Source organism: Phocoena sinus, chromosome 9 (assembly GCF_008692025.1).
Source record: "Phocoena sinus isolate mPhoSin1 chromosome 9, mPhoSin1.pri, whole genome shotgun sequence".
NCBI lineage: Eukaryota > Metazoa > Chordata > Mammalia > Artiodactyla > Phocoenidae > Phocoena > Phocoena sinus.
Window position 1 is genome coordinate 66630791 of NC_045771.1, and position 288358 is coordinate 66919148.

The window sequence follows — 288358 nt, forward strand, 5'->3', positions numbered from 1 at the left end:
ATTTATGCTAGCTATTGTATTTAACAGTAAGGATATGCTGAGTAAAAATTTAAAAATGAAAACAGATCCTGCTTTGATGGCGTACATACTTTGAAGCATCTCTCTTTACCAAGATGCTTTAAAATTAATGAATGCTTATTTCTGATTAGTGTGAAGGTCTGTTTGTAGTTAAGATTCTTCCTTTTACATTAACCATAATCCGAAGTGTATGATTTTGGTTTGATATATCTTCAAATTTCAAAGCCATGCCATTCACAGTATGTGCTTTCTCTGATAGGGCTTGGAATAGCGAATGACATTTTGATGTGGTGAGTTAAGGCAATTAGTTCATTTCTACCAAACTTCATGGATTCATATATCCACTTGGCTTGAATAAACCTCAGGATTAAGCTTTACTGTGAAAACAGCAACATACCAATGAATGGTATCTCAAACAGGATTTCATTATCTAAATGTTAAATGAAAATTTTTTTTTCTCCATTTGTTTCTGTGAGGGGATAGGGTAAAAAGTTCTCACAGCTGCCAGACAAAGAATGACTCTATTTAAAGAGTGGTTGGAAGCACAAATGTTGATTATCTGAATGAAAGAATTTAATTAAGTTTCCTAAAGAACAGGATACTACTGACATCACTGATTGGCAAATTGAAGCAGGGAAATACAGTATTAAACGTTACAATATTTTTCACTTAATGATGCCAGTGTTAGATCTTGGCTGGTGTCCTGGAATATGCACAATGGCTTGGCAACAAATTAATTATTTTGCAGTTGCAGATGTGGAGCTTTGGGGTGTGAAAGTCTCTTTGCCAGGATGGTTTTGGGAAAAAACCCAAAGCAATCATTGTATTTCCTCATCTATGCACACATCCTTGTTTATGAATTTGGTTAAAATCCTCAATGTCAGCTGATCACAAGATCACAAACAATATTCAATTAACCTCCAAAAGTGGTTGTTTAACACAACAGGCTGACGACAAAAAAACCTAACTGGCCTGGGTCATAGCCCATAAAAATGGCTTAAAATGTACATAAATTATGTATTATGATATATAATTATTCATGTCTCTGTGAAGTAGATCATGACTGTTAGTCCTTGGTTATTAGTATTTTATCATGATGTTTAAGGTTATATTAACTTTCACTACAACTGAAAATTGTTATGATGGCCAGTATTAATGGAAATGTAGGTCATATTCTTATTTAACCTTAAACCCCCATACCAATGGGTAAGCAGTATTAGGTCTTGGGTATCAAATGATGCCTAACAGTATTATCATTAATATATACCCTCTAAATGCTAATCAGTCTAGCATTTAGATATGGCTGTATATGAGACAAATATGAGCTGGCCATGGTATTGAGAGTCAAATTTCTTTTTGCTGTACGCGGGCCCCTCACTGTTGTGGCCTTTCCCGTTGCGGAGCACAGGCTCCGGACGTGCACGCTCAGCGGCCATGGCTCATGGGCCCAACCGCTCCGCACATGTGGGATCCTCCCAGACGGGGGTACGAACCCATGTCCCCTGCATCGGCAGGCAGGCTCTCAACCACTGCGCCACCAGGGAAGCCCTCAAGTTTCTTTTTTTTGTGGTGCACTTTGGAACCATAGCCAAGAACTGTACATTCGTCTTTGTGAATAGAGCTAAGTCATGTGCCGTTCTTATTCACCAAATAAGGGATCACGCAACAGATTCAGGATGATACTCATTCCTATACTGGTTCTACCAATTACTTGTGGCATGATGTCAAAGTAAAATAACTTCTCTGAGACTAAATTTCTTAATAGGATAAAAATAGGTAATATTAAGATGTACCTTAAAAAGTTGTTGAAAGGTTTAGATAGAAATGTAAATTACTGAACACATTTCCAGAACAAATTTGCATTTTATAAATGCTATAGTTTTACATATTTCTTCATAAATGTATGTATATACATTTCATATACATACAATTAGTTATGCATAGTTATATGTGCATATATATAGTTAAAACATATACAGACATGAACATGTATCCAAATTTTTCAGATTTCCTCTTTTTTTCTTTTGAAAGATTTTTTTTTTTTTTTGATGTGGACCAATTTTACAATCTTCATTGAGGGCTTCCCTGGTGGCGCAGAGGTTGAGAGCCCGCCTGCCGATGCAGGGGACACGGGTTTGTGCCCTGGTCCAGGAGGATCCCACATGCCGCGGAGCGGTTGGGCCCACGATCCATGGCCGCTGAGTGTGCGCGTCCGGACCCTGTGCTCCGCAATGGGAGAGGCCACAACGGTGAGGGGCCCGCGTACAGCAAAAAAAAAAAAAAAAACTTCATTGAATTTGTTACAATATTGTTTGTGTTTTCTGTTTTGGTTTTTTGGCCGTGAGGCATGTGGGATCTTAGCTCCCCAACCAGAGATAGAACCCACACCCCCTGCATTGGAAGGCGAAGTCCTAACCACTGGAAGTCCCCAAATTTCCTCTTTATTGGAGAAAGTATTCATCAAATTAGTAGAAGGTACACCAGATATATAGATCTTTGTTTACCCACACCAAAACACTCCTCATCCAACACACACAGCCATTTACCTAATATTATTAATTCAGTGAGGGCTTTGTTTGGGAATGCTTTGAAATGGTCCTATTTTGACTTCTGTAGGTTCTGCCTTTAAATAGAACCAAAAGTAGTAGGAAATCATCTATTTCAGTGTTGACATTATTTAATATATAGTGTGCTACTTTTGTTTACATCAGGTTAAACAACATGGTCTCCCCTTATCAATTAGCTTATAACATAAACTTAATACAACACTGACAAAAGTTCAGTGTCAGGATAGACATTGAACTTTTGTATAGGCATATAGACTATCTCCTGATATTGTAATGTTGGCAGGGACAAATACATACGTTATTTGTGAGCTTCTCCAAAACTGTAAAAGAATCATTGTTTTATCTTGCTTTCATCTGAGAGATTCAAGTATATTTTGGTAGGGGCCCTATAATGATTCATGTCACATTATTTTTAAATGATTTTGGTGCTCGCTTCGGCAGCACATATACTAAAATGATTTTGGATTTACTTGCTATCTTCCAAAATAAAATGTGGACCTAATTGCATTTGTCTTCAAATATAATTTTGGGGGGTATAAGGTCAACATTCATTTCAATTATTGCTCAAATACCACAGTTACTAAAATGTATTTCTTTGTACTACTTGTAATGTTTATCTCCTATATCCTTCCTAAATAAAACTATTATCAAAAATTCATCTCCTCACGGATGTCCAATATTATATACACTCACACTTGTACCAGAAAATCAAAACCAGTATCCCTAGTTCTCTTAATGATTGGATTCTTTACTGGCTTAATGAATTTGGGCTTTGATGAATATTTCCATTGGGGATCTAATAAATTGGAGTATTAATGGACTGAAATTTCTGGAAGCATTTTGAGAAGCATTTGTACAAAAGATATTCTAAGTCAGAATTGATAAAATAAAATTTTATGAATATTTAAAATTTAGTTAACATATTATTATAGCATTGAAGAAGAAAATCTACTTCTGTGTTAATACTAAGAATCCTTTGGTTTTACTTTTAAAATTGACCATTGTTCTGAAATTAACCTCAGGGCTATTGCAACACCAATTTGAAAATAAGTGATGTTAAAAAAAATAAAAACCGTTCTTTAAAGCCAATGTAAGTTATGATTTGAATATTTTCAGCTCTTCATTTGCTTACGCTTCCTGGAAATTTTTTTTTTTTTTTTTTTTTTTTTTTTTTTTTTTATAAATTTTTTTTTTCATTTATTTATTTTTGGCTGTGTTGGGTCTTCGTTTCTGTGCGAGGGCTTTCTCTAGTTGTGGCAAGCGGGGGCCACTCTTCATCGCGGTGCGCGGGCCTCTCACTGTCGCGGCCTCTCTTGCTGCGGAGCACAGGCTCCAGACGCGCAGAGCTCAGTATTTGTAGCTCACGGGCCCAGCCGCTCCGTGGCACGTGGGATCCTCCCAGACCAGGGCTTGAACCCGTGTCCCCTGCATTGGCAGGCAGACTCTCAACCACTGCGCCACCAGGGAAGCCCTCCTGGAAATTTTTAAGGCCTTTCTGAAACATTTTCATATTTGGAATTCTTTTTGTTTTTTAAAGAATGAGAAGGGATAAGCTCGGCTTCTTTTTCTTTATGTTCTGAACCAAAAATATAATTCAGCTAATGCCTAACTATATAAAGAGTAAATGTTTTTATTTATTAATTTTAAATCTTGAGAGGAATTCAGAATGAAGCTGAAATGTATTGTGTGACTAATCAGAGTAATTTTTAAGTTCTTGGCTTCCAACATCATTGCCTGTTCAGACTGTTATATAATGAGACCATCAATGGTTCCAAAATATTTCATATTAAGCATGGCTTCCCTAAGGCTCTGTGAAACAATGACGAACTGGGATGTGTTCTAACTCAGAATCTGCTGAGGCCACTCTGAGGATTTCTTTGAATAACTCTTTTCTTCGTTTTTAATGTCTAGATCCACTTCCTTGGTTTTTAATGTCTAGATCCACTGAATGACCTCTAATTTTTGATCCCTACAAGTGATGGATATTATCAGAAGTTATCCTGGGTCTGGGAACAGGAGATGGTGCAAGGGAGCTATTTAGTGTGGCTTCCAGGACATCTTGGGGAGGTGCTCTTACATCTGGTTGTGTTTAATGTTTTTGTTATTGATATGGAAGAGCTGTTTAAAAGTGCATTAAATTAATCTCATGGGAGGCACTGTAGACTACAAAGTCATATGAAAAACACAGTACAAAGAGGATAACAGGAAGGGGAAAGTATATTTTCCTTGGACTATAATCCCTAGCCTGATTTTTTTTACTTGAAAAGAGAAACACAAACACTCCCTTCCCAACCCTCCCCCACTCCCAGCCACTACAGCATAGGGAGCTGTTAAATCCAATGGAAACCTACGGTACTGGCTGTTTATACTAATTTAATTTACTCTTAACAATAACATTAAGAGGAGGTGGTATTAGGGTCATATTAAGACGAGAAAGTTGAGGCAAGCAATTTGTCCAAGTACATTTAGTGGCAGAATCTAAACTTGAACTCAGGGCTCTGAGATATCAAGCACATGCATGCTCCACTTACCTGAACTGTTTTGCTTCCCTAAAATGTAGAATTTAGAGCAAGTAAATCTAGTTCGGTTTCACGGGTGGAAGACACAAAAAAGTATTTAAGGACTTCGCTGGTGGCGCAGTGGTTGAGAGTCCGCCTGCCGATGCAGGGGACGCGGGTTCGTGCCCCAGTCCGGGAGGATACCACATGCCTCGGAGCGGCTGGGCCCGTGAGCCATGGCCACTGAGCCTGCGCGTCCGGAGCCTGTGCTCCACAACGGGAGAGGCCACAACAGTGAGAGGCCCGCGTACCTCAAAAAAAAAAAAAAAAAAAAAAAAAGTATTTAAAAACGACTTCTCTCTGCTTTATAAAATCCTCATCAGAGCTCATCTGGACTATTATATTTCTGAATATCTGTATGTGGTTAAAAAATGTCACCTGGGGGGCTCCCCTGGTGGCGCAGTGGTTGAGAGTCTGCCTGCCGATGCAGGGGACGCGGGTTCGTGCCCCGGTCCGGGAAGATCCCACATGCCGCGGAGCGGCTGGGCCCGTGAGCCATGGCCACTGAGCCTGCGCATCCGGAGCCTGTGCTCCACAACAGGAGAGGCCACAACAGTGAGAGGCCCGCGTACCGCCAAAAAAAAAAAAAAAAAATGTCACCTGCCATATCAGTAAACAAAGGATGTTGTAGCTATCAACCACTATACCGCCACCCCTGCTGGGTCAGACTGCTGGTGTTCAAAATAGCTTACCAACTTTTTGTAAGTTATATTGTTTCTCTATGTTATGTAGCCTTTTATCTGTAACATCGGTGTAATTACTACAAATAACCAATGTGGTATGGTACGAATGATATAAGTTAATGCACATAAGTCCTTTTGAAGCAGTACCCAGCATAAGTCAGCTGGGCTATAACATTGAATAAGTGCTGATTATTATTAGCTATAAGTATATATTCAAAAATTTGTGGCTTTGAAACCAAAGGCACACCAACTAGCGTTCGGCAACGGGATTATTACTATATTCCAAATTAGATTTGATAAACTGCAGTTGTATTTTCCTTGACAAAACTTCTACTAAGTGTTTTATTACTAACCTATGATATCATTTGAATGTTAAAGAGCAACTGGGCTCCTTTTGTGCTAAAATAAAAGTAAGCTTAGCAAAGTCATATACTATGTTCAAAGTAACATGGCAAAATATACATCCCAATGAATGACCTAACTTCAAAGTAATCTCTTTTGGGGAGATAGATATTTATTGGCCAAAAGATGTTGCCTTTGTTGTCAATATATTTTTTTGGAATTCGCCAGTGGCATTTACAAATCTGTCTACAATGAGTCAGTAATTGAAGATCTTCATACTTTGAACAAGAATTCAATTTGAGAAAACAGGCATTTGGAGCCAAGCTTGATGAATAAGGTGGTTGATCAAGCCTAGGTGATTAATTAAGGTGATGAGGTTGAGTTTTGTGAGTGACTCATAAATAGTTCGGAGAACAATTCCAGTATTTAGAGTGATGGCAGCAATTCATATGTGCTGAGAACTTTAGCAGGGACTTTATATACTGACTCTTCACACATGCCCAGGATGATTTTAGAGTCAAAACTCAGGTTTTTTGCCTTGATAACTTTGAATTCGCGGTGGAAAAATCAGTGCCCACTAACATAACCATATGTTACTATCTTTGATAATCAGATTTTAAATATATATGAGAAAGGAGTAGGAGCTAAGTGATTCTCTCTGCAAATACAGATGTCTGCTGTGACCAGGCTCAGAGCCCTTTCATCTGTCCAGAGTTTAGAGCTGCCTTGCCGAAGGGACAATGTTGGGGGGAATGGTATGAAAAGAAAGGCAAGCATCATTCCAGAAAGGCTAGAAAGGATTTTGCATGATAAAAACCAGTTTCCCTGGTGTGTGGATAGAACAATTTTAAGGGAGCTTTGAGACACACATTGCTGGAAGGTTTTTTAGGTTTGGCTTTCCTTAGCCAAGTGACGCTCTCCTTAAGGACACATTGTCTTCTGGCCATCTTCATGCTTGACTTGAACACTTTCAGTCTCTAGACAATGAAGGCATACATGCTGCTTTATGCCACTTTCCCAAATGAATGCGCTTCAGTTTAATTATTAAAAGATATAGCTACAGTTAAAAAATAGAAGTCAGGCTAAAAATAGCCCAAACTGTGAAGAAATACACTTGGAAATATCAAGCAGTATTTTGTTTGATCGCCTTATTTTTGTTGTACAGCTTTGCCTTTTGTGACTCTGTTTGTAATTACCCTTCTAGTGACCTTCTTCATTGTCGCTCTGATGATAGTCACCGTTTTCATGGGAATTGGGTAAAAGAAGTCAGACTGTGCTGTAAGTGGAGCATTTCTCTGACCCTATTAATTTGCAGATGGATGAGGTGATGTCTGATTGCCACCTGCTGAGAAGCATTTGAGAGGCCGGCCTCCTCTGTCCCCTGGAGTGCCACTGTTCCCCGGCTCTCAGGCTGCAATTGTAAATGAGGCTCCTCGATGGCCTCCTTCTTTAAAGCCTGATCAAGTCTTTATGTGATGCACCATAATTCTTTTTTCCTGGCCACTGGAATCAAAGTCTCCTTCAAAACTAGTGTCTCCACAGCTAGAATCAAGCTGGCTTTCCCTCCCCAGGAAATACATTTATTTCCATATAAAAAGATGGTCTTGGTTCCCTACAGATGACTTAGAACCAATCTGTCAATATTTCCATATATATTACATGCTGTTTGCCTTGATAAGAAATAAAGAATCTGGACTTCAGCATTTTTAGATATGCTTGATTGCATACACGTTTCTTCCTTCGTATAGAAAACTGAATGGAAGCAAAGAAAAAACTGACCTCATGCTTATTATTATTTGCTTCATTGGAGAGTTTTCCCTATCTCTTGCTGTCAGTAGGGTACTTCTGTAGACCGCACTTAGATGGTTATTACACATTTGTGCTTTGGAGAGGCACTTGAAAAGATATTTGTGCTAGTAGGAATTTTGTGTCAAATGAAAATATTACCTAAATCAGGTAATAACCTTTAAAGAGCTTTATTTCTTAACAAAAACCATAAAATTGAGCCAGTACCTGGAGGGGCGCTTATCACTTTTATAGCAGTGATGCTGTAGTTTGTTATTTGAGAGGTAGTCACAGTGGGAGCAGCAGCTGTCATAATTTATGAATGTTTGTTTTCCCTCTCGGATTGAGCCCATCATGTCAAGGAGAATGATTTTTGGCTAAACTGCGTTGGCTTGCAAGGGAACCTTTTGGAATTATAAAGACAGCAAGGGCTTGGCAGCCCACTGCATGCATTTTGAATGCTGTTTCTGCCACTTGCATATTGAACAATCTTGGGTAAATTACGAATGCCTTAAAACTCAATTCCCTTAAAAAACAAACAGCCCAGTTCAAAAGCGGACAAAGGACTTAAATAGGCATTTCTCCAAAGAAGATATACAAATGGCCATTAAGCAAATGAAAAAGATGTTTAACACCCCTAGTCATTAGGGAAAAGCAAATCAGACCCACAATGAGATAACACTTCACACCCATTGGGATGATTACTACTAAAGAAAAAAAAAAATAACAAGTATGGTAAGGATTACCTTTTGTGCATTGCTGGTGGGAACGTACAGTGGTACAACTGGTACAGAAAATAGTTAGGCTTAAAAAGTTAAACATAGTTACCATATGACTCACCAGTTCCACTTCTATGTATGTACCCAAAAGAATTAAAACTAGGGGATCAAATAGCTACTTGTGCAACAATGTTCATAGCAGCATTATTCACAATAGCCAAAAAGTAGAAACAACTCAAGTGTCCATCTACAGGTGAATGAGTAAACAAAATGTGTAATGTACATATAATGCAATATTATCCAGCCTTAGAAGAATGAAATTCTGATACATGTTACAACATGGATGAGCCTTGAAAACTATGCTAAGTGAAATAACCCAGACACAAAAGGACAAATACTGTATGATTCCGTTTATATCAGTCACCTAAAACAGGCAAATTCACAGATATGGAAAGAAGAATAGAGGTTAACAGGGGCTGCGAGAAGGGAGAAAAGGGAAGTTATTGTTTGATGGCTACGGAGTTTATTTTTGGGGTTATGAAACAGTTTTGAGAATGCATAGTGGTGGTGGTTGAAGAACATTGTAAATGTACTTAATAACACTGAATTGTACACTTAAAATGGTTGAATGGTAAATTTTACGTTATGCATGATTTACCGCAATAAAAATTCCTTCACTTTCCTTCTCAGTAAAATTAGAATTCACCTCTATGTGTTTTATAATTAAATTACACAAAGAACAAAAATTATTTATTACAGTGCCTAGACATAGTGGTGGACATCTGTTATTTGACTAAGCATTATCAGTCCCCCATACTCCTTTTTGTTGTTTGGCTTTATTTTTTCCCCAGTTTTATTGAGATACAATTGACATACAGCAGTATATATTGTGTAGAGCATAATGACTTGCTTTAGCTCATCAGGGTCTTCTGTGTTTTCATGTAAATTTTAGGATTTTTTTTTACTTCTGTAAAAATAGTCACTGGAATTTTGATAGGGATTGCATTGAATCTATAGATGGCTTTGGGTAGTGAACATTTTAACAATATTAATTCTTATAATCTATTAACATGAGATACCTTTCCATTTATTTATATTTTCTTTGATTTCTTTCATCAGTGTCTTGTAGTTTTAAGTATAGAGATTTTCACCTCCTTGTTTAAAATTATTCCCAAGTATTTTATTTTTTTGATGCTATTGCAAATGGTATTGTTTTCTTTTTTTAGATAATTTGTAGTTAGTGTATGGTGATGCTACTGATTTTTTCTCTGTTAATTTTGTATCTTGCAGCTTTACTGAATTCATTCATTAGATCTAACAGTTTTTTTTGTAGAGTCTTTAGGATTTTCTAGATGTAAAATCATGTCACTTGCAAACAGAAAATTTTCCTTCTTCCTTTCCAATTCTGATGCGTTCTCTTTCTTTTTCTTAGCTGATTGCTCTAGCTAGAATTTTAGTACTATGTTGGATAGGAGTGGTGAGAATGGGCACCCTTGGCTTTTTCTGATATTAGAGGAAAAGCTTTAAAAGTTTCACTATTGAGTATGATGTTAGCTGTGAACTTGTCAAATATGGCCATTATTATGTTCAGGTATGTTCATTCTGTATACAGTTTGCTAAGAGGTTTTATCATGAACAGATGGTCAATTTTGTCAAACGGTTTTTCTGCATCTATTGAAATGACCATGTGAGTTTTTTCTTTTCTTTTAATAATGTGATGAATTATATTTACTGATTTGCGTATGTTGAACAATCCTTGTATCCCAGGGATAAATCCCACTTGATCATGGTGAATCGTCCCTCTAATGTGCTGTTGAATTCAGTTTGCTAGTGTTTTATTGAGAAAATTTGCACCTGTGCTCATCAGGGATATTGGCTTGTAGGGCAAAATTATTTGAATCTGAAGGGAACTAGTTGCCACCAACAAGGGATACCTCTGTGATGACCCTAAAGACCAGATGAGGGATGACTGTCTTAGCAGATAACATTGAAGATAGAAAAAATTGAGGACCAAGTGGTCTCTTCCCCTCCAATCCTTTCAAACTTGGTTAAGGACCCTGGATATTAGACCTGATCTGGGAAAAGGAGAAACACTTGACTAATTGACAGTAGATTTTTAATACTCCATTTGTGGGTTAGAGACTTAAAAGAGAGACTAAGATAACTTATAAAATTAAGTTTTCTTTCTTGCACACCTGAGAAGTGGAATGGGTATCACATCCACTACATGGTGATTACAATGTGAAGTAATGACATGAGATTGATATATTTCATCTCATTTTGTTTTAGCTCTTGACTGATATTATTTTCTAGAATGGTTCCAGACTTAGAAGAGAAGAAATTAAATCTGAGATATCATACTCTCCTCTCAAATGATCATCGTTTAGACGAAAATGGCTTCACTTCACATCTGCTGTTGCAGATAATAAGTCCTTTTCTTTTCTTAATCTGTTGATCACGTGTTTTCTCATGATTAGACTGGGGTTATGGAATTTCGGAGGGAATACCACAGAGCTGTGAAGTACCCTTCTCCTCACATCATACTGAGGTACATGATAGCAACAAGACTTATTAAAGATGATGTTAATATTGATCACTTGGTTATAAGGCAGTGTCTGCCAGGATTCTCTTCTGTAAACTTGCTGTGTTTTCCCTTCCCTCACTAGATTTGTTAGAAACGAGTCACTAAGTTCAGCTTATAGCTTAATTTTCTTACCCTTAAGCATATCTCCTGGAGGGAGAAATACCAACATTTGGACATAAGTGAAAACTACATAGTAATTAATAAATAACTTGAGGGAGGTACTTTGGGGCTCTGCAAATACCCTATTTCTCCTAAAAGTTTCGCTCACTAATTTTAGCATTCATCAGTGCATCTTGCCTGCAGTAATGATCACTATGGTGTTTAATGATGATACTTTAAAACTTTTTTCATTCCTTCCTTCTACATTTATTGCTTGGGATTCTTCTTTGAGGAAGAGTTTCCATTATTTTTTGACACCACTTGTTCTGCCTTATTAACTTCAGAACATTGTTTCCCAGATGCCCCATGAATTTTGCAACTCTGTGGCTTCATCCTTGCTGTTAGAATTGTCTGGAATACACTTCTCCTCTTTGTTAACAGCTCGCTCTTCTTCAAGAATCACTAAAAGGTTCTTACTGGGGCCTGTGCTTTTGACCGCTGCATCATATAACCTCCGGATACACAACCGCATTTGATTTATCCCTAACACGAGAGTATTACAGTTTCTTTTTCCTTTTAGAAAAATGCTTATGCTATGGGTTGAATTGTGTCCCCCCAAAGATATGGTGAAGTCCTATCCTCCAGAACTTCAGAATATGACCTTATTTGGAAATACGGCCGCTGCATACGTAATTAGTTAGAGGAGGTTATATTAGATTAGAGTGGGCCCTGTGTCCAACATGACTGGTGTTTTTATAAGAAGAGGCCACAGAGATGCATAAGGGGAGATGCCATGTGACATCAGAGGCAGAGATTGAAGTTATGTAGCTGCAAGCCAGGGAACGCTAAGGGTTGCCCGTAAACCGTAAGAAGCTACAAAGAGGCAAGGAAGAATTCTCCCCTGCAGTTTTCAAGGGTAACATGGCTGTGCTGACACCTTCATTTTTTATTTTATTTTATTTTATTTTATTTTTATTTTTTTGACACCTTCATTTTGAACAGCTAATATCCATAACTGTGATACAATAAATTTCTGCTGTTCTAAGGCATCCAGTTAGTGGTAATTTGTTATCATGTAACTGACGCAGCTTACAGGAAAGTTTAGACCAAAATGTGAAATAAGTTAAATATGTCATAGACTCTTTTATCTTTAGAAACTTAGAGAAAGCCTGGCTTTTTTTTTCCTTTTTGGTGCGTAGTTTTATTTTAAAGAACAGTTACTAAATTCAGAAGATACGTAATATAATCATGTGACAGCCAGTGAGAACACATGCCATTCTAAGATGTTAGGACTCTAGACTTCTGGTAAAGAGAATTTTCCTAATACAGCTTAAAATTAAAGATGAAAGGTACCTTCCTGATGGCATCACTGTTAAGTAAGAAATAAACTAGAAAGTAAAAACTTAATCAGTATACCTTTGAAAATAAAGATCATTCATAGAAGGTGTTTATTTCAATATTTATGTATATTTGAAACTAGAGGAACATACAAATTGAGATTATAGAGTGCTTTTATTTATTTATTTTTAATTTTTTTAAAATTGTAAAATTTTATTATGGTAAGAACACTTAAAATGAGATCTAGCCTTTTATTTATTTATTTATTTATTTTTCCGGTACGCGGGTCTCTTACTGTTGTGGCCTCTCCCGTTGCGGACCACAGGTTCCGGACGCGCAGGCTCAGCGGCCATGGCTCATGGGCCTAGCCGCGCCGTGGCATGTGTGATCCTCCGGGACCAGGGCACGAACCCGTGTCCCCTGCATTGGCAGGCGGACTCTCAACCTCTGTGCCACCAGGGAAGCCCTGTATTTTAACATCTTTATTGGAGTATAATTGCTTTACAATTATGTGTTAGTTTCTGCTGTATAACAAAGTGAATCAGCTATACATAAACATATATCCCCGTATCTCCTCCCTCTTGCATCTCCCTCCCACCCTCCCTATGTCACCCCTCTAGTTAGACACAAAGCACCAAGCTGATCTCCCTATGCTATGAGGCTGCTTCCCATTAGCTATCTTTTTTGCATTTGGTAGTGTATATATGTCCATGCCACTCTCTCACTTTGTCCCAGATTACCCTTCCCGCTCCCCGTGTCCTCAAGTCCATTCTCTACGTCTGTGTCTTTATTCCTGTCCTGCCCCTAGATTCTTCAGGACTTTTTTTTTTAGATTCCATATGTATGTGTTAGCATATGGTATATGTTTTTCTCTTTTGGACTTACTTCATTCTGTATGACAATCTCAAGGTCCATCCACCTCATTACAAAAAACTCTATTTCGTTTCTTTTTATGGCTCAGTAATATTCCATTGTATATATGTGCCACATCTTCTTTATCCATTCATCTGTTGAGAGACACTTAGATTGCTTGCATGTGGTAGCTATTGTAAATAGACCTGCAGTGAACATTGTGGTACATGACTTTTTTTTTTTAACATCTTTATTGGAGTATAATTGCATTACGATGGTGTGTTAGTTTCTGCTTTATAAAAAGGTGCATCAAGTATGCATATACATATATCCCCATATCTCCTCCCTCCTGCATCTCCCTCCCACCCCTCGAGGTGGTCACAAAACACTGAGCTGATCTCCTTGTGCTATGCAGCTGCTTCCCACTAGCTATCTATTGTACATTTGGTAGTGTATATATGTCCATGCCACTGTCTCACTTCGTCCCAGCTTACCCTTCTCCCTCCACGTGTCTTCAAATCCATTCGCTACGTCTGCATGTTTATTCCTGTCCTGCCGCTAGGTTCTTCAGAACCTTTTTTTTTTTAGATTCCATATATGTTTGTTAGCATACGGTATTTGTATTTCTTTTTCTGACTTACTTCACTCTGTATGACAGACTCGAGGTCCATCCACCTCACTACAAGTAACTCAATTTCATTTCTTTTTATGGCTGAGTAATATTCCATTGTACATATGTGCTACATCTTCTTTATCCATTCATCTGTCGATGGACACTTAGGTTGCTTCCATGTCCTGGCTATTGTAAATAGAGCTGCAATGAGCATTGTGGTACATGACTCTTTTTGAATTATGGTTTTCTCAGGGTATATGCCCGGTAGTGGGATTCCTGGGTTGTGTGGTAGTTCTGTTTTTAGTTTTTTAAGGAACCTCCATACTGTTCTCCATAGTGGCTGTATCAATTTACATTCCCACACACAGTGCAAGAGGGTTCTCTTTTCTGCACAGCTTCTCCAGCATTTATTGTTTGTAGATTTTTTTGATGACCATTCTGATTGGTGTGAAGTGATACCTCATTGTAGTTTTGCTTTACATTTCTCTAATGATTAATGATGTTGAGCATCCTTACATGTGTTTGTTGGCAATTTGTATATCTTCTTTGGAGAAATGTGTATTTAGGTCCTCTGCCCATTTTTGGATTGGGTTGTTTGTTTTTTTGATATTGAGCTGTATGAGTTGCCTGTATATTTTGGAGATTAATCTTTGTCAGTTGCTTCGTTTGCACATCTTTTCTCCCATTCTGAGGGTTCCCTTTTCGTGTGATTTATGGTTTTCTTTGCTGTGCAAAAGCTTTTAAGTTTCATTAGGTCCCATTTGTTTATTTTTGTTTTTATTTCCATTGCTCTAGGAGGTGGGTCCAAAAGGATCATTCTGTGATTTATGTCATAGAGTGCTCTGCCTATGTTTTCCTCTAAGACTTTTTTAGTGTCTGGCCTTACATTTAGGTCTTTAATCCATTTTGAGTTTATTCTTGTGTATGATGTTAGGGAGTGTTCTAATTTCATACTTTTACATGTACCTGTCCAGTTTTCCTAGCACCAGTTGTTGAAGAGGCTGTTTTTTCTCCACTGTATATTCTTGTCTCCTTTATCAAAGAAAAGGTGACCATATGTGCATGGGTTTATCTCTAGGCTTTCTATCTTGTTCCATTGATTTATATTTCTGCTTTTGTGCCAGTACCATACTGTCTTGATTACCGTAGCTTTGTAGTATAGTCTGAAGTCAGGGAGCCTGATTCCTCCAGCTCCGTTTTTCTTTCTCAAGATTGCTTTGGCTATTCAGGGTCTGTTTTGTTTCCTTACAAATTGTGAAATTTTTTGTTCTAGTTTGTGAAAAATGCCATTGGTAGTTTGATAGGGATTGCATTGAATCTGTAGATTGCTTTGGGTAGTAGAGTCATTTTTACATAGTTGATTCTTCCAATCCAAGAACATGATATATCTCTCCATCTGTTTGTATCCTCTTTAATTTCTTTAATCAGTATTGTGCATACAGGTCTTTTGTCTCCTTAGGTAAGTTTATTCCTAGGTATTTTATTGTTTTTGTTGCAGTGCTAAATGGGAGTGTTTCCTTAATTTCTCTTTGAGATTTTTCATCATTAGTGTATAGGAATGCAAGAGATTTCTGTGCATTAATTTTATATCCTACTTTACCAAATTCACTGATTAGCTCTAGTAGTTTTTTGGTAGCATCTTTAGGATTCCCTATGTATAGTATCATGTCATCTGCAAACAGTGTCAGCTTTTCTTCTGCTTTTCTGATTTGGATTCCTTTTATTTCTTTTTCTTCTCCGATTGCTGTGGCTAAAACTTCCAAAATGATGTTGAATAAGAGTGGTGAGAGTGGGCAAACTTGTTTTGTTCCTGATCTTAGAGGAAATGGTTACAGGTTTTCACCATTGAGAACGATGTTGGCTGTGGGTTTGTCATATATGGCCTTTATTATGTTGAGGTAAGTTCCCCCTATGCCTATTTTCTGGAGGTTTTTTATTATAAATGGTGTTGCATGTTGTCAAAAGCTTTTTCTGCATCTATTGAGATGATCATATGGTTCTTCTCTTTCAGTGTTAATATGGTGTATCACATTGATTGATTTGCTTATATTGAAGAATCCTTGCATTCCTGGGATAAACCCCACTTGATCATGGTGTATGATCCTTTTAATGTGCTGTTGGATTCTGTTCGCTAGTATTTTGTTGAGGATTTTTGCATCTAGTTCATCAGTGATATTGGTCTGTAGTTTTCTTCCTTTTGAAATCTACATCTGGTTTTGGTATCAGGGTGATGTTGGCCTCATAGAATGAGTTTGGGAGTGTTCCTCCCTCTGCTATATTTTGGAAGAGTTTGGGAAGGATAGGTGTTAGCTCTTCTCTAAATGTTTGATAGAAATTGCCTGTTAAGCCATCTGGTCCGGGGCTTTTGTTTGCTGGAAGATTTTTAATCACACTCTCAATTTCAGTGCTTGTGATAGGTCTGTTTATATTTTCTATTTCTTCCTGTTTCAGTCTCTGGAGGTTGTGCTTTTCTAAGAATTTGTCCATTTCTTCCAGGTTGTCTATTTTATTGGCCTATAGTTGCTTGTAGTAATCTCTCATGATCCTTTGTATTTCTGCCATGTCAGTTGTTCTCCTTTTTCATTTCTAATTCTATTGATTTGAGTCTTTTCCCTTTTTTTCTTGATGAGTCTGGCTAGTGGTTTATCAATTTTGTTTATCTTCTCAAAAACCCAGCTTTTATTTATCTTAGCTCTTGTTTCCTTCATTTCTTTTTCATTTATTTCTGATCTGATCTTTGTGATTGCTTTCCTTCTGCTAACTTTGGGGTTTTTTTGTTCTTCTTTCTCTAATTGCTTTAAGTGTAAGGTTAGGTTGTTTATTTGAGCTGTCTCTTGTTTCTTAAGGTAAGATTGTATTGCTGTAAACTTCCCTCTTAGAACTGTTTTGCTGCATCTCGTAGGTTTTGGGTCATCGTGTTTTCCTTGTCATTTGTTTCTAGGTATTTTTTGATTTCATCTTTGATTTCTTCAGTGATCTCTTGACTGTTTAGTAGTGTTTTGTTTAGCCTCCATGTGTTTTTTTTTTTACTGTTTTTTTTTTTCCTGTAATATCTAGTCTCATAGAGTTGTTGTCAGAAAAGATACTTGATATAATTTCAATTTTCTTAAATTTACCAAGGCTTGATTTTTGACCCAAGATACAATATATCCTGGAGAATGTTCAATGAGCACTTAGAAGAAAGTGTATTCTGTTGTTTTTGGATGGAATGTCCTCTAAATATCAATTAAGTCCATCTTTTTAATGTATCATTTAAAGCTTGTGTTTCCTTATTTGTTTTCATTTTGAATGATCTGTCCATTGGTGAAAGTGTGCTGTTAAAGTCCCCTACTATGATTATGTTACTGTCAATTTCCCCTTTTATGGCTGTTAACATTTGCCTTACGTATTGAAGTGCTCCTATGTTGGGTGCGTAAATATTTACAATTGTTATATCTTCTTCTTGGATTGATCCCTTGTTCGTTTTGTAGTGTCCTTCTTTGTCTCTTGTAATAGTCTTTATTTTAAAGTCTATTTCATCTGATATGAGAATTGCTACTCCAGCTTTCTTTTGATTGCCCTTTGCATGGAACATCTTTTTTCATCCCCTCACTTTCAGTCTGTATGTGTCCCTAGGTCTGAAGTGGGTCTCTTGTAGACAGCATATATATGAGTCTTGTTTCTGTATCCATTCAGCCTGTCTATGTCTTTTGGTTGGAGCATTTAATCCATTTATATTTAAGGTAGTTATCAATATGTATGTTCCTATTCCCATTTTCTTAATTGTTTTGGGTTTGTTATTGTGGGTCTTTTCCTTCTCTTGTGTTTGCTACCTAGAGAAATTCCTTTAGCATTTGTTGTGAAGCTGGTTTGGTGGTGCTGAATTCTCTTAGCTTTTGCTTGTCTGTAAAGGTTTTAATTTCCCCATCGAATCTGAATGACATCCTTGCTGGGTAGAGCAATCTTGGTTGTAGTTTTTTTCCCTTTCTTCACTTTAAATATGTCCTTCCACTCCCTTCTGGCTTGCAGACTTTCTGCTGAAAGATCAGCTGTTTTCCTTATGGGGATTCCCTTGTATGTTATTTTTCCTTTGCTGTTTTAATATTTTTTCTTCGTATTTTTTTGATAGTTTTATTAATATGTGTCTTGGCATGTTTCTCGGTGGATTTATCCTGTATAGGACTCGCTGTGCTTCCTGGACTTGATTAACTATTTTCTTTCCCATATTGGGAAGGTTTCAACCATAATCTCTTCACATATTTTCTCAGTCCCTTTCTTTTTCTCTTCTTCTTCTGGGACCCCTATAATTCTAATGTTCAGAGTTTAATGTTGTCCCAGGGGTCTCTGAGACTGTCCTCAATTCTTTTCATTCTTTTTTCTTTGTTCTGCTCTGCAGTAGTTGTTTTCCATTATTTTATCTTCCAGGTCACTTATCCATTCTTCTGCCTCAGTTATTCTGCTATTGATTCCTTCTAGAGAATTTTTAATTTCATTTATTGTGTTTTTCATCTTTGTTTCCTTGCTGTTTTGTTCTTCTAGGTCCTTGTTAAATGTTTCTTTTATTTTCTTCTTTTTACTTAAAAGATTTTGTATCATTTACTGTCATTACCCTGAATTCTTTTTCAGGTAGACTGCCTATTTCTTCTTCATTTGTTTGGTCTGCTGGGTTTTTACCTTGCTGCTTCATCTACTGTGTATTTCTCTGTCTTCTCATTTTTCTTAATTTACTGTGTTTGGGTTCTCCTTTCTGCATGCTGCAGGGTTTTAGTTCCCCTTGTTTTTGGTGTGTGCCCCCCTGCATAAGGTTGGTTCAGTGGGTTGTGTAGGCTTCCTTCTGGAGGGACTGGTGCCTGTGTTCTGGTGCATGTGGCTGTATATTGTCTTTTTGGGGGCAGGACCGTGTCTGGTGTTGTGTTTTGGAGTGTCTGTGACCTTATTATGATTTTAGGCAGCCTCTCTACTAATGGGTGTGTTTGTGTGCCTATCTTGCTAGTTGTTTGGCATAGGGTGTCCAGCCCTGGAGCTTGCTGGTCGTTAAGTGGAGCTGGGTCTTAGCATTGTGATGGAGATCTCTAAGAGAGCTTTCAGTTTTTGATATTATGTGGCATTAGGAGGTCTCTTACGGACCAATGTCCTGAACTCGTATCTCCCCCTCAGAGGAACAGGGCTGACACCTCGTTGGAGCGCCAAGACCCTGTCAGCCCCAAGGCTCTTTCCTGATATTATGTTCTTCTTGAGGGCCAGCAGTTGCTCATCTCTGTATCTCCAGTGCTTGAAAAATAGCTGATGTTTCTTAAATGTCTTGAAAAGACATCATAGAGACTTGAGATGTAGGTCTGCCTCCTCAGTTCTTCATGGCTGGCCAATTAGCTGTGCCTTCCCTCCTCTCAGTTTGTTAAGTCAGAGAGTCTGGTAAAGAAGGTAAATACACAAAATAATCCACCTTGCTAACTCTGAAGCGCTGCTAAACCAGAGTGCTTGCTTTTAAAGATGGATTTAAGTTTTGTATTACTAAATCTAACTACTAATTATTAAGTAAGTGTATTACTAAATCTATTCTTTTCTATAATGTAACCAGCATTTATTGATTATTCAGTATGTGCCGGGCACAAATCAATTTGCTGGAAATATAAAGATCAATGAAATGTTCTCATATTCTTCATTCAGTAATTAAGAAGCAATTTAAAAGTGGGGGAAGCAAAATAATAGTAACAGCAAAGTCACTAATATTTGCCATCATAGGATTTTTGCAAATGGTTGGATTTCACCCTTTATTTCATCTAATTAAAAAAAACAAAAAACCAAAAAAACCTCTGCATTTCAGGGAAACTCACCAAAGTTACATGCTCCATAAGGGAAAAAACAGCAACAACAAAGCCCCCACAAAGATTTCAATTAAATAATGGTTTTAGATCTATGTCACACTGGATCATTCAGATGCTCATAATATGGTATTAAAGTACCTTATGAGCAATGGTATGAAAGTACATAGAGTAAAAAAACGTTTGAATTAATGCACAACTTATTCAGACGACATAGGAGGAAACATAATAAGAAAGACAGTACACCCTTTTGGAGAGATATGAGGCAGGGAAGGAGGAGACAGGGTGCTCAGGGTTTGATGAAGCTGAGTGGGGCCTGGGTGGGGAGTCACACTCTTAGGGTATAGCCAAGAGAGTAGAGCATTGAGGGAGTGAATTATGCAGAAATCTAGAGGAAGAATGTTCCATCCAGGCAGATAGTAAATGGAAGTCCCTGAGACAGGAGCTCCTTTACCGTTTTAGAGGCACTGCAAAGAGGCCAGTGCAGCAGAGAAGTCCGGAAGCTAGTGCATGGCTGGCTTGTGCAAGACTTTGTGACTGTCGTAAACACTTCTGTTTTATTCAGAGACAGGAAACCACTGGAAAATTTGATGATGAAAATGATGTGCTAATTGTAGAAATAATAGATGTAATACTAGAAAGAGACTGGTTTTCTTTCTCTAGGCATTAAGTTCAGGGAGTGAAACCTGAAGGGGAGAGTTGAGTGTTAGCTGCACCTCTGTGTTGAGGGACTTTGTTTTCCTTCTTTGGATGTTTAGAACCTTTCAGGAAATACTTTTTTTTTTGGTCACTAAATCACAGAGCTGGGCCCTGCTACCCCATGACTATGTTTAAACTTGATTATAAGACAGCTACTAGATATGATGGCTGTAATAACATCCTATCACCATTAAACATAAAAGCTGATGATAATTACCACCCCCTCTTGGCATACATCGTATCATTTTCTTCAAAACATGTTTTTATTGCTTAGTGCTTTAGGAAACCGAATGTATTGAATTTTGGACATAATCATCAAGATGTTATTTTTGGATAGTTTTAAATATTATATTCTCTGTGATTGGTAAAGAAACCATGACTTAATTTCCGTGTATCAATAAATATATCCTAGAAAATACTTTCCGGAAACCCTGCTAAACTTTAATTTCTGTCTTGTTTTTCTATCATAAGCAACCAGTAGTGAAAAAAAGCAATCCAAGCAACCAGTGGTGATCTAAATATAAAATAAGGCATTGGGCCTAATGATCTTCTCTTAAATTTTCCAAATATGTAGCTTTAATTATTATATCACATTGTGTATAGTGAACAAGAATGGTCGACTTTCGGGTGTGTATGAATGCATGTAAACGGTGGCTAATGGAACTCAGGATGGAATGAGGTTTCTCCTGGAGGCTCTGAGGCAAAGCATCTCCAAATTCATAAGGATTTCATACTTTTTTCCCACAGCCTCAAGTTAACTTTTCTTTGCCAAAACACAGAGGAAAGCAAAGTTAACCAGAAGGTGAGGAATTACCAAATAATAAGCATCTAGGTTCTTAGTCGTTTGATGCATCAAGGGCAAACAATTAGAACTCTAAAATATATAGAGGCTAGGATACAAATAGAAAATGTACCCGCATCCTGTCCTCATCCTTCACTCATGGCAGACATCACTAAAATACAGACATTATTTCACTTATAATTGAAAATAGCCTCAAAATCTTTCTTTAAAAAAAAAAAGGGAAAAAGAAAACACTTGCAGTAGCCACTGCTGATTTCAGTGGACTCTTAGAATTAAAACATTTTGTTATTCTTGACCTAGAGCAGGGTTTGTCAACGTCCACACTGTTCACACTGTGGACTGGTAACTCTTTGTTGTAAGGGGCTGCCCTGGGCATCGTAGGATGTTTAACCACATCCTCAGGGTCTATCCATTAGATGCTAGTAGCAACTACTTCTCCCATTCCCACCCCTAAGTCATGACAAGTAATGTCTCCAGACACCATTGTCCTGATTTGATAACCATTGTCCTAGAGACAGATGTACCTGATACTAAAGAGAAAGCATAGAACAAAGTTCCTAAAGTCAGCTTTCTAAAAAGTTGTTTTAGTTTTTCTAATTTCATATCCAGGCATCATCTGTCTTATAGCTTCTGCTTAGGAGTCCCCTGAAGAGGTATTGAAAAACGACATTTGTTTATTAAAAAAATCACCCCTTTAACATAGGTCTCAGGCTGAGGACAACTTATTTAATGCATGGATTTTCGGATTGGGTGAGGGTATATAAGTTTACATAGACTCACATAGGTTCGTTTCTGGTTTTATATATACATATGTGTATATATATATATATAATATTGACTCATACATTTAAAGATTATCAAGATATACTGACATGACATATATATTATTTATATATATAATGTTATATAAATAAATCTATACAAATATATGCCCTCTTTGTTGACTTACTTGATCCTCTGACTCTCAAATGTAGTTGTTAAGTCTGAAGATTTATGAAAGAAAATTCAATGGGTAGCAAGAGTATTTGAAAATCTTAAAAATTTCTGAAGGCTAATAGAGAAAGGGGACAGTGAAATCTCTGCAAATAATGTTCTGTTTTCTTTTGCTATTTTTTTGCCCTGTTTAGGAGCTTCTGTTGCTTTCAGAAAGCTAATGTCTAGTAAAGAAACTGTGAGAACAGGGGTTAAATAGAATGAGTATTTATTCTCTCTTCAGTACCACACGGTTGTCCCACACATAAGCTTCTTATGCAATCAGTGGGAATTCTGTGCCAAGGAAAGAGTTAAAATAATTGGAAGGAAAATGAACATCAAATTGAAATTTACTCTTGTGGTTTTATTTTGGTAACCATGGTGATGGAGGACCAAAATAGCACGTTAAAATAGACCTCAAAAGGGAATTTGGGAGAATTTTGATTGGTTGAAACGCTTGATGAGTATAATACCATTATATTAGGGATGCCAGTATTTTGTTGCTCAGCGTTTTGGGTTTTAACTCATTGGCAATTTATTTTTTCACCTTTCTTTTTTGAACACTGCAGACATCAGCCTTGAAAGAGGCAAAAGATTTTTTAGAGAATTCAGTTAATTAAAGGAAAAAGTAGAAATTAAAAATAAGTATTACAGAAAGGGAGTAAAATATATATTAATAGCACAAGTATATGGAATTAAATCAAATTTTCTCAGAACTTCTTGGTAATCAGGGTATAAATACATAAAAACATTCTTTAATCTGAAATTACGCAGGTCATTAAGAAAGATAATATTCTGGAAATAACCCTGACTTTAAGTTACCTTATTAAAAAAATTTATTTTCCTCCCATAGGAAAACTTACCACAAAAATAAGAATAAGCTCACTGACATCTCAACTTTTCTTCCTGCAGTCTAGTTAAAATGTTAATTCAGAGGCATATTTTATATTATTTAGTGGTACATTTGTGTTACCCAAATATTTGCGACATATTTTGGTAAATGTCTTTAGCCTAATAATACATTTTTAAATGAAGCATGTAATTTTAAGGAGTTCTATGCTTTTCAGAGATTTTTTTCACCAAGGAAGTTTTACCCAAGGCTTCATTTTTCCAATTCAGGTTGCCTCCTGGCATCTCACATGGGCCTGAAACCCAAGGGTTTATGGATTGGATAACCATTCTGTTCAGTACATAACTTTCTACATCTTTCAATTAGAATCACTCCAGTATATATAAAATACCCTACACTGTTTTAAAACTGCTTTTATGAGTGAGTATTTCAGTTTAATTTCAGGAAAACTCCTTGAGACAGTGTATTTCCCCCCTTTCTGTTAATAGAAAAAATACTGAGGCACAAAAAGTGAACAGTGATATAGTGGTGGAGAGGAAAGTAGAACTCAGGCAGGGGTTCTGATTCTCAGCTCTTTTTCTCTAGATGAGTCTGAGCTAGCTAGCTAGATGATAGATAGATAGATAGACATAGACATATATATGTAATTAACATACATATGTACACGTGTTTTTATTTAGAGACTCATGGCCGTCTCTTTTAATGTTTTAAATTTTAACTTTGCTTTAATGGGTTGGTATCACATTGAAGTTTTTAGAAAAGGTATCATTCAAAACTGATGCTTCCTTTTGTAGAGGAGCTTACAGAACACTGTGAAATGATGTTAGGACTCAAGCATCAGAAAAAGTGTTATTCTAACATACATAATTATAATGACCACATGTCTCAGTATGCTTGGTATAGTCCAGGTTTGTGCTTTTATTCCTGGGGTAATTAATAATAGCATTCCTTCCACTTTCAAAAGTGTCTTGGTTTGAAGGACGTGGGGTTTTGTTTTGTTTTTATTAACCTCAATACTTCTGGAGAGAGAAGAAGATTGAAAAATATAACATATGAATTTAATCAATCCTAAGGTGAAGTTGATTGACTAAACTGCTCTCCAGGGACCAGAGGTCACCTAGAACACAGACTAGAATGGAACCTTTGAATAGTAATGATTATTCCAATGCATTGTCTATTTTTAAATAGAAAATAGAGACGGAAAACATTGTCAGTCTCTATGAACATTGTGGCAGAAATGCCATAATCACCTTCTCTGTGGCTATTCTCCCTTCCAGCACGTTCAACATGTTAACTTTTGACTCTCACCTTAGGCAAAAACAAGCAAGAGAAATAATGACTCTCCCACTTTATATTTTATCAAATAGGTGATTAAGTGCATTTCCTAAAACTAGCAATGATTTGAGGGAGTGAGGTGCCATTTTAACTCTAGAAAAGAAAATTTTGTAAATATTGATGTTTTAATAAATGAGGAAATTAATAAAACAAGGTGAATTCTTTATTGTACAATCCCTCAAACTATGAAACAATTTTGTTATAGTAACATGTGATTGACTTTTTAAAAAATATTTTATTTTTTTTGGCTGCATCAGGCCTTAGTTGCAGCATGTGGGATCTTTTGTTGCAGTGTAGGGGTTTTCTCTCTCTAGTTGTGGCACGCAGGCTCCAGGGCACATGGGCTCTGTAGTTTGCGGCACACTCTCTCATTGAGGTGCTGGAGCTCAGTAGTTGTGGTGCGCAGGCTTAGTTGCCCCGTGACATGTGGGATCTTAGTTCCCCGACCAGGGATGGAACCCACGTCTTCTGCATTGGAAGGTGGATTCTTTACCACTGTACCACCAGGGAAGTCCCGTGATAGACTGTTTTTCGGTGAGATTTTGCTTTAAATGATATCTTACCTGTATACAGTATATGAAACTTATTAATATACAGTGGAAAAAAGAACATATGTTTAACTAGATTTAACCATTATAGGCTCTATGGTTTGTTTGCTTTCATGAGAATTTTACCCCAAACCCAAGGATAGTTTTAGAATAAATGATTAATGTAGAAGTAAAAATATCAGCAAACTAATATGTTGAAATTTTTTGGTTTGCCTTAGATATGAAGATAAGTAGAGAAAATAACCAAACCCAAGAAAACTTAATAAAGCTTGAAAAATAGTTTGAGTTCTTAAATAATTAAAGTGAGACATAAGAACACTAATCATTTTGAAGTAAACAAGACTGATACACATTTGCTGTGTTCTAAAAATCATCCTTTATTACATAAAGGTACTTAATATAATCAAAATCTATATCACAATAGAATAATACCATATGAAAAGTGATTTTTCTTTCCTATAAAAATGATATGGATCAAAATATATGGACAGGTATATTGTAACTAACTAAATAATCCTCTTCAGATGTTCATGAAGTCTCCATTGGAATTTCTGTAATAATTTGACATATTAGTAAAATAAAGCACAGGCTGAAAATCACTGTTTGACTTTGTATAGAACGTAATCCAAGGGTCACTCCTCTGTCCCTCTGAGGTTATTGGTACCAGAGATTTAGAGTGATGGACTTATTTATTTAAGGCTATGCTTATATTAGCAAAGAAATAATACAGAGATTAGTTTTATTACTTATATGCTGAATCTCGTATTTTTATATCTTCAAGTGTCTTTTGAAAACTTCTGTCTGAATATTTCAGATATTTCAAGTCAATTTGCACTACAGCCGAGCTTAGTTTGTGTTCCCTTTCAACTACTTTGAACATGTGTAGCCTTGAATAAGTTACCTAACCACTAAAACTGGATTCTCTCTTTCTAGGTTTTACAATCAATTGTTCTATTTTGAAATAATTGTAGAGTCACATGCATGAATTTGTGGTTTCTGCATGTTTTCATATTTTATTAAATATGTGTATCATGTCAATATATTTTGTCTTTACTATTTATAAAAGTGTTACTTTTATTTCTATTAATCTGTTTTTATCCATTGAAGAAGTATTCGGGTTAACATATACAGATCTAGTCATTCAATGTCATTGTCCTTTATACAGTGGGATATTGCAGCATACTATCCCATTGTACAAATATACCACCGTTTATTCGTCTAGTTCCCTTACTGGTGGATATTTTTATTTCAGTTTTTGTTTTCTTGCTGCTGATTTTACTGTTAGAGAGGCTCAGTAAACATCCTTGTACTTGTCTCTTTTCGTGCCTCTGGTCTTGGTAGGATTTACACCTAGAAGTATAATTATTTTCAGTACAACTATTGAAATACTATTATTTCAAGCTACAGGTTTTTTCGAGCTTCAGTGAGGAATAATTGAGAAATGTCATAGTATATATTCAGTGTACAACATGATGATTTGACATACATATACTTTGTGAAATGTTTACCAAAATCGAGATAATGAATACATCCATCGCCTCACATATTTAAGTCTTTTTTTGTGTGTGTGATGAGAACACTTAAGGTCTATTCTCAAACTCCAGGTGTGCAGTACTGTATTGTTAACTGTAGTCACCATGCTGTACATTAGATCCTCAGAACTTATTCATCATACAGCTGAAAGTTTGACCTACATCTCCCTATTAAGAACACGGTGTTCTTAAAGACTAAGGGCAGAAAGTCAGAGTTCCTGCTGCATCTCATCCCTACTAACCCTTCTTTTCCAAAAAAAAAAAGGCTATTTTTAATATTTTGCCTATTACAAAAATCAATTTTTATCTTTTTCTTATAAATTTGTAGGAAATCTTTATAATTGAGATATTAATGCTATGCAGGACATACGCATCATAGTGATGGGGCATAAACATCTCTCATCACTGGCTGTGTTTAATTTTCTGTTGAGTTTTGTCATGATGAACTTTAAATACTAATGTAGCCACTTTAAAAGCTTTTTAAGTGTTTTGATTCTCTGTACCTTTTTTTTTTAATTGTTTTATTTTTGGCTACGTTGGGTCTTTGTTGCTGCACGCGGGCTCTCTTTAGTTGCTGTGAGCGGGGGCTATGCTTTGTTGCAGTGCGCAGGCTTCTCATGACCTCCCTTGCTGCAGAGCATGTGCTCTAGGCACGCGGTCTTCAGTAGTTGTGGTGCACGAGCTCAGTAGCTGTGGCTCACAGGCTCAATAGTTGTGGCACATGGGCTTAGTTGCTCTGCGGCATGTGGGATCTTCCCGGACCAGGACTCGAACTTGTGTCCCCTGCCGTGGCAGGCAGATTCTTAACCACTGAGCCACCAGGGAAGCCCGATTCTGTGTATATTTTATTTTTAAATTTAATGCTTTATTTTTCACATTTCAATTTTTAATCCATCTGCAATTTATTTTTGCAAATGGTATGAAATAGGAATCTAACTTTTTTATATTAATGTACATTTGTCTCAGAACCATTTAGGCTTCAATCAACATCTGTCATCTATCGAGTTTATGAATATCCATAGCTTGATTTCAATGTTGTTTGCTTTCAATGAACTGTACAGCTCTCCCTTTCAGTACTACACTGTATTTTGTTTAGACTTTCTATGAATTTGCGGTGACAGGAGGGGAAGTCACTAACTGCCAAGTTTCCGGAGTTGAAAATCGGGTCATTTGCATTTCATAAACAAACACCCTTATTATGCATAACTGTAAAGCAAGGGAGATTTTAAAGGAGCTAGAAATCACCTGTTTCAAAGGAAAAGGGAGTATCTTGGTTTTGAAAAATATTTACTTCTAGAATGTAATTTGATGATGTATTTTGATTCCAAGAATCATATGCCGTTGATGATTATAATTGTTTTCCTTGCCTTTCGGCAATATCCTCCCCTTATTTCTCTGCTTCTCATCAATATTTTGATTTTTTATTTTGCGGTACGCGGTCCTCTCACTGTTGTGGCCTCTCCTGTTGCGGAGCACAGGCTCCAGACGCGCAGGCTCAGCGGCCATGGCTCACGGGCCCAGCCGCTCCGCGGCATGTGGGATCTTCCCGGACCAGGGCACGAACCCGTGTCCCCTGCATCGGCAGGCGGACTCTCAAACACTGCGCCACCAGGAAAGCCCCAATATTTTGATTCTTTACTGCACAGCCATCTATGGACATTAAGTTTATAAGAAACTACCTGTGTCTTTCAATACAGACTTGTGGGCTGTGTGTGTATAGGCGTGTGTAGATGTGTAGTCAAAATTATTTCTCCCTTTCTCCTATACTAGATTATTTTGCTTATGAACAGCAACACTTAAGATTTTTACATCCCTGAATTTTTTCCTCATTGATGACAGCCTCTAACTTCTGTTGGAGAACTTAAGACTTTGGCCTGGTAACCCCCCTCCCCGCAAAAAAAAAGAATGCAGGTCTTTTTATGTGTCCCTAGAACACTAAACATACTTGAAGTCAGATCACCAACTAACGTAAAAATCTGGGTTTAGAAAAAAACATTTATTTGAAGTTAATAATTTGCATATGAAAAATCTTTGTCTGCGGTACGCAGGCCTTTCACTGTTGTGGCCTCTCCCGTTGCGGAGCACAGGCTCCGGACGTGCAGGCTCAGCGGCCATGGCTCACAGGCCTAGCCGCCCCGCGGCACATGGGATTCTCCCGGACCGGGGCACAAACCCATGTTCCCTGCATCAGCAGGCGGACCCTCAACCACTGTGCCACCAGGGAAGCCCAGCTCTTTTAGATTTTTTCCTTAGGGTGGCTTAGATCTCAAATACCTAGGTGTCAGTTCGATGTATTAGGGTTTGTAATAAACCTTCAAGCCAATGTTTTTATTTGTTTGCCTGTTACTATTTATTAGTTTTTACCTTTTGTTTCTAATGAGAAAAAGTTAAAACTTTATAGTGTTAGTATTTGGGACTGATATTATCACGAAGTTATCTATGATCTGTGTCTTCTTTCTGTTTTAGTTGTGGTATAGAGGTGATAGAAGCTATAAAAACTCAAGCTTGATTAAAAGGAAAGTTTACCCACCTACCTATATAAAATGGAATTAGGTTTTTACTCTGAACCTCTGATAACGTCTTACTTCTTTCTGCTGCAAGATATCTCTATGATATGAAAACTGGTACTGAAATTACAGAAGTAGAACCATATTTATATGACTCAATTTCATAGCAAAATGCCAGTATTAGAAAGTAGTGATTCTCTGTTTTGGTGTGTGGCAAAACTGAGTCTATTATATGCTGAGCTCATTATCCAAGACATAGTACCCTACATCTGCATTTAACTGTCTTTTCTCCATTTGATACTAGTACTTCGGAAAATTGCACTGCCAGTCAATGCCTATTACTTCTGCCTACTTTGGAAAAACAAACAAGAAAACCCCTCAGACTATAAATAAAGTTATATATCAATGTTATAAAAGGTGAAATGCATCTTGCATTCTCTAGTGTTGTGAATAAAGTTTTGATGTATATGTGAAAATAATACTATGAGGTGGTCTCCAACTTACCATGCTTAACTCCCATTAGCTGTTCTTTCTCTTTGCTGCTGCTTCAGGTTATCCCTATTCATCTTTGCTTATGCCTGTTGCTTCCTGAGGGTGTCACTTTCCCCACTGCATGATCCTTATTCATGATCTCAGGTACCATTTTCTGCCGCACCTCTACCCTAAGTCAGCTGTGGAAGAACTGTATTGCCGGTGTGTGGTGAAAAATATTATAAACACCTGTGAATGTTAAGCCTTATCTGGTTTTCTGTACCTATGATAGGAGCAATTATAAATCACCACTCAGCGCTGTTCTGATCCCTAGGACAAAACCCAATTTTAGGCGGGAAACAATCAGGAAGGTTAAATCCCAGACACTGGGACTCACTAACCTACTTCCTGCACAGTTGTCTGATCAGAGGGCTCTAGTTTGTTCCTCTGAGGCGGGATGTCTGTCTTGATAATCTTTCAAACACCACATCCCTTCTAGAGCAGGTTTCTACCTTGCTTATCTGGCTCCACTTTGAGTCTTTGCTGTCCAGTAGAGTTCTGGCTGGTATTTGAGGTCTTACTTCCTCAGCAGGGTACCATGACTTCCGAGAACCTATTTCTCGTTATTGGAGTCCCTACTGTCCTTACGTCTACATGCAAATGCTTACATGAAATTCTATTTTCTATTTGTCACTGGTTGGTAGGTCTAGTTGCAGGTCAGGGCCATAGTTCTTCCTGCTTGTGTTTTCCAGAGTGTCTGCTAAAGTGAAGTGGACCAGAGCTGGCTAGTTTCCAAGGCCTGGCTAAGTTCACCTCACTGACCCTAGTCTTGTCTGTGTCTGGGTTCTCCATGCAGTGGGCTCTGAAAGGGCCTGTGTACTGGAAAGGGCTCTGTGTGTTTTTCAGTTCTGTCCACAAAGAGGAAATATCTTTTCCCATGTTTTCCGCTCTGATGAGGTACAATTTTCTAATTTTTCCCATCGTGCAGGAAAGGCTGGCAGCAGCCCTAAGCTGCTGTTTTGCTAAGTGATATGCTGACTATTGTTTCAGAAGCTTTCTCAGATTTGTTACCATCTCAGCAGTAATTTTACCTGAAATATAAGTTAACTTTATTTAGTTACTTTTATCATCTAAGTTGATTTTTCTTAGTGATGGAAAAAGAGGAAGCATAGAAATACTCCTTCTTGCTGCATGTCACTTTCCTTTTAGCTTATCAGCCATAAAAATTCACACAAAACTTGGAATGGAAGTGTGGGATCATTCCTTTTGTTGTGGAACCAGGTTGGGATTAAAAAAGAAAACCTTCTGTGAAAAGTAACACATAGTGGTAAAGGAAAGAAAGCATTAGGCCACTTCTTGAAAACATGAAAAATAAAACAAAGAAACAAAATATTGGGCAATTTAGGAAGCTGATTGGAATTACACATGGTAGAAATTGACATTACGTTATAACTCCACTTCCCAAGTTCACTCATCCTGGCCCCATAGAAATCTTACTCTCAGGATCCCCAACTCTGGCAGAGTCTTAGCTCCTGGATGCTTCCTCACTGAAAAGCTCTGTCCTGGAGATTGGGGATATTCAGTAAAATTTTGGGGTTTGGAGGCATCCCTAATAACACTATTCCTCATCAAGATACAACTCTTCTAACATACAAATACGATATCTCATATTATTCCAATACTCTCTAAAACTTAAGGACACCCCCTGGCCCAAGGTAATTTGAAAACTTCACATTTATATAAAAAGAAATTTTTATTTTGACATTGCAATTAAAATGTTTTGTAATTAACTAATTTACTTGTATAATGTAGTCTCTCCAGCAGAAATTCAAGGAGCAGGGAGGAGAGACATGGTTTTATTCCCCACCATATCTTCAGTGGTAAATATGTGTGGAAAGCAGGAAGCAAGTAAAAAGCAGAGAATTAGCAAATAGAAAAATACATGTTCTCACCCCATTATAAATATGAGAAAAGTGCTCTGAGTACTTTCCTGTAGCAGAGCTGTTCTTAACCTGTGGTGTGCGGGACCCATGACTCTGTCTTCATATGCTTACATAATGCTTTGAAACATTATGGACTAAATTGATATTTGCAGACTAATCTGGGAACTAAAAATCGTACACAATATTGTACATAATAATGTTATTTCTATGGTGGTATCTATATTGATTTTCAGTTACATGAATGACAATCTTTGTAGTGCATCCTATTTCATAATTGAAGTACAGGAAATGTCTAGTTGGAGAATCAGAAACCAAAGATTTAAAATTGGTTATGAAGATGTTGGAAGGTTTGGAGAAGTAAGTGGGAGGTGTGGTTGGGGGACTTGAACAGCAAAAGGGGGCCCTGAGATGGAAAAGGAAGTGTTACCTAGAGGTCAGGAAGCCAAGACTACTACTTGGCTGGAACTCATGAACTCACACTTACTGCTGATCTTCCAGAGGTGCTGCCTTTGTTGTTGCTGTTGGAACCTTGTTGCTTCTACTAAATAAAAACTCAGCCCCCTGGTGCTGCTGAACCTGCACTAATTCTAAAGCCAGCACTCACGTGCAGTTTCTACTAGACTACACATTTGCCCAGAATAGCCCACCCTCCTCTGTCCTCTTGCTCCTGTGGCAAGGGCTGGGAAGAGCAGAGCAAAAAATATCTTCTCCATTTTTACTGCTCTGCCATTTCCTGCCAGGGTCCCTACTTGTTGAAACTAACTGAGAGTAAGCTGGTAAATATATCTGGAAAATGCAGTCTGCACTTCTGCCTCCTGAAATCCAGAGGGAACACTGAAAAATAGAAATGTAGGTGAGAACCAAGGGAAAACTAACCTGCACAGTCTACAGCTGTGTCCATTAGGTAGTTTCCTATATTTAGTTTACTTTTGTTAGCATACTTTTTATTCTAATTTTTACATGATTAGACATGGATCCTGGATATTGTTTGGAAGATTTTCTTATGGGGTGCTGTTGAGCATCAAAATACTGTATCCACTTATGTAGTGTATATAGTATTAAACTTAGTAGGTCTAATTAATAGTGTGATGCTAAATGATATAAATAATCATAGTTACCTGACCTTGAGTGTGAGGGCTGGAAGGGGACTTCTGTAATACTTGTGTATAATAATGTAGTCTTTCGGGGGATTTTCAGGAAGCTCTGCTGTGTTTTGTAAACCAGACATCATCTAGAGTAAGTACTTGGAAAAAAAATTTGAAAGCGTTCATCAAGTTTGTTGATCTCTAATCTAATTTAGGAATCAAAGTTGAAAGAGCAAATGAGAGAGAAAGCTTAAAAGAAAAGCATAAAATTTTCAATTAATAATATGTTTATTCTCTAATGAAGGCAGTGGAGAAAAGAAGTTTATGTCATACCTAAGAGACAATTTTGCTGGAATCTCAGGTCATTGTTTTTAGTATAAATTCTGGTGAATCTGTCATGGGGTAACACTAATAAAACCCTGCTCAATAATCAGGTAATCCAGTGCAACATTGGCAGAGAATGCAGTGGGACAGTCTTACATGTATTGTTTCTCTTACCAAGTCTGTGCCTTGCTGGGATTGATCCAGATAATTTGCTTGCAGGCTGTTTGCAGTCTTTTCCAAATTTTTCTTTCTTCTGAGGAAGGAAAGGATATTTCATACACTTAATTTCATGACTATTGTGTTTGTATAAATATAAGTATTGCTTCAACTATTGTTATCAGTTTCCTCTGAAGTGATATCCAAGATTTTAATGCAACCCTTATTATTCATAAAGGCATTGAACCTGCTGGATTCTGCTGCTGTTTAGCATATATGAATATATCTTGGAAAGACTTCTCAAAATTTGTCCCAGCCTTGACAGTCAGAAAAGTCCATCTCTTGTTATACTTTTCCAGGTGCTAATCAAACCAAAGCGAGACTCATTGAGAATCAAGAAGGACTTTTATCATTAGCTTCGTAGACACTAACTTGGTTTCCATTTTCATTTCCAGGGAATTTTCTGGTCTGGGTTTTGGAAGGATTTAGTCTTCAGGTTATAGATGAAAACTGTCAGTCACTGAACAGGAGGAGCTATAGGGCATAGAAACATGGACAGGTTTATCAGGTGCATAAAGAGCAGGGGTTTGAATGGAGGCAAATTGGTTCCTGCATCTGGCAGCTTCATGTTTTTCTTTCTCCCCCCCCCAATCCGTTCCCTTGCTTCTTGTAGTGTAAGACTGTTGATTAATAACACAGAAATCTAACTGCCTGAATCTGAATCTTCTGTACATGAGGTCGTGTTACCTTGGCCAGTCAAGCCCTCTGTGCCATGAGTACTTGATCTGTAAAATGCAGACATTATAGCACAAACTTGATAGATTTTTTGTGAAGGTTAAGTAAGTTAATACTTGTGAAGTGTTTAGAATAGCAGCAAAGTAAAATGTAGGCATTCTATAAATATTAACTCATTTCCTTTCCATGTGCTTTTGCTTCCTTTCTCTTTGTTCAGCTGTTATTATTTGCTTCACTATCAATTTTCCAGCCTCAGTCATGGCTGTGAAGTTTTTCTTCCCTTCCTTCCTCTGTCATTCCTCCTCCTCCTTTCTGCTTGTCCTCATGGGAATCTTCTCGATCATATTAACTTTTTTTTTTTTTTTTCGGTACGCGGGCCTCTCACTGTTGTGGCGTCTCCCGTTGCGGAGCACAGGCTCCGGGCGTGCAGGCTCTGCAGCCATGGCTTACGGGCCCAGCTGCTCCGCAGCCGGTGGGATCTTCCCGGACCGGGACACGAACCCGTGTCCCCTGCATCAGCAGGTGGACTCTCAACAACTGTGCCACCAGGGAAGCCCCATATTTACTTTTAATCAAATTAAGTTTCCACTTGTCCATTTCCCTTTCCTCTTGCTTTTCTCCATAGCTTTCTCTGGCCTTCTTTCCTCTCTGTTTTCTTCTCATCCCTTCTCTCTTCTTTTCCTTCTTTCTCAGTTCTACACTCTACACTCACGTAATCACATCTCATAGTCTCCATGGCAGTAGTTACCTTTGAAACAAATGGAAAACACTATTTGACCATCTTATTTATTATCATATTAATTTGCCATTGTAAAACAGATCAACTGTTTCTTTGCCGGGTGATAAAACCAGAAGGGTCAACTTAGATATTATAAATGTGCAGTCTAATAATTTCATGGAAATAATCATCCCAAAAGGTATTTCTAGTGAGCCTAGTCAGTAGCCTCGCAAGGCACTGATCAGATCACTGACATCTGCACCCCAGATCATCATCATCTACTTACCAAGAAAAATGGCTCCACTCAAGCAGGATTTCACTTCTCTTAGAGAATGACTTTCCTATTTATCAAGAAGATTGAGGCTGCAAACTTTAAACTACTCCCCTTTAATTCCAGTTGTTTTTACTTTGTTCTCTTTGACCCAGGCTCTTCTTCTTTCCTCCCACTGCAGAGAAAGTTTTCTTCCTCCTTTTTTCCAAGACTTGTCTTGCCATAATTTTACATTGTCCTCATCTATGATTTTCTTTTCAGTTATTTCTCAACTGTTCATAATCCTCAAAAATTTCCCCTTTAGGGGCTTCCCTGGTGGCGCAGTGGTTAAGAATCCTCCTGCCAATGCAAGGGACACGGGTTCGATCCCTGGTTCGGGAAGATCCCACATGCCGCAGAGCAACTAAGCCCGTGCGCCACAGCTACTGAGCCTGTGCTCTATAGCCCGCGAGCCACAACTACTGAGCCCGTGAGCCACAACTACTGAAGCCCACACGCCTAGAGCCCGTGCTCCAAAACAAGAGAAGCCACCGCAATGAGAAGACCACGCACCGCAACAAAGAGCAGCCCCTGCTCGCCGCAACTAGAGAAAGCCCGCACACAGCAACGAAGACCCAGTGCAGCCAAAAATAAATAAATTTATAAAAAAAAAAATTTTCCCCTTTAGAGGCTCCCTCACTCAATTTTGAAATGCACCAATCTTAATAGAAAGGCCACCTAGTCTACCTTCTTTATTCATCACCAAGTTATCCTTTCAGGGGTAGTGTTCATATGTGACTCACCTATAGATGGTACTTCCACTTTCTGACAGCATATTCTTGAACTTTGCATTCTGATTTTTTCCATTTGTTGACTGAAACACCAATCTTGGGAGTCAACAACCTTCTCATTACCAACTCCAGAGCTGTTTTCTTGTGGACTTTATACAATTTGATAATTTTGACTAGATCTTAATTCTTCAAAGTATTTATAATTTGTATTTAGGAAACAAAAGGGTACACAGAGCAGAAGTTAAAGTCATCTGTTATATCACTGGCTTTAGTTTGTAATTTGGAGACAGGTGAAAGTCTTCTCATCGTCCAAACTAACCACCCAGAAGTAATCTTTTATTAACATTTTGATGTTAATCCTAGTAACTCCAGTAATTCCAGCTTTTCTAGTAATGATGTTCATTCCAGTCTTTTAAAAATTTATTTAAAAATTTTATTTGTATCTTTATGTCTTTCATATGGTACAAATACAACATATGTGACCATGTTTTAAAAACATACAGAATATTTTTCTTTTTAAATCTCTTTACTGATTATATTTCCAAGCTTATCTTTTGTTTCTTTAAACATATAAACCATACTTATTTTAGGGTCTTTGATAATTACCCTAACTGTAATTTATGAGGTCCTGTTTCACTTGCTCTTTGTTTTGGTTGGTTTTTATTCGTGGTAGCTTGTTTTCTTGTGTGTTTTGTGAATTTTCCAGACTGTGAGTTTCTTGTTTTTCTTGAAAATTCATTGATACAGATATGTTGAGGCTAGACTTTTAGTTTGATTTCTACAGAAAATATTTTTATGTTTTTCAGACTCTTGGGAGAGCTTCAATTAAAGGCCATTTTATTTCAAGTTTTTGTATCTCATTTAAAAGCGTTTATGGAAACATCAGTTATTTATAGAGGGGAACATAAGTGAAAAATGGCATATGGATTATCAAAAGTTGAGCAAACCAATTGCCCAGATAAAATAATAGACGTTACCAGAAGCCTCCTGGTGCTCATTTCACCTCTGCCCAAAGATAACCATTATTCTAACATCCAATCTGTCTGTTTTTTACTTTTCATTGTAAAAACATTCTTACTTTCAGAAAAGTTGAAAAATATTAACTTGAACATACATATTGTCTTTCCCTAGATTCAGTGACTGTAGACATTTTGCAAATCTTAGGCTTTCTGTCCTATTACTCATGCCCTCTGCAGTCACCAAAGTTCATACCCTCCAGGGTCCAGCAGAAGCTTTCAGGATGAAAGCAGTCTTCGGCACTAGGTTACATCCCAAGATTCTTGGTAGTACTGCATTTTGGAGCTTTGTGTCCTTTTTACTTTTGTGCCAACCCAGCAATGCATTTACAATAATGTTTTTAAAAATATATTTTATGCTGCGTTAGTTGTTTCATTGGAAGGTTGTAAAGGGTATCTAATCTACCATATTGTTAAGCAGAAGTCTGCTGAATGATACATTTTAGATGTAATTGAATAGCATTGATTTTCAAGAATTGAGAGAAAAATGTATGAATAGAAATCATTATGAATGTGAATATCTCTGGTTAAAAATAATGAAACTGTCTGAATTATTCTTTATTATATATTTAAATGTGATGGCAGGTTTGTAATTTTGTGTTTTTAAATAAATTAATCAGATGATATTGATATTCTACTCACTGTTACTCATTCTTGGTAGCTATCATATTTTTTTCATTAAATGTATTTGAATCAAGTTTTTCTCATTATTAAGACAATATATATAATTTATATGTATCACTCGCATAGAGATACATAAACACATATGTATAACATGTAGTTATATAGAGAAGTGTGTGAGTATGTGTTTTTGTACATATATATACATACACCTATGTATAACTATGTTAAAGTTTTAAAAAGACATTTGAAGATAATAGCTTTATAATTATGTGTATTTTTCTTATGCTATAAAGAGGAAATACATGCCACTCAAGTCACTCTCTGGGCTTTGCATTTATTTATAAAATGTAAGCCTATATTTTTTAGCTGCTAAGTGGTATATTAGGAAGCAAGTCAATGTGTTTCTGAAAATGAAAAACCAAACAAAGTGAAAGAACTTCAAATAACTGGTCCTGTACTTAAGTAATTTAAACAATTATAGGGTAAATATGACCCTACATATAGGTCCTAGGTTTATATCCCACAAGGTCTTTGCAGACATGGCAGTAAAGCACGTAGCAAAAATTAACGTTGTGTTTACTTCAGTTTGGTTTCTTACTGAAAGAGAATGAACACAGCCTGTGTTTTAAGGCAGAGTTTTCTTTCTAGGTCTGATCTTGCCGTTACGTATATCCTTTAGGCTTCCTTTTATTTTTTCAGCTTTACCGAGGTATAATTGATAAATAAAAATTGTATACCTTTAAGGTATACAACTTGATGTTTTGATACATGCATACGTTGTCAAGGGATCACCACAATCAAGCTAATTTAATATATTTATCCCTATACATACCTTTTTCTTTCTTCTTTTTTTTCTTTCTTTCTTTCACGGTCAGAACCCTTAAGATCTACCCTCTTAGAAAATATCAAGTATGCAACACAGTATTGTTAATGACAGTCACCACGCTGTACATTAGATCTCCAGAATTTATTCATTTTGCATAATTGACACTGTGTATATTTTGACCAACATCTCCCCATCCCTGCCCCAAGCTGCAATGAAGATATCACCTCACACTTGGTAGACTAGCTATTATCAAAAAGATAAAAGATAACAGGTGTTGGCCAGGCTGTGGAGAAGAGGAAACGCTTGTACCATGTTGGTGGAAATAAAAATTGGTACAATCACTGTAGAAAACAATAAGGAGACTCCTCAAAATTTTAAAAATATTGATAGAACTACTATATGATCCACCCATCTCACTTCTGGGTATATAGCCAAAGGAAATGAAATCAGGATCTCGAAGAGATATCTGTATTCCCATGTTTATTGCAGCTTTATTCACAAGAGCCAAGATATGGAAAGTGCCTAATTGTCTGTTGACAGATATATGTATACCACATTTTCTTTATCTGTTATGCATGTGAATATGTGTGTGTGTGTATAATATGGGCAATCTAGAAAGAAGAGAGCAGAAGGGGCATAGAAATAGGAAAGAATGAAGAGCAAAATGCTTATTGTGTAAAATGGGATATTTATCCACTACTTTCTGAATGTGGGGGAATCATATTCACTGTCGATTATGCTGTTAATTGAAATGAAAAGCAACTTAATTTCTCTGAGAGTTACCTATAGAGCAGGAAGAAAATGTCAAATATTGGTATTTCTCATGTTCCCTAAGCAAACTCACACTTTCTGTGGAATCCTTTGATTTTTTAGTGAGAAGATTGTGATTAAAAACAAGCCAGAGGCATCTCTGATTTTGCATTGCAGCTGTTTGGGCCCTTTAATAGTGAGCTCAGCTGTAGGGGCTCAAGGTCCCATTATCTGGGCAGTGGGAAAAGCCCTGTCACATTCTGCCAGAGTATATTTAGCATCCTTAAGAGAAGATTTGTGATGTGTTTAAGGTCGAGAAGCTTTGTTTTATGGTCCTAATCATCAGCCTTATCATAATACAACCTTGGGAGAATTATTTTGACAGTCTTTCAGCACTTTATAAAAGTCTTTTACATAAATTTCTTCGTAATATTTTGTGTTCTTATTTTTTTTATTTTTCGGCCACCCGTTAGCAGGGTTTGGAAGGTAACTTTCTAAAGCTTCATTACTTTTGTCAAGAGAATAGAGAGGTTTAATTAAAAACCTTTCCCATCTTCAATCAGAGCATACAGAGTTTCTTGTTTTTTTCTTTTGGTAGAGGAAAGGGCACTTTTTCTGTATTCCTGTATCAAGTACACTTTGATAAAGAAAAAATTCTATCAGTAAAAATGCCACCAATGTTTTGGAAAAATAAAACAAGGAACGATGAGGTAGCCAACTGCACATCATTTTAAGTTTTGGATTATGGCATTTCCCTGGCAGAGATCTTTTTCCCCCCACTCCATACACATACACATACACATACACATACACATAATTGGATGATATCAGTACTTAAACTTTTCAGTTTCTCCCTGTGATCAGTAACAGCAAAACTTAGCGAAAAAGCAAAAATCAAACATATCCCTGGCCATTCCTCCTGTAAAGAATCGACTGCCCTTGTCTTCTAGTTTTCAACACTTCATTATTTTCTAGTGTAAAGTGAATAAGTACAATACAAGTAACTCTATGAATCAACTCATGTTCATCAACTCCAAGAAGTACATTAGCACTTTCTTTTTTCAAATCACTTTTTGAATCTGCCAACTTTATGAATGTCCTATCAGTGGTTATTTATTTGACTTGTTTATTCTGAGCATCTGGTAAACTATTCTTTGTGCATAGTATCTTATATTAGTGAGAATCTGTTGGTTGTGTAGGGAAAAAAACACACACTCAGGAATCGCCAGGGTTAGTGGTTTGTTGTACGGATGCAAGAGCTACAGCAGTAAGATAAACTAGGTCTTATGAGATCCACAAAACAAGACCTGATGTGAGAGCAGGAACTAAAGTACCAGGCTAGAAATGGAGTTACTCATGATTCTGAGGCATTTTAGAGATGTTTGCATCAAGAGGTTTGTGGACATCTATCTCTGGCTAATCTCATCTCTGTTTTCCCAGTCACTGTGGGTCTTTTAGGCTAAGAAGTAGGTATCTTATCCTCTCTCCTGAATGGCTTTTTCTGGACTCAAAGCTTATGTCTATTAATGACTTCAGAACCCATCAAAGCTCCAGTCCTGAGGCCTTGCTCTGCCAATCTTTTTAAGTTCAGTTCCCGCTGATTGTTACATTTTTCACTTCAAAGTCAGATCACAGAGGGAGAATTTGATTGATCGAGTCTGTTATCCCTGGGCTTGACATAAAGTGGACCAAACGACCTCAAAGTCTTTCCCCAGTCATCTCTGGTCTTGGGGGATAAGAGTAGGTTTATAAGTTAAACATGTGTTGCTTAAGCTTCCTTGTTTGCCAAGATATGATGTGAAGCAGTTTCTACTAGTAAGAGCTCCAGACGCATAGGATCGTAATGATGATTCGGGTGTCTCCTCAGCCCAGTGCGTTTGAGCTTTCTTCCCATACACTTTGTTGAAACTACTCTTGTCAGGGTTATCAATGATCTCCATTTTGCCAAAGAAAAGGATCACTTTCCATCACTCTTCATATTATTTGCTCTTTTGGCAACAGACGATTAGTGGACCATTTCATTCTTCCTGAATTTTTTTCTCCTGCTTTTCAGACCTCCACGCTCTCCTGATTTTCCTTTTGCTAGGTAACTCCTTTAGCTCCATCTGCTTTATTCGGCACTCCTCCTCCACATAACCTCTCATTCTAAGACCTCGGGCTTAGTCTTAAATGCTATATTTTTCTCAACTCTAATTTCTCTAAAAAGTCTGTTATAAGTCCCTAGGTTTGAACAACATCTGTATATTACTGACTCACAGCTGTATACCTCTAGTTCTACATCTCCCATCAGTATCAAATGTCTATTGGACATATTCACTAGAATTTAAATAGGTCGTCTCAAACTAAATAGATCAAAACTGCAATTTTGATATTACCCCCAAAGCTGTTCCTGCTTGATTCTGTTCTACCCAGATACCCAAGCCCCAAACAAGCAAAAAACAAACAAAAAAGATATATATATATATATATATATATATATATATATAAGCAAAAAAAGTATCGATTCTTCTCATATTTTATATGCAGTCATACCATCAAGGGCTGTCAGCTCTGCCTCCAAAACAATAGTGCTTCCCTCGAGCTTCACTGTTCCCCTTAGCCCAAGACACTGTCATTAGTCACCTTACTTTATGTAATAGATTTTTAACTAATCAGTCTTTTTCCCTACAATCCATGCTCTGCAGCCAGAGTCATAATTTAAAAATGAGAGTCAAACCATATCACTCTCCTGCATAAAATCCTCCAATGGCTTTCACCTACACTTTGGGAAAAATAAAAAACCAATCCAGACTCCTTAACATTTGTGCAAGGCCCTATATTATTTGTCTTCTGCTTACATTTGTTAATTCCGTATCTGTTCTACCACAGTTTCGCTGCCTTTCTCTGCTTTTCATTTGTAGCAAGGTTATTTGTGGTCCAAAATCCTAGGCTCTTTCTGAACGATTATATTTTCCCTCATATTATCAAATAGTGGCTCCTTTTCCGTATCAGGTCCATCTCAAGGGTCATCTCCTGAGAAAACTTCTTAGAATATCCAAATAAAATTTAGCCACAGCTTGAACTGTCACTCTCTTGTCATTTATACCGGCATCATATCTATATGGAAATGCCTCTATAGTAAGGAATTATGCTTAACCTAAAAACATTTTTAATCCCTTTAAGTCTCCTTGTCAACTTTAGGGCAGGACCAAAGAGAAGGTACATAAAAACCAATGTAATTTACTGTGTGAAGAGGTGCTCTGAGTCTGGTTAATATTTCTGGAACCCTATGGGTGAGAAATGTGGAATTAATTTGAAGATGTCAGCAATATATTACCACTACTACTACTCTCACTTGGAATAAGATGATTGGTCTTTTTTTGCAGGGCGGAGGAGCGGGGGACTCTAATGGGTTTTTTTGGTTAAAGGTAAAACTTAAAATCTCATTTTTAAATCACTGTGTTCAGAGCAATAAAGAATCGCGTTACTTTGCACAATTATGTGGTCTGTCTTCAGTGTGGACTTGAGCAGCATCTCTGGCTTGTGTTGTGTCTGGTTTGGGGCTTGTATTCAGGGTGGAGGTGACATGGCAGGACACATACCAGTTCTTGAATCTCATGGCTGGTACCAGCCATGAGATTCAAGAAATAAGGGGAGGTCCTAAGGGGAGAGGCAGCCTGGGCAGAACGCTGTTTGGAGTGGTGTGCTCAGCTGACTCTGGGAGCACTGCTGTTAAATATCCACTTAGAAGTTGTCCTCTTCTCTTTGGCATTCATGTTCCTAAGCCTTCTGTAAATCTTTGCTGAATCATTGCCTGGATTTGGCTGGCCTTTTGAGAATTAAGGTAGGAGAACGAATGTGAAAAAAGCAGCAAACAGCTTGATGAAGCCGGTTATGAGATGATAAATGATTCTATTTTCCCATCATAAGTGTCCACTTGTAGAACACACAGGGAAAGTCATAGCTCTAGACAAGTGACCATTTTGAGCAAGGTTTCTTGAGGGTTTAAAACATCTTCCTGGTAGACTAATGTAATTGATTTTTCAAGAATTTCCAAAATTTATTTGGGGTGGAAACTTAGTGGAAGAATGTGTTTCCTGCACTTTGGGTCATGGGACCTCAAGGGCCGTGATAGTTCAGACACCAAAAGAAGCATGACAAACATGACTTGGTTTTGGAGTTTCAGGTTGGTGGAGTCTGGGGACATCTTGATTACACGATGAGCTTATCTGCGATATAGTATTTATCCAGATAATTTAAATAATAATATAATAATGCCTGAAAATACGTTTCAGTTTGCTTTATTTTCATGATGACACTTTGGTACATTATATTTTGATATTCATGCTAGTTTAGCCATCAGAGGACTTCTCTTTCTATATTCCTAGTAGTTAAGATTAGTTTTGCCTCTGAGATTGAAATTTGATTACTGCAATGAAAATAATTTTCATGCTATGTTTTTGTGAGCTTTTCTTCTTTTTTTTTCTTTCCCTTGGCATTTTATTTATAAAGAAATAATTTTATTTTCTTGGTGTTTATTACTATGAATGTTTCCAAAATCTAGTCTTATATTTCTCTTGGATTTTTTTTTTTTTTTTGCAGAAACAGCTGATTTTCTCTCATGAAGGGATATTTGAGAGAATCTGTAGATTGCTTAAAATAGTCAAGACAGACATTTGAACCACGTGAATACATTTTAGTATTGTGTCCTTTGTAAGAAATAGGTAATACTTTATAATTTAATTCTTCTTGCATTTTATTTGATTTAGTTCTTTTGATTTAAAGGGAGAATTGAATATTTTTCACTTGATACTGGAGCATGTGAAATGTGATATTTATTGAATTTCATTTTTACATGGACATTAGCTAGATAACCAAAGATCTGTTCTGAATGAAGCAAATTTCGAAACATTAGATAATTGGCACTTTATTATTAGAGAATGTTAAAATTAGAGAATGTTAAAATGTTATGCTTAAACTTCTTCTAATAGTCTGTTTATCTGGTTAGGATAAATAGAATTGTCCCATTTATATGACTAACACTGTTCTTTAGTCCATCGTTCTCAGGTTTACTCCTGCCTGTGTCTCAGGACCAGACCACTGAAAATTTTGGTTTTTGACTAGGTTTCATGAGAGACTGCAAAATGTGAGGAAGGCAAAGGCAAGGCCACCGGCTCCTTTCCCTTCTAGGGGAGCATCTCTTCCAGGCTTTCAGATCCATTGGGGACAGTCCCTCCCTTACTGGTCCCAGCACCCATCCAGCAGGACTGTTGCTGGCCCCAGCCCCTGGGTTCCAGCTACACCCACTCCTACCCTTGTCCATAAGGTATTACCAGCTGTCTGTGGTTTCTGTTCTCTGGGCTGCCTCATCTTCCTGAAGTTTTCTTTTCAGGTCTTCTAGCAACTTTATTTTTCCATGTTAAGTTATTTTTATGAAATAACCTGGATTGTCTAGGTGACCCCCACCCCCTCCGTGAACCCTGAATAATATCAGTACAGATACTTTGTGGAAAGACTAATAAACAAGCTATCTTTTATTTTCTTAAAAAGTGATTCTAATCAGCACTTAAAACTCAATTGGGTAATTGTAATTGGAGTAAGTAATATACCCCAAAGGTAGAAAATAAAACTGCATACTAAAGCTTAAAGGGCACATTCATTCATATTGTTTTTCTTTTTATATGATATTAAATAGACACCTCTTTAGTTCAGTATTTCCCAAGCTTTAAAAAAAAAAAATCCTAACATTGTTTCCTTGAATATGGAAAATTACCCTGAAAGTATATTTTATGTAGTATTAGCTTATCAAAAAATGTGAGCACTATTTTTTAAAAACCCACGCCAGTTTTTGAGTTTGATGACCCAATTGATTAAATGAGTTTTTCTTACTTTTTTTTGAGATATAATTGACATAAAACATTATATAAATTTAAGGTATACAATGTGTTGATACATTTATATATTGCCATATGATTAAAATCAGTAGCTTTAACTAACACTTCTATCACATGACATGTTTAATTCTTTCTTGTGGTGAGAACATTTAGGATCTAGTCTCTTAGCAGTTTTGAAGCATATAAAATATTATCTGTGAGAAGCAACTTTGAACCAAAAGCTTCTACGTGGCTCTTGCCTTTTTAATTTCTGCAAGTTTCTACATGTATTAGTATCTCAGTCCTGTAATGTTTGGTAATAGCTGTGACCTAGTTTTGGAACTTCCTTAAACAGACACTGTAGACTATGATTAGTAATCTAATTTCAGGGGGAGAGTCAACTAATGTCTCTTTGAAAAACAAGTATCATTTTGTTCGTTCAGATATTTCAGTAAGTAACATATTTCTTAGGAATAAGTGAGGTACTTTGGATGATCTCTTAATGTGTCAAATAACTTTATTAAAATTAGGAAACTATAGATATCTGAAGAGAAATGTAATGAAAGATTTGTCAGAGGAGTGAAGATAAGCTCCCCTTTCTCCTTCCTTAAGGGAGCATCTTTTTTTTGAGAATTACAAGAAGAATAAAATTTTTTAAAAATTGACAATTTTTCCATAGTTTACTAACAGGAAAAAATATTTCAATAAATACAATATTTATTATTATTCTTTAAATTATTTTTGGCTGCACTGGGTCTTCCTTGCTGCATGCAGTCTTTCTGTAATTGCGGTGAGCGGGCTTCTCACTGCGGTGGCTTCTCTTGTGGAGTACGGGCTCTAGGTGCGCTGGCTCAGTAGTTTTGGCTCGGGGGCTCTAGAGCGCAGGCTCAGTAGTTGTAGCGCATAGGCTTAGTTGCTCCGCGGCATGTGGGATCTTTCCGGAGTCAGGGATTGAACCCACGTCCCCTGTATTGGCAGGCGGATTCTAAACCACTGCACCACCAGGGAAGTCCCATAAATAGCTATTTAAAAGTAGAGTTCAGTATCAGAAATACCTGCATTCATTGTCACTTATGATTATTAATGATTCTCATATTTCAGCTGTTAGAGTCATGGAAGCAATTTCTCATGGAGAAAAGCCTTTTAAAAGAAAATTGTGAATGAAAAGAAAGAAATTATAGGACAGGATCAAAGACAGATTTTTATATTTTGATTAGAAAAACTTATTCCTTCTTTTTCACTTTGAGAGTACCTCATTCTTATCAAGCCTCACAGACCACAAAAGTAAATATTAGTTTTGCTTAGAGAAAGGAAAAAAGCAATTGAATTTGTTTAGCCTTCACTGAGTTCCACCGAGGGAGTGGTTATTTAATGGGGCAAAGTTGATTGAGACTACTTTGCAGGGGGAGTAGCGCTGGATTGGCAGGGAGAGCTCTGCAGGGCAGCACTGTGTGGAGCTGGGCATCCCAGGCAGCAGTGGATGGAGTGCGGTCACAGAACTGCATGAGGGGAGAGAAGCGTGATCCTTCTTCTGTCATTTCTTTAAGGAGAAAAGGGGGCAAATTCGTTTATTTAATTAAAAATCTACCCTCATCATTATAAACCCAGGAGTTGAGAATCCCTTTCTCAGACTATCTTACTATCTTAACCCAATTGAAAAAACTCTTCATATTCCCTCACTTATCTGTAACTGAGTGTTCACTCCATCATGCCAGGTGCAGAGATACTGGAGAGTAAAGTAGGTGGAAGAAAGTCTGAATTTTGAAGGCAAATAGACTAAAGTTTACATACTATCTCTGTATGTATTCAGTGTCTACAAATTGCTTACATTTTCATAGGTTTAATTTCTTCATGTGAAAATACCCATATCATGAAGTGAATTTTGGATTTTTTTTTTTTTTTGCGGTATGTGGGCCTCTCACTGTTGTGGCCTCTCCTGTTGTGGAGCACAGGCTCCGGACGCGCAGGCTCAGCGGCCATGGCTCACGGGCCCAGCCGCTCTGCGGCATGTGGGATCTTCCCGGACCAGGGCACGAACCCGCATCCCCTGCATCGGCAGGCGGACTCTCAACCACTGCACCACCAGGGAAGCCTGAATTTTGGATTTTGAAATAATGAATTTAACGATCTAGGACAGTGTTTAATACCTAAAGGTTCTCAGTAAGTGATAGCTGTCTTTATTTCACATTGAGTCTATAAACTTGGGTCAGCTTGCAGCCCAAGTTGTTCCAGCCTTATTATTAAAAGCGAGAAAAATCTCTGAAGGTTGCTGTACTAACGTAGTGAATTTTTCAAGGCTCAAATGTGAAGTTGAATGTAAATATGTTTTGTAAGTGGTAGGATGTCAAATCAGCACGTCTAAAAATGGGTTTCATGGAATTGTCATGAAGGAGGTTAATAGCTGTTTCTCAAAAGAAGGTTTTGTGATTAGATAAGCTAGAAACACAGAATTAGGACATTTTAGAAATTTTCTTACGTTACTGTGTTTTCTGAGGAACCTAGAGAGGGTAGTAGAACACATAGTTATTTATTTATTTACTATAAAACTTCTGTTTTCATGAGGCTTCTCATGACTCCTCTGCAGGGGAGAAGTCTCTGAAGTAAACTATTTATAATTATTGTGAAAGTAAACTAAGATATACATTTTTTTCCAAGCGCGTCTCAGTTTTCTCTTTCTCTTGCTAGGAGAACTCTGACCCATTAATAGAGCCCTGTAGAAAACAGACTTTACCAGAAAGAAAACAGACTTTACCAGAAACTGTTTAATATTTATATAAACAGTTTAAAGAAGAATATGGAAAGGCTGTACTTCACTATTAAGGCAGAATAAAGAGAACAGCTTTATCTGGGTTTGTAAAGTTGTGATGGAATTATTTATTTATTTATTTTAAACATCTTTATTGGAGTATAATTGCTTTACAGTGTTGTGTTAGTTTCTGCTTTATAATGAAGTGAATCAGCTATACATATACATATATCCCCATATCCCTCCCCTCTTGTTTCTCCCTCCCACTCTCCCTATCCCACCCCTCTAGGTGGACACAAGGCACAGGGCTGATCTCCCTATGCTATGTGGCTGCTTCCCACTAGCTATCTGTTTTACATTTGGTAGTGTATATATGTCCATACCACTCTCTCACTTTGTCCCAGCTTACCCTTCCCCCTCCCTGTGTCCTCAAGTCCATTCTCCACATCTGTGCCTTTATTCCTGTCCTGCCCCTAGTTTCTTCAGAAACTTTTTTTTTTTAAGTTCTATGTATATGTGTTAGCATACGGTATTTGTTTTTCTCTTTCTGACTTCACTCTGTATGACAGTCTCTGGGTCCATCCACCTCACTACAAATAACTCAATTTTCTTTCTCTTTATGGCTAATATTCCATTGTAAATATGTGCATTCATATATATGCACATATATACAATGGTATATATTGTATATATCATCTGTCGATGGACACTTAGGTTGCTTCCATGTCCTGGATGTTGTAAATAGAGCTGCAATGAACATTGTGGTATATGACTCTTTCTGAATTATGGTTTTCTCAGGGTATATGCCCAGTAATGGGATTGCTGGGTCATATGGTAGTTCTATGTTTAGTTTTCTAAGGAACCTCCATACTGTTCTCCATAGTGACTGTATCAATTTACGTTCCCACCAACAGTGTAAGAGGGTTCCCTTTTCTCCACATCCTCTCCAGCATTTATTGTTTGTAGATTTTTTGATGTAGGCCATTCTGACCAATGTGAGGTGATACCTCATTGTAGTTTTGACTTGCATTTCTCTAATGATTAGTGATGTTGAGCGTACTTTCATGTGTTTGTTGCCAATCTGTATATCTCCTTTGGAGAAATGTCTGTTTAGGTCTTCTGCCCATTTTTGGATTGGGTTGTTTGTTTTTTGATACTGAGCTGTATGAGCTGCTTGTATATTTTGGAGATTAATCCTTGTCAGTTGCTTCATTTGCAAATACTTTCTCCCATTCTGAGAGTTATCTTTTCATCTTGTTTATGTTTTCCTTTGCTGTGCAAAAAGCTTTTAAGTTTCATTAGGTCCCATGTGTTTGTTTTTGTTTTTATTTCCGTTTCTCTAGGAGGTGGGTGTTCTGATGGAATTAGATTTCATTGCATTACCTCCTAGATAAGACTGTCCCTACTGATTATAGAAGGGAAAGAAAGGAAAAGATAATTGAAACCTAGTTCTAACCAACAAGAAGGATGTTTTCTTAAACAGATCATTCTTCTCATTAGCATGGCAACGTATAATATTTTATTTTTAGTGCTTTGGAATACTTTGCCCTAAATATATTTACTTATAGCCAGTTGACTGTAGGACTTAGCATAGTTTACATTTATAGTCATGTGAATGTAATTATCTGTATTCCTGTTAGAGTGATTGGGAAAATTGTGTCACTATATAATTTTAAAAATCCCTCTCCAGACACCCACTGTGTTCCTAGGAAACTCAGGAACAGAATTTGATTCTTAATTCCACACATTATATTTTATCCATTAAATCAGTATTTTGGATATGACAGCTTGTATTTGTATGTGACTCCAGAGAGCCACAGAAATACCACTGAGTTCTTTAAATGCATTTTGATAATCACAGTTGTGTGTATTCATGGTGCCAGTGCCTCTGGGGTTCTTTCTGATATCTTAGACATGAAAAGCTGTAAGGGCAAACAGCTTTGAGGCATTAAAAAGAAAAAGAAAAACAGGGACATTGGTCATTTCAGGGTTAAAACGTTTTGAATTCATGCAGATCAACACAATGGTCCAGCTGGTACTATTTTTTCACACAATCCCTTCAATGAATAGCCTTTCCCATCCTGGGATTGATAGTTTATTTTAATAATAATTCATTCTGTCACAATGGTTATGTTATTCTTTACAATAATCACAATATTGGCATGAAATAATAGCCTGGGAAGAAGGAAAACATAAAAGCTATAGTTAAGGGTATACATATCTGCATTAAATTCTCATCTTGTCAATATCATAAACTGAGCCCTAAATCAAAGCTCTAAAAGTTGTCCAATTTAGTTTCCTTTGATGTCTGATTCATCATACAGTTATACACCTGTGACACTCTTCTCTGGGTACCTAGGATATTTCCTTAAATATGTTTAGAAACTTGTGAGTCTATTTTGAAGAGGTAGAACATAAAGTTGGGATTGGGACAAAATCAAAGCAGAACAGATGGTTCAGAAGACACTGTTTATTTTCCTTAAGATTTTAACCTTATTAAATAAACCAACAGAACAAAGCCCAGCATAGCAACAGGCCTTGCATGGAATTTAGTTGAGATGACACTCTGGTTGTAGCTTGTGTCAACAGCCAAAACAGGAGAGCACAGTACTAAACAAAGCCTGATGCCCTCCAGTATCTGCACCAATTCATCTAGTACAGCAGAGAAGCAAGGGGAAACACAGCCAGTTAGGAGGAAAAGTCTGTGAATACCTTAAGAACAATGGCCATTCATAAATGTGGAGAAACTGAAGCTGATATATTAAGTCATTTTCATATCAATATATGAAATACAATAAACAAGAGTCTTTGAAAGAAAATTAATGGGGTAGAATGAAGTCCCATAGACATTGTGCTGGAAAAAGTTTCTGTCATCCTGAATATCCAATAAGTGCTTACTCCCCACCCTGGGGACCAAGGTAATAACCTGTGAAAGTTACTTGGATCCATGAGATTATTGAGATTAATCATTGGATCTCATTATTTATATCCGTGTATTTCTGGTTGAAAAACATTTCAAGAGATTCTTTGAGACCTAAATGAAAAAACCAAACCAATATATGGTTTTATTAAATTAGCTCACTTATATTAAAGCTGTAGTTCCAGTCTTGAGCGTGGGTTTATACACATTATTTTTTAAGCTTCTCCATTAAAAATTTTTTTACATTATAGTTAAGACTGAAATTGTTTCTTTATATTCTATTTGTTATCACCAAATTCCCACTTCTTTTCCCTTTAAAATGTTGAATTTAGGATTTCATGGATTATCTTTTAAATGCATATAAAAACATGTGCCCATTTGGTTAGAAACCCATGGAGTCTCTTTTTTGCCTTTAGAAAAACTCCCGGAAGCTTCACTTCCCTTCATCATCTGATCCCTACTTAAATGATTTCTCCCCAAGCCATTCATACCTGCTTTCATCTTAGACAGTAGACATATCCTATAAATTGAGTCATTTTTAGATTGTGTTTTTAGACTGCTCTTTCACATCTCCGTTTCTTAGCAATTCTATCTCCTCTGCCAAAAATGTTCTCTCCTAAAAGTTCTATCTATTAACATCACTCTGATTTTTCCATATCCAGTTAAAACGACTTGTGAAACCTAGGCCAATTTCTCAAGTTAAAATTACTCCCTTATCTATGTTATTTTTAAAAAGGTTTGTGGCAAGAAAGGATAACTTATTTTGGTGATAAAGAGTTTACAATAGTTTTAACTGAGAGCCACTTGGAGTTCATAGAACTTACATCAAAAACAGTCATGAGGGCTTCCCTGGTGGCACAGTGGTTGAGAGTCCGCCTGCCGATGCAGGGGACACGGGTTCGTGCCCTGGTCTGGGAAGATCCCACATGCCGCAGAGCAGCTGGGCCCGTGAGCCATGGCCGCTGAGCCTGCAGGTCCGGAGCCTGTGCTCCGCAATGGGAGAGACCACAATGGTGAGAGGCCTGCGTACCGCAAAAGTAAACAAACAAAAAACAGTCGTGAATAGGTGTACTAAAATCTCTCTCCATTTGGTGTCTTTGGGGAGGTAGGAAGTAACATTAAGTGCCTGCCAGGTAAAGTACGTTGCAGGTGTCTTCATTTCATTATAAAATATTCATCCTCATAATAACATCAAGAGGTAAAAGTCTACTTTTTAGACAAGAATATTGAGGAGCTGAGAATTATTTTTGGTATCAGAATTTTTAAAAGATAGTAAGAAATGTGTCAGGTTATATTCTCTGTATATTAACTGGAGTGTGACTAATCCATTTATAGAACCATGTTTAATAACCAGCCACGTATTTCCTTAACTTACTGGAGGTGAAAGTGGTTTAATAAATGTTGGTATCAGAGTCAGGGTTCAAACCAGTTTTACTTGATGCTAAAGTCTGTATTCTTTCGAGAAAATCACACTCTCTCTACGGTGAGCTGAGTCATAACAATACACCATGGTTAATGAATTCTGCTTCCTTTGGTCATTAATTTTCTCGAAATTCCCTTTTATCTTCCTTTTATTGTTTTGTTTTCTTTTTTGGTCATGCTGTGTGGCTTGTAGGATCTTAGTTCCCTGACCAGGGATCCAACCCGGGACCTTAGCAGTGAAAGCAGGGAGTTCTAACCACTGGACTGCCAGGGAATTGCCCCCTTTTATCTTCCTGTTCTCTACCTTGAAGTTGTGTTTAATCCACCATTATAAATTTGAGTTTAATTTAGAGAATTTTATTGTTTTAATACTTACACATTTTCATAATCATACAGCTATCTTACTTCCCCGACTTCTGTTTCTTGCTGTCTCTCCTGTTGTAGCTGTTACATTTAACTATTCTTTTTGTTCGTTTTGTGTTTTCCTTCATATAGCTAAACAAATATTGATTACATGTGAATTGTTTACCAAACACATAACTAAGGATTTCAAATAAAGTCAAATGAGAATTTTACCCTTGAAGCAGTCATGGTCGAATAAGGAGACATGTATACAAGCAAATTGAATTTTGCTTCTGATTAATGCTTAGCAAAGGTCATTTATTCAGAGATTGCTATAGCAAGGGACTCAGCCAAGTTCCCTTGCATTTGCTCAACACCCAAAGTCAGAGAAGGTTGGGTAGAAGATTTACAGTGTAAAAAGAAAAGGCTTAAGGTATACCTTGATTGCAGATTTTTGACATGGGAAAGTTGGAAAAGGGTTAACTAGAAGTGGGCATTCTTTGTGATTAGTTAGGGCAGCATACTTGGTTCTCTCTAGTTCATCCTGAGGTGACAGGCAAAAGTTAGGGCAGCTGGCAGTTCTTGATAAAGTCCTAACCACTCTGAGCTAGTTATTACAGAGGTCGTGGTTTAGCTAAACTAGACTGGCTGCTTCGGATTGTGAGCCGGAGTTCTGTTTTACTGTAGGGTCCTGTAATGTTCATTTGTAAATTCAGTCTCTGTTACATCTAAAGACTTACAGAAAGACTGGCCTATTGATATTTTTAGCCCACTCAATAGTGTGTGAGAGCTAGGGACATATTTTATGAGAATGGAAATGTGATGTCTATGTCCCCAGGGTTCACTGTCTTACTCCACCAGACTGGCCTGTTCAGTGGGATTATGTAATAAACCAACAGATGATGTACAGTACTGTCTACAACACCTAAAATATTCAGGTGTGGGAACCATGGGGTGGAATTAGGGTTGGCTTTTCTTACCATCCTTCCAGTGACCCAAAAGCAGAATTTGTGTTTCCCATCCTTGCAAACTTAATCTCAGCCAGGTTAACGTTTGGTTTCGTTGACCCTTGGAAAAGTGGATTTAGTGGATCAGTTCTTGCCCCTTTTCCCTTCTGAGTATATGGTCTTGAAATGCAGTTTATGTCTACTAGAGAGAGTTGTCTGGGAGATGGAACAATTAGTGGCACTTAGTGTGCATCTTCATGTTGGTTCTTAATCCCTTCTGTCTCACATCCCTTGTCTTTCAGTGTAGCTCCATGCGACTTCCCTCCCTAAGAAAGCAGTAGCACACATTTCTTTGCTTTAGGCTCTGCATTTTGTGGAAACCAAGCTATGACAGCAGGGTCCCAAGAATAACCCCTAGGCTTCTACTTTGTTGAGTACAATTCACTGATTTGAAGCGACTGAACCAAGTTTAGATATAGGACCAAACGATCATCCATTCGGTTGAACTTGATAACTAATTTAGACATACAAAAAATACTCAGGAGGAATTTAGATATATGTGCATATAGCTCAGAAAAGATCAGCATTGGCTATAAAATAAGATGGGAGTCATTATTGTGAAGCTATGGTGAGCATGGGTTGCCTAGGAAGAGAATGCAGGGTAATAAGATAAACAGATCTATGAGCAACCCTGGGAAATATTATGTGTATTACTTGAAATGAACAACTTAAGTTGTGTGAAAGCAGAGAAGCAGCTTATGGGGTGGAACAAAAACAAAGCGAGGGACTATGAAACCCAAGAAGGGAGAGTAGATCACATATGAGGTGATTGGCAACAACATTGAGGGCTACTGCAAAATCAAGTTCCAAAACCATCTATTAGATGTAGAATCATGAAGATTTTTGGTGATATTGGAGGAGAAGTGATGTGGAAGCTATTTTCTTGAGATAAGGGATACAGAGGGACAAAGATGTACTAGGTATTAGGAAACGGCACAGAGGAAAGAAGAAGCATAGGATGTTCTAAACTTTCCATAGTTTGGTATTAAAATATAGAAATAAGACAGAATGAAGAAATGCTACCCATGGACACCGGCTTTGTCTAAGAATACACTTTGTATTATTATGAAACTTCTTACAGCGTGAGGTATGGAGGAAAAAGTTTGCTTTTTCTAACCTGGAAAACATCTAGTGTAGTAGTTTTGTAATAGCCTAAATAAATAAGGAAGTAAATAAATTTGTTTTATTTAAGGAAATAATTTAAATGTATATGAAAATGTGTGTTTGTGTGCCTGCATGCGTTTTACTAGAGAAAACAGACATTTATCCAATTTTAAAACAGATCCAAACCCCCAAAAGATAAAGAGCCATTTACATAGACTATATTCCAGAATCTCTGTTGGCAAAAGATTCATTGCTTTTAGACATTTTAAAATTACTGAACAAAAGTACAAGACTGTAGTTATAATCTCAAATATATTCATGTAAGTCTGAAGTGTGGGAAATCATGCAGATTCTGACAGGGGATAGATAATTACAAGCAGCATGCAGAATATAATTTTAGGTATAAATGCCAAGAGCTGGGAGAAGCATGAACAAATGAGGGATCTAAAAAGGAAATTAATTTAAAGGAATCAGTGTGCTTGAAATAGCAGGTTAGGTTCTTTCTCCTGGAGCAATTTGTAGAGGAGCAGTAAAGCATCAATCTAGTGAATGGTTAATTATATCTGAAAACTAAAAATCTATATATCAGTAAAAAAGCAGGTTATTTCCTTGGCCTGGAATGATCTATATCTTCCTCAACCTATTGCCTGTGGTTAACGTAAGAAGTGGCCAAAAAAATGATAATTTGAGAGTTATCATAATAAGAAATACAACGAACTTCCAAAATCAAAAACCTTTTTTTCTATGTAAACGCAGGTTTGTAAATATTATCAAATTTAAAAACTGCCAAACATTATCTATAATTTTCTGTTGTATTCCATTTGAAATAGATGCTTAACATATCTCCAAAAAGTAAACATCAACGGACTATTATTCGTTACTAGGAAATTCACAGACAGTAGGGTTCCATGTTTGATCAGTGACTCTTTGTTTTGTCACTTTCTTTCACATGTTTAGCTCACTTGAGCCAGATTTTAGTTCCTAGAATAGGAGTTTGAATCAAATGCAAGATGCAGGCTTAGCTTTAAACCTGTTGCTTACCTCTTCTTAGTTATCTATCAGTTCTGTTCTAATTGGTTTCGATTTATTGACCAAACCCTTCCCAATGCTGTCTCATTTTTGCCCTATTTCTTTTTCTTTAGCTCTCCGGGCTTCTCTACATTCTTCCTGCTATTGAGCTTGGAGGTTCCCTTTTAACTTTTGGACTCTAATTTGTGCCTCTATTATGAATCTCTGGGGAGAAGTGACTTGCGTGTTTTCAGCCATCTTCCCATACTTACAGTATGCCTAAAACGGCACCCCTAGTTATAAGATCTCATCTTCTTTTCAAGTTTTCTTCTTCAGTCACCTCCAATTCAACCTCATTTGTTTGTCCCTTTGCTGCCTACTTTAGTATGTTGGTTCTAAAATCATAATTTTCTCCCACTTACTGCTTCATATTATTTCATGTTATAATCCACTTGCTAATCATGAAAATTAGTTATCTCTTATTCCTGACTCTCTCCTTTCTACTAGTATTATTTATACAACATCTTTCTTTACACAGTATCTCTCAGAATTCAAATTTAACTCCTTTAAGAAAAAAGAAGATACCTCTTTTGTCATTCCTTCATGTTTACTGAAAGAGTGCTCTGAAAGTCACAAAGGCTCAATAAATACAGCAGCTATCATTCATTAATAACCCATTCTCATTTTCCAAATCTGATTGGATTTTGATTGATAAGATTTGATTTTGCCTGCAGAGAATACTTGTAGGGTTTATAATTTTACAGAAATGTAAGAATACTAATTTCTAAACTAAAATATATCTCTTCCTGATATATTGTTAAACTGAATTATTGATTGGGAATTCTTATGGGCCAGAGATGGAATAATTTCAACAGCAGTTTGAAAGGATGTTTGTAGGAAGTCAACAGCTAGAATGGGGTCCGAGAAGGAAGCAGCTATCATGAGTTAAACAAGTTGTACATGCCCATGTGTCGTGTATTATTTTATTTAAAAGAAGTGTATTTATATTGAATGTTAGTTATAATAGGAAGAGTTACATGTGTATAAAATATTGCCTTTATTTTGGAAAGGAGAGAGAGAGCTAGGGGAGGTGGAAGCGAGGATATAGATGTGAAGAAAATTAAGCCACTGACTTTGTGTTTGCCAAAGTGTGTAAGTTGAGAGGTTTTCCCTAAAAAAATGTGTTACCATCACAGACATGCTGTATTTTCTGCCACATCTTTAAGATACTTGCAATAAATATATGTCTGATAAGCGTTCTGGGAAATTAATTTGTAGGCTAAATTGTAATTTTTATTATATACAAAATCTATGTTTTTTTAATAGATGAGATTTAAAAAATGTTATCCCTGAACTTTGACAAAATCTCAGATACATAGCAAGCCTATTATTGTGAAATAATTTATTCAGACAACTTGCTTTCAGTTAAAAAAATTAAATTTATTAACAAAATCAGATTTAAATATATTAGTGTAATCTGTACTACTTGAATTTGTATATATATACAGTCACTAAAAGCAGCATTATTACTGCAAAGTTGGTATTTTTTGTTAAATATTGAATCCTTTGGGAAGTGTAATAGTGATGAAAAAAGTTTCATTTTATTTCCTCAATACATAGAAGCCAGAGCAAACATTTTTCTTAATATTTAGGAAAAAACTTATGCTAATCATATTTGCCTACTGACTGGATAATACATAAATAATTGTGTCTCACAACCTGGGAGAAAGAGAAAAAAATATTTTTTATCAAATGTGGTTTTGAAATCCTTTATCTGCTTACTGATCCACAAGTATTAACCATCTCCTTAGAGCTCTGTAACACAAAATATAGTTGTCTCTTTAGAACTTTGTAGCACAGACAAGCTAATTAAATAATTACTTTAGAGTTAAAAGAATCTGGAAATACTCACTACTGGAATCCATTATGTGTAATCATTTATAAACTTTTTATAGTGTGTCAAATTGCTGTTTTGTTTCCATAGAGGATACTTTGGATGGTCCTTAAGAAAATTCCAACAGGGGATCAAAACATTTTTACATCTCTAATGAAATATATTTTTGTAAACGATCAAGAGGCCAGTAAAAGAACCAAGGCCATCATTCTTTAAAGATGCCAACTTCCATCAATGTGCTCTTGCCTGCAGGATAGCTCCATGTGTACACTGAGAGGAATTAAATTAGGACCATATGCACATCCTCCACTTGAAACATTATTTATATGCTTGTCTCTATTATCTATTTGGGGAATAACTTTCTTTTTGTTTCCCTAATAAGGTAAAAGAGAGCTCTTTCTTCATGAGAGCGAGGTCTAGGAGCTTTGCTTCTTGTATTAGCTTAATGTAAGTCAAGGCATGAAGTTCATTATGAAAGGGACACCCATTTGTTTGATGCGTAGGGAGTCTGAGTTAGTCCTGCATGGCGTTCTCAGTGATGAACCTGGAAAACACTCTGTTATTGTCTGCCTCAAGCCTGGAGAAGGCACCCCTGTAGCTCTGGGGACTAGGTTATTTGGATGATTGAGTTACGGCAGAGGGCATAATAGCTAAATGTAATTTGGACGTTGGATTGTATAAGAAATAGTCTGGTGAGACCCTTTATCTCTCTGTGTCTCTCTGTCTCTCCCTTTCTCTCTCACACAGACAGACACACACGCTTTCTCTTTCTCTTTCTCTCCTGTGGTCTAGAAATTTCTATGACAAAACAAATAATTTACAGTCTAACTCAGCAGGTGAAGCATGCCTAATTCTGGGACATCGTAAAGCAGCAGAGCAAGTGAGCCTGTGGATTATTTTGCTCAGCATTCCAAAAAAATGCATACTGGAAAAATATTTTCACCTTTTAGTTAAAATGTTTATGTCAATACAACAGTAAATCCAAGAGTTGGTGAATTACCCAAAGGTGTTTTATGGTAACAAAATATTTCAGTGTGATCCTGGTACTTTTGTAGTGAACTGTGGTTTCCTGCTCCCCACCCTTTTTTTTTCTTTCCATTTTTCTGGAGGATGTTCCAAATAGCAGACACAATGGATCTCAATGGTGTTTAGGTCAGCTAGACTGACAAGAAAAACCATGGTGAAACTAAGCTCAAGTAGGGACTTTTGCAACCTGAAGGCCGTTCTTTTTCAGCTCATTGAGTGTTTTAGTCATTTACTAGCCCTGTGTGGATGAATAAGTTCCAATACTATCCTGAGTCCTATATTTGGTAGACTTGGCATTGAACACTTATGAGGAAGTGGGCGTGGACATGGTTGGGGCCAGTGACTTCTGAGGTTGGGAGCACGGTGCTAGCCTCTCGTCTACCCATTCAGTTACTGAGTGCATCCTGGCTTGGAGCTTGCTCTTCTTTGGGAGTCATTTGTCTCCTGTGGTTTGAGCGGTGAGCTACTGGGAAAAGGAGGTTGACTTTCCTGCCCCAGCCAGGGCACAGCATGTTAGCTGGATGCCTGGTTAAAAAGAGAACCCTGCAGCTGATGGGCCTGGAGCACACAGTTGCAGTGCAGAGCTGCCAGTGTGCCTGTGAAGGTTCTCCCAGTGAACAAATAGGAAACACCATGACAGTTTGAGAGAAACTGCAGAAAAGGGGAAAGCAGTTTATATTTCAGTGCCTTTGGCATTTTTTCTTGCTCTTTGAGCAAGAAACCCTGTATTTTCATTTTGCACTTAGAGCCACAAATTATGTAACAAGCCATGGGCATGGTTGTCAAGTTTCAACTATGGTTTTACACTTAATATCTTTGTTGAATATTAGGTAACAACAGTAACTCCAGCTTTACCTAAACCTTTAACACTTCCTTCTCCACCTCGTTCAGCCCAGAGTATAAATAAGAACTATGGTGCATAGAGGAGGAAGATGTAGTTAAAGTGGAGAAAGAAGTGATCAACAGTGACATGACACAGAGTGAGGGGATGACAGTAACTGGCCCACCATGGAGTTGACATATTTGACTAATACTGGAGGGACATGGATAAGGGAGGGTGGAGAGCCAAGGGCCAAGTCTCCAGTCAGATTCACAACGGGATGTTATGAAAAGTTTTTTGTTGTCCAGGGGCAGGTTGCCCTGCTCTGTATAAATATTCCTTGGAAAGTTGTCCACCATAGGAAAAAGAGAGTGAGGGTTATATGAAGGAGGTACTTGGCATCAACAGTAATTTGCATAAATAGGAGGAAACTTACAGAGGAATATATAATAATGTTAGTGAAAAGTCTGGGATTGGAAAATGGAATAATCTTTTCTTTTGGCAGGTGACATTTTCAAATTTTGTTAGGTCATCATTTGGGGTGGACCTTCACATCTGGTAAGGCAAAGAAAGAATTATAGAAATGAGAAACCACCTGAAGACTGGGTTACACTGATTAGGCTTGAAGACTGTATCATTATAAAATATATTTCCTAAAACCGTGTGTGTGTGTGTGTGTGTGTGTGTGTGTGTGTGTAAGTAATAGTGATTGGAATAGGTATCTTGAAAGGGAAGGAATTATGTTGTATTCATTATAGTGTTGCCCAACACAAATGCAAGGAGACTGGTTTTGAAATCTCATAAAAACTTTATGGACCCCAAGCATTTCGGGGGTATTTGTTTTTTTTAGAAGAGGAGACCCCTGAGCTTCTTGGCTTTCTTCCTGGACTGCTTGCTCGCTAAATATGTCTTTCTCCATCTCTCTGTCATAGGAGAGACTTGAATAAGGATATTTTTATTTAAGCAGTATTTTAATACTTCTGCTTATATTTTGAATCAAATTCTCCTTTTTAATGCTTTATTTTTGAATGATTGATATATCTGTACCTAATTAGAATTTGGGAGATTTTAAGATTCTACAGATAATAAACCTTCAAAAATATTTGTTGAATTTAAATAAATATGCAAAAAACCCCACCATCCTGTTAACCCCAATTAAAATGGGAGGTATCAAATTAGATTTCAGTTACTGATAATGAGGACAATTTTTTTTTTTTTTTTTTTTTTTTTTGCGGTACGTGGGCCTCTCACTGCCCTGGCCTCTCCCGTTGCGGAGCACAGGCTCTGGATGCGCAGGCTCAGTGGCCATGGCTCACGGGCCCAGCCGCTCCGCGGCATGTGGGATCTTTCCGGACCGGGGCACGAACCCGTGTCCCCTGCATCGGCAGGCGGACTCTCAACCACTGTGCCACCGGGGAAGCCAGGACAACAGTTTTTTAAAGTGTAAATTTTAAACATAAGTCATTTAATGTACTAATAGATAAAGAAATGTGTTTGTTTGACTTGTTTTAGCTAAGATAAAACGTGACCACTATATATATATATGATATTGTAAGGTTTAGGCTACATTGAAAGCTACTTTTTTTTTTTGGTTTTTACATCAGTATATGTCTTCAGCAGGACTAATACTTCATGCTGTTAGATTGGGTACCTCCAGTTTCTAGATATTTCTTAACCCTGTATTTAGGCTTACAGTACTCAATAGTAGGAAAATAAGAACAACTTGCATTCCATGACTCTTTTTAAACTCAACAATATGTGCTGGGAAAAGTACACATCTCTTGAATTCATGTTCTGTGTATAGAACTGACAGATTTTGATAGGGGAGGAATGAAGGAGCTGGGCAGATAGAATTTTGACCCAAAAGAGAAGAAAGGGTAGAGAAAGACAGTAAAGGTAACTGAAGACAAACTGCCTACTGTATAAGTTCCCCCCTGACTCCTAAATTCAGCAAGTCAGGTGACAAGTCTTTAATGGAATAATCATTCGTATCCTTATGAGACAAAATATTATAATCCACCAGGGGCCCTCTTAATCACTACCTGATATAGTTAGTGAAGGAAATCCTCTAATCTCTCTCAAAAGGACTAGAAGAAATAAAATAACCCACCAAGTCCACCTTGAGATTAGTGGTCTTTTACTTTTTAATTAAACATGTCTTGTGGAGTGAGATTATGTGAACCTCCTCAGTTAAAATGTTCGCATATTACTTGATTAGGTAATGAGTGACTTTAATATCCCACAAAGCACTCATACACTCAAATCCTTAGGCTGTTTATGAACTTCTGACTTTCTGGCTTAATAACAGGAGTCTCAGAACATGCCTGATAGTGATTCATATCTCTGAGGAGTTATAAAAAACAAAGCCAATTTTATGGAAGTCTTGGATCTATTGCTTTTCTCACTCTGTAGATCTAGGGTTCTCACACTGTGGTCTAGAAATACGCTTCAGCAAGTCAACAAACACCCTGGAAATGTGCAGTATTTGGGGTGCATACACTTGTGCTTTGGGAAACTGTATAGATTTCATCAGCCACTTACAGGGATTAGTAACTAAAACTTTCAGATTTACTGCAGCACGATTTCACGGTCTAGTACTACTGATATTTTGAGCCAGATAACTTTTTTTTTTTTTTTTTTTTTTTGTGGTGAGTGCTGTCCTGGACCTTGTAAGACGGTAGGATGGTTAGCTAGGTCCGTGGCCTCTAAACATTAGTTGTCGATAGCAACTTTTTCTTTACGCACCAGTGTTGGCAACCAAAAATATCTCCAGATGTGGCCAAATGTTCCCCCGGGCGCAAAGTCATCCCATGCACGACACTGAAGTACAGATAGTGCGTGGAGGGTTTTTGGTTTATTTGTTTGTTTTCAACTAGCCTGTAAAATTTGATTCAATTCTTACTGCATCTGATTATATGTATAATTCCAGCAAGCAGCTCTATTAGTCTCTAAAGCAAGCATAGTTAAAAAGCAGCCTTTTCTTGTCTTTTGCCTTGGAGTAGAAGAGAAAGCAAACACAATCATTATGGCCTACCCAGGTGAGCCCTGGATTATGAAGTACTCAATTTTGAGACCAAAGACTGGGATTTTGGTCTTAGCCCCACCATTTTTAGCTGTGTGACATTGAGAATCTCCCAGCTGGGCCTTAGCGTCCTCATCTATGACAGATTATTAGTATTAACTAAACCTATTTGCGTAGAGTGTTTGAGCATCACATGTGATTCTGGATGTGAACACACTCTATACGCTGTACAGTGCTGTTTAAATATAAGGTGGTGTCATTAAAAAGCTGCAGAAAGTGGCAGAAAAGGTATTCTTGTGTTCTTCTTCAATAACCATTCATGGAGGGAACCCCAAAGTAGAGTGTATCCGCTTCTCTATGTGCTCAAAATGATCCATTTACTGACAAGTATACTCATTTTATCTCATCCTTTTGAATTTTATGTATGTTTTGTAATACTAAAATATGTTAAGACAGTTTCACAAATATATATTGGGTGGGCCAAAATGTTTGTTCGATTTTTTTCTGTAAGATGGCTCTAGTAGCACTTAGTTGTCTTTAACTTCGTTTGAAACAATTTTGTTAGATTGTATGTGACAGCTGTCATATCAGTGTGCATTTAAAAAACATCAAAATTGGTGAATTTTTGTGTTGCCATTTTAATATTGAAGATGGAAGAAAAAAGCAACATTTTCGGTATATTATGCTTCATTATTTCAAGAAAGGTGAAAATGCAACTGAGACGCAAAGAAGATTTGTGCAGTGTATGGAGAAGGTGCTGTAACTGATCGATTATGTCAAAAGTGGTTTGCAAAGTTTCGTGCTGGAGATTTCTCACTGGACAGTGCTCCATGGTCGGGTAGACCAGCTGAAGTTGATCGCGATCAAATCGAAACAATAATTGAGAACAATCAATGTTATACCACGCGGGAGATAGCCGACATTCTCAAAATATCCAAATCAAGCGTTGGAAATCATTTGCACCAGCTTGGTTATGTTCATTGCTTTGATGTTCGGGTTCCGCATAAGTTAAGCGAAAGAAACCTTCTTGACCATATTTCCACATGTGATTCTCTACCGAAACATAATGAAAATGTTCCGTTTTTAAAACAAATTGTGACGGGCAGTGAAAAGTAGATACTGTACAATAATGTGCAACAAAAGAGATTGTGGGGCAAGCGAGATGAACCATCACCAACCACACGAAAGGCCGGTCTTCATCCAAAGAAAGTGATGTTGCATATATGGTAGGATTAGAAGGGAGTCCTCTATTATCAGCCCCTTCCAGAAAACCAAACGGTTCATTGCAACAAGTACTGCTCCCAATTAGACCAACTGAAAGTGACACGTGACGAAAATCATACAGAATTAGTCAACAGAAAATGCATAATCTTCCACAAGGATAATGCAAGACTGCGTGTTTCTTTGATGACCAGGCAAAAACTGTTACAGCTTGGCTGGGAAGTTGTGATTCATCTGCTGTATTCACCAGACATTGCACCTTTGGATTTCCATTTATTTCGATCTTTACAAAATTCTCTTAATGGAAAAAATTTCAATTCCCTGGAAGACTGTAAAAGGCAGCTAGAACAGTTCTTTGCTCAAAAAGATAAAAAGTTTTGGGAAGGTGGAATTATGAAGTTGCCTGAAAAGTGGCAGAAGGTAGTGAAACAAAAGGGTGAATACAATGTTCAATAAAGTTCTTGGTGAAAATGAAAAATGTGTCTTTTATTTTTACTTAAAAAACCAAAGGCACTTTTTGGCACACCCAATAATTTATAAATGAGAGGAATCACATATTGACAGTGTACGCTCAAAGATATTTTAATAATAGAGCTTTGAGCAGAAAATTTTGGAAACCTCCATTCTGGAAAACAGTTCTCTGGAGAACAGTGTGGGTCGTGTGGTTTGGGGCAGGAGCTTTTTTCTTGATATGTCTGCAAATTATTGTATTAGCTTGTAAGGGGTTTAATTAGAGGTTCTCAGGCTGGCTGATCATCAAGATCACCTGCAGAAGTTTCTTTAAAATTTGGCTAAACACTGTCCCAGACTTGCTGAATCAGAATTTCTGGGGTTGGAACACAGCCTCCATGGATGAGTCTAATGTGCAAACCTGCGGAGAACTAACTTAAACCCTTAGCTGTTAATAAGGTAGCTATTAATTAGCGTAAGTGGGGGGAGTCCTCCTATGGAGAGTAAGATAACAGGTGACCTGCTGTAATGTTGGCAGTTAGTCGTACGGCTAGTGCCACTGGCTGGATAAGTAGGCTGATAGTTTCGATGATTACTAATATGGGAATTAGGAAAGTGGGTGTGCCTTGTGGTAGAAGGTGAGCTAGGGATATTTTTGTCTTATTACGGAAGCCTGTAATGACGGTACCGGCTCATAGGGGAATAGCTATACCTAAATTTATTGAGAGTTGGGTGGTAGGTGTAAATGAATGGGATAATATTCCAAGAAGATTTGTAGAAGCAATAAATAGGAGAAGTGAGATGAGTATTAGAGATCAGGTTTGTCCCTTGAGGTTATGTGTATTTCTTAGTTGTTTTGATGTAAGTTTGGTTAATCATTGTTGGATGGAGACTGTGTGATTGTTAATTAGTCAATTTGGTGTTGGTAATAGTATAGTAGGGAATATAATGATTAGAGTGGTGATAGGAATACCTAGTATTATTGGGACTGTGAAAGGGGTAAATAGATTTTCGTTCATGTGGTGTTTCAAGGAGTTTGTTGTTCTTGTATTTTGGTGTGTGTTAGTTTGGGGGAGGGGGAGTGGAAATGTTTTGAAATTTTTAGTTGAAATAGTGTGAAGAGGGTAAGGAATATAGATAGGATAGTAAGAAGTCATGTTGATGTGTCTAGTTGTGGCATGTCATTAAGGGGAGTTTACGGCTCTCAATCTTTAACTTAAAAGGTTAACGCTAGTTTAGCTTCTTAATGAGATTATAATATGGATGCAGATCATTTTTCGAAGTTCTCTAGGGGTACTAGTTCGAGAACGACTGGTATGAAGCTATGATTTGAGCCGCAGATTTCTGAACATTGTCCGTAGAATAGACCCGGTCGTGTTGATATTAAGGTTGTTTGGTTTAGGCGTCCAGGGATTGCATCTGCTTTTAAGCCTAGGGAGGGAACAGCTCATGAGTGTAGTACGTCTTCAGAGGAGACTAATATTCGGATTGTTATTTGTATGGGTAGAACCATTCGATTATCTACTTCTAGTAGTCGTAGTTCTCCTGGTTTTAGGTCCGAGGTTGGAATTATGTAGGAGTCGAAGTTTAGGTCTTCGTAGTCGGTATATTCATAACTTCAGTATCACTGGTGTCCTATTGTTTTTACTGTAAGAGAGGGGTTATTAATTTCATCTATTATGTAGAGAATTCGTAGGGAGGGCAGGGCGATTAGGATTAAGATGATGGCTGGGAGGATGGTTCAAATAGTTTCTGCCTCTTGAGCGTCTATTGTACTGGTGTGTGTTAGTTTGGTTGTAAGTATTAGGGTGATAATATAGAGGACTAGAGAGCTAATTAGGAAGACGATTATTAATGTGTGATCATGAAAGTGTAGGAGTTCTTCTATAATAGGTGATGTTGCATCTTGTAAGCCTAGTTGGAAGGGATATGCCATGGAGATATACAGGGTTTTCACTTGTGATTTAACTTTGACAAAGTTACGTAAGGCTTTACTAATATCTCATTTATAAAGAAAGACATAGTGGTTATGATATTGGCTTGAAACCGATTAGAGGGGGTTCGATTCCTTCCTTTCTTGATCATTTTGGGTTGACGTATGCTGGTTCTTCAAATGTATGGTATGGTGGAGGACGTCCATTTAGTCATTCAAGATTTGTGGAGGTGAGGTCTACTGTTAATACCTCTGGTTTAGATGCGAATGCCTCTCAGATGATGAAAATTATTAGTATAACTGCTGATAGTGGGATGAAAGAGCCTATTGATGAGATAGTATTTCATGTTGTGTAGGCGTCTGGGTAGTCGGAGTACCGTCGAGGTATACCGGATAGGCCTAGGAAGTGTTGTGGGAAGAATATTATGTTTACACCTATGAATATGATTATAAAGTGAATTTTTGTTCATGTTGAGTTGAGTGTATAGCCTGAAAATAGTGGGAATCAGTGAACAAAACCTCCTATGATGGCGAAGACAGCTCCTATTGAAAGTACATAGTGAAAGTGGGCAACTACGTAGTAGGTGTCGTGGAGAACAATATCTAGGGATGAGTTAGCTAGGACGATGCCAGTTAGGCCTCCTACTGTAAAAAGGAAGGTAAAGCCTAGGGCTCATATTAGAGCGGGAGATCATTTAATATTTCCCCCGTGAAGTGTTGCTAGTCAACTAAAGACTTTTACTCCTGTAGGGATAGCAAAAATTATAGTGGCTGATGTAAGATATGCTCGTGTACCTACGTCTCTTCCAACTGTGAATATACGATGAGCCCATACGATAAAGCCTAGGAACCCAATAGAAACTATAGTTCAAACTATTCCCATATACCCGAAAGGTTCTTTTTTCCCTGAGTAGTAGGTTACAATATGTGAAATTATTCCGAAGCCAGGTAGGATTAGAATAAATATTTCGGGGTGACCAAAAAATCAAAATAAGTGTTGGTACAGGATTCGGTCGCCTCCTCCTGTGGGATCGAAAAAGGTTGTGTTTAGGTTTCGGTCGGTCAATAGTATGGTAATTCCAGCTGCTAGGACGGGTAGTCATAATAAGAGTAATACTGCTGTAATTAGGGCTGATCACACGAAGAGGGGTGTTTGGTATTGGGTTATAGTGGGTGGTTTTATATTAATAATGGTCGTAATAAAGTTGATGGCTCCAAGGATTGAGGACACGCCGGCTAAATGTAGGGAGAAAATGGTAAGGTCTACTGAGGCTCCTGCATGTGCTAGATTTCCAGCTAGAGGAGGATATACAGTTCAGCCCATGCCTGTGCCGGCTTCAACTATTGAGGATGCTATTAGTAGTAGAAAGGAAGGAGGAAGCAGTCAGAAGCTTATATTATTTAGACGAGGAAAGGCTATGTCAGGTGCTCCAGTTATTAGTGGGACGAGTCAATTTCCGAACCCACCAATGATGATAGGTACGACTATGAAGAAAATTATCACGAAGGCATGAGCTGTTACTAGTACGTTGTAAACTCGGTCATCTCCGATTAGTGTGCCAGGTTGACCCAGTTCAGCGCGAATTAATAAGCTTAGGCCAGTGCCTACTATTTCTGCTCAGGCACCAAATAACAGGTATAAGGTACCAATATCTTTGTGGTTGGTTGAGAATAGTCAGCGATTTATGAACATAGGTAAAATGGCCGAGTAGGCATTAGACTGTAAATCTAAAGACAGGGGTCGAGTCCTCTTTTTGCCAAGTCCTGTGGTGAATCATCATTTTGAATTGCAAATTCAAGGAAGCAGCTTCAATCCTGCCAGGACTTCTCCCGCCTTTTTTTTCTCGCGGTGGGAGAAGTAGATTGAAGCCAGTTGACTAGGGTATTTAGCTGTTAACTAAAAGTTCGTGGGAGATGTATCCCTCCAATCTAGTGAGGATTTAGCTTAATTAAAGTGTTTGATTTGCATTCAATTGATGTAAGATACGGTCTTGCAATCCTTATTAGGCAGGGGTTAAGTACATTATACTTGCTTAGGGCTTTAAAGGCTCTTGGTCTGATTTAAACTAAACTCCTATAGTAAAATGGAGAATGCTGGTGTGAGGGGTAAGAGTATTGTGGATAATACAATTGCTGTTGGTAGAAGGGTTATTCGTTTTGTGGAGTGAAATTGTCATTTTATTTTTATGTTGTTTGTAGAGGGAAATAGGGTTAATGCTGTGGAGTAGGCGAGGCGTATGTAGAAATATAGATTGGGTAGTGCTGTGATGGCTGTGAGGGTTGGTAGAACGAGAATATCGTTTTTTGTTCTTGAATAATTATTCATTTGGGTATAAATCCTGTAATTGGGGGGAGTCCTATGCAGAGTAAGCAAATACAGGACAGGGTATATAATAAGACTTCCCAGGCGGAGGAAGGAAATGCAGGTAGGAAAGTGCAAAGAGAATCTTAAATTTCTTGGAGGGTTTTTCTAGGACAAACCATGATCTAGGTATTTCTTTCTATATATAACTTTAACCTCTGTGACGTAAAACAATAATGTGTTATTTTTGCACCTATGCTGTGGATTTCCAAATATTGGATAATTTGAAAATGCTATGAGTTACAGTTTCTGTCTCATTATTCTGTGTAGTGTTTAATCTTTACTGAGAAGTACTATTTCCTAGGTACTGCCCGGATTTTATGGTGTGTCACAGTTCCTCTGGCATAAAAATAAATGTTTAATGAAAGGGAAATCGACTGCTAAGCCTGGAGACCCACAGGAAACAGGCTATTGCAAAGAACTGATCAAAAACTTCTCTTGAAAAGTTGCTCTCTCCTCTCCATCTCTCTTCCTTCGTCTCATTTATCAAGTAAACACTGTATCTCCTTATGAGCTTCACAAGAATTATGTAATTATGGATATGAAACCTGCTGCCATGTAGCTTCCTGCCCCTGGGTGGAGGTGAGCAGTGTTGCCTTTGGTACAAGAGCCAGATCATTTAATAGTAATGGATAAAGAGACTTTCTGGGTGATAGCAATCGAATGGCAGAATTTTCTGATACCTGGCAGAATCACTAAAAACTGTCGGTCAGTGGGTTCCTATATATTTGTGTTATTTTACAGATTAAAACATTTGGTCTTATGATGTGTGTTTGCTACAGTGTTTAAGAAAATTTAATTTATCTACTGAAATAGGAGAAGTAAAGAAGGGAGATGGGTGCGGTACGTTATAGAAGCAAGTAGCTTGTGAGATCTGTTGACAGTGAATAGCACACGTGTAAGATAAGAAGGGACGGAAGATGATACGGGTTGAGTTGTGCCACTCGCTCTCAGTATTTGTCAGAGTCCTGCGGAGAAACAGTATTAGAAGAGTATCAGTAGAGAGGGAGGGAGGGAAAGAGAAAGAGAAAGAGAGAGGGATATATTATAAGGAATTGGCTTTCACAGTTTTGGAGGCTGAGAAGTCCCATGATCTGCTGCCGTCCGCAAACTGGAGACCCAGGAAAGCTGGTGGTGTGGGTTCCAGTCTGAGTCTGAAGATCTGAGAATCAGGAAGGCTGATGGTGTCGCCCAAGGGCTGAAAGGAAAAAAAAAAAAAAGATCTTTCAGTTCAATCAGTAAGGCAGAGAGAGAGACAGAGAGAGAGAATTCAACTTTCTTCTACCATTTTGTTCTATTGGGGCCCTCAACAGATTGGATGATGCCCACTCCCACTGTGGAGGGCCATGTGCTTCACTCAGTTCACCAAGGCAAGTGCTTATCTCTTCTGGAAACACCCTCCCTAACAAACACACTTGGAAATAATATTTAACCAAATAGCTGGACATCCCATGGCTTGGTCAAGTTGACACATAAAATGAACCATCATACCCCCTCAAATTAATATGTTGGAGTCCTAACCCCCAGTGCCTAGAATGAGGCCTTATTTGGAAATAGGATTGTTGCAGTTGTACTAATTAAGATGAGGTCATACCAGCGTAGGGTAGGCCCCTCATCTGATGTGACTGGTGTCCTTATAAAAAGGGAAAATTTAGTTACAGAAATGCACATAGGGTAAACACCACGAGAAGGTGAAGGCAGAGATCAGGTGATGCAGAAGCCAAGGAGTGCCAAAGATTGGCAGCAAAGCACCAGAAGCTGGGATAGAAACATGGCACGGTTTTTCCCTCACTGTCCTCGGAGGGAAACAACCCTTCTGCCTTGATCTTCTAGCCTCCAAAACTGTGAGACAATACATTTCTGTTGTTGAGGCTGCACAGTTTTTGGTACCTCCTTCCTGCTTTCCTAACACTAATACAGAAGGGCTTAGACACTAAATAGTCATGAGTCACTTGAGGCAAATGAGCATGGAGAAAGATTCAGGAAGTGCTTGCACCCTCCCCTACGTCTGCTAACCTCTCTCTTGCTCCTTGCTTGTGGCTGTGTGTTTAAGATTGATTCAGTAAGCTTTCGTGAATCAAGCGTTTTCATTTGTTCTACAAACCTTTCTGTTCTGCGGCCTCTGGATGAGTTGGTCGGCTACCCAAAAGCCTCCTGTCACATTAACATAATTCCCCAGATTGATAAACCCTTTATAGTATTTTTGATGGCCCCTAGTATCATTGTTTCTCATTTTTATTTCCGGGTTGTGATTTCATTTTAGGAAATAGTAGTAGTGTGTCTGAAAGCATTGATTTGCTACCGTGAAGGCCGATTTTGCTAAGAAACCATTCTACACGATGACAAAAATCTGTTCACAGTTTTAACTCTGCTTTAGATGTTTACGCTTCCAGTTCACATTTTTAAACTCTTAAAATATAGCCACGGAGAAGGCTGAAAGTCCATAGAAATATGGTTTGTGAGGAATATTCTGCATCTGTTTACATGAAGTGATGTTTTCAGAGGTGCTGTTGGCTGAATTCATTTTCAGGGCCTGTCTGATGCTGTTCAAGTTCTCCATTTGTAAACTCATTGTGTATTATACCTGCCCATCTTCCCTAGGAATTTTTCAGTTTATGTTTGCTTCTTCTCTTTTATATGTAACTGTTCACGGAAGCCAGGAAGGGATATCATTTGGGGGTTTGCTTACTATTTGTAATTGGAATTCTCTGGAGGCAGGGGTCAAATTAACTCATGGGTTTGATCCTAGCAATTTACCTTTCCACTCTTTCTTTCTTCTGTAATTAGGAATTTACCATTCAAGCATGCTATTTTAGTAAGGGATAATGGAAGCTAACAGCATGGTTGCTGATGGAGCTGAGCGTGATTAAATGGTTTAGAGTGAAGTACACCCTTCTCTAGTGGTGAAAAGGCCTTGCATTACTGAAATACAGTAATGACTGATTCATCTCCTGAAACAGTCTTTGCCTTGGGGCAGGATAGTTCATCTCATGAATCTGTCTTTTAGTCATTTACAAAAAGTTATTTTGTAAGTCAGCCAGAAGCATGTTAGTTGAGCACTTAAGTCCAAGAGTCAGAGTTAGGAATTCTGTCTTTAGCCACAGTATCTGTGTGACCTCAGACCAATTACTTAAGCCCATTGGCCCCATGTTCCTCATCTGTGAAATAAGGGTCACAGGACCGCTCACCTTACAGGGATGTAAGGTTAAATTAAAACAGAGGAAATACTCAGCACAGTGTCTGCATGTTGAAAGGGCTTGGATAATATGCTACCTGTTGTTAAGTTTTACTTTCTAATACTTAGTTCAGTTTAGCATTTTATTTCTTTCTCTTTTTGTTATTTATTCATTATTGATATTTATTTCTCTTTCTGAGTGAGGTACTTGGATTAGAGTGGTGTCAAATACTGGCCCTTCAATAAAGATTCTTAGAATCTGGTTAAGGAGAAAACGCATAAGAAATTATTTCACTGTACTAAGATAAAGGCATGCAGTGCACAATGTGGGAAATCAGGAGAGGTCTGCTAGCTAATCCTGAAAGGTATGTTAAGTATAGTCAGGGGTTAGAAGGAAACAGCTTGAGCAGAGACGAAGAGCCATGTACCACCATGCTTTATGCATGTAAAAAAAAAAAACTGCTGAATTCCTGAGAGCAAGACACAAGATGGAGAGAATAGGAAGTGAGTTGGGAGAAGTACCCTCGTGGTGATGCTCTCCTCAGGAATCTGGCCTTTAAGCTTTGAGTGATAGAGACTCAGTGAAGTCCTTAAGCAGGGTTGTGCCATGGTACTCTCTGGGTGATAGGGAGAGGATGGATTTCAGGGAGCCAAAGCTGAGATAGAGATACACTTGTCAGAAGAGATAATGACCATTTGCATTGAGGCAGCCACAGTAGTGGGAAGGAGCAGGTGATGGGTGTGAAAAATGTTTAGGAGGTAAAGCAGACGGACATGGTGACTGGCTGGACTGTGGAACAAAAAGATTTAGGATGAATTCAGTTTTCTGGCTTGATTTACAGGGTAGATGGTACTGCTATTTACTGAGGCAGGAACCACAGGAGCAGAATAAGGAGGTGGGGATGAGGGTGGGGGAACGTTGATGACGTGTTGACTTTGGCATCTTTTCTTATGAGACATCCAGAAGGATATAAGGATCTGAGAGTGAGAGTAGGCGACTTAAATAAATGAAAAGGAAGAGCTGCTTATACCGTCTGTCAGTTTCCTAGTCTCCAAGAAGAAATCATACTTGGATCTAAACACAGTTACTTAAAATTCACAGCAGGTAAAGCTATTGAGCTTTATAGTGAAGATGGCTATCATTTATTGATTGTGTTTATGCTAGACCTCTCTGCTAATCCTGTTAGTTTTACATATTTACTACTTTATATCTAATAGATACACCTACCATAACTACTCATTTTATCTAACGATTTTTAGTTACTCTTAGTTTTCTTTACAGATTTCTCATTTTTATCTTCTTAGGTGGAAACCCCCCAAATTTCATCTAAATATTCGTTTTAAAAAACAAATTCAATTAAACCCAACGTATATTTATGAGGTACTGAAAGGAATGGTATGAAAACAAAACATAAACATTTTGTACCTTTACAAGAAACATATATTTTCAATCATTGCCTCCAATTATATTAAAACTCTTTCCCTTCCAATTTTCTGGCTACTTTAATAAAAAATTTCATCCAGTTAATCTCAGAAGTTCTAGTAGCCCCATTACTGGCTGATTGTGTTTTAAGAAACTTGGAAAGTGGAGAGCGCAGGCGCTAATGTTTCTCTTTTCTCCTTTTCCTGTATTTAGTTTCCTGGTGTTTGGGATAAGAAGGAAGGACTGGAGAGGTTATTCTACATAATTGGTTTCCTGTTCTTGTTCTTGGTCTCACACTGCTCTGGTCTTGCTCTGCTTGGTTCTGTCTCTACCTGCTCCTGTTAGACTGTGTCAGTGTGGTCCTAAAATGCAGTGCGTGGTTCTCTCGAGTAAGGCTTAGCTTTACCTTTGAGCCCTTCATGGAGCAGTCATGTCTTCTTTATTCTCTGGGAGAGATTATCTTACTTGGGCTGTTACCTCCTGAGAATACAGCTTTGTCCCCCTCTTTTAACTTCCATGATCATTTACCCGGAACCAAGTGAACACTGTGTTCCTCTTCTGTGCCCTCTCAAACAGAAGTTGTGGGTTGCCCCCATCTTATTCCCAGGTTTATTTTACTATGATTTCTTTGCCTGCTGGCATCAGCTGCTGAACCGGCCTTCTGTCTCCAGGAACTTACAGATATGTGTCAGGACCAGTCTTAGGTTTACATATACACCTAAACTACAAGGAACACATGACAAGGGCCCCCAACAGTTCTCCCCTGTTCTTTGCTGCCAATGACAGTAGCATGATGAACATACAAAGTTTGCATCTCTTAGAGCAACCAGCTGGGGAGAAGTAATAGGTTCCTCTTTGCAGTCTTACTAATCTTTTCAAGTGCATCTCTCAGAACTCACTCTGTTTGCCTTTGGAAAGGGAAGCATGGCCATAAACATTGTACTTGGTATGTGGCACCTGACTGAGGTGTCAGTTCCCGTGTCTCACCCAAATCCATGCATCTCCCTTGTTCTTTCCTTATTTACTAATAGGAAGTGGGTGGTTGATGGCAGTAGTGCCAGTTCTGCTACCTCTCAAAAAGACCTTGGAAGATGTCTGGCCCCATTGTTTGTGGCTTTCTTTAGAATGTAGGGTATTTGCTTTAGAATGTATGTTTCTTTATCCTAAGCTTTGAGTCTTAGCCACAATTCCAGGATAACAGGAAATGTTCCATTCAACTCCCTGTTACCAAATTTAACACTAAAACAAACTTAGTATGATTTGAGGAAAGAGCTATTTAAGGAACTTCGCCCAGAAGATGTATCTCGAGCACAGCAAAAGATAATCCTTTCTGAGGAAACCACGTCCACTTGACAAGAAGTCACATGCTCTTAGGGAATTTGGTTAATGAACAAGAGTAGAAAAGACATTCTTAGTAACAGCAGAAAATCAGGGAAACTTTAGTGGAAAGATGAATAGCCTAGGGATTGGTCTGTTAATCTTGTTTCATTACTCAATTGCCTTGTGAACAAGTGACTGTAATTCTTTGATCTTTGTGGTCTTTCTCTGGAAAGGGATGAAGATCTTAAGATAATCTTAAAATGCTGTAATTCTAGGACTCAGATTTACGATTTTAATAACTTTCCAAGTGGAATATGGAGGATGAGGATGGACTTTGTTAAAGTTGGCCTCTGAATAGTCATATGAGGCAGTTCTTTAGATCTGTTCACAGCTGGATTTTATCATATTAATTTGGTTAAACTTGGAATTAAATTGTTCCAGGCCAAATTTTATCAATCCTTACAGGACACAGAGACATTAAGTAAGTAGTCATTTTCAGTACCATTAAAGAGCTCAAACAGCATTAAGAGACGGTTAATCTACACATAAAGGTAGGCCAGGCACTAAGAAAATCTGGCTTAATAAGTAAGTAGCAAGCAGTAACAATAATTGTTCCTAAAAGTCAAGAGATTGAGAATGAATACCTCAGAGTAGCACCAATTTTTATATCTATAATTACACTCCCCCACAAAGATATCTACATCTATACATCTCTATAATTGCATCTATGTCTATTCTGAATTTGAGTTTCTAGCCTTTTAAAGTAACTGATTTTATAGTAAGATTTTAGTTGATCCTTATTTTCATATTCTTTGTGATGTACCTTGATTTCCTAGGATTTCTATAATGAAAATGTATAAAAATTTTGAAGAAGGGAAAATAGCTTGTATTACTGTAGTTAAATTTTTATGGCTTTCAGTTTTTTGGAAAGCAACTGAAAACAGTCTCTACTATACTAACAAGATAAAGATGTGAGAGGAAAGTACATTCATGTAGAAGTGCTAGATATCTTATACTAAAATTTAAAATGAACATTTTATCTCCTCATGTCATAATAAAACCTCATATTTATATAGTGATTAACAGTTTAAAAGGGACTCTCATAGTGATTATTTTATTTATTCTTTACAATATGTGCTCTAGGAAAATGTAATACTCATTGATTTATAAATGAGCAAAGGGAGCCTGGGTGATTAAATGATTTGATCAGTTATGAAACCAAGTGTCAGAGGTGAGCCTTAAAATGTCCTTCTAATGCCATACCAATTGCACTGTCTCAGCTGCCCTCTTGACAGTATTTAGTGCAAAACACAAGGGCATGGCATCCTCATTCTCCCAGAGCATCTTTATTTGTAATTATATGTCAAAGCAATGACACTGAGTTAATAATGTCCCTTTGAATGACTTGTCATGCAGAAGAAAAAAAAATCCTTCTACCTTCAATGTTACGAACTGCTATGAAAATCTATAATTATAGTTTAATTTTTTATATGTTTATCTCTTCAGCTCCTAGGTTGGAAGCAAATAAGGGCAGAAATGGTTCTTCTACATATGCTGTCAGATCCTGAGCAAGTTATAGATTTTTTTCTATTCTTGCTTATGACTGTATCATGGCATATTAATTGTAATTTCAGAGGTTGTAAAATGCCTAGAATAAAGTACGAACTCCATAAATACGGCTATTATCCTTATGTTAATTAGTGCTTCTTAAGTGGGTTCTGGGTTATTATGTGTGCTTTATTAAAAAGCATGTGTTAGGGGTTCAGAGCATTTGCTATTTCTAAAAAGATTTAGTTTAAAATATCAGCCCTGGAAACACTGACCATGTTAGAGACACCTCTGTCTAAATGGTGGTATTTTTGCAAGTTGGAGAGCCAGGCCCAGGCTGTGATGATGTCATCAACACAATGAATGTCAACCTGAGACACCTCTTAGGACAGAGTACAAGATTTTCCAAAGTGAAATGCACTTCTGAGTGTTTATTTCTATAAGTGAGAAATTATGATTTAAATTCTTTGATACTATATCCACTGTAATGGTGAGAAGAAGCATTCTCTTCTTCTCTTTCCTGATTCTTGAAATCGTTAAAACTTCCACTCCAGATATAAATGAAAAAATGTACATACATATATGTAAATGTGTATGTATGCACTTAATCTAGTTAACAATTGCATTGTAATCTTTATTTTAACAAGTGGAGGATAAGAAAATATATCTTTGGTTCAGTGTCATGGAAGACAGTTTTAACAAGCACAGAATTTAAAAACAGTGAACTCTTTCATACTTCTCCATCTCTTTAATCATTCCCAGTTTGCCTAACCCTAGCCATTCATTTCCCTTTTATGTTCTACCTTATTCTCAGCCAAAGGGAGTCAGCTCAGAGACAGGTTTCTGATGTTATAAGGAGAGAAGCTGACTTGCATTCTAGTTTGTTCTTCATGCTAAGAAGCATCTGTTTTTCTCTCTTTGACTTTTCTTTAAAACATCTTTCTGTGCCCTCATATATACTCTACCTTTCAGGGAGTTGAAGGATCTCAAACGTCTCCTTTGACAAGAAGGAAGTATTTGTCATTCCATTCATTCATTCATGCCATGCAATGAAGATTTACTGAGCAATTTCAGATACCAGATATTGTTCTCCTCCCAGGGACTGATCTGTTTAAAAAAAAAAAAGAGAGAGAGAGAGACCCAAATAGCTATCCTGTGGAGCTTCATATAGGGAGACAGACAATAAATAAGAAAATTTGGTAAAATATATAAGATTACATCAGCACTAAGAAAAAGAAATCAGAGGACAGAAAGTTAAATGGGAACTTAGAGTTTACGGAGGATAGCCTGAGAAGATCTCTCTAAAAATGTGAAATTTAAGTAGAGAGTCAAAGGAAATATGAGTGTAAGCCACAGGATAACTAGAAGAAAGTATTAAAAAACTTTATTCACTTCACAAATATTTATCGAATGCCCAGAAAATGTGAGAAATATCATGGCAAACTACCTAGACTACATCCTGTCCTCTTGGAGCTTGAAATTTAAATTTTAATATTTTAGAAATGTCTCATCTATCAGATCTCCCGGTTGATTTAGAGAACTTATAATTAATAGTCTCACATAGATTTAGAACTGATTAAGAAGTATATTTAAAGAGAAAACTAAAATTAGAATTTAATGAATAAGAGTTTAACTAGAGATTATGCTTCAAAACCAATGTCAAAATGTTCTAATGATGGGGGAAGCAAAAACAGAAAGCAAAAATCAGTAATAAATGTTGAACTTGGAGTCAATGGCTTTGGTTACTGGTACCAGTTCTACCTCTAACCAGGTGTGCTATAAAAATGCTGACAGGTCGTTTCAGGAGGCTAGGTGAGTTGGTTCTGTGATCCATTTAAAAAAAAAAAATCTGGGAGTCTGTGGTTTTATAATGAAGAGCATAGAATGAAAAGCATTTCACTTTTTGTTTTAAAATACTCTTTAATGAGGCATATTTGACATATAAAATTATATTAACCTCAGGTGTACAGTATGATTCAATATTTGTATATATTGTGAAATTATCACCCCACTGGGCTTCCCTGGTGACGCAGTGGTTGAGAGTCTGCCTGCCGATGCAGGGGATACGGGTTCGTGCCCCAGTCCGGGAAGATCCCACATGCTGCGGAGTGGCTGGGCCCGTGAGCCATGGCTGCTGAACCTGTGCGTCCGGAGCCTGTGCTCCGCAACGGGAGAGGCCACAACAGTGAGAGGCCCGCGTACCACAAAAAAAAAAAAAAAAAATATCACCACACTAAGTCTAGTTAACATCCATCACCACACATAGTTACAATTTTTTTTTCTCGTGATGATAACTTTTAAGATGTACTCTATTAGCAACTTTCAAAGAGTCAATACGGTATTAACGACAGTCACCATACTGTACGTTACATCCCCATGACTTATTTATTTTATACCTCAGGTTATATCTTTTGATCTGCTTCACTCATTTCACCCATCTTCTTCATTTAAAAAAATTCATTGAATCCTGCATCGTTATTAGGAAAACTTACACTTGGTTCTGTGATATGAGTTCAATCAGAGTCAATCATAATGCACAGATCAAGACTACAACTCCTAGAACCATTACCATACTTTTCTTTTGTCAAGACTTTCTTCTGCTTTAAAAGCATTATGGGTCCTCAGCAACTGAATTTAAAAAAAAAAAAGATTTTGGAGAAGTATTCAACTTTTCTCACTACTGGCCTCTGAATTTGCTCTGTGTGGCGGGGGAGAATTGGGCTGGCAGTGACGGGAGACTGGGCGGGAAGCATCTGGCGGCCATGGAGCTCAGTGAAAGTAGGCAATCAGGGAGCTTAATGTTAACTCTGAACTCTTTTTGACTTTGCAGGAAATCTTTAAAAACCTTTCCTTTGCTCTTGATTTTATGAAATGCAATTTTATCTTTTGCAAGGCCATTTTTTGTACACTCAGTGGATGGTAAAGAAAGTGTATTATTCTATTTCTACCTCAAAGGAGGGAAATAATACCAAGTTTAAATGACTCTAAGGTCTCACAATCAAAGGCAAGGCTTGTAGTTTTTGTTTTGTTTTGTTTTCATTTAGGACAAACTTTATTTTAAGCAGGGAATAGAAGAGTCAACAAAACAGACTACTTGCTCCCCCTGTCAGAAGCAAGTCATGCAGCAATTGCTCCGTGCTGCTTGAAACTTCTGTTAACTGGTCTCCTAGACCCCAGTTTTCCTCAGTTCTCCTCCTCTTCTACCTTGTCCACTCCTTCTCTGTTTCTGCTGGTTCCTCCTGTCTCTAATCTTTAAACATTGGTGTATCTTCAATCCACAGAGTTTCTTTCTTTCCTCTCATCACAAATTTCCTGACTTATGACTCTTTTCCAAAGTCTTTAAATGCCATCTATACATTGGAAACACCAAGTCCTGACTTTTCTCCTGAACTTCAGACTTATATATCTGGCTCAAAATTTCCATGCAAGGAAAAATTAGGATAATTCCTGATTCTCTTCTTTATCTCATAACCTACTTCCAGTCAGTCAACAATTTCGTATCAACTCTAATGCTGAAATATATCCAGATTCTAGTGACTTCTCTTCAGTTTATCTCTATCGCCAAGCCACCTCCATCATCTCTCCTAGAGGATTATTGAAATGAGGCAGACTTTGTACTTGAATCCGTATGTCCTGACTTTAATCCGGGGCTCATTTTAAGCAACACAAAAAGGTAAGTGGAAGAATCATTTGGACTCAACACACTGGACTCTCTTGGAAAGGCAGAGGGCACAGGGAAGTCTTAAAACATATTCTCACTAAAGAATAGGTTCTTATGCCTTTAAACAAAGACTTCTTAGAGATTGCAAAGGAATTGCATTATAACAAGATAAGAAACACATTTTTTTAGAAAGACAATTACTGTGTTTAATCCATGATACATATAAGTGGTGCTGTATATAAGTGGTGTCCGAAATAAAAACACAGAATGGATTGCTCAGGACTTTGTATTCCCAAGAATTCACTTGAAGTAAACTCTGCTGGGGAACAAAACTTGGGAAAACAAAGACTACATTAGGGATGGAGGAAATCCTCAGCTCTGCCATGCATCCACCAGTGAGAGGAGATTCCAGGCAGCCGAAGCATCTGGGGAATTCAGCTGCCTGGGATTATGGGCATTAAAACCCCCTCCTCTCAATCATCTCCTCTCCCACACAAGCACAGAAAATTTCACACTAAAGATGTTGGTAGCAGCTGTGAAAGTGTCTAACCATTAGAAGAGAAAGTGGAGAAATAGGAGCCTTTGCATGTTATTTTACTTCCTAGTTGCCAATAATGCCTTTTATGGAAATTAAAAAACCATATGAATATTCTGATGTGTTAAACTCTATAGACATAAGATACTTTAGGAATTAAAGGTTTTCATGTAGCTATGGTTATATTTCTGTAACAAATACTACTCCATATGAAATTTTAAATTTTTTAATAACTCTACCACTTCCCCTTGCCTCATTATCCCAGAGAGGAGTGGAAAGGTGTCTGGGAAGATACCTGTTTCTCCTAGGCTGCCATATACCAAATGAGACAAAGAAACAGGGGGGCAGAAGAAATGTAGGCCGAGTTTGGAGTGAAGTGCAGGGTATGTGGCTGAAGATATTACATGGATCAAATGAATACTTGAAATATTCCACATCCATTAGTATAGTTTCTACTTGTAAGAGCTTTTATGCAAGTCATATAAATAGTCATTTTAAAAGATGGCAGTAGCAGTAAACAGAAATTTATATCTTGCCTCTGAGTCCCTTGTTTTTTGCAATTAACGGTCTGAGACTCTGACCCTTTGAAGATATTAACATCTTAATGGCGTGTCCGAAGGGATGATGCAAGAGAACTACTATTTCCGGTATTTCTGCTATGTGCCGTTCTCTGTATTTGACTGTTTCTGTAATCATAACTTAATCCTCATACAACTGTGTGAGGTAAATCTTTTAATGCTCATTTCATAGTGGAGGAAACAGAGGCTCTGAGAATCCAGTCTTTCAGATGGTAAATGATAGATGACACACTCTGCTCCTGATACAACCCTGCTCAGTAAGGAAGATCAGAATTGTCTGCGGAAGCAGGGAAATGTCAAGCTTCCACTTTCCATCTCACTCTTAAGGGGAAATCCCAACAATTTTTCCTCTGATAATTTTCAAAGGCAAGTTCACAGGACTGAAAAAGACGTCTAAGATTAGTAAGTGAGAATAAAGAAGGTTTTCCCTGTTACATTTATGCACATATTACATTTTCATGTGTGTGTACATGTGTGTCTATGTGTGTGGATATATATGTAAAACTTGCAAAACAACATAATATTTTTCTTCTGATGTAATCTGTGTCACTCATCTTCTCTCTTTACTGGTTCCAGATTGTGGTAGAATGGTGAATCACTGGATTTAGGTCCATCAACCTTGTAAGAATCTAAATTGTTGTGTGCTTTTCCTCCCTTTTTTTCTGCTAGGCTCTTCAATCATGTAAGTGGTTGAATGATACATAGTCTTTCCCCTGCACCAGTTTTTGATCTGTCATTTCTTATTATAGTTATCATCCATTCCAGATGAGCTGCCAATTCTTTTAGAAGTTGTTAGTGGAAACAGTTATAAACTGTTGTCTTTGTATCTATGCAATCAGCAATAATGTCTGCTAGAGTGGTTTGTCTGCTGAGAGTAGCTAGGAAGGGTGACTACAGGAGATGGGGTGTGGTAGCCTCCTATAGTCTACAACTCTGCTTTACAACTCCCTCTAGTGGCACACTGAGGTATGACCCAGGGTATAGCAGAAGAATTTTGGCAATTTTGTGGGGGAAATGTCTGAAAATTAGGAAACAAGTCTTTTGAAATCTACTTAGTTGTTTCATAAGAGAAGATATATCTGTGTATTTCTCAAGAATAAATATAATATAATAAGTATTTGCCCTTAGTCAAATATAATATGATATGTATTTGCTATATATTTTCCCAGCATCACTTGGGATTATTTTGGCCAATAAAGGGAATAATCATTAAAAACAAAAACAAAGAAAACTTGGCTTATTGGAACTTCATCTTCTTAAATCCTGGCTAGACATCAAGTTTCCTGAATTGAAGAATTTATTCTTTTCAGTGCATTTATATTTAATTCAATATGGAAATGTGAAAAATATGAAACTTGTTTTAAATAGCAACACATATATGAAACATTTCCCAGTGTGAGTGACAGGCAGTTAAATCTTCTTTGCATAAACTTGAACGTGAAGTGGAAACCAACTGATTCTTTGAAGACCAAGAAGAAAGAAAAATGAGCTGTTTAATCTTTTTGTTGCATGCTGTGGTCCTTGGAACAGGGAAGACAATTGATGGGAGATCAGGAGAACATAACTGTTCATTTTTACAGTGCTGTTAATATTATCTAGATTCTAATCTTTTTAAAAAAAGAATATTAGAAAAGGAAAGAAACCGGGCTTCCCTGGTGGCGCAGTGGTTGAGAGTCCGCCTGCCGATGCAGGGGACACTGGTTCGTGTCCCGGTCCGGGAAGATCCCACATGCCGCGGAGCTGCTGGGCCCATGCGCCATGGCCACTGAGCCTGCGCGTCCGGAGCCTGTGCTCCGCAATGGGAGAGGCCACAACAGTGAGAGGCCCGCATACCCCAAAAAAAAAAAAAAAAAAAAAAAAAAGAAAAGGAAAGAAACCACCTTCTTAATGGTGTGGGTCACATTTGTCATTACAGATCAGCAGTAGTGAACATCTTGAGTGTTCAAATAGTCTTTTCTGGTGTGGCATGCTGGCCCTTTATAAAAATATTGTATCTCCGTAGAATATAATATTGTAGTAATTTATACTTTACATGTGTTATACCCTGACACAGAAAAATCACAAATATAATCAAATTTTTCTTTCTATAGGTACTGTGACTTCATAGACTTATAAAGATTTGTTTTCCTGGTTCATACATCTAGACCCTTTCCTTAATAATGATGATTGACTAAGAGTCAGTTCCAGGTATCTGTTTTCTTGTATCTTATATCCCACTGTTGAACTTTCACCTTTAAATCTATTACCCTTCCCAAGACATTTTCTGCCAAATAAATTTCCTTGGTAAGGGAAGAAGAAGTTGGGTGCTGAGAACTAAGAATGTGATGTACTAAATGAAAGAAAAAGATTTTAAGTTGAAAAATCTTTGCATCTTCAAAATCCTAGTAACTTAAGACCAAATTTTTTCCTGTAAAATGTCTTTTAAAATGATGTCTTTTTAACATGAGTTTTGGATATATTTATATATTAATACAGCAGGCATTTTTTTAGAGCCTATAGACACTGGTGACATAAATAAATAGATTTCTGCCTTTAAAGAGCTTGAAATACAGTTAGGGGTGTAGGGTTAGGCTAAACAGATAAAATAACTGATACAATCAGGTAAGTAAGTGCTATATTAAAGGTAAATATAAAGTGCTGTATTCATTTCTAGGGCTGCCATAACAAACTAACACAAACTGGGTGGCTTTTTCCCCACCTAACTTCAGTATGATTTCATCTCAACATCTTTAATTACATCTACAAAGACCTTACTTCTGAATAAGGTCACATTCTCAGATTCTTTGTGGACGTGAATTTGGAAGAGAAACTCTTCAACCCCCTGTAGTTGCTGTGAGTAGATGAAAGAGAGTTTCTTAGTTCAGCCTAGTCTGTATGGGGGTGGGAGAGTCAGGAAATTTCTTGAAGCAAAGGATACTTAAGTTTAATCGGAAAAGGTGAAATTAAAGAGATGGAGAGTAATCAGATTGTTTGTGGAGGGTTTTATCTGGCACACTGAAAGGTGTGTATTTCATCCAGTAACTCGATGCTGCTTCTGTGTGTGTGTGTGTGTGTGTGTGTGTATGTGTGTATGTAAGCTCCAACACAGTTAAAAGAAGTGAAACTCTACCATTAGAAACAGCAGCTGTCTCTGGAAATGACTCTTGAGTGGGGAGGCTACACATTAGAATCTTAGAAGGTGATGCACGGTTTTAAAAAGTCCATCGGGTGATTCAGATAAAATTCTTCCCCTTTTCTTCCCCATAGATGGAATACTGATAAGGGTATACTGAAAAGATTTAGACAGAGAGTGTCTATGTATATAATTATGTATTATACTTTGTTATATTAACAGTGTTATATGTATAATAATGAAATATATATGTATATAATGTAATATATGAATATACTATATAACCCTGGTTTAGAATAAAATTAGATTACAAAGGAACAACTAGGGAGAGAGAAACCAGTTAGTAGACCATGAAAATAGTAATATTAGTGGTTATAAATTTCTGAATATAGTAGTAATGATAGATTTAGGACTATTCAGGAGGTAGGATTAGTAAGATTTTACAAAAAATTTAAAGTAAAACTGGTAATGATGATTCTCAGGTTTCTTGCCTGTATAAATGTAATGAGAATGAAGTAAGAAAGGGAATAAGGAAGAAATATGGTTTAGAGGCTCAGTTAAAGATTGTGGTATTAGATGGATTACAGACCTAAATGTAAGACTGGACACTGTAAAACTCTTAGAGGAAAACAGAGGAAGAACACTCTTTGACATAAATCACAGCAAGATCTTTTTTGATCGACCTCCTAGAGTAATGGAAATAAAAACAAAAATAAAGAAATGGGACCTAATGAAACTTCAAAGTTTTTGAACAGCAAAGGAAACCATAAACAAGACGGAAAGACAACCCTCAGAATGGGAGAAAATATTTGCAAATGAATCAACGGACAAAGGATTAATCTCCAAAATATATAAACATCTCATGTAGCTCAATATTAAAAAAACAACCCAGTCCAAAAATGGGCAGAAGACCTAAATAGACATTTCTCCAAAGAAGACATACAGATGGCCAAGAAACACATGAAAGTATGCTCAACATCACTAATCATTAGAGAAATGCAAACCAAAACTACAGTGAGGTATCACCTCACACCCATTAGAATGGACATCTTCAGAGAATCTACAAACAACAAATGCTGGAGATGTTGTGGAGAAAAGGGAACCCTCTTGCACTGCTGGTGGGAATGTAAATTGATACAGCCACTATTGAGAACAGTATGGAGGTTCCTTAAAAAACTGGAAATAGAATTTTTAGTTATATATGTTTTAGTTACATATAATATGACCCGGCAATCCCACTACTGGGCATATAACCAGAGAAAACCATAATTCAAAAAGACACATGCACCCCAATATTCATTGCAGCACTATTTACAATAGCCAGGTCATGGAAGCAACTTAAATGCCCATCGACAGATGAATGGATAGAGAAGATGTGGTACATATATACAATGCAGTACTACTCAGCCATAAAAAGGAACAAAATTGGTTCATTTTTAGAGACATGGATGGATCTAGAGACTGTCATACAAAGTGAAGTAAGTCAGAAAGAGAAAAGCAAATATCACATATTAACGCATACATGTGGAACCTAGAAAAATTGTACAGATGAACCGGTTTGCAGGGCAGAAGTTGAGACACAGATGTAGAGAACAAACGTATGGACACGAAAGGGGGTGTCACTGCAGGCTGCATAATTCTATGCCCCACTCTAGTTCAGCCAAACAGTACATTGTGCAAAGAACATTTTTAATCTTACAAGCAATAATTTAATATTTAAGCTTCCAATTTATGGGGTTTTTTTAAAGCCATCAGTTATCTGTGATTGCAGTGTGTAGCTGTTTCTAACCACTCCTCACAATTTATCAGAAAGGGTTCTTCTAGAATGATAGAGCAGGTATGATGATAGATTTAGCGCTTGATTTATATTAATCTGTGCACTTTACCACATCTGTGCTCCAGGTACCTTAAATACTTAGGACTTTTAATCATATATATAGTTTGTCTGCTTCCCTTCTGATTGGCTTTAAGGCCTTGGAGAAGAACTGTGCATGAGGGTGGTGACAGGTGGGATGCAACCAGCTGTGCACATTAATTTGTGCGGGTCACCCTGAGAGAGAACAGTGAACAAGCAGACGCTTTTAGCTGCTTGGTAGGTAGCAAGCAGGATCGGTAGGTATGTGAGATTCCTTACCCAATTTTTTCGTTGGAATAGATTATTAGTGTTTTCAAAACACTGTAGAGATAGACTGCTTTTACTACAATGACCAAAAATTATCCATGAGTATATGTTATCATAAGAAGAACCCTGGCCTTCATACAATTTCATATGTAAATATTCACTTCAAACATTTATTTTCATTAATAATTTTTGCTTCTAATAGGTAATGATATTACAACATCTCTTATACACTGTCAGCTGAAATCACATTAGTAGATCAAGCAAGAAGCCTCAAGCATTTTCTCATTCAGTCTGATATTTCTTAAATAACTGCTCTTTAATTAAGTACAGATTTTTGCACTACTTTATTTTTCTTATTTTACTTAACAGTATAAAGGCACTGTATTATAATAGCAAGTTTTGGATAGACAGAAGAGGAAAATAATAATAATGCCACCATCCTACTGTAATCATTATACATATTTTGTATTCTTTTGCAGTCTTTTTTTTTTTTTTTTTTTTTTTGTGGCGATACGCAGGCCTCTCACTGTTGTGGCCTCTCCCGTTGCGGAGCACAGGCTCCGGACGCGCAGGCTCAGCGGCCATGGCTCACGGGCCCAGCCGCTCCGGGGCATGTGGGATCTTCCCGGACCGGGGCACGAACCTGTGTCCCCTGCATCGGCAGGCGGACTCTCAACCACTGCGCCACCAGGGAAGCCCTGCAGTCTTTTTTATTGCAAATTTTTGCTCAAAATGATTTCTGAATTTAATTACTTTCCCTTTGTTATATGCTATTTACAAAAAAAGCTGAATTAACTAATATTTTTTTAGCATGTACTATCCATAATACATTTGCTTATCACAAACTATGATAAAGGTCATACATGCACACACACAGTAACACACACACAACACTTGGCGCAGTGGATTTGACAGCCTGTGTTCAAATTCTGGCATTGCCATTTTCCTATGACCTTGAGTCAATTATCTGAGTACTCTCAGCTTCAGTCTTAGAGTCTTTTAAAGTTAATGTCTTCTCTCAGTATTTGATACAAGGAGACAAGGATATAGAATCTTGGGACAACACTATCAACCAACTTGATCTAATTAATGTGTTTATAGAACACATCACCAACAGAATACATATTTCTTGAAAATATCACTGAATGTGTATTAAGTTAGAAGATATTCTTGGCCACTAGACAAGTGTAAATATATTTAAGAGAATTTTGGTCATATAAATTATCTTCTCTGACTGTAATAGAATTAAATCAAAATTGATAACAGAAGGTATCTGGAAAGCCTTCAAATACTTATAAACTAATAATACACTTCTAAATAACTCATGGGTCAAAGAAAAAAATCAAAAGAGAAGTTAGAAACTATGTAGATGGAATAAAAATGAAAAACCAACACATCAAAATTATTGAGAAGCCACTAAAGCCATACACAGGGAATATTTACAGTACTTAAATGCCTCTCTTAGAAAAGATGAAATATCTAAAATTAATCCCCTTACTCTCCATCTTAAACAATTATGAAAAACTCCAAGTAGTAATAAAAAATGAAATATAATATGTGATGAAGTAAATATCAGTAAAGTAGAAAACTGAAAACTAATAAAGAAAATCAATAAAATCAATATTACTCTAGCCATATCAATTAAGAGAAAGAAAAGTCACAAATTACCAGTAACAGGCATGAGAAAATTGACATCCCTATAGATTAAATATATTGATGCATAATATGGCAATTTTATAAATAACTTCATGGCACTAAAATCATCACTGAAGTGAAATGATCAAATCCCTTGACACAAACTACTAAAGCTTAATCAAGAAGAAACAGGTAACATAAATAGTTCTATATTTAGTAAAGAAATTGAATTTGAAATTTAAAACCTCCACACACACAAAAATTGCAGGTCCAGATAGTTTCCATAGTGAAATTTGCCAAACACCTATGGAAAAATAATATAAATTCTATATAAAGTGTTACATAAAATGAAAGAATAAGGAGTAATTCTGAGATCATTCTATGAGACCAGCATTACGCAGACACCAAATCACACAAACATTACAAGAAAGGAAAACTGTAGACAAATGCAAAAATTTGGTACAAAGTTTCACTAAACTGAGTCCAAAACAATGTGAAAGTGTGCTACATCATGACCAAATGAAGTTTATCTAAGCAATGCAAGCTTAGTGTGATATTTGCAAATTCATCAATATTATTGCTTATATTAGCGCACTAAAAAACAAATGCAAAACCACCATCATGATAGACTCATAAAAAGCATTTGAGAAAAACCCAGGAGTCATTGGTAATAAAAACTCTCAGTAAAGTAGAATTAGAAGGTAGTTCCCTCAACCTAATAAAAAGTGTCTGTGACGAACCTGCAGCTAACATCACATTTAATGTAAAAGACTGAATGTTGTCCCCACAAAATCAGGAAGAAGACAACAACGTCTATTCTCACTACGTCTATTTAAAGCATTATACTAGGTCTTGCTGATGTATTCAGATTGGAAAGGCAGACGTAAAAATAAAAAATTTACAGGCAGCATGACCTTTTATGTAGAAAATCTGATGAAATCTACAGTAAGTCGTTAGAAAAAAATGCAAAAACTTAGCAAGGTTGCAAAATACAAAAATCAATTGAATTTCTATTTACTGTCAGTAAAAAAATAGAATTTGAAAAATTTTAAATGTCATTTCATCAAAAATATGAAAAACTTAGGGATAAATCTGTTATAAATTGTAAAGTACGTGTACACTGATAACTACAAAATATCTTTGGCGAGGATTAAATACAAAAATAAATGGAGAAACATGTCATATGCATGAATTGGAGAGGCAGTATAGTTATCAATTCACCCCAAGGTAATCTGCAGGTTCAACACAATCCCTATCAAAATCTGCCCAGTCCTATTTTTTTAGAAATTGACAAAAGGACTCTACAATTCATTAAAAATGCACAAGACATTAAGCAGCCAAAACAACTTTGAAAAAGAGTAAAAAAGTTGAATGACTAAGACTACCTGATTTCAAGGCTGATTAAGCTACAGGAGTAAAGACAGTGTAGACTAAATTTAGGCAAATAGATCAACACAATGTAATAGAGAATCCAGAAATAGATCCATACTTATATGGACAACTAACTGATTTTTGACAAAGGTGTAAAAACAATTCAGTGGAGAAAGGATAGCTTTATCAACAAATGATGCTGAAAATTGAATATCCATATGCCCCCCAAATCAACTTGAATCTATACCTTATGCCATATGCAAAAATTAATTCAAAATGGAGCACGAATCTAAAAGTACAACAGAAAGCTATAAAACTTGTAGAAGACAAGGAAGAAAGTCTTCATGATCTTTTGGATAAACAGAGAACTGTTCAGTATGACACTAATAGCATAATTCACAAAGAACAAAGTTATGAATTGTAACTTTCAAAATTAAAAAACTTCTGTTCTTTCAAAGATATTTTGAAGAGAGAAGACAAGTCAGAGACTATGAGAAAATAATTGTAGTACACGTATTGGGTGAAGGTCTTGTGTTCAGGATATGTAAAGACCTCACAAAACTTAGTAAGAGAACAAATGACCCAATTAAAAGAAAAAGAGGGCTTCTTTGGTGGTACAGTGGTTGAGAGTCTGCCTGCCAACGCAGGGGACACGGGTTCGATCCCTGTTTCGGGACGATCCCACATGCCGCGGAGCAACTAAGCCTGTGCGCCACAGCTACTGAGCCTGTGCTCTAGAGCCTGCTACTGAGCCCACATGCTGCAGCTACTGAGCTCACATGCTGCAGCTACTGAAGCCCATGTGCCTAGAGCCCGTGCTCCGCAACAAGAGAAGCCAACACAACGAGAAGCCGGTGCACTGCAACGAAGAGTAGCCCCCGCTCCCCACAAATAGAGGTAGCCTACTTGCATCAACGAAGACCCAATGCAGCCAAAAATGAAGAAAATTTTAAAATATTTTAAATAAAAGAAAAAGAGCAAAAGGTTTGAACAGACATTTCATTTAAAAAAGACATACAGGGCTTCCCTGGTGGCGCAGTGGTTGAGAGTCCGCCTGCCGATGCAGGGGACGCAGGTTTGTGCCCCAGTCTGGGAAGATCCCAGATGCCGCGGAGCGGCTGGTCCCGTGAGCCATGGCCGCTTAGCCTGCGCGTCCGGAGCCAGTGCTCCACAACGGGAGAGGCCACAACAGTGAGAGGCCCGCGTACCACAAAAAAAAAAAAAAAGACATACAGACCACAAATAACCACATTAAAAGATGCTCAACATAACTAATCATTAGGGAAATAGAAATTAAGACCACAGTGAGATAGTACTAAACATTTGTTAGAAGAGCTAAAATTAAAAAGACTGACAATAACAGGTGTTGGCAAGGATGTGGAGGAATTGGAACTTTCACATGCTCCTGGTGGAAATGTAAAATTGATCACTTTGGAAAATAATTAGGCAGTTTTTTAAAGTTATTTATATACATACACACATATTATATGACTTATCTACTTCTTAGGTATTTACACAGGAGAAACAAGCGTGTCTCCATAGAAAATTTGCACATGGATGTTCATAGCAACTTTATTAATAGTAGCCAAGAACTGAAAGCAATACAAATGTCCATCACCTGATGAATAAATAAACAGATTGGAATATCCATAGAATGGAATACTACTCAGCAGTTACAAGGATTGCGTTTTGTTTCATGTTACAACATGGGTGGTTTTCAAAGTAATTAAGCTGAGAGAAAGAAGCCAGGTAAAAGTGAGAATACTGTATTTATGTGCACTTACATAAAATACTTGAAAATGCAAATTTGCAATGAGAGAAAAACAATCAGTGATATCTGGAAATAGGTTTGGATGTGGCAGGGCAAAAGAAGGAATTACAAAGGGGCAAGAGACAACTTTTAAGGTGAGGAATATATTTATTGTCTTTTTTTGGAAGCAGTTTAGCACACATTTTAATTGTTGAACAGATGAGTTTTAATTCTGACTTTTCCTTTCATAAACTGTGTGCCCTGAGATAAAGAAGTTACTTAATTTGAACAGGAAATGTACAAACTTTATTTATAAAATGGGGATAATATTATCATTGTTTGGAAGGTGAAATTGAGTTATATAATACAAATAACACTTTATTACAGTGTTCATAAGCAGTTGCCTATAATTAGCTACATTAGCATATGAGTACTCACTAAAAGGTAATCAGCAGTTAGGCCCATACAAGGGTTTATATGTATTTTTAACTAAGTTGTGGACTTCCTTGGTCTCTAAAGTTAGCTAAGAACATGCCATAGATCTGTGTAAGAGCACCATCAAGTAGGAATCTTTCAAGGAGATTTAAACTAAGTTGATGTTTTTATAAATTTTGTCCCAACCATAATCTATATACATGTTAACTGTTTAAATATGCTCTTTATCTTTGATAATTGAAACTTTTCAATTTCATGCATATTGTTAAAAATTAAATATGTGTCTCAAAACAGCATATTATAAGTGTTAAGTATTTTTTACTGTTACTCATTAACGCTTGCTTTTGTTTTCTAACTTATTTTAAACTTGATTTATATTTTCTTCAGTTTTATTGAAATATAACTGATACACAGCACTGCATAAGTTTTAGGTGTAAAGCATAATGATGTGACTTACATACATAATGAAATTATTGTCGCAATAAGTTTAGTGAACACCCATCATCTCAAAATAAAAAAAAGAAATGTTTTTGTGATGAGAACTCTTAGGATTTACTCTAAGTTTCATATATAACATACAGCAGTGTTAATTATATTAATCATATTGTACATTACATCCCTAGTAGTAAATTATCTTATAACGAGAAGTTTGTACCTTTTGACCACCTTCCTCCAATTCCTCCCCCAACCTCTGCTTCTGGTAACTACAAATGTGATCTATTTTTCTGTGAGTTTGCCTATTTCTCTCATCTCCTTCCCCTCCTCCCCTCTGGTGATCACCTATTCTCTATGAGCCTGTTTTGTTTTGTTATGTGTGTTCATTTGTTTTTTTTTAGATTCCACATATAAGTAAAATCATGTGGTATTTGTCTTTCTCTGACTTACTCCACTTAGCCGAATACGCTCTAGGTCCATCGATGTCACAAATGGCAAGATTTTGTTCATTTATTTGTGGCTAAAAAAAAAGTAGTAGTATTCCATTTTGTATTGCATTGTGTATAGATGTGTGTATGTGTGTGTGTATATATATACATACACACATAAACACCACATCTTCTTTATTCATTCATCTATTAGATTGCTTCCATATCTTGCCATTGTGAATAATCCTGCAGTGAACATAAGGGTGCATATATTTTTTTGAATTAGTATTTTTGTATTCTTCAGGTAAATACCCAGGAATGGAAGTGCTGGATAGTATGGTAGTTCTATTTTAAACCTTTTTAGGAACTTCCATAATGTTTTCCATAGTGGCTGTATCAATTTACATTCCCACCAACACTGCATGAGGTTCCATTTTCCCTACATCCTAGCCAGTGCTTGTTATTTGTTGTCTTTTTAATAATGGTCATTTTGACAGATGTGAGGTAATATCTCATTATGGTTTTGATCTGCATTTCCCTGATGATTAGTGATGCTGAGCTTCTTTTCATGTGCTGGTAGGCCATCTGTATATCTACTTTGGAAAAATGTCTATTCAGGTTCTCTGTCTTTCAAGGCTCTTTTGTCTATTGGGGGTCTTTTGTGTTTCCATAAAAATTTTAGCATTATTACTTCTAGTTTTTTGAAAAATCCCATTGCTATTTTGGTAGGGACTGCATGGACTCTGTAGATTCCCTTGGGTAGCATGATCATTTAAAAATATTAATTCTTCCAATCCATGAGCACTGTATATCTTTTCATTTGTTTGTATCATCTTTAATTTCTTTCATCAGTGTCTTTCTGAGTTTAGTTCTTTTAACTCCTTAGTTTGATTTAGTCCTATGTATTTCATTCTATTTGATGCAGTTGGGATTATTATCTTAATTTCTCTTTCTGATAGTTGTTGGTGTAGAGAAATGCAACAGATTTCTGTATATTTCTCTTTCTGATAGTTGTTGGTGTAGAGAAATGCAACAGATTTCTGTATATTAATTTTGTATACCGCAATTTTAGCAAATTTATTGATGAATTCAAACAATCTTTTGGTGGCATATTTTGGATTTTCTATATATAATATCATGTCATATGTAAACAGTGACAGTTGTGCTTCTTTCTTTCCAGCTGGGATTCCTTTTTAAAATTTATTTTTGTTATCTGATTGCTGTGGCTAGCACTCCTAATACTATTCCGAATTACAGTGGTGAGAATAGACAACCTTGTTTTATTCCTGATCTTAAAGGAAATGCTTTTAGCTTTTTGCCACTAAATATGATGTTGGCTGTGGGTTTGTCACAAATGACGTTTATTATGTTGAGGTATGTTTCCTCTAAAGCCACTTGGTTGAGAGTTTTCATCATAAATTGATATTGAATTTTGTCAAAAGCTTTTTCTGCATCTATTGAGATGATCATATGTTTTTTTATTCTTCAGTTTGTTAATGTGCTCTATCATATTGATGTTGTAGATATTGAACCATCCTTGCATCCCTGGGATAAATCCTACTTGATCATGTTGTATGATCCTTTTAATGTATAGTTGAATTTGGTTTGCTAATATTTTCTTGAGGATTTTTGCATTTATATTCATCCATGAAATTGGCCTGTAATTTTTTTGTGGTGTCTTTGTTTCACTATCAGGGTATCTTGGTTTCACTATCAGGGTGATGCTAGCTTCATAGAATTAGTTTGGAAATATTCCACTTCAATTTTGCAGAATATTTTGAGAAGAATAGGCATTAAGTCCTCATTAAATGTTTGATATAATTCATCTTTGAAGCCATCTGGTCCTGGACTTTGTTGGGATTTTTAAAATTACTGATTCTGTTTCATTACTGGTAATGGGTTTGTTCATATTTTTATTTCCTCCTGATTTAGTCTTGGGAGACTGTATGTTTTTAGGAATTTATCTTTTTCTTCTAGGTTGTCCATTTTATTGGAATATATTTGTTCCTGGTGATCTCTTATAAGCCTTCGTGTTTCTGTGGTGTTAGTTATAACTTCTCCTTTTTCATTTTTAATTTTATTTATTCGGGTACTTGTTTCTTTTTGAGGCTTGCTAAAGGCTTATCAATTTTGTTTATCTTTTCGAAGAATCAGCTATTAGTCATTGATATTTTCAGTCTGTATTTCATTTATTTCTGCCCTGATTTTTATTATTTCTTTCTTCCTACTAATTCTGGATTTTATTTATTCTGCTTTTTCTAGTTCCATTAAGTGTCATGTTCGGTTGTTCATTTGAGATTTTTCTTGTTTCCTGAGTTAGGGTTATATTGTTATAAACTTTCCTCTTAGGACTGCTTTTGCTACATCTGTTAGATTTTGGATCATTTGTTTTCACTTTCATTTGTCTCCAGGTAATTTTTGATTTCCTCTATGATTTGGTAGTTCAGTAGCATATTGTTTATTGTCCACATGTTTGTGTTTTTTGCAGTTTTTTTCTTATATTTGATTTCTAGTCTCATTGTGGTCAGTAAAGATGCTTGATATGATTTCAATATTCTTAAATTTACTGAGACTAGTTTTGTGGCCTAACGTGTGATACATCCTGGAGAGTGTTCCATGTGCAATTAAAAACGTGTATTCTGCTGCTTTTGGATGGAATGTCATATATAACTATTAAGTTAATATGATCTAGTATGTTGTTTAAGGCCAGTGTTTGCTTATTGGTCTTCTGTCTGGATGATTGTCCATTGATGTAAGTGGGGTATTAAACTCCTCTACTATTACTGTGTTAGTGTTAATTTCTCCCTTTGCTTCTTAATATTTGCTTTATGTATTTAGGTGCTCCTATGTTGAAGGAATATACAGTAAGTCCCCTACATATGAACGAGTTCCATTCTGAGAGCGTGTTCATAAGTCCAGTTTGTTCGTAAGTCCAACAAAGTTAGCCTAGGTACCCAACTAACACAATAATACATTAAAAATAATACATAAAAAATAAATAGTAATACATTCACACAAATGATACATAAAAAACAAACACAAAAAATAAGGAAAACATTTTAAATATTACAGTACAGTAGCTTGAAAAGTTCAGTAGTACAGTACAACAACTGGCATACACGGGCTGGCATCGAGTGAACAGGCAAGAAGAGTTACTGACTGGAGAAGGGAGAGGAGGTGGAAGATTGTAGAGCTGAAGGATCATCAGAAATAGGGGATGGAGGGTGAGCTGCAATTTCACTCATGCCTGACATTGATGGCATGTGTTCTGGTTCCTTGCTGGATTCAATTCTATCTACCCTCTTGAAAAAAGATCCGGTGATATCTGGGTAGTAGCTCTTATTTTTTTCTCATCACAGATGACACGGTAGCACTGGATTGCATTCTGACAAGGTAGCTGCTGCAACCTTCCTGTACCATTCTACGTTCAGATCCTGTGCCTCAGAAACTAACAGTGCCTCCTCAAACAAAGAAAATCCCCTTGCCATTTCCTGTGTTGTGAATCTCTTCAGTTCTTCAGTTACTTCTTCCTCTTGTCACTCCACTCTCTCAATTATTTTCACTTTTGTTTCCATTATCATCGCTTGGCGCTTCTTAGCAGTACCAGCTGTATCACTGCTGCTTTTACTCTTGCTTCTGGACATCCTGGGCTTGAAATAAAGATACTGTACTACTGTGCTCTATTCAGAACTGTGCAGTAAAGTACACAAAAGCACAACCACTTGTAGAGGATGCACGCACATGACAATGTACACCAGATGCATGAAATAACTTGCATGATTGGACATGAGAACGCATATTTGCATCTTTGAAAGTTCGCAACTTGAAGGTTCACATGTAGGGGACTTGCTGTACAATTACAATTGTTATATCTTCTTGTTGGATCAGTCCCTTTATTACTATGTAATGTCCTTTGCTTCTTGTTACAGTCTTTATTTTAAAGTCTATTTTGTCTGATATAAGCATTTCTCTTCCAGCTTTCTTTTCATTTCCTTTGCATGGAATACCTTTTCCCACCCCCTCACTTTAAGTCTGTGTGTCCCTTTAGATCCAAAGTAAATCTCTTGTAGACAGCATTTATACGGGTCGTGTTTTAGTATCCATTTAGCCACTCTATATCTTTTTTTTTTTTTGCAGTATGCAGGCCTCTCGCTGTTGTGGCCTCTCCCGTTACGGAGCACAGGCTCCGGACGCGCAGGCTCAACGGCCATGGCTCACGGGCCCAGCTGCTCCGCGGCATGTGGGATCTTCCCGGACCGGGGCACGAACCCGTGTCCCCTCCATCGGCAGGCGTACTCTCAACCACTGTGCCACCAGGGAAGCCCGAGCCACTCTATATCTTTTGATGGAGGCATTTAGTACACTTACATTTATAGGAATTATTGATAGATAGGTACTTGTTGCCATTTTCTTAATTGTTTTTGTAGTTCTTTTTTTTTTGTTGTTCCTTTCTTCTTCCTTTCTTCTCTTCCACTGGGATTTGAGGACTATCTTCAGCGTTGTGTTGGATTTCTTTTTCTTTTTTTATGTGTTTATCTATTGTAGATTTTTTGTTTGTAGTTACCATGAGGTTTATGTATAGTAACCTATATATAGTAAGGTTATATATAGTAAACGCACATATATCTGATTATTTTAAGTTGATGATCTCTTAAGTTCAAATGTATTCTAACAACCCTGAATTTTTAGTCCCCCATGGTTAATGTTTTTGACATCCTATTTTTACATGTTTTTGTTTTATTTATCCCTTAACTTCTTATTGCGGATCTAGGTGATTTTACTACTCTTGTCTTTTAACCTTCCTACTAGCTTTATAAGTGGTTGATATACAACCTTTACTATATATTTGCCTTTACTAATGACATGTTTCCTTTCATAATTTTCATATTTCTAGTTGTGATCTTTTTTTCCACTTAGAGAAGTCCCTTTAACGTTTATTATAAAGCCAGTTTAGTGATGTTGAACTCTTTTAGCTTTTGCTTGTCTGTAAAATTCTCTCTGTTTCAAATCTGAATGATAGCTTTACTGGATACAGTATATTTTGTTGCAGATTTTATACTTTCATGACTTGAAAAATATCTTGCCACTCCCTTCTGGCCTGCAAAGTTTCTGCTGAAAAGTCACCTGGCTGTCTTATGGGAGTTCCCTTGGATGTAATTACTTGATTTTCCCTTGCTGCTTTTAAGATCTTCTCTTTATCGTTAATTTTTGCCATTTTAATTACAGTGTGTCTTCGTGTGGACTTTCTTGGTTGATATTGTTTGGGACTCTCTGCACTTCCTAGACTTGGAAGTCTGTTTCCTTTCTCAGTTTACACAGGTTTTCAACTATTGTATCTTCAAATATGTTCTCCTTCCCCTTCTTTCTCTTCTCCTTCTGACACCCATATAATGCCAATGTTAGTGTGCTTGCTTGATCCTGTTCCAGAAGTCCCTTGAACAGTCCTCACTTTTTAACTCCTTTTTCTTTTTTCTATTCAGCTTCAATGATTTTCATTACTCTGTCTTCCAGTTTGCTCGCCTGTTCCTCTGTATCATCTAAGCTACTGTTGCTTCCCTCTAGAGTATCTTTTATTTCAGGTATTGTACTATTCATCTCTGTTTCGTTCTCTTTATATTTTCTAACTCATTATTAAACTTCTCAGTGTGTTCATCCATTTTTCTCCCAAGTTCGTTGAACATCCATATGATCTTTACCTTGAACTCTTTATTAGGCAGGCTGCTTATCTCCCCTTTTCTTACTTCTTCTTTGGGGGTTTTATCTTGTTTCTTCATTTGGAACATATTCCTTTTTCACCTCACTTTGCCTAATTGAGTTTATTTGTATGAGGTAGGCTGATTACATTTCCTGATGTTGGAGATGTGGCCTTATGTAGATGTCCTATGGGACTCAGGAACATGCTCCCCTCTGGTCATCAGAGTTATATGATCTAGGGTTGCCCCTGTGTGGGCTACGTGGGCCCTTCCTTTGTGGCGGGAGCCGACTACTGTGAGCGTGCTGGTAGGTGTAGCTGGACCCTGTCCCAGTTGGTTGCCAGGCCTTGCTTCCTGTAGAGGCTGCTGGCTTGCTGGTAGGTGGGGTCAGATCTTGGCATAGCTGGCTGTGTGGCCTGGGGAGTACTGAAGCTAGTGCCAGCCCACTGGTCAGCAGGGCTCAGTCCTGGGGTGCCTGGATAGGGGGCTTGTAAGGCCTGGAGCTGGTGCCATCCTGCCAGTGGGCAAGGTCAGGTCCTGGGGTAGTTGGCTATGGGTGTTGGAGGTTCCAGGTGTAGTGCTGGTCCACTGGTGGGCTGGGCCATGTCCTTATGCTGCTGGCTGAGGCGACCAGGGCATCTTTGCCAACTGGTGGTGGTGCTGGGTCCTGGGATGGCTTATTACGGGCCATGAAGGAGCCTGGGGCTGGTGCTGGCTGCCATTCTGCCTGGCTGGGTCCCCACATATCTGGCTGCTTGGCCTGGGGATTTCTGGGACTGGTGCTGACTGGCTTGAAGGTGAGTAAGCACCCAGTGCTCGTAGACTAAAAGCAGGGCTCAGAAATGGTGCTTACCACCACCAGTGTTCTTGTGGCAGAATAAGGTCCCCCAAATGACTGCTGCGGTGTCTATATCCCTCTTGCCTCCCTAGAGATTCTCCATGATCAGAAAGTGGGTCTGAACCAGGCTCCTTTCAAATTATTGCCCCTGTGCTGGGTCTTGAACCCTTTGAAAATGGTATCTTTGTTTCGTACAGCCCTCTGACTCTCCTGTACATAAGCCCCTCTGGCCTTCGAAGCCAAATGTTCTGGGGGTGTCTCCTCCTGGTACAGGACCTCCAGGCTATGGAGCCCCATGTGGGGCTTGGGCCCCTGGTTTTGGGGAAGAAACTCTGCAATTGTGATTATCCTGCCATTTGAAGGTCATCTACCTGGGAGTGTGAGTCTTGACTATACCAAGTCTTAACCCCTTCTGTCCATTTGTTGTGGTTCCTTCTTTATATCTATGGTTGTGGAAAATCTTTTTCTTCTAGTCTTCAGGTTGTTCTCATTAATAGTAACTCTGTAAGTTGTTACAATTTTGTGTGCATTGGGAGGAGGTGAGCTCAGGGTTTTCCTACTCTGTCATCTTGTCCAGTCCCCCATGTATACTATCTTAATTGTGGTAATGGTTTCATGAATGTATGTATATATGTTCTGTGCCAGTCTCTGCCTTGGGATGGTAATGTTATGGGCTAGAAATGCTTGGGGACACTCAGTTGGGCCCCGGTGAGATTCTTATACATATTTCCCCTTTCAAGATCAGTGGTAGGACTGGATGACCCTTGCAATTGTTGTTATGATTGCAAAATGCCTTTCATTAATACTCATTAGGACACTTTGAAGAAAAAAGAGTCTATTACTTATAGGCCATGGAGTGTACAAGGCATTCCTGGGGACACACAGAGTGTGTTGCTGGGGGAGGTGGGGGGAGAGTGAGACCAAGCATGGGATGGGCCTGTAGTTCTGATTTCACTGGAGTCAAGTGTGGGGTTCTAGGGTTTCTCCGACTCACTGTTTACTGGAGAATTTAAAACATAAGAGCTGGAATTAAAAGCATGGAAAGAGAAAAAAAGAAAGACTACATAACACAAGTGGCCCAAACAGCCAGTTACCTAAATCAATCAGGATCTCAGAAACAAAGGAGCTCATGGTGGGGAGTGTGGCTCGTGGGCATCCTGGCTCTTTCATCTAGTTGTATGGCTGGCAGTTTGTTTGTTCAAGACAGCCTTTGCTGAAGTAGGTGCCTCGGGAATCGTAGCTGAAATCAAGCACTTGCATTACCAGAAAGAAAGAGAAAAAGCCAATTGTAAGGGCTTGTACTACAGTATGTTAAAAATGATCAAATCGGGGCTTTCCTGGTGGCGCAGTGGTTGAGAGTCTGCCTGCTAATGCAGGGGACACGGGTTCGTGCCCTGCTCTGGGAGGACCCCACATGCCGCAGAGCAACTGTGCCCGTGAGCCACAACTACTGAGCCTGCGCGTCTGGAGCCTGTGTTCCGCAACGAGAGGCTGCGATAGTGAGAGGCCCGTGCACCGCGATGAAGAGTGGCCCCTGCTTGCCACAACTAGAGAAAGCCCTCGCACAGAAACGAAGACCCAACACAGCAAAAATAAATTAATTAATTAATAAACTCCTACCCCCAACGTCTAAAAAAAAAAAGATCAAATCGTACAGTTTTAATGTGTAGTTTATTTTATTGTCAATTATACCTTTTATAGAGCTGTTACAAATGACCAAGTGAAAAAGCACCTATAAAATTAGAGGGATGAAACTACCTGAAAAGACCATGACTTTTCACATGCAAATATCCAAATTAGAAGTTGTTGTAATTTTTTTTACTTTATTTTATTTATTTATTTTTGGCCGCATTGTGTCTTCCTTGCTGCGTGTGGGTTTTCTCTAGTTGAGGTGAGCAGGGGCTACTCTTCGTTGCGGTGTGCAGGCTTCTCATTGCAGTGGTTTCTCTTTGTTTCGGAGCATGGGCTCTAGGCATGCAGACTTCAGTAGTTGTGGCACTCGGGCTCAGTAGTTGTGGTGCATGGCCTTAGTTGCTCTTCGGGATGTGGGATCTTCCTGGACCAGGGTTCTAACCCGTGTCCCCTGCACTGGTAGGCAGATTCTTAACCACTGTGCCACCAGGGAAGTCCAAGAAGTTGTTGTATTCTTAAATCCTAAAATGAGCTTAGGCTCAGTGTGTGTGTATGCACGTATATGTGCACATACATGCTTATTGTAGTTTTAGCAGAAAACTGGATTTTCTGACTCTCTGAATGGTATTGTTTAATTAAAAAATTAACTTTAATATGATCAAATCTATCGAAGTGTTTTTATGGTTAACATTTTTTATATCTAGTTTTAGAAATTTTTGTTTACTTCAAGGTAATAGGAATGTTTCCCTATATTTTTATCTCAAAGTTTTGCCATTTTACCTTTTACATTTAAATTTTCAGTCCATTTAAAGTTGATTTTTGTGTTTCAGGGGAGGTAGGGATTTAAGTTCATACTTTTCTGTGTGAATTATCTTTTGAATCAGCATCACTTATTGTAAAGATTAGATTTCCCTAATGGAGTATAGCAATTATTATGTCAGGTGATTGAATATGTGTGATCTGATTGTGGACTTTGTCTTTTTCCGTTGGTGAATTTGTCGATTCTTGTGTTAATATTACATTGCTTTATTTATATAGTTTAATAATTAGTCTTGATATCTTTTATGCTAGCTCTCCAGTTTTATCCTTTGAATTTTAATTGTACTGCATTACATATATAGATTAATATATATTAATACATATATAGATTAATTCGGGGTGAATTGGCAGCTGTATTATACTGAATTTTTACTTTTTTCCATGAATATGATTCTTGAAGTCTTACTTTTCTTTCTGAATTTCTACTCCAGTACAACTAAATTACTTATCTCTTGGTATATTAGCAACCTAACATTAAACAATTGAAAGTCAAATAATCGGAATTCATTGTAATTTTGCATAATTTTATAAAGATACCTTTGAAGGATATTTTGAATAGAAGAAGTTGTACATCAAACAATATTAAAAAGGTGAAAAATTCATAAAGGTTATTTTTTGGTTCAGAATTTAACTTTTCAGAAATAAAATAGTTTACTAAAACATATGTCTTTTTATGTTTTGATGTTTTAATGATGAGGAAGGCAGGAGAATAATAATTATGATGTTTCCATTTTCTGATGGAAATAGGAAGACTTAAAATACCTTCTATGAAATGTGAATTCAACAACTTTAATAAAAATACATAAAAGCAAACTCTTACCATACAAACTAATTGATACTGCACTTGTTAGAAATAAGTAGCCTTGGTTTAGGGAAGTCAAAATTGGGATAAATGAGCTTTTATAGTTAGGTCACCTATTTATATATTATTTAATGACTTTCTAGTGATATGTTTCCAGGTGAAATGTTGTTGACTGTGAATGACCTGAATAGATCAGGCATAAGGAACATGAGAAAACAAAGAAACCAGGGTCAAAGCATCCCTATTACAATAGTTTTTACCACTAAAGAATACTTTTCCAAAGAAATAATTTAAAAGATATTTTTATATACAAAATGAGTTTGTTGAAAAAATTTATTGAAATTTCTGTTTCTTAGGATGTGGCCTCAATTATTGTGGTCTGCCAAAAGAATGGGTGTAAAAATTAAAAACATAAATTTCAAACTGCTAAAAACAGGACTTTGTTCAAAGTAACTGTTCTGTTAGCTTAAGAGCTTAGTTTGAAAATATGGTAAAAGGAATATTATTTACTAATGCTGTTAGTCATTAATTAATCATTAAATAATGTATTAATCCTTAATATATAATGAATTTTTGAATCTGAGTGCAAAAATAAGAATTTAGGAAACTGGGCAAGAATCATTAATGGTAACTGACTAAGGAATACAAAGGGTAGTGACATATTGATCAACAAATACAAGGATGACAAAAATTCAAACTCGATACTACCTGAAGAAATAGATTTAAACAGGGTAATATTATTTCTGCTTAGCTTTAGTATATGTTGTGAGGTTGTTTGTCTTTACGATAATATAATATATTGAGAGTGTGAATAAAATAGCATTCTTATGTACTCCTAGTGGACCTACAGTTTTGTCTCACAAACCTTCAAAATGTCCATAGCCAGCAATTCCTTACGAAATATTTGTCTAAAGGGAAGAATTAGAGACAGATGTACAGATGTTTACACAAGAATAATATTTTACAGCTTTGTTTATGAAAAAAAGAATAGACACTGTAAAGTGCAATAGTGGAGGATCAATTAAGTAAATTATAGCATATCTACCTAATAAAATACACACAATGTAGCCATTGAAATGATGTAGATTTGTTATGAATTTAGGTAAATGTTCCTATGATATTTTAAATAAAAATGACTATGTATTTGTGTGTAGACACAAACATATATGCAAAAATATGTAAATACACACAAACCTGTATATGTACTTCACACAGACACACACACACATACACACACACACACACACATACACGTGAGTCTTCATAGGAATTTCTTTCTGATTATTGCCTAAAGATACATTTCTGGAGGTGTAATTTTTGCATCATATCATTGGTAAGTTTTAAAAGATATTGGTGTTTATTAATATTGCAAAATTACCCTTCAGAAGATTGTATCATTTGATATATCAATTTATAGACATAATTTAAAAAGTATACTAAAATATTGACCCTGGTGGTCATCTCTGAATGGATTACGGGTAACTTCAATTTTCTTCTTTTATTCTTTCTGTACTGTAAATCTATTGTACCAAGGGCTTCCGAGGCAGAGGGGTTCCTTTGGTTCCGGAGCCCTTAGGCGGACTGGGTGTAGACAGATTATGCCTCATGTGTGGACTCTGGGGAGGTAAAAATTTTTAGGGTAAAAATATATCCTATAAATAATCTCAAAGTGCTAATAGCATGGAGAAAAATTGGAGAAGAACTTGGAAGTTTACAAATGAAGATGAATAGTAACCAAAATGGAGAGACCACATAAAATCATCTTTTACTTTCATGACCAGAACTTGTTTGATTTTCTTGATGTAAGGAAACACAGACAAGACAAAATTCTGATTTAAATTCTGCATGTCCAGCTTGCACTGGGCAAGATACATGTGAGATCCACAGGGAAACCCAGGGTGTCCAGAGAGTCAGAGCCCAGAGGGAATGAATAAGGAATCAGGCAGATGGATAAACATTCATGGTTGAATTTCCCTCTGCTTGAATAACATTGCCACAGTCAGAAAAAAAGCTCAGGTCTCTGAGAAGCAGCAGCTGTACTTTGTGTACTCAGATTTCAACAGCTAAATCAAAGAAAGAGACTAGGACTAGTAATAAAACATGGGTATTTGATTATTGTCATCTAAGGAGGAAGCATGCATATTAGAAAACCGTGGGGCAAAGAGAAAATCTGGCTACAAGTGTGAGTGTTTCTACTTTAAAATCCCTATGATCTCAGACAAACTCTTAACATCTCCAAAACTCATTATCTTAATTTTTTCTCAGGTGACTTATGAGAGCAAGAAATGAATTAATTGATGGAAAGCATTTCCGAAGAATATAAAATACTGTACAGTCCTTGGGGGCATTTTAACATAGTGGTATTAGGCTTGGCTCTAGCGAGACAATTACAGGTGGAGTTCAAAGCTCAGCTTTGTCACGAGCCATGTGACTATTTGTCTTCTCCTCTGTTGGTTTTGGTTAACTTTAAAATGGGTGTGTTAGTGGTGCCGATCATTTCAGGTTATTATGGTGATTCAGTGAAACAGCACAGGTGAAGCATTCATTTCAGTGCCTAGTACATAGCAAGCACTCAAAAAATGCTGCCTCCTGTTATAAAAATGTGAAACTATTCTTCGTTGGTCATTGGCGTATTCAGAAGGCCCAGTAATTATAATACTATAGTGATCAGAAATTTTTAAAAAGACCCTAGTCATTCAGTAAATTTAATTATTTCCAGGAAATGCCCCTTTTTACCTGATTGATTTTATTCTGGTATAAATCATCACAATAAAATAAAAGAACAATGGTTTCTTAATTATGTACATAAATGTTCCAGAAAAATAAAAATGAAAGCCCCTTTTCAGTTAATATTACACTCTCAGTACTGTGTTGTTACCATCATATATTAGCTGTGGAGAAGTGTCAAAGAAAGGAAAAGTACAGTTCTATTGACATCTGTTGATCAACTCCTCCTAACAACAGCTCAAAGGCGGCTTAAGACAGTTTCTCCTTTCAGATTAACTAGAAAGCTCCCATAAATCCTTGCTCCCCTAACAAATATGTGATGATCAGGGAGTCCACGTTCCTGAGTCGGATTGCCTGGGTGTGAATCCTGGCTCAGCCAGTTACCAACTGTGTGACTTTGGGCAAGTTGTTAAACTTTTCTAGGCTTCAGTTTCCCACTCTTAGAACCACTGAGTAAGAGAATGGATGTAACGTTATCTAGTATGGTGGTTGCCATATTTTTAAATCCCTGTATGGCAAGAAGTAAAAACTGTTAGTCATTATTAGTTACCATTATAAATCCTCCTTTAGGGTCTACAAAATTGACCATTCAAAAAGGTATTAGTTGGCCCACCAGGAACTAAACTATTAAAAATTCATTCTTGCTCCAGCCACTATATGAAATTTTTGGTAACTAAGAAAAGTTGTGATGATTCTAAAGGGATTTGACACTAGATTCTTACCGTGAGAATTTATTATCTATTTAGACAATAGTCAGTTTTGAGGTCCTCAGCATCGCCTTGAAAAAACTCTGCCAGTGGGCTTCCCTGGTGGCGCAGTGGTTGGGAGTCCGCCTGCCGATGCAGGGGACGCGGGTTCGTGCCCCGGTCTGGGAGGATCCCGCGTGCCGCGGAGCGGCTGGGCCCGTGAGCCATGGCCGCTGAGCCTGCGCGTCCGGAGCCTGTCCTCCGCAACGGGAGAGGCCACGGCAGTGAGAGGCCCGCGTAACGCATAAAAAAAAAAAAAAAAAAAAAAAAAAAAAAAAAAAACAAAAACAAAAAACTCTGCCAGTGAAAAAAATTGTAATGTATATTTACACTCAAGATTTTTCTGACACATTATCAATTGTATGTACAAAGAAAAAAAATTTAATGCCTGAAAAGTGAAAACTAGCAGATGAAACCAGGCTGTCAATGATTGCCCTCTTCCTTACTCTTAGATTTCTTTTTTCCTAGACCTGAAAAATAAAAATATAATTATTTTATTACTGTATTAATGTACAGTCTCCACACCAAAACAACAGGAATTAGTCTCTTCCTAGAACCCCAGAAACCACGGACGATATGGAACAATAGAGTGGACCCTTGGGATCCACAAGAAAAGTATCCCCAGAACTTCTGGAATCCAATATTTCCAAACAGAACTGTAGCATGACAGTTTCCCAATAAAATATAGCAGAAAATAATTGTGCATATATGACCTTTGAGGGCTCATCATTATTACTTATAATGTTATATTACACATAACATGTATAGAACACTGACAACACAGCATGCACCATTCCAAGCCTTTTTAAATCCTCACAACAGTCCCATGAAGTAAATGATATTGTTGTTGTTCTTACTTTGAAGTTGAGAAAACTGAAGTATAGAGGGGTTGACTAATTGGCTCTAGGTGGTTACTTAGTGCTGGTGGTCAGATGTTCGCCCAGGCAACTGGGTTCCAGAGTGCATGTGGGTGCTTGCTAGGCTCTTCTCCCTCTGACATAAACACTGTGAAAGTCCCTCAGAAAACTCTTGTAATAGATGAGCTCCCCATGCCTGTCGATAAGCAGAGTCTTGTATAAAGCTTTATTGTATTACAGATACTCTGCTGTCAGCCACTCACTAAAGGAGTGCTTCTCTCACAGGAATCGAACTCATGCCTCAGCAAAGTTGCATGTTACTATAGGCCAATGAACCATCAGGCTGTTGTGAAATACTCAAATCTAGTAGGATTATTTTTGTGATTTTCAAGAGTCTTCCATGTAAAAAATGATGAATTTATGGCTAGTTAGAATAGCTCTGCTTTGGTGAATAGCTATGTTTTAGCTATTTAACTAACCTGTTTTATTTTTTTAATCTTGAAAATGTCAAACAGTGAAATTTATCACCATTTTGTAGGGTTTTTTTCTCTTTTGATGAACTGTAGATGAAAATAATTGTATGCCCTCCTTTCCCCCCCCCCCCAATCATACTTACGGAATATGACAAGCCTCAAGAACTCTGTGGACAGAATGGAGCCACTGGGTGAATAGGTGACACTTCTGGTGAGGACAGAAAACCACATTGCTATTTCTCGTTATTTTTTTCTCTCAGATCCCTTGACACCTAAAGGGTGGAGCTTGAGTGGTTTTTCTCTTTGGAGTGTGCTGTCCACTATTATACCTTAATCAGGGTGGGGATGGGGCTCATGGGAAAAGAAGGTGAATTACTGGCTACTTCGGGCTTCCTCTTGTGGCCATCAGAAAAGAAGGACGAGCATGGGGGATTTAAGGTAACCATAAACTCCACCCTCAGACAGAAGAGAATGGGAGTGTATTGGCATTCAAGGCAAAACTCTTTCCATGAATATGTAGGTTGAGGCCAGAATCTTCTCTATTGTATCATTTTACTAGCCTTAATTCAATATATTTGATAAATATTTATTGAGCTCTCACTGGCTATTTGCTAATGCAATGAAAAAGCAGTATTCTTCTTGACGGTGGGAGGACTTTGCCTTAAATCGGGGTAGATATTTAGACATTTTTATTCCCAGCAAAAGACCACAATGTAAATTCACCTATCGTGAAAAACCTTTGTGGAAAAATATTATTCGAGCTCTCAGAATTTTCAGGTCTTTTTTCCCCTCTCAATTGCAACTGTCTTCTTCTTTTCTACTCTTTATAAAAGTTCATATCCTGATATTTTCTGCTTTTTACCTTCTTTCCCAAAGTTTAGAATAATGTGATAGTTAAAAATGTGTGTTATTCACTAGAATTGCTCTTTGTTTAAAAGATATATTTTTGAATGTGCTTGGAATGGGGAATAACAGTGAAAAGTCATGCTCAAGAGAGAAAATGCACTGTACAATAATCCCAGAGAGACTAGGAATGGAATTTGTACTGAACAAGATGAGCTGGGGGAGGAGAGAGGGGAGGGAGAGAAGGAAGCCAGTCACCCAGAGCTGGGTGTGTCTTCAGTCTTGTATTTGTGTGTGTGTGTGTTTATTTATATGTGGGTGTATAAAACAATGAAGGGACTGAATTTTTATGAGAGTAGGCAGAGGGTAAATCAAAGAAAGCTTTTTTGGATACAAAACCTCAGACATGATTATGGCCTTAATAGGATATGGAATAGAAGATAGAAAAGGAAATCAAATCATATTTGCCGTCATTTCCAAGGTCCTGCCTACATGTGAACATCTATCTTGTTTAAAATTTATATGTGGTAGCCAGTAGGGCTTTTCTATATTACTGTTGTTCTTTCAACACCAACATCATTAAAGGATTTAAAGAAGGGGAGTGAACAGGGCAGATGTGTGGTTTTGAGAGATTGCACTGGCGGTGACCTAGTGTGGGAACTGGACACAGGGGTGCTGTTATCAGTAATCAGACAAGTGCAGGAGAGAGGGGGGCGCTGCAGGAGCTGATGATAGGGTCATCAAGGTACAGCTGGTGGTGGAAATCTATGACATGGATGAGCATGTGCACATAATAAGTGCGTATATGCAAAGTGTGTGTGACCTAGGAGCTGTGAAGAGGCAAGGCAAACGGAGAATAACAGCTCTGGGTAACAGGAGCAAAGTCACTGACATTTTTTATATGTAAGAGATTATTTGATTAAAAAATAAAATTGCTAACTTCTGAAGAAAGCTATGGTTTGTTCTTAGTGATCTAATTCGCTAATTTCTCCCAGAGAACTGGAAGACCAGGTTCCTTGAAACTGTCAAGTAGCATCTTTTTATAAACAGGTGCACAATTTCTGAAGTTAACAATGAATCATTTCCAGTTAGATTTGCTTTGAAAAAGATTTGTAGTTCTCAGTAAAAGAGTTGGAAAAAGAGCCCTTTCTTTTACCATGTTGGAGGTAAAGGTCTTTAATAATAATTTTAAAATATTCTTATCAACAAAAAGTACATCCATCCTCATTCATATTTCTGGAAAATTAAATAATTGTCACAAAACCCTATAAAGTAATAATATGTTACAATACAAATTATTTGAAACTTTTTTCCTTTAAGTTTTACGTTTAACAGTTTTAATTGCAAGAAATTACCTTTGGAATTTGAACAGAGTCGGGAAAGATGTGAGAGAAGATAAACTTTGCCTGGTTTTGGCCAAGTTTCTTAGACGTTTTTGTAATTAAACATTAGGTACCATGTACAAATAATGTCATATGAAGTTTTAATATATATTAAAATATAGTGCAGTCCATTACACAATGTGGTGTGGTCTTTTCTGCTTCTGAAATTTTTTGTATAAACTTTTAATAATTATTCTAGTAGGAAGGGCATGAAGAACATTAAGCAAATGAGTAGATCAAATACATGCAAATTACATTAACATTTATCAGAAGAGAGTGACTATTTTAAGAGTTGGGGAGTGTTAGTGGTGATTATTCTATTTTATATCCACTCCAGCCCATGTTTTCAAACACCCTTTCTTTCCCTCCCCTCTGTCCCCAGGAGCATAATGTGAGTAGAAATCATTTGTAGTGACTTCTCTAAACCCTCTTTACCAAAGGATGCTGGTGGCCCTAAGGACAAATCTTATACATAATTGAGATGGTGTTCTGATAATTGGGCTGCACGAATTATTCCCAACTACAATGGTCAGAAAAGGGAAAGTTCTGGCCGAGGTGATTACTGAAGAGTTACAACATAGAAAAAATATAAACAGAGTTCTAGCTTATTATAACATTTGCTCTCAGACGTAAGCCATACCGAATATGGTTCCTGGCTGGATTCAGAATGGAACACATTTTGAGAACACCTACTTGGCAGGTCTCAACAAAATATGTGCCCAAAAGCCTAACCTTGTAAACAGGTATGGTTTCAGGGACATTTTGTACTTTCATGCAGTATAATCACTCAAAAATCACTAAATAGAAGCTTTTGTTTTTGGAGCTTCCCTTCTTTGAAAGTAAAGAATATTGTGCCAGTGTTTACTTGACAGTATAATTTTTTGAAATCACTATTAAAGCAATTAAACACGAACATTTTAGTTTGTACATTTTCCTTTCTATCAGAGACATTATTGTTTGTCTCGAGAACTCTTCTTGAAAAGCTTATGATGAACACTACTTCAAGAGTTATCAGTTGTTCTACATTGAATTGTAATTGCTTATGGATTCCTTTTCATGCTTTTTGACTATTTTGCTTTAAAAATGTTTATTCATTGACAGATAACTCATGAAAGAAATAGTAAGGCACATGCAGGAATAATATGTATTTTCTAATTGGTCTTCATATGGCTTACATGATTTGATGAACTCGGATAATAAACATTAGAAGACAATACTGATGTCTGTAAGACCATCACTCACTTTCAGTGAGGTATGGATTCGCGTACCTACTGTTTTATGAGCATAATTCAAGTATTTTTTTTTCTAGAGAGGTGGTATGGGACTATTAAGAATAAAATGTCTTCATTGCATGCCTTAGGATGTGATGAGGACTTCACTGGCATCTTGGTATCCCTAGAGGCTTTTGAGCAATTGACACATTGTAATTAGCAATTCGTGTTGATCGGATAGGCAAATGAATTGTTGAACCACCTGGGAGTAAGGAAGCCAAGAGATGTTCTTGCCTCACATGGGCCTAGTGGGGAATACCTAAAGGAATTGAAAGACAGTTTTCTACTATTACTGCAGCATTCACAGTACTAATGTAGCCAAGGAAGTTTTAAAAAGGTATCAAAATTATGTCCCTTGAGTAATGTGCCATTATGCTTATAATCAAGAACAATAATGTAATAAATGTTATTTAATGAGCACATATTACATGTTAGGCCATGGACTTAAAATCTCAGAAAGCTTAAATATCTTATCTAAGGGTTAAAACTAGCCAAGATCTGAATTAGGCATCTGAATCAAGTTTTGTTTGATTTCAGAGCCTCTAACATTTCTATCAAGGCAGCTGCTGCTCCTAGGAAGTCAGGTAGAATATTATGTGTCATTTTAGGTACCACATAAAACGCCAAAGAGTAACTTAACAAAACCAGGCCTTGTACCAATGCACAGTAAGGAAGCACTACATAGAATTAATCAATTACATCTCCATATACATCCGGAAACTGCCCTCAGACTCATATACCTGGATAAGTATTGTTCCCAAATCAGAAGAATCAGAATAGTAATTACAAAAGGATATGTGTCCTTTGAGAACATAATGGAACCTTTGGCACCAATGTGACATCAATCCCCAAAGGAGTGAAAACAAATAATGACATTTAGAATGCTGACACTCCTCTAACTATGTCAATTCTTGTGAGTACAGGGCCCACCGAGGGCTACGCTACTTCTGGGGACTTTGTGTACGAGGCCAGCACACCAAGACCATAGGCCACCGTGGCCACACTATGGGTGTGTCCAAGAAGAAATAAATTTGTGGGCGTTGTCTGTTAATAAATAGTTTATACAGTTAAAATAAATAAATTAAGGCAGTTATAGCAGGAGTAACTAGGAGTTATCCCATGCTTCTGGCACCATTAACCCTCTCTCATAACCTGCTCAAAATTCACAAGGATTGATATTGGGTAATTGAAATGATGACAGACCAAATAGGAGAGGATTTCCTGTCACAAGGAACCAAAGCTATTTTTGAATTTTAAAATACTGTATGATTGATTAATTTATTTTAGACAAATTATTTGAAAATGCACCAGAAGTAAATATCACATATTCTTATCACCCATTCATACTAATTTAAAAATATATAATTTGTTTTTATAAAAATTTGTCATTCAACTTCATTCTTAAAAGAAAAACTGATGAATGGTGATCCTTGAAACAAAGCTCCTTGGCCTTAAAAATTCAAAATCAAGATAACTTTCTAGTATATAGGTATATAAGATAGTTATAACAGAACCTAAACACAGACACTCAACATATATAGCTAAGGTAAGTTACTATTGATAGCATTTTATATCCTTAATTACTGAGAAAATCCCATGATTTTTGTTTAACTACTGGTTGACTTCATTATTATTTAAATTCAGTGTTTCAACTATGTAACATTTTTATTATTTTTGCTATAAAATACTATATTAATACTTTATTATAATTTTAAATAATTATAGGCAAGCTTTGAGTATTTCACATTAAACTAAACGCTTAGTAGTTATAAATTCTTCAGTACAGTAACTTTGGAATCAATTAAAGTAAAACATTTACAATGTGATTTTATTCCAAAGCTTGTTTTCTTCTAGAAATGTAGTGTTTCCTCTGCTGTCTTGATTAATATTTAAACCACTTAAAAGACTAGTCTTAGGACTTAATGCACATTAAACAATATAATCTAATTTTCTGAATCAACTTAAATGCCAGAAAGTATAATCATATGTGGATTAGTTTGCTTATTTTAGATCACATGGTTATCAACGTAAATGCCTCACATACTTATAGGATCATATAAATCATGGATCTTTTTTGAGTCTTTCAAAGTTGATTTAACTGATTTGGTATTACTTTTAAAGTTATTATTGAAACTACTGTCCCTATGATAAGATTTTACAAAGCTCAAGATCTGGTGCTCAAGGATAGGGAGAACTCACACATCCATGAACATTTGAGATAAAATGAATTATAAGCCCTTCCAGGCTAACATCTCATATGAGGAGAAATGTCCTTCTCTCTCTTCAGTAAGCTTCCCCAGTGTTTTTATGTACGTATTACAGATAACACAAACCACTTTTTGAAAAGCTGTAACTATTTTTAAGTTTTATGCTTTTAATCACACAGTGAGAGTGAGAGGATTTATCAAATAATACTTTTTTTTTTTTTTGCGGTACGCGGGCCTCTCCTGTTGCAGAGCACAGGCCCCGGACGCGCAGGCCAAGCAGCCATGGCTCACAGGCCCAGCCGCTTTGCAGCATGTGGGATCTTCCTGGACCAGGGCACAAACCCGTGTCCCCTGCATCGGCAGGCGGACTTTCAACCACTGTACCGCCAGGGAAGCCCCAAATAATATTTTAAATGGCTATCTTTTACTCTAAAAGATTTGGTTTGAATACTAAGAAGTGACTCTGGAGATACTTGATAACTTTTAGATCAACGTTTCTCACACTTTAATGGCCATCAAGCCATCTTGAGGGCCAGGTTAAAGCTTACATTGCTGGCTATCCCCCAAGACGTTCTGATTCCCTGAGACTGAGGTAAACCCCATAATTTGTCTTGCTAACAAGCACCCAGAGCATGGCCAGCAGACTACACTTTGAGTAGCAAGTTTTGAATGATAGTTAATTTGCATTTCTTCAATGTGAGGTTAAAGATATAAGCAAATAAAAGGAAATAAAATGTCCGGGTACTATCAAATTTTTATAGATATCATCAAACCCATATAATCACTCTGTTTCTACCTCACACACACTTGAGAAATGTTAAAGATTTACAGTAAGTTAATGAAACCCTTAACTTGTGTTTGAAACAAGGCTTATCTCAGTATTTTGAGTTTTCTTCCCATTAGCAACTGAGCCACGTTCAGAAATACTTTTACCCTATTCTAAAACAACAACAAAATCCATTATTATGTGGGATCCCACACCAGTCTGGGTAAATCCTCCTTCAAACTACTAATTCCCTTTGTATAATAACAAATATTCCGTAAAAAATGAACTTTATGTTAATCCATCCACATATTTAAACTTTTTTCCCATAACAGCTGGTACTTTGGGACACAGATATTGAAAACTGGGAAAAATGAAGATCATATTTAGAGTAGAAGAAGCCAAAAGAAAAACAGAAGTATATTGTTATAATAACTGGAATTTACTTCAAAATCTTTCAGCATGAACAATGTGAACTTAAGAAAGTACATGTTAGTTAAGATTTCACTTCTAAGGGCTGTTCTATCAGCAGACCCACTTCTTACTCTCTCAGTAGTATTTCCGAATGGCTACCCTCCCGAAGTACTTAATAGAAGCACTTCAGCTCTCTGTGCCTTGGACAACATTTGAAGCTTTTGCTAATTAGCACAGTGAGTTAACACATTGAATATACTGAGTTATTCACATGATGGCTCTCACTGGTGAAATTAAAGGCATTCAAGATATGTGGACTGCCTAAAATATAGAAATCTAGCAAAGGCATTTTTAGGATGGGATCCCTTAAGGATCTTGACACAAGAACTCGGTTTCTGGAGGGTTTCTTCCTGTCTAATTCTGGCTCAAGCGTCATAGAATCCTGTCTCAGGAGGATTGTTAGGTCTGTCTCGAGATAGTAGGATACATGGAGTTTACAGATCAGGCTGTACAAACGGTTTAGGCTTGCTTGATAATGAATGCTTTGTGAATGTGTGTTGTGAGGCTTGCTTTCATTATATCCTGGGAGCAAAATTGTAGGAGTGTATCTAACCCCACCCCCCAAAATCTATTTGGCAGCTATTACTATGAACAGAAAGAACATAAGCATTGTGTATGACCAAAATAGTTCAGGACAAATTGCAGTGTTCAGAGCAATTGCTCAGTTTGCAACAGGTATAAATGTCCACTAGTGGCTGCCTGTCTCTCTAGCTGCCTTCTTATACGTATGAGACGACTTTTCTTCCTGTTTCTCAAGAATTCAACTGAGTCGAATCAGAGCTGAACATATAAACTAAGCGTTCTTATATCAGCATTAGATACAATAAGCTAATTTTATAATCATCTGCAGTTTTCAATAATTTAAAATCAATGAAAGTAACAGAACTTGGCAGACTTTTCCATAAAATTGTCCCAGTGGGGTGATTGTGTGAAGATAATTTCTACCAGTCTAGCGACATAGCCTGAAGTTGTTTGCTAAAGTAAAATAAAGAAACAAAAATAAACAAGCACAATGCAGTGAGAATTCACCTCTCTTATTTTCAAAATTCATGCAAGTTGTGTATTTGACTTTAACTCTGTATTTTTATTATATGACTTTTTAAGTCATTTCCAGCTCAAACACATTTTCGCTTTCCACAGATCTTTCAGCGTAAGTGATGTTGCAGGAATTTGTCATCAATGGCCTGTAAGTGAACAGTAGTTCTCTTACATCAGACCTGAGGTAGGGTGTGCCGAGGAGTCTTGCTCTTTGGGAATTACTGTCACCTTATCTTCTTCCTTAGGAAAATTGTACATAGAGTGTAAATTCTAGGCGTGATGGCAAACGTAGCAATTTCTAAGAGAACCCCACAAAGAGAACAAGTTTTTAATCATACTCAGGAGTGTGTGATGGAGATGGACACTTCAAGAGTGTGGATTTGCTTACGCTCAGCTTTGGCATTTAGAGAACCTTTCTTGGAGTAGCATTTTATCAGCTTTCCGTTAGGATCACAGAATTTAGACTTTTGTTGGGTATAAAGTTATGATTAAAGAGCAGTTCTTTAAATATTCTGTATTATGTGCGAGTTTTGTGAAAGAAGAACATTGGTTGGAGTTGAAAAATTAAAAAGCCCTCACTTACAAAGTCATTATCTATGAGGGGGGGGTGAACTGGCTTCATTCGCTCAAAGAGATGTCTCCCAAATATTACTCCCTTAGAGGAAGTAGGGATACCCATCCCCAAGGTTTTTCTCCTAGTTTAAAAGAAGTTAGTTTTGCTGTCCTTACTAAGAAAACCTCACTTGGGAATTCCAGTCGGCAGGGTGGTGAGGGTGGTCGTTATCATCACCATCATCATCACTACTACTAAACACTCTTTTTAGTTGCCACTGCCAGCCTGAGGTTGCACATTTTGTGCTTCATCTGGGTTTACCTTTACTGAAGTTATACTTTCACAATCAAAACATCATGATAGTATTTCCTTCTTGAGAAAAGCCCAGTGGTCTCGTACTATATTCATTTCAAGAGTTTGAGGTTAGCTTTTATTCTTCTGAACTCTGTGGAATTTGTCTCCTACAAGTTGAATGTGACACTTGGATCTGACTTTCCCAGACTCCTCTTTCTTGGTTATCCTTGTGCTTCAGATATTCTCGAACTTGACAAAGATAAGGATATACAGGTTCATCAACTGTATTTAGTAGATGTCAATTAAAAAAATCGGGAATCATATTCTGATACTTCAAACAAAGGGCAGTAAGTACAAGGTATTTGTTGTAAAGGTGTTGAAAGAACCAGCAGGAAGATCATGTACTATCCCCAAATTAAGAAGTTGATAGCACCTTTGGTCTGGATGCTACCAGCCTGTTGCCCTGAATCACTGCTACTTGAGTAGTCAGTCCCTGGAGAAACCTGACCCCAATGCATCTCCCTTCTTCCTGTCTTTCTATTTCCAGGCGGTGTCTCCTACTGGGAGAAAGCAAGAGAAAAACAACTGGGAAAGGAGTCAGAAATGCAATTTTCAGGATTAAAAAAATTAGAGTAATATAGAAGAGCAGATGTGAGGCTGTGAAACATAATTCATCACTCTTGCTGATTAAAATTAGATCTGGAGTAGCATTTCCAGTTATTATCATTCTCTGCCTTCTGATAACTGTCTTCTTTATCTGAACTCATTTATGTTACTTATTGTCTATTCCATCCACAATATATTAGATTAGTGAATACTGACATTTAGTGCCAGTATATTTAAATTTATGAGTTAATTCACATGAACCTCTGCTAAAAAATATAAAATATTGTGCTTAAGAAATATATTAGCATTTCTTTTAGTGCTTATCATAGTAATATTGGCAATATTATAATAGTAATACTGGCATATGCCAGTAACAGGCATAAAAGAATGTTCCTAGGGATGTCTCACCATGTTATGGACAAAAGGTTAGCAACTGAAGTCTTTCTTACCAAATAAGTTACTCAGCTGGCATGATGCAATTGAGAAGATAGGTGATGACAGTTTGGGTAGCGCTATTTTAGAAGTTGGGTTGTTGTCAGCAGATGTACTCTAAAGTGCAGAATTTTGAAATGTGAATACCAAACTCTCAAGATCTAATTGGTTATAAAAAAAAAAAAAGCTAACTGAGGGCTTCTCTGGTGGCGCAGTGGTTGAGAGTCCACCTGCCGATGCTGGGGACACGGGTTCGTGCCCCAGTCCGAGAGGATCCCACGTGCCGCGGAGCGGCTGGGCCCGTGAGCCATGGCCGCTGGGCCTGCGCGTCCGGAGACTGTGCTCCGCAACGGGAGAGGCCACAGCAGTGAGAGGCCCGCGTACCGCAAAAACAAAAACAAAAACAAAAAGCTACCTGAACTTAAATATGTTAAATATTAAAAGGTTTTTAGAATGTCAAAGTAACAATGCCACCTATAGATGTTAATTAAATAGATTTTTATTAACCAGGGCTGTCTTAGGCTTCTTCATGTCTCTTCAGCACTTACTTCAGTGTCCTTTACTGCATAGTGATACATGACATGGAAGAATGAATGATTTCAGCAATTCCTCAGAGAAACAGCTTTCTAAAGTGACTCATCTGTTTATATCATTTTAGTGTTATAATTAACAAGATTTAGTATTTTGGAAGCTGAGATAAAGTTTTACTTTCGAGTTTCAAAAGCTGAGAAAAGAATTGAATATGGCTCATTGTAAGCTATACACAGCAGGAATTGTGTTTCTTTGTTCCTCTTTTGCAATTTTCTTCCCCATAGTATAGGGACTCTGCTGCTAACAGTGGTTGCTAGTATTGTGTGTGAATGCACTGGAGTCAAGGAGACTGTTCCATCCCAACTACACAGAGCCAGACACACGTATTAATGATAGCTTAGAGGCAAGCTGCTATAGCCATCATGTCTTTGTTGGGTGTTTTGATGTTTTTTGGTTTTTTTTTAATTTTTTAATCAGCTGCTTTTGGAAAATTTTCTAAATAAAATTTCTTCTAAAATGTGTAAAAAGAAATCAACAATGATTCAAAATCACTGGACTTAGTATCTAACCCCATACAGTTAGTTAGTATTTTGCATTCTTTCAAGACAACAGAGTGTTTAGGAAGGAGGCTTCGATGTGCCACTATCCTTAAATGAAAGGAGGACAGTGGTTTTGCAGCTGTGGACAGCTTTAGCAACTCTGTGCTCTGGGAATAAAACATTAAGCAGTAAAGTGAAAAGGAGAGTCTTCCCTTCTTTTAGCACAGCTGTATGGTTGCCATATTTGATGTTAATGTTTCCCCTTTCCCAAGTCATGAATTTCATGTGACAATTACACTTTATTCCATTCAGTCAGCAGAGAAGCGTCTTTTTTGTCTGGAAGACATTAAGTGTAGAGATGCTAATACTTTGTTGTATGATTGTATGATTTTCAAGCTATCTAAATATGGACATGTGCACATAAATATGCTCGTACACACATACATAAATAAAGGCTCTTTGCTATATTTTTTCCTTGATATTGGCTATTACGAGTTGTAAATGAGATCCTAAACAAACCATGTTGGTTCATCTGCAGATCTCTCATCGGAGCTGTTTTCTTGTTCCATTGCCTTAATTATTGATACTGTCACTGAAGCAGGAATTGTACATCTGGCAAAAAGGGGAGAAAGGGAGAGAGAAACAGTTGGGGAGGGGGAGAAAGAGCAGGAGAAGTAGGAGTAGCAGGGAAATATGAGGGGAAGAAGAAAGAAAGGGGCCGGAAGGGTGGAGGAAGAAGGAGGAAGGTGGGGAAGAAAAGTTGATGGAGGAGGAAGGTAGGGATGAGCGTTCAGAGTCACCAAAGTGTTTCTCATGTTCTTCAAAGACCGAAATGACATATTTAGAGAATTGGCTTTGTTGGTTTTTTTCAAAGAATAATTTAAATCTCACCTTTTCTTTGTGATAGGAATATTTCTAAGTGTTAAAGTTATAAGCTGAAAATAAGACTAAGTGGGTATGTCATAAGACTAGAGCTACATTATATCTTTCAGCATGGCCATAGTGATTTACATATTAGCCTACAGCTAATGTAAATTCCACGTTCGTATCTCATTTTAAGGGAAGTTCACTTATCTAATACTGTTTTTCTTTAAGACTTCAGGAAAAGGTTTTAACTTTATGAATATGTGATTCCTTGAATGTTCCAACTCAGCTCTTCATCTGTACTCTCTTTGTCAGCAACAACTTATAAAATTCAAAGAAAGATCTTGAGTGCTGCCTTGAAAGGAGGAAATTTGACTTGTGTTAAACCTCATTTTAATTTTGACAACCTAATTGAACTGTAGGAAAGTGAGAACAAAATGAGCAGCACTTTCGTGTGCTTTTATTAGATTGGAGCTTTTATAGATCTTGTTTTCACTTGTAAACCTTTTCGCATCTGAACATTTTTTCACCTGTAAACCTTCAAAAACCAAATTGGCCAGTGAATCCTGTTGAGATTTGGCTAATGTTCAGCCTGAATAGAATTGAGTTATTTTAATTATTTGTTCTGATACTCTTATTGATCATATACCTCGACAGTTTGCCTTTCTACTCTTTTCCTATAAGATATGTAAAACAGTACTACATACATTTATAGTTACATGATAGGCATATAAATTTTGATAGGTTGGATTTTAAATTTTTTTTATATGAAAATAATGATGATTTTAGGATAACGGTCTCTATTTCATCAAAAGTGTGTTGTGGATGTCATCTTGAGGGCCACGGTTAGGGAGTGGTGAGCCCAAGGGCTCATTGCAAGATGCTAATATGTTGCTCAGACAGGATCATGTGATTCTGAGTCTGACCTTGAAATCTGTAGACCTGGAATCTGGATGTTTCCCTTGTACTTAGAAGGTATCAGCCTTCTAGGGAGTGACTGACTAATGCTGTCTTCTAGGTGATTGGTTAGTAATTGATGTACAGTGAGAACAAAGACTGATGAGGGAATTAGGCACTCAAATTCTCTCGTCAGTCCTTCATCTCTTCCAAGTCTGCATACCTTACCAAATAGCAATTTTTGTTTGTTTGGAGTTAAATTTAAATGGCTAGTATCATCAAATCATGATGAGAAAGATTTATGTATATCCACTATAGGCTAAACCCCGAGTCTTCAGATCAGAGAACATTATTTTTTGGTCAGAGCTAAAGACCTCTTGCAAATAAATGCTTTCAGTTTCTTGTCTTTTTCCTTTTCTTTCTCATATTGCACGTTGAATATGGGTCAGCCAGTAAACTTGCTTTCTAAGACACTTTAAGGACCTGGCTGATGGAAAATTCATTTTCATATAGGCCTCCAAAATAACTTCAGCAAGGATAAAGGATTGTGGCTCTGGTGATTAAACACCTTTGCCTAGAAGTGACATGCCACTTTCATTCATATCTCATTAGTCAAATAAAGACACATAATATTACCTAATTCCAATAAAAGCAGCAAAAATATGGTCCTTTTATAGATGTGGAAGAAGGAGAATCAGAATATTGATGGACACCCCTAATGCCCAACACAAAAATCAAAGTGGATCTTTAAGAATGTTAAATGATTACATCCAACTTTACCATCACAAAATCCAAGAAGAATTTATAGGCATGACAAGGTAATTATGCTACAAGGACTTCTGAACATCACTTGACCACAGAGAATGTCACTTTACCTTCAAGATTGCAAAGGTAAAGATTAAAATCAAATGCTAGGGCTTCCCTGGTGGCACAGTGGTTGAGTCCGCCTGCCAATGCAGGGGACACGGGTTTGTGCCCCAGTCCGGGACGATCCCTCATGCCGCGGAGCGGCTAGGCCCGTGAACCATGGCCGCTGAGCCTGCGCGTCCGGAGCCTATGCTCCGTAACGGGAGAGGCCACAACAGTGAGAGGCCCGCATACCTCAAAAAAAAAAAGATCAGTTGCTAATTTATTTATACATCTTCAATTTTGACTAGTAATACATTCATATCCTTAAAATATAAAAATGGGATTAAAAAGGCATACATTGGTCAGTTTCATTTTTGCTTTGTCTCTTATTCCTATCACTGTCCCCACAGGTAACCATTCTTATTAGTTTTTTTTGTATCTTTCCAGTATGTCAGCAAATGCAAACAAATATTTTTACATATTTTATATTTTTATGTCTCTTCCTTTCTTACACAAAATTTAACATACTACACGTACTCCACTGCACCTTGCTCTTTTCACTTCACAACATATCCTGGAGATTTTTCCATATTGCATCTTCATTCCCTTTTAGAGATGCATGGTATGCTATAGGGAGTATCCTGTAGAGGTCTCTTAGGTGTTTCCACTCTTTGTTTACCACAATAATCTTAAAAACCCCATTTCTTTTATGTGTGGGGTGTACCTGAGGGTTAAATACCTCGAAGGGGAATTATGTAAAATGGCAAATGGATTTTTATAGTTAATAGATATTTCTAAGTTGCTCTCCATTTATGAGACATTCTCCACAACCTTTCCATCAAAGTATATTGGAAAGCTTTTTAATTTTTGCTCGTCTGATTCATAAGAATTGTCAATTTCATCAGAAATCAGTTGATTAAAGAGCCATTGACAAATTGGAAATCCAAGAAATACTCTTAGATGTACATATATATACACACATATAGATATCTATACGTACATGCACATTCACACACACACACACGAAATGACCCTGAGGTTGGAAATTCTTGGGCAATGTCTGTTACTCCACCAACACCCTAATAATGAATACGGCATTAACTTTTACCCTGTCTTGAGATTCTGCCATTGCTCAGGCAAACAGTTCTGCTTGAATACGCTGGACTATTATTACCTCGTCTCATGACTCCATTAGAGAATGCATATTATTCAATTCTCTGAAGTTTTAAAATAAATTTCAGTGACCCCAGAGCAGCAGAGAATGTGAGTTGCTGGTGCCAGCCTGGTGTGGTAAAGGAAAAGTGAAGAGAGAAGGAATCCCTCCACCCTTCTTTTCTCTGCATTAGGCTTCCAAGTAAAATCCTCCTACATTTAAAGTTACACAGCTTCACTTTCTCTCCCTTCAACAAAACCGCATGGACTTTGAAACATTCACAAGCTTTGATCTCTGGGTATGACTTTATTAGATCCTACACCCCTGTTTATCATTTGGGAGGCCCCAAACAAGGATTCCAAAGTTCTCTGAAGTTCAACTACTGCTGCATTCTCTCTTTTTTTTTTTTTTTCGGCACGCGGGCCTCTCACTGTTGTGGCCTCTCCCGTTGCGGAGCACAGGCTCCAGACACGCAGGCCCAATGGCCATGGCTCATGGGCCCAGCCGCTCCGCGGCACGTGGGATCCTCCCGGACCGGGGCACGAACCCGTGTCCCCTGCATCGGCAGGCGGACTCTCAACCACTGCGCCACGAAGGGAAGCCCTGCATTCTCTTTTCATAGAATAGAAAGGTTAAGATATTTGATGGGGGTTTTATTATTCTGACAAAATCTTCATATGTTCAGATAATCGTTAGAAGTAAAAGGCATCTTAGCAGCAAAAGATAACACACAAGTATCACATTTTAATTGGGAAATCACTAATTAGTACCTTGTCAGTTTAACAAGGTAACAAGAGCCACCTACCCATTTAACCTACTAATGTGGACCCCAAATGAAAGCAGATATCTGTGGTCAAACACCTCTGTGGAAGAATGGAAATTTCACCTGGAGGCATTGTTTTCTTCCTTATTTGATCCATCCATTCAAAAAAGATTGTTCAGCTCTCAGGGTTATCTGTTTAATGCTGTTGAATAAATAGGCAATCCTGTCTCAAATCAATCATTCATTGATTTACTGTTTTGCACAATTATTCATTCATTTATTCGTTTACTGAACTATGTTGGATTTATCCTTTATCTTTAGAGTCTAGCACAGAGCCTGGAATACAATAAACACCTAAGGCTTGTTGACTGACAGACTGAATAAATGAATTATTAACCCAGTGCTTGGGTAGTGTTTATTGGAAGAATATGTGTTTGCTTTACATTATGCTAAAATGAAGTCTTCTACCAGTAGTAGAAAACCAGGTTTTCATAACCTTTCTTCACCTGTGAATAGGGCATCCCCTTTATATGTCGTCAAGGTCAACAGTAAAATGTAGGCCTGAAGAAACAAGACCATTCTCTTTTGAAGGAAACAAGGTGATAAAAGCAAAAGATGAAAGTAATTTTAAAATCTAGGTGATATGGCAAATTAGAGGAGCTAATTAATAATATTGCTGTGAAATATTCACAGCCATATTTCAATATAGTGTTTATGCCCAGGCACATTATAGAAGTTAGCTTTTCGTCAGACACTCAAGAACTATGCAAAGCACAAAGCTAGTTGCTACACTGCTCTAAACACAGTGAATCATAGTGTATTAAACAGATAATATATTCGTGTGAAGGAGGTTTTTGAAAAAAAATTATGCAATCTAGTTATGTGAAACTAAGCATTAATTGTTAAAACAGATTTAAAAGAAGGTCCTAATCTGATAAAGCCAAATGTTTTTGAAGTGCTATCATCCATGTAAGCCAGTAATCTTGGACACTTTTTGGTGGATGCCCCCAAGATGTGACCTACTGAAGTACCAGATTGTTGGGTTTGAAATCATGGATAGCTATAGTTCTGACAACACTAAAGTGTTAACTTTTCCTTTAAGTGGTGAAGCCCCATTTAGAGCCTCAAATGCAACCATAATATTTTGTCTTCATTATCTCTGTTCTCAGATTTCCATTTGTCATTTCCACCTTCCTCTTCGGGAATGGCAGGCTAGCTCAGCTAGCTCTATGTTCATCATGGATGTACAAGCTGAGGTGCGCTTGGTGGTGGTTCCCCCACCCCCCAGCACTCAAGGCTACTCTACCACAATTGTTTCATCATCCATTGATAAAACGGAGAGGATTATTTCTTATTTTGTTAGTCAGTGCTTCAGGCAAAATAAGCTCTCATCCTTCCTGTATCACTTCTTTGAAATAAAATGAACGCATTAAAAGTGATGTTTCTAGGGGAATTGTTGCCCAGAAGTGGATGGGCAAGTAGAATGAACACTGTTAGTATTCTTTCTTTATACTTCATTAAGAACTGTTTTCACTGGTACTGAAATACTCAAAAATGGTTATTTTGGTCATTCTTGACCTTCTTTCAAAGCATATGTTTAATTACTGACCCTCCAACAAAACTTTCAAAGAGGGCCTTCTTCCATTGATTACAAAATAAGCACAACTTCAGGTCTATCCTTCTAATAAAGAAGATGCCTGGATATTTTACCCTTTATATTCTGGGTACAGTGCTTTTGAAACTTTTTGGTCATGCAGTGCTGACTGGTTGATTGTTTTGAAGGATAGTTGACTTAGAATATTATATTAGTTTCGGGTGTATAGCATAGTGATTCATTATTTTTGTAGATTATATACTATCCAAAGTTATAGTAAAATATTGGATATATTTTCTGTGCTCTACATTGCATCCCTGTGACTTATTTATTTTATCACTGGTCGTTTGTACCTCTTAATCCCCTTCACCTGTTTTGACACTCCCCACCCCCTCACTTCTCACCCCCCTCCCCTCTGGTAGCCACTAGTTTGTTCTCTGTACCTGTGACTCTGTTTCGGTTTTGTTACAGTTGCTTAGTTGTTTTGTTTTTTTAGATACTACACATAGGTGCAAACATTCAGAGTTTGTCTTTATCTGATTTATTTCACTAAGCATATTCCCCTCCAGGTCCATTCATGTTGTTGCAAATGGCAAGATTTCATTCTTCTTTCTGAGTAATACTTTGTTATACATCACATCTTCTTTATCCGTTCATCTGTTGATGGGCAATTAGGTTACCTACATATCTTGGCTATCATAAATAACGCTGAACATCATGAACATTAGTGTACAAATATCTTTTCAAATTAGAGTGTTTACTCAGGAATGGATTGTATGGTAGTTATATTTTTAATTTTTTTGAGGAACCTCTATACTATTTTCCATCGTGGATGTGCCAATTTACATTTCCACCCACTGTATACTCGGGTTCCATTGTCTCTACATCCTCACCAACACTTGTTATTTGTTGCCTTTTTGATAATAGCCATTCTGACAGATGTGAAGTGATATTTCATTGTGGATTTATCTGTATTTCCCTGATGACTAGTGATATTGAACATCTTTTCATGTACCTGTTGACCATCTGTATGTATTTTTTGGAAAAAATTGCCTATTCGGGTCCTCTGCTTATTTTTTTTTAATGGACTTCTTTCATATTGAGTTGTCCGGGTTATTTATATATTTTGGTTATCAACTCATTTTTGGACATATTGTTTGCAGATGTCTCCCATTCAGTAAGTGGCCTTTTCATTTTGTTGATGTTTTCCTTTACTGTGTCAAAGCTTTTGATTAGGTTCTATTTGTTTATTTTTGCTCTTATTTCCCTTGCCTGAAGAGAAAGATCTATAAAAATATTTCTAAGTCCAATCTAAAAGAGCATACTGTGTATGTTTCTTCTAGAAGTTTTATGGTTTCAGTTTTTGTCTTTTATTTAAGTCTGTAATCTATTTTGAGTTTATTTTTATATATGGGATGAAAAAATGTTTTAGTTCCATTCTTTTATGTGTAGCTCTCCAGTTTTCCCAACACCACTTACTGAAGAGACAGTCTTTTCCCTATTGTATATTCTTGCCTCCTCTGTTGTAGATTAAATGACCATATGTGCATGGGTTTATTTCTGGGCTCTCTATTCTGTTCCATTGATTTATGTGTCTGTTATTGTGCCAGTACCATACTGTTTTGAATTATTTAGTTTGTAGGATGGTTTGAAGTCAGAGAGTGTGATATTTTCAGATTTGTTCTTCTTTCTCAAGATCGCTTTGGCTATTCAGGGTGTTTTGTGTTTCTATACACGTTTTAGGATTATTTGTTCTAGTCTGTGAAAAATGCCATGGATATTTTGATAGGGATTTTATTGAACCTGTAGATTGCTTTGGATAGCATAGATGTTCCAGGAACATGGAATATCTTTCCATTTATTTGCATTGTCTTCTACTTTTTTCATCACCGTCTTATATTTTTCAGAGTACAGGTCTTTCATCTCTGTGGTTAAATTTACTCCTCAGTATTTTATTCTTTTTGATAGTAAATGGGATTATTTTCTTGAATTCTCTTTCTGCTAATTCATTATTAACGTATAGAAATGCAACAATGGATCAATCCTGTCTGTACTTCTCCATATCCACATCACAAAAATATATTTTAATTTAACATCTTTGGTTTCTGATGATTTGAGCACTAATTTATGTATAGTTGGTTGTTTCCTCTCTGCATGAAGAAGTTTCATGATAATAAAATTTTAAGGGGGAAAAAGAAAAAGTGAAGCTTTAGAATAGTTACTGTGGTTGGAAAATACAGAGTAAATATCAAAGTGTCTCATTTTCCTCATTTGATTCACATTTTTTCTCTCCTCATTTGCCAATTCTCTGTTGCTGACTGACTTACTAATATTTTAAGAAGCCAGGAGGGATCTTGTGACCTCATTATGTGATTTGATGCTTAGGGAGCTTGAACTAGGTAATCAAGACAGGAAGCATTAAATTCTGGGTTGCTAAGAGGCACAATAGAATAGAATGAAAGTCAGTGGAGGTCCCGTTTTTCACACTTTTTATAGTGTTAATTCTGAAAGAGCAATGCTTAGTTATTTCTACTTCACTATCATAGATAATCATTACAAAAAACATTTGCAATCTCAAAATTGTGGTAAATTTTATATTTTTATTGCCTCCATTACAGTAAAATATTACTTGGGTTGTTACACTAAAGATTGCCATCTATTGCCATCTAGATGATCCTAGGCAAAAAAGATTGTAAATATATGTATAAATGACATGCATTTGATATTAATGTATTCTAAGCCATTTATTCTTGCTCATGGAGAATTTTTTAAAGTAATATAATATATTTTAGAAAGGAAAGGCATCTAGAGAAGAGATAAATGATGGGATTTTAAATAGTTCAAGATATTAAAACATGCAAAATTGTTTAAGACCGTGCTATGGTTTATTGGGAAGTAATAACATACTTTCTATATGTGCTAAAGTAGGAAGCCTAAGTAGTTTGTTACTGCCCAAGTTTACCGCAGGAATTGATTTTTTTTGAACAAGATGACAGGGCCACTTGTGAAAACTAATCTAGCTACTGGCAAAAAAACTGGGAAATAATGAAACTGACAGTATAATTTTATAAAACATTTTGGGGACAGCAAACCAATGTATCCTACCATTACTTGTTCAATTCCATGTAAACTGCGGATTTATCATGTTTGCTGGAAAGAGATTTAGAATGAGAGTTGGGTCTGTACCTTATGAGCTGTGAGGAATACTATAAATGATCTGTAGGTCAACTTCCTGGGCTTTAAAGTCAGGATGAATACACTTAGGTCTTACAGTTTTAGTTTTACAATGCATTGCCTACCAACGTCTTTTGCTTGTACTGGCTGAACTTGACTAGCGGAGTGGAAGTTGTGTCTATGAAACAAGTGAGTTCTGTTAAATGATTTTAAGATCCCTTCCAACTCTGACATTTATGGTTCTCTCATGTAGGTGCTTCTCCTTCCTTTGCTTCTCTGATGGGAGACCCAACCCTTAACATTTAACTCTCATCCAGGTACTCATTGATCACATCTCTTCCATTTCTGCTCACGTACTATTTTGTTTATTGAACAGATATTTTATCACTTTTCACTGGGCCCAGTGCACCTCAAACTATCAGTGGAGAACGACCGGTTGGTTTTTGCCTTTGACACAGCACAGAACGATGCATTTATGAAATACAACAAAAATTAATTTCTAAAAAAAGAAAAAAAAAGACATTGAAAATACATCTTCAAACTGTGTATTGTTAAATATAGCAGACACAAAATTACTTTATCATATTGTTAAAAACTCTTCTAAGTTCTTATTCTGAATGTCTGTAATTATCTCATCACAGATAAGTAATCAGTTCACAGACTGACTCTGGTCCATGGGCCACAATTTGAATTGCACTGGTTTCAAACCTAGACTAGCTGTTCTCAAATTCTGATCCCTAGACCAGCAACATCACCTGGAAACTTGTTAAAAATGCACATTTTCAGGCCCCTCTGAGACCTATTGAGTCAGAAACTCTGGGCCTGGCTCCCCTCCCAGCTGCCTGTGTTGAACAAGATTCTGGTATAGGCTAATGACGGAAACATGGCTTTTCACCTTCTCTTCTATTCTCTATTTCTTTCATTGCATGCCTTGTAACCTGCATTGTAATCCTCTGGGACTTGACTCCTGGTAACATGGTAATAGTTAACTGCATTGCTCTTGGGGATGAGAGTAAGTGTAAAGGGTACAACTGAGCATTTTGGAAACAATCCCAGTCCTAGAGTTGATTGTGACTTGGAGAATTTGGGTCACTATGTTTGTACCTCAGATGTAATCTATCGGGGACAGTCGTCCTCATCTTAAGTATACCATTTATTTTTATTTTAAAATTAAGCTTTTTATTCAAGGAATATTGATGTATCGAGTTTATAATTAGTCATTATACTTCCTTGGGAAGGAAATATTTATGTACTGGAAAGAAAAAGGGGACTATGATGAGGTGTAGTTCTTTCACTATTATTCTGTATATTTTCATCAATTTGCTTTTGTATCTACAGTGAGATGTACATCTTTGATAATTAGTAATTCAAAAAGTTTGTAATTCATCTGTCATTTCTCCTGAGAAAGTGAGAGGAAAAAAGTACTTCATTTTTAACACATATACACCTCAACCAGCACTTTTAAGAACTATATCTATCCATGTATATCTGTATCTGTATCTCCGTATCTACATCTATCTATATATGTTTATACAGGTACATTCCTTTAAGGAAAAATTAAAGACTGACCAAAAGAGGAAGGGAAATTATCAGACACTAAAAACAGAGCAAAAGAAAAGTGAGAGGAGTGAGTGTCAAAAACATTTTAAATGCCAAACTTAGAACCATATACAATATTCTCCATGAAAGTTGGAGAATATTTATTCGTTTGTAGGATACAATGCGTTTACAAACATTGAACTTGTACCACATCATGAAATAAGTCCCAAAACACTTCAAAGAATTTCTTTCATTTAGAGAATTCAGGCAAAGGGCAAAATTAAAATAAATAGCCATATTTTTAAGAAAGAAAAATAAAAGCTATGTGCCAAGTGTATGTTGTCCAGAGAGCTGAGACTGAGACAAAGACCTAATTGCCTGTCGTTTGTGTGGGTGGGTGAGTGAGTGAAACAGTCAAGAAGGATTACTACTGCACTTTGCTTGTTCTCCATCCCATGGGACCTTGTAAGACGTCTCATAAAACGTCTTTCAAAACTCTCCTCTTTGGAGGCATTAACATGCCTGCACCTGTGAGTGGCATCGTCAGGGCCCTCTCTTTACACTCTAGGCAGTGATTTACACCTGCAGGAAGCCTGACAAAGCCTCCACTGTCCTGCCTGCCTCCTCTGTGTCTGTAGCAAGAGGCGAGCCTGAGAGGATTTGCAGGAGATGAAGAGGGGTCTGACAGAGAAGGCTGAGAAATACAAATAATGGGACATTTTGAAATCTCTTGGATATAAGAGAGGGAAGAATACTGAAGAAAATCTGTTGATAACATTTAATTTACTAAGCTGGGCAGTGTTTTATTCGACTTTATATTTCATATGTCATAAATACTATTTTGTATGTATGAAATATTTCATAATAAATTTAAACAAAGTAATATAAGATGCTTCTTCAGAAGTCTGCTGTTTTCACATATTAATTTGCACATCAGCTTTACTATTTGGTGATTTAAAAGTATTCTGGTTGGGATTTTACTGAAAGCATATTGAACATTGTGACACACTAGGGAAAACCAGTCGCTGGTTTTCAAAAGTTGTGTGTGCCTTCTAATTTTTTATGTTTTTCTGGAGAATCTTAAACTCTTCTTCAGGTATATTCTGCACCTTTCTTGTTAAGATTTTTCCCAAGAATTTTTTTTTGGTGTGTACACATTTAGTTTTATTGTAACAAAGCAACTTGTACGCTTTTAACGTTTAAAATTGAGCATCATCTTTCCTGTGAAACAAAAAGAAAAATTTTTAAATAAACAGGAACAAAGTTACAATAGAGAATGGCAATTGCAAATAAGATCCTACAGGTTCTGCTCATTCCCCCATCAACTGGCAGGGCTCAAGTCATCATTAAGAGAGAATTTTATTTTAAAAATATCATCTTAAAACAGCAAGGATGTTTATTAATCATTACAATTAAACATGCCAAAGGAGAAGCCGTGTTGTCAAAATTCCCACTTAACCCATCCAAACATCTCAAACCCACACTTTGCTGACCTTCTGTAACCCCATTTTTTAAAGTTTTTTTTTTCTTTTTTTTTTAAACAAGAGAAAGCAGACAGATACGTGTTGGTAAATGCTAACTGTCCATATTCACATAGATACACAGTGTAATCTCTGAGTCCAATATACAGAGAAAGGCGGAAAAAAGCTAGAATTCTGTGTACTAACTACACAGGGGCCTAGCACCTTTCAGCTTCCAGCAGAGCTAAGGGAGCAGAGGTTTTTCTTTTCTGCCACCGACAGAGCAAGGTGGCATTGATTCCATAAAGTTTTTGTTGAGACAGAAAGGGATAAAAATGAATTTGGAACAGAAAGGCATAGAGATTCTTTGCCCACTGAATTCTGCTCAAGGTATTTCCTCCCAAAATAAGTTGTGAACCATGGTATAAAGGAGAAAATAGACCTCAAAAACAGGGCAACCGAGCAAAAGACAACTTGCTCGCAGGGACTGGAGAAAATTTAAAAAGGAAGGTTGGAATCCATCAGTGTCATTAGTCATCTTCTTCGTCTTCCTCTTCTTCCTCACCCGCATCATCATCTTCACCTTCTTCACCTTCCTCTGCTTCTTCATCAGTATCTTGTAATCCTTCTTCCTCTTCTTCATCATCTTCTTCTTCTCCTTCCCCTTCCTCATCATCCATGTCAGGACCAAGTGGTACTCTGATGGATTTGGCCAGATATCATCTTTGATGACCTCTCCTAACTCATCTGCAACTGCATCAGAACGATCAGTAAACCAGGTGAAGAAGCTCTTTGGTTCTTCAAGCTGTCTCTTCCTGCTGGCTTTATTCTGCGTTTGACTTGAACATTTTGTCAAATCCTTTCCTAAGAATTTGATACTTAGGGTTGTTATTACAAGTGGAATCCTTTAGCTCACTGTTTCAGACAGAAAGGCTTTACATCTTGATATATTAGATCTGTAATTGGCCATCAACTTGAATTCTCTTATTTTTTTCTGATTTTATTTGATTCAATTCGTGGTTGGCAATCATCATTTCTAATTACCGGTAATTGTGTAGAGGAAGATTTTATATTTTTGGAAATAGCTACCTAATGAGGTCATTGTTTTGTCACTCAGATTATCAAGGAGCTGACCCACGGCCATTTGAGCATGCAACGCAGGAGAATCCTACTTCAAGGAAGGATTTCTGTAGATGATAAATGTCTTAAATTGTAAGATTCAATGATTATAAGAGTACCCAGAAATAAAATCTTCGGACACAGTTTCTTAATAATACTACCATCTCTGTCTAACATGAACAGCACCTTAAATTTTTGTTTACTTTCAGTATTTTATGCAAATGCCCTGTCACATAAATAAAAGTGAAAATAACAAGCCCTGAAGTAAAATTTGTAGTTGCACAGGAAACTGTGCAGTTCTCTTTTGTTGGATGAAATTGACTAAGGTTAAGATTATCCTTAGTTTCCACCATGACAAAGAAAATAAGCACCAAATTATTTCAGAATAATAAGAAGCTTTTACTAAGAAACAAATGCTGCAAAACCCATTTTACATCTTACCAATCAAATTAAATACAAGTTATCAGAAAGTAAACTTTCTACACAGAATGGGGTGTTCAGGCAAACAGTGAAATGTATAGATTATTTCTATTTTTAATATTAAATAGAAATGATTGAACACATTTTCCTTTAGTTGTGTATCTCTTGCTTTACACAATAAGCCCATAAAAATGCAATAGAAATAAAGAGTCCATGTTATCGAGGAATTTGGTCGGTATCATCCTCCATGATTGTGGAAGAATACTTCATTTCTTTGGACTTGTTGCTGCCATATATTTAAATAAATAATGCTAATTATAAATAAAGACAACCATATTGTGAAGTTTCCCCCTTTCACTGGGAAAGATTCAACAAATGTTTGAAACTTTGTTGTGTAACAAAATCTGTCTGAACACTCAACATTTCTTGGAGATAAAATTCGATCTTTTTGGATACCTTCACACCTAATTTGCACTAAACTACATACTCATATTATGTCATTATCACTGTCAAAAGATGGTGGGGAGTTGAAGAATCAAATTAGAAGACTAAATGAAGAAAAAAGTGAAAACACATGATTTTTGAAGCTTTCTCCTAACTGTATTTCCCATCAGTTTCTCTGGGGCGAAGAGATCATGTTGCATAAATTTGGAATCAAGTTACCTTTCGTTTTAGTCTCCAAATTCCTCTCATAAGCTCTGATTTTAATAAATATAAATGCTGCCATTAGAATTACAAATGTTTTTATACTCCTATTGCATTTGCTGTAATTTTGACTCTTTTTAATTTAAAAATAAGTCAGACACAAAATACACTTTTAAGAAACCAGGCTTACGGACCACATGCTTGCTTAATAGATGAATTGCAATGGCCTTAACACCTTTAGTTAAAATTGTTGACAGCATCTACCTTGAATTTGTTTTAATCCGAGCAGACGTGATTTGTTGAAGGCTGTAGCTCTGAACACTAACCTGAGGTAGCTTATAAATTGCAGGGAAAAGTTCCTACAGCAGCACGTCAGGGTGACTTTGACCTATGCGAGATTCTAAAGGATAAAGGCCAACTTCTTCATCATGCGCTTGGATTTAAAATGCTCTTCTTGGGTGGGATGGGGAGAGTGGGAGGGAGGGAGACGCAAGAGGGAAGACATATGGGAACATATGTATATGTATAGCTGATTCACTTTGTTATAAAGCAGAAACTAACACACCATTGTAAAGCAATTATACCCCAATAAAGATGTTTAAAAAAAAAATAAAAAAAAAAATAAATAAATAAAATGCTCTTCTTTTGCCAGTCATTTGGAAGTGATTGAAATAATAACTTAGGTCAATTAAACATTCCTTAAAAAATAATCTAAAATGAGATCACATCTTGTTTCAAATACATTTTACTTTGTGGCTTATATTTATTCTTGGAAAATTATTGAGAAATTATTTTCCCCTCCAAAACCACAGAGGATGTACAACTGAATACAATTCTACGCCCTAATGACTTGGAGTCGGAAGAATTCCTATAACTCAAGCTAAGATTTTTCTACTGCTTTGACCTCAGAACTTTTTAGGTGATTGTCTACCCCAGCACCACTGTTATAATTTTGTAAAGTGAAAGAAGGTATAAAAAGTGAAAACTTGAAGAGAAACCTTTAAACAGTGACAGTCTTGCTACACATTTTAAAAAGCCCTTACTTAATACCTTGTTATTCAGCCCACACACATGCACAGGTAACACCCCGACAGTGGCATATATGGGGTGTTCACAGTGGGAACAGTGGTTTGAATTGGCTCCTAGTGACTTCTCTGTTATTTTTCAAGTTGTTGACTGAGTTTTAGACTTCTTCCTGTTTATATGTATATTATTTTCTTAATGTTTTTGTTATATTGGACAACATTCTCAAAGTAACGTGTTGGTAATTAAAATATACCATTCTATGTAATCCTATCATTTTGCGTATGAGTGATCTGCTTTGTAAAAGATAATTATTTCTTAATAATCTAGACAATACATTTTCCATTTGATAAACATTTTTCAATGCTACCTTTTTCTAGTCTTAGGGCATTTCTATCTCTTATATTCCACTAAGCAATTCTAACAGAAGCTTGTTTGCAGCATTATCATTTAGTTATTCAAATACTCTAATACTTTTTTGCATTTATTCAGCTATTATTTATTGAATGCCTACTGTCTGCCAGGCAACACTTCAGGCACTGATATTTAGTGAGCTAAGCATACCTGATGCCTGCTACTACAAAATTATCATCCAGTGAAACTAATTAAGCCCTATTTAAAACATGGCATGAATAGAATGTAAAGGTTATTTTTATTTATTTCACAAATATCTATTTGGAATTAAAATGTGCCAGACAATGTATTACTCCACAAGGGATTACAGAAATAAGACATTTTAAACAACTTACAATTCAAAAAGAGATGTTAAATTTAGGTACATAGGGCAAAGAATGATTAAGTTCCACAAAGGAGATCAAAACATACTGGAAGACTGAACTACTTATTTATTTGTATTAAAAACACAGTATGGGTCAAATGTTATACTAGGGAGATAGGGAATGAAATGTGCATCAAAGGATGGATGTACGAGGTTTGGAGGAAAGAGAGGGTTAGAGTTAAGCTTTCTGGATAAATAGAAAAAAACTTCAGGGTACAAAGTTATGAGAACAGTGCCAGTGTGCTCCAAGTGTATTCTGGTGGACTGAAGAATGAAGTCCATGGGCAGCAGATGTTATCAGGTACAATACAATTAGAAAAGGAGGTTAGAATCACGGTGTTAAGGATTGGACCTAATTCTATAGATTGCGAACTGTTATAAAATATTTTGAATCCATAATCTTAGTTGTACTTCAGTAATAATAATTAATCTGACTATTAAGAAGTTGGTGAATCTATGTAATGAAGGAAAAATTGAATGTGAGGACAGCAACTTCTGTTTGAAGCAGGTTTAATTTGAAGTATCAAGGAGATGTGTGGTGGGATAGGTCTAGAAGGCAGTAGTATTTAAGGGTTAATCTCTCTAGAGAGTGGTCGGAATTAGCAATATGATTTGGAAATCAGCTATATCTAGGAAAAGCCAAGGGGGTGACTTCTATCAGCCACAGTAAATGCGAAAAAGATCTTGCGATTTAGCTCTGGCTAATTTTTTATTTGTAAAGTAACTCCAGCTCATGCAGGACTCCCAGTATCAGGTGCTATATTGTTTGTTTTTCATTTTTCTCATTTTTATGTTTCCTATTCTTAGTGGCCAAGATGACCTTAAGGTTTCCCTTTGCTTGACTAAACTTTAAACAGGTTTTTTCCTGACTCTCGTTTCCTGACCTCTCTTTTTTTTTTTAGAGCATTTACTCTAGAAAACTTAGAATTATAAATTCTTTCTCTGCCCCTTTGAGATGTAAGTTTTCTCCTAGCCTCTTCCTAGCTTTTTAACCCAGGAACATCTTTCTCAGGGACCTGTGAGTCACCACTTTGAAGTGTAATCATCAAGAAAGAGCCCCTGGGCTTCCCTGGTGGCGTGGTGGTTGAGAGTCCGCCTGCCAATGCAGGGGACACGGGTTCGTGTCCTGGTCCGGGAAAATCCCACGTGCCGCGGAGCGGCTGGGCCCGTGAGCCGTGGCCGCTGGGCCTGCGCGTCCGGAGCCTGTGCTCCGCAGCGGGAGGTGCCGCAACAGTGAGAGGCCCGCGTACCGCAAAAAAAAAAAAAAAAAAAAAAAAAAGAGCCCCTAGCTTTCAGTTTCTGTTGGGGCGCAGGGTATGAGCCTAACTTTCATACAGACAATTAGCAAATACCGATGGCCTACTGTACGGGTGGTTTAAGCCAGTCACTTTATGTCCACCTCTCTTTGTTCAGCTCATACAGTTACAGGTGTGCACATGACTCAGACTTCAGTGAATTAGTGGATGACAGTTGTTTGTGCACAGTGATCATTTTTAGTGGGCATGGCTTTGCCCAGACAGAATGAGACCCCAGTCTTTATTAAGTGATTGGGTAGTGTGATGAAATGTTATGATCCCCGTACCTAGGGAGTTAATCAGGCGCGAGAAATAGAACGTTTTATTCTATACTCAGACCTAAACTTAGTCTCCCATTAAGAGACTAATTTTGCTTCTGTTTCTTTCAGATTTGTGCACTATTGGTGAAAGTCATATAATAGTGAGTAGGGAAGATGGTTAACTGGTACTATTTGCCTCATTGGTTTAAGGATCAAATGAGGTAATTTGCATAAAGCTTTTAGCCTGGTGACTGACATATTGTGATCATCATTATGTGTTAACTATTGCTATTATTTTTCTTCTCTGTCCTGCAAATCCACTATATGAGAAATAAACACATTTTATACTTCTCTAATTTTGAGGAGTTTTTTAAACTTCTTCATTTTCTTCTATTATGATTTCCTCCATTTCTACGTAAGACTTTTTCTCCAATACAAGAGATTGTCTAAAAATGTCTGTGAACTTTCTTCCTTCCTAAATCAGAAAAAAGTGTCATCTACTCATTTATGACTCCACTCAACAATATGTGTTGGACACTGTGGTAGATACTGGAAATACAGACTTGAAGAATGAAATCAGTTTCCAGCCCTTAAGGAGTTGGTAATGGGTCACAGGATTGATGGTCGACCCCAGTGAGACGATGACACGGCCTGCAGAGAGCTAGTGCTCTTGATAACAAGGCTTCCTGGTAATTGCTAGGGTTCTTGATTATTATGTGAGGCTGAGAAAGGCTTTCCTGTGTGCATGTGTGTGTGTGTGTGTATATGTGTGTAGTGAGTTAAGGAGAGATCTGCAGGCTGGGGCAGAAGCCAGAGTCCTAGTGAGGGTGAGGAGGACATCTACATAAGGGAGGTGATTTATTCATAAAATGTGAAGTTAAAGACAATAGAGAATGAAAAGTTTCTCCTCAAATCTCTTTCACATTCAACAAGTAACCACTATTATTAGTCACTGTTTATCCTTCCAGAGGTGATTTTTTTATGCATAGTCAAACCAATAATTATTATTTTCCCTCTTTTCAAAAGAAATGATAGCACATATGCCCATTCTTTTACACTGCTTTTTTTCCCCACTTAACATCTTGAAGCTTTTTCCACGTCAACACGTGGAGTACTTTCTATTTCATAGATATAGTTGCAATATATTTCATTATTTTCCATAATTTTCAACAACTCCTTTGTATGTGGACATTTAAGCTGTATAAATCTTTTGCTTTTATATATAATACTCTAGTGAATATGAATAATCTGTAAATATATCTCATAGCTGTCATTACAGATGCCATACTTCTTTTTGTCATCTGTATATTTTATTGTTAAATCACCGTGACGAACTTTAGGGTTGGTTAACTAACTGCTTAGGATTCCACAGGTCAGAGTTGTAAACTGAATATTGGTGTTTGGGTTTGAAGCATAGAATTATAATCTCTAAGATGCAGCTCCTTATTGGTTTTAAAAAAAAAGAAGAAGAAAAAGAAGGAAGAGGGTATTTTTGCGTGTGCTTGAAGTTTCCGGGCTTGTTTTTTAAAAAATTTTTTTTAAAACATGTACCTTTCCGAGTTCTTATAGTAATTTAAATAATTAAAATATTTCCTAGAAGTACCTTAGAATTATATGAAGATTGGGCTTATCCATCCTTGAACATTTTCTTAAATAGCATTGTGGAGTGCCTCTTTTATATTTCTAGCTTACTATATGTCTTTCCTTTACCACCTCAATAAGGATATAAGCTAATGGATGGCAGGGGCAATATCCTGTCATTATAGATCATTTCCAAAAATATCAAAACAGTGCTTTGCAAATAATATACTTCTATGAATACTTGTTGAATGCTCTATCTTAATTTGTTCTTCAAATTCACAGACTTTGCTCACCTATTCTGTTATTGAACGCATGTTATAGGAGCTTAATATGGATATGATTAGCTGTGACTAGAATTCCACTCAGAGAGTCAAATACAGACACCTACATAAACTGATTCACAAGTCATGAAGTATATTCCTCTTGCCTGACAGACACACACCTTTGTGTGAAAGAAACAAAGAGAGGGCTAGATGCAGTGGTGTGCCAGAGTTTGCTTTACTGTTTTGTGAGAGCTCATTGCGCTCACCCTCTTCTCAATTCCGCTTTTCATGATGTCTCATGGGTAGCTTGAAATTACATCGTAGAAATCAGCAGGCACTGCAAATCTGGGTTCCCCCTCCCTTCCCAGGGTATCAGTGTTTAAACATTTAAGGACACTGCCACTGGCTAGATGGTAATGTGTTTTAAACACATTAACCCATTTAATCCTCACAGCCACCTAATGAAATAGGTAGAGGAAAATCCTCTTGTTAAGTCCACTTAATAGATGGCTAAACAGGGCCTAGATAAAGAAACACGGTGACAAAGAACAATGAAACAAGGTTGGCTGCTGTAAAGTTATAATACAAAAGCAAAGCATCCATTGGAACAGAATTAGTTACATGTAGTTATTATCTTTTTGTTAAACATTGACCGTGATTATTGAGATCATAATTACCTCGAGTCTTTCCATTTTTCTCTTATATTTCCTATACAGGGAATATTTCTGAACACATCTCGATTTTACAAGTACTTTTTTCTTCAACAAGTAATTGCACAGTTTATTATTTTGATAAATGCAGAACCCAGACTAACTTCTGCTTTTCTTTTTTGGCTTCTACATAGTACACTGTGGGCAATTGCTGCATTATAGCAGTTTGAGAGAACTTTATTGCTCTCTAGAATATGATTTATGTATAATGGGAATGATATCTTTTGAAGTCCATGGTATGAGTTTGTGTACTGTTCATTTTTTTCTTTTCCACTTGGCAGTCCATCAACAGTATTTATGTTTTGTTCATGGTAGGTGAAACGAGTGTTTCATGAAGAATTCTGAGCCACAAATAATTTGTTATTCACTCTAGTATGCGCAGATGCAGTATTGTCCAAGAATGCTTCTTTACGTCAGTAAAATAATACACAAATACGAACTTGTAAATACAAAATTGTTGGAAAAGTTCTCTAAGTAGAGTTTTATTTCTTAAAATATGAATGCCCAGCTCTCTGTAGAAGTGATGGTAGGACCACTGAAGACAGAGAATTTTAAAAATTGCCGTCTCTCAACCACTCAATAGAACATTTCAGGTCAAGCTTATCTTGGGCATGAATTGTTATTGTCACCCACTGATTGCCTGAATCCCAGATTCTGTGTCTATTCCTGTCATTCAGGGGGTGCAGCCTTTATTTGAACCTCAAGAAGAGAGAATGCAGAGGGGCCCCTCAACCGAAGTGATCCATTTATGGAAAGAAAGCAAAAACACAATATAGTTCCACCAGAAGGTCTCTGAGTAGTCCTGTAGGAAAAACCTATTTGAGTTTTTATCCTAAAATTTCACAGATGTTATTCAATATGATAACTGTTAACAACTCATAGCGCAGTAATGATTGGTATATAATTGTTGGAAAATGCTAACCTTACAATGAAAATGAAAACCTTCCTCCTTAGTATTGGATTATTAGCTATTTTACCCCGATAGTCTTTGAATTCTTATTTTTACTATGTGGAAATTTCAAATTGGTATCTTCTAGAGTCATTAATAATATGACTACCATTAAACAACTCAGTATATATGAGTTATCTCATTGTTTTAAAGTCAAAGAGCTGTATGCTCCAGTACCATCTCTGTACTGATCTGTTTTATAACATTTCTAATAAAAACATTTAATGAGCAAAAAGCCACATCATTTAGATATAAGCAGCTGACTAAAGAGCTCTGCTAGTACATACAACCATTTCTTTGTGTAACAGAGGAGGCACGAGTAGGTAAAGTTTTTTAGTGGAGGGCAAGAGAGTCAATACTCTAGGCTTTGAAGGAAAGAGACACATCTGAGGATGTTATGTGGATACTTCTACAACCATTTGAAATGTCATCATTTGAAAAGACTAAAACCATTTGTAGCACACAGCACACACAAAACAGGTAGCAGGCCAGATTTGGCCCCTGGGTCATAGTAGTGTGTTAGTCTTGGGAAAAGAGCACCTCTAAAAGTGGGGTGAAATGAGATTTCTCATTCAGTCTCCAGAGTGCGTTGCTAGAGACCACACTGCTTGGCCATAATCTGAAGCCCAGAAATCCAGTCTATTCCCTTCCATGATCAACTTTTCTCCTTCTTAAGTGCTTAGGGGGGCCAGAAAGTGTACCTCAATGGACAGAGGGTGGGATGTGTTCAGTCCTGTGTCATGCTCTAAATGGTGAAGGAGCTGTTGGTGCAGCCTGTGATCTGGGGTTGGTGAATGTGTTTTAATGGCGGTGAGTGGGAAGAAGCTCCAGGTCCCACCCGTAGCCAAGATATCGTCTTGCCCTGGTAAACAAGAGAGTCAACTGTCTGGATTTCTCTCAGTGAAGATTCTCATCTGTGTATCGCAGTGCCTTTCCGTTAATCCTTCTTTGACACCCCTCACTCCGCCACTGTCCTGCAGATATTTCAATTCACACGTACAGTCACTTTCCTAGTGAAAAGGTGGCCCCAGGAGACTATCTGAGCAGCTAAAGTTTCTGCCACAAATGGGACCAAGAAATCCTTCTTTCTGTTTTTATCTCTTACTTGGGTAAGAGATAAAAAAAAAAGAGATAAAACTTGGGCTGTCTGGTCCTGCCTCTGCCCCTCATCATTTCATTAACCTAGCTTCATCTGTTGCATTGGCCCTTTCCACCTCCAAAAGAGACTTGTATGTAATCCTTCCATGCTGTAAGGTCAGAGCTTCTTATCAAATTGGTCTACTACCTCCTTAGGCCATGGAAGCAAGGAATAAGGTGCTTTTGTCAAACCCTTGCAAAAAGAATGATCTTTGTGCACACTTCTCCCAGGACAATGGATGCTGCTGTCCCCATTTTATTGTGAGAGTGTCAGAGTGATTCTTCATGGTATATCTGCTTAAGGGAGGCTTTCCGTTCATTGCTGAAACTAAAAAAAGCTGTTGGCATTCTGTCTTGCTAGAGATGATTTAAATGCAAATTTAATGTGTGAAAAATGTATACATTCATGGCAAGTGTCAGTGCATAATATTGAGGAGCATAGTGAAAATTTTTCTATTGAAATTTGTTTAGGGGCCCAGAGTTTATATTTGTAATAATGGATTTATCTTATTATTTACTTTGTGGAATCTCTAATTAAACACATTTCAAGATTTTCTCAAGGCCAGGTAGGCCATAAAATGTACATTACCAAAAAAAGTGGTACTCATGGAGCATGTTAATGTCACAGAATTGTAGCTTCTGGAAATCTGCAAGCCGGTTATTGAACAATCATTCCTTGCAAAGTTGGATTTGTGATATACTGTGACTAATGCATTTTAACATCATTACTTCCTGTTTTGGTCTGGTTAATATGTGAAAATAATTGGTTTCTGTCCTAGTAATCATTTTGGTATGTGGTCTTCGGAATGAAAATAAGTACCTTTGCTATTTTTTATAGGTTAGTTTCAAGCACAACAATTAGTTAGAACATTGTTATCTTTGTTATCAGAATTCATATCTTTTATAAGATTCTTTTATTTTTTATTATTTATTTATTTAGCGTTACGCGGGCCTCTCGCTGCTGCGGCCTCTCCCGTTGCGGAGCACAGGCTCTGGACGCTCAGGCTCAGCGGCCATGGCTCACGGGCCCAGCCGCTCCGCGGCATGTGGGATCTTCCCGGACCGGGGCACGAACCCGTGTCCCCTGCATCGGCAGGCAGACTCTCAACCACTGCGCCACCAGGGAAGCCCCCTATTATAAGATTCTTTCTCTCCAAATTACTCCATTTTGCTTAAATGCATTGCTTCAGAAGAAAATAAGCTATATAACAGAAGAGAATAATAATGTTGTTTTCTTTGCTTAATAATTTGACTTTTTTGTAGTGACCATTGTGTTGTTGACCTAGATTCCATTTATCTTTCCTTTTAAAGTGTAATGAGATTGTTTTCTCATGACTGCTGACTAGATAGTAATTCCTTAATTTGTAATGGAATACATACTTAATGATAGTCACATCCTACAAAAATGACTTCACGTTTATCTTTATTGAATCTCTCAGTATGACTAACATATTGCTCTTTGATTTATCAATAAAGATTAAATAATAATAAATAGATTATTAAATACTAATAATCTAGTAATAGATTAAACTGTTTGATCCATTTTTCTGTCTCTGTAAGTTTGATTACTGTTTTACTCTGTTCTTCAAGTTCTACTTGGCAAATTTTTTTCCTGGTGATATATGTAGTGCTATGAGGAAGCTATTTAGAAAAATGCAAAAATTAGTTTTGAGAAGTAAATAGCACTGTAGTGACCTTAAAAGGTTGACATATTTTATTAGTGTATTGATGCACTTGTAGGAAGCTCACTACCTACTAGTAACATTTTCTTAAGATGTAAAATAAAAGCTGTTGAACAGATTTGTTTCATTAAAAAGAAGGCTTGTAATGAGCCAGGCATTGTTCTGTTTTTTGGATTCCTTGTTTCACATATTAATTCTTGAATCCTAATAACAACCTAAAAGTTGATACTATTATTACTATCACTTATAGTTGACACTGAGGCAAAGAGATTTAAGTAATTTGCTTAATGAGGTAGCTAATAAGTGACAGAGCCAATATTTGAGCCTAGGCCATCAGTATCCAGAGTCAGTGCTCTTAGCCTTCAATTACCCTGCCTTCCTAAAGACTGAAAATGGTCTTTTAAAATTATATCACCATTAAAATAGAGGATAATCTAAATTTGGGGATGGATTCTCTTATAAAGTCGTTGTATTTCTCGTTGTCTGCCCTTGTTCTTTGAATGCCGTGTGTGTGTGTGTGTTTATTAATTTATTTATTTACAGGTCTTGACTATTTTTTTTTTTTCAAATCATTTGTAACAGAAAAACCCAGTATCTTTTACTAAACACTCCCTGGGATATATGGTAATAATGACTTCTCGCAGTGTCTTATTGGGGCAACTTCTTTTTGCTACTCCATATCACTTGTCTGCTAAAGGCAAAATAGCAGGTGCACATAACAATTACACAGTCCCTTCAGCTCCCTCTCTGGAATTCATGTTGTCAGAGTGCTGACTTACATCAGCATGTTTCAAGATTGCCGCCTGGTCTAAGATCTAGGTTGCTTTGAATAGCTCTTGCCCTTTAATAAGACTCAGATGAGGCAGATCAGTCCACGCAGCCATGGCACCTGTTAAGGGCTTTGGTTCATGCTTATGAGAAATTGAGTCTTTGCTACATTATAAATCGTCCCAGTGTACCACATTGACATTTTCACCATCACAGATGCAGTGATAACTGTTGATAGTTGCAGGATCAAATGACACCTGCTTGACACATTTATCAGTTATGTTAAGGTGAGATGCTGTGAAAGTCTGAGCTAATAAACAGATTTAGCGGACTTGACTAACATTTAGAGAAAAATTGTACTCTAGAGACTGACTGGAAGAGAGGCACACCTTTGGTAAAGTTACATTTATTGAGTATTGGGTTTCAGGCACTGTGCTTAATTCCCTATGTTGACCTGAAATAGACTGCTAGATATTTCTCCAGCAAAGATGAATCTATTCGGGATCAGCCGAGAATTGCAACTGGGGTATCTCCAACAACTGTGAGCCATGTGCAAGTCCCATCATGGCAAGGGAAGGAGAGCAATTTTACAAAGGGGAAAGGAATTTGGGAGGGCTTACAGTAAACGAAGAGTCCATGGCTTTTCATGGCAGACTCCTTGCCAGGAAAAAAGGATCTTCGTTCTTCGTGTTGGGCTGTACTATTGTCATAAGTGTGAGAGCTCCCCCTTCTGGTCTCCCAACTCTATTTAATTGAGGTTTCTCTTTATTCATTTTTTACAATTATATTCATGATCTCATTTAACCCCATGAGGTAGGTCCTGTATTTATTTCTGTTTTACAGATGATAAAACAGAAAACAAAGGTTAACTGACAGAAATAAGAGTAAGCAGTCCCCATTGCCCGGACCACACTCTGGCTAACAGCCCAGACTGCAATCACCAGACTAAATCACTTTTAAGCCAGGCTGCCCCTTTCCTACCTATGGGAGAGTTCTATTCTCTACATCTGTTTCCTCACCATTCAAAGGGAGAATAATAACTGTTTGAAGAGCTATTAGGATGACTGTGTCCATTAATAGATAAAACAGCCTTGGGACCACGACTCTTTGCTCTCACCCAGTTAGCAAGTGGCCAAGTGGAAACTGAGCTAGCAGATTTCAGAGCCTGGGTTTTAGCTACTGTATCATTTTATTTGGTGCAGATTTTACCTTCTGTTGTTCCACCGCCCCATACATATAATAACTCCCTTCTTGAAGCAACATTAATTCCTACCATGGCCTTACCCCATAAAGACGCTGTGCTTTGAGCAGCATTTTCAATTACGAGCATGCTCCCCAAGCTTATACATCATCCCACAGGCTGATGTCTCTTGCGTAATTGAAAAGGCAAGCAGTCTGCAGCAGCCTGGGGTGCGGTTCTGCAATTTCATCAAAACCCTCTCGTTGCAGAATTCATTTGCTTGAGCAGCTGTGGAGCTTCTGAAGAGGGGAGTTCCCTAGAAAGGCATTTGGATAACTAATGCTGCTATGGTTTCCATTTTGTGAGCTTAGCCATAAAAGAGAGAGTCAAACTCACTTAGTTTAGTTCAGTATTTTGTTTTGTTTTGTTTTGTTTAAATCTGCACTCATAAATACCAGCTCTGTTCTCTTCTTTACCCTAGAAGCTCTCTCCTGTTCTCAGCAGAGATGGGGTTGTGCATTTCCTATTGTGAGTAATGGCTCTATTTAATTAAATAGATAACATTTCACCCTAAAATAGTTCACAAAAGGATTGAGAAACCATCAGGAATGTATTTAAAATCCCTCAGTGAACCCTATCACTTTGTTCTCTGGCACAAATTATAGTTTCTGACACATTAAAATTATATGTTGAGAGGATTCTCTGAACATTTTCCCAAAGTGGGCATTCAGTATTTCAAAGAAAAAATAATAGGAAAGAGGGTAGAGCATTTTCTCCGAAAGTTGCAGAAGAAAGAAATGGCCAATTTTCTGTATAGCAAATTATTTGGCCACTTCATTTCCAAAATTACACTAGGTTAAAGTAGACTTAATTATTTCACTTTTTCTGTATTAAACAAAACCTTATGTATTCAGTTCCTTTAGTAAGTTTCCTTTTAGGAATAACAGAATATAGTTTACTAGAATCTAGTTTATAAGGTAGAAGAGATACTCCCAATGAATAAACAAATTATTTTCAAAACATCCCCAATGTTGGATCTATTGGGAAAATGCAGTTCAAGGTAAAATGATAAAATAATGATATTATTTCATGGGTTTGTTTTTTTTTTTTGGTCACTCTTTTGTGTCCCTACATGTACTAGCCTTAATTGCAGCATCCGAAGAGAGGCTTCATCCTCATTAGTGTTCTCTCTTAATCTAAAATTAATTGTTCTGCAGCAGTCAGTATCAGGACTGTGCTGAATACTAGTGAGTTGAATATGTTATCCCACATTTGCCTTTTCAGTAAAGTCTGGATCTTGAAGAGAATGTCAATGTGGTGGATATTAGAAATCGTTTTTTTTCAAAGCAAGAGGACTAGTTAGGATCCAGTGAGGGCTTTTGGGTTTCCTCCGGATCACACGGTGAGCGGCTGCTGGCTTATTCTGTGCCCTGAACCAGCCTGAATCTGCTCCTGGAGAAAAATGATGGCTCAGGACGCTCTGATGGGGATTAATGACCTTTGGGTTCTAAAGGGGAAATTCAACCAGTAATCAGTTCTACCAATACATTCCTCTGGGGACTGGAAGGCAGTTACCCTCTAGGATTGCTAAGAAAGAGGAATTTGGGGCATACTGAGAACAAATCTTGTTTTGGGGTCAGCTGAATAACTGTAGTTGGAAAGATCAGGAGTAGACTGTTAATTATCAAACTGATCTGATTAGAAAGCACCTTAGTGCAAAATAATAGAGGCTGGTGTACAAGTATCTAGATTCAGGCTGAGAGCGGGAAGTCTATTAGCTGGCAATTTACTTGCACTGAGTACTGCACATCATTGAATCTGTCCTAGATTTAACTGACTTAGGTGCTATTAAGTAACGTATGGATGCCGACAAAGTTTTAAAAGGTCCCAAACTTATAATAAAGCCTAAGTGATAAATTTACCTTCCTCAGATTCAAGCAAAATCTATGAGAAACCATAACTCCAATATAATTCCAAACAAATTCTTTAGACAGACTTCTGTGACTCCATAGAACTAGCTCTACTGTCCAACATGGTAGCCTTAAGCCACATGTGGCAACTGAGTGCTTGAAATACAAGTGTGAATTAAAATGCACTGTAAGTGTAAAATGCACACTGGGGAGAAAAGGGAGACTCTCTGAATAATTTTTATATCGATCACAAATTACTAATATGGGAAGAAGTTCCTCGTTTCTTTAGAAAATATGACAAACACTTAATCTGTACTCTCCATTTGTAACAAGAAAGTTCTTAGATTTTGACGATAATTTCATTCGACTTCCAAAGCAAGAGAGATGTTCAGGATTAGATTTGACAGTAGAAAGTTTATCAATATTATCAATATTAAAGTCATATTTAAATAGCTTCTTAAATAGCTTTAATAGCTTTTCACCATTAAATAGCTTTTCACCACTTTATATAAATAAAGTCATATTTAAATAGCATAAACAAAGAATGCTTAGAATTACAGGAAGGGATAAAACCTAGCATCTTGCCCTAAAAAAGAAATCTGTCGTACTCCTTGGAGAATTACTTCTGGGGTTCTTCTCTGAACACCAATAACACGACCTCCCTAGGAAAGTCAGGGCTGTTGTACACAGTGCTGCAAGGAAACGGACACAGGGACTGAGGTGGCATGACTTTCTGTGTCTGGTCACTACTCTCCCGGTGGTCTCTGGGGCAGCGTATATATCCATGAGAAAAAAATTTTTATTAGTACTTAGATATCTTAATTTCTAGGCCTAACATTGTTGTGTGGGAGGAAAGGCATGCGAAATTCATCCCACCCTCCCTTCTATAAAAAGCAGAGATGCATTCCTTTGAAGATTTGTGAAAGTACGTTTTTCCCCATGTTCATTTTAATAGGGAAGTAGGTTAACGGTTTCTCAGAAATAATCAGCAGTTAAATAAGTGGCCTCTTTCATTAAGTATAAGCTGTCATTTGTGTGATAGAATAATTTAGGGATATGTAGGTAATCATGCTTGCAATAAAACAGATTCATTTCAAGCATTTCTGTAGTTAATACCTGCACGAACCAAGTAAAAACAAGCAAAATGTTAACAGCTGTATATACCTTTCCCAGTGTATCATTCTGACATTTTCTGCAAATTTTCTCTCATTGCTGTCTCTCAGATTCTGAGAAATGAAAATGCAAAGAAATTATAATAAGGCATTCAAAATATTTATGTACTTATGAGAGATATTTTCTCATCTCTGATAAATGTGTTTAGAATAAACCCTTGGCTTTCCATTTCTTCAGTATCTGAGTGCATACTCAGGGCAAGACTATGGAGATTGTAGGCCCTAGTTGGAACTTGTAAACAGAAGTCTCCTCATTTTAGGGTTTTCAAGCTAGTGGGGGAAAGAGATGCAAGAACACTGGCAAAAGCAGACAGTGGAAACACGTAATAATAGTGATACTGACAGAGTGCAGCCATTGATAAGGGAGGCTGTAGATTAATTATGATGAGAGGGTCTCTTGACAGAGTTAAGGCTTGATTTGGTCTGTAGGGAACTGTATATGTTTCTTCCATTGTCTTCTTAGCTCTCACTTCTTAAGGAAAGAGGAATTGCTCTTTCCTGTTGGTAAGAATCCAAGGCTTAGAACTTCCCTGGCAGTCCAGAGGTTGGGTCTTCATGGTCCCACTGCAGAGGCTATGGGTTCGATCCCCAGTCGGGGAACTAAGATCCCGCGTGTCGCACAGCATGGCAAAAAAAAAAAAAAAAAAAAAAAAATCAAGGCTTCAACTGAGCCACATTGCTAGTGACTAACTGTGCTTTTAAAAAGTTAGGGGAGTGGATTTTCTCTTCCACTCATTTTCTGCCTTCATGTAGTAAGCGGATGCAGGCCTCAGCGGACTTCACTCTCCTCTGCTCCCTTTCTAGGAGTGAAGTCGGTAGCCTGAAGGGGGGCCTGCTCTTAGCGCTCAGCCTTCTCGCCTTTCTTGGCATGTATACTTGAATGTCTCAGTCATTGCTTCCTGCTCCTGTCGCCTGCAAGCCACCAAAGGAAAATAAAAGTTAGACGTCTAATCCAACTTCCCTAGAGTTTTGCTGAGCCGTACTTATCACTGACCCAACTGATGATAAAAGGTTAGAGGGCAGTTTTGTCACCTTGGGCAGGGAGTGATGCTAAAGATGGTTTGTCAGGCTAAACTCCTTTATGGTCAGAATATGCCTGAAAAACCTCTTAAATTACCAGATACTAAACTTTTTAAGAGTACTAAAGCCAAATATAATTACCCCTTCCTTCTCTTTGCTTTTATCTATGACCTCCATTCCCTAGAACAAGGGAGGCCAAGGTCTAGTTTGAATGGGTAATGGTAAAAGAAGAAATTAAATTTCAATTCTCTGAATGGTCATAATGGAATGTATATAAAACATACATAATTCATCTTTATTGTGACTTTTAAAAAAACTTGTTCATTCTGAAGATCAAATGAATGTTTTTGAATAAGAATTTGACAGAGAGGATTTGGGCGTTACCTGGGTGCAACAAAACCCCATCTAATTCCTAACATGATACACAAGATAAGAGGTGTATGCAAAGTGGTCAATAGTAACAGTCCTTTGCTAACCGATAAAAAGTTAGCTCCCCCAAGCCCAGAGTGGACATCAATTGATTATATCTCTAGCACCATACTCTTCCCCCCAAACTGACTTTTTCCCCTCAGATATCCTTAACTTCCTCTTCCCCACCATGGAAACTACAGGGTTTTTATATGATGCTGTCTACTGATCACACTGAATGTTTCATAGCAGGTACCTTAGTCAGGCAACATTAATATGTCCCTGTTCCCTGAACTTTAAGACTGGGACTAAAGAATCCTGGGGAAGAATCTATGTTTTGACTGATGCCAGAATACATAAAATTCTGGAGTCGTCAGTGCCTATGTTTCTGTCATTGTTTACCATAGTAAGAGAGAATAAAGTCAATATGCAGAGAGTAGAAGAGACAAGATATAACTTTTAGGTTTGAATTATTGACTCCAGTTATTCATGAGATCAGATTGCATTATTCTCTTCATGTAGTTTAGTCCTTAAAACCTTTGAATGCCATAAACCCACAGATTCCACTTGAGGCTTAGCTAGCTAGTCACATAAAGATTCCTAATAATACAGGTCAAAAACTTAACAAATGAAAAAAAAAAACAAAAAACTAACAAATGGAGCTGGGAAAACTGGACAGCTACGTGTAAAAGGATGAAATTAGAACATTCTCTAACACCGTATACAAAAAAAAAAACAACTCAAAATGGACTAGACTTAAATTTGGGACTGGATACTGTAAAACTCCTAGAGGAAAACACAGGCAGAATATTCTTTGTGTTAAATCGCAGTAATATTTTTTTGGATCCATCTCTTAAAGTAAAGGAAATAAAACCAGAAATAAGCAAATGAGATCTAATTAAACTTAAATGCTTTTGCACAGCAAAAGAAACCGACAAAATGAAAAGACAACCCACTGAATGGAAGAAAATATTTGCAAATGATACGACCAATAAGAGATTAATGTCCAACATATATAAACAGCTCATACAACTCAACATCAAAAAAAAAAAAACTCAATTAAAAAATGGGCAGAAGAACTAAATAGGCATTATTTTTCAAAGAGGAATGCAGATGGCTAACAGGCACATGAAAAGATGCTCAACATCGCTAATCATCTGGGAAATGCAAATCAAAACCACAATGAGATATCACCTCATACCTGTCAGAATAGCTGTTACCTACTGTGGAAAACAGTATGGAGGTTTCTCAAGAAAACTAAAAGTAGAACTATTAATTAATATTATTAATTATTAATTAATATTAATTAGTATTATTAATACTATATGACCCAGCAAGTCCACTCCTGGTTATATATCCTGAAAAAAAAAAAACCTGTAATTCGAAAAGATACATGCCCTCCAGTGTCCATAGCAATATTATTTACAATTGCCAAGATAAGGAAACACCCTAAGTGTCCATTGACAGATGAATGAACAAAGAAGATATGGGGTATATATACAATGGAATACTACTCAGCCATAAAAAAGAATGAAATTTTGCTATTTGCATTGACATGAGTGGACTTGGAAAAGCATTATGCTAAGTCAAATAAGTCAGACAAAGATAAATACTGTATGATATTACTTATATGTGGAATCTAAAAAATACAACAAACTAGTGTACATAACAAAAAAGAAGCAGACTCACAGATAGAACAACTAGTGGTTACCAGTGGGGAGAGGGGAGGAGTTATAGGTGTAGGGAAGTACGAAGTACAATTAGATGCAAAATAAGTTACAAGCATATACTGTACAACATGGGGAATATAGCCAATATTTCATAATAACTATAAATGCATATAACTATAAAATTTGTGAATCACTATATTGAATACCTATAATTTATATAATAATGTACAGCAACTATATTTCAATTATAATTAAATAAAACAGCATCTAGGAGAAAGAGATTAAAAATTTTAACAAATGGATCTATATAATAAAGCAGAAAATTATTTTCCAAGTATGAGAAACAACTGTGATAAGAGTAGTAATCAAGCCATTTTTCCGATCACATAAATATCTTTTTCTATATTTATGGAAGAATTGAATAGTTGATGTTCATCATGCTAACAGTGTATTATCAAGAGAAGACCAAATTATTTCCAACATGTCTTACTAAAGGTGGCAGAGAGAGATCACATATAGTTTATAAAAATATACCTGAATAAATATTAAAATATATTTAGACTATAGTACCAGTTATTTGTAAATATTTCCCAAATTCTTACTTATTATTTATTTAGGAAAATATTATAATTTTTGACAGTGCAGAAGGACTTCTGGAATTTCTAATGATTAACTGTCATAATCATTATTAATCCTAGTACTCTTTTGATGTACTCTCAATTAATAGAGGTTACTGAGACCCAAGTGAATTACCTTTGTGACATTTTATTAAGAAATAACTGTTTCTTTTTCTAAGCTCGATGTGTTTCTTTCTCTAAGATAGATAGTCTTATTTCACTTAGGTCTATTGAGACATTTCAAAAAATTACATATTTAGATTTCTTTAAATATTAATCAGGCCTTATTACTCATTCCTTTCAAGCGTTCTTTAGTGCCTAGAAGATAAACCAAATATTTACTTCACAGTACTTAGTTTATGAATCAGAATTTCACTCTTCTATGTCCTGAGTGTTACTTTTACAGGGCTGTCCTGTCAGAGACAGTAAGAATAATGTAGACCCTTGTCCAATTGACTGAAATCACTATGTTCTTGCAGTATGATTTCCTTTAAGTCACTGCAGAACTAATATACAATATAGACTTTGACTTCTCATAGGACACAGAACAAGCTCAATAAAATTTTACTTTGATTTTTATCCTCATGAAGTCTCAAACTAGGTGAATAACTATGAGTTTTGAGTAAATTATACAGTGTAAATTAATTATGTAAGAAAAAAGCCATACAGAAAATGGCAAATGTGTGGACTAAGTGTAGATTGACAGGTAAGTGGGAGGGAAAGGATAGGAACAGCAAGCAACAGCTTGGCAAAAAGAGAAAACAGCTCAGAGCTCAACAAACAGATGAGCATTAACAAATATTATATTTTGGAATAGTATTTGAATTTGACCAAATGTGAACAGTAAATTATATTTCTTTCATAATTTACAGTCATATTATTACCTGTTTTGATTGTGCTTGGGACTCAATTTATAGAGGTGACGGAATGATGACACAGTAAGGTCAACGCTGTTGAAAGAAGTTGTATTACTCACAGTTTCCTAGAGGAGGGAGCCCACCACGCCATGCAGGGCCACATGGGGAAGCACTGGGGTTGGTCAGGAGACAGAAGGAGCCAGGGGAAAGCATGGCCCAGAGACTTTATTTTAATTTCCACGGGAAAGAATAGCTGAGACAGGGTAAGGCAAGTTTGAACAAGTTTAGGATTGAGTAGTTTAAATACTTTCATTGGGCTTGGGCTATAGCAGTGGTCTCTGGTGGCTTAGGTCAGGGGGAGTATTGGCTTGGTGTTTGACAGTAAGATAAAGGAGGTGGTTGAGGATCTGGGCTTTCTTTGGCTTTGTTAATTTGCATATGAAAGGCATGCTTATGGGGGAGTGATTTACTCTCTCTAGGAATTAGCTAGCCCTGGGAGGAACAGTCTCTCCCTGGCCGGAAAGGCCTCTAAGATGTCAAAGCATCAGAAAATATGGAAAGAAAAAAACATGATTAATATACTACCCTAGTTTAGGTAGTTTTATCAGGCTTCTTGTTAAGCACTTCTTAGAGTTACATAGTACATTATTAATGTTAAATAATATTAAAATCACTTTAAAACCTAAGAATCATTTTTATATGATTTTAAATTTGTAACTAAATGCTAAAATATTAATGTTATGAAAGTTTTAAAATGTTTCCTCTTAGCTTTTAAATATTTCCATCCCTCTCTCCAATACTGCAGCCCCATCCCTCCTTTGCATATTCAGCCATCATTATCAGAGCTCCATTTTATTTTAAAATACAGGGCATGGCAATCATAATGACAAGTGATGTGGAGGGAGAAACAGACAATTGCAGTAGCCTGTTATATAATATGCTGCATCACTTGTGCTAATATCAGTCTTGTTGATTGACCACATACTCTGTTTCATTTAAAAACTGCATAAAGCAAATCAATATAATGGAGAGAATTAATACCATAGGCACTTTGGGTTTATTTTTAATATCTAGAGGATATTAGATAAAGACAAATAAATACATGTCTTTCACACACCTATTTGCACAAGCACACACAGGAATGTACACGTGTATTCCATAGCATCAGCTGTGTCTATTTGAAATTCACTGTTTTCAAACATACATGATACAGAGCATATTCCAAGACTAGGGTTGGTATTGAACAGAATCAAGTAAAAACAATTTTGAAAACTGTCATGAGTTCGAATTTAGAGAAAATAAATATCGCACAATAAATGTATCTCATTTACATAATATGTTAATGTTTACTAATTATATTTTAATTATTAGTATATATTAATAATATATTCAGTTAAAATCTTATAGTATAGTCTACCATAGAGTAGTTAATGTTTTGATTAAAAAATATACTGTTAATAAATACAAAGTTTGGTTTTGACTTAATTTGAGTTATACACAATACAGAATTCCATATCAGAAATTTTGTCACAAATCTCCGTTCAGTGGACTTCCTCATGAGATATGCAGTCATTTACCATAAGCGGTGAATCTTTTTGTAAGTTACTAGAACACAATATGTTTATTGGCTTAATTTGAATGTTATATTACATCACGGTGGCTGTGGTGTCTTATACAATGAATGCATGAGAACAGTGTGAGAATCCATTCAGATTTATCAGGAAAATGTTTTATGTCTAGTGCTTCCTGAAAGTTGAATAACTTAAAACTAATACTAAGTGTGCTTATATGAGAGGCAATGAATCAAACATTTTTTGGGGGGCGGGGGGGAACGTTTTTAATCAAGTGAAATATCCTGTCAGTGGATGTTACTCTATAGTAATAATAGTTTTGTCTCTGAAATGTCTTTGGAGGAACTGTGGAACGTAATCACCATGTTTGCAAATTCAAGAATTTTGCCCACAAGTAATCAAGCTAAAATAAATTGCTCTCATCTGCTTTTCTGTTACTGTGATAAAACTACTTAATGATTGTCTCGATATCAAATGTAGGAATTTAGATCAGAGTTGGACAAATGGATTTTTTGTCAGTCTTACATTTTAGTAAGGAAAAATATGGTGAAAAAGGTCAAGATTAAAACAAGTTTTGGACACTGTAGCCAATAAATAATCAGTTGTACTCTGTTAATATTAAAAATGTTTGGAAGCTAGCCAGGTCCAGCCCAGTTCACCAGAAATAATGTGTCTCACAAGGATTTGGCGCTAAAATATCAACTAATGGTAAAGAACTAGTATTTGTTTATTCTGTGTTTATAACTTCCTCTGAGTCACAAAGGGAACAGCTGTAATGGGACAGGCTTTGGTCATTTGCCAAATGTTTTCTCTTATTTAGTATCTGACGGTCCTTGGAAATATGGGGCAACTCTGTCTTTCTCCAGCTTGAAGACAGGACTAACGTCTGCCACCAATCTGCATATTGAAGTGGATGTGAATGTAGATAGAATGTCTACATGTAGACATGTAAATGGAAATTTTGTGTGAAAAAAACATGCCTTCTTTATTGTGAGGTTTCCTTTGCCAGTTACAGGCTTATTGGCCAGTCTTCCATGTAGAGTGTGCAGAAGGGACCCTTAGAAGTTAGAGGAAGCCACAATTTAACCGTCAGAACCCCATGTGGGAAAACTTTTACCCTCACAACTGCCTCAGACTGGTATGGATCTAGTTCTAAAAATCATTTAGCTCTGAGCCTTAGCAGGAAACCTGAAAAACTCCAGTGTGAAGTTTACCGGCTTTTTAATTGGTGATGCTTAGATGCTTGTGGGTGACATAGGACTGGCTGCCCCAGATTACATGACTGTGTTCTTCTTTACCTTTCTCTGAATGCTTTTTGTAATTTCATTCAGCATGGAGTAGAGACACCTGGTAGGACTAAATTCAGAGATCTCTCTGGCCTCCCTGCAATCTTGCTGAGATACTCCAACCACATACTGTTTCATGTCGAGGTGGTTCTATCTATAAGCAATGAATTCTAGGCTCTAAGACAAGAGCACACACGTGTGTGTTTGTGAACGTATATGCTCGTGATCATGCATGTGTGTATAAAGTCAAAGAGAAAAGCGAAATGACCACTGATATTTCAGCGCTATTCTATAAGAAGCATCTTTAATAGCAATGTCTTTTGTTTGTCTCCCTAGATATGAACATTGTAAGATCATAATTAGAACTTCTATCTCTGTGAACAGGAATGAACTTTGGACAGACGGCCTGACTTGACTGACATACAGGAAGGGTTGAAATCAGGAAGACTTTTCCTTCCTTTTTCTGTCTCTCCATTTCTTGCAAAAATAAAACACTATCTCCCTTATAATCAGTGTCAGAGAATAACAATGTTACTTAAGACTAGAGTCTAAGCTATACTTAAAATTATGAGACCAGGGACCAGAAAAATATTAGTGCATGAGAGTACACAGTCCTCCTCCCCCCTCGTTTCACATAATTTTAGCAAAAAGATGCTGAAATTGGGTTCCTTTTGAAGGCCTGATATCTTAAGATAGGCCAAGAGGCTGCCCAGAATTGTGGTAATCATAAGTGGTTTGGGGACACACTATTTTAGCTTGGGAAAATATTCGGTAATGGTCAAATAAGTCTGCAGACAGTATGCTACTGCAGTAATCAGAGTTGATTCCAGGATGTGTTTGTGTTTTCTAGAATTGGTGGTGTTAAACTGGTGCGGTGATTTTCTTGTGTTTCCTTTTGTCTATATGACACTTTGGAAAATTGGAACACATTCGAGATGTGCAGTTTGAGGAGTCTGACTTTGGATATGCTTAAAAAAGCTGCATAAATTTCAAATGAAGAAAGCCCTGGCTTCAGATACTAACAAAGAAACCTAAATACATTCCAACTTGGTATCTTAATGAGATCCCTCTGGTTATATTTGAATAGAATAGAAAGAAGTGCTTTAAAGTGATGTTTTTCTATATTTGGTGAGAAATTAATTTCTCTCCAGTTTCAAGGGTTTTATTATGAGGGGTTAATAGGGTGATTTTTGTGTGGAGTGAAAAACGCAGAATACATTAGCTTGTGGGTAATTGGACTCCACTCTCCTTGTATTCTTTGTATTGCTCTGTATATCCCTCACAATAGGCCAGATTATGCAGAATAACAAACAATTCTAAAATCTCAGTGGATTAAAACGACACATGTTTATTTCTTGGCTGTACTATACATCCACCAGGGGGGATGCCAGGGAATTTTCCTCACTGTAGTCCCCATTGTATATGAACATAACGTTACATGCGGGATGGAATCGGGATAATTTCTTAGTCTAGCATAGAGTGTGGTCTTTTACTGAAGTGAAACAAATTGAAGAAAAATCTTTTCCTGACCTATTTCAGCAAGTTTTGGATGAACATCAAAGAAACATTCATTAAAACGTTTATGGAATAAACATTATTATCTCATTTATTCCCACAGAGATTCATAGGAACATTTGCAAGTCTTCAGAACAGAAATACAAAATTTTATATTTATATTTAAGAGCATATAAGATTCTTCACCTGATTGACTATTTAGACCTAGTTCTTCTTAAAGACTTAAATTTTGCTTCAGTTTTTATTATTATATTTTCACGGTTAGATGCTCAAAACTCTTTACCCTCAAAACAGAGAAATATTGCTAGAGATGGCTTTAGTACAAGAAATGTATTTGTCCAACATGTTAGGCACTGAACAATTTAATGTTATAACCACAACAGTCAAAATTTGTCCTTATTTGGCAGTGGTCTATTTGTATTCCAATTTTTTTTTTTTTTTTTTGCGGTACGCGGGCCTTTCACTGTTGTGGCCTCTCCCATTGCGGGACGCGCAGGCTCAGCGGCCATGGCCCACGGACTTAGTCGCTCCGCGGTATGTGGGATCCTGCCGGACTGGGGCACGAACCCGTGTCCCCTGCATCGGCAGGCAGACTCTCAACCACTGCGCCACCAGGGAAGCCCTGTATTCCAATTTTAAAGAGAAATTTTCTTAGACTTCACTGTCCCTAATATTTGTCTCTTGGAATTCCATACAACTAATGTGGCAAGGTGATCTGGGGCTCACTTCTTTTTGAATAAGTAGTCCAGTTAATTCCACTTCAGTCAAGTTCAACTTGTCTAGAGATTACATTGAGTTCTGGGTCCAGAGTCTCAATTAATGATAAAAATATGTATACATTTGTCTGAACTTGTTCCCTGCACACATATTTCTCTCAGGGACTTGATGGATGTGGGTGACGCGGGAGTGGGTACCGAAACTGCAGCTGTAACAGGAAACTCACCAAGGGTTCAGGATATTTGGATTCCTCATCCTGATAGTAACTTTTTTCCTCCCTCTTTCTCTCATTCACCACCGAGACGAAACTGATAACTAACTTTTTATGCTTTAAGGTTAAAAAAGTTTAAAAATTCTCAGTATTTAATAGAGACCATGTTTTCTTTAGCCTACTCTTATCTATATTGGTAGGATTAGTTTTAGCTTACTGAATTTATAACTGATGTTAAGACAGGATTTAGTCATGGAAACTATTAATCGCTAGCTAATACTCATGTGTCTTAGGGCAAAGAAAAAATAGATTCTAAATGTTTGTCTTACCGTTTCAGCAGTTTTTCACTATATGTTCAGTGACATATTTGCAAAGTTGTAAGTGGATCCATTTTGATGTAAAGATAAATATGGGAAAAGCAATGCCTTTATATTTAGTAATTTCCAGGGAAATTCAGTAAAAGGAATACATATGAATAGCCAGGATAGTTTGTTACAGTTTTGAAATCTTACAAGGCTAACATAATGAAATTAATAGGATTTTCCTGCTGGTGTTGGAGACATACTGGTTAAAAATTAGAAACTATGTAGAGAGGTGAAATCCAGACCACCTGTTATAATCACAGTTGCAATAACAATTTTTTTGCATTTATTTGTATTGGCTAGGTAATTGAAAAAGAAAGATATTGCTCACAATGTAATTCAAATAGAAAGGTATTATTTAAAAAAGATATTACTCACAATGTAACTCAAGTAGAAAGGTATTTTCAGATAGCAAATGAGTTTTAGAAAGTTTTATCAGCTCTTAAGATTTCAAAATACACTATATCTTGGCCTCCTGAATCATCTCTCTGCAGTCTAAGCACATGAATGGAGGGGATCGAAGCAATAGTTCATGTGCTAAGCAGCAATCACACTTCGTCTTCAGAATAACGTAAGTGGGTGTATTATTACTCCTATTGCATGGAAGGACAAAGTGGTATTCAGAAAGTTAAAGTTTCGTGCCTACTGTCGCATGGCTAGTAAGTGAAATCACCAGTGTTTTAATAAATAGGTCCCTAATATTAATGTCCATGTATTATATTACTTTAGAGCTGACACCCCCTTAACCAGTGGAGATAAATTTGTCATTTAATCAAGTGACCCATTTCATTCTAATGATTAACCTGTCTACTGGAAAACGCCAAAAGAAGAATTCTTTGGACAACTTATTCATAGTGTCTTATTCATGTTAGATAGCCAGTTAATATTCATTGAATTAATCTACTGACTACCAGTTTGTCGATGAGAATCACGTTGCTAAAAACCAGCAAATTCCATAAGAGTTGTCTCATCATCACCTTTTCACACTGGCCTTAGGTTTGATTTATCAGTTGGACCAAGTGGTAGAGATTTTTAATAGGGTAATTTAATTTTAGTAAACATAATGTGCTCTAAAAACTTATACAGATACATTTGTCACCAGGTTCATTGAAGCCTTCTTTATTCCATTTATATTTATTAAAATGTCATACTACCAGCTAACATATTTTCCCCAGGTTATTATTAGAATACTGTATATAAGAAGAAGAAGGAAAAAAAAAAGCAAGTCTAATACAGTAATTAAATTGAGTGTCAAAAAATAGCCAAGTTGTCAGTTTTTGTAGCAGGATGCAACTATACCAATATCAGTACCCATTTCCAGCTTCCGCATGGTCTCAATATAACAATTTCTGGTTGATGTTGCTCTCTGACTAATAGGTAAATTCCATCTTTGCTTTCCACTTTTCCTTTATGTGATGGCATCACCACATCCCTTTATAGTAAAAACACATTTGTCTACATTGCTTCTTCTTGGAGACAACCCTTTTTGGTCTATTTAGAGAGCACCATCCTCTTCTTTTCCCAGGGCACAACTAATTAATCCAGAGGTAGACACGTGACACAAGCAGCACCAAAAGGAGGCACCTCTTACTCTGGGATAAAGCTTGAAGTTCCTGGAATAAGCCTATAGAAAACCTGCCAAGGGTATAAAGGGAAAATATCAGAAGCAGAGCCAAGAGTTGGGAAGGGTTTAAGCAGAGGGGAATGGAGGAGAAAGAAAGAGATTGAGAGAGAGACTAACGCATTTGCTTGGATTCTTGGATCTAGTCTTCTTGGAACGCAATAGCACACGGAGTCTTCTTGGCTTTTTAAATTAGTACCTCCAGCATTCTTGTTACTCTAGTTGAGCTAGATTTCTGTCATTTCTAAGTGAAAAATGCTACGGTTAATTTTTCCTTCCATCATATTTATCTTATGGGGAATTTATATTTAACTGTGGCATACAAAAATAGGCTGCTACTTTGAAATGGCAGTTTTTTGAATTTTGTTTGAGAGTTATAATAAAAATAAAATTATAATAATTATATTTGTGATTGTTATTATAGCTAATAGTTATGTAGCATTTTGCAACTTCACATACATTATTTCACTCAATCCTTATAACAGTCCTATCATTTTGGTGCTATTATTACGGAATTTTTCAAGATGAGGAAGATGAGGTACAGAGAAGTCAGTGAATTTTCCCAGGATCACCCAGCCGGTAGTGTTAAAAGTGGAATAAAAGTGCGGACAGGGGCTTCCCTGGTGGCGCGGTGGTTGCGAGTCCGCCTGCCCATGCAGGGGACATGGGTTCGTGCCGCGGTCTGGGAGGATCCCACATGCCGCGGAGTGGCTGGGCCCGTGAGCCATGGCCGCTGAGCCTGCACCTCCGGAGCCTGTGCTCCGCAACGGGAGAGGCCGCGGCAGTGAGAGGCCCGCGTACCGCAAAAAAAAAAAAAAGTGCGGACAGTTTGGATTTAAAATCTGTTCTCTAAACCAACCAGCAATGCTCTCTGTGACAGTCTTTGTTTACAAAAGAGGGAGAAAGAGATATCTCTTCACTTATATTTAATTCCTTTGTGTAATTTTCACAACTTTTCTTTAGAGTATAGAGTACTGCTTATTCAACACTTCACAGCTTCTTGTATCAAAAATGGGAAAAATGTGGTTATAGACACATGGCAAAGTCTATCTTCTCCCTCCTCAAAAGCATGGCATGGTGCACATTTTCTTTTTCATTATAATAACATGTTTTCCTGGCAGACTTCAATTGAGTCTTAGTCAACAAAATTTACATATATGTGTATCTTTAGCAGGAAATGAAAACTTTGAAGAGTTTATGAATACTGTCTGCTCTCCCTGGGATAGATATTTAACAGATTTTTAAACTTCGTTTAGTAGTGCTTTTTTTTTTTTTTTTTAAATGAAGAGCAACATAAACATCTGTGTGTGGGCCTAGATATTTAACAAAAGTGAATTTATGCCCTCACCTGAAGAAAAGGGTGCAGAGGAATATATCTATTTGTAATCAGCATGGTAAAGGAAGTTTTTCTCTGCCAGTTAATTTCCCAGAGAATGCTGCTAGGTGAATGCTTCATCATAATTTAATTCCACTCCTCTGAGCTAATCAAATCTAGGATCCCTTTTGCCAGAGATCGAGGTTCATAAAGAGTCACTTGAATGTCTTCCTTAAAGTTAAAAACGGCTCTAGGTTGAATTCCCTGGTGGTCCAGTGGTCAAGAATCCGCCCTTCTACTGCAGGGGGCATGGTTTGATCCCTGGTGGGGGGGGGGGGGAATTAAGATCCCGTATGCCAAGAGGCCAAAAAAAGAAAAGAAAAGAAAAAAAAAAGGCTCTAGAAATGTGCTCCCATTGTTATTATAAAGAAAAGAATCATTACTTTTATGTCCTATATGCTCTCTACCCAAATCCTGGTAAAGAGAAGCAGGCATTGAGTATACACACGAAGCATGAAAAATAAAGTTTGGGCCACTGTGTAGTTGTACATGTTATTTGCTATTCAGGTGGCCAGCACAGAAATTTAATTGTCAATAGATTTCTCCTTTTGCCAGCTCAACTATCCCTGCTTTCTGTAATAAATTCTCAAGTCATTTATATAGTAACCTTTCTGGGAATTGAGATAATTATATTCCTTCTTTAGTGCATTAAGACGTTTGGGTAAATTAACCCCTGAAAGAGTCTTAGGTATAGTGATTGGAACATGGGAAATAATAATGTTACATGTCATATTAACAGTACATGACTAACCCAAACTTTCATGTTTTAATACTATACTCCAACCCAATATTGAGTAACTCATGGACAACTTATAAATGTTTTTTTCTTTAAAAAGCAACACTAGTGGTTTATAGTTTGCCTGTTGAGCCCTGATGTGTGTGTGTCTATCGACCTACCTACTTACCTATTATTATTTTCTGAGTATCCATGCAGTCATAATTTGTTAATACTTTTATGAATCAGTGTTTGCACCATTATCTTAAATTGTCCAACCATTTGATATGTTACAGCATTTTGTTTTACTACACAAGATAAAAAGTGGCCTAAATTAAAAAAAAAAATTTAAATATTAACCAGGATCAATAATAAAATCAATAGAATCCATGAGGCATTGACCATTTTCATTTACTTGCTATAGATTTATTTTAAAAATATAGGTTATTGAGTACTGAGTTATGCTATATCAAAGATAAGTCTTTTAATTTAACACAGCCTATTTTATTGAGAATCCTGTGTTAAACTTAGGGTAATAACTATGCTCAGCAATTGAAATATACTAGGAAATTTTATTCTGGGAGAGCAAACAAGACATTTTTACCTCATGACAAACCATGATCAAACCCTTGGGCTCTATTGCATAAGACTTCAGTTCCCAAAATCCAGTAATCTATTCCTGTGAATCTATTTCTCTTTTGAATTCCTCTGAATCTCTTTTATTTACTATTTAGAAATTCAATATTAATATTATTTATTAGAAGCTATTCTGGGAAGGCCAAACAATAGATATTTCTTAAGCTGATTCTGCCATACATATCTCTTTCTTAAAAGTGAAAGAGAAACAGAAACTAACACACCGTTGTAAAGCAATTATACTCCAATAAAGATGTAAAAAAAAAAAAGTCTCAAAGAAGATATGTTTTGGTACACGGTAGACAGTTGTAACTCTTTTCCAAAAGATTATTTATCATCAGTTTCCTCATGGTTTCTTCATGGGTGATGTTTAATCCCTACCTGAAACCATGAATATATGACACACATGGTACTTCCTCTTATTTGGAAATCATAATGACTTTTGATACAGAAGACTATTCCTTTCTTCAGTTTACTAGCTAAAATGGAGTTTAGTCATGAAGGGATTTCAGTGTTTCTTATAAAAACTGAGACTTGTAAAGTACCTGTAAGTGGTAGCATATTACGGTGTTGGTGTGGGGTTGTGAGCAGTTAGTCACAGTGCAGACACCAAAGGAATTATTTTCCATAGGATACTTTAAAGGATATCAAAACTCAAAACCAACTAAATTTTGATCTTTTTTCTTTTATCACCATGTGCTAGCAATTCTAAAAAATGTCAGTGATAAAATATTCCTCCCCTTTGGGACAGATTGCTTTCTTTGCATTGCTCCTGCTGACTTGATACACCACTGTCAGTATATATTTGGAAATATTTTATTATTCAAAGTATTTATGTTAAGTTAATCCATCCTTAAAGGTCAGCCCATCCATCTTCCTTCTACTTTGATCTTCTGGGATTGTGTTAACATTTAATCATACTAAGGAACCCCCTTCCCCCCACACCATTGCTTGCTTTATTTTCATGCATATTATCTTTACAAATTAAACAAATACAAAATAGCATAGCACTTAGTTTTAATGTCCTTGAGTAGTAATGAGGTTAAACATTTTATGTAGTTATTCAAGGGCACAAATAATCTACCTGATGAGAAAACTCAGCTACTGACTGCAAGCTCCACATAGATTTCAGGATGACCATGGATAAAACGCTCTTCCTCTTCCCTCTTCAGACTGTCAGTGTGCATTTTCAGGGTATTGGTAATTGCTTATTACTCTCAGCCAGATATAAACCATGTATGCAGTGGGCCAGAGGGAAAAATCTTGGAATTGAGCAAAAGAGTTTTTCCTTACAATGTACCAAAATTCATACCTTCTATCTTAATATCAACTTCTTAAAAGTATTAAACTCCCCAAACATCCTGGACAACCTATACATAAAACAAAGCTGAGCTGATTAGAATTCACTGTCCTAAGGGAGAATACCACCCTGACAGTCTTAGCAATCTCTCAGGAAGGGTGAGTCAGAGAATATCTATAGGATTTGGGGGTTTGTGCCTAAGAGGTCTGAGTCTTTGAAAGTAGGGAACTGCTTGGAATTGGGCAAAGATTCTGACGTAATAGTTTGATTGGTAGACATATTAAGGTAAGGATCTAAAGGTGCCCTGGAGTGTCATTCTGCAGACTTTATTGGTATGAACACCAAGTGTTTAAAAAAAATTTTTTTTTTTACACCCTTAGGGAAAAAAATCAGGCCCTCCCTATTTTACCATTAAGTTTAACCAGTTTTACGGCACTGAACTTCACATGTAACATTTTCTAACTGGTCCTGAAGGCATTTGACCTTATAACTCCCTCCATGCCCTTCTGAGTGGGCCCTATGGTAGTCTGTTTCACAGATGTATAATCTATTAATAAATATATTTTAGAGCATGCACGTATCTTTATATGTTCACTTAAAAGTTTACATTGAGAAAGTGAACTAAAAATAAAGGGTAATTTGGCAATATGCTTGTTCTAAGTTTAGGCATGGACTTTAGAACAGGAGAATTAGATGTTGAAATCCCAACTCTACTACTACTTACTAGCTGTGTAATTCTGACTACATCAGGTAATCCTTCTGGGAATCAGTATACTCACCTATTAAGTGAAGATAATAAAATGTTTCATGTTTTATTCATCATAAATCAAAATAAATTTGAGTGGACTGAATAATTATAAGATAAAAAATCAGTATGTAGTAAAAAGTAGAAGAAAATTGAACATTGGATTTAAAAAGGATTTTCAACAATTGTATAAACAGAAAAGAAAGAAATTGCAAATTAATTATTAAATGCTTTGACACGTAAACCTGGGAAAGGGTACATTTGGTATGTCAAAAAAAGGTAACAAAACCAAAGGGATATGATAAATTAAGATTAAAAAAATCAACATATAAAAACTCTAACATTGTAGTAAAAGACGGACAAAAGACGTGGATAAAATTCACTAATAAATATAAAAATGGGCAAAGTAAATGAGAAAATCACAACAAAAGTAATGAGAAAAATGTTCAACATAACTCACTTTTAGGAATTTTAAAGTTAAAGCAAAAAATGTTCTAGTTTACCAAATAAATAGGCAACAGTGGGAATTATAGTAGAATCTGGTGTCAGAACGAGTGTACAGTTAAAAATTTTGGTAAAGGGGCAATCTTTTGGAAAGCAGTTTGATAGCTAATGCAAAGAATGTAAGTATGTTCAAGGCTTCTAACCCAGGAATTTCATATTAATACTTTATTTAAAAATAAGCACTGGGGGCTTCCCTGGTGGCGCAGTGGTTGGGAGTCCGCCTGCCGATGCAGGGGACATGGGTTCGTGCCCCGGTCCGGGAAGATCCCACATGCCGCGGAGCAGCTAGGCCCGTGAGCCATGGCCACTGGGCCTGCGTGTCCGGAGCCTGTGCTCCGCAACGGGAGAGGCCACAGCAGTGAGAGGCCCGCGTACCGCAAAAAAAAAAAAAAAAATAAGCACTGGATAGGATATAACTCTCCAAGTAAGGGAGAATATTTTAGTGTATTATGGGGATATCTGTATCAAAAATTATATATAGCATAATTACAAAGAACTAATGATATGAGAAAATACAGTATCTTAAAAATATATCAATCCATATATGTTATAACCTAAATCGTCTTTTTAGTATTATATGCATAAAACATTTTAATGGAAATCATTAAAATGTTAACAGAAACCTTATTTAACAGACATCTCTTGATCCCTTTCTATGTGCCAGATGCTACTCTAGGAGTTTTACAAGTATCGAACCAACTAATTTTGATTAAAATCCCACAAAAGAGGTACTATTTTTATCTCTATTTGATAGGTTAGGAAACTATGTGTATTAAGAAACTTGAACTCATTATTAAAGACTTTTCCAGATAGAAGAATCCAGACCTAGATGGTTTACTGTGGAATTCTATAAAAATATTTAAGGAAATAATGATTTCCAGAGTCTATCAGAAATAAGGAAGGGATGAGTACATTCCAACTTGCTTTATGAGGACAGCATAACCCTAAGAACAACATCCCTGCCCCCCCCAAAAAATTACAATTACTCACCAATATTTTTCATGTACGTAAATGCACAAAACTTTAACAAAATATATTTAAATTATCTCAGAAATGCTACGTTAATTTAACACTGAAAATCAGTCAATGTAATGCACCATCTGAGAATTCAAGGAGAAATAATCATGGATCATTTCAACAGATACAGTAAAAACATTTGACAAGCTTTAAGACCTATTCAAAAATTTCTGAAAACTAGTAATAAAAGGAGTTTTCAATCTGTTCAAGGGCATTTATGACTAATGTATAGGTAGCATCATACCAAATTGTGAAATGTTGATTATTTTCCTCCTAAGATTAGAAACAAGGCAAAGATGCTCTCTCTTACCTCTCCTATTAAGTGTTATACTGGTGAGCCTAGCCATAGAAATGAGTCTAGAAAAAGAAAATAAAAATATAAAGATAGAAATGAAGGAAAGTTTCTCTATTTGTATGTGGCATGATTTTGTATGCAGAATATCCTAAGTAATCTTCCAAAAGTGATCAGAACTAAGAATAAATTTAACAAGTTCTCGGAGTAGAAGTTTAATTAAAAAATAATCAATTGCATTTTTTATACAATGACAAATAATTGGATATGAAATTTTAAAATAATTCTAATTATTGAGGAGGCAATAAATATTAAAATATGTAGATATAAATTTGACAAAAGTCATATAAATCCTCAACACTGAAAACATTGCTTAGAGAAATTAAACAGCACCTAAACCCTGGAGATAAAACAATACAAAAGTATTTGTTGGATGACCCAATGTTAAAAAGATGTCAGTTTTCACCAAATTAATTTATAAACTCAACACATTCCAAGTTATTATTCTAACAGGCTCCTTTCATTCTTTTTCTTTCTCTTTCTTCCTTCCTTCCTTTCTGTTTTTCTCTCTCGCTGTCTTTCTTTTTCTCCCTCCCTCCCTCCCTTCCTTCCTTTGAATTTGACAAGCTGATTCTGAAATGTATATGCAAATACAAAAGACCTAGAATCCTGAAAATGAACAACAACAAAAAAAAGCCTGGAAGGCTTATATGAACTGAATTCAGAAATCACCTATTAAGATAGAGTAATCAATATAGCATAGTACTGGCATAAGGAATGACAGATCAGTGGAACAGAAGAGCTCAGAAATAGTTTCACTTATACAGTGAAACTATATAAGTGAATCTAGATTTTTTGTTGATTTTCAATAAAGGAGTTGAATCATTCCATGGGGAAAGAAAAGTCTTTTTAACAAATGGTGCTGGAATATCCACAAGGAATAAAATGAATCTCAACCCTTTATACCATACAATCCTAGTGTTAGAAAAACGGTATCTTTGCAAGGAAGGTATAGCAGTTGATCCACTAAAGTTGAATATCTTAGTTTCTCTGAATGGCTCTAAAGAGGAAATGAGAAATAATTTCATATGTTATAGCTTTGGCATAGATGGGCCATAGAGAAGCAGATCTTGCTGTACTTGTCAAGAGAAGACATAATTCTATAAGACCTTGAGCTACAATGTTACGTGGCAGCCTGGGTGGGAGGGGAGTCTGGGGGAAAATTAACACATGTATATGCATGGCTGAGTCGCTTTGCTGTGCACCTGTAACTATCACAACATTGTTAATTGGCTATACTCCAATATAAAATAAAAAGTTTTTTTAAAAAGAAGACCTTGAGCTATGCTCAGGGATGTCTATAAGTTATTGACATAGTCGTAAATGAACATTTTCATCTTTACTAGGTCATTAAAGACAGGGACCCCAATGGAATGCTGATACTTTTTCTAGCCCCATCACTTTAGAGGCTAAAATGCCTTTATTTCGATCGTCTTCTCTGAATCCAGTACTAGAAAAATACAACTGACAAATGCTTGCTATTACTTCCAATTTATTTTATCCCTCATGCCTAATAAAAAGGTTTCTTTTCTCTTTTAAGTGCTTGATATTGAGAGTTTACCATGATTTGACCAGATTAATGAATTAGGGAGCATGATCCGTCTTCAGTTGTTCGAGCAAATTTAGTGGCCTTCTTTGACAAAGTGTATTATTTTAAGACATTGTGAATCTCAGGTTAACTGGGTCGAAAGAACCAGATTAGCAGCATTTGGGGCAGGGCTTTGGGACTAAGCTTATAAAGGGACAGACACTAGTCCTGAGGGGAGGTATTCTGGGCATCCAATACGGAATTTTAAAAAGAAGAGTACTAAGAGCACGTAATTCCAGGTAGATTTAACAAAACGTAGACTAGGTGGGGAGAACAATTTCTTTACTCTGGAAGAAATGAGACACTCAGGATCATATCCAGGTGATCCCAGAGGGAAGAGAGAGAGACTGACAAAAATTAGGGAGGGCACCAATTCTAGGAAAATATTGGTCTAAATGTAAAAAATCCAAAAAGAACTCATGCATGAAACCTAAGGCACAAGCACAATTGTGATTTAGAGCTCCAGTACACATGGCAGGGGTAGGAAATGGACTGAAGTATGAGGCAAAAAGCCTAGGGTTTGAGAATGCATTTGAATGCTCTGAGCACACATGGAGAAGCCAAAAGGTTAGCTTCTTCTCGGCCACTGTACCTGAATCCATTCAGTGTCTTCAGTCTCCAGGAGGTACAATGAATGCATAGTCTTAAATTTATATTCCTTGATTCTGAGCAGTGTTACTGTCCTGGACTTCTACCTAGTCATCTATCCTGGTGAAGATGGATTAAATAGAATGTTTCATGATTATTTTATCATATCAGCCTACCTTTAAACCTTAGAACTCTGTTTTCAAAAGTATGGTTCGAAGACCAAGTTCATCACATTCAGCTGTTTATCACATTCACTTTTTTATGGATCCTTTTTTTGCATCAAGTTTAAGAAACCTTTGATTAGTCCTAGGTCAAGATTCCTATGCACTACCCCAGGCTGAGTCAGAACTTCTGGGGGTGGAGTCCAGGAATTGACATGGTTTCCCCAAACTATTATGAGAAAATGTTCCTTTTTAAAAATGAATGACTACGTTCCTAGCAGAACTCAGTATTGGCAACATTTTTTTCAGTTTCTTATAACATTCAAGCTTTTAAATACTCTTCTCTTTTAATAAGTCCAATAATTCATTCACTTGTTGCCATTAAGTGACAGAAGCACAAAACCAAGCTTTAAATACAGAACAGTGAATTGTATGATCATGAGAAAAAAGAGCACTCGCTGTGTGGTTGTCATGATGGGCTTTTAGTTCTGTGATGTGATTCCAATTCTGGGTTGCAGCAATCGTAATTACAGCAATGCCATTTAGCCTACATAGTCAGGAGAAAGGGTAATCACAGTGTGGAAAACAGTGGCCCAAGACATCCATTACTACTGAGGGCATTAGCTATGCTAGGCTTGTATGAAATGCACCACATGCCTGTTTGGGAGAGGGTTCTCTAAGGAAGACACTGCCACTCAGGAGCAGTAATAATGATTATCACAGTTCGCAAAACAATTTCAGTGCCATGTCATCAAAAAGTGACCCCGGGAGGCCTCTCTAATATCCCTTGTTAGGCCCCCAGCCAGCCAAACATTATGGTTAAAAGTAACTGTGACACAGAAACTGTGTGGGTTTTAGAATTAAAATCTATAATTTTTTGCCAGCTCCTTCTGACAGATTCTTTATTTCAGAGTGTCTGTTGCTTAGAAAAACATTTAGGAGGAGGTGAAACCTAGATGGATTTTCACTTCTGACTCAAGCCTGATTTGATTACAATAGGCACTATAGGACTGTTCAACTTTGCTAGCTGGCATGGAAAAATCAACTTGTTTCAAAACAAGTGACCTAAAATATAAGCTCTGTGTGTGTGTGTGTGTGTGTGTGTGTGTGTGTGTGTGTAGGTTTTCATTACAACTGTACTATTCCAAATAAGACTTGACCTGTCTTTTATCATTTTTATTTCCGAATAGTGTTTGCCTTGTCTATAGTAAGAAGCTAATGTGTTTTAGAAAAAATAATTTAAAAGCACGTAAAAACTATGTAAAAACTGCTTCCTAACAAGGCCCAGCTAAACTAGTGTTGCCTCTAGTACATGAAAGTAGTGAAAACAAAGCGATCAAAAAGAGTTAACATCTCTGGAATTGTCATTCCAATATTTTATGCTCATCCTTTGATAAATCATATTTATTGGTATGCTTCACATAATTTATTAGAATATTAAAACAGATTACTGAGAGGAATACTGAGAAAAACATAGTAATGCATGTCATAACAATATCTGGCTTTGAGTAAGTTAGGCTGGGACTGAAGCTCAACTTCAGTCTAGAGGGGAGAGAGAGAGGGAGGAAGGGAGAGAAGAGATGGGTGGATTATACTGCAATGGTGGGATCCAAAAGAATAGCCATGCAGTCCAAAACAGTGTTCACAGGACAGCAGACTCAGATGAAACTCAGGCAAATGCCATGGCCATAGGTTCAGTCTAAACCATGAGGATAGCAGCTAGCAATAGTTCTTAACTTGAGATTCACATGGATTTGCCTGAAGAATTTTTTTTAAATACACATTCCTTTGGCCCCATCAGAGACAAAATAAATCTCTGAAGTAGACCTTTAGTTTTGTTCTTTAAACTTATTTTGAGGTAATGGTAGATTAACATGCCGTTGTCAGATACAATACAGATATAATATTCTACACCCTTTACTCAGTTTCTACCAATGGTAACGTCTTATTGATACATAACTACAGTACAGTACCTTAATCAAGAAGTTGATTTTGATAAAATTCACTTACCTTACTCAGATTTCACCGGATTTGTATGCACTCGTTTGTATCTGTGTGTTCATCTCTATGTATTTATTTCTATACAAATTATTGTATATGTAGCTTTGCATAGCATCTATCACGGTTAAGATGAAGATTGATTAAATAGAATGTTTCATGATTATTTTATCAGTCTACCTTTAAACCTTAGAACTCTGTTTTCAAAAGTATGGTTCAAAGACCAAGTTCATCACGTTCAGCTGTTTATCACATTCACTCCTTTACGGATCCTTTTTTTGTATCAAGTTTAAGAAGGCTTTGCTTAGTCCTAGGTTAAGATTCCTGTGCATTACCCCATGCTGAGTCAGAACTTCTGGGGGTAGAGTCCAGGAATTAACATGGTTTCTCCAAACTATCATGAGAAATTGTTCCTTTTTAAAAAGGAATGACTATGTACCTACCCAAACTCAGTATTGGCAGCATGCCCTCTTTGATAATCACAGCTATCTCCTTTCCTTCCCTGCCAAGCCCTGACAACTACTAATCTATTCCTCTGCTCTATAATTTTTATTTCAAAATGTTATATAAATAGAATCCAAAAGTATGTAATCATTTAAGGGATGGAATTATTTTTATTAAACATAAAATATCTGGAGATTCATACCAGGTTGTCATGTATAGCGATAGTTTTTTTTCCTTTTGATAGCTAAGTAGTATTCTGTGGCACGACATCTACTACATGTGGACCATGGTACCACATTATGTTTAATTTCACCCGTTGAGTTATTCCAAGCCTGGAATAAAATTCTCACTTGGGTTATGGTTTATCATTCTTTTATACATTGCTGGATTCAATTTGCTAATATTGAGTATTTTTGTGTCTAATTTAATGAGAAATATTGGTCTATAGTTTTTCTCTTTTTTTTTTTGTATTTATTGTCTTTGTCTAGTTTTGCTGTATGGTAATTATGGCCTCATAAAATGAGTTGGGAAGTATTTTATCCTTATCTGTCTTTTGGAAGAGACTTTGTAAACTTGGTGTTAATTATTCTTTAAAATTTTCACAGAATGCTCCATTGAAGCCATCTGAGCAGCACTGGTATTCTCTTAAAAGATCCCTGATTGTTCTCCCTGATTGTTCTAATGTGTAGCCAAGGTTGAACAGTGATTCCTTTTGGTGAGTGATAGGATAGGTAGAATCAGTAGAGTTTCTCTAAGGTTGTGTTACTTGAGCCCCTCACAGAAAGAACTAAGCCTGAGGTTAAAGTAGAACAAGATCTAGTTGCCTGCAAGATCGGAATTGGGGAGCAGCACATGGGGCCGGTTAAGCCAGTTAGTGCTCAGAGGTAACCCAGGTACTAGAAGAGACCAAGAAAACGCATACACATGCAAGAAATAATACATGCCTGTTTTTTCAGGGTCTTCTGTTCACTCAGTAGTATATCAAGGGCCTTTTTCAGTGATACAAATCTAACTCATTCTATTTGGAATGTAGAAAATATTATATGGTGTAGATAAGCAAAAGATATGCATCCCTTCTGCTATTATAGGATATTTACAATATCTCCATATTTTAAACAAATATTTTACTATGTATATCTAAGTGTTTTTTATGTTAAATGAATTTAAATGGCTTATGCAAGTCTGTGGTGTCCACCAAAAATCATAGTATGTGTGCCTAACTTTCAGACTTACAGGATTACCATAAAGCATACTTAGTATCATATTCCCTTAGAAAGATATAGAATTAGGAAATCTAGTTTGCCAGGAACAGAATCAGGTATTTTCCTTCCATGAGAATTACAAGAGGCAGGTTTCTTACTATTTATGGTTCTACCAGGCCAGAAGCATTTCATCATAAAGGCCCATTTTACAATTAGCGATTTGGCCTGGTAACACTGCTGACATTCTACCTTTATCAAGTTTCCAGTGAAGGAAAGCTGTAAAGTTAACCAAGCCCAAGGTCAGCTCCTCCTGCTGAAGGGAGTGAGTGTTGTTAACCTTTTACCCATAATACTAAATTTTGGTAAAACCTGCCAAATTGTGCTCTAAAAAGTTTATATCAATTCGTACTGAAGAATAAGTAAAATGAGAGTGCTATTTTTCTCACAACTTTCCCAACGGTGTATATTATTTTTAAGTTTGGCACTCTAGTGCATTATTATTTTTACTTTTATTCCCCTGATCATAGGTGATTTAAAAAATACCTAGCCTAATGGTCTAAAATGTTTAGGGGTTTATATGCTCATATGACATTTTTTTATTAGGCTGTCTTTCTTTTACTGATTTACAACAGTTTTGTGTATTAGGAGGCTTAATTTTTGTCTGTTATATTTAATGTTTATATGTCCCCCATGCTTTCGTTTGTCTTATCTTTTTTATGATACAGTTGGTCAAAATGAAGGTAAAACTAATTACGTGGTCAAATATACAGGTCTCTCCTTTATGACTTCTGGAATATGTGTTAGGCTTATGACAGTTTTTACTCATCCAGAATTCTATGTGTATATTTACCACATTTTCTATTGAGATTTTAATATTTTGTGTATAAGTTATTAGTTTTGTTTCATTGATCCACTTCTAAGGACTCAGTATTTACTTTATAACTGGAGGTTGACCAAGGCATTGCTCTCCTTGTCTTCCTGGCACCAAGCCCACCCTGGGAGTTCCCTAAGGCAGATCCTCCATTAAATTTAGAGCTCACTAGCTTGTGCCTGAGCTCTGTGTCCTGGCACAGAAGTTCTATAAGCACTTTAATTAATTACCTTGCCAATTGCCCCAGGGACTGCTCTGACTCTCAAGCCAGACTTGCTCTGATCCTGGGGAGTTTTCTGGTGTTCTATTTGGAAAACTTTCTTTTTTCGGAAGTCCCTATTGAGTTGTCAGTTGTTCACCTCTGTGGGGTTTCTTTTCCAATTAAATCCCATCTGCTTTATGTCTTCAAGAAATTCTTCAATAATCTTTGCACTCTGAAGGCACTCTTCCTTTTTTTCAGTATTGTTTGTTCTCTCATTTCAGTGGGTTTTAGTGAGGGAAGTAAGTTAAAGTTTTAGGTAGTTAGTTATTTTGACCTAGAAATGAATGATGGATTTTTAAAAATATTACATGCATACTAAAGCCTAAAATGAGGGATTAATTCCTAATTGGATAAGCCTTCAAAGGAGAAAATATTTAATACAGAAGATTTGGATTAGATAGGCAAGAATAATCTCTTTCACACATTAAAAATGTACTTATATACATTCAAATATGCAATAAATGGGGTGAAGAAATTTAATTCAGTTACTATTCGTTTTTGGGGAGAAGACTCAGTCCTTAACATGAATTCAAATAGACTAATTCCTACTCAAGGTAAAAGCAGCTTAAATTGTTAATAATAATGTTTAAAATCATGGCAGTTAATGGCATTATTAAAGAAAATTATTAAAAAGTACCATGCACTGAAAACTGTGGCCACAAACAAACCTGAAGACAGATGTTTGTAGCAGCTTTATTCATAATTGCCCAAACTTGGAAATAATCAAGATGTCCTTCATTTGGTAAGTGGATAAATAAACTGTGGCACATAAAGACAATGGAATATTATTCACCATAAAAAATAAATGAGCTATCAAACGATGGAAAGACAGGGAGGAACCTTAAATGCACATTAGTAAGTAAAAGCAGCCAATATGAACAGGGTATACATTGTATAATTCCAACTGTATGACATTTTGCAGAAGTCAGAACTATGGAGACAGTATAAAGATCAGGGGTAGCCACGACTTGGACAAAAATAAGAGCTGTTTTTTTAAAAAAATAAACAAAATCGACAATCCTTTAGCTAGCCTAAAAGAAAAGAAAAGGTTCAAATATATCAGATATGAAAGAGGAGACATTCCAACTGACACCACAGAAATAAAAAAGATCATGATACTACAATGAACATTTATACACCAACAAACTGGATAACATAGATTTGGATAAATTCCCAGAAACATGCAACCTACCAGAACTGAATCAGAAAAAAAAAAATCTGAACGGACATATTACTAGTAAAAAGATTTACTCAGTAATCTAAATTCTCCCAACAAAGAAAAGCCCAGGTCCAGTTGGTTTCACTAGTGAGTCTAACAATTATTTTAAAAGAACTATCACCAATCCTTCTCAAAATCTTCCCAAAAATTGCAGTGAAGAGAATACTCCAAATTCATTTTAAAAGGCCAACATTACCCTGATAACAACACCAGATAAGCAAATGACAAGAAAACTACAAGCCAATATCCTTGATGAATACAAATGCAAAAATTCTCGCACACCAAATTTGACAGCACATAATCAAGTGGGATTTATTCTTAGGATGCAAGGATGGTTCAACATACACAAATGAATTAATGTCATATACCACATTAACAGAATAAAAGATAAAAATTATATATTATCCCAGTAGATGCATAAAATCATTTGACAAGATTCAATATCATTTCATAATTAAAAAAAACTCTCAGTAAATTGGATCAAGGAGAGATATACCTCAAGCATAATAAAGACCATATATGACAAACACACAGCTAACATTATACACCTCAGTGAAAGGCTGAAGGCTTTCTCCCTAAAATCAGGAACAGGACATGGGTGTCCACTCCTAACACTCCTATTCAGCACAGCACTGAAAGTCCTAGCCAGGGCAATTAGGAAGTAAAAAATATAAAAATATATTGCAAATAAGGAAGAAAGAAGTAAAATTGTCTCTGTTCACAGATAATATCTTATGTATAGAAAATACTAAGACTCTACCAAAAAACAGCACTAATTAACAAATTCAGTAAAGTTTCAGGACACAAAATCAATATACAAAAATCAATCACATTTCTATATGCTAACAATAAACTATCTGAAAAAAGATTAAGAAAATGATCTCATTTACTGTACCAATCAATAACAAAAGGCACTTGGAAATAAATTTAACCAAAAATATGAAAGATCTGTACACTGAAAACTATAAAACACTGTTGAAAGAAATTGAAGAAGACACAAATAAATGGAAAGATTTTGTGACTTCATGGACAGAAGAATTAGCAATTTTAAAATGTGCATACTACACCACAACCAACTGTAGATTCAATATAATTCCTCCCAAAATTCCAATGGCATTTTTCACAGAAATAGAGAAAACAATTCTAAATTTCAAATGGGACCACAAAATACCCTGAATAACTAAAGCAATCTTGAGAAAAGTGAACAAAAACTAGAAATATCACACTTTTTTTTCCAGAGATTTATTTATTTGTTTGTTTTGTTTTTTGAAGGCGTTGAGTCTTCATTGCTGCATGCGGGCTTTCTCTAGTTGCAGCGAGCAGGGGCTACTGTTCGTCGCGGTGTGCAGGCTTCTTCATTGTGGTGGCTTCTCTTGTTGCGGAGCACGGGCTCTAGACACGCGGGGCTCCAGCGTGCAGGCTCAGCAGTTGTGGCGCACAGGCTTAGCTGCTCCGTGGCATGTGGCATCCTCCTGGACCAGGGCTCGAACCCATGTCCCCTGCATTGGCAGGTGGATTCTTAACCACTGTGCCACCAGGGAAGCCCCCATCACACTTCTTCATTTCAGCTATGTTACAAAGCTATAGTAATGAAAATAGTATGGTTCTGGCCATACAGTGGAACAGAATCAAGAGCCCAGAAGTAAACCCATGCATATAAGGTCAATTAATATTTGACAAGGGATCCCAAGAATATGAATGGGGAAAGGATAGTCTCTTTGATCATTGTTGTTGGGAAAACCACCACATGCAGAAAAATGAAATTGGAACACTATCTTACACTATTCACAAAAATTAACTCAAAATGGATTAAAGACTTAAACATAACACCTGAAAACTTAAAAATTTTAGAAGAAAATATAGGGGAAAAGCTCCTTGACATTGTTCTTGGCAAAGATTTTTTTGGATATGATATCAAAAGCACAGGCAACAAAAGTAAAAATAAAGAAGTGGACTACATAAAAAGTTTTTGCACAGCAAAAGAAAGAATCAACAAAGTGAAAAGGCAACCTAAGGAATGGGAGAAAATATTTGCAAACCATCTATCTATTAAGAGGTTAATAACCAAAATACATAAGGAACTTGTACAACTCAGCAAAAACTCTTCAAATAGTCTGATTCTAAAATAAATGACAGTGGACTTAAATATACATTTCTCCAAAGAAGACATACAAATGAACAACAGGTTCATGAAAAGATGCTCAACATTACTAATCATCAAGAAAATGCAAGTCAAAACCATAATGAAATATCAGCTCTCAACTATTGTAATGGCTGTTACCAAAAAGACGAGCGATAACGGGTTGTTGAGGATGTAGAGAAAAGAGAAAGCTCATGCACTGTCGGTGGGGATGTAAAAGCCACTATGAAAAACGCTATGGAGGCTACTCAAAAAATTGAAAATGGAACTACCATATGATTCAGCAACTCCACTTCTGTGTATATATCCAAATGAAATGGAATTACTATCTCAAAGAGAAAACTGTCCTCCCATGTTTATTGCAGCATTATTCGTAATAGCCAGGACATGGAAACAACTTGTGTTCATTGAAGGGTGAATGGATAAAGAAAATGGATGTATATAATGCTTTCTTATTCAGTCATAAAAAGAAGGAAATCCTGCCATTTGCAATAATATAGATGAACCTTGAGCGTATTAAGCCAAGTAAAATAAGATAAAGACAAATATTGTACGTTCGCACTTGAATGTGGAATCTAAAAAAGGCAAACTTATAGAAATAAGAAGTAGAATAGTGGTTCCCAGGGGCTGGGAGGTAGGGAAAACAGAGAGATATTGGTCAAAAAACTTCCACTTATAAGATGAGTAAGTTCTGGGGATCTGATCATCAGTGCTAATACGTGACATGATTTTTTATGGTGTAATAAACATTCCAGTATAAGGATATTTTAAGTGCATAGATTTTGTGATGGGAAATTTATTTTCTTCTATTTTTCAAATATTTTGTTTAATAGAAACGTGGACTAAGAAGGATAGAACATGTGTATGTATTCTCCAATGAAGAGCATCAGAGAAAAACATGCAAATGTATGGATTTTTATTAATGCTTTGGTTCATTCATGCATCCATACATAAATATCACTGATGGCGTACGATGAACTAGACATTACACTAAGTCTCAAAGATTCTTTGATGAATATTTGAACGAAAAAGCCGGAGTCAGAGACTATATTGATGTCTAGAAAGAAGAATTTTCATTTTTAGTTTTAGTTTTTCCCATCAGGCACAAACCACAGTCAAGGCATGAAGGGCAAATGAAGTTCAAATATTTGCCTTGAAATTATTTATTTGTAAAGGAAACCATTTGTACTTAACTGAGGGATCAGATTTAGAATACTTTCCTCTCTCTTTATACTTCCTGGTATGTCAACAAAAGTGTAATAATGGCAAATCCATAACACACTTGCAAAAGACAGCTATTTTAATTCTGGATTTACTGTGGTTTTATTGCTTCGAGGCTATAAAAAGATAAATGGAAAAATTTTATAAGATACCCATAATATCTGAGTAACAAAACAGAGCTCTGAAGGCGGATCTTCTGTAAAAAGACACAACTATTTATACAATGCTCTTGGTGATGTTTAGCTTTTCTGAGGTGCTGCTTATGCATTTCCTCTTTGGATGTCCCCTCTGCCCAAGTTTGTGTACGTGGTGAATGTGTACATGTCAGTCAAGTTCAAGAATAATTACTGTTTATTTTCACCTGGTCCTGTCACCTCTTTTTTTTTTTTCTTCATGGTGTAGTTTTAGTGTTTCTTCCACAGTATTCAGATGTGCAAGAAATTTCACAAGAGAACAAGTCCGGAAGCTCATAAGAAGGCAACAAATTCTTCACAAGTCAGTGGGCTCTTGAACCCACAGAAAGACAGGCAAGTGTAAGATTTTAAGATGTTAAAGTTGAAATTCCATCACAATGTACTTTTTTCAAGCTCTACTGGAAATTAACACAAATATCAGTGTTAATTACACTTTGTCAAGTATGATTTGAGCTTGCTTTAAGCTCATGCACTGAAAGGAAGTCTCATTTCATGCACAAAATCTGTTGCATGCTTGGCTTCCGTAATAAAACTACAGTTGAACATTTCCAGTGCCAAAAAAAATTCAGCAAAGATAAACTACAGGAAAATGCAAGTTAGTAAGCTTTTGCTTGATGCTTCTGTAATATAATATCAGACTGATACTTAGAAACGATAAAAAGACATTCTTATTCATCTTAGTTTCAACATCAGACTCTATAGAAAGCATCCAAGTTTCTGTTTTCTAATTCAACTTAATCGTGCTGGTCAATATTTAGGAGTAAAAGGTAATTGCCCCAACCGTATTTCAAGGTTTGCCATGTGTCTCCCATTAGTGCGACCGTGTTTATGCCATTTACCTTCCCTTTTTTTTTTGGCGGGCCTCTCACTGTTGTGGCCTCTCCCATTGCGGAGCACAGGCTCCGGACGCACAGGCTCAGCGGCCATGGCTCACAGGCCTAGCCACTCCGCGGCATGTGGGATCTTCCCGGACCGGGGCATGAACCCGTGTCCCCTGAATCGGCAGGCGGACTCTAAACCGCTACGCCACCAGAGAAGCCCTAACTTCCTTTTTATAAGGTTGTGGCTGAGGGTGCTTCTGCTCTTGTTTTTGATTCCTGAAGCTTTCAATATATACCATACGTTCCTTTTTATCTGGTCGACTGAAAGTAGTAAACACTTTTTTCATCCATGTTAGAGTTAAATTTATTTAAACAAGAAACAATTTTAATGTTTTTCTCCATTAATCTATTATCTGAACACTGAAAAAGGATGTTAAATTACTCTGAGGTATAATCCTAGTATAGCCATACAAAAAAGATTCAGTGAGTTTATACTTTTATCCTATAGAAAGAAAAAATAGGCAAACGTAAGTGTGCTGGCAAAGAGGGGAAACACTCAATAGATAAAGAGAAATGTTGACAGTAAAATAACGAGTTGTGTTTCCATTATTTTTCCCCCTTTCCTGTAAAAATTAATCCGCTCCCCCGTGGCTTCATTCATGAATATGTATACATGTCTTATAGAGTGTCTCTCGCACAGCTAAGGCTTATAAACAATGTCTACATGTACAGTTCTCCATCTCTATAATCAGGCTTCTGTCACTACTTTGCTGAAACACTCCATAATGCCATCCGTGGCCATCCAGTTCCCAGCCAAGAAATCCAGTCTTTTCCTTTTTCAAGCATTTAACACTGAAATATTCCTTTTTTTTTTTTTTTTTTTTTTTTTTTTTTTTTTTTGCGGTACACAGGCCTCCCACTGTTGTGGCCTCTCCCACCGCGGAGCACAGGCTCCGGACGCGCAGGCCCAGCGGCCATGGCTCACGGGCCCAGCCGCTCCGCGGCATGTGGGATCTTCCCGGACCGGGGCACGAACCCGTGTCCCCTGCATGGGTAGGCGGACTCTCAACCACTGCGCCACCAGGGAAGCCCTAGAAATATTCCTTTTACTTGAGATGATCTTAGGATTTTCATGATGCCCCACTCTCTCGCCTGTCCGGCTCTTGATAGTTAAAATAATAGTTAACTATTATTGTTATTAACTTATTCTTTATATATTAAATATCCACCACTCATAGAATCTACAACACATCATATTATTTTGTTGAGTTCTCCCTTGTCTAAGAGTTTCTTGTAAGAAGTGACTGAATCTAAATGATTAGTAGTAGTTTTAAAAGTTTTGTTTGTAACATAATGCTTTGGCATATCATACTCAATCAGTAGCTCATCTTTAGTTTGAGCAAGTTTCTTCTATTAAAAGCAAAATATAAAATGTATTATAGGAAAAAAGCAGTAATTATTCCAGTTCCTAACCTTTAGTATAAAATAAATCAAGCTGCATTTATTTTTGGACTCTCTTCAGTGTGATGTACTTCACTTTCCAAAAATAACTTTGAGAATTTTAAAAGCAAGTTTAAGTTCAAAGGTCTGACTATTCATGTCCTAGCACCTCATTTCTTGTAGCACCACATCTACAAGCCAGTAGTTGCCCTTGCAGGCTTTGCCTCTTAGTCTTAATGTGTTTAGAATGAGCTTTTTATTTGTGACTGTAGTGTCTTACACAATCTTCTTTATAGTATCTTTCAACAGCACTACTTTAGGTAAAAAGTATTCATTTAAAGTTAATCAGGATAGACCAGAAAAACCTAAAACATGAACATAATAATTTAATCCAAGACAAAAAGTAAAGTTTTACTATCCAAGCAACTGTCATAAGAGAACACAGATGATGATGATGATGATGGTGATTATGATACTGAACTTTACAAGAAGTCCTCCAAACATTAATAACCTCTACCACCACCAATGGCAACAAAAGCATCTGAGAGAGAGAACAGGATAAACACTCTTTTAAAACATATTTTAGTATAAAATTCCAAGGCCCTCTGATTTGGACAGTAGTAATATACCTTTTATTTATTTATTAAAGAACCCAAACTCCCATCCCTCCTTCCCCTCCCCCCCCGGCAACAACAAATCTATTCTCTACATCTGTGAGTCTGTTTCATAAATATGATGATTTGTATCATATTTTATATTCCACATGTAAGTGATATCCTGTGGTATTTGTCTTTCTCTTTCTGACTTACTTTGCTTAGTATGATAATCTCTAGGTCCATCTATATTGCTGCAAATGGCATTATTTCATTCTTCCTGATGGCTGAGTAATATTCCAGTGTGTGTGTGTGTGTGTGTGTGCGTGTGCATGCGTGTGTGTGTGTGTGTGTATGTGTATGTGTGTGTATGTATACCATATCTTTTTTATCCATTCCTCTGTCAGTGGGCATTTAGGTTGTTTGCTTATTTTGGCAATTGTAAATAGTGCTGCTATGAACGTAGTGTTGCATGTATCTTTTTGAATTACAGTTTTGTCTGGGTATATGCCCAGGAGTGGGATTGCTGTATCATATGGTAACTCTATTTTTAGTTTTTTGAGGAGACTCCATACTGTTTTCCATAGTGGCTGCACCAATTTACATTCCCATCAACAGTGTAAAAGAGTTTCCCTTTTCTCCACACCCTCTCCAGAATTAGTTATTTGTAGATTTTTTAATGATGGCCATTCTGCCTGGTGTGAGGTGATACCTCACTGTACCTTTGATTTGCATTTCTCTAATAATTAGCAATGTGGAGCATCTTTTCATGTGCCTATTGGCCATCTGTGTGTCTACTTTGGAGAAATGTCTATTTAGGTCTTCTGCCTGTTTCTTCTATTGGGTTGTTTTTTGTTGTTGTTGAGTTATATGAGCTGTTTGTATATTTTGGAAATTAAGCCCTTGTTCATTGCATCATTTGCAAATATTTTCTCCCATTCTCTAGGTTGTCTTTTCACTTTTTTTATGGTTTCCTTTGCTGGGCAAAAGCTTGTAAGTTTGATTAGGTCCCGTTTGTTTGGTTGTTTGTTTGTTTGTTTTTATTGCTACTGCCTTGGGAGACTGACCTAAGAAAACATTGTTACAATTTATGTCAGAGAAAGTTTTTGCCTATGATCTCTTCTAGGAGTTTTACTGTGTCATATCTTATGTTTAAATCTATAAGCCACTTTGAGTTTATTTTTGTGCATGGTGTGAGGGTGTGTTCTAATTTCATTGATTTACATGCAGCTGTCCAACTTTCTCAGCACCACTTGCTGAAGAGACTTTTTCCCATTTTATATTCTTGCCTCCTTTGTCAAAGATTAATTGACCATAGGTGTGTGGGTTTATTTCTGGATGCTCTGTTCTGTTTCCATTGATCCATATGTCTGTTTTTGTGCCAATACCACACTGTTTTGATTAATGTAGCTTTGTAGTATTGTCTGAAGTCTGGGAGGGCTATGCCTCCTGCTTTGTTTTTTCTAAGGATTGCTTTGGCAATTCTGGGTCTTTTATAGTTCCATATATATAAATTTTAGGATTGTTTGTATACTCTTTAAATTGTGAATGTAAGTTACCTATATAATATTTCTCACCTCTTCAACAAATGTGGTAGATCATTGCAATTTATCTTGCTTTAAATTTAGGTAGTACCTTAGAGTTCAATTAATTTCAGAAGAACAAAGAAAGCAAGTGTTCTGAGAATCTTCGTTATTTTTTCAGTTAGGTCATGAACAAAACAAATATTTAAACTTTGATTGAACATCTGTTGTGTGTCAGGCACTGGGCTAGGGAGTAGATACAAATAAGCAGATAACATAGCCCCCAACCACTGGAGAGAGATAAATAGGCCACTGCAATGCTGACTGATAAAAACTATCATAAGAGTAGATGAAATGCCAGTGAGTAGGTATCATCAAATCATATGACTTGTGGAGGCAACAGAGGCCAAAGAGAGTTGTATATGATGAGAAACGTGATCATATGGTTTGAGCATATACCCCTGTTCTATCTTCAGCTTACCTCTTACACTAAGATTTAATACCATTTGAAAACAGTTCTTCCCGAATTCTGGACTTACCAGATGTACAAAAACTAATTTATCTCACAGAATCTTGTTAAAAAATTTTATTTGATTTAGTTGATACACAATGTTGCATTAGTGTCAGGTGTATAGCAAAAGGATTCAGTTATACCTATGCATGTATTCATTCTTTTTCAGATTCTTTTCTCATATAGGTTATCACAAAATATTGAGTAGAGCTCCCTGTGCTATACAGTAGGTCCTTATTGGTTATCTCTCTTATATATAGTAGTGTGTGTCTGTTAATCCCAAGCTTCTGATTTATCCTTCCCACACACACACAACATTTCCCGTTTGGTAACCATATGTTTGTTTCAATATGTGTAAGTCTGTTTCTGTTTTGTAAATAAGTTCATTTGTATCGTTTAAAAACAAATTAGATTCCACATATGAGTGATATCACATGATATTTGTCTTTCTTTGTCTGACTTACTTCACTTAGTATGATCATTTCTAGGTCCATCCATGTTGTTGTAAATGGCATTATTTCATTCATTTTCATGGCTGAGTGATATTCCATTGTATATATGTACCATATCTTCTTTATCCATTCCTCTGTTGATAGACATTTAGGTTGCTTCCATGTCCTGGCTGTTGTAATAGTGCTGCAATGAACATTGGGGGGGGTGTATATCTTTTTTAATTACGGTTTTCTCTTGATATATGCCCAGGAGTGGGATTGCTGGATCATATGGTAGTCCTAGTTTTAGTTTATTAAGGTATCTCCATACTGTTCTCCATAGGGGCTGTACCAATTTACATTGCCACCAACAGTGTAGGAGAATTCCCTTTTCTCCATACCCTCTCCAGCATTTGTTGTAGATTTTTGATGATGGCCATTCTGACCAGTGTGAGGTGATACCTCATTATAGTTTTGATTTGCATTTCTCTGATAATTATTAATGTTGAGCATCTTCTCATGTGCTTGAAATGTCTATTTAGATTTTCTGCCAATTTTTTTATTGGATTTTTTTTTGACATAGAGCTGCATGAGCTGTTTGTATATTTTGGAGATTAATCCCTTGTTGGTTGCTTCGTTTGCAAATATTTTCTCCCATTCTCTGGGTTGTCTTTTCATTTTGTTTATGGTTTCCTTTGCTGTGTAGAAGGTTTTAAGTTAAGTCCCATTTGTTTATTTTCGTTTTTATTTTTATTACACTAGGAGGTGGATCAAAAAAGATATTGCAGTGATTTATGTCAGAGAATGTTCTGCCTCTGTTTTCTTCTATGAGTTTTATAGTGTCCAGCCTTACATTTAGGTCTTTGACATTTTGAGTTAATTTTTGTATTGTGTTAGAGAGTGTCCTCATTTCATTATTTCACATGTAGCTGTCCAGTTTTCTCAGCACCACTTACTGAAGAGACTGCGTTTTCTCCATGGTATATTCTTGCCTCCTTTGTTGTAGATTAATTGACCATAGTTGTGTAGGTGTATTTCTGGGCTTTCTATCCTATTCCATTGATCTATATGTCTGTTTTTGTGCCAGTACCATACTGTTTTGATGACTATAGCTTTGTAGTACAGTCTGAAGTGAGGGAGTCTGAATCCTTCTGTTTTTCTTTCTCAGGTTTGCGTTGGCTCTTTGGGGTCTCTTCTGTTTCCAAACAAATTAAAAAATTTTTTTGTTCTAGTTCTGTGAAAAATGCCATTGGTAATTTGATAGGGATTGCATTGAATCTGTACATTGCATCAGATAGTATAGTCATTGACAGCAGTAATTTTTCCAATCCAAGAACATAGTATGTCTTTGCATCTGTTTGTGTTATCTTTGATTTCTTTCATCAGCGTCATATTGTTTTTCAGAGTACAGGTCTTTTGCCTCCTTAGATAGGATTATTCCTAGGTATTTTATTCTTTTTGATGAGACGGTAAATGGGGTTTTTTCCTTAATTTCTCTTTCTGATCTTTCGCTGTTAGTGTATAGGAATGCAAGAGATCTTTGTATATAAATTTTGTATCCTGGAACTTTACTGAATTCATTGATGAACTCCTATTTTTCTGGTAGCATCTTTAAGATTTTCTATGTATAGTACCATGTCATCTGCAAACAGTGACAATTTTACCTCTTCTTTTCCAATTTGGATTCCTTTTATTTCTTTTTCTGCTTTGATTGCCATGGTTAGAACTTCCAAAACTATGTTGAATAAAATGGCAACAAAGGATATCCTTGTCTTGTTTCTGATCTCAGAGGGAATGCTTTCAGCTTTTCCACTGTTGAGAAGGATGTTAGTTGTGAGTTTGTCATATATGGCCTTTATTATGTTGAGGTAGGTTCCCTGTATGCCCACTTTCTGGAGAGTTTTTATCATAAATGGATGTTGAATTTTATCAGAAGCTTTTTCTGCATCTCTTGAGGTGATCATATGGTTTTTATTCTTCAGTTTGTTAATATGGTGTATCACATTGATTGATTTGCATATATTGAAGAATCCTTGCATCCCTGGGATAAATCCCACTTGATCATGGTGTATGATCCTTTTAATGGTTGTTGGCTTCTGTTTTGCTAGTATTTTGTTGAGGAGTTTTGCATCTATATTCATCAGTGATGTTGGTCTTTAATTTTCTCTTTTTGTAGTATCTTTGTCTGGTTTTGGTATCAGGGTGATGGTGGCCTCATAGAACAAACTTTGGAGTGTTCCTTCTTCTGCAGTTTTTTGGAAGAGTTTCAGAAGGATGGGTGTTAACTCTTCTCTAAAATGTTTGATAGAATTCACTTGTGAAGCCATCTGGTCCTGGACTTCTGTTTGTTGGAAGTTTTTTAATCACAGTTTCAACTTCAGTACTTGTGATTAGTCTGTTCATATTTTCTGATTTTTCCTGGTGCAGTATTGAAATGTATTTTTCTAAGAATTTGTCCATTTCTTCTAGGTTGTCCATTTATTGGCATATAATTTTTTGTAGTAGTCTCTGATGATCCTTTGTATTTCTGTGCTGTCAGTTGTAATTTACCCATTTCCATTTCTAACTTTATTGATTTCAGTCCTCTCTTTTTTTCTTTTCTTTTTCTCTTTTTTTCTTGGTGAGTCTAGCTACAGGGTTATCAGTTTTGTTTATACCTCACAAAATCTTTAAAGTAAAATTATATTAATGGTGAGAGCATGTCTATGACATTTATGTTAGAATATTGAAAAAATAGGTATATTTTAAGCAGCATTAAGAGCCTTTCTAGGACAATGAATTCCCTTCAGATGCAATTTAAGAGGTTAAGAAAACCACTGAGTCTTTGGGATAGAGTGGGGTTCAAATGTCACTCTTGGGAAGGTGTTTTGGAGCTCAGAAGATCTGACTCTGTGCATCTTTTTCTCCAACAACATGTTTAATGATGTCACATTGGTAGCTCAGAATCAGCCACAGTGACAGTATTTACAAATCAGCAAATGTGACAAAGCAGTTTCTTTTTTCCTTTTTTTTCCTCCAGAGTACTGCTTAAGTATGATGTCTGCCTAGTAATGTGGTGCTGGAATAATACTTTATTACAGAAAATTTTTCTACTCTTTTCTGACTAGACAGGTCCACTTTCTGTCCCATTTAGGTGACATTGTTTGGGTGAATCTAATATTGAATACTTTCTTCCTTGTTATGCTTAATAAAATTTTAACAGTTATCCTGGCAAGGGAGCATTTCCAATGTGATCATTGTTATATTACTTTTACTTTTATTTGCTTTTAAAAATCACAAATGGAATTGTTCCACGAACATAGAGTTAGTTTCAATAATCATTCTGTTAATGTCAAACAGTATAAAGTTAGTGATTGCTGAGCACATCTTTACTAACTCATTCCAAAAGCAGAATAACTTGGCTTTCTTTTGTGGATTCTAACATTTTAAACAATTCAGCCAAATATTAATACTGGATTACTCTATTGGACATGCTCTTTTACATCCAGTCACCAAATGATGACTATTAAAATGTCTGCATAACTTCCTCATGGAGTGGAGCTCATAAATAACACTGTGCTGGCAAACAATTAAGATTGCTATGGACACATAGGATGTTCTTGGCAAAAGCGTTACTGAAGAAGGAACTGATTAGGGGTCTTTTGAGAATTGCATGCTGGCCTGCATTTCATTTCTTATACAAATTAAAAAAATAAAATTATGCAAATATTCTTTTGAGTAACTACTGTGCTGTTTTCTGGGAACCACATTTTTCAATTCTGGTTGGTGAAATGACATCTTGCCAAAAGCAAAAGTAACCTGTGAAGTGGGATTCTGTTCCATCCCCTGTGGACTGCTAAAATATCATGTCTGCCACGCTGAGAGGCTTTGTGGTGGTAAAGTGGTAGCGGCATGATGGTGGGGGGGGGGGCTTGTATGTGCAACTGCCAACATGAACATGTTTTGAAAATCTGCCAGGCCCTGGGAATCCCATTTAAATAACCTTAGGTTGATATTTAAACGGTGATATCAATTCTTTTATGACTTTTCTCTGGTCTACTGAAAATCTGAGAGTAATATAACATAAAACTATATCTTCTAAGTTTAAGAAAACCTCTGTTACTTATAGACCATATATACCAAAGTCAAGAATAATAATACAACTATAGTACTTCTTGTTTCCGTGGTAGAAATAATTACATATGATTGAAAGGATTTATTCTCCTGAATCTTACACTAATTAAATGTGAAAATTCCAAGTTAAAATTTGGTCATGCCATATCATTTTAAGAAGTCTTTTAGCATTATCTCTTAACTTTCATACATCCATGTGTGTGGTAAATTGCAACACTATCTAGGTCAACTATTCCCCAACTCTTGCAAATAATCAAAGATATACTGGGGACTTTTAAAAAAGTAAAGATTGCCTAATCCCTCTAAGAAAATTTTCATTCAGAGTGCTATAGACTGAATGTTTGTGACTCCCCTGAAGAAAACTAATTTGTTGAACCCTAATCGCCAGTGTGCTGGTATTTAGAGATGAAGCCTTTGGGAGGTGATTAGGTCATGAGGGCAGAACCCTTAAAAAGATACCACAGAGAGCTCCATTTCCTGTTCTGCAATGGGAGGACACAGAGGAGACAGCTGCCTAGGCGCCACTGAATGGGTTGGTGACTTGATTTTGGACTTTCCAGCCTCCAGAACTAAGAAATAAATGCTTGTTGTTTAAACCACTGAGTTTATAGTATGTTTGCTATAGACGCTGGAATTGAGTAGGCAATAGATGTGTGGGATATGGAAAAAGGGAGTGGGTTGGGGGTTGGGTAGAACAGGGCTGCAGGTAATATGGGGTGTATATGTGTGCACTGCTTACAAGCTTGCATGTATGTTGTATAACACTCTCCAGATGGTGTGGGGAAATAGAACTCTAAATTACTTCTTTGGCACTCTACATATGGAAATCTGACTACAAAATATTAGCAGGATGTTTGCCTGCAGGAGAAGATCAGGAATGAGAACAGAGTATAGTTTCTATCCTTTCTATTTTCATATGAGAACACTGCAGGCATCCTGGAAAATATGAAGAGAAACATCAAACATTTAAATAATAAAAGCTGCATACCTAGAAAATATGAAGAGAAACATCAAACATTTAAATAATAAAAGCTGCATACCTAGATTTTCTAGGGTGCCTTTTGGGAAGACATAAGGAAGGAAGGTGTGGGCAGCCTCTGTAACTGTATGTTGAACAATATCCAGTGATTTATGTTTAAGGCATGTTTTTTCTTCTTTTTCTAACTGTAAAAGAAACTCTTATTTTTAAGAAAAAGGACATTTTCCTAGGTTCAAAGTATTTCCTTTGAAATATTTATTTATCAATGCAGTGGTTTTAACAAATATCCACAAATGCTTGATACTCCTCCCTAAGGAGGTGGAGTTTAACTCACCTCCCCTTGAGTGTGGGCAGCACTTAGCGATTCTGTCCTAACAAATAGACGATGGAAAGGGGAAAAGAATAACTTTACTGTGAAGGAACCTGTTATACACGACTTACCCAAGTGATGAAGATGAACATGACCAGTAATAATTCATGTCAGTATCACATACTCCCTGATATGATACAGTGAGAGCACTTCACCTCTGGGCTGTTCTTCCCTGAAATACATATAAGCCCAGTCTAACCAGGAGAAAACATGTGACAAACCCAAGTTGATAGATACTCTACACCAACAGTCCCCAACCTTTTTGGCACCAGGGACCCTTTTCATGGAATACAGTTTTTCCAAGGACTGGGGGGTGGGGGGATGGTTTTGGGATGATTCAAGCACATTACATTCACTGTGTACTTTATTTCTATTATCATTACAACAGCTCCACCTCAGATCATCAGACATTAGATCCTGGGGTTGGGGATCCCTGCTCTACACAATACTTGACCACTTCTCTTCCAAAATATTAAAGCCATTAGAAACAAAGAAAAACTGTCACAGCATGGAGAGAAGGAGACATGGGGACCAAATGGTGATGGTGTATCTTAGATTGGATCCTGAAACAGAAAAAGGACATTATTGGAAAAACTATTGAAATCTGAATAAAGCCTATTGTTAAAAAAAAAAAAAAAACTAAAAACTAAAATACCAAATCAACCCCCAGTAAAAAAGTAACTTATGCTGTTACTTTTAAAAGATAGGAAGATACTTAGAAAAACTTTTGAATAACTCTTATAATAATTATTCATTTGTAACTACTTTTAATATTTTGGTGATTTCTCTTACAAAGAAAAAATATATTTTTCATAGTGAAGATCATAATAAGTATGAAATGTTGAATCCTCTTTGGCAGTTCACATATAACAAACATTTTGTCCTTTATCCAAACTTATAAATAATATATATAATTTTAACCACTTTAAATTACTTATACATTAGAACTTTAATACCATAATTATTTAGCCTTATGAATTTCTGTCCTTTATCATTGCCAGTGTATTTTGTCTTATGTGGGGGTTTTATGCCTCTTATATTAAGAATTTTTATAAGTTGTTTTCTAAAATAGAGGTTTTCTTAATTCAGTCAATATTTCCCTTCTTCTATGTTACAGATATATTTAATGGAAACAGTTGTGATTTTTGTATTACTCATCTTTGAACCTTTAAGTATATTTGCCAATAATTGGAGTGGGTGGATTACTCTTGATCTCTCTTCCACCATTCACTAACACACTAATAGAATTCTCTTTCCAGATTACATTGAAAGGGGAATTGAGGTAGAGATTAACTGAGATTAAGTTCTGTTGTTTAGCAGGCCTTTATCCAGTTAGATATGTTGAACTAAATACACTCTTTCATTTCCTTTATTTCTCTGACAGAATTTAAAATATACTTCTATACATTCTGAATCCATCTCTAATTCATTATGTAACACAGGCTATAAAATGCTAAACTATAATTTGGTGAATTAATAACAGGCATTCACCTGCAGGGGCAAAAAATAAGAGTAGATATCTGAAATTACTGTGTTACTCTCTATTTTGTGTTTTCCCTTAAGCAGTGTCTTTAAAAAGATTAATTTGCCTTGCAGTCACATACTGCCTCTAATTTTAATGTGTTTAGTTTCATTTAAATGATTGTCATATAATTGGGGCATTATTGAAGCGATAGAATCTAGAACTTTGCCAGATAATTAGACAATATCCTTGAACAAGAAACATGCACAAGCACCTTGATCTATAGGGAATTTTTCTGAAGCAAGGGGCAGGTATATAAAGCAAGGTGTCAGAAGTCCAGAAGGAAAATACCTGATGACACACCTCATGATAAATAGCCATGTTTGGAGAAGGTGGGGGTGGGGGTGAGGTAATGGCACATTTGCCAGTAAATTCCCTGGATCTCTACTGTGATATTTCTGATCCTTCAAGTAGATATCAACTTTTTGACACAGGAACTGGTTCAATATTGAAGTGAGGAAAGACTCCATGTTTTAAGATGTGAGGTAGGGATCTAAATTAATTGTTCTCCAACATGGCTCTCTAATGTTCCATTATCAATTATTAAATAATATTTCCCCCCATTGATTTGATATACAACATTTATCAATTGCTCAATTCCTGTATGTATTGAGATCTGCTTCTGGACTCTGCAGGCTGTCTATTATGCACCAGCGTCATGCTGAGTCTGTACTTTATACTTTCATGTATAAAGTACTTTTTAAAAAAGTTTTATGTTTTCTTGCATTTTAATATTTTTTCTCAAAGAATTTAAAATCACTTAGCTTAGTTTCTCCCAAAATATATATTTTATATCTTTATTTTGGTTGTTTAAATTTGGAGGATAATTTGAGACAATTCATGTTCTGTATACAGAAACCTGGTTCATGTTAGGTTCTTTTTATGTCCTCTAATAGCATTTTAGTGTTTCTTCATAGAGATATTGCATGTTTCTTGGTTAAGTGTGTTTGAGATTATTCTATTCTTTTAGTTTCCATAGTAGAAGAGATTTTCTTTGAATTCATTTTCTAAGTGGTTATTGTGGGTATAGAAATGACAGAGCTACATCACATTGAATAAAAACTTTTAAATTTAAAAATTTAGCCACATGCTATTTAGAAAACATACATATGATACAAAGAGTTTGAAATTAAATACTAATAATTAGGAAATTCTAAAATTAATAAAATCCAAACAAGACTTTAAGGCAGAAAACCCCTTCATTATTTAACACCAAGGATGACTTTTTTTTCATATATTTCATAAAGATGTAATATACTGCCAGGTTTCATTGATGTATGATTAAAATAATAATTCCTAAATTTGAAATGTTAAGTGATATATATGAACTGCTAAAGTCCAGGCTGAATCCAGGATAGCTTTTCTAAGCATTCTACTTGCCTGGTAATTAATGCTGGGACAATTGCAAAGGCCTGTATATAGACCTCTCCAATCATCTACCATCTTCTAAATTCTCACCCCTATGTTGTTCTACAGTTCTCAGCTCTACACAACCCTGGATTCCTTCATTCCCCTCCCATACCCATTTCCTATCTGTAATCTGCTCTGTGGCCTCCAAACCAGTTTGCTTCCTAAAATATTTCTTTGTCTTCTCATTTGCCTCTCTGCCATCTCTCTCAGCATATATTATCAGGCTTGATGCCATGTAAGCTGAAGGTCATGTGGTTTGGGCAGTATCTGTGGGGGTGACTTTGATTGGCAGCATTTAGTGAGTGACTATAAACTGCACAGTCCTTTATTTTATTTATTTATTTTTAATTCTTTTTTATTTTTAAAATTCTTTTTCAAGTTCTTTTCCCATTTAGGTTGTTACATAATGTTAAGCAGAGTTCCCTGTGCTATACAGTAGGTCCTTGTTGGTTATTCATTTAAAATATAGCAGTGTGTACATGTCAACCCCAAACTCCCAAACTATCCCTTCCCCCCACCCTTCCCCCCTGGGTGCCCCATGGTCCTTTATTGGAGGAAGGGACTCTGGAAAGGTCTTAGAAATGCATTTCAGTTCTCTGTGCTGTGCTGGCCTTCTTCATGGGTCTCTGATGTGTGTTGCATCAGGAGGACTGGTATTGGTGCCATGGTCATGATGATGAGAGGCATCTCACAGATGTACTGCCACCACTACTAATTCTTGGGGTCAGCTACTTCAGTTCACCTTAAGTTGGCTTTTTTCTTCAAGGTCAGGATGCCCATGAGAAGGGTTTCTGTTGTTTTCATAGCTCCAGGGAAAACTGCACTGCTCTCTGAAGGGCTAGACCCTGAACTCGGTCCCTGGATAATAGGGACAAACATTCTCCTCCCTTATCTTTTAAGGGCACTTCCATTCCAGATGTTTTTCAGTCTAATCAGTTCTTGATTGTGGTCACCTCCGTTCATCAGAAATATGTTCATAGCTTTGAACTTTGAAGGCCCATGTTTCAGTCTCTCTCCTCCAAGCAAGCTACTCCACTGTTATATCAGGTCCTTGACAATTCAGATAGGTTTTTCTGTATTCTACTGAAGAGGAGGTGGGGGTGGGTTCTTCCTTTATATTTGGAGAATTAAATGGATCCATTCTATTTGTTTTGGCTAGAACAAAATATAATCTACCTTAAATTCTATTTTTATCATAAGACAAAAAATAAACTACTATTATAACCTTTAATAATAGTAGTTTATCTGGTTTCAAAATTTAACATGTAATTTTCCTTAGTGACCCAGTGTTACATGCACATGAAGAAACTATTTTAGCATAAAAATCAAACTGAAAAGTATTTGCCATCCTTTTCACAAGTTGTATGTGCTGTAAGAATAGTGTCAGATAATATAATGCTGATTCACTTATAATTTCAAATCTAAATTTCTCAAACTGATTCAGGAATTAGTTATATTTCCTAATGTAATACATAAAGGTATCGGCTCATGCAGACTGTTAGGGCTTTTTAGGCCTTCTATTTATTCGAGTTATGTGCTTGTATGGCATCATTTTATGTAATTTTCTTCCCTTTTTTATCTTTCTCTTCTTTTTTCTCCTGTCTTTTCTTTGCGTACTTTTTCCTTCTCTTTCACCAACTCCCCCAAACCTCCTCTTTCTCTCTTCCTCCTCTTTTCTTTGTCCCTCTATCCTTTCCCTCCCCCACCCCCCTTCTTTACTAATCAGTTATTATTTTACTCTGTTCTATTTCATCTTCACTTACTTTCTTCTTCATGCATTCTCCACTTCTTTCTGATCTTTCTCTTCTTTCTCACCTTTTCTTTCATTCTAAACCCTAGAATTTATTTTTTGTACAGTCTATTTTTGAAAGGTAGGAGTAACTCAATACACAGGTAAAAATTAAATTAATTTTAATGCTACAGAAAATCTTAAATGAGCCTGAATATTAGAAGTATGTTTCAAAGAATATGTTTTATTTAAAAGATTATCTGCGTATCCTGAAAAATATATAGACTCATATTTATTACATATATAAATTTAATTCTGCTTGGATGGGGCATTTACTTTCTTCAAAACACCATGGAAATACAAAGTACAAATCAAAGAAAACAAAAGAGTAATCGTCCCTTAATAATACAGTTTATCATCTAGTGGGGATGGATTTATACAAATGTATCCAGATGGTCAAAGTATTGTCTAGACTCTCAATGAATTTTATTCTGTATTTATGTATTCTACATTTTGTTCCAGAAAAAAAATTAAGAAAATATGGCTCATGTATATCATCATCACTCTATCATAATCATTATCATAATCTGTCCAAAAAGAAAGGCTGTTTCTTGCAGCTCCCCTTGCCCTAGCCCATTGTCTATACATACTAAATAATTATTTACCAAAGAGTCTTAACTTGCTATATGAACCATCAAGCCTGGGTGAGGATTTGATTGCATCATTCCAGCTCAGAGTCTTTCAACATAGTCTTTCCACCTTGTGCAGGTAAAGGACAAAACTTAGGGCTTCCTCTGGCTAGAGAGTTGATTCTTTGTTACTTTAGAATTAAGAAGGAATGTATTTTATTAATCTGCATACATACTCATTTTATCTCTCTCCCCCCTGCACGCACACACTCACAAATGAATAAATATATGTTTATAAGACATGTATATTTGTCTGTAAGCTCATTGTGAGCACTTCCCAGTTTTTTCCCCTTTGATATGCAGAATTTGAGTTAAATCTCTGAATAAAGAGAGTCCCCTTTAAATTTGTCTGTGAGGCACAGTTAACTGCCAGGTCTGCTGGTAAACAGCACCATTCTCCCTGCAGATGGAAGCACTTTCAGTGTCAAACAGGTCACCTTCCTTCGGGGACCAGCAGAAGCGAAGGCAGAGCCTACAGATGGTACCTCATCAAAGCTCTCAGCATTTAATTAGAGCAGTCGCCCAACAATATCGCCCTGATTCTCCCATGTCTACACTGGGCATCAACTCACATTTAAAATGTTTTGTACATTTAAGAAAAGGAAGCTTGAGTACACTAACTACAAAGTCCATTCCATTTTGAAACTTCTATCTTTTTATAAATCTGTGAATAATTAAATACATGAAATGAGTAATAAAATTAATTGGCTGAGGAAAAAAGTAGCTTGCTTTCTCATTTTGGCTTCTGTGACACAATTAAAGGTCACAATTGAGAGTTTATTGCCCAGATGGCTATTATCAACTACCCATTAGCATATGTGGTCATAGTTGAACTGAATGGAGGGCGAAAGAAGGTCTAGTTATGACACAGTAATCCTTTTGGTTTGTTCTTAAAGGATATCCATTCACTGAGGAATCCTAATGTTGTCTATGAAGAGTGAGCCAGATGTATGCCTGTGTCATCCAGTGCTATCAAAATGTGAAAAAACTGGGTTTGGTTTTGTTTTCTACTCACAAAAAACTAACAGGCCTATGATCAGGGTAATTATGCATGGTTAGCCTTAGAAGGAAGCTGTGATTAAATCATCATTGTTCTCCTCTATCAATTCATGATTACTTTTTCCTACGGTCATGTTTTCACTCATCCCTCTTTGGGCTTTTATTTATCACACCAATGCAAACATTCTTTCATGATGTTCATTGCCTATTTTTTCTCTTTCACTATTCACAGTTCTCACTGCTATCACTCCCAATTTTCCTCATATCTGAAGCTTTTTTATGATTATGTATAAAATTCATCTACTGTTATTCCTCCTGTGAGAGGTTTTCATGGGTTCTGAGAAATCAAGCACACTGAAGACAATCTAGTAATGGTGAGAGGAGAAAGAAAAAGCCACCTGGTTTATCTAAATGACCTTGTTTTCCTTTAGAAGCTGGGGAGGCAGGGTAGAAGGAGGCCTAGAAAAAGAGACTGTTGAATCCTAATGAAAAGTGTGATTTAGGGGAAATTATTTAATTCATTTGAGTAAATGTCCCTGGCATGGAATGAACATAATAATGCCTAATTTGCAGAGTTATTGAGGTTAACTGAGATGCCACATACAATGTGTCTGTCATAGTATACAGACATTTCCAAACCAGCTACTTATATTTTTTGCCTATATTTTACTAGCCTTTAAGGGCATCATCTAATTCAAATAATATCTGAGTAAAAACTGAAATAAGAATCTTGTTGTATGTAATGTAAAATGTTATTACAGATATGGACGTACGCTGAGGGTAGAAAGAGTTCATTACACCGTATACAGTACAGGATGCTACATGTGGTAGGTGCTAAGTCAGTATTTGTTAAACTGAATTAGTTATTTGTATTATCTATCCATTCAGGAAAATAAAAAAGTATGTAACATATACAGAGCAGAGACCAGTAAGTCTTTCTCAATACTTATTTAAACAGAAATTATTCATTCTTAAATACTTACTTTATACTAAAAAAAAAATCCAACTAATACAATTGTTTGGTTTTAAATATGTTGTCTAATTACTTTGTAAAAAGGAATTGAGCATCTTAAGTATTCATTATATATGTAATCAATTAATGGAAGTGTAGGTATTTACCAGACTGTCTCTCAAACTTTGATTAATATACTAATTAAAAGAATCTACAAAAGTTTACATTGCCTTTCTCACAGGCCTTGATTTTAAGTTGTTATATAATACTGGTGAATGCACAGTGTTTTCATACTACAAAATTAAGTATTGCACAAACAGTTTTATTAAAAGTGAACATGGACATTTCCTCTTATTTTGAATAGTACTTAAGTCAGCAATTTTCCACTTGGCAGGTTACAATATTTTATTAAAAATTAATACATTATTAATGCAATTTCAGTAAAAATTCTAACAAGTTGTTTCGTGGATATTTAAAGACTGATTCTAAAGTTTGTATGGAAAAGCAAAAGACCCAAAATAGCCAATTCAATATTGAAAGAGAACAAAGTCAGAGGACTAACACTACCCGATTTCAAGATTTAGTAATAAGGGTACAGTAATCAAGACAGTGTGGTAACGATGAGCGAATAGGCACATCGATCGATAGAATAGAAAAGAGAGCTCAGAAATAGACCCTCATAAGTATAGTCAAGTAATCTTTGACGAAGAAGCAAAGGGAATATAATAGAGATAATATTGTCTTTTCAACAAATGGTCTGGAACAACTGGACATCTACACCAAAAAAAATGAATCTTGGACACAGACCTATACACATCACAAAAATGAGCTCAAAGTGCAACATAGACATAAAGCTAAAATGCAAAACTATAAAACTTACAGAAGATAACATAGGAGAAATTTAGATACCTTAGGTACTGCAATGATTTTTAGATATAGTACCAAAGGCATGATCCATGAAAGAAAGAATTGATAAGCTGGACTTCTTAATATTACAAACTTCTGCTCTGAGAAAGACACTGTCAAGAGAATGAGAAGACAAGCCAGAGATGGAGGAAAAATACTTGTGAAGAATATATCTGATAAAGTAGCCTTATCCAAAATATACAAAAAAACTCTTAAAACTCAACAATAAGAAATTGAAGAACCCAATTATGAAATGGACAAAAGACCTGAATGGGCCTACCACTAAGGCAGATCAATAGAAGACACATAAGCACATGAAAATGTGCTTCATATCATATGTTTTTAGATTCAAACAACAAATTAAAACAACAATAGCATACTACACACCTCTTTGTATGGTCAAAATCCAGAACACTGACAGCACCAAAATAGTGGCAAGGATGTGGAATATTAGAAACTCTCATTCGTTGCTGCTGAAAATGCACACTGATACATCTACTTTAGAAGGCAGGTCAGCATTTTCTTACAAAACTAAACATACTCTTACCATATGATCCAGCAAGTTCCTTGGTATTTACCCAAGAGAGGTAAAAACGTATGTCCATACAAGAACCTGCAGACAGATGTTTATAGCAGCTTTATTCATAATTGTCAAAACTTGGACAACCAATATGTCCTTCAGTGGATTAATTCATAAATAAACTGTGATATATCCAGAAAATGAATACTATTCAGCACTAAGAAGAAATGAGCTGTTACGCCATGAAAAAACCTGGAAGAACCTTAAGTGCGTATTTCTAAGTGAGAGAATCTAATCTGGGAATCCTACATACTGTGGGATTCTAATTATATGACATTCTGGAAAAGGCAGAACTATGGAGACAGTAAAATTAAAAAAAAAAAAAAGGAAAAAGAAAAATCATTGTTTGCCAGGTGTTAGTGGGGAGGCAGGGATAAATAAGTAGAACACAGAGTTTTTAGGTCAGTGAAATAATTCTCTGTGATACTCTAATGATGGATAGATGTACATTTTATGGGTTTTAACAAATACATAACAACGCCAGGAGTGAGCCCTAATGTAAACTATGGACTTTGGATGACAGTGATGTCTCAGTGTAGGTTCATGGATGATAACAAATGTTATTACCACCCTAGTGATGAAGTTTGATAATGGAGGAACCTGTGTGTTGGGGAGAGGGGAAGGATTGCAGGATTATATGGTAACTCTATTTTTTTTTTTTTAAGGAATCTCCATACTGCTCTCCATAGCGGCTGTACCAATTTACATTCCTACCAACAGTGTAGGAGGGTTCCTTTTTCGCCACACCCTCTTCAGGATTTATTATTTGTAGACTTTTTGGTGGTGGCCATTCTGACGGGTGATACCTTATTGTAGTTTTGATTTGCATTTCTCTAATAATTAGTACGTTGAACATCTTTTCAAGTGCATTTTGACCATATGTATGTTTTCTTTGGATAAATCACTATTTAGATTTTCTGCCCATTTTTGATGGATTGTTTATCTTTCTGGTATTGAGCTGTATGAGCTGTTTGCATATTTTGGAAATTAATCCCTTGTCAGTCGCACTGTTTGCAAATAGTTTCTTCCATTCTGTGGGTTGGCTTTTCATTGTGTTTATGGTTTCCTTTGCTGTGCAGAAGCTTTTAAGTTTCATTAGGTATCATTTATTTATTATTGTTTCTATTTTCATCACTTTAGGAGATGGATCCAAAAAGATATTGCTGCTATTTATGTCAGTAGTGTTCTGCCTATGTTTTCTTCTAGGAGCTTTAGAGTATCCAGTTTTACATTTAGGTTTTTAATCCATTTCGATTTCTTTCTTTCTTTTTATATATGGTGTTAGAGAATGCTCTGATTTCATTCTTTTACATGTAGCTGTCAGTTTTCCCAGCACCACTTATTGAAGAGACTGTCTTTTCTTCATTGTATGTTCTTGCCTCTTTTGTTGTAGATTAATTGATCATAAGTGCGTGGGTTTATTTCTGGGCTTTCTATCCTTTTCCATTGATCTATATGTCTGTTTTTGTGCCAGTACCATACTGTTTTGATGATTGTAGCTTGGTAGTATAGTCTGAAGTCAGGGAGCCTGATTCCTCCAGCTCCGTTTTTCTTTCTCAAGATTGCTTTAGCTATTCAGAGTCTTCTGTGTTCCATACGAATTTTAAAATTTTTGTTCTAGTTCTGTGAAAAATGGCATTGGTAATTTGATAGGGATTGCATTGAATCTGTAGATTGCCTTGGGTAGTATAGTCATTTACACAATATTGATTCTTCCAATCCAAGAACATGGTATCTTTCCATCTATTTGTGTCGTCTTTGTTTCTTTTATCAGCATCTTATAGGTTTTTGGGTTTTTTTTTGCGGTACGCGGGCCTCTCTCTGTTGTGGCCTCTCCCGTTGCGGAGCACAGGCTCCGGATGTGCAGGCTCAGCGGCCATGGCTCACGGGCCCAGCCGCTCCGCGGCATATGGGATCTTCCCGGACTGGGGCACGAACCTGCATCCCCTGCATCGGCAGGCGGACTCTCAACCACTGCGCCACCAGGGCAGCCCAACATCTTACAGTTTTTGAAGTACTGGTCTTTTGCCTCCTTAGGTAGATTTATTCCTAGGTATATTATTCTTTTTGATGAGATGGTAAATGGGAGTTCCTTAATTTCTCTTTCTGATCTTTTGTTATTAGTGTATGGGACTGCAACCGATTTCTGTGTATTAATTTTGTATCCTGCAACTTTATCAAATTCATTGATAAGCTCTAGTAGTTTTCTGGTAGTGTCTTTAGGATTTTCTGTGTATAGAATCATGTGATCAGGAAACAGGGACAGTTTTACTTCTTTTCCAATTTGGATTCCTTTTATTTCTTTTTCTTTTTTTTAAATTAAATTTTATTTTTTATACAGCAGGTTCTTATTAGTTATCTATTTTATACATATTAGTGTATATATGTCAATCAAAATCTCCCAATTCATCTTTTTCTTTTATGATTGCCATTGCTAGGACTTCTAAAACTATGTTGAATGAAAGCAGTGACAGTGGACATCCTTGCCGTGTTCCTGATTTTAAAGGAAATGATTTCAGCTTTTCACTGTTATGATGTGAGCTGTGGGTTTGTTATATACGGTCTTTATTATGTTGAGGTAGTTCTCTGTATGCCCAGCATGTATTCTCATTTTAAATAGAGAAAAATACATATTTAAAAAATCTTCCAATATATGGCTACTGAGGAAACAGGCACTGTTAACATTCTGGTGAATTCTGTTCCTTGCTTGACTCCTGTCATCTGACTTCAATGCCTATTTCCCATGCTGAGATGTAGAAGATGGTTACAGCAAATCTGGTGTCCAATAAGCTTTCCAATCAATTGCTTTCCATTTGGTACACCCTGCAATTATATGGGTGGTTTTCTTGGAGCTCCATCACACCCCTTTAACTTGGGCACCTGTGGAAGAATCTCAATGTGATCCTACTACACTTTCTATCAGTTGGGGCCCTTTGATTTCTACCTTTGTTCCTCTCCAACCCTTTCTCACCAGCTTCCTTTGGGAATAGAGAAAAGGCTAAGTGGCAGCTAGTGGCATTTGAGCCAGTTTTGAGGGGTCTGCCCCCAATTTTGGCAGTTCAGTTTGGAATATTGGCTTCTTGGCATCTAATTGCCCTGTGCTTTGAGTCACAGTCAAAATTATAAGGTATAGGGTGAAAACCTCCTCAACATTCTAAGACAAGGTAATTCCAACACTACAAGATGAAAGTTTGATTAATTGATTTAGCTTTCCCATATGAAATATGATTAATTATATTTTTTTCTGTACCTCCCATTCATTTTCTTCATACTTCAGAGAGGTCGTTGTTGTCATCAATGTATTATTTCCTTATTAATTTTTTAAAGAATAGGCTAAATATGAGCCTTCTCTCAAGTTACCATATTTATATCAGTTTTTGGAATTAGTTTTGTTTTTAACTGTTTTCAAAAACCTTTTCATTATAGAACTCATTATTGGGCTTCCCTGGTGGTGCAGTAGTTAAGAATACACCTGCCAATGCAGGAGACATGGGTTCAAGCCCTGGTCTGGGAAGATCCCACATGCCACGGAGCAACTAAGCCCGTGTGCCACAACTACTGCGCCTGCACTCTAGAGCCTGTGAGCCACAACTACTGAAGCCCACAGGCCTAGAGCCCGTGGCCTGCAACAAAAGAAGCCAGTGCAAGGAGAAGCCCGTGCACTGCAACAAAGAGCAACCCCTCCTCGACATAACTAGAGAAAGTCCGTGCACAGCAATGAAGACCCAACACAGCCAAAAATAAATAAATAAAATAAATAAATAATTAAAAAAGAACTCATTCATGGAAGTGTCTTATAGCTCTTCCCTCCCTCCCTCCCTTCCTTCATTCTTTTCTTTTTCTCTTTCTTAATATTTTTACTTTCCTTCCATAGAAAGGAAAGTCACCTTTTCTAACAAATCCTTGGTTATAGAAGGAAGGTCACCTGATTTCCTGCTATTGATTGTCATCAAAAAATGATAGCAAAGTTGTTACTGCATCCTCCTCTTCCATAGAGATCCTTTGAATACTGATTTCAATATCTGGTTCAAGGGAACGAGAAGGTCCCTGATAACCCTCATGGTTTATGTAGTACTGAATAAACTCATTCATTCTTTTCAATTCATTCAAAATATTTTCCCTGAGTGTTGACTAATTACCAAATAGAGAATTCTCTTTGCTGACAAGTAACATGCAGTACATTAGACGTAGATCTAGTAAAAAATCAAAATCACTGCTATTATTTTAGATTCCAAAACTCATTCTTACTGCTTGATTTGTTTTCCAGTTACATAATAATGAAGCAATAAGAGAGTGTAATCCTCTCTCAATAAAGTATTTTAATAATTTGTTACTTCCAATGCTCTTCCAAAAACAGTTCAGGCAGAAAAAACAAAGTGTGGATAATTTTCTAAGTTATTTCATCATTTGAATTTTTATATTTTTCTTTGTCCAAATGCTGCTTCTGTAACTAGTGAACCTTTTATGAGAAAATTCAAAAATAAATTGTGCAAAAAATCCCCCACTATCCACACAGGTGCTGGCTGGCTTGAACTCAATTTTAATACCATCTGGGAAAATGAGGTGAGGGACAAAAAGAAAAAAAAAAAGAAAGCTTTTTCTTTTTTACCTTCTGAGCAGCATGAGAGAGGATTTAGGTCAGTATGTAAATGTTTGTGTACGTGACGAGAAAACACTATAAGCTGGTTGAGAATGTTCAGTCACATTATAGACAGTGAGATTATTATTATTATCATATGATATAAGAACATTGTATGGAAGAGGGAAGATTTGAGGATTTTAGATGTTATTTATTTCTTCTATGCAATTTAGTAGCAGCCTAGCAGTCATCTTGTGAAGAATAAAAATCGTTTTTCCACTTAGAAATTCTTTTCGAAATATTTCCTTTTATTCAGTCACCAGATGCTAAATAGGGCCATAACTTGATTCCCCATCTCCTAATTCTCCTTTTATCTGCTAGTGTATTCAGTAATTCATTACAGGTGACTAATTCTAAGAAGCACAAGTTCCAAGTATTCTCCTACTAACAAAAACAGAAATCAGTGGTTACATCTTTCAGTTTTTCTCCAAGTGTCCTAATGAATAATTTGTATAGAAGAACATAACGTTTGTGTTGTTTGGCACACGGTGCTGAAAAACTGGTGCTTGATTCTCTCCTTGAGTGCTTGTCCCAGGTATCCTTAGCAGGGAAGCACATAGAGCTCTGTTAGTCTGGGAATTTTCGTCTCTAATAGGCTTATACCTAGCACAGTCTTGAAGCAAATTTTATGCAAATCAAACAGAATTAACGACCACATGCACAGCCTTTTGGAGAACGTGTGTAATGCTCAGTGAAGGGTAGTGGAAAAAGTCATCAGTCTTTCTTGGTAGATGAAGTAATTGTCTTGAACTTCAGATAGTTTTTAGAGCTGCTGCTGTGCCTTTGAGTTCTCTTGTTCTGAGTATGGCTCAGGCGTACACTCTAACTGTATTTTAGGTTGTTGCTAAAATAAAGACTATCTCGAAAGTCTCTAGCGGTCTCTGATTCTTCTAGGCTTATTTAAGTCGTCCTCATATGTTGTTTTGCCCACACATTAAAAACATTGATCTCATACTATAAAAAATTTCACGTTTTTCTCCCCTATGGAGTATAATCTACTTGAGAAAAAGAAAGTGCAGTATGTTATAATTCTTGGTGACACCAGGTCTAGAACATAGAAGACACTCAATAAATGTTTGGTAAATAAAGGTACGAATGCTACCTTGATATCTACTTCCTAATTAAATCCACAGCTACTTTTGAGATATTCTTATAAAAATCATCTAGTAATGGTTTAGGAAATCAACTCTTTAACGTATACTCTATTTTGACCCTCACTTACCTACACAGTTTTTTCCAATATTGATCTTTATAAATTATTTTAAAAGTCACATAGCATTTATTCCTTGGTCCATATTTTTTTTGGTAACTTTGGCCAAGAACACATTTCTCTTATAATTTCATAGTATACCAGAATGTTTTCCACATTGCTCCTACAGTGGGACCACCGGGTTCTATTTTAGCGCTGGGCGAAAAGAGTGTCCCTTTATTCTAATAGTTATTTGATTGTTCAATCCCTATAAATAAAAGCTGTCCACACAGTGTACTTTAAATTCATCATCACATGAGATTTAAAATACTCATTTGCATTTACATATCAGTTGGACATATTCTATACACTAAACTTCTCTGGTTCTATTATATTCTTCATATACAAGGTTTGATATCCAGGCGGTAAATTATGTAAACCAAATTCTATAGTGTACATCAGTTGCCATGATAGAATAAGGCCTAAGGGAATTATTCAGTTGAGAACTGTAATTAGCACATCAACAATGTCTTTCATAATTTTGAAAAGATTACTTGCAGAATAAAAATCGTTTAGGTTTTTTACTTATCCCAAGAATGCTTCTAAGTACTATACTTTTATTAATTCAGCCAACCCTCCCAACACTCGTATGAGGGAGTTAGTATTATTCATATTAGAGGGAAATAAAACACCAAGGTATTAATTTCCCTGTCAACGTTTCAAAAATATAGAAAGCATCATAGCAGGACTTTTGGACCCGCCAGCTGTTCTCCAGAATGAAGTCTCAGGGCCACACAGTGGTGTCATTCTCAGAAGTTAAGCAGTACACAATCTGTACTTGAACATCCGGAGTGCTTTTAACCACTCTGCTATATTGGCTCTCAGGTGAAATAGGCTGGCAAATATTTTTCCAGAAGAAAAGTAAGGCATATCTATGTATTTGTAACTATATGAATATATCAGTTGAATTATACCAAAATGCAGCAGTTTTTCAAAGTCCCCAACCCTAACTCTACTAAAATAAAAAGTGATTATCTCAATAACACTTTCTCTAACTGCATCCAGGTTGATTTTTAGGGGAAAAAGAGAATTTTTTGTGGCCTATGGGATAGTGGGTAATCTTTCAATGATTATGCCCTCAAATCAGGAAATGTGATACAGCTATAGGTGACAGAACCAAAATAGGATCATCTTTTTAAATGATTCTCTCTAACCATCCTAAGATAGAAAATGCATACAGAACCATACCTTCTGGATGATGACTTCCATGCTTTCATGGTCAGGTGCAGGACCAGATGCTGGTTTGGTCCTAGCTAGACAGGTCATGTTATTAGGCAACATGAATGTGCTGAGTGATGCATGGCAGCTCCCGCCGCCCACCACCCCCTGCCCCCGCCCAGAGCAGTGCAGGTTGGTCCTGTGACTGCAAATCACTTTGCAAAATTGACCTCATGGAAGACTTGAGCAAAATGTCCACGCACATAGGGAAAACACTATTTTCAAAACATATTCCTTGATGTCATTTGAGCTGATGATCTATAATTAGCAAGGTAAGTCTTAGTTCTAATAAAACATTAAAAATACCCTAATTCTTAATGAACCTGTAATGCTTTGTACTTGGTACCTATATGAAACTGTGTGGAAAAGGAGTGTATTTTATTCCTAAAATAATTCTGCTAAGCCAGTGAAATCAAAGGTCAGCTCAATTTTATATTTTAAAAGGTCTTTAAAATTTTATCTGTGAGGATTTTTTTTGGTTCAACATCATTGATAAAATGTCTTTTAACTTTATCACGTAGACATTGTTTTCCAAATTGATCTACTGTCTCAAAATATCTGTGATTGTTATAACTATGTAAAATAAATAAGTTTTTTTTTAAGGTTTTTAAATACCTGCTGTTTACTCAAACCACATTTAAGTAATACACAGTAGTAGAAAGGCATGCATGTGATATTTGTTTGAATAATCGTCCTGATCTGTTAGGGCAATACACATTTTAGCGTGTGTTTTGATTTGGAAAATGTGTATTATCTTCAGGATGTGATTTTTGTTGGTAGGCTCAGTGAGGACGTTTTTCTAATCTTTTGCAAATATGAGCTCACTGAAAATCGGTGTTAGCTTAAATTGTACTTTAGATTGAAATGAGAAGCTGAATACGAAGGGTAGCTCCTTGTGAAACTGATAATAATAAGTTTTAGTACTAGAATAAATAATAACTGCAGGAAATCACAGGCTTCATTTCTGTAATCCTGGGAAAACCACAGAAGGCTGAATGATGCAGGGGAAAGGACAGTGAAACCGGAGCTGTGCTTTGCCAGAAACTACCTGTGAGACACTGGGCAAGTCATTCACCCTATTTGAGGCTCACTCCTCTTTAAATACAACGTGAATGACCAGGTTTCTAAACTATACTGACTATATTCCCGTTGAGCTCTATCTATGAGTTAGATATCTATGAGTTTTTCTTTTTAACATCTTTATTGGAGTATAATTGCTTTACAATGGTGTGTTACTTTCTGCTTTGTAACAAATTGATTCAGCTATACATATACATATATCCGCATATCTCCTCCCTCTTGCGTCTCCCTCCCATCCTCCCTATCCCACCCCTCTAGGTGATCACAAAACACTGAGCTGATCTCCCTGTGCTATGCAGTTGCTTCCCACTAGCTATCTATTTTACATTCGGTAGGGTATACATTTCCATGCCACTCTCTTACTTCATCTCACCTTACCCTTCCCCCTCCCCAAGTCCTCAAGTCCATTCTCTATGTCTGCATCGTTATTCCTGTCCTGCCTGCTCCTACGTTCTTCAGAACCATTTTTGTTTGTTTGTTTGTTTGTTTTTTAGATTCCAAGTATATGTGTTAGCATACAGTATTTGTTTTTCTCTTTCTGACTTACTTCACTCTGTATGGCAGTCTTTAGGTCCATCCACCTCACTACGAATAACTCAGTTTCGTTTCTATTTATAGCTGAGTAATATTCCATTGTATATATGTACCACATCTTCTTTATCCATTCATCTGTTGATGGACACTTAGGTTGCTTCCATGTCCTGGCTATTGTAAATAGAGCTGCAATGAATATTGTGGTACATGACTCTTTTTGAATTATGGTTTTCTCAGGGGATATGCCCAGAGGTGGAATTGCTGGGTCATAATGTAGTTCTATTTTTAGCTTTTTTTTTTTTTTTTTTTTTTTTTTTGCGGTACATGGGCCTCTCACTGTTATGGCCTCTCCCATTGCGGAGCACAGGCTCCGCAGCCATGGCTCACGGGCCCAGCTGCTCCGCGGCATGTGGGATCTTCCCAGACTGGGGCACGAACCCATGTCCCCTGCATTGGCAGGTGGACTCTCAACCACTGCGCCACCAGGGAAACCCCCTATTTTTAGTTTTTTAAGGAACCTCCATAGTGGCTATATCAATTTACATTCCCACCAACAGTGCAAGAGGGTTCCCTTTTCTCCACACCCTCTCCAGCAATTATGGTTTGTAGATTTTTTGATGATGCCCATTCTGACGGGTGTGAGGTGATACCTGATTGTAGTTTTGATTTTCATTTCTCTAATGATTAGTGATGTTGAGATCCTTTCATGTGTTTGTTGGCAATCTGTATATCCTCTTTGGAGAAATGTCAGTTTAGGTCTTCTGCCCATTTTTGGATTGGGTTGTTTTCTTGATACTGAGCTGCATGAGCTGCTTGTAAATTTTGGAGATTAATCCCTTGTCATTTGCTTCATTTGCACATATTTTCTCCCTTTCTGAGGGCTCTCTTTTCATCTTATTTATGGTTTCCTTCGCTGTGCAAAAGCTTTTAAGTTTCATTAGGTCCCACTTGTTTATTTTTGTTTTTATTTCCATTTCTCTAGGAGGTGGGTCCAAAAGGCTCTTGCTGTAATTTATTTCATAGACTGTTCTGCCTATGTTTTCTTCTAAGAGTTTTAAAGTGTCTGGCCTTACATTTAGGTCTTTAATCCATTTTGAGTTTATTTTTGTGTATGGTGTTATGGAGTGTTCTAATTTTTCTTTTTACAGGTACCTGTCCAGTTTTCCCAGCAACACTTATCGAAGAGGCTGTGTCTTCTCCATTGTATATTTTTGCCTCCTTAATCAAATATAAGGTGACCATAGGTGCATGGGTTTATCTCTGGGCTTTCTATCCTGTTCCATTGATCTATATTTCGGTTTTTGTGCCAGTACCATACTGTTTTCATTACTGTAGCTTTGTAGTATAGTCTGAAGTCAGGGAGCCTGATTCCGCCAGCTCTGTCTTTCTCAAGATTGTTTTGGCTATTTGGGGTCTTTTGTGTTGCCATACAAATTGTGAAATTTTTTGTTCATGTTCCATGAAAAATGCCACTGGTAGTTTGATAAGGATTGCATTGAATCTGTAGATTGCTTTGGATAGTACTGTCATTTTCACAGTGTTGATTCCTCCAGCTCAAGAACATGGTATATCTCTCCATCTCTTTGTGTCGTCTTTAATTTCTTTCATCAGTGTGTTATGGTTTTCTGCATACAGGTCTTTTGTCTCCTTAGGTAGGTTGATTCCTAGGTATTTTATTCTTTTTCTTGCAATGGTAAATGGAAGTGTTTTCTTACTTTCTCTTTCAGATTTTTCATCATTAGTGTATACGAAGGCAAGATATTTCTGTGCATTAATTTTGTATCCTGCTACTTAACCAAGTTCATTGATTAGCTTTAGTAGTTTTCTGGTAACATCTTTAGGATTCTCTATGTATAGTATCATGTCATCTGCAAACAGTGACAGCTTTACTTCTTCTTTTGCGACTTGGATTCCTTTTATTTCTTTTTCTTCTCTGATTGCTGGGGCTAAAAATTCCAAAACTATGTTGAATAAAAGTGGAGACAGTGGGCAAACATGTCTTGTTCCTGATCTTAGTGGAAATGGTTTCAGTTTTTCAACATTGAAACAATGTTGGCTGTGGCTGTGTCATAGATGATCTTTATTAAGTTGAGGTAAGTTCCATCTGTGCCTACTTTCTGGAGGGTTTTTGTCATAAACGGGTGTTGAATTTTGTCAAAAGCTTTCTCTGCATCTATTGAGATGGTCATATGGTATTTCTCCTTCATTTTGTTAATATGGTTTATCACACTGATTGATTTGTGTATATTGAAGAATCCTTGCATTCCTGGAATAAACCCCACTTGATCATGGTGTATGATCCTTTTAATGTGCTGTTCTTTTCTGTTTGCTAGTGTTTTGTTGAGGATTTTTGCATCTATGTTCATCAGTGATATTGGCCTGTAGTTTTCTTTCTTTGTGACATCTTTGTCTGGTTTTGGTATCAGGGTGAACCTGTCCTCACAGAATGAATTTTGGAGTGTTCCTCCCTCTGCTCTATTTTGGAAAAGTTTGAGAAGGATAGGTGTTAGCTCTTCCCTAAATATTTGATAGAATTTACCTGTGAAGCCATCTGGTCCTGGGCGTTGGTTTGTTGGAAGATTTTTAATGACAGTTTCAATTTCAGTGCTTTTGATTGGTCTGTTTATATTTTCTATTTCTTCCTGGTTCAGTCTCGGAAGGTTGTGCATTTCTAAGAATTTGCCCATTTCTTCCAGATTGTCCATTTTATTGGCATAGAGTTGCTTGTAGTAATCTCTCATGATCCATTGTATTTCTACTGTGTCAGTTGTTACTTCATTTTCATTTCCAGTTCTATTGATTTGAGTCTTCTCCCTTTTTTTCTTGATGAGTTTGGCTAATGGTTTATCAATTTTGTTTATATTCTCAAAGCATCAGCTTTTAGTTTTATTGATCTTTGGTAATGTTTCCTTCATTTCTTTTTCACTTATTTCTGATCTCATCTTTATGATTTCTTTCCTTCTGCTAACTTTGAGGGGTTTTTGTTCTTCTTTCTCTAATTGCTTTAGGTATAAGGTTACGTTGTTTATTTGAGATGTCTCTTGTTTCTTGAGGTAAGATTGTATTGCTATAAACTTCCCTCTTAGAACTGCTTTTGCTGCATCCCATAGGTTTTGGGTCATCGTGCTTTCATTGTAATTTGTTTCTAGGTATTGTTTGATTTCCTCTTTGATTTCTTCAGTGATCTCTTAGTTATTAAGTAGTGTATAGTTCAGCCTCCATGTATTAGTATTTTTTACAGATTTTTTCCTGTAATTGATATATAGTCTCTTAGCCTTGTGGTCAGAAAAGATACTTGATACAATTTCAATTTTCTTAAGTTTATCAAGGCTTGATTTGTGAACCAAGATATTATCTGTCCTGGAGAATGTTCTATGAGCACTTGAGAAGAATGTGTATTCTGCTGTTTTTGGATGAAATGTCCTATAAATATCAATTAAGCCCATCTTGTTTAATGTATCATTTAAAGTTTGTGTTTCCTTATTTATTTTCATTTTGGATGATCTGTACATTGGTGAAAGTGGGATGTTCACATCCCCTACTATGATTGTGTTACTGTCGATTTCCCCTTTTATGGCTCTTAGCATTTGCCTTATGTATAGAGGTGCTCTTATGTTGGGTGCATAAATATTTACAATTGTTATATCATCTTCTTGGTTTCATCCCTTGATCACTATGTAGTGTCCTTCCTTGTCTCTTGTAATAGGCTTTATTTTAAAGTCTGTTTTGTCTGATATGAGAATTGCTACTCCAGCTTTCTTTTAATTTCCATTGTCATGGAATATCTTTTTCCATCCCCTCACTTTCAGTCTGTACGTGTCCCCAGGTCTGAAGTGGGTCTCTTGTAGACAGCATATATACGGATCTTGTTTTTGTATCCATTCAGCCAGTCTGTGTCTTTTGGTTGGAGCATTTAATCCATTTACATTTAAGGTAATTATCTATATATATGTTCCTATTCCCATTTTCTTAATTGTTTTGGGTGTGTTTTTGTAGGTCTTTTCCTTCTCTTGTGTTTACTGCCTAGGGAAGTTCCTCTAGCATTTGTTGTAAAGCTGGTTTGGTCGTGCTGAATTCTCTTAGCTTTTGCTTGTCTATAAAGGTTTTAATTTCTCTGTTGAATCTGAATGAGATCCTGGCTAGGTAGAGTAATGTTGGTTGTAGGTTTTTCCCTTTCAACACTTTAAATATGTCCTGCCACTCCCTTCTGGCTTACAGAGTTTCTGCTGCAAGATCAGCTGTTAACCTTACGGGGATTCCCTTGTATGTTATGTGTTGTTTTTCCCTTGCTGCTTTAATATTTTGTCTTTATATTTAATTTTTGATAGTTTGATTAATATGTGTCTTGGCATGTTTCTCCTTGGATTTATCCTGTATGTGACCCTCTGCACTTCATGGACTTGATTAAGCATTTCCTTTTCCGTATTAGGGAACTTGTCAACTATAATCTCTTTCAGTATTTTCTCAGTCCCCTTCTTTTTCTCTTCTTCTTCTGGAACCCCTATAATTCAAATGTTGCTGCATTTAATGTTGTCCCAGAGGTCTCTGAGACTGTCCTCAATTCTTGTCGTTCTTTTTTCTTTATTCTGTTCTGTGGTAGTTATTTCCAGTATTGTAACTTCCAGGTCACTTATCTGTTCTTCTGCCTCAGTAATTCTGCTACTGATTCCTTCTAGAGAATTTTTAATTTCATTTATTGTGTTGTTCATCATTTTTGTTTGCTCTTTATTTCTTCTAGGTCCTTGTTAAACATTTCTTATATTTTTTCCATTCTATTTCCAAGATTTTGGATCATCTTTACTATTATTACTCTGAATTCTTTTTCAGGTAGACTGCCTATTTCCTCTTCATTTGTTTGGTCTGGTGGGTTTTTACCTTGCTTCTTCATCTTCTGTGTGTTTCTCTGTCTTCTCATTTTGCTTAACTTACTTTGTTGGGGGTCTCCTTTTCACAGGCTGCAGGTTCGTAGTTCCTATTGTTTTTGGTTTCTGCCCACAGTGGGTAAGATTGGTTCAGTGGGTTGTGTAGGCTTCCTGATGGAGGGGATTGGTGTTGGTGTTCTGATGGGTGAGGCTTGATCTTGTCCTTCTGGTGGGCAGGACCACGTCCAGTGGCGTGTTTTGATGTGTCTGTTACCTTCTTATGATATTAGGCAGCTTCTCTGCTAATGGGTGGGGTTGTGTTCCTGTCTTGTTAGTTGTTTGGCATAGGGTGTCCAGCCCTGGAGCTTGCTGGTCGTTGAGTGGAGCTGGGTCTTCGTGTTGAGACAGAGATCTCTGGGAGAGCTTTCGCTGATTGATATTACATGGAGCTGGGAGGTCTCTGGTGGACTATTGTACTGACTCGGCTCTCTCAACTCAGAGGCACAGGCCTGACATCCGGCCGGAGCACAAAAACCCTGTCAGCCACACAGCTCAGAAGAAAAGGGGGGAGAAAAAGAAATAAATAAATAAAATAAAATAGTTATTAAAATAAAAACGTTATTAAAAATAAAAAGTAATAGAAAAAGAAAAAAAGAAAAGAAGTAAGAGAGTAACCAAACCAAAACAAATCCACCAACAATAAAAGGTGCTAAAAACTATACAAAAAAAACCAAAACAAAACAAAAAACAGGAAAACCAAACTCTAGGACAAAGGGTAGAAGCAAAACTATACAGAGAAATTCACACACAAAGAAGCATATACATACACAATCACAAAAAAAGAAAAAGGGGGAAAAATATATGTATATAAAAAAAAAGGGAAGAGAGCAACCAAATCAATAAACAAATCTACCAATGATAATAAACTCTAAATACCAAACTAAGATAAACATAAGACCAGAAACAAATTAGATACAGAAAGCAAACCCTAAGTCTACAGTTGCTCCCAAAGTCCACCTCCTCAATTTTGGGGTGATTCATTGTCTATTCAGGTATTCCTTGGATGCAGGGTACATCATGTTGATTATGGGGATTTAATCTGCTGCTCCTGAGGCTGCTGGGAGAGATTTCCCTTTCTCTTCTTTGTTCACACAGCTCCTGGGGTTCAGCTTTGGATTTGGCCCCACCTCTGCATGTAGGTCATGTGAGGGCATCTGTTCCCCTCTCAGACAGGACGAGGTCAAAGAGGCAGCTGATTAGGGGGCTCTGGCTCACTCAGGCTGTGGGGAAGGAGGGGTATGGATACAGGGCGAGCCTGCGGCAGCAGAGGCCACTATGACGTTGCAACAGCCTGAGGTGCGCCGTGTGTTCTCCCGGGGAAGTTCTCCCTGGATCGTGGGACCCTGGCAGTGGCGGGCTGCACAGCCTCCCTGGAGGGGAGGTGTGGATAGTGACCTGTGCTTGCACACAGGCTTCTTGGTGGCAGCAGCAGCAGCCTTAGTGTCTCATGCCTGTCTCTGGTGTCCACGCTGATAGACGCAGCTCGTGCCTATCTCTGGAACTCATTTAGGCGGTGCTCTGAATCCCCTCTCCTCGTGCACCCTGAAGCAGTGGTCTCTTGCCTCTTCAGCAGGTCCATACTGTTTACAGGACTCCCTCCCAGCTAGCTGTTGCGCACTAGCCCCCTTCAGGCTGTGTTCACGCAGCCAACCCCAGCCCTCTCCCTGGGACCTGACCTCCAAAGCCCAAGCCTCAGCTCCCACAAATAAGCTTTTTATCTTTGTTTTTGCACACTCATTTTATTGCAGGTATTAAAATAGAGCAGAGACTAGAGGTTAATTACTTCAACTGTACAAAGACGTCAGTCATTAAAAAATATTTTGTTTTATCTGAATTTATTGTGGAAAGTATAAAAACAATCATATGTGAATGTGCAGACCACCTCAATAGTATTTCAGAACATATTAATCCTCACATTTGTATTTCTTCTTCTCTCTGTTGGAATTGCAATTGCTTTTCTCCCTGCTGGAAAATTCTTTCCTCTTACAGTCTCATGCATCACTTCTGTGCTCTCCTCTTCCAACACTACTCAAATGTCAACTTTTCAGTAAGGCTTTCTCTGACCTTACTCTCATTGAAAATTGGGATGCCACACCCTCCCTCTGTCCGATCATTTGGTGCTGCCCCAGCTTTATTTTTATCCATAGCATTACTACCACTTGACATACTCTGTGTGTGGGTGTGATTTCTGGTCTCCACTGAATAGAATGTAAGCTCCATAAGGGCAGGAGTGCTTGTCTCTATGGTTTATTGTTATATCTTCAGCTCTTAGCACAATACATGTGGTACATCCTAGGTCCTTGATAAATATCTCTTCTCTTTCAATACCTGTTCATCATAACTTTTAATTTTTTTAACTTAGTGGTATATCTTGAGAAACTTTCAATATCCTTACGTGTCCTTAGAAAATATAATTTTTAATGTCTGAGTACACATTTAACTTCTGAATATACATATCATAATTTGTTAACATAATCCCTTATTTTTGGACATGTAGTTTGAGTTTTTTCCTAATATCAGTTCTATGACAGTGGACATTCTAATTTATTATGATCTGAATGTGTCCCCCCAAAATTCATATGTTGAAGTCCTAATGCCCAAAGTGATGGTATTAGGAAGCGGGGTCTTTGGGAGATGCTTAGGTTACCAGGGTGGAGCCTTTATGAATGAGATTAGTGCCCTTGTAAAGGTGGCCTGAGAACTCCCCTCCCATTTTCCTACCATGTGGTAATACAATACAAGGAAAATTTGTGACCAGGAAGAGGGCCTTCACCTCACCATGCTGGCACACTTATCTTGGAATTCCAGACTGTAAAACTGTGAGAAATAAATTTGGTCATAAGTTACCCAATCTGTGGTGTTTTGGTGGAGCAGCCTGAACTAAGACATCATTCAATTACATGTTTCTGTCTTATAACTTCCTTAAAATAAATGTGAAGAGGTGACATTGCTGCTTTAAAGTGTATGGACACTTTAAATTTTTTGCTTATTGCAGTCAGAAATGTTTTACTAGTTTAAACAGCCCTCAGGGATATAAGACTGTTTTTATTTTTGAACATCCTCATTAATATTTTGTAGTTAGATTTTTTAATGTCTTACAGTTTGATAAGTAAAAATACATTTCATTGATATTTCAACATGTACCTCAACATTAATGTCCATGCCATTGGGGATTATTGGAGAGAGCACATTAGATCTGTGTGTTCACATTATTACCTCACCTAGAGGGCCCACATTTTATTTGTGCTGCTTTTTACAGGCCTGACTATACTGACCACAAAGCCTGTATTATATAGAATTGGCCACCAGTGCCAGAAAAACAAAACGAAAAACTAACTACAGCTATTGAAGAATGTTTTGTCAGTTGAGGGGTGACATTTAAAGACAGAAATGATTATTGTCATTTACATTATTATGACTATTTTCTTTTTCCAAAAGGAAGATTTTTAGATGTACTATTTTAGATGATGGAGTTGATACACAAGTACTTTATATGCCCAGAAATGTTGTAGATCTCCTTAAAAAAAAGAACACTTAAAAGTAAGGCCTTGAGGGCTTCCCTGGTGGCACAGTGGTTGAGAGTCCGCCTGCCGATGCAGGGGACACAGGTTCGTGACCCGGTCCAGGAAGATCCCACATGCCGCGGAGCGGCTGGGCCCGTGAGCCATGGCCGCTGAGCCTGCACGTCTGGAGACTGTGCTCCGCAACGGGAGAGGCCACAGCAGTGAGAGGCCCGTGTACCGCAAAAAAAAACAAAAAACAACAACAACAAAAAAAGGCCTTGAGTACAAAGATATTTTGGCCCATAGTTATTTTTTTATAACTAAATATTTTGAAAAATATTTTGTCTAGTACGACTCCCATGTTTTAAAGCATGGAAAACATGGTAATATTATAAATTGTAATTTTGTAAGCCGTAGAGTTTGGTCAGAGAACCTGCTTTATTCCTGCATTGCCTTTTTGGCTGTCTCTTCCATATGTTGTAGTAATTCCCCCTTCTGTGTGTCTTGGCAAGTGACAGGGCTCAGCATTCATGACAAAACCTCAGAAGCCCAGATTCTCACTTTTTCCACCCGCTTCAGTGATACCAGAGAGTAGGCATGTGGTCGAAATCCAATTTGACTTTCTGTATTGGTCTGCTTGGACTGACATAACAGAATACCACAGACTGGGTGACTGAAACAACAGAAATTTATTTTCTCACAATTCTGGAAGTTAAAAGTCCAAGGTCAAGGTGCCATCACCTTGGTGATTGGTTTCTGGAGAGACCTTCTTCCTGATTTTTGCACAAACTCATTTTATTAAAGGTTATCAAAATAACCTTCTTACCATGTCCTCACATGGCTTCTTCTCTATGCTTGTGCAAAAGAGAGAGAAGGATCTCTGGTATCTTTTCCTCTTCTTGAAGGGATACCAGGCCTATCAGATTAGGGCCCCACCCTCATGACCTCATTTAACCTTAATTACCTCCCTAAAAGCCCTGTCTCCAAATACAGTCACAATGGGTGTTAAGGCTTCAACATATGAATTGTTTGGGGGTAGTGGGGAGATTCAGTCCATAATACCTTCCACACAGGAGCTGAATCTAAGGTGGGTAATGAGTCATAGTAGAGGATTCCTCTTGGCTACAGTGATGGTGTCAGCAAGAGCATCTCATTCTCAGTGGTGACGTGACAACCTAACCATACCATTCCTTAGATGTAGTTAAGCTTAGTTCTGACTGCCTACCTCTTCAGGTCACAGAACAGAAAACCAATCCTCTTTCCCCCAGATATTTCTAAGCTGTTCTAGAAGCTACCTCAGAGTCTTCCAATAATTTCCCTTTCAAATTTAATTATCCTGAATCAGTTTCTGTTGCAGGTGCTAATAACCCTGACTGAAACAAAATTTTTAACCTAAAATTAAAATATCACTGCAAATACAATAGATGATTGAGGTATGTGTCTCTGATGAATGCTTTCATCTAATACAAGGTTAATTGTCTAGAGAACTCTGATAAGTAGCATAGTGAAAATAGGGTATCATACTAAAAAGATTAATTAAAATGATAGTTGGAGGTCATAACTAAAATGTCTAAGGATTTGTAGTTTGAATAATAGAATTCGTTTTGAAGCCTTGCCAGGCATTTTACTCTTATTTATGTGTATATGTGTGGGAGAGTGGAGATGGAAGTTATCACATCACTTATTTCTACAAAACATGCTTTTACTTTTCTGTTTCGCTAAGAGTGGTAACTCTGTACTAGTAGAGTCGCTTTCTTCTACCAACAATACATTGGTGCAATACAACACAATCTTTTATATTGACAATATATTTCAATTTAACATATTAAAAACTTGTAGAATATTTAATATTTTTTCTTTTATCTAAAATATGAACTTTAGTAATGTATCTGTTCTATTTTTGCCTGTGTTTTATATAGGTATATTTTGGTGTGGTATTACCAACCAAATTTTCCATTTCCCTTCTCTTTCTCTGCCTCAGAGAAGTTATTTATTTCAACATCATTCTTTTTGTTTAGATGACATTGATCTTAAAATATTTCTCCTCTCTAGAGAATAAATTAGCATGCACTTACCTATGTAGATGCCTCCATTGGGGTTTCTGAGCCAGAGCTGTGCAAAGGGAAAGATTTTCATAGAGATTCGTTTGGATCCTGTGAGAAGGCCTGCTTTGCCAGAGAAGTGTTATTTATAGCAGCCTTTCTGAAGATAAGAAAGAGAACTTCCCTTGACTGTTTTTGACTGATAACATCTTAAATTTGTCAAAGCATTCATTTGCAACTGCAGGAGAGCAATTCTGACTGATAGACAGTAAGTTCTCATTAGAACAGATTTTATGATATCTGTTACAAACGATATTTTTCTGTTTGGTTTACTGTTTTTTAAACAAAAAGTTTATGACAGATTATGTCCTACTAAACTTATTTTTTGGTTCCTTTTTTATAATGTCATAATAATAGTTTTTTTTTTTTTTTACTTATTTTCTATCAGGTGTTGTTCTAAACTTCACATATGTAACATTTAATTGTTGAAAAATTTATGTATATATACATATGTATATGTATATATATTTTGTTTTTTAATTACCAACAACATAGTAAAAGCTATAAGGCTATTTTTCCCAGGACTTCATAATTGTATATCCTTAAGGATACTATGCATATAATTTGATACAAAAAATGAGCCTTGGGTCCATATTAATGAATATTAATATATATGATGACAGTTTGTAGTATATACTATATCAGTTCATATATTACTACATTATATACACTTATTCTTTGGAATATTATCTTCTTTTATGGTTATACTTTCAAAAACGTGGACTCAGGGCTCATATTATGTGTGTGAACTGAATGAAAGTATATTTAAAATATATGTTTATTCTTCTAAATGTTCTTCCAAGTGCAGTCCTTTATGGTTACCCTTTCATAAATACTCTTACAGCCATCTCTGCCCTTGGGAGATCTTCAAGAATATAATCAAGAACCAAAATCAGTCAGAATGAGATTAAGATTTTCTACCATAATTATATGTTCAGTAGAGACAACTAGATTCTATCCTCCTAGTTAACAACATTTATTATTATTTTTTAAAGTTCTCCTCAGCTTCTCTATACTTAGTAACCACCTCATGTCTTAGAAAAATTAATTTTAATTTTGTTTCTCAAGGAAACAGTTCAGATACTAGAAGGATATAATCCCCAACTTTCTTTGGAGGCTTAGGAGGTCATTACCGAGTCCCCTCTTGAATACGAAACTGCTTCCATATCCCTTCAAGTAGGTTGCAGGGTCTTTTCTACAGCTCATTTTACTTCAGTCAGAATATGTGGTTTTGAGGAATGTTAGTAAGGTACCCATTTTTTGAAGAGTATGTGAGTCTTTTTACCTGAATTCTGAAGTAGTGAATGGAGTCCTAGAAGAAAAACTTGCATCCTCGTATGGTATTCTCCTGGTTAACCCCTTATATACCTATATCTCCCTGCTTTATGAAACAACAGCAGTATCGTTCATTCATGTAGTACTTTTATCTTAGAATGCATTGTCTCATGTATGTCTCACTAAGGCCAAAAACAATCTGAGAGAAAGATATTTTTATTTTCATTGTTTATATGATTAAATTGAAATGTCAGGAAGCTGTTTGACTTGCTTGAGGTAACTCGGGGAACTAGCAAGTAACTAAGCAGAAGCTGGATGCATATGCCTTCATATGATTTTCTGGAGGGCTAATTAGCCTTGATGTGGATATGAGAACATCCTTTGCGGGGACTATGTCTTCCTTTCTACGTCCACATTTATTTGGCATTTTCCTTTTTTTGCAAAGCCAGTTGAAAGAATGCAAAAGACGTCAATAATCATTCCTAAATTCAAATGACACTTGTATATGTTCATCAGTTTAAGAAAATATGCAGCCAATTTATAAATAAGGAATATCAAATTTTGTAGAGAGTAGAAAATATATAATTTGTATAAGAAATTTTAAGTAGGAAGAAGGCATCTCGTCACAGACTTGTGGCTGACACCATGTCATTTAACTTATTTTCTCCATGTTAGCCTGTCAAATTGTCAGAAACCTATCAATGTCTTCACCTTCAATAAGCATAAGATATTGTGCAATAATTTGTCAGCGGGGAAAGGAAAGAAAGCAAGTAAGCAAAGTGGTAAGTAGAAATTGCCACTTCAGTGTGTAAGTCTCTCATATGTATTATTTAAATGTCAATACTATATTCAAGCAAACGTTTGCTTATCACTGAAGTAGCTCTATTCTAAACATATATGGGAATAAGGAAATACTGCTTAACATAAATATTAAGAATATTTAATGTCCTCAAACAATTCTCTGAAATAACCCATCGAGAATCTTTACTTTCCTCTGTCATGTGGTGCCACGATCTCCTGAACCATTTGTATTGATTTCTACCTTAAGTGACCATCTATGTACATATTAAAGTACTCATCGTCCGATCATGAAACACATTCTTAAAAAAACGCAGTCCCTAAAAACGTATACGTCAAAGTAATTTTCCCACAAGAATAAAGAAAAAAAGTAGGGACAGGTTAGGGTATTTCAGCACCGTGGAGAAACATGCATCTATTCTGTACCATATTCATAGAATGAATGCTCTGCCGGTTTAGGTGGTGGAAAGGAAAAGAGTGAAAGACAGGAGGTGGAGGAGTTTGGAAGCGGGTAGCGCCATCACCCTTACAAGTCGTTTGGGAATGGCTGCCATGACTGGGTTGATCTTTAAGCAACCAATAAATTATAAGAAGGTAACATTACAGTTAACATTACAATACGGATAAAAGCCCACATGGCATACACATGATGTTGGAAAGCAGATAACGGATATTAGAAAGAAGAGAGATCGTGATGAGCTCTTATTCACTAATGACTAATGCTGTCCATTGTCCCTTGATGATGTCTGTGTCATGTCATAGCCGTGGTAGACACTCCTGGTGCTCAGCCTAAATCACATTTTCCAGGCTGGCAATGTCTTGTGATTTCCCCTAACAGCTGTGAGCACAGGCTGCTCACAGCTTCACTCTTCTCCTCCGTGAATTCCCTCAGCTGACTAGAATCACCTGGTTTGGGAATTCCTGTGGCCTTATGTTCATCCGCTGTGGGGAGCCCACAACCAGTTGTGAGTAACTGGGGGGAAAATTTGTGGTGCATTTTCCCTTCACATTTCCCTATGGGATCAGGTTGAATTAGACTCTGCTCAGTTGTTCCCCCTACTCCATTCTGCTTTGCTCACTTCCTTACAGATTTCCCCTGAGAACACTCCCTCAATCAAAATTTCCTTGCAGTAAAATCCTTGTCCCGGGACTTCCCTAGTGGTCCAGTGGTTAAGACTTCGCCTTGCATTGCAGGGGGTGCGGGTTTGAACCCTAGTCAGGGAGCTAAGATCCCACAAGCCTTGTGGCCAAAAAACCAAAACATAAAAAAAAGAAAACAGGAGTAATATTGTAACAAATTCAATAAAGACTTTACAAATGGTCCACATCGGGTTTCCCTGGTGGCACAGTGGTTGAGAGTCCGCCTGCCGATGCAGGGGACACAGGTTCGTGCCCCGGTCTGGGAAGATCCCACATGCTGCGGAGCGGCTGGGCCCGTGAGCCATGGCCGCTGAGCCTGCACGTTCGGAGCCTGTGCTCCGCAACGGGAGAGAGGCCACAACAGTGTGAGGCCCGCGTACCGCAAAAAAAAAAAAAAAAAAGAAAATCCTTGTCTCAGGCTTTGCTTCTGGGGGACTTTTCCTATGACATTGGCCTAAGGTAGCGCTTCTCACATGCTATAGGAACAAAGTATTCTTCACAGCAGCAGGGATATATTAACCAAAAGACTAAATAAAGAATTTACATCAATTCCAAATGTGCTGAGGCACATGTACGTACAACAGTAAACGCCTGCACTGTTTGGTGCTGAAAGGTGCCTGACGGGCACCCACATTGTCATTTTCATCTCTAAGTTACAGCTCTCGTTTTGTTGGGGATTTCTACCCAAGTGTTGCATAAATGCTTACACCTCGCCAGGGAAGAAAGTTCAAAGTGGAACCAATATGTGTGTAGTGCTAACTACTGCAGTCTTTTCCACCCTTGTCACTTGAGCAAAACTTTTCAGATTAGTATGGCTGTAATAGATTTTCACAGTATTAAGTTTTAAAATCTCAGATTCTGGTGGTATATTGAGAAGCATTGACATTTGGAGTACCATATTTGAACTGTTTACTCTGTTGGCCCTCAAAGCTTTCATTTTAAGGGTTAAAAAGTTCTGACAATGCCATTAGATACGGTCATTAGTGGTGAAGTGGTCTTACTCTCAAAAAATACCCTGAATTTCCCATTCTGCTACTTTTCTGGCAATCATGGGAGATCCTCCAGCTACTAGAGTTCGTTCTGTGTAATTTTAGTAAAGACCGAGAGCTTTAGCTTGCTTTTTATTCCATCTTAATAATAATAGCAAATATTTATTGATTACTTATTCTGTGCATTGTTCTGGACTCTTGGTACGTATTTATTCGTCTAACACCCATAGCAGCTTGTTTAGGTTGATAGAATGATTACCACAGTTTTATAAATTGGAGTAATAAGTAATACAAGTGAAATCTAAAGTATAAAAAGTCAGGCATACAGCTTGTAAGTAGTGGAGCTGGAATCCAATAACAGTGCAATTCTAGAAAAGATACTTAGGACTCAAATGTTATACCATCCCTGCAGATTCTTAGCTGGAGCCCTAGTCTAACAGTAACATGGTTATGGCTTGTCCTGTAATGGTCCTATCCAATAAGTGGTCTGCAGCCACTGGGCTGCTGCTCTGAGACATGGTGTCTTAGTCTGCTTGGACTGCTATAACAGCACAGTGGTTAAACAGTGGTTAAAACAAGTAACATTTATTTCCCATAGTTCTGGAGGCTAGAAGTCCAAGATCAAGGTGCTGGCAGATTCAGGGTCTGGTAAGAACCTGCCTCCTGGCCCATAGATGGCTGTGTTCTCTCTGTCCTCATGTGACAGAAAGAGTGAGGGAGCTCTCTGAGGCCTCTTTTATAAGGACAGTCATCCCATCATGAGGGCTGTACCCTCATGACCTAGTCACCTCCCCAAAAGCCCCACCTCCAAATACCATCACATTACAGATTTGATTTCAACATATGAGTTTTGGGGCAGGGGAGCATAAATACTCCATCTGTAGCATATAGCAAGTGCAGAGATTTCAAGTAAGCCGTGAGAAACATCGATAGCGATCTGATGTTGCCATGACACTCTTGTGCGTAATTAGTGACCTCATCTCACTGAACAGGGCATGGACCAGTCCGAGCGTTCATGAACTCACGTAGTGTGTCGTGTCTAGGGGGAGCTGCGTATTACTCATGCATTATTAGGACCATATTAAGGTCTGGGGTTGACAAACAAACACAAACAACAAAAACCCTTAAAAGGAAATGTTCTCGATGCGTTTTCTTTCATTCAGCGTTTCTTGTTACAGTTTCCATCACCTATCCCCAAACTGAAGCTCAGCTAAAATCTGTTTAGAACACCATAGAGCTGAGTTAGATTTGACTAGGAGTAGGAAGATCAGTGTTAGTCTGTTTCATGAAGGCAGGCTGATGTAAAGTCAGCTAGCATAACCTGTAATGCAATGTAATGGACCTCATAACATCTCAAAGTGAACAGTGGAACCCGGGTGACAGTGCCACGTGCTCCATGTTGCATGTCTCCCATATTTCCCTCAGGAAAACATGCTAACAGCTTGAGGATGTCTGTGTCACTGCCTGTGGCAAAGTACAGATAAGGCTTAACCTTGTTCTTTTTTTTTTTTACATAAAACTATGAAAAGAAGTTTGAGACACTGGTCTAGAGGATTGTTCGGAGGTTTGTATTATGCTTTTATTTTAATCCTGAGGTATTCCTGCTCTCCTCCTTTAAGGTTTTTGCTTATCACAGCAGAAGAAATTATTTAGCATGGAATGGGAAAGGAAGAGTGATTTAGCAAGTCCATCCGTACCTACACTGTGAAGAGTTTAATATGTTAAGCTGGGAAAGACACAACCATGTGTCTTGAGGAAAACTTCCCTGATGTAATAAGGATGCCAAGAGTTTGGATTGGGTGACATGCAGAAAAACTCTTCTGTACCTATGTTTGTGAAAACAGAACTTACTTGTATTTATTTATGTGTACTTGAAGATGCATGTTCAGGTAAATGGATATAACTTTAAAAATCCAAGTTCTCTGGAGGCATTTCAGTATGTGGAGCAAAAAAGTGAGAGAAGTCAGACTGGCAGCCTATGGTTTGGGAGCTTTTCAAGACTGAGTCTCTCCCTTTTTCTTCACCCCAAGTTTGAGCAGTATTCACCTCTTTCTTTAGAACTGAGGTAATAGACAGCTGTCCGGTGTGTGAGTTGTTTCCTTGGAAGGAAATCAATCCCTTAGAGCTAGAAAAAGTCTTCACCTCAGTTGGGAGTGGACCATACCCTCCAGTTTCTAGGGAGGAGACACCACTACCCTCCCTGTTTCTTTATACCTCCTACCAGGCTTCCAGGAATGATCTGCTACACTCTTGCGCTCTTTCCAAGCTGTCGACCACAGTGTGGCAGGAAGTGTAAGTAAAACATAAAACAACCTTCTCTGTGTGACTTCTTTCCACACAGTCCTTTAGTGGGAGCTAAAGGCTGACTAGGATCCCTGCTCGTGGGGAAGGCACCCTGACTGAAGTCACACTGCTGAGTCACTTGGTCCCCTCCTCAGAATGCCTGCCCTGCAGCTTCCCTCAGGCAAGATTCGTCTTCAAACTTCAGGCACTGAAGGGAAGAGAATCCGATTTAGAATGAATTATGCATGGAGATCTTCTGCAGCATTTGGAAGGGCTGAGAAATGACATTCACTGAATTAGTTCCGTTCACTGTAAGGCCACACAAAAATAGCCCTCAAAGAGGGAGGACAGAACATATTTCATCTTTCGGAGGTGAGGTTTAGGGAAATTTAATGGCTACTCTGGATAAGTGAGTCAGTGAATGACAAGGAGTCCTTCTCACCAGAATCCTGAATCATGTCTCCTTTGCAACAGTTGTTTCATTGCAAAAAAAGGTAGTAATTTTAGGTGAGAGTATTTTGTGCCTCTCTTCCTTAAGCATAATGAAATGTAACTGGGGGAGAAGGGGTTATAAATTCCATGGCCTTTACAACAAGTCAAGATACTGAGGTACTTAACAGTAGCCCATTACTGAATTACAATTCCTACACTCCACTACATTTTCACTTTAATAACAGTACAGAGCTGTTATTAATGCTTCTCAGTAACATTCGTTCCTCTCACCAGGTCATTGTCCCTTGGACAGGACTGGGGAAAAGCAGCTCCCATAGTTTTTAAAAGATGAGAATTCTTTGGTCACTTAACATACCCTTATTAATGAAGATTCTTGTACAACTGAGTAGTGGAAGGAGAGAAGTGCTGTAGTGAAAGATAGAAGATATTTGTATTATTTATTCATTCAGTCAGTTATTTCTGGTTTCTAGTAACAGGTACCATAGCAGATTTTGAACAATTGGGATCAAGAGGCACAAGTCCTTACTACTGAAAGAGAAGAAAAAGAAGTGCAAATATTGGAAAGGACAGCAAAAAAGAAAGTATTATTTTTTAAGATGAAATCTGTTCTAGGGAATATAGGAAAAATTAATAAAACTAAAAAAGATGAATGGAGCCTACTAAAATAGTGTAACAAAATCAATGCCATTTATTTATCACAGTAATAACTAAATAGAAATACAATAGTGAAAAAAAATCCAATTTATAATATCAATAAAAAACAACAACTGGAGATTCAGGAAAATATGTGTAAGAAGCATACAAAGTACAACACATCCCATACAGTGGACATGAAAATAGACGTGATAAAGAGCAGTAGAATGATGATGGAAGGAATGCTGGAATGTTGCAATGCAATGAGTGTTCCAGAATTAATATGTATCTTTAATCAAATCTAATCAATATCTAAATATCAAGGAGAATTAACATACTAAAAAATAAAGTTCATAGGAATTTGCCTTATCAGTTACAATATTTAAAACAGTGAAGAACTGCCACATATTAAACAGATCTACCAATTTTGGAATAAAAACACAGAATCAGAGGTAGGAACTAAGGAAAGTCAGCATATCAAAATGTAGACTTCAAAATGTTATGTAAAAAGTAAATGCACCAAGCGGGGAAGGCAGGTGCGGGGGGGTGTGGTGGTGTGATGAAGTGGGAGATTGGGATTGACATGTATACACTAATATGTATAAAATAGATAACTAATAAGAACCTGCTATATAAAAAATAAATAAAATAAAATAGTGCTGGAAGTGGTATCTAAAATTATAATTTCAACCTATACAAACGAAAATGGACTCAAACCTGCTTATGAAAAAGATATAAGCAAACTTTAGTTGTATGCAAAAGCACGTATTCCACAAGATGGCAGCAAAGAGCTGCTGTTTTTAAAATAGAAATACTCCCAAAAGGCAAAAGGTGGCAGAAAGAAAAAACATGTGAAATAATAATGGTAATGCATGTAACAGGTTCCCTATTACTCCTATGGTTGCAGAAGAACTTTCTATGTTTAAAAAATTAATGGGAGAGGATAAAATATGGCCAACTGATAGATTTAAACACCCAAAATTTATAAACTCTCACACAACCCAACAAATACATTATACATACGTACAAGGTTTAAATGGCAAAGAGCAAACTTGTTTTAAAAATTGTAATTCTTTGTTTGAAGGAATGCAATTAAAAAAACAAAAACAGAAAACAAGAATAAACAGAGAATGGGGATAGAGAATCCAGGGTAGGGGAAGTGGTTGTAGCTTAGAGCAGTTTTGGGTGAAATGGTGCTACTGAAATGGTGCTGACACACCTGTGTGTGTGAGGGGAGGAGTGGGGAGAGTGAAGCTGCATGTATGTCTATTTTCAGCAAGAAGACTTGCAAGGTGTTTAAAATACAGCCCACTCTCCCCTTCTTCCACATGTTGGAGTGTAATTCCTGACCTTTTCGCTCAGAGCTGGAGATGAAATAAATTATAAGGGAAATGATAAAGCAAAAAAGAAAAACCTGGGAAGAATAAAAAGTCTCTGACTCCAGTATATAAAGCAAAGAATATGCATGGATAATTTGCAATGAAGTAAATGGCTAATAAACCCCAAAATATATTCAGCCTCCTAGGGAATGAAATAATTGCAAAGTTAAACCCTTTACCATCTGTCTGTTTGCATATTAAATTCAGTTTTTTTCAAGTGAGTACTCAGCACGAGAGAAGGTCCTATGAAATGTGTGTCTCAAGAACTGTAGTTGCCAGGCAGCAGCTCCTCCATTGATCTGGATCTTCCTAATGAATACAGAATATTGTCAGATATACCCCTTCTTAAAATTTAAAAAAAAATGAATACAGTGTTCTCATTTCACTGCAAATTCCTCCTCACGTTTAGTAGCTTATTTTCCTACTCCCTAAATCTCGTTTGAAATGTTCAAATTTTACTGACACCAGTCTGCGTCCAATTTCTTCTTGGATCTCATCCAGCTAGATTTTCATTCCCATCACTTAATCGTCAGCAATAATTCTTGTATTGCTGAATTTCATAGACAATTCCCTTTTAACATATTAAATAAATTGATTATAAATCAGAAAAAAAGTTACAAGTCCTGTAGAGCTATACTGACACCTAGTGGACAAATGGAAACACAAACTTAAAAATAGTTTTTAAGGAAGCAGGTCTACTAAAATTTAGAAGTTTATTTAGTGTACTTTATACTTAGAAACAAAACAAAGTTTTATCTTAAGGTAGAGCAGATAAACACAAACCTGCCAGAACAGAGTACACTCACTTTTTTGCCAATTATTTTCTGTCTCTGTATATAACAGTTTTCAATTGTAGGCTAAATCTTTGTCTTCTGATCTATAAAATGAATGTGTCCTGATATAGATATGGTACTGTAAACACCAGCAGTAGCGTAGGTAAAATACAAGGTTTCAGCCCAAAATTCCCTTCACTCTTTGCCTACCACATTGAGCAGCGCTTAATTCTTTCTCTCTTCGTCTTAGCCTTTGTTGAGACCCATCCAAGGGTAATTCCCATTCTTTGCTTTGTCCTTGGTCCAATTCTTCTTCTCTCTCTCCTGAATCATCCCTCTCTTCTGCTTTCTGGCTTCTCGCTATCAGGATTTTAACATGCGCAACTCTTCCCCATCTTAGAACATTGAAAATAAAACTGTCAGAACAATAAAAGGGGTAAAGAAACCACCAACAGATAGCCAGATTTAACTGCCAGTACTGACTGCTTCTCTTCTCCCCTCCTATACTTTTTCTTTTATCATTGAGCTTCTTAAAAGGAAGACCTACGCTTACTTTCTCCATTTTCTCTATTTACATAGTTGTAATAACTCACTTCAGTCTATAATTCAACCACAGCTTCCACAGAAACTACTTTCCCCCCCACCAAAGGTCATCATTGGATTCCTCATTAGATGATCAATGGATATGTTTTAATACTGGTCTTGCTTAATCATTGGGAAGTATTTTTTTTTTTTTTTTGCGATACGCGGGCCTCTCACTGTTGTGGCCTCTCCCGTTGCGGAGCACAGACTCCGGACGCGCAGGCTCAGCGGCCATAGCTCACGGGCCCAGCTGCTCTGCGGCATGTGGGATCTTCCCGGACCGGGGCACGAACCCGCGCCCCCTGCATTGGCAGGCGGACTCTCAACCACTGCGCCACCAGGGAAGCCCCACTGGGAAGTGTTTGACATTTGTAATCATTCTTTAATTCTCCAGACACTCTCAAGTTTCCTAGAAGGCACGCTTTCCTGGTTTTACTTCTGCTTACCTTGATGCGCATTCTCAGTCTCCCTCTCTTGTATGCATTCGTGTGTCCAACCCTTAAATAGTTTCTGTTCCTCAGTGTTCTCATTCTCTTTCTCTTGCTGAACTCATCACATCTGATGACTCCAGTTAGTATCAGTGTATGCTTTTGACCTCAACTTTCCATTTTCGGTCTGGATTTCTTTTAGAGACCTGGGGGAAAAAGGCCATTTCTGTAGTGGGCTGGAACGGAGGCAGAGAGAACGGGAGATGAGAAAAGGACACAGTGACTGCAGACAGCATACACTGCAAAGGGGAGCAGGAGGTACAGTGCGAGCTGCAGGGCACAGGCTGATATTAACACATAGTCAAGTGGAACGATCCCGGAAGAAGAGAGAAGGAATAGTGAACTGACTCGTGGGATGACAAAAGAAATAGACATATGAGGCCTAAGAAAAATGCTTCCAGTTTTTGAGAGAGCAGGAATACCGTGGGTTTTTTGTTTTGTTTTCGTTTTGTTTTTGCGGTACTCGGGCCTCTCACTGTTGTGGCCTCTCCTGTTGCGGAGCACAGGCTCCGGACGCGCAGGCTCAGCGGCCATGGCTCACGGGCCCAGCCGCTCCGCGGCATGTGGGATTTTCCCGGACCGGGGCACGAACCCGTTGGTTGCTCAGACATTCTCCTATTCCTCACAACTCCTGAGTCTGTGCTTGGAAATTTTTCAGGACCATACTCATTTCTGTAGTTGTCTTCTTCGGTGCATTTTGGACTGTGGTTTCTTCTGTCACTCTTTCTCATATGTTTCTGTTTTGGGGAATTCCTCAGAATTTTTGGTTTGTTTGCTGATGGCTCTTTTTCTCCTCTTCCATAGTGTCATCTCTTTGTTTTCTCATGGATTTGTGGTACGATGGAAAGTACCACATGGTAAGCAGAAACATAACTCCTGGACTGCTCTCTCGATCCTCTGTCTTACTCTGCATTATAATTATTTGCTGTCTTATCTTGCTGAACAATCAAAGCTCCATCATAACAATGAATATATCTAGGTAATAATTGTAAAGACTGTGTACCTTTTGCTAATATAATGCCTGAGTTTGAAATAGTAAGTACTGTAATAATGTATTAGCTGCTGTCATTAATCATATAAATGTATGAATATAAATCATTAAAATATTATTACTATTAATAATATAAATATTAAGATTTCAAAAATGTTTGGGGAATGTAGTTGCGTTCAGGTGTCCTGATAAGTTTATCATGAGACTAGTCACTGACCTTGTCTAGTTATGTTTTTATAACAATGTCACAGTATACTTGGCACAGGCTTTGAGATTTTATTTGCTTTTTATCTCTTGATTCCTTGATGCATAGAATTATATCCTTTGGGAAGGGCACCCATCAGATAATCCACCCGCGTGAGAGGTCTGTCTTTGGAAAGTGGCAGCGTGTGACCATCTGATCTGCCTCTATCATGGCAGTGCCCAAGATAGATTCCAGTGAGCTGAGATTGTCCCCAAATTTTACCCTATCAAGGTTTTTTTTGGGAAAATTCTTTTCTCTAGTAAATGAAGCTTGGCCGTATACACATACTACGGTGGCTATCCGGGGCATTAAGCTTCCCTGAAGTGTGAATATTGGGGAAGTTATCTGTCTATATCACCCTTTGTTTGGAAAGAATTTAGGATGGCTTGCAATATGCAAATGCATGAGGAGAACATAATTTGTGAAGAGTTGAAGAGGGAAGAACAAAAACTAGAACTATGAATGCCAAGGCATAAAACAGAACCAAGAATTAGGCTAATATAGCAAGTGGTCTCGTAGTATCTATACTTACTAGAAGTATGCCACTTATTTGACTCTAAGCAAATATTTCAAACAGTGAAGATATCCCATTCCATTACGTAACTTAAAGTACCCATAAATTTATAACCAGCCAAAATTATTCACAATAATCATAGAGAGTCTAAATACCAAAATACAAGCTATCTCAGAAGAATCAGAGGCTAGGAGCAAATATATTTTCTTTTTTTTCTTGGTGTTGGTATTTCATTCATGTTACATTGGCTTGGTAGCCTCTACCTAAAATTCCCCTCAAAATGTTCCCAGGTGATGTCTGGGAATTTTCAAGGTGTACTTGAGCATTTTCATTATTTTTCTGATTGTTGTCTTGTTGCCTTTGAGAGTTGCCTCTCTCTAAAGTGTTATTGGTACTGAGCTTCCAGTTAATTTCCTACTGATCATGCCTCTTGGTGGCTCTCTCTTGTGGCCCTAATTTACTAGGGGGTGGAGACTGTTCCCACAGGCCGTAAATCTCATTTCTCATGTCCACAACTCATTCTAGTGGCTTCTCCAAATGAGTAAATAGCTGGGTCATCCCATCACACAGAGATCTGAGCTGCCTGCCAATCTTCAAAAGATCCCCTTTTTAAATGAAAAGACCTCTATGTTTTCATTAGTAATTAATGTGCTAATATGAAATTATTTTTAATAGTCCAATGGTTTATGATGATTTAGTTACTAACATCCCAAATAATAATCGTTTGTTTTATTTGAGATGTATTTATAAGGAATCTTTGGATGAAACTTGGGGAAAAAAAAACCTAAATAGTTAATCCTTTGAACCTAAATGTCTTCTCATTCTCTTGAAAATACACTTATGTTCATTGGGGACAAAGCAACAACTATAGCACTTTGACTCAGACATTCAGAATATGAAGCTTTCCAAGTTGAATATTGCCTGGCTCAGTTTCATGTAATAGTCAAGTTGGAAAATGCGTTAGGAGTTACGTAGTTTTTTGTCCTTCATAAACAGGTGTGAAAAGTGAGGACCAGAGTGGTTGAGGGACTTGCTCAATGTCATACATTTATTTTTATCCTAATTAGACCTCCAGTCTAAACTTCCTTGACTAAAGTCAAGAGTTAATTCCATATTTATATCTATATTTTATCCACAAAGTAATGAAGAGGCCATACTTCATATTTCTAAAATCTCATCGCTTTCTAAAGAGGTTAATTATTTAATTAGAATATTTATTTATTAAACAGATATTATTGTATATTTTAATATATTATATTATTTAATGCATAAAAGTGCTTATCTTGCACATCTTCCAATGTGCTCTTATTCTGGTAGTGTATCACTTCAAATAAGAAAACGTGAATGCAGTATTTTTACCATGGGAAGAAAAAATAAAGTTGAGAAAAATACTCTGTATTTCTCCTATTAGGAAGATTGGATGTCATTTTGTTTTGTTTTAAACATAAAATCAAGCCAATCTCTACATTTGCTAGTTATTAATCACATATAAAAGAGACAGATTAATTTTATCCCAGTGGAATTTCATAACTATAATTTATTGGAGAAATCATGTACATAAACAGTCTAGAAAATTCCTTCCATTCTCTGCTCTTTTTGCAGTCTGGATATTGACATTTCTTTACTTGCTTACTAATTTATCAAATATACTTTTCTTCTCTGTTTTAACTCAGTTCTCATGTGCAAAGGAAAAATAACTATGGAGTGTGCGATGTACACAATCTCTTACTCATAAAAAATTTTTATTCGTAGAGAACATTTTCAACTTTGAACTTGGAGCAATAAAAATAATTTATAAATGTGTGCACAAGAATATATTTTTAGATTTTTGAAATGTTCTAAAATAGAGATTAACCCTATATATTTTTAACCTTTTAAGTCACATTTCTAGTACATAAAAACTAGGTGACAGAATCTTTTTTCTTTTTTATTAAAAAAATGTTATTGAAGTATAGTTGCCTGTACAATACTATGTAAGTTACAGGTGCACGATATAGTGATTCACAATTTTTAAAGGTTATGGTCCATTTAGTTTTTATAAAATACTGGCTCTGTTCCCTGTATTGTACAATATAAACTTGTAGCTTATTTTATACTTAAGAGTTTGTACCTCTTATTCCTCTACCATTAAATGGCGCCTCCCCACTTGCCTCTCCCCACTGGTAACCACTAATTTGTTCTCTGTATCTGTGAGTCTGCTTCTTTTTTTGTTATATTGACTAGTTTGTTGTATTTTTTTTTAGAGGCAGAGTCTTTTTTCAATTAAATATTTTGAGAGAATTGCAGATTCGCATGCAATTATAAGAAATAATACAGAAAAATCCCAAGTATTCTTTTTTTTTTTTTTTTTAATGCTGAATGGGTAACGCCCAGAGACAACCAATTCTTTTTTTTTTTTTTAAATAAATTTATTTATTTATTTATTTTTGGCTGTGTTGGGTCTTTGCTGCGTGCTGGCTTTCTCTAGCTGCGGCGAGCGGGGGCTACTCTTCGTTGCGGTGCTCAAGCTTCTCACTGTGGTGGCTTCTCTTGTTGTGGAGCATGGGCTCTAAGGCGCGTGGGATTCAGTAGTTGTGGCTCATGGGCTCTCTTAGAGCACAGGCTCAGTAGTTGTGGCGCACGGGCTTACTTGCTCCGCAGCATGTGGGATCTTCCCAGACCAGGGCTTGAACCCGTGTCTCCTGCATTGGCAGGCAGATTCTTAACCATTGTGTCACCAGGGAAGTCTCCAAGTATTCTTTATGTAGCTTCTCCAATGGTAACATCTTGCTAAACTATAGTACAAAATCAACCAGGATGTTAACTTTGACACAATCCCCTAATCTTATTCAGATTTACCCCATTTTTTACTTGTACTTGTGTGTATTATGTTTTGTACAATTTCATCACACATGTAGCTCCCCATATCCACCATCACAGTCAGGATACAGAGCAGTTCCATCCTCACAAGGACCCCCGTCATTGCCCTTTCATAGCCACACCCAACTCCCTTCCCCCACATACCCACCTTTCCTAACCCCAGACCACCACTAATGTGTTGGTTGTCCCATTCTATGAGTTTGTTATTTTGCAAGAGGGAAGATATGGGAACATATGTATATGTATAACTAATTCACTTTGTTATAAAGCAGAAACTAACACATCATTGTAAAGCAATTATACGCCAATAAAGATGTAAAAAAATAAATTTAAAAAAGCCTTATATAAATAGAAACATACAGCATATAACATTTTTGGATATGCTTTCTTCACTCAGTGTGGTTTCCTGGAGATTCATCCAAGTTGTTGTGCATATAAATGGTTCATTACTTGTTATTGCTAAATTGTATTCCACGGTAAGGATGTGTCAGTCTGTGTAAGCATTTCCCTGTTGAGATGTTCCCAGTTCAGCTATTATGAATAAAGCTGCTATGAATATGTGTGGACAGATATTTATGTGAATATATGTTTATATTCTTTGAGTTAAATATCTAAGGATGCAATTGCAAGGTTGTATGGTAGTTGCATGTTTAGGTTTTTAAGAAATGGCCCAACTGTTTTCCATAATGGCTCTACAGTTTTACATTTTCCCCAGCAATGAATGAATGCTCCAGTCTCCCACGTCCTCAACAATATTTGTGTTGTCACTCCTTTTATATTTTAACCATTCTGATAAATGTGTATGACATGTCATTGTGGTTTTAATTTGCATTTCCCTTAATGACTAATAATGTTGAACATGTTTTCATGTGCTTATTTGTCATCTCTGTATCTCCATCAATGAAAAGTCTGTTCATGTCTTTTGCTTATTTTCTTTTGGATTGTTTACTTTTTTACTGTTGCGTTTTAAAGTTCTGGGTATGTTCTTTAACAGTCCTTTGTAAGATTTATGGTTTGAAACTATTTTCTCCCAGCCTGTATGTAGCTTATTTTTTCATCCTCTTAATAGGATAGAACGTTCTCTTTCACAAAGCAAAGATTTTAAAATTATGTTGAGGTCCAGTTTGATGGATCATGGCTTTTGGAGTCAAATCTAATAACTCTTTACCTAACCCTAAACCCCAAAGTTTATCTCCTCTGTTTTACCTCTAAAACTTGTATAGCTTATGTTTTCCATTAAAGTCTGTGATCTTTTTGGAGGTGTTTTTGTTTGTTTGTTTGTTTGTTTTAATGTATGAGGTTTAGGGCAACATTCTTTTTCTTTTTTTGTTGCCTGTGGTATCCAGTTGCTCCAACCCAATTTCTTAATAAAATTATCTTTCCTCCCTGAACTTTTCTCCACCTTTGTCAAAAATATGCACAACCAAGTATGTTTAGATTATTTGAATTGTCTTAATATAAGAATAACTGTACTTGTAATCTTCCACATCCTATTTCTCATATGCAGCCACTAGGTGGCAACATTGGCTTTCATAAACAGGTTGCTAGCAACAGGTCTTTGAAATTTTCAGTATGTTCTCAGTGAAATTTGTTTTACACCCGGAGTCTCTAATTTATTATGGTCATAAAAAAGAAATAAACTTACAAGAAGAGCTTTAAATATTTCACTAGGGAAAAGCACAACATTAGTATCTTTTGGAACGTTAGAAATCCCATTCAGTTTTAATGGTGAACCAAGAAAATGAGACAGACATTAAGCCTTAAGTCAGGGTACAGGAGAGTCCTGATGAGTCCATTTTCAAGAACTACCTCCTTTTACATTCACTGAAAAAAGAGAATAACTTCATGGATCTTTTTCTAGAATAAACTGTAGAGCATTTCTTACAATTGCATATTCATATTTACATATTGTGGACCTGGTTTGCAGAGAATATCTCTTTCAGTTACAGAAGAGTTTTTTGGCTTTAAATAATTACGAAGAGATGAATGCAAAAGGTTTGTCCCAGTTAAGGAAGTGCAAAAGAAATCTATCCAGAAACATTTGTATTTTGAAACAGCTCTGTTAAATGTATACAGTTTTTTAATAAAACATTTTAATTCGCTTCATTAGTATCAAATTTGGTTAGCAGCAATTATGTCAGTAAAATGAAGATATGTATCAGAATGTTCTTTCAGTTTGTCATTCTCCAAAAAGAAGTGTAAGACTAGTAATTACCCAATGACTTTGAGTAGCATGGAGAGAAAAAACTGCTTAACTTAAAATGAAAAACTTCCATACGTGTCTTTAATAGCTTATCATGCAGTCTTACCTATCTGCTAATTGTCAACTACCATTTTTACTTTTTGTAATGACGAAAATGTTTATTTAACATGGAAACTTACCTAGAGTGGTATTAAGAGAGAGAAACAGTTTTCTGACACATTTTCAAATACTCTAGAGAACAGTGGGATATATTATATTTATATATACATACATATGTATCTATATAAATAGTAGAATTAGTTTTATAGTTTCATATGTATAATTTTATGGAGATATAATTGACATTGTAGCTTTTTAATTTAGATTTTTGTTCAGCTGAGGAAGAATAAATATTCAATTGCTAAACATATATTTAATTTTTCTCCTCATTGTTTAACTTTTAAAGACATCAAGTTATTAAGTCAGCAATGACTATAAGCACTTTCTTTGCTCAGCTTCATTTTATGATGAAGTCTTTAGAAGATCGAAGTCTAGTCATGTGGTACAATGGAAAATCTGGATTTAAGACTTAAGTTCAAGACCTGGTTCTATTTAACTTACTATGCAGTGAGTTTGTTTGTTTTGACATTCTTGCATGTCTCAGCACTATTATAAGTACTTTATAGGCATATCTAGCTTTGTTTAAATAATAACCATATTCCTCAGGTAATATTCACATTTTATAGAACAGGAAACTGGTTCAGTAAGTCATCTGCCTGTGATAACAGTTTGTAAGTGGCAGATGGGTGTATTTGAAACTTCTTTTTCTGAAGACCACTTTTTCTCAAATTCATCCTTTAACTGCTCTGTGCCGGCTCCATCTTTCCCACCTGTAAAATGGGCAGAGTAGAGAATATGGATTCTAACCTCCCTCTGGTTCTAAGACTTTCCCCTCTCGTGTTATAAGGGAAGATTTTCAGCTTTTGCCGAGTCTGCTGGAGTCTACTGAGGCATCCATACTTTACCAAAGCAATGCTTACCAAGTGAGCGAGGAAAACCCTTCAGAAATTTCCAGATAAAAATAGTAGGCAGGGCTTCCCTGGTGGCGCAGTGGTTGGGAGTCCGCCTGCCGATGCAGGGGACGTGGGTTCGTGCCTCAGTCCGGGAGGATCCCACATGCGGCTGGGCCCGTGGGCCATGGCCGCTGGGCCTGCGCGTCCGGAGCCTGTGCTCCGCAACAGGAGAGGATACAGCGGTGAGAGGCCCGTGTACCGCAAAAAAAATAAATAAAAATAATAGGCATTTATATTTGTGTGAAAATAGCAATACCCTTTTATACTTCGTGGTAGTGTTTCATATTCCTATGGAATGAGATAAAAATAATAGGCATTTATATTTGTGTGAAAATAGCAATACCCTCTTATACTTCATGGTAGTGTTTCATATTCCTATGGAATGAGATAAAAATAATAGGCATTTATATTTGTGTGAAAATAGCAATACCCTCTTATACTTCGTGGTAGTGTTTCATATTCCTATTGTGGAATGAGAACTACTCTTAAGGATGTGTCAATTAGTAGATCATAAGGAGAGGTCAACCAGCAGAATGAAATGAAAAGAAACATTTTATTAGTAATGGTGCAGAGAAAAGAAGAATGAGGTGCTGTTGGTCATAAAGTGGGTCCAGGTAGAAAGTGTCAGATCCAGTAAACAAATAAATAGTTGGTCAGAACTATATCCAAGAACTCGGATCCCAAGAGGTATCTTTTATAATCCAAGAAAAAAATCCTGTTATCTGATCCAGTTCCATAATAAAAAGAAACATTTACTAATAATTATACATTACATTTATATGTTATGCTGCTTTATACTTTTCAGAAACCCCTTTATATACAATATTTTCATTCATTGTTATTTCACCAGGCAGTTAAACAACTGTTCCTCTCATTAACAAGTTGAAGTTCCCAACTTTACATACAGTTAATAGGACAGATCCTGGTCCCTTCCACCAAAATAGTGTAGGAGGCAGGGAAGAATCCCACTGTCATATGTATGTGATATGTTAACTTTTTAAAAGGTAAACAAAGGTATAGTGAATCAGTAATGATGAGGTAGGATCGTACTGTGAGCTTTCCAACCACTAGATGGAGAACTTGCATTGCAAAACTGTATGTAAGGATGGGGAAATCAAGCCAACTTAACTTTGCCGTCTGGGCGAAATTTGCTAATTTGGGTCATATATTAGACTTTTCTGTTTTAGTGGTCAATGTGGTTCAATTTTAAGCTGGGGCATAATTTGCGCAATAACTAAAGTTGAAATTAATACTTAGAAACAAACCATACTCTATTTAGAAGTAAAATCCATTAAGTTGTCTGCCTTAGGGGAAGAAGCTGACCAATGGAGAGAAAGCCAACTTCTTTTATTGGAATAGCTGAACTGGTGAAAAAAATTAATACCGTATGCAGCAATCAAAGGATAGGATTAAACTCCAGTGAGGTCACTTCGTTTTAATTTTAACTCTTAAGAAGAGCATAATTCAGCCTGTTTCATAGGGCACGTGGGTTAAAACGATCATTGATTCTTTTTGACCTTGCAAACTTGAAAGACTGGTATTAAATTTCTTAATTTTCAGCGTTTGAACAAATTCTTCTGGACCTTGCAATTACTGATCTCTGTGGATGGTAGCATGCCCGTCTTACATATGCTTACTCACCTTTCAACTAGTCAAAATCAGGCAGCATTACAATGACCGATGTATTAGAAAATACGTGACATTATGTCAACAAGTGCCAATAAATTGGTACATTAAAATAGAACTCTTTCAAGATCTGATTCTGGCCCTCTCAGTCAAGTGTTTATCTTGAGAGTCCATACTGGCAACTCATTTGTAAGAAAAAATAATTAAAAATAAAGAATCCCTATGAATAGATGGGCAAAGTGATTGAGTTTTGACGCCAGGGGCGATGCTGCACGTTTTGGGCAGTTTTTCCAGAATCATTGTCCAAGACCGGAGAATAACTCTTGCCAAGATAAGTTAACGTTTTACAAGCGTAATACCATATGTATATGCCACAGTCAAAGTAGCTGAGTCTCAAATGTATCATATAGTCTCATGTTGATTGTTAGGATTGTCTAGTGAATGTCACTAATAACCTCTACATCATTTTTGACATAATTGGTATATCAAAAAATATACCTGAAAGGTGAAGCCTTAGAAATTTAAATTACTTAAAGATGATCCTTTATTATTTTATTTATACAGATTTTATCTTATTGTCTCTCAGGAAAATGACCACTCTGCAACATTTGCCAGGTGTCACAAATACAGGAGACAAAAATCCGAGTAAATTAGGGTAAAAATTTTCCAAATGCCGAAGTTCAGAAAAGGATAACATTTAATATTTTTTTCTGTTGTTGGACTGGAGAGAGGTTTCATCATTAGAAAATTATCAGTCATCGGGAACAATTTCTTGCTTCTTTTCTTGTAATACCTTAGATAGAACTTTAAAGGTGGTGACTTACTGTGTCCGAGGAGTTTCTCAGTTTAATCAGGCTTGGAAGCCCTACGTTCGACCATAGACTTCTTCAGATCAAGGACTGGAACTGGTCTGCCACTGCAGCCCCTGTGCCTAAATCAGGGCATGGCCCAAAGTAGGAACTTCATAAATAAGTGTTGAATGCATGGATGAATAGAGATGCTCTCTGTTCTAATAGCGAAAGACATTAAATTAATTGTGTGCAGACTTAGTGTCCTTATTCTTCACTTTCTCACTACGGGATCCCCAGTGTCTTATACATGGCCAACAATACAGAAAGAGCTAATAATGATTTATTTAACGAAAAAGTGAACATTTAGAGTGCCTTAAGACAGTGGTTCCCAACCCCTGGGCCATGGACCAGTACCGGTCTGCGGCCTGTTAGGAACTGGGCCATACAGCAGGAGGTGACCGGCGAGCGAGTGAGCGAAGCTTCATCTGCCGCTCCCCATTGCTCGCATCACCGCCTGAACCATCACTCCCACCCCCCACCCCCCGTCCGTGGAAAAATTGTCTTCCACGAAACCGATCCCCAGTGCCAAAAATGTTGGGGACCGTTGCCTTAAAAAGCCAATGTTCCTATCTGAGAATAGAGACTTAGACCCTGTAAAATCCATAATAAAGCTTTATTTATTCAAGGTGTCAGGTTTACCGACTCATAGGAATGATTTTCAGCAACCTGAGCCCTCTCCCTCTGAACAGATTTATCCTCACCCAGATTTCCCATAAAAGCATCCAGTGCCTCAACTTCAGGAACTGGACAGACTCTGGAATATAGTAACCCACACCCCCAGAACTGCTAGTGATTCGATAAACACCATCGTAAAATTGGATTTCAGTCTTTTAGTTTCTAATCATCTGTACTCTTACTTCATGTTACATACGATGTGCTAAAATAGAACAGTGTAATGCCTTATTACATTTGTTTGCAGCAGAAAAGGATGAGGTGTGTTAGATTTTTTTCACCCAGACAGTCTTGTCTGTAACTTGGTCAGATGGTTGATGTCACCAACATAGAGAAGCTGGGATTCAGATATGGATCATTTTGTGGCTGTGTGAGCCAAACACTTCATGGCTCCAAATATCTTTGACACGTTATGTAATTTTCTATTTTGTTATTCAAAATTTAATGCAGGAGCCTAACCAAGAAATGAACCTTTGTCCCATTTGAAGTCGCACCCACCAACAATGTGTATGAAAACTTGTTTTTTTTGTTTAACTGTATTACATTATCTAAATGTAGTTTTGTTTCCTTTGAAAGTAATTAAGAAGTTCCAAAGTCCCTCTTTGGAAACAAGCACCAAGTTCTTAAAGGCTGGATATGAAAGTTTTTTTGAGATATAGGAAACTTAAAAACAGTGATGTCCCATTTGTATCTGTAATATGGCTTTTCAGGGAAGGGATGGTTAGTGAAGAAGAGGTTATATCTGGAAGGAATCTGATGCTGAAGGTGACTTATAAATATTGGAGCCAAATTTCAAAGGCAGAGAGACTGGGAATCCCAAGGCACGATGTTGAGAAGTCCATAAGAAAATATAGTAAAGAGCTGGGACCCCTCCTCTTTTTTTAGTGAATATAGTGAAGGTTTTGTTGAATCATCACTCTAGATCTAGAGATGTAGGATCCTCATTCACGGTACTTCAGTCCCACTGCCCCTTTTCATAAAAGTTTCTGTCATTTTCTCAGGCCTTATATTTCTCAATGTCCTGCCTCATGTATTATTGTCTAGTAGGACTGACCTACTTCTAATTCCCTAAAAGCACATAGATGTACGTACTACTGTGTAGTTTGCTCAGGCCATACTTTTTGTCCCAAAGATCTTTGCCCAAACCTTGAATTGACTAACCCATTCTTCAAAGGTCTGTGCGGGTAACTACTTTTTGTGTTTCCCTAACTCACCCTGGTTGAGTTACAACACCCACTCCTGTGTTCCATTAGCTTCCTAAGCATACTTATACAACAGGGGTTCTCATCCTTGCCCATACATTGGAATCATGTTAGGAACTTCGGTTCCATACTCAAAGATTCTGTATTAATTGGGTTGGGTTGCTGGCTGGGCACTGGCCATTTGAAAGACTCCAGAGTGATGCTAATGAACAGCCAAGGTTGAAAACTACCTTGCAGTAGTTTTATATTATCACTTTGGAACATCCTGTTTGTAGGTCTGGACTTTCCCTATGGTTACAAATTAGGCCATGTTTTTTTTTTTTTATTTTCCTCAGAGTCCAGCACAGAATTACTGCCAAACAGTTTTTACGTGCTCGAAAACAGTTGATTACGTAAACTGAATTCATTGAGGAAAGCCTAGAAAGAGCCTAATTTGAGGAAGTCATGAGGATTTCTCTGAGAGGCTGAATGAGAATCAAAAAAGGAAATTAGTAGGCGAGGGCTGTTTGGTAAAGATAGATTGTTCCTTGAATTATAACATGGTCTGTATATTTCTATGCAGAAAGCAAATGTGAGAGAAAGCAGTAGAAATTGAAAGCTTCCAGGAAGAATGTGGTTATTTTAGTAGATAAGAGGAAGAGGAAAATCTGGACTTAGAGGCATTTGAACTCATAAAGGAAGCTGAAACATGGCCCAGTTAAAGATTCTTTAAATTTGAAAGACCAAGTTACCAGTCACACCACTAACCCAATACAAAGCAGTATCTCTTAGGGGAGGGAGCATTGCCACCATTGACTTTTCCCAGTACAAGCAAATCCAACAAAGTGTAAGAATTTATAATGATACTTATAAAACCAAAATGCCAAGTGTAAACTGAAAGCTAAGGGAATGAAATCCTCCAAAAGCAATACACGTATGACCTCTTTTCTTTACTTCATGAAGAATTTTATTCTCCATTACTGCATTATGTTGTGCTATTTCCCCTATATTCTGATTCTGCCCCCCACCCCCGCCCCAACTCCTTCTTGCTTTCTCTTTAAAAGAGTCCTCTGAGATATTTAGTTTGCAGAGCACTGGAGAAAAGATTTAACTGAAAACTGAAGAAGTAAACTGAAATTTAAGCAATGACCTTCCCTTCCTTCAGACATACACACATGTAACAGATTTATATGCCTTATTGTAAACATTCTGCTACATCTTTCCTCCACCTGCTACAAGGAATTAGAGAATCTGGTTTTAACAAGAAAGATAAATGCACCAAATGTCACTGAGCCTCAGGGGGATCAGAGATGGTAAAACAAGTGGTTTAATGTTCTGATTTCCTTTTTTCTAATGTATGTACTGCATTATATTTTCAACCCAATCTCTGAAACCACATGGCTGAGTCTGGCCTCTGCGTGGGCTAAGGAACATTTGCATGGCTGAATCAAGCAGATAAATAATCATCCTCTCATTTGTAGGTATATGAATGATTTGGAATGAATGATGTCAATAGATGAGGGTGCAGTTTGATTATGTTGAGTGAGGACTATCTACAGTATAACAATGATATTTATATAGTACTTTTATTGTTTCTAAGCTGGTTTCTTTTAAGCCCTCATTATCTTTATCTAATTAGTGTTTTTCATAGCTGACCTTCAATGTAATAGAACAGGTTATTAATAAGCTTCAAAATACTGTAATTAGTATGTGTTCGTGGATCTCACAACTTACAGTCATAGATGGATATGCAATTTACTTGAAATTGAGGCTGATTTATAGCAGTTATGAATGTTGAATCTGATAAGAGAAAGAGAACAAAAAATTCCAAAAGCAAGAAAGTCAGAAATCCAGAAAGCAAGCTAGGAAAACAAAGAAAGAAAGGGAGAAGGAGAGGGAGAGAGGGAAGGAAAGAAAGAGAGGGGAAGGAAAGAAATAGAGAGGAAGGAAAGAAGAAAGAAAGGAGGGAGGTGACAAGCTACAAGATGGAGGATTATTTTTATTGGAAGGAGAATGGTGGGGTGAAATTTAAGTGAAGCTTTGGAAGATTGTGGCAGCGTTCTGACAGGTGGAGAAAAGTAATGATCAATGGTATAAAGGTGATTAAGTTCAGGAAACATCAAAACTAGAGTTGTCAGTAGTGTGTACTGTGCTTTTTTTGTTATCTGTTTGATTGCCAGCATTGATGCTTTGGGGATTAACAGGAAAAGGGGATGCCATGGGGGATAAGCTTGACACCCAGGGATAGGAATATTCTTTTAAAAACTCAAGTTCAAAGTGGTATCATCTTGATTATCATGTCTAAATACCTAGGCTAAGACAATGCTACTCCTTTCAATTTTATTCTTTATGCAACGAGAGGTTTTTAAACTATATTTAAAGAAAATACTTCAGACAGCTATTTGATGAATAGATTAGAGAAGAAGTAGGTATAAAAGCATATCAGGAGAATGCTATAATAAACCACGAAAATGTTAATAAGGACAGAATACGTTTTCCTTTATCCACCATTTAAACTTTCTTAAAGAGGGACGTTCTAAACAAAATAATTATAGTTAAGTTTCATAAGTAGACTCCTTTGATATTATAGTAAACTAAGTGTATTTTGGAATATATTTAATATGTTGCAACATGTTGAATTATACTCAACTGAGATATACATGTGTGTCAATAATATTTGTGAATATATAAAATGTTTTAAGGGTGGAATATGGAAAATACCAGGCAGGCAGACTTAATAATAATTTAAAATCAAACTCACCCTCACTAGTGATTTAACATTTAAATGTTTGTCCTTCCATAAATTACAATATTTCAACAACCCTGATTGCTACTGTCTGACTCGTTTACCTAAATGATGCTGTCATCACTTTGTTCAGCTACCTCCAATACCGCCTCACTTATTTCCCAATAAATCCATATTCCATAACTCAAAGTTCTAGGTTTTTCTTAGCTTTATAGTAACCTCTATGACCATATTACTCCTGTAATTTTCCAATACAAACTTCTGGTAAGCTCAAGGTAGAACATTCAGTACTTACAGAACGTACCTTTTGCTATCTTGCTTATCCTGTGCCTATGCTCATAGAGTTCTCTGTGCCAGGAGCTCTTCCCCACCCTCTTCTTGGTCTTTTGGAATTTTATCCGTTTGTCCATCCACAAGTAAAGTGACTCTTCTTGCACAGTAACTTCCTGACCATCGCAGACCATCCTTCACTATTCAGCACTCTGTTGGAAAAGCCAGAAATGATAGGTTCATTTTAATTTATTGAAGCCAGTGTGTATGTGGTACCAAACGAGCTTTTTATAGGATAATTACTAAAAGTTTGAACAAGGAAGAAAACGAAGTTTGGCTATACCCCCAAAGCCCTAGCTTTTATCATTTGTGAATATATTTCGGAGTTTCTTTAATGGATGGCATTAAGCCTAGAACTACATGGGTGTGGGTGTGGGTGTGTTTGTGTGAGTGTGTGTACGTTTGGCTCCGTGTATTAAACAAGTATCTTCCATTGTTAAAATTTGAAACTAAATTCCTAGTTCACAGCATCATTAGCTGAAGATAAATATCTTGAGATTGTCTACCCTGCTGTTGTTAAAATATACTCATTTATCGTTACCACTTCTCTTGCTCTCCAGAGTCAACTGAAGGCATAATTGTTCAAAGTAGTCACGTACCCAGCCTCACCCACCTGGATTTTCAGAACTTGCAAAATCCAAGGGTTCTGTCTGGCTGTTTGATCCATGCCCTGCTGGCCTGGCATGCAAGCTCTGGCAGTACTGAATGCAGAAGTAGCTGAAGGCAGTGTGAACGCTCCATTACTGAACTTCACAAAGGTTTCTTTTCTCAGTAGTCCTCTGAGAGTGGATTCTCTGAGAGCAGTGAATAAGATGTAGAATTATTAGAAAACGCTGCAAATGTGAGAGATTCCTGGCCATTTAATAATCAACTCGGTTTTGGTGAAAACAGGATAGGTCTGTGCACAATCTTGAAAAAATAGTTTTCCATCGAATCAGTGACATTCTCATTTCCCCCATGAGTCAGAAGCCTTCAGTAATCCTCCTCAAAACCATCTCTTTTCAGGTATGAGCTACTTCTCCTTCTTTCATAATACGAATATTACCTGAGTAGCTACTTTGAACTTCTTATGTTCGGCACTAGAGATATTAAAAATATAAAATAAAATATCTGTTTGCATAGCCCTGGATTTTCAGCCACATCATTTCAGAGTTATGGGCATATTTGTATTATCTCTGGTTGCTGCCAAGTTATTGGATACCTGAGGAATAGGAATTTTGTCTTCTTCATATTTTCTGAAACCCTCTTTTAGGATACCTAACACGTGGAAATTCTTTGATGTACACCTGTTGAATTGAATTGAGTGGATACAATGCCAGTTTAAAAGGGGACTTAAAATGTTTACAGTAAAGGAACACACTAGTATCCACTGAAATATGTGTCGACTACTTTGGGTCAATTTTCTGCATCTCTGTTAGTTAGTACATTCTTAGAGAGCCTAGTGCTATCCAGACGGCAGAATTTAATCTCAATTTCCATTTCCGCATTATAACAAATTCTGGTGAATGTTGTTGTTTTGTGCTGAATGGTATGTTTAGTCCTCTTAAGGATATCAGCCCCTAATATTTGAATAAGTCTTTAATCTGGTTTATTGAAATTTACTTTATGCTACACCTGCATTTTTTATAAAGCAGTCACAAATAGGACACATTTCCTTGTTCACTAGAGATGCTTGGGGTGACACGTACACTAAGTTAAAGTGTTTCTTAGAACACAAAATTTATACTTCAAATCAGTTTCCAGCTATTTTATTGTTTTCTTGTTCATGGCCACATACAGGAAAGTGAATGGTACTGAACCAATTATGAAATCATGTGTCACTCTACTGGTGATGAAAAATGGGCTAGACACAAAATGTCATCAACTCTACTAAGAACAGACATTCCATCAACCTTAGGAATTGAGTAAGTATTTCTAGGCAGCCAGACTTGCTTAATGGCTGTCAGGTGTGCACTGAAAATTTGGTCCTCCCTGAGGGGATTGGTAATAATCTATCAAGGTTTAAACTGGTGTACCTTTCAACAGGCAGAGATCACTTGGCAACATCCTCAGCCTGGTACACTGTCAGTTGGATATTCACTGAATTACAAGGATTGAGCAAGGCTTTCCTTTTGAACCACAGGCCATAGAGGAACGTGTAGGGTTTTCACACTCACCAAATTTCTTCGTAGTGGAACAACTAAAAGAGTAAACAAATGGTTACAGGAGGACCAAAATGATATCACAGTCTTATGGGAAAAAGCCTATAGACATTTAAAATAATCACAACACTGAAAAGCTTCCTGCCCCAGCATGAAGAAGCAGAGGATGTCTTTGGAAATAGCCGTCTGCACTATCTAAAGTTTAAGCTACATTTTAATGTTCATATGTCTCTCGGGAAGCCAGAATGCCTACATTTTTCCATTTGTAATTGGGGGAAGAAAGAATGGAGGGTTTAAGATCAACCTGGCTAGTGACAATGGGAAAGGACTTTTGGATTCTCTAAGTCATGCAGTTATGTTCATTTTATAGAGATAAAGAAAGAAACAATGTTTCAGAAAAGGCTTATTCTCTTGTGAATGTACAAAGTAAATATTTGTTGGAAAGCTTAAGGCAAAATTTGAATCCTACACTTGTTTCATCTAAGCAGCCAGTCCTGCGTTTTTTCTAGCACAATTTGGATGTAATCCAAAAGTGTGAAACTAAGTGGAAGAAACTATCACAATGACAAACCTTCAGAAACATAATTGGTCATGATCAAATCAGTAATATTAATAATATAAAACACTTGAATATATATACCTATGTTTTGGGCTCTCTAATATGTGCCATTATATCTTACATTATTAATTTTCACAACACCTTATGGAATAGGTGCTATTTTTGTCCCTATATTTTACAGACAAGCAAAGTGAGATTCAGAGAATGTAAGTAATTAGCCTAAGTTGTACAGCTAACTAGGTAAAGATGGGATTTGCATCCAGGCTATGCAGGTCCCAAAGCTGCGCCTTATCCTCCAAACATAGATCCTCTTTTGTTATAAATTGATGAGCTAACTCTATTCTTATATTCATGGAGACATAAGAGTTGACTATAAAAACCCTAGAGTATGCATGAATTGATGTCTATCCCCTTTCATTGAAAGAGGTTTAGAACCTACATTAAATTTGTGATGTTTAGCGGCTGTGATTTAAAAATCAAGTCAGTATTTTTCTTTCTTCTTCATTCAGAAAAAATAGTTATTTAGTGGCAGGCAATATAACAGGTGCTAGAGAAACACTGCTGAAATAAACATAACCCAACCTTCATAGAATCTCCTGGGGAAGGCACACATAGACACAAATTTAGATACATGTTGGGAAAAGGTCTTTGAGAGAGTGTAACACTTGTGCAAATTTAATGAAAAGCTCTGAAGGAAAGGCCTCTCTGCTAAGGTTTCACTTAAGCTGTTGTTCAAAGGATAGTTTACAGTTAGCCAGGAATATTGGTAGTTACATGATCAAAAGGAACAACAGAGTCACTAGAAACTCCATTGCTGCTTAAATCCGTGGAATCATCATCCTGTCGTTTCCCTGACCTCCTCAGCATTCATCATCCTTGACCATATCCTTGACACCTCTCCACGCTACTCTCTCGTCACTCCTTCTCAGTCTCCTTTGTAAGTATTTTTCCCTATCACCACACTTTAAATGTTGATATTCCTCAGAATTTTCCCTTAGGCTCTTTTCTCCTCCCATTCTGTTTTCTCTAGGCGAGTTCATCCACTCCTATACCTTTAGTTACTGTTGCTGCACCGATGATACCCACATCTAGTACGTGTTCTGTATCTCAGGGTGTCTCAGTAGCTTAAACCAGACATCTGAGCATCACCCTTGACTTCTATTTCTCCCTTTCCCTCAGTCATTTCTGATCAGTCACCAAGTCCTAGACATCAGTACTTTGTCTTTACATAAATATTACAACTTTTATTCCCACCTACCATTACCTATCATCTCATGTCTAGACTGCAACACAGCATCAGCATCAAACTTTTCTCTTTGGTTTAGTCTTTTATCACCTAATCATTACTTTCCAAAGAATCCAGAGTATTCTTTTAAAAGCACATATCCTTTAATGTTAAACTTTGCCTAAAACCCTTCAGAGGCTTTCTGTGGACTGACACATTTTTTTAAGTTCCATAGGTATAATAATGAGAAATATCTCAGTTATAGGTTATAGAAACCAACTCAAATCAGTTTCAGTGGGGAAGGAGAATTTGTTGACCATCATAACTAAAAAGTTCCAGGATGACTTTCAGCCATCACTGAATTGAGATGTTCAATCAATTAATCTGGGTCTCTCTAATAGCTCTTTACTCTGTGCTTGGCTTTATTATCAAGAAGGTCCTTCTCAGAAGAAGGTAAAGATGAACGTGAAAAGCTGCTGGTTTTAGTCAACCAGTTGAAAATGCAGAGTATAAATACTCTCTTTCCAGATTGTTCCAACAAAAGTCTAGCTTAATGCATGCACACGTTTTGACTAGGCTGGGATAAGGACCCGCTCTAAAAACTTGGGAATGAGGATGAATTCACTTGACTCCATGAACTGAGATTAAGAAAATATTGTCCATTGAAAATAAAGATACTGCTTCTAATACATGGGTATGAACATTCAGCAGTGAAGCTGCCAGATGTCCCCCTCAGACACCTGCAGAATTCTTTATGATCTTGTGCTTGCTCACCTGTCCAGCCCACCTCTTATTTACACTTACGTCCCTTTCTCTCCTGAGCTGTTTGCCGTTCCCCAAATGTGTCTTTTACATGCACATATTCACAAGCACATTTATATTTGTCAGAAACCATTTTTCTCATTACCTCAAACTCCTAAGCTTCCTTTGTGTCAGTGTTTTGACATCACCTCCTCCCAGGAGCCGCCCTGGCCCTCTATTTATGGGATGGCTGCCACTCTCCTGCTTGTCATCCGTTCGTAGGTATTAAGGTCAGGCCTAGTTTCTTGTCCATCGCTGCATCCCTCACACTCAGAACAAAAAATCTGGACTCAAAAAATCTGAATAAATAGCCCTGGAGAAATTACTAAACATTCTAGAGTTTATCTACAGCTTCGCTATAATAACGTATTACTAACAAGGTCGTTTCTGCTTTTAAAGAGACAATATTCGTAAAGCATTGAATGCAATGTTTCACGTAGCTAGAACGTATGTGTTTCCTTCTTTCCTTTGAAATTGAAATAATTCTGTCAATTCATAACATGAAGCTAAAACCCATTTAATATTATAAAGTTATAATTGTCCTTGTACAGCAGGGTTCTACAGACTATAGGCAGAGGTGGTGCAAAGGCCAAACTGAGCATACTGCCTACTTTTAGTCTTACATTTTTTAAATGGTCATGTTTTAAGTAGTCATATATTTATGTAGTGTCCTTGATGTCACCTCTTGGCTCCCAAAGCCTAAAATGTTTGCTAGATGGTCCTTTAAGAAAACGTTTGCTGACTCTGTCCTAGAGTACTCCATAATTAGTTTATATGTGACTGAGAATTAGAATTCAGCAACCCTTTGGAGGGTTGGACATGATGACGATGGAAGTCCTTTCTGTCTTTCAGTTAATGATTTTTTAAATTCACTGTAACTTACGTTAGAAGGCTTATAAACCAAATTATTAGAAGGTTAGAAAATTAGTAACTGTGCTCTGAAGCAGTGATTCTCATCAGTTCTGCATCGTGAATCTTTTTGAAAACCTGGAATTTCTCTTCAGGTAAATGCGTATATACAAATACATTGAAATTTTCAAAGATTTCCAACAGAATCTCACCTCTCTGCTTCCTATCTGTGGGCTATGTAAAGATTCCGGGACCATGAATTTTTAGAGTTTCTACTACATTTCTGTTGCCAAAAATGTAGTTGTTTACTAGGAGTGATAATAAGTGCAAAATCCATAGAGACAGAATTTTTCTATTTGCGTGATCTGTCCATTTTATTTTTTTAGGGAGAGGAAGTAAGCTGGCCTCAATAAGAAATTGATTGATAGACATTAGTGACTCTGAAGCCAATTTTAGTTGCTCTCCTTCCCTCAGTGGCAAGATACTTTAAAAAATAAATTATAAATATGGGGTATTTAGGAAACTATATTTTGATTCTCCAATTGGATTGCTATCCCTCATCTTTGATTTGAATACTGGGGAAGCAAAATATTCATGTCAAAGTAAAACTCTGATAAAGCTTTCAAGATTTTACTTAATGCACTCCATCCTCATAGGTTTGGCTCCGTTCTCTGAAGCTGAAAATAGCTAACAAATGGCTTTCCAGCACTGCCTGAGTTTTATTATATTTCTGTTCTGTTTGTAGGCGTCCATGATATAGGGAGATGACATCATAGCTATTAAATCTTTCTCTCATTAAGAAACTTATTTTAAGTTTTTCCTTAGTCAGAGGTACTTTTGTTTCATCTTATCCACACTCTGGATATTGCAGGATAAAAATACAAACAAAATCTCTTCAAAAATGAAATTGGTAAAGGCAAAATATCTGGAAAAATGTTTGAAGTCTGATACACACACATTTATTGAAGCACAGGAATATGTCTAGGTATGTCTGTACACACCCTTATAGAGATACATGTATGCTTCCCAATATTAGAATGTGTCGGACATCTACTAGAGGGGACTATGGGAATTTCAGAGGAATGTTCCAAAATATAATTTACATTGACTTCTCCCTGTCCCATAGGAGAACTCAGGAAGAGGGATTTTAGATGAAACAAGTTTTCAAGATATAAGAAGAGATCTTCATTTTGTATTAACTTGGATAAGTAAAATTTGGGGAAAATGAGAATTTCTGTGAGCCACAAGAGGGCTGATGAAACTCACTCCTGGCTGCATGGCAGAACAGAAGGCTTCGACAGAGAACAGGACTGTGCCCCTGTGGGGCTGGTCACTCACTCCTTGTCCTAACACATTTTAAAGTTGTGATGTACCCTTTGCAATTCAACATACATTCGTTTGAGTGAAGTATCATGGAATGTCCCTGGGAGGTGTAAAGATAAAGAAATAAGTAAGCCTCTGTCCTCAAGGTGCTAATGATGTAGAGGGTGAGAGAGAGGATGGCAGTGAATAATTCTAATAGAATGCATGATAGCATTTCTGAAATTAAAGACAGAAGTCGGCCTCAAATCATAGTAGCAAATGTGTCCCAGAATGTAAGAAAGAACTCTTACAGAAGAATTTTTACTGCACTCTGACCTCAATGACTCCTTAAGAGCTGCATGGTTTGGCCATTATATTTAGGGTGGCTCATTTTTACCACGAAAGGAATCCAAATTACGCTAAAGTCAGTTTTTCAGTGGATTGGTTTTTTTTAAAATCTTTTTTGGAGTGTAGTTGCTTTACAATGTTGTGTTGCTGCTGTATAACAAAGTGAATCAGCTGTATGTAGACATGTATCCCCATATCTCCTCCCTCTTGCGTCTCCCTCCCACCCTCCCTATCCCACCTCTCTAGGTGGACACAAAGCACCGAGCTGATCACCGTGTGCTATGGCCTGCTTCCCACTAGCTATCTGTCTTACATTTGTTAGTGTATGTATGTCCATGCCACTCTCTCACTTCGTCCCAGCTAGTCCATTCTCTATGTCTGCATCTTTATGTCTGTCCTGCCCCTAGGTTCATCATAACCTTTTTTTTTTTGAGATTCCATATATATGTGTTAACATATGGTATTTGTTTTTCTCTTTCTGACTTACTTCACTCTGTATGACAGACTCTAGGACCAACACATCACTAAAAATAACTCAATTTCACTTCTTTTTATGGCTGAGTAATATTCCATTGTATATATGTGCCACATCTTCTTTATCCATTCATCTGTTGATGGACACTTAGGTTGCTTCCATATCCTGGCTATTGTAAATAGTGCTGCAATGAACATTATGGTACGTGACTCTTTTTGAATTATGGTTTTCTCAGGGTATATGCCCAGTAGTGGGACTGCTGGGTCATATGGTAGTTCTATTTTTAGTTTTTTAAGGAACCTCTATACTGTTCTCCATAGTGACTGTATCAATTTACATTCCCACCAACAGTGTAAGACGGTTCCCTTTTTTCCACACCCTCTCCAGCATTTATTGTTTGGAGGTTATTTGACGATGGCCGTTCTGACTGGTGTGAGGTGATACCTCATTGTAGTTTTGATGTGCATTTCTCTAATGATTAGTGATGTTGAGCATCCTTTCATGTGTTTGTTGGCAATCTATATATCTTCTTTGGAGAAATGTCTATTTAGGTCTTCTGCCCATTTTTGGATTGGGTTTTTTGTTATTTTGATATTGAGCTGCATGAGCTGCTTGTATAGTTTGGAGATTAATCCTTTGTCAGTTGCTTCATCTGCAAATAAATTTTCCCATTCTGAGGGTTGTCTTTTCATCTTGTTCATGGTTTCCTTTGCTGTACAAAAGCTTTTAAGTTTCGTTACGTCCCATTTGTTTATTTTTGTTTTTATATCCATTTCTCTAGGAGGTGGTTAAAAAAGGATCTTGCTGTGATTTATGTCATAGAGTGTTCTACCTATGTTTTCCACTAAGAGTTTTATAGTGTCTGGCCTTAGATTTAGGTCTTTAATCCATTTTGAGTTTATTTTCATGTATGGTGTTAGGAAGCGTTCTCATTTCATTCTTTCACGTGTAGCTGTCCAGTTTTCCCAGCACCACTTATTGAAGAGGCTCTCTTATCTCCATTGTTTACTCTTGCCTCCTTTATCAAAGATAAGGTGACCATACATGCATGGGATTATCTCTGGGCTTTCTATCCTGTTCCATTGATCTATATTTCGGGTTTTGTGCCAGTACCATACTCTTTTGATTACTGTAGCTTTGTACTGAAGTGTGAAGTCAGGGAGCCTGATTCCTCCAGCTACGTTTTTCTTTCTCAAGATGGCTTTGGCTATTCGGGGTCTTTTGTGTTTCCATAAAAATTGTGAGATTGTTTGTTCTAGTTCTGTGAAAAATGTCATTGGTAGTTCGATGGGGATTGCATTGCATCTGTAGATTGCTTTGCGTAGTATAGCCATTTTCACAATGTTGATTCTTCCAATCCAAGAAGATGGTATATCTCTCCATCTGCTTGTCTCATGTTTAATTGCTTCCATCAGTGTCCTATAGTTTTCTGCATGCAGGTCTTTTGTCTCCATAGGTAGGTTTATCCCTAGGTATTTTATTCTTTTCATTGCAATGGTAAATGGGAGTGTTTCCTTAATTTCTCTTTCAGATTTTTCATCATTAGTGTATAGGGATGCAAGAGATTTCTGTACATTAATTTTGTATCCTGCTACTCTACCAAACTCAGTGATTAGCTCGAGTAGTTTTCTGGTAGCATCTTTAGGATTCTCTGTGTATAGTATCATGTCATCTGCAAACAGTGACAGCTTTACTTCTCTTTTCCGATTTGGATTCCTTTTATTTCTTGTTCTTCTCTGATTGCTGGGGCTAAAACTTCCAAACCTATGTTGAATAATAATGGTGATAGTGGACAACCTTGTCTTGTTCCTGATCATAGAGGAAATGCTTTCAGTTTTTCACCATTGAAAGCGATGTTTGCTGTGGGTTTGTCCTATATGGGCTTTATTATGTTGAGGTAAGTTCCCTCTATGCCTACTTTCTGGAGAGTTTTTTATCATAAATGGGTGTTGAATTTTGTCAAAAGCTTTCTCTGCATCTATTGAGATGATCATATGGTTTTTCTCCTTCAATTTGTTAATATGGTGTATCCCATTGATTGATTTGCATCTATTGAAGAATCCTTGCATTCCCGGGATAAACCCCACTTGATCATGTTGTATAATCCTTTTAATGTGCTGTTGGATTCTGTTTGCTGGTATTTTGTTGAGGATTTTTGCATCGAAGTTCATCAGTGATATTGGCCTGGAGTTTTCTTTCTCTGTGACATCTAGTCTGGTTTTGGTATCAGGGTGATGGTGGCCTCGTAGGATGAATTTGGGAGTGTTCCTCACTCTACTATATTTTGGAAGGTTTTGAGAAGGATAGGTGTTATCTGTTCTCTAAATGTTTGATAGAATTCGCCTGTGAAACCATCTGATCCTGGGCTTTTGTTTTGTTGGAAGATTTTTAATCACAGTTTCAATTTCAGTGCTTATGATTGGTCTGTTTATATTTTCTATTTCTTCCTGGTTCAGTCTCAGAAGGTTGTGCTTTTCTAAGAATTTGTCCATTTCTTCCAGGTTGTCCATTTTATTGGCATATAGTTGCTTGTAGTAACTTCTCATGATCCTTTTATTTCTGCAATGTCAGTTGTTACTTTCCCTGTTTCATTTCTAATCCTATTGATTTGAGTTTTCTCCCTTTTATTCTTAATGAGTCTGGCTAATGGTTTATCAATTGCGTTTGTCTTCTCAAAGAACCAGGCTTTAGTTTTATTGATCTTTGCTAATGTTTTCTTCTTTTCTTTTTCACTTATTTCTGATCTGACCTCGATGATTTCTTTCCTTCTGCTAACTTTGGGGGTTTTTTTTCGTTCTTTCTCTAACTGCTTTAGATATAAGGTTAGGTTGTTTATTTGCGTTCTTATTGCTTGAGGTAAGATTGTACTGCTATAAACTTCCCTCTTAGAACTGCTTTTGCTGCATCCCATAGGTTTTGGGTCATCGTGCTTTCATTGTCATTTGTTTCTAGGTATTTTTTGATTTCCTCCTTGATTTCTTCAGCGATTTCTTGGTTATTTAGTTGTGTATTGTTTAGCCTCTGTGTGTTTGTATTTTTTACAGATTTTTTCCTCTAAATGATATCAAGTCTCATAGCATTGTGGTCAGAAAACGTACTTGATATGATTTCAATTTTCTTAAATTTACCAAGGCTTGATTTGTGACCCAAGATATGATCTGTCCTGGAGAATTTTCCATGAGCACTTGAGAAAAAAGTGTGTTTTGTTTTTTTTGGAGGGAATGTCCTATAAATATCAATTAAATCAGTCTTGTTTAATGTGTCATTTAAAGCTTTTGTTTCCTTATTTATTTTCATTTTGGATAATCTGTCCATTGGTGAAAGTGGGGTGTTAAAGTCCCCTACTATGATTGTATTACTGTTGATTTCCCCTTTTATGGCTGTTAGCATTTGCCTTATGTACTGAGGTGCATAAATATTTACAATTGTTACATCCTTTTCTTGGATTGATCTCTTTTTTTTTTTTTTTTTTTTTTTTTTTCTTTACGCGGGCCTCTCACTGTTGTGGCCTCTCCCGTTGCAGAGCACAGGCTCTGGACGCGCAGGCTCAGCAGCCATGGCTCACGGGCCCAGCCGCTCCGCGGCATGTGGGATCTTCCCGGACCGGGGAACGAACCCGTGTCCCCTGCATCGGCAGGCGGACTCTCAACCACTGCGCCACCAGGGAAGCCCTTGGATTGATCTCTTGATCGTCATGTAGTGTCCTTCTTTTTCTCTTTTAATAATTTTTATTTTAAAGTCCATTTTGTCTGATTTGAGAATTGCTACTCCAGCTTTCTTTTGATATCCATTTGCATGGAATATCTTTTTCCATCCCCTCACTTTCAGTCTGTACATGTCCCTAGGTCTGAAGTGGGTCTCTTGTAGACAGCATATATGTGGGTCTTGTTTCTGTATCCACTCAACCAGTCTATGTCTTTTGGTTGGAGCATTTAATCCATTTACATTGAAGGTAATTATATGTTTCTATTACCCTTTTCTTAATTGTTTTGGGTTTGTTATTGTAGGTCTTTTCCTTCTCTTGTGTTTCCTGCCTAGAGAAGTTCCTTTAGCATTTGTTGTAGAGCTGGTTTGGTGGTGCTGAATTCTCTTAGCTTTTGCTTGTCTGTAAAGGTTTTTATTATTCCATTGACTCTCAATGAGATCCTTGCTAGGTAAACTTGGTTGTAGGTTTTTCCCTTTCATCACTTTAAATATGTCCTGCTACTCCCTTCTGGCTTGCAGAGTTTCTGCTGCAAGATCAGCTGTTAACCTTATGGGGATTCCTTGTATGTTATTTATTGTTTTTCCCTTGCTGCTTTTAATATTTTTCTTTGTATTTAATTTTTGATAGTTTGGTTCATATGTGTCTCAGCATGTTTCTCTTTGGGTTTATCCTGTATGGGACTCTCTGCGCTTCCTGGACTTGATTGACTATTTCCTTTCCCATGTTAAGGAAGTTTTCAACTATAATCTCTTCAAGTATCTTCTCAGTCCCTTTCTTTTTCTCTTCTTCTTCTGGGACCCCTGTAATTTGAGTGTTCATGCGTTTAATGTTGTCCCAGAGGTCTCTGAGACTGTCCTCAATTCTTTGCATTCTTTTTTCTTTATTCTGCTCCCTGGCAGTTATTTCCACCATTTTATCTTCCAGCTCACTTTTCCGTTCTTCTGCTATTGATTCCTTCCAGAGTATTTTTAATTTCAGTTACTGTGTTGTTCACCACTGTTTGTTTGCTCTTCAGTTCTTCTAGATCCTTGTTAAATGTTTCTTGTAGTTTCTCCATTGTTTCTGAGATTTTGGATCATCTTTACTATCATTACTCTGAATTCTTTTTCGGGTAGGTTGCCTATTTTTTCTTCATTTATTTGGTCTTATAGGTTTTTCCTTGCTCCTTTGTCTTTAACATACTTTTTGTTGTTTCTTTTTTTTTTTTTTTTTCTTTTAATGGGTGGGACTGTATTTCTGTCTTACTTATTGTTTGGCTTGAGACGTCCAGTACTGGAGTTCACAGGCAGTTGGATAGAGCTGGGTCTAGTTGCTGAGATTAGGAACTCCGGGAGATGTCACTCCAATTAATTTTCCCTGTGGTCTGAGGTTCTCTGTTTGGCCAGTGGTTTGGACTTGGAGCTCCCGCCACAGGAGCTCGGCCCCGACCTTCGGCTTGGGAACCAGGGTCCCACAAGCCTGTTGCTAGGGGTTCCTCCCATCCCCTTAGCTGTCCGTGGTCCCACACCAGTGCCTGGTACGTTCCCTACTTGTGCAGAGACACGAATTCCACCTCCTCCTAGTCCACCATCTTGACTGCACCCCTTAGTTTTTCACTGTTTTTTTTTTTTTTTTTGCAGTACGTGGGCCTTTCACTGTTGTGGCCTCTCCCGTTGTGGAGCACAGGCTCCGGATGCGCAGGCTCAGTTGGCATGGTTCACAGGCCAAGCCGCTCCGCGGCATGTGGGATCTTCCCGGACCGGGGCATGCACCCATGTCCCCTGCATAGGCAGGCAGACTCTCAACCATGGCGCCACCGGGGAAGCCCATCAGTGTTTTAATTCTCTTGTATGTAATGCCAATTTAGAATCCCTGACCCAAAAGGTAACTGATTACTTCTTGGGTTTTCAATAAGAGACTAGTTGAAAGTTACTTATAGTAATTTAGTTCCTGTTCCTTCGCTTCAAAATAGAAAGAATTCAAGAAAACTCACATCCATCTGGTGATTGGCTCAGTGCAAACAAATTGTCAACTAGTATCCTGAAATGATGAGAGAAAAGACAGTGACTGAAAATAGAGACAGACTGTTTTACCAATTCCTCCAATATAATAATAGATTTTTATAAAAATAACCTTCATTTTTTAATAGAGTTTTAAGATAATTTTCATTATCTTAAATATGATGAGACAGGCAAATATCTGATATGTTATTGAAAGGTATCAAAATTTAATTAAAACATTTTTGTAATTGGAAAAGAAAAATTTTAGTTATCTGTAAGTTAACTTATCCAGAACACTTTATAATCCATATGTATCACATAAAGGCAGTGTCAGTATACTGCAAAAACACATATTAGAAATCAGGATTAAAAAGAATAATCACACCTTGATAGGTTATTTGATGTAATTCAATAGATAACTTGGATTTCCTGATGCAATTACTCTTGAAACCTAAAAGAAATGTTAGTATTTTAAAATCCAGACCCGGTTCAGTACTATTTTGAAACAAACAAACAAGCAAGAAAGCAAATAAAAGAGAACTATGAATCTTCAACTCTAAACTTCAGTGCCTGTAATATAAACAGTAAGTGGTTATGTTACTAACCTATATCTTAACTTTCAAGGTGAAGAAATGTTTTTGAATTTATTTGAGAAACTCATGTTGAAAAGTAAAGTGGCCTTTTTGAAAGCCAAAGAACACTGTGTGAAGAGACACATTCCGAACTTTGGGTTTCTTTAGAGTATTCTCTTGACGAAAAGCATTTTATGATTTTTGACTTTTACTAAATTTATACATTTAGCTGTACCTGGGTAATTGATTTCAGGCTGGAATAAGCTCGATTTCTTCCCACTATCATTTAAATGCAGTTGTCATTTTTGTAACTGTGATTAATAACTAGATAGAATATTTTTCATAATGTTGAGGAATTAAATAATTAACATCAAATAAATAAGCCCGAGCCAATAAGCCCGAGTCACTTTTTCTTTTTCAGAATGGTTACAATCTTTAGATGACACTGAAATTTAGTGAAGATATGAACAAATTAATTTGCATATATTTTAAAAAGCATTTTACAGTCACATATGTCTTAAAGCAGAACCTCTTCCATTGACTTATGCATTTACCCTGTAGTGAATGTGTGTATAGTAAGATACATGATAAACGCCAGGTAGGCACAAAACATGCCCTTAAAATCTATTTGAATATATTCAGTGTGTGTGTATGTTTTGATGGGGGTATATTTGAATAATCTCAGTGGTAAATAACAAATATTATTTTTATACGAGAGCTAGCATATGTTTCAAAACTTGTTTACCCTCCTCACTTATTTATAATATCTACCACCTTATCCCCCCATCTCCCTCTCATTCTCAGCAGATAACCTTTACTAAGAAAGCAGTTTGACAATTTCTTATAAAGACAAACATACACTTACATTTTAACCCAGCAATCCTACTCCTGGAATTTTACCATAAAAGATTGAAAACTTATGTTCACACAAGAAAATGTGCCTGAATGATGATTGTAGCTTTATTTGTAATAACCAAAACCTGGGAACTGCCCTTATGTTCTTCAGTGGGTGAATGAATAAACAAATTATGGTTCCTTCATACAGTGGACGTTTTTCCTTAGCAAAACAAGAAATTATTGATAAACAACTTGGCTGGATCTCAAGCGCATTGTGTTGAATGAAAAACAAAAAGAAAATCTCAAAGGTTACATGTTGTACAATTCTATTTATGTTAGATTCTTGGTAAGACAAAATTGTAGTCATGGAGATGAGATCATGGACTGCCAGGGGTGAGGATGAGGAGTGGAGTTTGTGACTATGAAAGAGTTGTGCCTGATGGAGTTTCTTCTCCCAATTTATCTGACCCCCTTGCTTCCCCCCTTGGTAACTATAAGTTTGTTTTCTCCATCTGTGACTCTTTTTCTACTTTGCAAATAAGTTCATCTGTACCATTTTTCTAGATTCCACATATAAGCAATATTATACGATATTTGTGTTTCTCTTTCTGACTTAACTTCACAATGTATGACAATCTCTAGGTCCATCCACATCACTGCAAATGGCATTATTCCATTCCTTTTTATGGCTGAGTAATATTCCATTGTATATATGTGCCACATCTTCTTTACCCATTCTTCTGTCAGTGGCCATTTAGGGTGCTTCAGTGTCCTAGCTCTTTTAAATACTGCTGCAATGAACATTGGGGTGCGTGCATCCTTTCTAATTATGGTTTTCTCTGGGTATATGCCCAGGGGTGGGGTTGATGGATCATATGGTAGCTCTGTTTTTAATTTCCTTGTTTGAATAATCATATTTTGATTATGTAAGATGTTGTCAGTTGGAAGAAGCTGGCTGAATGATATGCAAGAACTCTTTACTACATTCTTTTGCAACTGCTATGTAAATCTACAATTATTTCAAAATATATATATATTTTTAATTAGCAGCTTTCCCATAGCACTCTCAATGTCTTACTACCAGGCGTAACACAAGTCTTCTGACACCTGCACCCATACTGTTTTCCTTCTATCCTGTTATAATAGGGAGCACTCCTCTTTCCATCTAAGGGCAGACTCTTCAAGTGGGCTTTGCATCCCATCTCTGTACAACTTATCAGCAATCTTACCCTATTTATTATTGTACATACATTTTTTTTCTCAGCTGGATCATTCCAGTGAATTTGTTAACTTGCTCAGAATACCTACCCTTTAAAAAAAGGTGTTTCCTTAATTTGTCCTCACATTCCTTTCCGTGCTATCAATTTTCTCCCCATTTTCAAAGCCAAACCTCCCAAATATGTATAAATGTGTCTATGCTCACAGGACCTATTTCCTGACCTACCACTTTTACATCAGCCTACACTAATGCATATGGGAGGTTCAATGATCATGAGAGGAGGGACTCATAGAGGGTGATTATAAAGAACATTCACACCAATAAATCCAATGGACTTCTTCACACTGCTTACCGTAGGTCTCATTTTATACTTCTTTATGTGACTATTTGATTAATGTCTATCTTGTCACTAGACTGACACCAGAGATTATCTTTTATCGTAACAGTACTCTTGTTACTTTATCATAACAATACTCTTGAACATGGTAGATAACCAATTGTCTAAGTCTAAAATTAGCATCTATACATAATCGTGCAAAAATATTATTCTCCAGCTCAGAGAAATTTTTTACTCCAGTGAAATATATACATTGTTTAAAATATCCACTTGGCAAAGTCAAGTGTATCTCATGATGTGTGTTCAATACTGAGCTCAATATCTTTTCCCTAAAACTTACTCATGCCCAGTGTTCCTCCATTTTAAGGAATAGCACCTCCATGCATCCAGTTACACAAACCTGAACTGTAGGCATGATTCCTGCATTTATGATATAGTATCCAGCATGTCCTCAAGTCTTACAGATTTTATTTCTTAAATATTAATTAAATGCAGCTCTCCTTTTCCTGAAATGCCAACATATTGTGTCACCTATCATTTCTCATTCAAATGGCAAGTTCCTCCTAATTCGTCTTTCCACTTCTACACACTGGTGTATGTAAATATACTAATACATATTATATTCTGTATATACCAATATCATATGTGATATAATATATTTTGACATGTATTATATAATAATGTATAACTGTATGTTATGTATAATACTATATTATACACATATACATTAATATGTACAAGTGGAAAAACCTGTTGTTATTCATAAATATATTTATGTATGGATGCTTACCCAAATAAGTCCTGAGTATAGCCACCAAACCATGACTGAGTTCCTCTGCATAAGACACTGTCTGAGATATATGACATATCAAAAATGTCCATGACAAGTTTTCTGTCCTCAAGGTAATGTCTGTCATTTTTGATTATATGACATATCAAAAATGTCCATGACAAGTTTTCTGTCCTCAGTCCTAAATTGTGCTATGGGTTATCTGACTCACCTTGCAGGGAATCTGTGGTCAGTTTACTTGTCACTCTCCTTTATCCATGATAATTCTGACATTTTTTGTTATTTTGAGGGGCTGGTCTCCCCAAAACTCATATTTTGAAGTCCTAACCTCCAGTAACTTGGAATGTGACTATATTTGTATATAGAATTTTTAAAGGGGTAGTTAAGTTAAAATCAGGTCATGGGTGGGCCATAATCCAGTATGACTAATGTCCTTATGAAGAGATTAGGACACAGGTACACACAGGAAAGACCGTGTGTGTACACAGGGACAAAATGGACATCTCCACACCAAAGAGAGAGGCCTTAGTAGAAACCAACCCTGTCAGCACGTTGATCTTGGACTTCTAGAATCCAAAAGTACGAGGAATTACATTTTTGTCATTTAAGCTACCAAGCCTGTAGTACTTTGTAGGGGAGCCCTAGTAAATGAGTACATTGGCCCTCTCTCTCAAGGTCCTTACTGTTAATATTTCAGCATGCTTTGCGACAAGGCTGCCTTAAGACTTTTAATAACAAAGCTTGATATTGGCTTCGACATTTAAATAATAGTGTATACCACACCTTATTAATCTACGCACAAACCCGAGGATGCCAGTGCTTTATCTTCTTTTTTCACTAGTTACATTTCCCTGAAGTCTCTCAGTTAGCAAGTGATGGAGCCTGGATTAAAATCCAGGGTGTCTGATTCTTAAGTTTATGAGTATTTAAACGATTGCCTGAATATTACACAAACGGTACAGTGAGCAGCTTAGAATTAGCTGTAATTGGCTTTCATCACAAAAAGTGGTTAACACAATAGGCTTCTTTTATTTGTTCTCATCAAGTAGTTCAGATGTGCATTGTGGGGCTGTAAGTCTGTAGCCTCTGGTGACTAGCTGAAACATTTACAATCAATCGGAATCAAACACCTCGCAATAGTATTCTCCAAATGATGTTCATTAAGTGAAGCTTTTCTTCTCTCACAACCTAAAATAATCATGTTTTGTAGAAATAAACAAGAACAGTGGCCTGGGGATATTCAGACAAGATTCCACCACAGAAAACAGAATGTGGAAGTTGTTAGCCTTTTTTGCCTGTATGAGCTGTTACGATACCTTGTGTTTAAAATCACAGTCTGGTAAAATCAGCTTACCAGTAGCCTGGATACTGATCTCAACATCCTGATACCCTCCCACTAAGATGCTATTAGACGTTATGCAGCAATGACTTGAAATTCACAAATCCCCTATTTGTCAGTAATACATTTTTGTCTATTCAAAGCAGGGCTTGTGTGTGGGATCTACTAAGGTAAAAATTATACTTCTAAGGCATTTTTATAGGAGAGTATAGTTTCTTGTTTTTTAATAAAAGGCATTCTTTCCAAAGGGATATTTTTCTTTTCCGTTTCACATTCACCTAGTTTTGAAAAAATATTTAATATTGTGAAGTTTCCTCAAAGTCTCAGAATTAAAGATCATTGTGAAGATCGGTAAATCTAATTAGGGTTTTGCCATTAGATCAAATATCCAGTACGTGCTTTTTTCATATTTAGGACTATTATAAATGCGAGTCAATAACCTCATTTTATTATGCATCAATATTTGTTCAACAAGCTTCTTGGGATGTTACCATATCTGTAGGTTTTCTGTGAAGCAAAAGAATGAAGCAGTTCAGAAAGTCCTCAAGGGGCTTATAGTCAATTTATAGAAACAGTACACATATAAAGTAGTTATTGAGCACATGCCTATATTTAGGTGTATCAAATTAGGTATTATAGCATGATATTTTCAAAATTAAAGTTAATAAAGATTCAGGAGTTCATAAAATGGTGCAGTCAACATTTGTCTGGCTTATAAATCATTTAATTTAAAGAAACTCTTTTAATCACTGTCATTTGACCTTTTTTTAAATGATAAACATAGATTTTTTGCAGGGTTTTATAGGCCTTTGTTTGCAATGTCATTAACTATGCTTATTACCCAGCCAAGAAAATCCTTAATATGTGGCCTTAGTATATGGAAGTCCTAAGTCATTATATATCAGTGATTATCCCCAAAGGCTCTTCAAACAATGGTTCCAATTTCTCACCCACGGAAGCACTGCCTGCTTAACAAAGGAAAACAAAAAGCTATACATAGAGTTTTATATTCCCATCCATAATTTGTTTATTCTTATTTAAACCATTATTATATGTGGCTGGGTAAATAGAAGTATGGTGTAATGGATGGATGGGTGGATGGATGGATAGATAGACAGATAAATTTACTAATCATGGAACTATCCCTTTGAGAGTTTTGGAGTTTGGTTATTGCCTGGCCCCAGGCTGAGGAAGTCAGTCTCTCCCATCATGCATTTTATTAATATTCTTACCATCATTGTGATGTAGATCTCTACTTGGTGAGCTCTTACTTCACATGTTCTGTCAGGAAAATAGTATTTCATCTAATATTTATCTATCTATCTAACCTTCATTATACAGAATAAGATGAGACAGAAAAATTTCCTTTGTTTTGTAAAAAAAAATTGGCCCCCATGTTGTTTCTGAAAGTTACTCTATCATAATTCATTAGTATAGTCACAAAAGTACAGACAAGAGCTTGCTGTGCACCTAATACCTAGTTCTTAGTCGCTTCAATAATCTTTATATATTATAAATTTAAATACCAAGTTTGCAGTTATCCGAAAAATTTAATTATGAACCCAAATTCTTGAGTTTACAAGTCGACTTTTTAACTTAATTGTCCACTAATAAAAGTAATGAATTTTACACTAGGGAAAATGGATCACAGTAGTCACCTATATGAGTTTTTACTTCAGGGAATTTGTTGAAACTAATTACATTTTATATCAAGAGAAACATTCTCACACATACACGCACATATCTATCAGTGAGTACCACACATTTGTATAGAGAAATATATGTCAGAATATTTTGTGACTGTTGTGAATATTTGTCTTGAATTGTCTTGAATTTTTCAGTGAATATACTGTAGACAAAATATATTTTACGGACTGTTTTTAAAAGTTTTAACCTGAACATAATTTACATAGTTGCTGACAAGAGGCTGCTTTATTATATTTCTCATTACTGTATTTGTTTTCAGTTCTCTTCTTTAAAAATCCTGGGTTTCTAAAGGCAACTTGTACCTCATTGATCTTTTACACTTAGACTCTATCTTGTGAATCTTGAAAGAACGGCTGTGGATCACACATGACTGATGGCTGACTTATAATTACAGTTTACCATTGGTAACTCTCTTGAAGAGCTCCTGATCTGAGAAGATCAAAGTGAATTCACCTGATGTCTGGGCATCAAATCAGAACCAAAGAACACATTTATACCCACAATACCCACAATATTTCATTTGTGCTTCCTAAACTTTTCTCTTCTCAGCAAATCAATGTATGTCTTGCATGGCTTTTCATTAAAAAAAAAAAAAAAAAACTTTTAAGAAAGAATATTATCCAGAATCACACTCTAGTAGTAATGATACCTCTCATATTGATCTACATACTTTTTTTACTTAAATTATAGGTATAATAGATTTTACAAAAAATAAACTAGTGTTTCTAAATGTCTGATGACCCTTTGGGTTGAAATTCTAGTTGAACTACTATATAAGTCATACTTTTTGTTCTGGTTGAAAATGGCACAGTCTCAGAACTCAAGAGTTTAGCATGGTAAAATATTTATTACACACACTAAGAAAGAAGAAAATTACTTGTTTTATACTTTTAATCAGACATATGTAATTTACTTTGTAACAATTTAAAGATGTCTGTTGGTCAATTTCTGGTGTCTTTTGAACTGATCTATCCACTAAATGGAAATAAACTCTCAGTGGTAATGTATAGCATTGTCTATCTAATTAAACGAAGTTTGGTATGACTAGCAAAACTAAGAGTTAGTTCAAACAAGAAACTTATCAGATGAAAGATATATCTGAAAAAAAGTTTAATTGATTGAAAAATCGAGTTCAGAAACTTAATATTTATCCAAATACTATACGATAGAAAAACAAGAATTTTGGGCATTTCAAGAGTTTAGAGTTAAATACACATACCCCTTGGGATTTCTATGAGAACTTTTAACAAAATTATTGTAACTCTCAATAAATGGCTGGACAGCAGAAAACAGATGATAGGAATGAATTTTTTGGTATCCTTTTGTTTTTGCTAGATTTTTGGCACTTTACCCTGGCCTGGAAGTTCTCTTCCTGTATATTTTAGTAGAGGTACACCAAAAGTTCTCTCTTTATATTAAATATTTTTCTAATCAATCTTCTCTCCACTAGTCACAAAACAAGTTTTTTTCTTAATATACTGATTACTATCATTCTTTGGGGAGATACATTTAAAGAGCATAGGACAGGAAGCCTTCATATCTTTCCTGCACATTAGAATCATCTGGTGAGCTTTTATAAGTCTCAAAGCGCAGGTCATACCTTATAACAATTAAATTAGAAAATCTGGAGAGTGAGAATCAGATATCATTATTTATTTATTTTGTTTTAGAAATTTTCAGTGAATACCCACTTCAACAAAATTTAGGGACCACTGTTCTCATTTTAGTCCTACCTTTATTATCTTGATGAAGTTAGATAAATTAATATCATTAGGCCCCAGGTTCCTTATCTGTGAAATGAGGGTCAGTGTGTTCAGTGATGGTGGTGACAGGAGGTACTAATGCATTTTCCTTTCCAGATACAACCCACTTTATACCTCTAGAACATGGATTACAAAAGCAGGTAGATCCCATCTCTAGTTCCAGAATAGATCCCAAATTAGAGATGGAATCTAAAATTCCATCTCTAAAGATATTTATATGGATCCTGCTTCTTCATTTAAAAATGTTTCTATTTACTCAGCTGTAACTAACTGTTCATGTCTGTCCACCAATCCTCAAATTGTGCAACACTTCAGAAGAAAAGTGGGATGGAGGTAGGCAGACAGAATCTCAAAGGGCACTTCAGGTGAGGTCAAGAGCACCAGCAAAAGCAGAAATATGGAGAGTGGTCAAGAAAATACTCCATTATGAGTGGAAGCCCAGTTTCAGGGGCAAAGGCATTTGCAAGAAAAATGGAAGTAAAATAGTTGTATTTGACACTTATTCCTTGTGAAAGAATTTTGGTTTCGCTTTCATATTCTTTTCTAGAGGTAATAAAATTCAAAATGATGGACATCACACCAAGTAATTTTATCAGTGGTATAATATGAACAGTAAAATTAACAAATATGCCTCAATATTCTGAAATGTTAAATGATTTTTCTGATGTGAGATGAAGTTGAATAATATCATATAAATGATGCCACATGATAAATAATGAGGAAATATCAGCATAAAATAGTTATTTGTTACCAAATAATCTGAAATCCAAATGTGTAAAAACTGTTTCAACTTGGCCTGTGCCTTCCTTCAAAATCTGCACTTCTTTAACAGAAAATAAGAAATATGAAGAATTTATAGAGTAAATCCACTGACATTTGAGACAAAAGTGATTCTATTTAATATCGTTGCTATTTCCATTTGCCATTAATTACCATGTAACTTTAACTTTGTGAAATTTTGCAGACTTTCTTACAAGTGAAGCACTTGCTGCTTCAAAACTGATTATTTTGTAATCTGATTATTCACAGCTTGCTAATTTGTAATTGGGCTTTTACAACTAGAAAACCTCCAGATTTCAGAAAAACTAATTTATTTTTTTCTTTGGATAATTGTAGTGTTCACACAAAACAGTGGAGTGAGATGATTTCTAGTGTGTTTTGTGCAGTGTTCTGGAACCAGGAAAATATATTATTGATTGCCTAATGAAAAGCACCATGTTCATACAAATGTACTGTGTCTGGGCAGGGATACAACTGCTACTTTTATTCTGTTTAGGGAATCACCTGCCATTTTACCAAGGTCTATCACTACATATCAAGTGGGTCTTAAATTAGGTTGAGGTTACCTACAGGGCACTTTGTAAGGTGCCCTTATCCTTTTCCTTTCCTGCAGAGCTACCCACTGCTTCTAATTTAGCCAAAGATCATCAAAATTAATTATGACTGAGTGGTATTATAATGGAAGCAAAGTACAAGTCAAGCACCATTGACTTTCTTGAAATTATGGAATAGAATCATATATTTTACTATACTATTGAAGGCTTAAGCATATTGACTGTATAGGCAGATTGGATTTGCTGATTTAAAAATCAGAATTTAAAGAAAACATTTAGAAAAAAGACAGTGCAAAGAGAGCTAGGCCTGCCAAGATCAAATGAAAACTGTTATAAGATAAAAATATTCTCATTTTATTAAAAATTTTGACCAGTGATCTCAAAGTACAGTCAACACTGAGTTGTCACAGTTGGGAGAAAAAAAAGTATGAGATTTTTGTCATTGCCTTCCATGAATGCATACTCTACTAGCCTTTGTATGACACTAGGTACAGTCAAGTAAGAGTGTAAAATAGTATTTGTATCAGTCAGAAAAATGTAGCTTATTCTATTGTAACAAATATCACCTAAATCTCTGTGCTGTTAGACAGCAAAGGTTTATTGCTCACCTGTGCTACGTATGTAATGCAGGTCGCAGGAAGCTCTGCTCATCATAGTTAATCCAGAACCTAGGCTATATAAGAATGAAAGGGTAACGGCAAAAGGTAACGTACTGGCACTTAAATGCTCCTGCCCAGATGTGGCGCCTATCTCTTCTTCTCCTACCTCATTGACGTGTCCCTATCACAGGGGCCAGTGCCTTAAATGGGCAGAATAATTAATAGTTATTGAAGAATGTTAATGACTACAAGAGTACTTAAGGATTAAATCAATTGAGAGGTACCAACTGCTGTCTGGGAAAAAGCACAATCGAAACGTTAAACCCTATTGTCATTCTTCAACCAGAAAACTGATGGACATCTACATTGTCCTAGATAGTGCCTTCACATACTTCAAATGAATAAGAAGGTACATATAGCATACAAGTATAAAACAATGTGTTGCTTATATTATAAAAACCAGTTCATAAATACTGCTGAAAGTAAAATGATCTTATAAAACTGCACTGATGCTTTTGTGGACAGTGTCATTCATTGTTCTAGCTTGTGGTGCCAAGAGCACATCTCCCCATGCTCTAGATTTTGGAGGAGATGGAATAGACCTTTACACAGCTCCATGGCTATAATGAGAGACATTTAAAGGGTGGATGTGGGAGGGAGAAAGTAAAAAATGAGCTTTCTAGAGAACAGTTAAATTTGTGAATCTTTTCCTAGAATTACACTGAAAATTAATGTCTGTCACAGTACCGTAGACAGCACAAACCCTAGTGATGTTTTCAGAGAGGAGCCTGAGGTCACGTTGTAAACCACTATAATTGCTTTGCACGTGGTAGTTATATAGGTGGACTGGTTTGTATGTCTGTGTGTTGGTTTGCTTGATTTAAGTAAATAGATGTTATTTTCATCCTAGGATATAGCCTCCCGTCTTTCGTCTCTCAATGTCTGGTATTCCAATTAGGGTTCCTCTCTAGCTATAATCACTACAGACAACGTATGGGTCTTTGAGTATATAAAGTAGTTACCGAAGAGTGATTTGGTTAGATCTTGAACATGCCTATTGATTTACTCTTGTGTATCCTGAGCAGTTTTTCAAATCAGCTTTTGTGGAGGAGCAGGAGGAGGTCTCTGTAGTTGTTGGGACTTGGGGAAAGATCAATTTGTGAAAGGTAAAGAAATGAAGGTTTAAAATGGAGTGTGTTGGGACAATAACAATTGTGCTACTAGAAACAGTTTGCTTCTCCCTTTCCTCCTCTATTCTCTTGTACCTATGATGTGATTGCTTAGTACCTTGACAGAACACTCTAGATGGAGTAAGATTAAAATGAACTCTGGGGCTTCCCTGGTGGCGCAGTGGTTGAGAGTCCACCTGCCGATGCAGGGGACACGGGTTCGTGCCCCGGTCAGGGAAGATCCCACATGCCGCGGAGTGGCTAGGCCTGTGAGCCATGGCCACTGAGCTTGTGCCTCCGGAGTCTGTGCTCGGCAATGGGAGAGGCCACAGCAGTGAGAGGCCCGCGTACCGCAAAAAAAAAAAACCCAACAAAACCAAAAAGAACTCTGTAATGTAAGAGGGTTCCAACACCTCCTGACAGAAGGGTAAGAAGGTGGTCCTATATGATGGTGTTGTAGAAGAAATTTCTATAGGTAGCAGGCAAGGGTTGTGCACGGGGATGAATTGTAGCCCCACCAAAATTCATGTCTCTCCAGAACCTCAGAATATGACCTTGTGTGGGGATGGGGTCTTTCCAGATGTAATTAGTTAAGTTAGGCTGAGGTCATACTAGAAAGAGTGGGCCCTAAATCCCATATGATTGGTCTCCTTATACGAAGAGGAGAAAATCGAGACAGACTGAGACAGACAGGGGAAAAGGCCATGAAATGATGGAGGCAGAGATCGGAGTTATGATGACACAAGCTAAGAAACTCCTGAAGTCACCAGAAGCTTGGACTATGCAAGGAAGGATCTTTCCCTAGAGCCTTCAGAGGGAGCGTGGCCCTGCTAACATCTCGGTTCAGACTTCCAGCCTCCATAACCGCAAGAGAAAAAATATCTTTTGTTTTAAACCACCAAGTTTGTCAAACTTTGTCATGGCAGTCCTAGGCAAATAATACTGGCAGATGTTTCTGGGTAAGTAGTTTGTGTAAATCAGTGGCTAATTCCATTTTTTTTAAATTTTGTTTTATTTTTAAATTATTATTATTATTATTTTTGCTGTACGCAGGCCTCTCACTGTTGTGGCCTCAGGGCACCAGGGAAGCCCTTAAATATTTTTTGAATTACATTTTTTTTTTTTGACCATGCTACACGGCATGTGGGATCTTATTCCCTGACAAGGGATCGAGCCCGCAGCCCCTGCATTGGAAGCGCGGAGTCTTAACCATTGGACCACCAGGGAAGTCCTCCATTTTTAAAAAATAATCTGTCTGGTTGTCTAACTTCTTTGCTAAGTTCTTATGATGGTTAGGTCCATTTATTGATTGATGTAGTACTACTGTATGCGTGTGTTGCCTGTGCATGTTTGAAAGACAATGTATAAATTTGCATAGTACATCTAATAGGTGGCTTTATGTATTATTGGATAAAGTCTATGAATGGTACAAATGAGCATTATGAAAACAAAGATTTACTACCTTAATAGTAAAAATCAAATAGCATAAGAGAAGCAGTACTAGAGTAAGGGTGAAAAGACTTGGGTTCCCATGTTGCCACTACTATTTATGTATGTGTGACTCTAGACAAACAACTACAGTTTTCCACACCTGTAACCAGATAATAAAAATTCGAGGCTTTCTATCAAATAAAAAATTTTGAGGAATAAATGAGTACATTTGAACTACTTTATTAAAGTATCATAATAATATGAAAGATATTACATTTATTAGAAGATTGTTTAAGAAAAGTCTCACATACAATGTGTAGATATCACATTTGCAAACGATATTTTCTCATACGATAGCAAATCACTGTTCAACCCAGTGCCCATCTTAATGGCTTAGAGAGGAGCTTATCAGGGCAAAATTTATTTTAATAATTCAGGGTGTCATTTCCACAGAGTCATCTAGAACCATTTTGCAGACCTGAGAGCAAGGGGATGAGTGGCATCTGGCCTGTAATTTGTAACTGATTGGCTTCACAGGCCACGACATTTGCAAGTCTCTGCACACATCATAGAAATCTCTCTCAAAAGTTCTGTATCAGTAATGAGAGCTCGTCTTTCCAGTCTGCTTTTTAGGAAGAATGAAGATGGTGGTGGCGTGGTACAGGCATTGTCGAGGAGAATGAATGAGATGACAGCCTGGTCATCTGGCCACTCTGTTGATCATAGAGAGAGCAGTTTTTATTGTTCATTTTTAGACTTGTATAAAACCCCATAGACAACATGGTAAAGGGGAAAAAGGCAAGTGATATCCGCGTGCACGCAGAATTAACAAAATTTGGACATATTGGTACTTTTCAAAAGATAATTTGTCTCCGTTTCCATCATTCTGTGTGTACCACTGGCATCTTGACACCTGCAGATTTTGGCTGGGCCTGTATCGAGCAGATGTGCACTCCATCACACTGGGTGTGGTTGTCAGACACTGCACTTCCCTTCACAAGCAGTACCCCGCCTCCCCCGGGAAAGAGCTGAATATTGCCATTTATCCTGTGTATTTCTATCAAATCATACTCTGCATGTCATTTCTGTTCATTAATATGATAATTAGAAAATTTATCCTCTCTACCCCACCCTTTTAAAATCTAGGATTCGGTATCATTTACTTCCCTTTCCCCCCCCAGTTATTCCTTTTTATTGTTCATTGATGGGGAATTGTAAAATGCGACAGAGTGAGTGAGAAATAGATGAAATATCTCATTGGTTAAAATCTCAACGATGGCTATTTAATATATTTAATAACATGGAAAAAATTAAGTGCCACTTAATGTCAACTGGTTTTTACTTAAAATGTAATTCTTTATGTTTTTCGTAACTTGGCTTCAACTTTATAGATACTATTTGCTTCATGCATTATGGATTTTAAATATATACTTAAAACTAACAGTAGATCATTAAAATATAGAAATATTGATATTACTAGCTAAACTGGAGTATCCACTAGGAGGAACTGAGTACTTTATCAAGAATACATGAGATTAATGTTTTAAAATATTTAATAAAATATTATCAGTATATTGGGATTAGTACTGATAAAAGTGAAATTAAGCTGTGATACGTTGAATGTCATTATGATTATTATAATAAGTTGGGAACTAGAAGTACAGAATGAATACCATTGTATGATTACAGCTAATTCAATTACTAAGGGCTTTGAAGAAACTAAAACAAAACAGTTTATGTGTGATTTTTCACATCAAAGATTCATGTGAATTTGTCTTCTTTCTTGAAAATGAAGCTGCTTTATAGCCAGTATGGTAAAAATAGATCTAAAAGTAGGATATAGAGAAATACAAAGCAGACTATTGTAATATACTAAAGAAACCATATAGGTGTGAGGATATGAAGACTGTCGAGAACTAATTTTACCTGGGATGGTGGGAGTGCATAAAATTACCTCACTTTGTTTATTTCCTATATAAGTTGCAAAAATGTGGCATGATGTATGGGAGAACTGGTCAATCATGATGACTATGAATGAATTATATTTTAAACAAAAATATAGTTTGCAGTGACTGCTTATATTCAAGAGCAGCCTTGGAGATGACGAACTGATTGGCCGATTTTAGAATTCCTCAGAAATTCTGTTCACAGGTTTGATTCAAAATGCACCTAGCATCATTAACAGGGTCTCCTTTTGAATGTTGTGAATTCTGAAATTCTTTCCTAGCACAGGAATGGCACAGAAGGTACACACTGATTTAAAAGTATTTGGCTGTGTCTAGGACAGGCTGAGGCAGTAAGGATGAATGATTGAAAGGGCCAGCTCTGGAGTCAGATGGGCTTAAGATCACATGCCTGTTCTTCTGCTTACCACCTGGGTGACCTTAGGCAGTTTATTAACCTGTCGACACTGTATCATAAGGTTGCTGCAGAAATTAAATGCTTAGTTTAGTATTTAGTATATAGAAAATCGTCAACAAATAATGACTTTTACTATTAGTGTTTTCGTTGTCACCTGACATCAATCTGCCTACAAATATTGATTAATAAGCTCAGTCATTTAAGACAATGATACTGTTTATTAAGGACCAACTCTATTTTAAGTACTCTACTAGGTACTGTGCTAGTTATTAACTGCGCATTGAGCAAGCAACTCTTAAATTTGCCTATACTCTTGTAAGTTCCTTACAAGTTCCAAATTCCATGGTGACTTAAATGAATCTAAGAGTAAAAGATTCATGGCCTAGATCACAGGTATTAAACAATATGGTTAGAAGCCCTGAATAAAAGGAACGAAGGAACTGAGCTTCTCTTAATGAAGTTCTCTTTTGTTCCAGGGAAATAGAGAAAATCAGGCCTCTATTCTAAAATGATTACTTGAGATCCCAGGATTTATACTTAAGACCTTAATCAGAAAAAATATTAATATATTAAAAATATAAAATATATAGTATACGAACATTATATTTTATAAATATTACATATGTATAAACATGTATGTGTATCTATGTACTCATACATAAACACAAACATATATTCGTCTTAACATATGTTAATTCCAAATATTCTGATTTACAAATCATTTATTAAAATATTAAATCCATTAGATGGCAAATAATGAGCACACTGAAGTTTCATTTGTTAAATAATTCTACAAATATGTAGTGATTGCCTCCTATGAGTTGGACATTCTTCTGATGACCTGAACATAGAGCAGTGAACGAAGCTAACTCTGCTCTCGTAAAGTATATATTGTAATGGTATATTCTAATGGACAATAGATCAAAAGTATTTAAATACATATGTAGGCTAACAGGTAAGTGTTTTCAGAAAAAAAGTGTCAGGAAAGGAGAAATGGAATGATGGGAGGGGTGAGGTGGGTTGCTGACTTACTTAGGAAGGCATCTATGATAAGGTGAAATTTGGCCAGATAATTGAAAAAAATGAGAAATGCAGGTAGTCATGAGGGTATCTGGGAGAAGGGCATTCCTGGTAGAGGAGAGAGCCAGTGAGTGTCTTAACAAAGGAGTTCAAGGAGAACAGTGGTGATGAGGTCAGAGTGGCTAATGACATTCAGATTATGCAAGGCCTCGTAGGGCAATGGAAGGACTGTGGCTTTTATTCTAATTGAAACAGTGAACCCATGAAGGCTAAAGCATTGAAATATCATAACATGACTTACTTTTTACCATTTACATATTTTCATTTTTATCTTTTTTTCTGTTTATTAAGATATTTACATGTAAAAATCATAAAATGTAAGGGTACAGATTTATTAATTTTGATCATTTTAGATGAGTGTAACTACCACCACAACTATCGTATAAGGTTGTTCCCCTAAAAACTGAAATCAAACAGAACAGGTAGGTACTGATCTACATTCTTCCCTCAAATTTATGGACTAGTAATCATAGCTAGAATATTAAAGAATTTCACAACAGAACAATACAGTAACAATCACCTAGTAAGAAATAGATTAAAAATTTGAATAGTTCATCAAAGATACAGAAAATTAAAATAAGTACATAAACAGAAGCCCAGCTTCCTTAGTTACAGTGTTAGGAAAATGCAAATTAAAACAAGAAAAAAAAAATCTATACTTCTTATTATTGGTTTGTTCTTATACATTGGTGGATAGAATTCCATTGTGTTTTCTTTTGTTTTCATCAATTCAACAGTTGATGGACATTTGGGTTTTTCTAAATTGGGGCTATTATGAATAATGTCTCTAGAAATATTCGCATATAAATATTTGTATGAACATAGGTTTCATTTATCTTGAATGGATGCTTAGGAGGGAATTAGTAGGTCATATGGTAAATTTCTATTTAACTTTTAGAGAAACTTCAAAACGTTTTTTCAAAGTGATCGAACTATTTTATAATCTCACAATTCTTGAGGGCTCCAGTTTTTCCACACCTTTGCCAACACTGTTTTTAAATTATACGTTCTATTAGTTTTCTATAGCTGCATAACACATTACCGCAAATTTTGTAGCAAATTTTATTATGATTCTCTTTTATGTTCTGAGTAGTTTTTAATCTCATTGTTTTGAAGACTCTCCTTTTGCCTTAGGCTTTCACCAGTTTAACCATGATGTGCCTACATGTAAATCTCTGTCTGTATCCTTTGTGGAGTTTGATAAGCTTAGTAGGTATATATATGAATGTTTTTAATCAAATTTTACATGTTTTTAGCCATTATTTCTTTTAAAAGAATTTTTGCCTCTTTCTCTCCTCTACTTTTATTTAAGACCATAGAGCACTAACCAACTAACTCTGACAGGGGCAGTTAAGGAAGATTTCAGTTAGATGGTGACTATAAAGTTTATTAAGCCAAACTACAGTACACTGGATATTTAGAGATACTTATCAAGGAAGAGTGGTGAAACGTAATCTCAGAAATTTAATAATCTATTCAGGAAAGCAAGTAAATGATACATATTTTACAAATAAAATCCAAGGGAAAGAACACATTGAATAAGTGTGGATGAGATAAATAGAAGAAATCTCCTTTGATGAGTGGATGTATAATAGGAATGCCAATAAAATATGTTAAAATATCTACTAAATCTATGACATTTTGTGAATTTCAAACTTAAATAAATGCCAGTAAATATATTTTTTTTCAGGTTCATAATAAACTTAACTGATACATAGTATTTTATTAAAAAGTTTAACTTTGATAGTAGATATATGATCCAAACACTACTTGAAGAATTTCCAAATTACCCTTTCCTGTGTTAGATTAGAATATATCATAATCTGAACATTCACTCACATACTCATTTTTATTTATATATAAAAGCATATTTAAAAATTTTATATAAAAAGAGCTGCCGTGTTTCCTAATATACAGATGTATTAGGTCCTGACTAAGAGAAGGATTAAAATGTTTCCAGGGCCTATGAAAAATGAGGGATAAATTATTTTTGCATACATTACCAGTGCTTTTGTATAATTATTTAATATAACCAGATTCTTAATTTAAATTTAATTCGTCAGAACATTCTTCTTGATTTTCAGTTAGCCTGAAATATAATTTGACGTTAGAAATTAGTTTTTTCCCTACTTTAGAACAGAGATAATAAGCCTTCCCATTCTCTCCCAATTTATATACCACATTGTCCTGTATAAATTTTTCCAAGAATAGAAAATCTTCCAAAAGGAAGATATGGGCTAAAAACTACAAATCCACTTTTTAAATGGAGCCATTATCAAATATAGCCTTCAACTTTAAGTCAACTTTTATAAAATTATTATCTCCACTTAAAATTTTCCCATACTTTAAAAAATGAAATAAAAATTCTATGACCTATATGACATTTTTCTTTAATATGTAAATATGTTGATTTTAAAAATTAAAATTCTTACCGAAGTTGATGATTGTTATATACTCCACTGTATAGTTCAGAATGATTGGACTCACCTTTGATGAATAAGTCCACCAAATATATTGTGACTAATCTCTGTTTCAAGACAATAGTGTTGATAATAAATCAAGATAAATCTTAATGGGATGGGAGGGAGATGCAAGAGGGAGGAGATATGGGGATATATGTATATGTATAGCTGATTCACTTTGTTATAAAGCAGAAACTAACAGACCATTGTAAAGCAGTTATACTCCAATAAAGATGTTAAAAAAATAAAAACAAAAACAAATGAATTCACACAGAAGAAAATAAAATATGTCATGAAAAAAATAAATAAAAATAAAGATCTCTAAAAAAACAAAAAGCAAAACAAAACAAAAAGGTAAATCTTAATGAAATAAACAGAGAAAGGGAGGCATTTAGCTTCAGGTGAATGATTTGAGCTAAATGACATTTTAGTTGACTAAACAAATGAAAGGTGGCTTCACACCTTCTGGAGAAAGACTGTTCAAATTTGGACTGAAAATCTACATAGCAATTCTTGGTTCTAAGGCAGGTGGATCCTTTGAGTACTAATACCCGTCAGTTCCACTGGGCAGGTTAATTTGTTTAGATGTTTATAGCTAAATCATGTTCTTATTCCCAGGTCTTTCACAATATATCTTTAAGAGAAGTTCAGAGACAGTATTGAGAAGATATTCTCAGATCCATAATTTGCCATAAAATTCTAGTACTTTGGTAGTGTTCCACATCCAGTGATATTGAAAAATACATATAGTAGAAATCACATCCTTGATTAAATTGATAGCCCCATAATGAAATTCTGCTACGTAATTAATGGCCAAGATGCATAAGATTTTGATTAAATCAAATTAGTTATTATAAACAATACATAAATCATGAAACCTAATATTAATTAAAGTCAAATAATTTTACAGGCCTTCCTTTTAAAAAGTACACTAGGTTCAGTGATGAGAGCACTGTACCACCAGTACTCAATAATTTTTAATGGCAGATACTCAGATTTATTCTTTTGGGCAATCATAAATTAGAAGTCCTTCAACAATAACAGAACAAAGCTGTTACTAGAGATTTATAGGAATTCAACCAGAATTATGTCATTTATTCTTTCTTTCATGCACTTAAAATTTAATATCTACCAAGTGCCAAATATTTTGGTATATGTGTGGAAATCAATTATATTTACCTCCTAAAGTTCTTTGGTTAGCCTATTCATGATCATAGGTTAGGTCAAAACTAAATCATTTATGTATTTCCTGAGGACAAAGTGATCTATAAGATCAATATTTAAATTTTCTTCTGATTCCAGTTAATAATTTAGCTAAAGTCATCCTATATTCTGTGTACTAACGATGAGTGACTCTGAAAAGTACAAACATGTCAAACAAATGACAGTATCTCAAAGGCACAGAAGCCAAGTATAGGTTACATATGGCCACAGAGGAACTGCTTTCCAGGAACAAAAGATGCATAATAAGCTGGCTAGGATTTCCATCACATAATCTCCTTAGTTACAAGGTAACATTTAATTCAGAAAAATTCAGTCAATTCAGATCAAAGAAACATTTTTGTATATCCACTCCGTACAGAGCATTTCTTCTGTGTTGTACTGCAACGAAGAGTAGCCACCACTCACCGCAGCTAAAGAAAGCCCATGTGCAGCAACGAGGACCCAACACAGCTAAAAATAAATAAATAAATTTTTTTTAAAAATTAAAAAACAATTCAGACAACAGATTTCTAGTTCATTAGAATAATGTGAGACGATATGCGTTATATCTGAACAAATGAAAATTTAAAAAAAATATTTAAGAAAAATGGGGGGGAATATATCTATAGAAGGATCAGTGTTACTTGGAGACTGGAGCTGAGGTGGGAGGAGTGTGATGTAGTTCAGAATCCATTCATTCAATGTGGCTATGAGTCCTGAAAGTTTCAAAAGTATGTTCTAAACTTCCCCCCCCAATTGGCTATGACATTCTGCCAGCTGCACCCTAACTAGACAGGAAATCTGCTACAATTCTTCTGAAGAAGCAGCTATGAATTTGTCCCAGGCGTTTGAGGAGTGTGATGGAGTGGGAATAGGGCTTCAGAGAACGTAATCTCAGATCCTCAGATTTAGTGGAAAGGTCCCCTGTGGTTTTGATGTGATAGGACGGTTTCTTCTGACTAGAGGTGGAGTGAAATAAGGGGACATGGGCTTGCCATTACATTAGCTAAATGCAGGCTAAATGAATGTGTATCAGGGTTGTTGAAATATTATCTAGAATTCATGTCCATTTATACATTCTGTTGCTCAGGAGAATGGGAGTAAAAACAACTGTGACTAAATTACCTTTTCCTTTGCTATGATGGCTATCCAGATGTGCAGTATGATTGTTGCCTGTGTTGGGAAGATATGCTATTGGGAACGTGATGCACTGCTTGTTTGGGTCAGACCTCAGGATGCAATTATATTTTCCCTTTGATCATGACATAATAGTCTCATGTTCTTTCTCTAGTTTCAAATTGTTTGTCTCTCCGTCTCTCTCTCTCCATAGACACACACACACACACACACACACACACACACACACACACACCATAGAAGTCTTAGTACTGTTGACTCTAGAAAGAGAAGGCACATGTCCTATAGTCCATCATTCAGCATCCACACATCACACTGGAACCAGGAGGTTGATGGCAATCATTACCCATGAGATGGGCTTGGACCAGGGTTCCCCAAGTCCTGACTACGAGTTAGTCAATTACCTTGAATGCTGAGATTGGCTGTGGTGACTTCAGAAAATTGTTATTCTTCAATGAAGAACGGCCCCACCTCAAGTCATCTACACCAGGGGTCCCCGGGCTGCAGGCTGGTACCGGTCCGTGGCCTGTTAGGTACCAGGTGGCACAGCAGGAGATGAGTGGTGGACGAGTGAGCAAAGCTTCATCTGCCGCTCCCCATTGCTTGCATTGCCGCCTGAATCATCCCCCACTCGCCCCCTGTCCGTGGAAAAAGGTTGGGGACTGCTGATCTACAATGTTGCCTGCAAAAGTGCTTTGAAATCATCACAGGGGATGTGGAATCTCAGGCCCTACCCCAGAACTACTGAACATAACCTGAATTTGACAAAGTCCCCAGTGATGCATGTGCATATTGCAAACTGAGAAGCATATCTTTTCTTAAGTTACTTTGATCATCATTTTTTCAGCTTATACTTTCAGCAAATACTGATTGATAAGAGTACTATCCCTAACTTAGTTTACTTCTCAGTAGCTCAGGACACTTCTTGAGGCAATGTAGACACTTAGGACAGATTTTACAACACCATTCCTTGTGGTAACTTTATACTATCAAGGAAAATGCATTAATTGTTTTTCTTCATAACCTCTTCAAATCACTATAAAGAGAACTAGGCACGTATTTCATAAGATTTCTTAAAAAACTTTATTTGCAAATCTAGATTTTTAACACAGCACAGTCTCATGGCTGATGAAAGTACAAATTTATTTGACATAAGTGCTGGTTTCAGTGAAGTCAGCCCAAGATATTTTTCAGAAATGTGTTTCAAAGGTGAGCCATTTGATCTAAAAATATTTATGGAAAATTTATATTCTTGTGGGGTTAGATGGATATCGATTGTGACTAAATTAAGTCTCTGTTAACTACTGGAGGAAAAATACTTAAACATTGCTCGTAACATCACATTAACAATGAGTAATTCAGCTGGATTCAATGTAAAAAAGATGTGTAATTTGAAGCTTTTGCCACATGAAATAAAAATATGTGTCAAGGAAGTCACTCTTAAAATATCAAAAATTATCTTTCCCCCATACAAAAAACTAGTGGAATTATAAAGTAAATAGGGTAAAACATTAAAATACATCAAATATTTAATTATACATATCGATTATGTATATTGTTCCTATTCATCTGTTAAAACATCAAGTTGCAAGTAGAATCAGTGTTCAGAAAAAAATTTAGGTCAAAAAACAGCCAAATGTAGAGAAGATTCCAAATCATTAAACCCCACATTTCAAAACCGGCTGCTGGTAATTTGACCAGTTTGTATTTCTTTGGCATCAGCAGCCATTCTGCTAAGGCAAAGTAAATGTCATAAAATGTTTTGTTTTCTAGCAGCCATTGGCAAATAATTGGCATCTGTTTTCTGTTGTCTAGCTGCAGTTACGTTTTCTGAAACAGAAGCTTCCATCCCTCATCTAATAACTTGTTGATTTAGGATCCCTTAGGGACGAAAAAAAAACTTGTTTGAGGGGAAATAAAGAACCGTGAAAACATGTGGACTTCAGAAACATGGATTGATTCATAGTGCATTCCATCATAAGAGTGTTTGGACTCATCTGTCTCTAAAAATAAATAAGAACAGGAAATAAGTAACTCTCTTTTGGTAAATCTAAAACAATGAAGTTTCTATCTGGCAAAGCTGAAAAGAGACAAAGGTCCTTTTAAAAATAATTTTCTTCTCATTCGCCTTCAACTACTTTTTGACAAAAGCCCAAAGCGTTAGTTGTTAGAAATAAGGGGGCAAAATCTCCAGAGTGGAGAAATTGGGCTTGCCTTGAATTTAAACACTTTTAAAAGCTCATTTAAGTGGGGGATGTGATTACTTGTAGAGCAGGAAAGGCACTTAGAAATGCAACTGTAGGAGCCTCTCTGTTTTTAATGTTTAAGAGCAGATAAAACGCCACTTTCACTGACTTCAGGCATTCTTCTGGCTGAGGACTAGGCCATTAATAGTCATTAACACTCTTTCAAATGTATTGCCAGAGTGGTAATGAAATCAACACCTTCTAATTTTTATACTGAAGCTCTGCCAAAGTGCATTTGGTCTTATCACTACATAGCATGTGTGATGTGCTTGCTACCTAAGACATCAACATCAAGGCTGAATAAAAACATAAACCTTTTATGATGTTGGGACGTTACTATTTTATTGTAAATCGATATAGATCAGTTATTCAAACAGTTACTGTTTTCTGAATGAAGGGAGGACAAGCCAGTGGCAGTATAAACTGGGGTCTATTTTCCTATTCTGAGGTGACCATCAACTTGGGTTTTTGAAACAAATCATTCACTGGAAAGCTATCCTTATAATTTGATTCCATGCCATATTCCCACTGTTTGTCATTTAGGGAAATGTCTCAAATAATCAGTTAACATGATGAGCATCTTTTTTTTTTTTTTTTCATAAAACAATACCTAATCTAACCATAAGTGATAGTGGTCTGAAGTTTTATACTTTAAATTAAATGGACAGATTTACCAGTTGATGTCCCAGCCCACCCACCTTTATAATTATGTAATATGAATAATTGATGTTGAGTTGGTCATATAGGGTATTCTTCTTGACAGAAGAGAAAAATATATTGACAGATGGACAGAAGGAAGGGAGGAACCAAGGAAGGGAGGGAGAGAAGGAGAGAAGAAGGAAAGAAAGAAGTCTTCCTTCTTAACCAGCTTTATTTAGAATTTCATATTCTTTCTTCTTCCTGACCTTTCTTCACCATTGAAACATATTTGTAGGGTGAAACAACACCTTCTCTTCCCCATGTCCCCCATCAAGCTGTGACTGATGGAGAAAAGAAACAAGTTAGCATGGCAGATAGCGACATCTGTGTCCACACTTTCCCAACATAGACCACAGCTGCTTACTCAATAACCATCTCTGCCCCACTTAATCTTATTCTTTTCTGATCTCCTTTTCTTCCCAGTCCCACCAGTAACACTGGTCTACCTCCTTCTAGCAACAAATATGTAGGAGACTAAATGTCACTGTATAATCCCCAGATGAGAAGATGTATCTTATTTCTAATCTTTGTGTTTTCAAGGACTAATCATTATGACTCATAAGGGCGTTGTGCTTTTTCATAGAGGATCTAAGTATAAAATAGAAGAGATTGAGGAGCATAAAATAAACATTTTACCCTCATCTATTACTTTTTGTAGCTACCAGCAATGGCCTCAAGAGAATTGTCTGCTAATTTTATAGGCTACTACGATTGGGAAGTTCTATATAGTCATTCCATTTTGCTTTGGCTAGAGAACTATGCGTTTATTCACGTATTCATTCAACAAAATATATAATTATTCAGTTGTTCCTGAGTTCCAAGCAGCATGACAGATCCTGGTTATGCTAATATTAACAGGACACAGTCTTTGTCCTGAGAATTCCACATTCTGGAGAAAAAGGAAAATATGATCGTAAGCAATAGATTATAATATTTTGAAATTAAGTAATATGATATATGGTATGAATAAAGGGCTAAGGGAGAAGTAAGACAGTGGTGAATGACCTCTTTTGACCAAAAGACATTCAACTATTCTTCTACTGCCACTATACAGATCAATGTTTATTTTGGCAGGGAGAATGCAGACAGAGAGCAGTCACATTTAGAGTAAGAAGAAAACTGGTGAACTGGAGTGCTACAGCCAACATTTTGAGACATGTCATTGAGCCTTATCTTCAGAGAATCTGGAGAAACTCTGAATAATGTGGTGTACTTTGAAAATATACACAAGGACTTTGCTCCACGAAGTCAGCAATTGAGCTAAGGAAGGGTTAGAACTGAGAATCCAGGAAAGAAGAGGTAATGAATCACCACCATCTCTTCCATACACAACTGGAGATAGATATCAAAACCCACTCCACATCCTTACTTCATGGAGAGCCTGCCCTCATTACTATATGCTGGATGTCTTTAAGATTTTCAGCCTGGAAACTGAAAGTGATTAAATTTTAAACGTGTTTCAGGATCTATACTAAAATGAACTAATTCATTTTTAGATCAATTCCATAAATAACCATAACTGCTATTAATTTTAGTCAATAATTAGTTACTGTGGCTGGTCAACAATATTGGAAAATCTCATAGAAAAGATGGTATATTTAATAGTTTTCAAAGTCAATGTCCTCCTCCCATAGATAATATTTTTATCTCTTTTATAATTACCATTTTCATGTGAAGAGTTCACATTTTTAGAAACTTCTAGCTTCAAATACTAAAATATCTTACAGCTTCACTCTAGATCTTATCAAAGGAAGATTTTTTCCCCCTAATTTTCACTTGTTTTATATAGAAGTAATTCATTAAGTTCTGTTTTGATTGTCAGAGAAAAAAAGGGGTAATATTAAGAAAATACCCTAATAACAGCACTTTAAAGCCTGGTATGACATGAAAAATCATAAGAAATATGAAGGCAAAATTAATATTATTTACTATGTTATAGAATTTTTATTGTTTTCTTGTTAAATAAAATAGATTTTACCTAATGAGCCCTCCCCACAGACATTTCTCCTGACTCCTCTTACCTTTGATTTCAAGTATGTGCACTCTACTTTGGAGTTCTTCCTTTTCTTGAGCTGCCTAAGTGAACAAATTTCAAAGAAAAGAGTCCTTCAGCATAATCTTAGAGGATACCTACTTAAGTATGAAAAAGATAATACAGTAACTCTAATATATTTCCTGTAATTATTAATAAATGACTGAAAACTCAAGGATTGGCATAAAGATGCTCTTTCCCCAGTCACAATATTCTTGCATGAATATTTGGTATATTGTACATTGAAGTGTATCTTAGACAGATGTTTTTGGCAAGGGAGCACGTGCACGATTAACATGAGTTATGCATATGTCTGTTTTTCTAAGGCATTGATTTATGGGTACATTTTAAACTTTATTTTCATCAAAAACTATACTTTAATTTCATAAGCATATTCGTCTTCGAGCTTGTAATCATGTTAGAGGAGTTAGTTTCAGTTAAAACATTCATTTTCCAACTCTTATTATTCAAGGAATGGTACATTTAGAAAAGACATTTGAATTTTTAATAATTCTCTGTGAAAATATTGTGTTAAGACTTATCTAAACATGCCAATCACATATCAGAAATGAACAATGCATTTAAATATAGTAGGACGTAGAAAGCAGCTATTTTTCTACAATGCAACTATCACGATTATCCCAACATGTGTTCTTGGGAGGATATCTGCCTTCATTTTATAACTGACAACAGTAAGAGCCAAGGAAGGCTACAGGATTCCCATGACTGCATAGCTAATTAATGGAGTAACAGGAATACAACATGGCTTAACTGTATTCTTTCTACAGTTACCCACCTCTGAAAAATAATGAAGTCTATGTAAAACTACCCACTTCGAAATTTATTTGCACATTAACATACTCAGGTCATTTGCCATCTTCATGTGAAATTATTTTATTAGTAGTCATTAGCCATTTTAAGCAAAATATAGGAACTAGGTTGAGGATAATCTATATTTATAATATTGATCAAGAAAATATATAAAATAAAGCAATTAGATATATTATAGTTTGTATACAATGTCTTTTGATGTTTAAAGCTCATCTAACTTTGAAAATCCCAGTATTCATGGATTCCTTGAAGTTGGTTTTAGTTTTTGGTGCAATTCAGTTATTTTTTCTCATAAAACCCAAGCAAATATGTTATTTAATAAATCTAAATAAAGTTGAGAGTATGATGGTAACAATGCACAGCATAGAAAAATTGATGATCTGTGTCAAATTTTGGTTCAAGAAACAGAATGAAAAATTTCATTTTATGAACAATCCCACTATTTCCATAGAGGTTCTAAGGATTCCACATATAAGATAAAGCCAGATACTTTATCAGAAAAGTATTTTTAAATCTGCTTTTCAACAATCATGTTTAAGAAAATTAAAAGGTAAGCCAGGAAATGGGAGAAAATATTTGTGTTACATATATCTGACAAAAGACTTATCTAGAATATATAAAGAACTGCTATAATTGTAATTACGGTAACAGAAACAATAATAAACAACTCAATAAAAAATAACTAGAGGACTTGAAGGAAAGGTGTAGGAATGGCCAAAAAGTAGATACAAATGCTCAACAATAACAGTCAACAATGCCAGGAAAATGTGAATTAAAACTACTGTGTGATAACACTTCATTCACTGGAAAAGCTAAGGAACAAACAAAAAGAACATTATGAGGTGTTGGTGAGGATATAGAGAAACTGGAACTCTCGTATGTTTCTGCTGAGGAAGTAACAGGGCACAACCATTTTAAAAGAAAGTGTTGATACTTTCTTATATAGTGAAATATACACCTACCATGTGACTTAGCAATTCCACTCCTTAGTTTTAACCAAGAGAAGAGTAAGCGTATGTTTACGCAAAGGCTTATACACAAATGTTCACAGCAGTTTTATTCATAGTAGTCACAACTAGAAACAACCTATATGCCCACAGATAGGTTAATGGATAAACAATGTGGTGATAATCAGCAATAAAAAGAAATGAACTATGGACATATGCAACCGCGTAGAGGAATCTCAAAATTACTGTGTTGCATGAAAGAGCACATGCAAAGAGTAGTACAAAAGCATCCATACTATATGATTTAATTTATATGAACTTCATAAACAGACTAATGAAACTGTATGATAGAAACCAGTGCGGTGGTTGCTTGGGGGCTGGGAATGAGATTGGGGCCACTGACTAGAAAGGGGCACGAGGAAATTTCTTGGGATGGTGGAGACGTGCTATATTTCAATCTTAAGGGTATAATTATTTGTCAAAACTCATTGGTCTGTGTGCTTAAAATCTTTGTATTTTATTGTGTGTAAATTAACCACAATATACCAAACAAAGAAAAAAAGGAAAGAACACAATGTGGAAAAAAAGGTAGAGCCAGGGTATAACTTTGGATATTTTTTCCAGTGTGTGTTTATTATATTTTTACAATGGCCAATGTACATCTTCAAAATTATGATTTCTGTATCTCATTTACTGATGTTCAAGTATAACAGCAAATAACATTCTTGACACCTGAAAGAGTAATTCCAACTTAATCTGAATTGTATGATTGTTATAATTCATATGAACATGAGAAAGTGTTTGCCTTCCACCTTGTACTTTTATTTTTTCTGTCTTCTCATTCTGTAGAAGTTATTGTAGGGAAGAAAAAATTTGCCTTCTTTCCTTCTAGGTTCTTTGGCTGGCCTAACAATTAAATGGACAAAAGACAGGTTAACAGGAGAAAACGAATGAATATAACTTCTTACGTACAGGAGACCCATAAAAATATGAGACTCAAAGGCAGTTAGGCAAGTGATGTATATGCCATTCTGAGCTAAGGGAAGGGGTAGAAGTCTTGGACTTCAAAGGAGAGAAAGGCAGTTCACAGGAAGATGAGGAGAGCAGATATTTGGTAAACAAATATTTGCCCTGCTATGCAGGTAAATCTCTCAGATGAAGAAGTTACAGCTGGTGATAGCTCTCTTCCTGGTAAAGGCCCCCTTCTGAAGTTCTTTTAGGCAGTTAAGAGGGAGGCAAAAAGCTTTTCTGAGTCTGCTGGGTCTCGGTTGCCTTCAGCTCAAACTAATGTACCTGCCAAACTGGCACATTTGTGGAGGGGCATATTCTGCTCCACTTCATTATGTAAAATCACTGAGAAAAACAAAATGCCAAATTTTTCTTTCAAATCAGTTCATTCATTCATCTCTTTATACAATGATATGCACTAAGTATTTAATCATATTCCAGAGTAAGACACACGTATTTTCTTCAACTGGGTTGCATAGTTAGGCAAACAAACAAACAGAAAATAACGGAACAAGTGATATGATTATATCAAATAAAAGATTGTATGGTGAGTGAAGTGTTTAAAGACAACGCAAGACATTCTAGGGTCACCTACCACACTATGGCGACTACTGCGAAATTTCTTCTGAGGCCTTTGGCAAACCGTTGATAGGTTTTAGTCAGAGATGAAGGTGATTTGGTGTGTGTTTAGAAAGATCTCTGCTGTCAGCTTGTTGAGAAGGAATTGACTGAATCACAACCGGAAGCTGACAGTGAGCATATGAGTCCAGGCAGCTCTCCAGGCATAGATAACAGTGTCTTGCAACTATTATAGCGGGCAGGGTAGGGAGAGATGAAGAAAGATTTGATGACTGTTGTGATATGACTTGTGTATCTCTCAAACACTTTATTTGAAAATGAGGATGCAGATATTATTATTAGGGTTTTGGGGGTTGGGGATGACCAAGTGTTACTACTGCATAGAATTAGTTTCTAGAATCTCTCACTGATCTTGTCTTTTTTTTTTTTTTTTAATTTCAGTGTCAATGAAAATTTGCATACCAAAATTGAAGGCCAGGAATTTTGTATAGGAGCAATCCAGACCCTGAAAGGTGAGCACTTTAGCTTACGATTTTCATACCTGATGTTTCAATTTCACATTTTTATTTAATAATAAGCTGAAAGCCTTGGTGGATGCGTCATAAGTTTTAGGGGAAAAAATTGTTAATCATTAGAAATATTGCCTCTGAGAAAAAGCAAAATAATGTTGCTTTGCTATACAAGAAACTTTTTAAGATGGTCTTCTCGATATTTCAGGAATATATCTCTTTAAATGCAGTCTTAAATCTACCTAATTTTGTGTTTTAGAAGATTTTTCCAGAGAGAGGTCCCATAATATTTTATATTTTTTGAAAATTTCTTTCAAATGTGGTGTTTCAGCTTTTCTTTTACTTCAGTATTGTCCTTTTTTCATGTATTTTCAAAATTTATGAACCTGAAGATTTATACTATGTTCTTGAATAGTAACTGAGCAGGCTTCATACTTGCTCCAACTCTGAAAATACTGAGAGTTAAATGTAAACTGGAGATGATGCTTTCTTGGGATTTTTTTCTTAGATAGGAAATTCGGTGTTTTGTTTTATTTATTTACTAGATTTAACCTTATACCAATACTTTAAAATTCAACTCGAATACTTAATATTTTATAAAACATTTCCCAGATCTACATATTGAATTATTTTTCTCTTTGATTACACATAATTCGTGTCTTTGATAAAAAACTTATTCACCTATTAATTTGCTTGTTAATTCAACAAACTGCTTAAATATCTACTATTTGTCAGGCACTGAAATTGGCATTAGATGTATAGTGCTGAGTAAAATAATGCTTTAAGGCAGGTTACAGTCTTATCTATCACATGACTGAGATCTTTCATTGTTTCAACAAATATTTATTGAATGCCTTCTATGTATGAGGCTATTGTAGGCACTTGACAACATCAGTAAAGAACATTTCAAGATATTTGCCCTTAAGGGGCTTACATTCTAGCAGGAGGAGATGGTAAATAAAAAATGAGCATAATAAATATGTAAGTAATAATAAGTTAGATGGTGATAAGTGCTGTGGAATAAAGAAAAGATAGAGGATGTCTTGAAGACCTGAACATACCTGGCAATTGGACAGGAAGAGAGGTGATTGGGGTCAGCCTCACTGGGGTGATATTTGAACAAATACTTGGAAGACTTGAGAGACTTGGGAAGTAGTTTTCTGAGGGAAGAACATTCTGGGCAGACAGAATAGCCAATGCAAAGGTCCTAATTTGGAATATGTGGCATGTTAGAGTTACAGCAAAGAAATCAGTTTGCCTAGAGGAGAACAAGCAAGAGAACAGTAGAAAAAGAGCCTGCCAGCAATGTAAAAAGTTATAGACTGATATGTATGTGTTTCCCCTCTAGAATCTTCCAAGATGTCTTGATAACCTGTTATTTCTGTGTCTTACGCTGTGGTTTGCAAAGATTCCATGTCTTACGTTATGTTGTGTGTGTCTTCCATTACCCCTTTTATCCTCAGTACACTATACACAGCTCCTCTCTTTAAAAGTAACTTGCTTGAGTGAACTTCCAAAGTCTTCTTTGGTGTATCATGGAATATGAGGACATAAAGTCACCCTTTTAATAGTGCATACCTCCTGGCTAAATCATAGATAATTAGTAGGAAGAAAATTAAATCCTCCTGGTTCATTTTTAGCAGCGCTCTAAGGGCAAAATAGGTGTTGGGCCTCAGGCTGAGCCTGCTATTTTTGTTGCTTTTTTTTTTTTTTAAGTACCATGGTCTGGAGGAAAGCCTGTCACAGAGACCAGTGGCTTTCAACTAGTTATAAGACAAGATAAATATTTGCTTTATAAAGCCAATGGCTTTAGAACCTTGCTTTTAGTCTGAGCCAGCAACAGGAAAAAAAGATATAAAAGGTATGGTCCAGAAATCTAAGTAACTTACTCTTTGGTTGGACTTGAAAGAAATTTTTCAACTGATTAGTTGTGAGAGTAATCATTGGAGGGTTTATATCCTATTTAATAGAACATCAGTCCCCGTGTAGCTACCAGAAGGAGACCTACTAGCGAAGATGCTCGTGAACCAAAATTCTAAGTACATAACTCATTCCCTCTTACATTTAGCAAAGCAGAATAACACACTGGAGGAAATCAAACTGACCTTCACCCCAAACTCAGAGTCTCACTCCCATTGCCATCAGTTTATGCCTAAGGGTTGACCCAGGTTTGTTTTTAACTCTGACTTTGTCACGAGCTCTTGAACGCCCTGACTCCCTCCTTCCCAGCATACTGAAGCTCCCTCCCAAGTCTCTGACATTTCCAGTGAGGGTCACTGTATTTATTCAGTGCCGATAACTGAGGAATAAATTCATATATGTTGGGTAGGATCTTCACTATTGTTTTGCAAATTAGCCAACTGAAACAAAATGGTGATAATGTGTTATTATGGTTAAGGTTAATAAGCTGCTGATTACCTCTAGAGGATACAATTGCAGACACGTTATTTAAAAGGCCTGTTTCGTTGAGCTAACTAGTAAATGAACAAAACATTTATGTGCGTGGTGTATTAACATGAGCATGGAATTTTGAGCCTGGTAGAGCTAGTTCACTGTGTTTTTCGCTCTTCTCTCTGCTTCCTCCTCAATGTCAGCATCATCCTGAGGTCTGGTCCCTGGATTGTTGTGAACTGCCGTTCATAATTCATGAGATGTCCAGCAAGTTACTTTACCTCTTTGAGCCTCGGTTAACTTAACTGCACAGTTTGATAATGTTCACTTGTCTATTGCTTACAGGAGAGATTGCTATTTAAAACACTTGCTCTCCATCTGGGATCATACGTGATAATTTTCCCACTTTCTTGTGTGCCATTTGTAAAAGATAAATTTAACTTTTTTTTTTTTTACTAAAAATAAGGTTTATTACCCTTAACCAAAATGATACTGCCCCTTAGATGTAGTCAAGGCATTACTTGTAAGCTGTCTTGGACACCCTTGGAATCCAAGGCCACTCACTGATCTATTCCTCAGGAATGCAGTACTGTAGTAGATAGATTCCTGGTCTCTACCAGGTAAAGAATGCATTTTTCTAATCCCCCCCCCCCCTCAAATGATGACTTTGGATATCTTATAAATACCATTTTTTAGCTACTGAAAATCTGGCTGGACATTTCCACATTCAGAATTGCCAGTGACACTCAATAACTGGCTACTTTGATTATGGCATTGACTACCACTAGGCTTTGTCAAACAAGGGTTTTTAAAAAGGTATCCAGTGAGTCAGAGGTAGATGTAACTCTTAGTTTGGGGTCCTCTTTGTATGG

The 288358-nt window shown here is 36.7% G+C and overlaps 2 pseudogenes; both read right to left on the minus strand.

The window, feature by feature from the left end:
• Window positions 1–64221: 64221 nt before the first annotated feature.
• Window positions 64222–64779, minus strand: LOC116759156 (annotated as a pseudogene).
• Window positions 64780–64937: 158 nt separating this feature from the next.
• On the minus strand, window positions 64938–65721 carry LOC116759754 (annotated as a pseudogene).
• Between the last annotated feature and the right edge of the window lie 222637 nt (window positions 65722–288358).